A 282000-nucleotide genomic window follows, 5' to 3' on the forward strand; every position below is an offset into this window, starting at 1 on the left:
GAGGGGGTGTCTGCCCTCCCAATGAGCGGTGCCTGCAGAAAACCCTTTACCTGGACTTGCTGAATGGTGGCCCCTGACCAGGAGCGCCCGGCGTGGTGCGCCCCTCGGGGCCGTGCCCACCGCCCCCCCAACGGGCGATGCTGGCAGCGCGGTCCCCGCCGTCGGGGCCGGTGCTGGTCGCGGCCGGGACTCGCACCGGCAGAGGGAGCTCCGGCCGCGTCCTCCGCGCAGGGGGGACCGGGGGTACCCGTTGCTCTCGCCGATGGGGGGGTTGCGGGTGTCGTCCCCCCCCCAGAATCGAGGCCCGACCCCTCTAGGAGCTGCTGGCCGCGACCCTGGCCCCGCCTAGCCCAGGGGCGACCTGCTCTGGACGGGGTGGCCCCTCGTGAGGAGCGGGGGGCTGGGGGGGGGGCGGGGGCGGTATCGGGCGGTGACCCACATGCGCCGAGCCCGGCAGCGCTGCCCCCGCTCGGAAGCGGTGGGGGCCGTGGCGGGTGGAAGCCTCCTGGCGCCCGGCAGCAGGGCGACCATCGCGGGCAGGGCTCGCCGGTGCAGCAGCGAGGAGAGGAACCGCGGCACTCGGGAGGGCGCTGGACCCCGGGCTACCGGCCATACGCCTCGCTCCCGGTACCGGCTTCTCTTGCCCTCGACACCTTGGCCCCGGCGGGCTTCCCTCGCCTGGGGGTCCCGCCCTTCATCCCCCTGCGCCCTTGCCTCTCACCGGCTTCCCCCTCCCGCTGCTGCAGCGTGTCCCACCGGGATCTGCCTCCGTCTAACGCAGCGCAAGGCTTTCCCTCCCCCCCCCTCGCCCCCCCCCCCCCGCCTCCAGAGCTCGGCGCTGCAGCCCCTCCCCGCCCCGCAGCCCCGGTGACCGGGCCCGACCCCGCACCGGGCGGGTGCGCCCCGTCCAGCCCCGCCGCCGCGCCGGGGGAGCGTGCCTGCCCGTCCAGCTGTGCCGCCCGGACGGACACCCGCGGCAGCCAATGGGGAGGCGCGCAGGGGCCGGGGGCGAGTCCCCATTGGCGGCGGGGGGAGGAGGAGCCGGGACTTGAAGTTGGAGTGAGGGATCCAGCTGTGCGGAGCGCTCGGCTCGGCGCGGCCGCCCGCGGGAGCATCCTCCGCCGCCCGTCCCCGGGGCGCCGGGCAGCACCCCCCGCCCCGGGCAGATGTTGGGGCGCGGAGGGGGCAGGCAGAGCCGCTAAGGCGGCCCGCCCCGCGGGTGGGGGCCAGCACCGGCAGCGGGGGCCGCCCCGCCGCCGCCTCCCTGCCCGCGGCTCGCCCGGCTCGGGCCCCCGGAGGCACGGCGAGGAGGAGCTACGGAGCCCGCAGACGGCAGGGCAGGGCGAGGGGGGCGGCCCGGCCCCGGCGGGGGGCAAGGCAGCGGCTCGCCCGGCCATGCCACCCCGGCGCTGAAGCCGCCCCGCCGCAGCCCCCAGCCCCCCGGCCCTGCCATGGCTGCGCCCCTCTAGGCGCCCCACCGGCTCGCCCCGCGTCGCCCCGGCTCCCCCGGGGCCGCCGGCCGGAGGATGGACGAGGATGGACCGCGACCGGCCGAGGAAGAGCCGGAGCCGGGCAGAGCCAAGACTTTCATCCGCCTTAATGACCTGTCCGGGGCCGGGGGCCGCCCGGGGCCGGGGGATAGGGAGACGGGCAGCGGCGACTCGGAGGCGGAGGCGCTGCCCTACCCGGCGCTGGCCCCCGTCGTCTTCTTCTACCTGAGCCAGGAGAGCCGGCCGCGGAGCTGGTGCCTGCGGCTGGTCTGTAACCCGTATCCTTTGCAGGTGCTCGGCGGCGAGGTAAGCCCCGCGGGGCCCCCCCCGACCCCCGCAGCGGCGGGCGGGGCGGTGGGCACCTCCCGGCTGGAGCCCGCCGGGTGACGAAGAAGAAGCCGGGGTCTGGGGGGACCCGTCCGTCCGTCCCCGCGGCTGGGGAGGGCTCGCCCCCTCCCCCGTGTTCGGCCGGGAAGTTTTCTGGGCCGTTGCAAGGGGCTCAGCGCTCCCCGCCGGGGTGAGGGGCTGAGGGGGGGGTGGGTTGCGGGGGCTCCCCTACCCCGGCCGCCCCGCCGCGCTGATGCCCCGACTCCCTCGGGCTCCACCACCGCTCCACCGGGACTCGGGGCTAGAGCCCTGGGTGGCCCTTCCTCCCTCGGGATCGGCCGGCCTGCGGTGTCCCTGCGCCCCCCTGCCACACCGGGGGACCCTAAACCCAGCCTCCCCGGTTTGCAGAACCGTTCTTCCTATCTGACGCTGTTTCTCGCCCGTTTTAGGCTCCCCAGTTCCTTCCCCGAGGGTTTTAAGGGGGGTGCAAGCTGGAGGGAGGTGGTGGCGCTGAGGGGGCTGTTTTGCTGCCGGGTCCCTAAATAATTCACAGTGTGCAAGGCTAGCCGAAGGGCCTGCTCTCTGCGGTCCCCTGGGGGATGCTCCTTGCTTGGAGGGGTCTGGGCAAGGTGGGGACCATGGTCCCCTGGGTGCACATCGGCCAAGGGCTGCTGCTCACTGGGTCCTGGGGTGAGCTGTGACCCTGCAAAGGTGTCTGGTCTCCATCCAAACTCCCTGTCTGCTTTGGCACAGGCTGTGCGTCCGAGCCGCTTCAGTCAAGTTTGAGCTCTTAAAAGAAGGGGGATTAAAAAAAAAAAAAAAAAAAAAAGAGAGAAATTGCAAAGACAATAGAAAAAATGCTTCTTGCCACGGTCTTGGTGCCTTTAAAGCCTCCCTTGAAGTTGAGTTGCAACCAGCACATGGTTTGTAGCATCGCAAGTGTTTTACCATCCCCAAACTCCAGTTCCATTTATTATTTGCAGAAACAAAAAAAAAACCAAAATGAAATAAAGTGAAGCTATGTGGCTTCCAGCAGGGGCTGGTGCGGGAGAGGCAGTTGCTGCCCGGCTGGATGGGAAGTTACGGGTCTGTGCTGCTCTGCCTGTGCAAAACGCAGGCGAGCGCATATGGGCAGCAAACCCACATCTGGAGTGGGAGAGCTGTGCGGTAGCAGGGAGGACATGTTACATGGTATAGAGGGCCAGAATATCCTCTGCGAGTCCTCTGTTCCTGGTGTGTGGGAATTGTTAGGAATTACATCTTGGCTGCGGCTGGTGTGCCCGGGAATAGTGGTGAGGGTCTGCTGGAGTTTTGAATATTGTTTTACTGGAGCTTCAGTAATGATTTATCTGATAAACAGGCTGCCTTCTTTTTTAAAATGTCCCCCAGGAGGGGAAAAACAAGATTTCTCTTCCCAGTCATGAATACTCCCAGCAGTTTCCCCCCAAATCTTTTTCATACTAGTTAAGTGGTTCAAAGCTGCATTTATTTAAGCATCTTAGGAAATCTTGCAACTTTGTGAAGCCTTCTGTTTTGGGAAGAACTGTTAACGACAGGCTGAAAGTCAGTGTGTTCTTACTGCCTACTATGACTAATATTAGTTATGATTGCTGATTTAAATGTTCTCAAGTCTCTCCTTTCCCCCCCCCCCCCCCCAATTGTAATGATGTTGTTTTGAAGCAGGTGTTAACACCTGCATGTTTTTAGCTGTTTTCAGTAAAATCCTCCACCTCAATAATGGCTTGAAAAGCGTCTTCTCTGTGGCTGCAAATACAAGCAGATTAACTTTTGTCCTTGGAAAATTAGATGTATTGTGGGCACCTGCAAGCACCACTGTGAGCAGGGGATGAGCATTAGGTGCAGCTCCACAAGCAGGGATTTTCCTTGTTGCTAATTTTTCACTCCTTACTGACAGAGAAAGGCGCTTGCCGGCGCCACGGGGGACGATGCTGCGGGTCTCTGAGGCATGTGTCTGTGTGCAGCTGTTTGTTTTCAGGGTCACTGACCCAGAATTGGGGGGAGGTCGTTTAAAAACAACACAAAAAAGGGTGATCCAGCCTACAGATGAGAGGAAGGCAGTAGCCAGCTTGGCACCCACACTGTGTCCCATCACTTGCTGGGCTGCTCAGCACAGCAGCATCTCGTTTGTCCCTTCGGCTCTCTGCAGCCTGAGTGCTGGAGCTAAGCCCATTGCTTATTTATATGTATTATTTTTATTTTTTTTTCCTTTAGTGTGCTGGGCCAGTAAAGTGGCCCTTCTCAGGCTGTAATCTTCTAGGAATTGTGTCCCGGTGCTAAAACCATATAATCATGTTGCTGGAAAGTCTTTGTTGCCACCAGCTGCCCTGGAGAGGAGTGACAGCGCTTGGGCTCACGTGGCTGGTGAATCAGGCCCTGGGGGGTTTGAGGCTCTTGCTGGCTTCTGCCAATATCTCAGGTGGCTTTTACCTTTCCCTGGGTGAGGCTGGCTGCCCGGTTTGAGCTGTGCCTCTGGAGATGTACAGCTTGCTGGCTTGGCAAGGGGTCTTTGCTGTGCTCTGATCTGGCTGATAAACTTTGCGGTCAGTGGGGTGTTGGGAGATGCTGGAGCTGCTCCTGTACCCGCAGCTGCCTCGCTTGCCCTGGGAAGGGCAGCTCGTGCCCCCAGGGTGCAGCTGGAGCTCCTGGGATGCTGCTCTCCATCCCTGTGCAGGCAGCTTGTGTGACACTGGTAGCTGAGGCTGGGATGCGGCGTTAGAGGGAGTGTGATGGCTGATGCGCTGAGCGTCCAGCACGGGTGCAAAGTCCTGTTGAGGTGGTTTGTCAGGCTTTTGTACTGTGTTTCCGTTCAGAGCATCCTCTGCCTGGGCCAGGGAGGTTTCTCCCTTGCTGTCTGGAACACAGATGGGAGGACCTGTGCTGCTCTCCTGCTCCTCATCTCCCTCAGGGCTAGAAGAAAGAGGTCATAAAGTTTGTCCTGATCCAGAAATACTCCAGAGCCTGAAATCTTGGGGTTTGAACTCTAAAACTGTATCAGCCCTGCCAAGGTGTCCTGCCCTTCCACTCCATCATGGTCTTTGAGCAAAAACCTCTCTGAGTGCTGCGGGGACCTGGGGTGGACGAGCCTGGTTTCCCACCCACATGTTCCCAGTGGCTCTGGAATGAAAGGCTCTGCCCTGGGTGAGGACAACCTGGGTCAAAAGGGAAGGAGCAGGGACACGGGTGGGATGTATATAATGGTCACAGTACTGGACCTGCAGGCTCGGGGCTGGGAAGGGCTGCGGTGACAGGCAGGGTGTCCCGGTGTGCGTGCTGGCAAGGCAGTGCGAGGAGGAGCAGGCATCTCTGCGGGGGGGGGGGGGGGGACGCGGAGTAAAGAGGAGGCAAGCTGGTTACTTGACTTTCACTTGTAAAATAAAAGCACTGCGAAGGCTGGGAGGATGAAAGGCTGTAGCAGGGTCTGTGCCAGGCTGCTCCTCTGATCAGAGGCAAGAAACGAGGCTATTTCTTGCGGGTTGCCGAGTGATTGAAGAGCGGGGATGGAGAAAGTGGGGAGGATGCTACTGCTTGGTATTAAGAGCTCTGAATAGGAAAATAACAGTGTAACTGAAAGGGCCTGTGATCTCTATTGTAGTACTGAAATCTGCCTCTTCCCCCACGTGGTGTCTGCCTGCAGAGCGCTGCTGCCTGGAGAGCAGCATGCTGGCCATGGGGGCTGCGAAAAGCTGCTGGAAGGTGCCCCCAAGCTGGTTGAAATCCCGTCTTTTTCTCCTGGTTCAAAGGGCAAAGGGCAACTCCACGAATACCCTGGCTGGGGAGGAGAGGTCTGGGCGATGCTGGGAGCAGCACGCCTGTCTCGGCTGCCTGCTCCACTGCAGGGTCGCTGGGATTTGGGTTTTGAAAATGGCTTTAGGAAAGAAACGCATCTCGATCCGGTCACAGCAAGCAGCCCTGCCTTCTGCCTTTGGTCTGCAATAGAACCCAGAGGGCTTTTCAGCAGTCGCCTCGCATGGCTCCGCTCACTTTCCATTAGCAAGAGGTGGATGATCAAAGGCTCCGTCCCGGGGAGCTGCTGAGTGCCCCCAGCTCTCCCTGGAAGCCGGCAGAGCTGCAGATGGCCAGCAGCCTCCAGGAGCGGGCCTGGAGCCCTGGGGGCCTCGTGCCAAGGCATAGCTGAGGCATGCGCCAGGCTGGCTCACGGGATTGCTGGAGCTGCCGAGCTGGGGCTCCGTGCACTTTGGAGGGCAGCGCTGACCATGGCAAGGGGGGTGGTCAGCCCTCACCCGCTGAGCTCGCACTGAGCCCTGGGGGTCTGTGTGCTGGTGCCACTCCGCATCAGCTTAGCCGGATCCAGCTGTCCTGCAGGGGCATGTCCGTGTGTCTGACTGCACCGGAGCAAGAAGCCTCCTGCATGGTGGGGACGAGGGCTGAACCCACCGAGCTGTGCTGCCGTTTGGGCTCCCCAGCCCGGCGGTGCCTCCCAAAGCACTGCATCCCATGGGGATGCTGCAGTGCGGGCAGTGGGCGAGCAGAGCCCTCATCACCTCGGTGGGTGCTTGGGGTCCTCACCCCCTCCTCGGCTGTGCCAGCACATGGGGAGAGCCAGCCACTGCACATGCTGCTGCTTAAAGGGTTTGACTGTAGCACAGGGTTAAAAATATAATTCTTTTGATAACAAAAGAATGTGTTTTGAGGAGAGAGTGCACGTCGTGTCCTTTCAACTTTGGTACATTTGTTCCAACCTCACTTTTTGAGTTTAACAAAGCAAAAAGCTTTGATTTGAGAGGTTGCACCTAAAATGGATCTTGTTTTGATTTAAAGCCCCTGGAATCTGTTTGCTTCACCTGTGTCTGATCCATCCCAGGGCACCTGAACTTGTTTCTCTCCCATGACCTGGTTCACGGGCCGGTGCCTCCCACCCCTCCCTAGGCAGATGGAAATGCTCCTGCAGCGACTGAGCCTCTGCTGGCTCCTAGGGGGTAAATAAGAAACACAACTTGCCCAGCTGATACCATCTGGGGGGCTCCTGCAGCCCCTTGGACCCCTGGCTGGGATGGAGCATCCTGCTGCTCCTCAGGGCAGGTGCTGGTGCGTCCCTGGGCTGCTGTCAGCTCCTGAGTGAGGGTCTCAGAGAGAAACAGGACCCATCACCTTTTACCAAGGGCTACACAAGCGTGTGGTGGTTATTTCCCTCCTCCCAGGGGGGCAAATATCTGCAGAAGCTCTTCCCTGCTGTTCGCAAACCCTTTGGGAGCTCGGCAGGAGTGGTGGGCAGTATTCACCTCCCAGAGCTGGGCGCAGTGGTCAGCATCCCTCTCACTGCTGCCTCCCCAGTAGAGCCAGGAGCTGCTTGGTCCTCATCTGTGTAATGCACCGCATCTCACCCGGGATCTCTGGACCCATCCATCCCCTGGCTCTGCCGGCAGCCAGGCACTTCCTTTGCTCCCTGCGTGTGTGTGTGTTTTTTAAGGAGATTCTTCTGTGAATTCCCTCTTCCAGGCTGTTGTGTCACATCTGGAAGTTTGTGTAGGAGTTTATCCAAGTGCTGGAGTATAGCACAGCTTTTTCTCATTTAAAAATCATAGGCTGGCATTTTGAAGCGGGCTGGGGGGGAGGGAAGGGGAGAGGGAAGCTGTCTGCCAAAAAGGAGACTGGAGCAGAGGAATCGTAATGACTTCCAGAAGTTTTCTTTCTTTCTTCCTTTCTTGCTTTCCCTCCCTCTCTCCCGGCGCGCAGACAAAAGGCTCGGCCTCATGCAGTTCATGGTTATGTCATCCCGGTGCGGGGAGCCCCGGCCGGGAGGGGTGGCCCCATCCTGCCTGGGGACCCTGCTCTCCTCAGGGACAGCTCTGCTTTGGCTCCTTGTAGGAAATCCGGAACAAGGGCTCCCACGCGGGGTGGGGGGCCATCTCCGGAGACCTGCTTTTCATTTGGGGCCAGGAGCCGAGGCAGGATGGCTGGGAGGGGATCGCAGCCTCTTCCCAGCCCCTTGTGCTTGGGGCTGGGGGGCTTAGGCAGGCGGGCGGCAATTCAGGATGGGGCTGGACCACCCCAGCTGCTGCTCATCCATGGGGCCGACATGTCTCCTGGCTGATCCATGCAGGCTCGCTGCTCTCAACTTGATCGGCTTTTGTGCTCTCTCCCCCATTCAGTAGCACTGGGTGTTGGAGCCAGTCTGGAAATACCCAAGATTTTATGATGCATAGAAAATTTTCTGCTTTCTTCTCCCCCCCCACCCCCTGCAGATGTTTTGGCGTCGTGCTGAAAAATGATTCTTTCCTATTTTTACTTTAAACTCTGTTTCACTTCTTTTTCCGTACAGAAAAGACCAGGTTTTTGATTGCCCCAAGTTCCCTGCCCAGGTCTCGCTGGGCTCTCCTCTTCATTCTACCGTTTCACTGGGAGGGAGCAAAACCTTTGGCCAAAATGAACCTCCCTGATGGCTTTTTCATTTGGATCATGAAATCATTTTCCCTTGGAAGAGGAGCCCCGGGGAGCCTTTGCCCCTGGCGGCTTTGCTGGCTGCTGTGGATGGGGAGGAGGGTCAGGGGGAGCGGGGCCGTCCACAGGGAACCGGGGAAGGAGCATCCGGAGTCAGGTTGGGAGGGCTTTGAAGCTTCGCTGTGGTTTGGAGGGAGTTTAATTTCCTAGTTAATTAGGAGGCCTGAGTGTTTCTGGGTTTGTTATGAGGCCAGATCATGGCTTTCCCTTCCCCGGCACCTTGGCTCTCTGCTGAGCGACCTAGATGTGAAATATTCCCTTTGGTTGGTGATGCGTGTGGAGGTTTCCCCCAACCTGGGTTCGTTTGGCTTTGACCTTTGCCAGCCTTGGCCTCTCACCCAGGAATCTGGCCTGGTGCTAAGAAATGGAGGGAGGGGGGGTGGGGGGGAAGAAAACAAAGGAGGAAATTCTCATGGTTTTATATAATGGTGAGTAACGACCGATCGTGCTTTGGGATGCTCTCACATCTGCTTCCTACCAAAGCCCCAGCAAAAAGGCTTCGAGCAGATGGAAAAAAAACACATTTTTCGGCCTCAATATTTGCTGTGAGATATTTTCAGGCTTGATCTCAGTGATGACTGCCATGGCGCTGGTTACTGCCTTACGGGAAGGGGGCTGTCGGGGTGCCAGGAACAGCATCACGTGCCCGAGGTGCAGCACGGCCGGGCAGGTCCCAGTGTGAGCCCCAGGCTGGGGCCACACACACGTGTGTGGGATTGGGACGTGCCCGTGACTCAACCCTCAGAAGTTCACCGGTTAGTCACAAGTGGATGGAAATTGTCTATTGGTTTGGCTCCTGTGCCTGAAACGTGGTTTTGGTCGGGATATTTAATGTGCTTCCTAGGCAGACTGGACTGGCTGTTGTTTGGTGTGGGGTTTTTTTGTTTGTTTGTTTTGTTTATTTTTTTTTTTTTGTGTTTTGGTGGGTGTTTGGTTATTTTTTTAGTCATTCATGTCCTCCCGGCTTTCTCGCTCGCTCTGCTGGGATAAAAACCCCAGGGGTGAGAGCAGGAGAGGGCTGAAAATGGGAACAAAATGCTAAGGCAGGTGATGGGTGAGAGCCGGGAGCTTGGCACAGGCAAGCTTATAAAGAAAAGGGGATTTATTCACTGTAATCCAGATGCTAGCCCCACATTTATAGGGTTCCTGATGCAAAGCATCCTGATATTTATCTCTAATTTGGATCTTTTCCAAGAGATTTCCCCCAGTGCATCCACCGAACCAGCCTCGAGATGTTCTCTAACCCCAGGGCTGAAGGCAAACCCACAGCTGGTGGCGGTGGATCTGGCTGAGGGGATTCACAGGGATTCACCCACCTTGGCAGCCCGACCGCCCTGGGGGGTTTATGCCTTCAGGATTTCCTGTGATTCATAACTTAATCAGGCCAGGCTTAGCACTCACTCCTCCTACGGTGTTATTGACTGCCTCCGCACTCCAGAGATGCTGGTGGCCAGAGAAGCCCAAGGCAGGGCCCTCCCCTGCCCACATGGCCAACAGGACTTGTTAATGATTTGTTAATTCAATTAGAAAGTGCTTGTTAGCCCATGGCAAGGCTGAAGCTCCCTTCTGGAGGGCAGAGCTCGCCCCCATGCCTGTGACTCCCTCTGCCAAAACATTTATTTGGTGTTAAGCTGCCAGCCACGCTATGCAAATATAGATGTTAATCATGAATAAGGTTCATTTTTAGCTCTGGGTTGAGACTAGACTAGGGAGGAACTCAGCTTCGGGGGGGGTGCAGGGCAGGGGGGATGATGGGGAGCGCTGTCTTGGTGGGGGCGCAGCCCCCCGGGGCTGGGTTGGCCGGATCCTGCAGGAGGGAGCAAATGTCTTTGCTCCTGCTCAGCCCCCGGGTCCGTAGGAATAAAATGTTCCTTCTGCTGTGGATTGAATAAGGCTTTCAAGTGCATTTGATGGGCTGCACTTTAACCAGCCTCCTCCGCATCTGCGTTAGCTGCTAATAGCATGAGACCCAGGTCCAGGCTGGTGGTCCTCTGCCTGTGTTGGATGCAGAGTATCTTTAATTTGGGAAGCACTGTGTCTAGGTAGCCTGGCTGTAGCAATTGTAGAACTGGGAGAAAAGAGAAACCCCAGTAAGAGTGATAAATAACGGGGCCCTGATGCTCCATTGAATTAATGCTTATTTGGGCAGACAGGGAGGAGAGGAATTAAATTAGTATCTGACTTGTAACGGCTACTGTATGTGGTTATTGACTTATCTTGCTTTGGAGGACTATAAATACGTCTCAGGATATACCCCTGAGACCATAATTTGCTTGGGGGTCACAGTGCACGTCTGTCTCTGATGCTCCTTTGGAGACTCATCCTGACTTCTGGGGTCAAAAAATCCAAATTCCTCTGACAAAGGACTCGGCAACGTGTAGAGGGGAATGTGTTTGCACTTTACTGTGAGCATATGGCATAAATCTTGAGGGCCTCTGCCTTGCATAAATCGTTTTATTGTTTGTAATCCCCCGGCTGGCTGGGTGCTGGAGGGTGCGGAGCCCGATTTGACCTGGAGAAGAGGCGCAGGTGATGCTCCTCAGCTCTGGAGTTGAGATGGATCGCAGATGAAGCCTCTTACTCTCATCTGCTCCCATTTTCTCTATGCCAGGGATTTTTTCTCCCCTAGGCAGTTGTTTGGGGGTTGAGAATGGCTCGGTGAGATGAGCTGGGGGGTCTCAGTGTGCCCCTCAATAGCCATGGCCAAGGGGTTTGGGTATCCATGAGCCTGGGGCAGGGATTGAGACCTTCTCTTTCAGCCCTTGATGCCATGCAGGTGCTCCAGTCTGGATGTGATGCTGACCCCAGGCACCCCAGCAGTGCTGGCTGTGGGCTGGGATGGGGCATTTTGCAGCTCAGCATGCCCCATGCCCGGGCAGGTGGGCTTCTTGGTGTCCTGGGCCTGTTGTACCCACATGTGTTCTGGGTGCACGTGGGGTCTCAGCCTGGGAAACTCATGGTTTGGTGATGGCATGGGCCGGGCTGACCTGTCATGGTTCCCTCGTGAGGCTGGAGCTGGTGCTGGAGCATCCCTGGGCAGCTGCGCTGTGGCGGTCTGTCCTTCCTCCAGCTAAGGCGGGTGTTTCCTTCCCACCTCTTGGGCTCTGTTTCACACGGGGGATAACTCGCTGCCTGTGTGACTCTCCTTATGGCAGCGCACGTTGATCCTGTTTGCTGTCACAGCCCGTGTTAGCAGAGAAGTCCCTAGGGCAGGTGAGCAGTGCTCCCACCCCCTTGCCTATTGCTCCAGGTTCTGGTGCACCTCTTTGCCTGCATTAGGCATTGCTGTGGTGAGGGTATTTCTTAGGATGCTGCTATTTCACCCTGCCAGTCCATCCCTTGGGATGAAGCACATCCTGTTCCCTCCTGCAGCCCCTTCCTCTCCCCTCCAGCCACTGACACACAACTCCTGCGGCAGCAATTGCCCTCGATGTGGGCAAATCGAAACCCCTTCTTCTTCAGAAACCACCCGAGGCAGCAGCACAAGGAAATCCTGCCTTTTACCTGGCTGGAAAACAGCGGAGGAGCCCAAGGCTAGCGCAGGGTATCCACAGCGAGCGTGGAAACGCTTTTGCCTTCATCTCGGTAAATGGACTCTGGCTTTTCCAGCAGCAGATGTTCAAGTATCGCAGCTGGGTTTTGGGCTTGGCTTGTTGCTGGGTTTTGTTTCCTCTCTTCTCATAGCCCCATGGAACTGGGTTGTCTTGGCTCCAGGAGCGCGCAGGGGTGGGCAAGTGATGGTCAAGCTGCAGAGCTGGTGGTGAACTGGGGGGAAAAAGGGATGCACCAAAAGCACTTTGCTGTGCCTCCTCCTCCTTTCCCCCAAATTCCCTCCTTTCAGCTGCTGAATACCTTGATTTTCCACTTTTTTTTTTTTTTTTTTTTTTTTTTACTATTGCCAGGGTTTTGGATTGGGGGCAGAATGGAGGTTGGGGTGTGTGTGTGTGTGCGCGTGCGCGCGATGGAGCTATTCGAGGAGTTGTGATCTCTGCATTTCATTTTGCAGTTCAGCTGGAAAGATCTCGTTTCCAAATACACCCACACACAGGCACAGCAAGAGAGAAAGCAGGCGAGGGAGCTGCTCAAGGGGGATGGGGCGGCGCAGGAGAGGGCTGGGGGCCGGGCAGCGCCGGGTGCTTGGGAGCCTTTCCCTACGTTTGGTGAATCTGAGCCGGAGTGACCCGTAGCCTTTATCTGAGGACAGGAGATGGTACCCTCTGCCTCAACCCTGGATCTCAAGGCCATGCAGGTGCTTGGCTGCACCTGTGGGTGCCTGGCTGCTGTAGCCCAGAGCAAAATGGGAGCAGCTGGGAGGAGCAAGGGTCCCTGAGCCCTTGCCCTGAGCTTGGCAGCAGCCTTGAGGGCAGCTGGGGGACTTGGGGACAGTTTTAGGGTAGGGTGGCACACGGTGGGTGTGTATGTACACACATAGCTGCTGTGGGCTGAGCAGAGCCTGGGGTATGGCAGCGTGGTGGCGAAACCTGCTTTTGTGATGGAAGAAGAGGAAAGGCACAGCAAGGAGTCACAGAATTCCTCTCCCAGTGACCTTCAAGCCAAAGTAATCTTGTTTCCAAAGATGAGCTGGTGCTGGAGTGGCTCTTTTAGCATGTGACTCCCCATCTGCACCATATCCCTCCAGCACCTTCCTTGCCAGCCAGGTCCTGACCCATCTCTTGGTTTCTGGAGGAGCTGATGGTGGTGTGGATGCATCCTGCATCCCCCAGCGCTGGGAGGGATGGGGTTAGCAGAAAGCAAACAAACCTTCATCCTGGTGGGCATCTGGGCGTGCAGCCGCAGGTAAATGCAAGGAGCTGGCTGAGAAGCTGAGCAGATGGGGACTCGGTAGTGGTGGTGGAAGGTTTTGGAGAGACACCTCAGCCTGCCCGGGCTACAAGCCAACAGCAAGCTTGCCTCTATGGCAGCATGCCAGGGGCCTTGTGGGGCCACCTGCCTGAGCCCCCAGGTCTGGGTCCTTCCCCAGCTTTGGGGCTGTGGAGCAGCTCGGGATGCTGGGATGTGTGTGGGAGCACCTCCACCTGCAGATTGCTGGCATGGGTGCCTGCATCCCCCCCAGCTCCCCTCTGGGCCCCTTGGGTGGATGCTGGTGGCATGTCTCTCGGCTCTGCCCCCGCACACAGAGTCCTACCGCCATCCCTTCGGGGCCAGCGCGTGATTTTTTCCATCGCTCCGAAGAGGCTGAGCTCATACAACAATATTCCCCCGGCCAATACTGCTCCTTTTTGAAGTTCCTTGTTTTGGTATTCCTCAAACTTCATATCCTCAGGCATGAAACACAACACCCCTTGGCACTGGAGGCTTTTCCCCAATGCTGCGGCTTTGGTTATCCCCAGCATCCCACTGCCTGGTGATACCACTGCCCCATCCCCAAGCCGCTGACAGATGCCATACTCTCCCAAACTCACCGCAAGTCTTAAACGGTGGTAAAATAGGAACCTCCGGCCGCCTCGGCATGCCGCAGCATGCCACCGGGGCTGGCAGGCGAAAGGCAGCCACCGAAGCGTGCTCCCAGCAGTGTTTGTCTTAGCCAGGGGCCACGGCCGGAGCCGGGGCTCTGCCAAGCAGCGAAAATGCCAGAGCAGTGAGTTTATCCCACGGTGTTTGATTTGTGGTCACGGTGGAAGTCGGGTCAGGAGTAAATGTGGAGGATGTGGCAGAAAAGAGCAATTTCAAGACAGTCACAAAAACATCTCGTGGTGCTAGAAGTTGGGATTTTATTTTTATTCTTCCTCCCCCCGCTGCTGGCCACGCCGACTGTGAGGTGAAGTTTATGGGAGAAATAGCCATAGTTCCGGGAAGTATTTTGCCTAGCTTGTATTGTTGAATTTTATTTTCTTTTTCTGGCAGTGGATGAAGGAAACGGGAACACAAACAGCTTGGCCAGTGGGTTATTGGTCCAGAAATCAGCTTGGCCAGCGAGTGGCTGCTTTGGTGGAGAGAGAAAAAACTCGAAAGCGGACGAGGTTTTCATTGCTTTCGTTCTTCTCATTCCATCTCCACTGCTGGCTGACTCTGAGGATGCTACTAAACGAGGGGCGAACACATCTGAAGCCAGAGACTGTTAAGGCAAGGATGTGCATTGATGCTCCTGGCCTCCCGTGCGTTCTCACTGATTAAAATCTTAAATTCTTCCGTTTTTGACAAGATTTGGGGTTTCTTTGTGGAGCTGGAGAGTCTCTATGGCAACAGCTAAAGGCAACTTCTATCCCTAACTCTTTTTCTTGCAGAGGGGGAAGAGGATGGATGCATGATACTGGGGCACCTGTTTGAACCCCCTGAATGTTTGGGGTAGTGAGTGCTGGGAGAGGGCTGGGAACTGTTAAACTGAAATACAGAATTGCTTTGTACCTATGAAACAAGGGGCTGGGACAAGCTCTGCCCCAGCTGGGCCCCTCTCCCCTTTGTCAATAAGGGTATTTTTTGACTGTGGGGGAGGGTGGGGTCGCATCCATCCCTGCATCCATCCCTGCATCCATCCCTGCATCCATCCCTGCATCCATCCCTGCATCCATCCCGCCCTGAGGTCAGGCATTTCCTGGTCATGCTTGTCATGTCCGGAGGAGTTTGGAGCTGTTCTTGGAGCATGATTACGGCAGCATTTCACGACGCAATTAAAATCCTAACCTTTCAGGAAAAGTCTTGCAGCATGTAATAGAAAGGAAACCAGCTGGGCTAGATTGAAACATAATAGGTTTGGGGAGTAATTTTTAGAATCCTATACTGTAGGTCTTTCTAGAAAGATACTATACAATTTAATAACATGTTATATTCCTATATGCTCTATTTAAATCATCCTATAGTATTATGTAGGAGGAATCTAACTTTCTGCTACAGGGTAATATACCTTTCTATAGGTTTTCAGTTGTGGGTTTTTTTTGTCCAATGGAGTTAAATGAAAAATTATATCCTTCCTAGAAAATCCAACAAAATGATGAGAAAATAATACCTTTAATTTATTTAATAAAGCTTGTATTTTCCATGGAGGTTTATATGGCCACATAAAGACCCGCTTTGAGCTTGTTGGGGAAGCAGTTTGCGATCCGATAGGGATGGATTCAGATGTGGTCCTGGACAGGCAGTGCAGGGGCTCTGCAGCAGGGGCCTGGGCCTGTCTAAAGCGGGGAAAAAATAAACACACACCAGGGCTTTCTTGCATCTGTCTTTCCCTTCCTGGAATGCAGTTGGTGAGAAGACGGGGCTGTTATCTGAGCTGAGGTGTGAAACAAATACCTGGGAGCTGCTGGGGGCCAGATCCTGCTCTGGGGGCTGGTAGCCCAGGTGTCTGCAGGGGCTGGGGAAGGGAGTAAGGATCTCTTTATGCTTGGAGAAATGGGCTTCGGAAATAGCAGGCAGGGGGTGTGCCGCGCTGTGTGGCTGTTCGCAGCAGGCTGAGGAAGGCAGGAGGAGGGAGGGAAGGGCTGAAAATCCGGCCACGGAGGTGTTGAATGAATCTACAGGCTGGTGCTGTGCTGGTCTGTGAGAGCTGAGAGAGCAGCTCTGTGGTCTCCGATGGTCCCACGGGAGCTTTGCTCTGCACCTTGTTCAGGGTCAGACTCTCTCGCGGTGCCCTGACGGCTGCAGCCATGCAAAGCATGTACAGGGGTGAACCAGAAAGCTGTTGCCCGCAGCGAAGTGGGGTGTCTAATCCTGGATAAAGCCCAGCAAAAATCAGGATTTTTTTAAATTATTTTTTATATTATCTTTCTTTAGCTTCAGTTCCCCACGTGGAAGTCCAAGTTAGGGCTATCCGCAGGACCCTGGAGTGGATGAAGCTCTTCTATTTATTTTGCAGTACTACCTTGTCTGTAAGGGCTGAGTCCCGTTGTGTTTTTGCTTGGTAATAACGTGCTTTTGATCACAGTCATCTCCAAAGTGGGGCAAAGATGCACCCTCTGTGCTGCACTAATGGGAGGGATGACAACGTTCAGTGGGCAGATGGCAGCTGGGCCCTCCCGTGTGCTCGCCTTGCGTGCCAGGGTTAGGGTCTGTCAGCTGTGACCCCACCAAGAAATCCCCATTGCTGGAACGCTCTGCTGGTGTATGGATAAGGCACCCCATGGGCTGGGGCACACGGTAGCCTGTGGGGTGGTGATGCTTTCCATGGGAAAACGTGGGGCTGGGCTCCCTCTTTGTCTTAGCTTGGAGGTGCCCATCACTGTGGCCTCAGGGACCTGGGTGGTGCTGGACACCTGCATGGCCAGGTCCCCACTGGGCTCCCAGGGAGCTGGTGCCATCCCAGAGGTGCAGGGGAAGCTGGTGGCCCTGGTCCTTGGAGGTCCCCAGAGGACAAGTGCCTTTTAATAGCCATGGCAACTAATAAACCCTGTGTGGTGACATCCCTGCCGTCTCCATGGTAACGGACCGAACATCACATAGCAACATGTGCCTCACGTACCCATGGAAACGGGCCGGGTAGTTTTTTAGCATCCTTGCGTTAAATCTCTGTTCTGGGGGGTGGCGGTGGGGTTTGTCCTGAGGTGAACCCACTGCTGTGGGGAGGGGGGGCTCGGGGGCTGCTGGACCCCCGGGGCTTTGCGGGAATCAGGTTTGTAACGTGTGGAGTGCAGCCCGGTGGGGTGTTCTCAGGCTGATGAAGGTGGGGAAAGCACACGCTGCCCAGGTTGTGGTTTTTTTTTCTTATGAGAACAGCAAGTCTAAGGAGGAAAAAATATTTGAATTAATAGTCAAATATCTGACGGGCTTTGGGATGCTGAAGGGGGAGGAAAATAAGAGGTGCTTAGGGCTGGAGGGCTGGAAACTACCTCGCTGCAGGCAAGATGGTTTCACAGTAGGGTATCTGCTGGCGCTGGGTTTCCTTGCTGCGCCTGGGGTCACGTCATCCTGTCTCACACGCTGGGGTTTTTCAAGCTGCCAGGATGGGGTGTAGAGGCTGGGAATGTCGCTTCTCGATGGGCAGTGTCCAGCAAGGGGGAGGCAGCAGGATGTGCACCGGCTCTCCACGCAGCCCTCTGCCAAGGCTTGCTCAGCACCTCATTAAAGAGCCCTAGCTGTTACAGGTTAATTAGCATTTGTAGCTGTTGGGTGCAAGGGATCTGCCAGGGTTGAGCTGTGGTGGGGCTGTGCGGGCTCAGAGCAGCCTGGGCTCTTGTGAAACACTGTGGATGTCAAGTTGCACGCACAGGCTGGGTGCAGCATTTGCGCTGAGTTGCTTCAGTGTACGCAGCTATTTCCTAAATTTATCCACTAACAGGCTGAAAAATCTAGGAAATCGTTTATGGGGAGCATTTCTTGCAAATGTATTTCAGCCCTTCTTCCCCCATTGTTGCAGACCTACCATTAAAAACACATTGCACAGACACTGAGGAGTATCTCTGGTTTCTGTAAACACTGCTGCAAATGTGATTGCTTTGGGAAGGTCCATGATTGGGTTTTTTTGTTTTGTTTTGTTTTTTTTAAAGGATGTGAATGCAGCTTGTTAATATTTTTTTTGGTGAACTGTCAGGCCAACCTTTTCTTTCTTATTTCTTTTTCTCCTCCTGGCTGGCACTCGGTCTGCAGGGAGCTGGGAGATGCGGTTAGATAACATGTTCAGCAGTGCCCAGGTCCTGCTGGCTTTCTGGAGGACTTGAGCTCTGACTTTGCTCAAGTGCTTTGTCAGGTGGGACTGGGGGACTTTGAAACAGTCAAGGCTTTCTGGAGTTTTACCCGTGGTTTATCTGTTGTGGGAAGGGAAATGCTGGCCATGAGCAGAGCTGGTGCTGCGGGAGAGGTGTTCCTGCTGGACACCTTGGGGTTGTAGGTCTGTCCTGGTCAGGCAAGAGGTCAGTAGAGTGGTGGATGGCCATTAAAACCATGGAAAATATCCGTGCCAAAGCTATTCTGTCTGTTGGGGCTGGCAGCAAAGAGCCATCTCTGTGGTGGTTGCGATAGACCTATTTTCGCCTGCCCTTTGAGGTACTGGAGCTCTGCTGCCTTCCCGACTCCATCCTGATGGGAAATCCCTCCCTTTGCCCCAAAATCTCACTGCACATCTCGCCCTGTGCCCTGTGAAAGGTGGTTTGCAGTGCCATCAGTCCAGAGTGCTGTGCTGCCTCTCCTCTGCTGCTTGTGTTGGTTTAGAGTTCAGGGGGAAAAAAATAATGATCCCCACAATAAATGGCAAAAAGAAGGAGCGATTTGGTGTCCTGGTAACACACGTGCTGTGGCCAGCAGGACTGCTGGTGGTGGCTCTCAAGACAGCAATTTCCAGCTCGTCTTTTAAAGCAGGACTGGAAACTAAAGAAGGACTTTCATGGAGAAAGGGAGGCTGTGCCAGCTGGTTCACCAGTGTGCCGAGAGGCTGGGCACCGAGCCTGGGGCATGCCAGTGCTCTGCCTCTCCCTGGGGATGGGGGATGCTTTCCCCACTCCTCCTCTACCTGGCGGGCAGTTTTTGGGTGCAAATCGGGGGAGTGAGTTTATCTGTGAGGTGTCTTGTACTCTTTTTTTTCAGATTTTGCTGGAGCTGGTCAGGGTGACTGGCACAAGGGAGGGCAAAACACCCAGGTTTGTGTGTCCCTGCTTCCCCACTGGCTTTACACCCTGGAAACCTTCTGTAGACAACCTGCTGCACCCCAGGCAAAGAGGAAAGCCTGACCTGGGGAGGTCCTTGTCATAGCCACCTCCCCCCTGTCCACCCCCAGCACCAGTTGTCCCTAGGCAGAGAATTAACCTGCGATTTTGGGTGGCTTCACTGGGTGCTCCTGCCTCTGCCAGGGAGCTTGTTTCCCCTGCATGAAGCCGCTGCCGGAGCTGGGGGTCCCCATGGGTGCCCGCAGCACCCTGCTGTCCTTCTTTAGCATCAGAGACCTGCAAAAAGCTTTCTTTGAGTTTTAATCCTCAGGCAGAACTGGGGAGTGCAGCCTGCCTCTCCTTCTCTGACCTAATGAAGTCAGCTTTTGGTTTCCAACACGGTTTTGGCACTGGCTGAAGATCCCAGGGCTCATTCAGCTAGCAGCAGGGTGGTAAAAAAATAGAGGGAATTGGGGAAAAATCTCCAGCTATTTGGCTTCTTACCCTGACAAGTGTGTGGTGCTTCTGTGGTGGGAATTAGCCCCAGGCCACGGACTGTGGCAGGGACTCCCATGGCAGGATCGGGCAGGAGTTGCCCCCTCCATCTCCCCGGTGTCGGCACGGGAGGTTCAGCACAGCAGCATCAGTGCCGGCCTCGGAGGGCTGCAGCCAGCTCAGCGAGGTTTAATTAAATCTGAAATCCCGGCTGTTTTCTCCTGGGCTTTGGCTTGGGATGCCACGGGTAGGAAATCACTGCAAGGAAATAATGAGAATTAGAGCAACTTCAAGGGCCGTTGCGTTCTGGGCTAGCGGGGGACTGAGGACCGGGCGGGCTACGTGGGGGAAGAGCTGCGCTCCTCCTTTGGGATGTGCACGGCATAGACGGGATAACTCCTGGGGACAGGCTGTGCCATCACTACAGCTGAGCATCATCTGAATCTGGGATTTGTTCAAACCCAGAGCTTGGAGCTGGCAGTGCCATCTCCAAATCCCCCTTAATGACTGAGCGGCTCCGAGCCTGACAGCAAGCATCCCCTGCAGTAGGTGTCTTCCCCCCCTCCCAAGTCCCCCCCTCTTTTCTTTAGAGGCCTGCTGATTAAGGCTGCAAAAAGCCTTAAAATATATATATATATATATGTATAGACTATAAATGAGATACAAATGTACAGTTAACACTGAGTCTCCCCAAGGCCAGTGTAGGTATTTTGGTATTTAAACTAGGAGAGTCAAAGGGAAGGATCCAGCAAAGGGTGGTGTGTGTGTGTGTGCGAAAAAAGGAAAAGTGGCTCTAATTGAGGTCAGTATTTGAACAGTGAAGACCAATTAATGCTCCTGAATCAATAGGTCTGTGTGACTGAACTAACACATCCCCACCGAGGATTTGTGTGCACGCAGCACCCAGGATGCTGTCGCTGGGAGCCTGCCTGGGGTGAGCCGCTGCCGCGGCGGAGGTTTCAGTGTTGGCAGAGATTTTGGTGCTTGCAGCCCTCGGGGATGCTGTGGGCTGAAGCTGGGGGTCAGTTGGGGACTGGTGGGCAGCTCCTTCTGTCTCCAGCCTTGCAGGAACCTCTGAAAATCCACTTATCCCCCCAGACTGTGGTCCCTACTCGCTACGTTTCCACCATCCGATTTTTCAAGCCAAAGTGGATTAAATTGCGGTGGGCTTCCCAGCTGGAGTGTGCTGGCAGTGCCGGCATGGGGTGCAGCCGAGGTGCTGAGCAGCTGTGCTTCACCTGCCAGGATCCGGAGCCGTGGGCATCCCTCTGCTTGCCTTTTGGCTGTCCAAGCCTTGCCGGGGCGGTGGCTTAGCAAATGTCCAGCGTTCCCAGACTCACATTTTTCTTCTCCTTTATGTCTTTTCCAAGAAAATGCGTGCGTGTGTGGGGAGAGGAGATTATCGCGTTAGTGTTAAATACCCCGGGGGAAGGTGGGGAGGGCCAGTTATGTTATTTTTGCCTGATCTATCTTCCCTGGACAGCCGGTGCGAGCAGCGGCGTGTGCTTGTGTAATGTGGCACCCATGGGTGCAGCTGCACCGGGCACCACAGCGTGCAGCAGCCGATGCCATCCTGGGGAGTCTGCACTCCCAAAAGGCATGAGAGAGCACGGTGGGCAGGAGGAAAAAAACAACAACTCGTTGTTGTTCCACGAATTTTATACGCTGAACTGATGCATATGGCAGATGAGATGATTTGCCTGCAGGCATACAGGAAAAGCGATGCGAGGCAGGATCTTTTTGGCAATGCTGTGTGAGATGCTTAATCGTGAGATGAAATTTTCCTGGGGTGGGAAAGGGATGGAGGGGCCGTGGTTTGTGTGGGTCACACTGTCCCTGCACTGTGGCTGGTGCTGCTTGTGGAGCTGGATGAGGCTGCAGCCTGCCCCACTATTGCTGCTTTTCATCCCCATCCTTTTAGAAAAGGGGAGAAAGTCGCTGCTATTTCCACCATCTCGCTCCGTTTCCAGGTTAGGAATCCAGGACGCTCCCAGGTTTGCTGGAGGAAGGTGGGGGAAAGGCTGATAAAACCTGGCTGTGCTCAGGAGGTTATTTATGGCCGGGTTTGGTGACACGTTTGATACCTTTCGCTGCCTCGTTCCCACCTCCCACGGCCCTGTGCTGCAGCTGGGCTGGAGGAGGGGGAAGGGGAAAAAGCCGTTGGCAGCTCTTGAGGGGCCTGATCCTGCCCTGCTCAGGCTGTGGGGGGAGATGAGCGTGTCAGGTCTCTGCAGAGACCTACGCTGCCCAGCAGGGCAGGTGCCCTTCCCATTGCATCTCACCTTGCCTGGCCGGAGCAGTGCAGGGGACAGGAGGTTGGTGTCAGTGTCCCTGTGCCAGCTCCCTGCGGGGTGACACAGATCCTGGGGACCCCCTGCCCCTCCCGCTGTTGCTGCTGAGGGTGCGTGGGCAGACAGGATGAATGAGTGGTGCTTCTGGAGATGCTCGCAGCAGGTGCTAACGAGTGTGGCTTGAAATACCTCATCACTGTTAAATATGTGGATTTTATTTTGTTTATAAAAAAAAAAAAGTAGAAAAGAAGCCTGTTTGCTGGCCAGGAGTGTCAGTAGGAGCTTCCTTCTCCTCCCTCACCACCAGCAGTGCCCTGCGACCAGCACGAGGGTGAGGATGCTGCAGGTGGAGAGGCTGTTGGGTATCAGGGTGGTGGACTGGGTGCAGGATGTGTCCCCCTGTATGACTGCGGATGCAGCAGCACAGGCAGGCAGCTGGTGCTGGAGGGATGTCAAGGCTTGAGTGCTGGTTTAGCTGTGCTCCAGCTGCCTCCCTGGGAGCCAAGCACAGCCCTTGGAGGTGCCCATGGTCTCGGTGTTTCAGCCTGTCCTTGGCTGTTGTTTCCCTTTGAGCTGGTAGAGAGACTCTGCGAACCCAGCACCAACCCAGCAAGTTTAGAAACAGCACCAAACGGCAGCTTCCCCTTGCCTCCAGCCCATCCCGAGCTGTGGATGGGGAGCATGATTTATGTTTTCATGCTTTTCTAGCGATTTCTGGTGTGTTCCCACGACTCCAGCTGCCGGGACAGCCGGGGGAGCAGCTGGCTGGGTGAGCTGGCAGCGCCGGGCGCTCCTCGCTCCTCCTGGTTGGCCCACGCCTGCCCAAATAAAAGCTGGGGAGAACACGGAGCTTGCAGGCTGGTGCTGGAGGTGTGGCGGGTGGTTTAGCAAACTGGCATTTTCTAAAATTACCGAGGCTGGTTCACTGCCTGGGGAATCGCTTCTGCAATGCCACAGCCGAGCTGGGTGCTGTGCGCCCTGCTTCCCCGACATCTCCATGGCTTTTGGCTCAGAACCCTCCACGGATGGAGGGGCACTGGCGATGGGTCGGGGCGGCTGGCACTGGGTGGGCTGGGGGGACCCGAAGCGTGCATGTTTGCGGAGAGTGGAGAGCAAACGCTGTCATTTCAGTTATGTCCCCACTTGCCGTCGGACGGGCGCTGGCAACTGCTGCCTGCACCCATCCTGCCTGCAACCTGAGCCCCTGCCGCCAAGAGCAGGTGCTGGCCAAACCCTAAGTGGCTGCGGCGGCTGCGCTCTGTGGAGCAGCATCAGTTGATTAAGAAATTGTTGTGTAACCTGTAACGAGGCTCCTCTCTGGTTTACAGCCACTTGCCTCTCTCCCCTCTAATTAAGCTGGTGCGCAGTTCCCCTGGGTTTGCTTTCCAAGGAGGGCTGCTGTGCAGGTAGTGGGGCTGAGGCTGCTGCGCACTGCCTCGCCTGCCCCAGTTTTGAGGGTTTTTTAAATTCTGGGTCAGTGGTAGGGTTGGGATGGGGACAGGGCAATGCCTGTGCGGTTGGGGATGCGCTGGGGCATCAGGAGCATCGTCACTGCCTGGGGTGGGTGCGGGATGAGGCTAGTGCTGCTCTGGCGTTGCTGGCTGTGGGTGCCCAGGCTGCTGCTCACCTGCTGAAAACACACGGAGTCGCTGAGCGCTGCTGCCTGGAAGGATGAAAAAACTGAAATATTTATCTTGGAGAGGGGGGAGCTAGGAAGGGAGGGCAGGGAGAGACTGCAGTGTGCCAGCGCTCGGCGGCAGCTGGAGGTGATGGCTCCTTTCTGTGGTGACCCCGAAGGCAGGGCATGTTCCCTTTGGCCTGAGCTCTCTCACTAACATGCATCGTTGGCACCGGCCGGCTGAGCTGGGCATGCTGCAGGGAAACCCGAGAGGCTTTGGCTTTGCTAGAAAAGAAATGAGAAGAGGGTGGGAGGCCCTCTTGGCAGAGGGGGTCCAGCCCCACTTCCCTGCTCGGGGCTGGGGGAACAAAAGAGGAGCCCGTGGTGACATTTTGAACATTGCACAACTGGCGGCGGGTTGGCTTTCTCATGCTGTTCCCTCCATGCACGCCCTTCTTCCCTGGCCCCAGCTCCCCTCTTCCTCCCTGGGGGAGCAGCCGGCACTGGAAGCCGGTCCTGCATGCTGGCCCTGGGGAGGACGTGCCCCACGAGTCCCTTTCCCACCCGGGGAGGGGAAGATGTGCAATGGAAACCCCTGACCGGGGGGCTGGTGGTGCTGCTTTGCCTCTGTGTGGGTCTCCGGGGGGGCACCAAGGGGTAGTGCTGGGCCCCATGGGGTGCTCGCTCCTGCCTGGGGGTGGTGGCAGGGAGGGGGGGGGTCATCCCTGGGGTGGCTCTTCTGGGGCTGAATCAGCTCTGTGATCACACTCCTGTATCCCCCACCCTGCTGCTGTGGCCTCCCCGAAGACCCCACAGCTGAGCTGGGGGAGCCCCATGATAGGAGATCTGGGGGGGGGCTGGCTCTGCTGGTGTGTTGCTCTGTCTCGTGTCCCTCGGGCAGTCCCACTGGAATGCCTCCCTGCATGTGAGCAATGTTTGGGGTGGGCATCTCAAGGGATCCATGACTGACAGCTCCTGGGGGTTTGGGGTCACAGGGGGCTCAGGAAATCCCAAAGTCTGTCCTGCCTCAGTTTCCCCATCAGGACTGTGGGAATTGCAGGGGAGAGCGTCATCCCCGATCGATGATGTGAAATGAATATTGGGAACTTGCAGCTCTCTGGCTTCTTTCGTACCACTCGTGACCTTTCTCTTGCTCGCGCAGACGATTTTTGTGTTTTACTTCTTAAAATACGTGTATGCGTATATAAATACTGTATCTTGGCAGCCGCTGTTCCTCAGCACCTGCTATTTCCCCTGGTGCAGGGGGGTTTGGTAATGTAACAGCCTCCCAGTCCCTGGGGCCTCGTAAACCCGGGTGTTGTGTACGGCACGGCGTGGCAGCGTGCCCGCCTGCCCCCCACTCTCGCCCCCCTCCCCAGCCGGCCGTGCCGCAGCCAGCCGGGCTCCCCTGCTGTCACTTTTAGGTGATGGTGGGGCAGAGATGTTGTGTGGGCTTTGCACACTCGCTGGGGGCTTTGCAGCTTGTCCCCACACCATCCCTGCTCTGCCTTCTGTCGTGGCTTTGGGACCCTCCTTCTCCTCCTGCCAGCACCCACGATGCTGGGGCAGCCTCTGTGCTGGTCGCCTTTGCTGCTGTGGTGGAGGCATGGGGCATTGCCGTCTCCCTCCTCTTCCTCTCCATCACCTCTGGGGTGAAAGGCTCATGGGGACCCTGGACCCCAGCAGGGGCAGCTCCTGCCCTTTGCCACCTGCCACCAGGTTCCCAGTGTGGTCCCATGGAGAGAAAACCCAGCTTGGGGACGGCTGCCGGGTTTTATAACCCTGAGAATGAATCCCAGCGCCAGCCCTGCCTCTCGGGGGGAGCAGGGTCACATCACTGCCCAGGAAACCGCACCCTGGGAGCGACAGCTAGTTAAAAAGGGAAAGAAACCGACGGGGCTGGGCTGGGAGCGGGGGCGTGAGAAGGCGTGCTGGCAGCGGGCGCGCTCCCGCGTGCTCCCGGCATCGCTCAGCACACGCTCGAGGTTTCCCTTACACAATTCAGACATGGGACCGGGGTGTTTTGGGCCGGGGGGGGGGGGGATGCTGTTGCACGTCGAGCACAGCGATCCCACTCGTGTGGCTACAAAGTCTTGGGCTTTGTTGTTTGCTCCCACGTGTGTGTGGGGGAATCTCGTTTGATGGAGCCTGAAAAGCGATGAGCTGGGGGGTGAGCGGGTGCAGCCACTCATTTGCTATTTGTATTTAACTGTGTTTGAGCAGTGCCTGATCGTGTCCCAGACGCATCATGCTGGTCCATAATTTCACAGCTTGTGCCCTTGCTAATAAAGGAGTCATTAGGCTGAGGTGTGTGTGTGGGGGGGCGATGGCAGCCCCACGAGGGGGCTGCTGGCTGGTTGGTACGGGGCAGGCAAGGCTGGACAGGCCGAAATCCTGGGGATTCCAGGGGGAGGAGTGGGTGGGAGAGGACAGTCTGTGGGGTGATGGGGTATGTGAGACCCTGACTCCCCCTCTCCCCCAAAACAGGCAAGTGAGGCTGGGGTTTAGGGTCCACAGGGTGCCTTGGAGGGCACACTGCCTATGGAGGTGCCTGGGTGTTCCTGGCAGGGATGACTGCACTTTTGGGGGAGCAGAGCCAGGCAGTGGGACAGCAGGTATGGCCCTGGGGGACACACCGAGGTGGCAGCACAGAGGTAAGGTGGCCTGCCCACCCTGACCATTCCCCACTCTGATGCTGCATCACTGGTGACCCAAACGAGCCATGCCCTTAGCTGTCACCATTCATAGGAACACGTGTGTGGCCCCCGGCACTCAGCACATCTCCCGGCACGACATCCCCAGCCTCCATTGTTCCTCCACTCGCCACATCGCTGGGGTGAGACTGTCCCAACCCATCGCTGCTGCACTGAGCTGAGCCCGTCGGCAGCAAATGCTTCACCGGGGTTTCTGGCTCGCGCCGGGGTCCCTGCCGTGCCGGGCTGCACACTCAGCTCCTCACGGGGATGGAGAGCCGGGCGAATAATTCATCCTGAATAATTCATCTCACTAATTTATTAGCTGGATGAACGTCACTGAATTCCTTTCTCGGACTGCCCACCAACAGATCCCAACCTTCCTAAACCGGAGAGCATTCCTTCCCCCTCCGTTTCCGCTGATGAGCTCTGGCTCGCTCTGTTTATTTGCAAATAGCCCGTTTGCGTGCGTTATTTGGATCACTCTGATTGCGCCTGCCTTTGATTTGGGCACGTAGCTCGCTCTGGGGGTTGCTGACCCCCAACGGGGTGAGATGTGGCTCTGAGAACCAGGGCTTTGCTGTGAGCAGCTGCAGGTTGTTGTGGGTTTTTTGTTGTTGTTGTTTTTTTTTTTTTTAATTTAGAATTTGTTTTCTGCAACCGATCCCTGATTTTTCTCACCGCTGCCATTCCCGCAGTCGAGAGGATCCCGTGGGAAGCGAGGGGGGAGCAGGCGGTGAGGATGGGATGAACTGGGTGGTGCATGCTGGGCTGTTTGTCTCTCCCTGGCTGGTTTTGGTGGCCGTTGCTGCTGTCCTGTTCCCAGAGCTGTGGAATGGGGCAGGTGGTGGCATGACCGGAGCTGCTCTCCTCTGGAGCGAGTGCTCTGTAAACCCACTGCTCGGTCCAGCTCTGCTGTATTGGGGTGCAAACTGACCCTGGGGCCCCATGCTCGATGCCTTTTCCAGGACTTGGGTTCGGGTCCATCCTTTCTAGTGCCTGGGGGATTGATTTGACCCTTCCCAGAGCAAGACCAAGGCCAGCTGCAGCCCCATTCTGCTCAGCCCTGCTTGGGTGCAAAGTCTGGGCAGTGCGGGGGCTCTTGACCCATCCCCTAAGGTATTTTGGGCTGTATTGCAGGGCAGAGTCTCCATTGCAGGTCTAGGTGTGGTGTGCTGCAGACTGACAGGGCTCCAGCAGAAGCCATATCCCAGGAGGATGCTGCATCATAATCCTCAGGCTGGGGTCCATCCTTAAACCCATGCGCTGAAAACTCAGGTGTCTCTTAAGAAGAGCGGCCTCCGTCATCCTGCAGGAAGCACGAGCTGTCCTGTCCCCTCCAGAGGGATCCCTGGGCCAGGGAGTGTAGAAGTAGAAGCTGCTAGAGGAAGGGAAACCCCCCCACAAGCTGGGAGCAAAGCAGCCAAGCCCTGGTGTGGGAAACTCTCACCATGCATGCAGCCTCGTCCCAGGACCAGCTAATTAACTGTCAAGGTTTGGCCACATCCTCCTCCCAGTTTGTTCTCACTTATCCTTTATAGCCAATTAATTGGACAGAGGTGTTCGGAGCTGTGGGGGCCTGTGCTGGTGGAGGGATGGCATGGGGCAGTTGTTCAGCAGCATCTTTCCTGAGCCAAACCTTCCCACTGCAAGGAAGGGTCCAGAGGGAGTGGAGATTGTTCCCTCTGCCAGGATGGTTGTGGGAGACACGTCTCTCCTGGCTTGGCGGTGACAGCCTGTCTCCCTCAAGCATTTCTCAGGCAGCTCTTGGCCTTGGCCATCACTCCTGTGTGAGGAGGGGGTGCAGGTTTTAGGGCAGGTGGTTTCTCCGGCTGGCCATGCAGCAGGTCCCAGTGCTGCCGTGCTGGGCTACGGCGGGTGAGTGGCAGTGGCTCTAATTGTGCCTGAATTCCTCTGAACCACAAGTGAAATCTGCAGAAATACGGAAAGTAAACAGCTCGGGGCCGAAATTCCCGGCACTTTGGGGAACCTTCCACTAGGAAAAGTTTCCAAGCTGGTAATGAAAAGTCTACTTCTCCCCTAGCCTGCCTGTGTGGGGACCCCCTGGACTGGGAGTGATGTGGCCACAGTGCTGTGGGGACCGGGGGACCGTGCTGGGAGCCCTGCGGAGCCAGGCTGGCTTGACGCCTTGGAGCAGCTGGAATAAAACCTCTTTTTGGGGGTTGGTTTTTTTTTTTTTTTGGTGGTGGTGTGTGTGTGGTTTTTTTTTTTTTTTTTGTTTGTTTTTTTTTGTTTGTTTTTTTTTAATTCCTCTGCTGCTCACGTCCGCCAAACAGTGAGGTTTTAATCTCTTTCTTGCAGACTGTAAGAACAATTGCCCAGGATGCTGGAGCGACCTTTGCTGCACTGATAGGGGATAGGAAAATGGCAGTGGGAGCCAGCACCCTGCTGCATCCTGCCCCGGGGGCTCCGCTCACCCCCCAGTGATGGGTGATGGAGGGGGGAAGAGGCTGTGGCAAAGGGCTGAGCAGCCCTTGCCCATCCCTCCCTGCAGGCTGGCAGGAGCTGCCATGCATGTGCTGTAGGTGCTGGGGAAGATGCTGACCCCTTTGCGTGTCCCTAGCATGGGTGTGCCTGTCTAAGGTGTGAGCATCTCTCGCGCTTACCCCATCATCCCTGCTCACCGGTCTGGTGCCTGGCCCCTGGGTTTTTCCCCATGGCATGCTGACCCCAAGGAGCAATCTGGGGGCTGTGACAGTGGCACAGAGCCCCACAAACACTTGGAGCCCATCTGCCCCGTCTGCACCCAAGCTGCTGTGTGTTGGCTCCATCCCCGGCGTGCTGGGTGGCTGGATGGGTGCTGGCAGCCTGAAATGGTGGTAAACTTGGGTGAGGAAGACCAAGATGTGCACACTGGGATGTTTTCAGGATGCTCTCCATGGGAGAAGCCTGGCTTTCCTGGGAAATATCCACCCATTGGACCCACTCTCCCACCCACGCATGGCCCATTCCCAGTGACCCCTTTCCCTCTGGCTGGGAATGGTCCCAGTGCCTCCCGAGCCCACAGCCCCACGGGGCAGCTCTGGTTCCCTTGGCCTCTCCCTGCGGGTCAGGCCTTTCTCTGGCTCCCCTCCAAGGTTTCAGACCAGCTCTTGGAAAAGTAAAGCCATAAAGTTTGCCCTAGCTGGAGCACGAACTCGCAGTGGCTGGCTTGGAAGGCGAGTGCCAGACCCGATGGATATTTATAATGCAGCAGCGAGGTTAAAAATAACAGAAATTTAAGCTCAGGAAGTTGTTTCGGAGGGTAAGAAACTTTTACTTTGGCGTTCAGAAGCCAGGGCTAGTGCTGGCCATCCTCCATCCCTGATGTCCCTGTGCTGTGTCCCTTGGGGCCCCACAGGTCCCTTCCTCCCGGTGTGCTGGGTCCCGTTTTGTGGTCGTGGGGATTGTCCCTGTTCCTGGAGGGAGTGGGGGCACCATGGGAAGCCCCAAAAACTGTGTGGTGCCGGGTGGGTGAGCAGAGGGAGGCAGAGCAGGGCTCTGCTCTGGGGTCTCAGCAGCTGCAGGCAGGGAGGAGCGTGCAGTCATGGCTCCTGTGCATCCCACCCAGTTGCTTTTATAGTCGCTGCAGCTGTTTGTTCCCCTGCCAGGGGTCACAGGGGTTCCCACCCCTGCTCCCGGCATCTCTGCCACCAGCGGGCACATCTGGAGCTGATGGCTGCGCTGCTCCCGGCACCCAGAGCCGCTTCAAAGCCTCCCAGGCAGCTTCTGCAGTGCAGCCGGCTCCCCTCGTTCCCTGGGGCAGGCGGGTTGTAGGGTGGGAGTAGGGAGGGAGTAGCTCTTGGGAGCTGGGCTGGGCTCTGCTGAGTGTGTTCCTGGCACAGCAGCTTTGTGCGTGGAGAGCCAAGGGGGCTGCTTTGCTATCCAGAAGCGCAAAGCTGTTCGGTGACACAGCATCCCCAGTGACCTCCCAGCCTGCTACAGCTGACACCAAACCTTCACAAACCCCCGCGCAGGCACGTTTCTCGGCGTCGATGTCTTATTTTGGTTTGGCTCAAACCTTTTCCCTGTTGACACAGCGGCGGCTTTGCTTGAGCTTGCCGGGCCTGAGCAGGGGTGACCTTTCCCGTGTTTGCTGTCTGGCCTCAGGATCCATCTGTGCCTCAGGCTGCGGCTCCGCAGCCCCAGTGAAGCCGGCAGGCGATGGCGAGCACCTGGCAGAAATACTTCCCCGCTCACAGCTGGCAGCCGGGGGGTCTGGTACCACCTCCCCCTTCTCATTTCTGCCCTCCTGGCTTTTGGCCCCTCTCCTCAGACCTGACTGCACCTTGTTTCCTTGGTGCAGAGCTGTGCTGGGGGCTGGGCTCTCCCTTTGTCTGCCCCTGGGCTCTGGGGCAGGAGGGGAGTGTGGCCGCAGCCCAGGCTCCCCGCAGGGGGTACCTTTCCTGGGGGAGAGCTGGAGGGAAAGGGCTGATCTATCCCATCTCCACATAGCTACTGGCAATATAACCCTCTTCTCCCAGGAAAAAAATCCCTTTCTTAGGAGGGATCTTCAAGGGTTAACCTCATGGTTGCATCCTGTGCCGGAGGGTGCCTGGCCCCAGCACTGGACCTGGGGGTGTGTGGGGTACCCGGTGCTGTCCCCCTGGGTAAAGCATCCTCCCACCTGCCTGGGGGCAGCCTGGGACCCACTGCTGGTTGTTCCACCCTGGTACACATTTTGGGGAGTGAAGCTGGTGGCTGCATGGCTGCTTTGGCAGCATTTCTAACTGAGCGCAGCGAGGCAGGGATGGAAACTGGAGATGAGCTGGAGGCTCCGTCTGTGGCAGCAGATCCGGCGGGATTTGTGTGGACTCGCCTGTCTGGTTCTGGGTAGCAAAAGTGATGCGTTAAACCCTGTGGGGGCTGTCCCAGAGCATCCCCAGCCCCTCTTTTCTGACTAAGCTCAAGTAGCATGCAAACCCAAACTTTGCCATTTATTATCTGTGATGAAGCAAACTCAGTAATGTTACTTTTTGGCAAAGTCTTTCTGAGAAGTCCTCGAGGGTGAAATGAAACAGGGTCACAGAAGGGTTTAATTCAGTACGTTGTCCTTCAAGGGAAGGAAAAGTCAGACAAGAAGTTTTAAACATTTTATAAAAATATCCACATGTGCTCAGTGCAAAACTCACCGTCTTTACCTAATTTAGAAAATTACTTTATATGGAGAAAGATTTAACACTGCTCTATGGAGGGGAAGAATAATGAATAAGTCTGTACCAAATCGCACTGTCATCTGAAGATCTCCAAGTGCTTTCGAAAGGGTTGGAGAGAAATAATTGTTCTTCTCTTCCCTGGTTTTAGAAACTGAGGCATGGGATGAGAAAGCCAGAAAAGTGCAACTTTCCTGGCTAATTTTAGCCATTTGAAGTCCAGATCTAAGCACCTAAATAAATGACCTGATTTTAATAGACTGCTGGTCAAGTCTCCGGGGTAAAACCTGGAACAAGTCTGGTTCTGTAGATCTGCAAAGGTGGCCTGGGTCTGGGGAAGGAGCCTCCCTCCCTTAATTCGACACTGCTGCTGTGAGCCTTGCTAAGGTCTGGGAGCAGATGATGAAGCTAATGAGAGGGAATTTATCTGAATTTCTTTGAACTTAAGAAAAAAAAAAATCAAGAGTTTCTGTTTGGGGCAGCCTTGTGTTAGCCAGGTGAGTTCAGCGCCCTCGGAAGCGCTGGGAGATGGGGCTGGATCCCTCCGGGTCTGGAAAGCAAAAGCAGATCCAGACTTTCCAGCCGCGTTATCGCAGCCTGACCTCTGAAATTTATTTAGTAATAAATAGTGCAGATGGTGAAGGAAAAGATATCTGCATGCATCTCCTCAGATGGAGAGTTGGCTTTCGGCAGTGCATGGGCCATCTTCCTCCGCAGCAGGCGGCAAGGCTGAAGTGCTGCTCTCTGCTCCCCGTCCTGCTGCTGCCCCAGCCTGCTCCTGCTGCCCAAATCGTAACACAAAATCCCTTGAAAGGAAAATGCTATCTCGCTCGCCCAGCTGAGCAGTCTGCCAGGTCTCCAGGGTCGAGCTCGCTAGGAATAAGTGGTGAAACCCTTGCTGAAGTCAAGCTTTGAATTAGATGGGCTTAGCTGGGATCCTCAAGCTGGACGAGTTGGACATGGGGACAGACAGGGGCTGGGGGGTCACCCCAGGAGCTGCTTCCCAAATGCCTGCCCAGGCTGGGAAGCTGCTTCCCCAAACCCTGCAGCCAGCAGCGCAGGGGCAGCGGGGACACCTGGGGCGATGCTGTGACAGCCTGGCCCCAGGGAGGTGCCAGCAGACCTGTGGCAGGGTGGCGACGTGAGGACTGAGCAAAATACCTGTTTTCATCTTTAGCCTCCTTGAACAGGCCTGAACTCACCCATGCTCCTCTCTCTGGGCAAGAATAAATTATAATTTTAATTATGTGGATGTGACACCAACCCCTCCTTTGTGATCAGGGTTTGTCTGTGAATTGAGATGAGCAAGAATTGCAATAAATGTTTCCTGGGACCAAGGGCTGGTCCTAGCTCCAGCACCTTCGCCTTCTCCTTTGCGTACCAGAGCTTGCAGAATTTCGGTTTTGTGCCTGGCTTGTCCTCCTACAAACCCCCCTCCCTCTGAAAAGGGATAGCTGGGCTGAGCATGTCCAGGGCTGGAAGATGCCCCCCAAGACTCCTCCATCCCAAATCCACGTTGCTTTGGGATGGAGCTCATGGGGTGAAGCACAAATCCAGCTCCTGTGATCGCTGCCGGTGCGGGCAACACACCTTGCCTTGCCTGACCGCCCAGTGCCAGCAGAGCCCTGGGGACCCGTGGTGCAGGCAGTGCGCTGGGTCACTATTTGCCCTCAGTGGGAGCAGGGTGCTGAGCACCCGGCAGTGCTGGCAGGGAAAGGCACCCCAGGCTTTTGCATTTTGCTTTCCACTTGCTGCCTGGTGGCCTCGTGCTTTTTTTTTTTTCGCTCCCTCCCCATTTGAGTCGGTCTGTGGCGCGATCCCTGTGCCACGGTACCATGGGCGTTGCTGGGAAGCAGGGGCCATCCCTGCGGAGGTGTGCGGCTGGGCTGCCTGGCTGTCCCGGTGCTGGGTGGGGAGCAGTTCCCCTCGCAGGTGGCTGCTTTTGTGGGAGACCCACCTGCTTTTGCTGTCTTGTCACGTAGGGATGTTGCCTTCCCAGGGTGTCCACCATGCACCTTCTGGCCTGCTGGCACTCAGGGCAGGGGGAATCATGGCTGTGGCACAGATGGGATGGGAAAGGCCAGATCAGGGGAAAATGAATTAGGACATGCAGAAGTACCCTTGATCGGGACAGTAACCTCTAATCCGGCTCAGTTCTCCTTATTTACAGTTGCCGAGAGGGAAGGCAGGAGAAAAGCAGCCTGGCAAGATGCACAAAGCCGATCTCCTTCCCCCCAGCTGCTTTGCTCTCGCTAATGTATTTGCTGGCAGTGCTCGCTGTCCCCGGAGCATTTGAGCGCGGTCGGAGCAACTGTTCACAGCCAAAGGCAGGAGTGTTGGAGCAGGCACAGGGCTGGGAATGGCTGGGGGGGCAACGGGAGCCCCCAGACCCTCAGCACCAACTGCACATGGGGAAATGAAGTGCTGAGCTCTTCCCTGTCCCCTCCTTGGCTGGCAAAGCTGCCGGCGGGGGGAAACCTCGCAGCCGCTGCCCGCAGCGATGCCCCGGGCTCTGTGCTGTGGGCAGCACCCACAGGTGTTTCTGCCCATAGGACCGGGCTCAGGGAAGGGGCTCAGTGCCTGGGGTTCCCCTGGGCTGTCCTGCTTAGAAATATTCACAGAGAGGCCCCTGGGCTCTTTTTCTTTAGCTCAGCACTCAGAAGAGTGGGGCTATCTGAGAGCACTGTCCTGTACAGGGACCCAAGGAAGGAGAGGAACTCGATTTGGTTGCACTTTGCAGTGTTGCAGAGGAGACCAAAATCACCCCCAAATCTCCTACGCCATAAACCGAGGCAGTTGACACCCCTGGTTGCAAGCAAGCGCTTCCCTCCTGAGCATCAAACACTCCCATAGCGTGCTGGACCTGCGCTGCCCGTGCTGCACTGGGGCAGCGGCACTCCCGCCGGCTGCTGCAGAACATTCTGGTATTTTTAATAAGGGTTGGTGCGGTCACTGCACTTGTTCTAGGCAAAAGCAATGAGAATTTTATGAGGTGTAAATGGATTGTGAGTGCCTGAAAGCATCCATGTCCCGCTCAGCTCTGTGCACGCGCGTGCTTCTGCACCTCCTCTCCTCAACCAAAATATCTTGTCTCCTTGCAGGCTGAGAGAAAAGATAAATATTAGCACCGTGAGATGCTCTAATCTGAGTTTCTGTCTGTGTTGCTGCTATTGTGGTTAAAATCCCCTTCTTCTAGCTGCAAGATTTATTAGGGTCCAGTCTCCGGGGTTCGGAGGGAAACTGGAGCAGCTGTTAATAAGGGAGCAGTAATATCTAGAGCTCGTTTTAAAGCAATAATGGAATTAAGAAGAAGACAAACACAGATCAGTCCTGTGCCTGATGGCTTTATTTTCGGCTTCTTTCTTGCTTTTCACTTTATTAGTTAGAATTACAACATCCATTTTGCATTAGAGGGCAGATGATGAAATCACACGGGATCAGAGAGAGTTACCAGCGATGGGTTGAGATGGGGAAGTTGGAGCTTTCTCGACCATTTCAGAGAGCTTTTGCCGCGGATAACAGAAGTGAAAAGTGCAGGGGGAGCAGGGGACGGTGAGGCTGTGATGGAGAGGGAGACAGGACAGCGAAGGGCAAGAGCTGGAGCCTGCAGCCTCTTTAGCGAGGCTTGTAATATGTTATTAATGGAAAAGAAACTGCAATTTTTATTTTGTGGAAATTCTTTTGTTCCACATTAATTTTTAAAGCGCGCTTTGCTCCCATTACAGCCTCCTGCCGGAGCACGGTGCTGGCTGGGAGGAGCTGCCCTTTGAAAGGCTTTGGGGGGGGGGCATGTTTGTGTCCGGGCTGGGGGAGCAGTGCAGGGCTCCAAGGTGCTTCCCCGGGGCTGGCATCCCAACCCCAGCGCTCCTGTTGCACATGCTGAGCATCACCCAGGCCCTGGAGTGGGGGACATGGAAGGTGCTGGGGCTGGGCTGCAGTGGGCTGTGTGCCTTCGTTAGGTGCTGGGGCTTGATGAGCGCTTGCCTACACATGGAGCACTTTCTTAATTAACTCCATGTGTGGAGACATGCGGATCCTGGAACAGGAACAAGGCACCCTTATTCCCCAATAAGCTTGTCCGCACATGGAGTAAATCAATAGCAGTTCATCAGGAGCAGCGCGCTGGCTGGAGATGCCGCCTAAGGATGAGTCACATCCAAAGACGGGGGAAAGAGGAAAAAAAAATATTTAAAAAATCTGAGATTTGAGGCCAGACCTGGGTCTTAGGAATGACCATCGTGTTTCTGGTGTGCCAAACCAAAAGGCTAGCTTTGTACCGTGTCCTCTCTCCTGCCTGGTAAGCCTTGCAAGTGGTTGGAGCTGAATTTTGCACTTTGAACCCATGCTGGTTGCATGCTGTGATGGGGGGTGGCTGAATATCGGGAGACTCTGTGACTTTTAAACTGGTTGTGGCTTGGTCCCCACTGGAAGCTCTGCAGCAAGCGGTGCTTGCCATGGGTTCCCAGTGAGGACTGATCGAATGGGCCGGGACCGACCAACTCCGAGGGCATTTGTGTTGCCAAAGGTTGTCCTTGTTTCTTTTCCAAAGTGAGCAAGGCTTGAGTGATGTGCAGGAGATGGGGAACTTGGGGGTTTTGGTGCATTTTTCATGAAGCTTTTGGGGAGATAAGAAGTGTTAAAAATCATTTGGTTTAAGGCTCTTGAAGTGGCCAAATGCTCTGGCTGGGGCTTTTCCAGAGCAGCCTGGGGCTGTGCCAGGACACAGCCGTGTGTGCAGCCAGATCCGGCTGCAGGAGCAGGGCTCACCTTGCTGCCAGGTCCAGATTTGGTCTAATAAAAGTTTTGGAGAGGAAAGGATGGAGAACTGCTTGTTGGGGTCTGAGCACCAGAGCATCTCCTGCCTCTGTCCCAGTCCCACAGTCACTGATGGTCACCAGCACCAAAAGTGCTCAGTCCTTTGGCAGGGCTTGCAGCAGGACACAGACCCTCAAAGTGACAATTTTTACCCAAATGGGTTCAAACCAAGCTCGTTCCCAGCTGTCTCAGCAAAGCTGAGATTTGGAAGGGATGGGACAATGGAGCTGCTGCAGCTGCTGGAGTCCCTCTCCCCTGTTTCTCTCCGACACTGAGCAGCTCCCAGGGCAGCAGGGGCCCAGTGCCCTCCGGGGCTTATTCTGCAGGAATAAATGAATGGAATAAATCTATTTTAAATGCCAGGTTATGACACCAGTGACTGGTACTGGAAGGCAGCAGTGGCTTGGTCCTCACTCTCCCTTTGTTGAGGTTTGGCTCTGATGGCATCGGGCTGTCAGTGCTGCCAGCACAGGGGAAGCTGCACAGGTCGGTCAGGCCCTTGCTGCTGTGCCTGAGCATCACTGATGACGTGCCATCCCTCTCTGAGCTTTCTGGCTTTTGTCAGCTGCTAATGAAGCCTGACACTAATTGAATGGGGTGTTTTGTGTTTAATAGGCTCCCACTTGAGTCCTGCCAGGTGGAGGGCACTGGTCAGATCCCTGCTGGTGGTATTGTGGGGTGGTTCCACCCATGGGTCTTCTGCACCCCCCAGCCCCGTGGGTGCTAACCGTGTGCTTGCAGACCTCTGCACCCTGGTGAGTTTGTCTACCAGATCCTCAGGAAGAAAAGCTCCCTCGCTGGGTTAGCTGCGCTTTGGGATCCCTGGAGGGATCTGCAAATGCTGGGAGCAGGGTGAGTATCCTCAGCCAATGTCTGCTGGGTGCAGCAGTGCTGTGCCCTCTCCTGTCCCCTTCCCTGCCACCACCCCCACCCCCCCACCCCCCCCCCCCCAGCTCTGCTCTCCCTTCCTTCTCTGCAAGTAGACGTCAACATGCTGTCACTGAAGCTGAAAGCACCAAACTGGTGCGATGTGCGATGCTCCAAATGCCCAGAAAGCTCAGGAGCGCTGCCTGTGCTCTGCCTGTTGGGAAGGTGGGCAGCTCGCCTTGCTGCCAGGCATGCCTCCCTCTCCTCCTTGGTTTTCCTCTCCTGGGGGGGAGGCTGACCTGGCCTGTTTCCCCCGTGAATGTTGGGATTGTGAAGAGCACAGACCTGGGCTACCTCCAGCAGCAACCATCCCTGTGCCGTCCCTGTGAGCAGATTCCACAGGATGCATTTAACTCTTATGAAAAAGCTATTTTTGGGGTTTTTTTGTGTGGTCTTTCCTAGGACTTATTTCTAATTTCCATCATGCAAGCCCCACTGTGGAGCCCCTGCCTGCTTCTTGGGGTTGTACATCTTCCCTCCATGTCTACCTGTGTTTTTTTGGGTGGTAGCAGCAGGCAGTGGGATGTAGCATGTGCAGGACATCACATCTGAGCTCAGCCCAAGATTCGGGCTGGTGTGTGTGAAGTGGGTCCTGCTTATAAGCTGGTCTTGCCCTGTTTTGAGCTGGGCTGCAGCTGGGTGGACATGCGAGGCTGGGAGGCATTTTTGGGTGGTATCTCTTACCGTGTCAATGCAAGCGCCGCAGCAGCGTGTGCTGAGCACTGTCCCGACCCTGTCTTCCTGCCTCTTCTTCCCTCCGCTGCCTCCCTCCTCTTCCTCCTCTGCCAGCAAAATGCTAATTCATGAGTTCCTAGCCATGGGTTTGCACGCAGGGAGCAATTAGCCCAAGCGCATGGGCAGGCACCAGGGAGCAAGCCTTGCCGGAGCCCCCCGCCTGCTCCAGCTCCCTCTCCCCACAATGGCTCATCCCTGGAGAGAGCAGCTTGCTGCGCCCAGTTGTTCCACAGAAACCCTGCGCCCGTGGCAGCTTTTAGTCGCCGCGGGATTTGGATGTGGTGTCAAGATGTTTCAGTTCAGGCGGACGAACGTTACTTGTAGGCACCTCGCGAGCTGAGTCAGGCACACCAGCACGGGTGCAGCTCGTGTCGAGCATCTCCCGGCGCAGTCGTGAGCTGGCTGCTCTCTCCCTGCGTGCCATGGGCAGGAGCAACATCTTCCATGCAGGGGAAGAGGCAGTGGGTTGGGGGTGACAGTGGCCTTGACCTCCACTTCCCCACCTGCAAAATGACTTTCTTAACACTCATCCCTCTTGTGAAAGCTCTGTGTTACTTACACAGAAAAAAACTTTTTTTTTTTCAATCATAGACCTCAAAATCTGAAGCATGTAAGATGGTGCCTGTCTAATTAAGTACTTAACCTGCACCAAAATATTGTGCTTTACATTGGTGGGTTTTTTTTAGAAAGGAAATGTTGGCTCTGTTTCTGAGTGAAACACTGAATCAGGCCAGTTGGAAAATCATTATTATATTCAGATTTTGTAAACATGATTTCTTTAATATTTTTTCCCCTCAACTTGAAGCCAGGTAAGTAAACATACACAAAAATTTATGGGTAGTTTGAGTCACCCCAAAGCTGTATGTCTTTAACAAAGCCTTGCATGGAAAGTTACACCCAGCGTTGGGGAATGCAAACCATCAAGTGGAAGGGGCCTGGTTCTGTGGTGGTAGGGCACAGCTCCCGCTGGCACCCGGGGAAGGGCTTGCCCAGAAGAGGCTGTCGTCTTGGTGGTCATCCTTTTTATCACAGCAACTCGGGCATTGCCCTGAGAAGCTCCTGGGAAACCTCTGGCTGGTGTCCCCAGGTCAGGGCAGGAGACTGGTGCCAGTGGAGGGGAAGGGAGGAGGTGTGGGGGCATAGGGTCTGTGCCCCCCCAACTGCTTTAACTGGTGTTAAGCTGCTTGCAGCCTTCAGAAGCAGCGGTACTGGCCCTTCTGCCCTGTCTTAGTCTGTAGGGTTAAAGTGATGCTGGGTTTGTCCTTGGATTTGTCCTCTGAGCTTTTTGTGAGGCTTGGCCAGGTTTCCTCAGGGGCTTTGAGCTCGTACCCTTCTGCAATTCAAATCCGGGGCTGGGGACAAGAAGGGCCCAGCTGCAGCAGATGTGGCTGGGAACTGGGTGCTTTCGGCTCATCCTGGAGCTGGTGCAGCCAGGAATCACGCTGTGTCTTCCCCTTCTCTCCCCTTTTCCTCTGCTGAGCCCCAAGCTGCCCATTTGTAGAGTGCAAACGGACGAAACACTGAGTCTGAGCTTCTCTAAAGCCTTGGAATGTGTTTGCCTCGGCACAGTGGACATGCTCCCCTGCTTGGTGGGAGAGGGCAGACTGGGGCTGGTTTGAGGTGTCCCCATGCCTGTGCGCTTTCTTGGAGACCTTGGTAATGACTTTGCGGGTCTGGCAGCTGCGGGGTCTGCTGGGCGAGGACTGTGCCGTGCCGCAGGGTGGGATGCTGCGCCGCTGCGGGAGGGTTCACTCCGGCACATCCCTCCTGCCCCACTTTCCCTGTCTCTCAGCTCCCGCCCGTGAGCATCCCTCGCCCGGGTGTCTGCAGATGGACGGGAATGGGCTGTGGGAGAGGCGCGGGGGTAGAAACCGGTCGTGCATCTCGGATGGAGATGGAGCTGATTTGTTTAGCTCGCTCGCATCCCAGCTCCTCACTAGCAGCTCTTCCCTCCGAGGTTTCCCCTGGCCCTCTGTCAGCAGAGGGAATTCCCTCTCCTCTGCCCAAGCTCCAGCTGCAGCTGGGATCGCTGCGGCAAATGCCAGGATGGGCTGTAATTGCCGCCTGTCCGGGGGCTCGCTGGGTTTTGTGGTCCTCGCTTGGTTACCATGTCTCAGTGCCATCCTGCCACCTGCTTGTTCGGACAATTAGGAAAGCACTGAATTAATCAGTGGCTGCTGTTGACCCTGCAGAGCTGTCCCATCTCCCGTGCTCCCCACTGCAGCTGCTGACAGCCCCTGCCCCAGATGAATCTTTCATGCACTCACCTTGTGTATAATTAGTAGGCTGGGATTGGGTTCGAGCTTGTGCTGGGGGCTCGGGGGGATGAGGGGGCTGCATCCCCCAGTGAGATGGGGCTGGGGGGGAGGGAGTGATCCCCAGGAGAGAGGGGCGCGGAGGGAAGCAGGGAGCCCAGATCACCTGTGCCGGGCAGGGTGCTGATGTTTGCAGTGAATATTTTGACTCGGCAGGGATGGGAGCAGGATATTCCTGGCCAAGGGGGATTAACTCAGCAGTGGTGGGAGCAGAGAGCCCGTTGAGGCTTCCTGGAGCATGTCAGGGATCGTAAGGCAAAGTGGAGGAGCTGCCAAGACAATTAGCACAGGCTTGTTCTCACCAGCCCGTCCCTGGGTTGCAGCAGGCTATAATCAGCCTGCCGCTTCCCCAGCTTTATTAATACATTGATTTTTTGGGGGTTTTGGCTCCGCGCGGTACGGTGCCTGCCAGCCAAGCCTCTGCAGGGAGAGAGGGGGTTCGAGGTGGTGTGTCTCTGGGCATGGCAATGTCTCATTTTGGAAGCTGTTTGGGCTTCTTCCTTGGGGACCGATGGAGGAGGAGGAGGAGAGACATCCCCTCCATCTGTGCGCTGCCCTAGGAAGGGATTTAAATCACAGGCTCGTGAAAAAGAGGAAATGTGCCTGTTTTGCTCAGGCTTTGAAGCCTGCAGGAGCCTCCCGGAGATGCACCCTTTCCCCGTTCGGGGAGGTATGGCTCGGAGATCTCCTGCCCTGGCCATGGGGGCAAGTGCTGTCTGCCAGCGGTGGAGCGGGCTCGCTGCTCTGTGGCCTCCGTCCTGGGTGGCTTCTGGGGCTTGGGTGGCTGTGAGGACCCAGCTGCCCTCCTGCAGCTCCCAGGTGAGCGCAGGGAGGAGGTTTCTGTGCCCGGCGTGGGTAGCCTGGTCCCTCACCTGCCCTCGGCTTCAGCAGTAAAGTATGAGAGATGCCCTCCAAGGAAACAGTTGAATATAAAAATACAAATAAATAAACATAGATGCAAAATTTTCATTTATATATGTATATATATAAGTTTAGGGCAAGTTTTATCCTGGTCCACCTTCCCATGTATCTGGGATCTCCTCCTCTCTGCCCTGCCCTGTCATTCTTTCCCAGTTTGGTGTGAACCTGCCTGAGCAGCGCAGCATCCCTGGCACAGCAGCACCGCTGCCACACGTGTGGCCATGCAGAGCCATCTCTTCCATTCCTTCATTTCACCAACTGTTACATAAATCCGCTTTTATACTGAACTTGTGGACGTCACTGAAGCTCTGTCCATACCCGTAACATCACTGTTTCCATGGGAACCAGCGTACTTCCAAGGGGGAAAAAGTAGAAGGAGACTAAAAAAAGGACAAAGAAGGAACAAAATAAGACAAATACATGACATATCCCAACAATGTGTCGGTGTAGGGTGTTACAAAGATTTAACTGCAACTTGTTTAGGAAGCCTTGCATAACGGTTTTGGTCTTGAGTAATGCAGGAAGCTGAGCCAGGGATGGTAGAAACTTAATAGTATCCCAAATACCTTGAGTGCCTTAGTGAGAGAGAGGAGTCTCTGGCAGCTCTGCACGAGGTGCCGCTCTGTGTGAGCATGAAGGGAAGATGTATCTGCCCATGCTGCAGCATTTACCTGGGTTTCTGTGGGTTTTCCTCCATCCTGGACTACGGCTGGGGCTGAGCATCATGAGGGGGTTGCACCACTGGGTGATGTGGAGCCATCCTGGTGAGCAGCCAGCACCGCCACTCTTTTGCTCCGCTGAGCTTTATGGTCAGGTCCTATTAAGGGACAGTTTACAGTGAATGAGTTTAAATATATATATATTTGGGGGCTAAGTGTCTATCCACTATGCGCTTCATAAGGTGTGATGGGAGAAAATGTCTTAAATACATTATTGAGCACCAGCAATGGCTTTGGTATATTCAGTGCATTTTAACTGGTAACCTCGGGTCCCTCCTGCAGAGGAGGAGTCCATTAGGAAGGATTTTAGTGCTCACAACAACATTTTTGTTAATGCCACGTGTGAGCTGCTGGGAGGGAGCAGGTCCTGCCATGGGAGGCGATGGCTGGTGTGGAGGCTGAGCTGGAAGCTGCGAGTGATGGGTCCAGGAGGAGGATGGGACAGGCACGTGTGTGCCAGGGCACGCTCCCACCTCTGCAGCCCACCTCGATGGGGCGACTGGGAGGAGAGCCTGTCCCTGAGCTGCCCAAATGGCAGCAGAAGGTGCTAAACCAGTAGGAGAGGGAAGTTGGGGGGGGTCCCTCTGTTCTAGCATCAGCTGGTGAAGTAGCTGGCGAGCTCCAGCCCTGTGGGGCTTTCATCCCGACCCATCCTGCTCGCCCAGGGGCTGGGGGCCACACACTGGCCCTGCCCTTCGCACAGGTCCATTTTTGGGCTGGTTTTTTTGGTCTCTGCTCTATGATGTCAAGACAGGCATGAGGAAGAAGGAAGGACTGGGATGAGAAGCCAAACTAAAATCAGCCTAAAGTGTTCTTGCTTGGGGGTTTTTTTGTGTGTGTGTTTTGTTTTATTAAAGCACCCATCCTCACAGATGCTGGTCCCAAGGCCAGGCTGCCAGCAGCTGAGCCCTCCCAGCTCAGGAGTTAATTGCAAGTGATATGCGGGGCTTTTCTTAAAAGCTCCAGCTCCTGAAGTTTGGAGATTATGCAAGACACTCACTCAGCTTGCAGGATTTTTTTTTTTTTTAGCTTCTTTTTTTTCCCTCTCTTTAAGTAATAAGTTTTTAAACCCTTTTGGTTGTGGAAAAAAACCCGTAAAGTACAAATCTAAAAGGTTATGGGGAAACAATTCCAAAACAGTAAGACAAATAAGAACCTCATCAGGATTTTTTTTTTTCACAAAACATTTTTTTTCATGAAGCTTCATCTCCTCTAAATACAGCATCGTTCTTTGCTTCATCACCTGTGCGGCTGAGCAGGGTTCCTCCGCACTGCTGAGCAAATCCTCCATCCCCCTTAAGAGGTGGCTGTGTTGTGAGGCAGAGGAGAGCATCTATTGCCTGCAGCCAACAGTGCGGTTTTTACATCTTTGGGAGAAAAACGATGATTAAAGTGATTACTCCCCCAAATCCCCATTTTCCTCTACTTTGGGGCTTTACAGTCGCCGTTGTGTGGTACGGGTCCTTTGGGGACTGTTGTGCGGCCGTGGCCCCGTGATCCCATGGGGATGGGAGCAGAGTGTGGTGTTTCATGGCAGAGGGAAGCAGCTGCTGGTGCATCCCCCTGAACATCTGTGAGAGAGAATGAATTAGAGGTGAAACTTCCAAAAAACACTGGCATGAATAATTGCCCTGTTTTGGTTTCCCAGGTTTAATTGTGAAGCTGCATGAATTAAAATTACCTCCTGGGTCTGTCTGCACTGTGAGAAGCAGTTGCAAAGAGCTGCAGAGCAGTGACGAGGCAGGGATGCTCCCTGCCTGGCTTTTTCCCGGCTCAGAGTCTGCAGCCAGGGATATACCAGGCTCAGTGGGGTCACACTGGCTCCCAGCAGCGTGTCCTCGGGCTGCCAGGTGTGGTGACCTGGGACGGGGCAGGCACTGGGCATGCCATGGAAATGCTCTCGGAGCAGTGTTTGGATTTTTAAACCCCTTTTCTGCAGCCCCACTGGAGGAACGTCTCTTGGTTTTGCTTTCCAGGAATGCCCTGGCGATTGGACTCGCCTGGCATGAATCCCTGCGGACGGCAGGGCAGGAGGCACACGCTCCATCACACGTGAGCGTGCCGGGGGCTGCCGTGCCCGCAGTGGGTTATCCACCCTGCCAGGAAAAAGCAGTTTTGCTGCCGGTGCGGTGCTGCGGTGCTGCGGGAAGGGCTGTAAACCTGCGGCGTCTCCCCTGCTTCATCCCGCTCTTGTGTTCTCCAGAGGGAGGGGAGGTACCACACCTGGAAAATCACCTGGGAGGGCAAACCCGTGGGGTAGAGACTGTGTCAGGATCACACTGGGGGCAGATCTCTGCCAGCACTTGGCTGCAAGCTGGGGAAGTGGATTCACTGGGTAAAGATGCTCTGAGAGCACCTCTGGCATGCGGCATCCAAGGGGATGCAACTGTTTCCTGCAAATGCTAAAAGCAGAACATGGGTGCTGGCTTTGCTTTCAAAGGAATGTGGTAGGAAAAAGTCCAGTTGAGTGTCTAGGATTGTGGTGGGAATCCTATAACCTTTCAACTGGGCATGACATGAAGAACCTTTTCCTGTTGGCCTGGTGCAGTCAGAGGTAAAGCTGGGAAGGGGTTATTATTTCCATCCATGAGGCAGATTAATTCTGAAGACTTTTAACTTCACTTGCAAACAGCCTGAATTAATGTTTTAGGATTTTAGTCCCTGCCTCCTCCCACCCCCTCAAAGGCCAGACCCTGGAAGTCCCATTATGCTCCTGTCAAAGGGGCTATTTCTGGAATTGATGATATGAATGAAGCCTAAAACTCTGCTCTCATTAACGTCTGCAGCTTATCCCAGTGTCACTCCTAAGCTGGTGGGACTCAGTGACACTGCAGGGGAAGGCTGTCATTTCAACCCAATTTTCACATCACATTTGCACAAAAATTTCCAGGCCTCGCCAGCGCTTTCGGCACATTTGTCAAATACCAGCCGCTGTCCCGGCGAGCAAAAGCTTTGCCCGGTGCGAAAGAACTGGCTGCGGGTGGTGATGGGGGACCCGATCGTGGCCGTGGCCATGGCCTGTGGGTCCGAATGACCTCTCCTTGCCCTAGAAAACAGGCAGGAGAGCAGAGCTGAGGTGTCACCGGGCTGGATCCAGGCAGCTTGATGCGTTTCTGTGGCTGGGTTTTGTTGCAGGATACAAGCTTGCAGCCCCCAGTGCTGCAGGGCTGCACCCTGGTCCCCACATTGCTTGCAGAGCCCTACTCCCCATCATGCTGGCTGTGCTTTCAGGGGGTCCTGCCCCATCTCCCAGCGATGGCAGGATGGCAGCATGATGCCTTGGAGCTGCTGCTTTGCTGGAGCACCGCTGCTGCTTAGGGAGAGCTGGAGGGGGTCAGGGAAGGAGCAGAGGAGAGGGGGGGATGCAGGGAAGGAGAGGGGGAACAGCAGAAGCCGCGTGGGAGTAGCAGAGCACCAAGGGAAGAAATAAATTGTAATCCCATGGAAGAGTGCGTGTCCCTCTTCCACACCTGGCTTGGCTGTCAGCGTGGGTGCCCAAACTCCCAGGGACGGGTCCACCATCTCTGGGGACAGGCAATGCTGCGGCACAGTGGTGCCCAGCCTCCCCAGTTCCAAGCTGCAGAGCGCACTAGGAGCGGGGTGTGTGCTCTGGCTCAGCAGAGAGAGCCCGGGCTGCTGATGGACCGAGCATCACACCTGCCACCCTCTTGGTTGCTGCTGCCTTCGAGAAGCAGCTTCCCATTTAATTCACTTGCTGGTGTGTTTGATCCAAACTTCTGCAACCAAATCATAGCAAGCATAATGCAATATCTTTCTCTTTTAATTATATTAAGCGGGGTAGTGCTGGCTAATTGAATCTGGGGCTCTTGCCTCTTAATTAGGAAAGGTCAGGCTCTGCTGGGCACAGGCAGGTAACACGGGGATCACTCGTGGGAAGGGGCTGAGGGCTCTCGCTCTATGCAAAGGCTCCTGTTCATAACAAGTGAGAGGCTTCTGGATATCGTCCTTTATTTTTTGTGCTCTTCATCCTACAAATTTTAAGGGTCAGGTTACAACAAAAGCGTTGCTGGCTATTTCTGTGTGTCAGAAAGAGATTTTTTTTTAATTGAAAAGAATCTGTGAGCATTTTGGCTGGCTGTCTTGAGCAAGATGATGGTAAAAATGTGGATTTTTAAGAATGAGCTGGGGCAAGCAGGTGACCCTGAAAAGTGGGGACTCTGACACCTGTGGGTGGAACAGATGGGGTGATTGCCTGCTGTGTGAGGACGAGCCCCATTGATAATTTCTTTTAAACATCAGCCCTATGCATCCCACCTGCTTGGCACGAGGAGAGGGCAGGACCCCCAGGACCGGCTCTGCTGGCAGCAAATATTTATCTCGTGCAATGTGGAGTGGGGAGGTGGCACTGCCACTGCCTCTAGCCCTGAGCGTTTGGCTCCTCGCCCTTGCTTCAGCTGCTGGCTGAGGACCAGCACTGTTGTCTCTGGTGCTTCCCAAAGCCCCTTTGCCCCTTCACTGCCCACGCAGCAGTAGCGAGCGGCATTCAATAAAGCACCTTCTGCTTTTGCTAATTGAAGAGTTTCCCTTTGTCAGCCTCTCAGCTCAAAGGAGGGTTGGTACAAAGCCATAGCCATCAGCACTTTGTGTGCCTCTGAAAATCCCATTAGCAGAAGAAAGAGCTTGAAGTTTCATTCAGCTGGAAAAAAAAAGTAGGCAAAAAAATAAAATGCCACCCCCCAACCTTCTGATCTATCAGCTGCACATTAACATATGGCCCTCAGCACTGTGGGGGTCCCTGTCCTGGGAATATTTAATCAGGGTGATGTGTTATATTGGACTGAAATGTATTTGCTGGAGGGAGTGATATGCTGATAAGTGGGTCTGCTGTTAAAGCTGGGGAAAAGAAACTGCCATCAGCAAATAAAATCCCCTCCAGCTCTCCAGGTTCCCCTCTTTGCCAGGCTGTTCTCCTGCCTGCAAGATGTTTGCTCCTGCAAGGGGAGTTGGGGTGTGGGGACGGCAGGGACCAGACCTGGGCCGGGAGCATGGACAGAGCTGAGGGGGATGGGGTGGGGGGTGTTTGGCATCACCTCGCTGGGGAGGGCAGCGGGGGGGCCGTGCCTGTGCCAGCACCTGTGCCAGGCTGGGGGGTACTGGGGCTTTTTGCAGCAGGGGGTTTGGGCAAGCTGGGGCTGCTGCCCGCCTGCAGTGGGGGGACCCACCGGTGGATGCGGATCTGGCACTGGTCCCCACATCTCCCTCCCGCTGCACCTCGCACCCCATGTGCAGCACGTGGCGTCTCAGGGGGCTGCGCTCACCTGGCTGCCCTCTGCTTGCAATTAGTCACTGATGCCAGTGTCCGCACGCTAATGAGCATGGAGGGGCACTCACGGCTTTGCTGTCTGTGGCATGCTGGAGGAGGATGGGGAGGGGGCCCTTGGTGCCATCCTGTGCTGTTCCTCCCCTTTCAGCCACCCCTCAGCCACATGCGCTGGACACGGGGTTGTCGTGAGCTTGGATCTTGCTCAGCTGCCCTGGGTGGGCGTTAGGGCTGCTTGGGGTCTTGGAGAGGGAGGAGCAGAGATCAGGGTGGTTCCAAGCAGATGAACATCATTGTTGCATGCCCGTCTCAGCTTGCTCAGGAGCTTGCGGTCTCCAGCCAGCACCAAGCAGCTGCCTGCTGTGGCAACAGCATCACCCAGGTCCCTTGCCCGGCTGAGACGGAGCCCAGGGAGGAGAGCCAGGCCCAGTGCAGGGTTTTCTCCACCACCACAAAAGTATCTGCATAAGGCTTTGCCTATCTGGGGAAGCATCCATCTGTCTCTGCAGTTTTTGACCCAACCAAGCAGGCTATTGCCGAGCCTACTTGCTTCACTGCTGGGTATCTCACACAGCCCTCGCAAGCACACGCTTCTTCTGTTACTCGTTTGGGATCTTACAGGTTTTTTTTTTTTTTGTAATTCTTTATGTTCTCGAGGGCTTTGCAGTTCCTTGCTGGCAGAGCTGTGGGCATGGCTGACTCTGCAGAGGGATGCTTCCCAGCCCCCCAAGGCAGGGAATGCTGGCAGATCCCCCGCAGTGGCTGCCCCCTCCTCCAGCTGCCCTCCACGCCTGCCCCCACAGGACTATATTTGGGATAAATATTCTAGTCCACAGCCCCAACCTGACAGTTGGAATGTCTATCCCGATACCTTGTAAACATTTCTTCCGATTAAAAGATCCAGATTGCTGACGACCAAACCGTGACTCAGCCCCATGTGATTTCCCAGGAATTCACCCAGGATGGGTGGCAGGAGCTGCCAGCTCCAGCCCCGCGTGCCCGGCGGGGAGGCACCTGCTGATTCATCCTCACCTTCTTCTTCCCCAGCCAGATAACGCTACAGCACGGGCTCCCAAACACCACCCGCTACCGCGTTGCAGCGAAAGCTCTTGTCTGGCAAGGGCCACGCTTATTTTCCTAGAGCCTGGAAGCTGCTGCCTGCGCCCAGGCAGGAGCGTGGCCCCGGCTGCCTGCCGGTTGTGGCAGTCGATGGGGTGTTTTCTGTGCTAGGCTGGAGGATAACCCCGGTGCCACATTGCACTGGCTTCTCTGTTTCACATCTCTGTGCCCCAGGCAGTCAGGAGCTGGCTAGAAATGCCTCCTAGAAGGATGCAGGAATTGGGTACCAGGTTTGAACCATCCCTACGAGGATTTGCTGCAGTAGCACGCTTTATTCTGCCCCAAAAGTAACAACATCCTATCTGTCCCGGCAACTCAGGTCTTTAAAATCACTCCAAGAGGCAGCAGTCAGGGTAGGGTATGGGCTCTGCTGGCCTTCACACTCTTAAAGGTTTTTAGGCAGTTGGTTAATGGCTTTGACAGTCTTAATTTGGACTGGGAATGAAAAATTCAAGCAATGACTTAAGGGAAACGCCCCTGGGATAAGCTGTGACATGGTTAATAGAAAATTGTAATGTTGTTAAAGTGCTTTTCCGTAAAATGCCAGGAGAGGAAATTAACGGTGTGATTCCGCCCCCCCCCCCATCCTAAAACCTGATATCGTTCTCTTAATCTAATTTTTTAATCCATCACACCAGCACTCAGCACTCTTGCCATGCAACTTCCATTTTATAGCGGTTTTCCCATTAGCTATAGCCACTGATGTCAGCGTGGGGAGAACACGCTGTCGGTGTGCCGTGCAGGTATCTAAACAGCGGGCAGGCTTTCTGTGCAAAACCAGATAAAGCCTAACCTAGAGAAGCTGGCATGCGCGCGTCTTTCCTCAAAGACCCGCACAACCTCTCTGATTCAGTGGTGGCTGCTCGCGGATGCTTGCTGGGGTCCATTGCTTCCTTGACAGGGTGCTGCGCAGGTGGTTCGAGAGGGTGAGCATGCTGGTCATCCTGCTCAACTGCGTGACGCTGGGCATGTTCCACCCCTGTGAGGACATCGCCTGTGACTCGCCGCGCTGCAGGATCCTCCAGGTATGGCCTGGCCACTGCTTTTAGCCTTATGGTGGCCCCGGGATGAGGTGGGGTGGGAAGGACCAAGCTGTGGCACAGCTGGCTCCAGCTGTGGCAGGGGTGGCTTCATGCCCAGGGATGGCTAGGTCCTGCTGTCCCACCGGCACGTAACGGGTGCTGGGTTTGGTGCTCGGATGTGAACACACAGTGTCATCAGGCAAAGCCGCTGCCAGGCTGTGCCACCCCAGCATAGCCAAGGCTGGCTTTGGGCGCTCAGGGAGAGCTAGCCATCTAGTCTATAGCGAAGGCAGAGCCCAGAATGTCCTGGTCCCTTTATCCTAGCACAGTGGGTGCTCCTGGCCAGTCTGGGTTGGGGGAAGACACAACACTGCTTCTGCCCAGGTGTTATAACTGGCACAAGAGGAGACCTTGCTGGACCCCGGTCTCTAATTCCCTCCGCCGGTGTGAGCGTGCAGAGATGCAGGAGCATCCCTCCTCCCTTCCTTTCTTTTGCAGAGCTTTGACGATTTCATCTTTGCCTTCTTTGCTGTGGAAATGATCATCAAGATGATTGCACTGGGGATTTTTGGGAAGAAATGCTATCTGGGAGACACGTGGAACCGCCTGGACTTCTTCATCGTCATCGCAGGGTAAGCCTGGCATGGCGGGTCCCCCTCTTCCCGTGTCTGTCTGTTGTTATTTGTGGCACCACCTGGCAAGCAGTGGATTCAGGGGAGCAGCTGGGGGCTTGCTGGGCATCGCTGCGGTTGGCATTATCCATCGTGGCTCCGCAGTGGCGATCACCACCCGGACTGCAGCAGTCCTTCCAGTCCTCCCTAAAGCTTGTGGGAAAGCTGACGGTCAACTCATGGAGAGAGCAGGGCAGGGCGACAAAAGCTGTTTGCAGTGGATTTTGGCCAGCCTGTGCTCTGGGGGAACCTCACTGAGCGCTGGGCTCGGCTCTTCTCCCTCCAGCCCTGCTGGCGGTTTCGGTTTCCATCGGGCAAGGTGGCGGTGGAGCGGGCGGCTGAGAGCATGGAGTGGCGTGCCAGGCACGATAGTTCACTGAAATGTGCATGATTGCCCTCATTATTTTACTTTTTTTTTTCTTTTGAGGGAAAGCGACCAAGTTCGCTTTTTTGAGTGTTTTCGTTTCAGAGGCACCTGGTTTGAATTAAAGGCTCTTCCAGCACCCGAGAGTCTCCTGGCGGAGGCTGGAAATCCACATGAAAAGTCCCTGGCCCCTGGCCAGTGAGCTGAATTTCTTTGACACACAAATCGCTCACCGGCCCTCGCCTCCCCTCCCCGCTCCAAGAGCCCAAAGACGTTTGAGAAAACTGTTTTTTTCTTCTTTTGACAGAGCTAGAGATCAAATTTTCTGGTTTTTCCTGGAAAGGAGCAGGGGACCCTCCCAGCTTGGCTGGGCTGTACCTGGCATGGGTTTGGTGTGCCCCAAGAAGGGGCAACACCTTGGTGGGCTTTGCTTATGGTCTGTCACTGGCCCCATGGGGTCATTCATGGCACACACCTCTGCCAGGCAGCTGGGAGAGCCAAAACAGTGGCCAGTAAAACCAGTAACGAGATTCCAGGTCTCCTAGTGCATATTTGGTCTAGGAAACTCATTGCCACAGCGTGCTGCAGAGGCCAAAAGATGTAGTGAGGCTCAAGACCCAGACTGGAGGCAGAGATGGAGGGCAGAAAGGCCAAGAGCTGTAACTGTCCCCATAAATCCATCTTTTTCAGGAGGTTACAAGCTCTTGCTTCCCAGCTGCACCAGGCTCTGGCTCCTTGGGTTAGGAGAGGGCTCAGAGTTTCCTTCTGAAGTGTCTGAGCAACATTAGGGGCTGCAGTGATGGGATGTTGGACAAGGTGGGACTGTGGGCACGATCGGCTCTGGTAGGGTTGCAAACATCAGCAGTACAGCCAAGGACTGGAGCCTGCTAAAGCCACCCTGTGTATTCTTTATTTCTGCTTCTTCTTTATTTCTTATGCTGGAATTAAGTGTGGTGAAGAACCAGACCCAAGCGAGGCAAGACATGCCACCTGGGGAGGCTTGGGGGGATGTTGTGTTGGGTGCTGGGCTGCTTCCAGCTCTGCCACCCCGGGGTGCTGCTGCATTCTCCTCCCAGCCCAGTCCTGACCTTCCCTGTTGAGCTTGCAAGGTCTTTGGAGCTGGAGTTATCCTTGATGTGCCTCTATGGAGACCCCACCATGATGGGACCCCCGTGTAGAGGGACATCAGCAGAGGCTGTCCTAATTCCTATGCCAAAGTATAGCGGCACTTTGCTTAAGCAAGTGTCCAATCTCCTGCCCCCTACTGCACCTGGGTGGGCGTTTGGGTGTGTGAGAGCTGCCTCCTTGGATCCAGCAGAGCGCAGGCAGCAGCACCGACCTCCCCTCGGGATCAGCTGCCTTCCCACACCCCCGATGCACCGAGGCATTAGTTTGTGGCAGGGGTTCCGCAGCCTTGCAGCCTGACTGCTCCCATGACTCCTGCCAGGTCGCCTTTGCCTCTCGTTAAATGATGAGTCTTTCCTTCATCTGCATCAAGTGTTCCCATCTGGGCCCCATCAAAACCAATTCAGCTGACAAAGGATCGAACTGAATTTAAATACAAAGCGGAGCCTCTCCTCCCCCAGCGCCCACTTTTCCTGCTGCCTTTCATGCCCTTGCACTCTCCTCCAGCCCTCACCCACCCATCCCGGAGCGCTGCATCCTGCTGACAGCATCGCTGCCATCCTAGAGGGTCCCTCAGCCATCCCCAGCAGCACCGAGTGCCAGGGAAAGCTGAAGGGGCTGCAGGAGCCAGCCACTGCTGTAGCAGAGGAAAAAAATCAGGTATCCAAGCCTTTTACTAGACTCAAGGTGTAATATAAAGCACTGTAATGATTAGCGAAAAAAGCACTGCAGTGTCCAGTCTCAGCAGAGGGCAACTCCTCCGGTATTCCCTGAGTGCAGCTCTGTGTTCCCACATGGGGCAAATTACCTCGATGAACATCCAGACCATGGTGCTGGCAGCAGAGCGTGGGAGCAAGGGGTGAGCTGAGCTCAACATGAAGGTATCTTACATCTGAGCAGGTGCGTGATGTTGGGAATGGGGCCAGAGCTGCTCTGTGGTCCTGGAGGAGAGCGTGTGCCAGGGCGATCTGTAAATCCCTGCTGTACTTGCTAGATACCCGACAGTGTGTGTCGCATTTTTATGTAGGTCTCATGTAAGGGCTTCAGTCAGGTTCCCCAGTGAAATGACAGGGGCAGAGACTCCCAAACTGACATTTTCCCACTGTCAGCACTGGAAGAAGCAGCTCTGCTTCTGCCTTCCCATTTTTTTCCTCCCCTTTTTGTGCAAAATGTGGGAGGAGGGAAGCAGTAGTGCAGCATGGGCGCCTCGGTGCCCGACAGGTCCCTGGGCTTCTGCTCTGCTGCTTTCCCTGCTGCTCCCCTTCCCATGGACTGCAGAAAGTGATGGCAGGGAGAGAGGAGAAGCAGCAAACAGCATCTGTGGGGCATCGGGTGGGGAAGGCATGTCATGCCGGGGGGCACGTGGGATGTGCTGCATGCTCCCATGGGCACACCATCCATAGAAACCCTTCCCAACCACCACCAGTCTAGGAAAGGCTTCCAAAAAAACACCCTGAACTTGTAGTATTTCATCCTCCCCATTCCCTGAGAAGTTTCTGAACACAACAGAGGGTAACGTTGCAGAGCATGTTAACATTTTGTGGGTGTTTGCCCCAAAATCTGCCACTTGCAGAGGGCTGGGAGAGCCGCTTGGGTGCTGTGCTCGCTCCAGCCGCGCTGCTGGCCACTGCTGTGGCATGCCATTAAGTACTTCTCAGCTCTGTTAAACTGTCCAGACCAATCTCATGAGCTCATGGAGAGTAAATGACTTCTTTGTGACAATGTAATGCAATTAGCGCTAATTGTAGAGTGTGTAATGTCTGCAACACATCTCTGTAATTACAGTAAAACTTGCTGGAGATGAGAGTAGCGCTGTATTATCAAAACTCAGCTTGGTGAGACATGGCTTTGGCTGTAGGTTACGGAGTTGCATGGGGAAAAGAGAAGAGAAAAAGTGATGAATGGCATAATTATGTGGCATTGTTTTAAAGGAGAGGATTTGGGGAGTTCGCTTTTAAGAGAACACTTGAAGGTTAACAGGCATTGCGTGCCAGCTCTTGCCCTCTAATGACAATTCAATACAATTTCGACCTCTCCCAGTGTAAGACGCAGATGTATTGAGGATGAATGCTTGTTTATATCCAAAAATATGCAGAAGTGTTTACAGTTTTGTGCTGACCGAGGCTTGGGCTGGTAACCGGAGCTGTGGGATGGAGACGTGCCCTGGCTTACTGTTTCCCTGGCCACTCCAGGACCCAGCACCTGCTCTGCCTCCCCCTCCTCCAGGCAGGGTGCAGGGACCTCATCTCTGACCAGTTTGTAGGAAGAGAGTAGCCTCAAAAAATAAACTGAGATCTGCCTGCTCTTCAGCTGGAGCCATCCCCTGACACTTTGCTGCAGTCCCACCAGCTTGCAGGATATCAGCTTGTTTTGACTATGGTCAGATAAGGGCTTCCCTGAACCTCTGCATCCCTGTGGACTGAACCGTGCTTTAAAACATCCTCATCCAAAAAAATCCCCAAAACAACAGCAAACCTTAATGGTTGGTTGTTTTCCCAGGAGAGGGGCTTTAAATCACGGGGTAGGTTGGTGCTGTAAGAGCTTGCAGGGTTCCTTCTCTAGACACGGGGTGGAGCAGGGCTCTGGATCTGTGGCCGTGTTTCTGCTCTCCCCGAGCAGGGCTGTGCATCACCCCGTGCCTGAGTTGCGTGGCTCTGTTGTTACTCTGGGCTCAGTCAGTTATCTGGCCGACTCTGCGGTGTCCTGTTTGTTCTTTGCTCACTGGAACGGTAATGGGCCTCTTAAAAGACTTTGTAGGAAAGTTAAACACTTCTGGAATATTTTGCTTACAATTTGAGATGAGCTGGGCTGGAGGTGGTTGGCAGGCTGCTTTCTTCAGAAACAGAGACACCGTTTCTTTTCCTCTTTGCTTCCTGAACACTTCTTCTAATGTTTGTTATCACTTTTTCTCCCTCTGTTGAAGGCTTTATGAAAGAGTTAGCTCCACTGAAGTCTTCATAAACAACCCTTAAAGATGTCTTGCTCCCTCCTGGTTCTGAGTGCTGAATTTCAGGGATGAAATACGCTGCAGGAAGCCTTGCTGTGTTCATAGGTAACAGGAGAGAAAGGGATGCCGCAGTCCCCCACTCCATCCCTGCTCCATCTAAACCTGGATGGTTTCTGAAAAGCTCTGTAGCTCAGGAGCAGGGATAAGTGCGATGCTGCCAGACTGGTCCCCGCGGGGAGCGGGGATGCTGTGGCTGCAGCAGCCAGAGCGAGGATCCTGCTGTGTGCTCGGGGTGAAGCTTCCAGCACGTGGCTTTCACCTCACAGCACCCGTTTGCTTCATGAGCAGGCAGGGCTCTTCTAAAGGGTGCTCCAGCTGTACGAGGCTGATCAAGGGGCTGTTTCAACTCCCCGGTTCAGACATGGGGAAGAAAGCACTGACATGGGGCTGCCTATGTGGTCCCTGCTGTGACTGTGGGCAAAAGCTCTTCTTTCCCCATGTATTAATCCTTTTATCTCTTAAAAATACCAAAATCAAATAACAGAGAGGCAGGGATGAATGTTGCTTTTTCATCCCCTCTGTCTGCCCGTATCGATCCCCCTTGCGCTGAGGAGCAGCACCTTAGGGACGTGGATGCTCAGTGCCCTCCGCGCTGCCTGGGCACTGTGAGCGCCGGGGGGGTAATTGCCCGTGTAAGTGGCCGATTTGCACACGCAATTACCCAATGTGCAATCACAGCTGCAGCCCCTTTGAGCTGCAGTGAAAGCTGCACCAAACCCTCTCCCAGGAGCCTGCGCCTCTCCTGGGCTTCCTGGGATGGATGCGAGTGTCCAGGAGCCTCCTCCCCAGGTCCTGCTGCATCCTGGCTAATCCTGAATTAGGTGCTCTTTGCTCAGAGCAGAAGTGGCTCAGAGCATCAAGCTGGTACTCATGATCACAAACCTCTGGGGGTGCAAACTCTGGGGTTGAGCTTTGCAATCTGATGTTTAAGTGCCTTTTGGGAAGATGAAGAGCAACCAGGTCCCAGGGACTGGTGAAGCCTGCCCAGTGTGATGTTCTCTGCCCTGTGCCATCTTGCTGCAGCCTTCGAAGCAGAGCATCCCGAGCAAGCCACATCCCTGACTCACAGAAACCTGCTGGCTAAAAGAAAACCCTCAGCAGCCTCCCTCACAGCCAAGCTGACTCAAACCCACCTGTGGAAAGCATTGAGGTTTTTAAATTTTAGGACTTTTTTACAGAGATTTCTTGTTTCAGTTCTTCAGCTGAACTTGCTGCCGCCTCAGAAGCCTCCTTAGCCAGCTGTCCTGGCTGGGACACATGACGAGCCAGCTCCAGCAGGCTGCAGGGTTCATGCTCCCTCCAGTGCTACTCTTTGTATTCTCTTCAGCTTGATGGAAATTAGTATTTTTAAAATTAAGCAACACCCACGAATGTGGTAAGTCTTGCGAGGCTTAGCAGGCAGCTCCTGAGCAAAAGCGCAGCAAAGGCGGCGAGGGCTGGGAGGGAATTTCATTCCAGCTTTCTGAAGATACAACAGTGCCTAAATAATTTCCCCCTGCCTTTTCCAACACTGACGGCTTAATATCACCTACTGATTACTGTGCTTTGTAGATAAAGGGTGCCTATATGCCCAGTTTGGGAAACCTTTTAATGCTGAATAGATTTGAGCCTATCTCTTGCCGGCAGTGAGCAGCGGCTCGGTGTCTCTGCAGGCTGCTCTGCCTGCAGGCATTGCTGCTTTGCTACGGGTTCCCTGTGTGGCCTTGGTCACGTCCCCTGGCTGTACAGCTTCCCCGGCACCCAGCTGTGAAAGGGGAGAGTTCAGGTTTGCCTGGGAAAGCACCCTCAGACAACGCTGTGACTCTGATGGGTCTTCACAACATCTTCTGCTTCCTGGGCAGAATGGGAGAGGAGCCAGGACTGAGAGCAAGGTGGGTTGGAGAGGTGGTGCTGGGTAGGTGTGGGAAGGGCTTTGCTGGCATTTCTGTGCTCTGTTAGAGACTCGCTGGGTGAGAAGAGCTCCTTCAGCCCCTCCTGTGATGCTCTTGAGCGTCGCTTCTGCGAGCCCTTCACCACAGGCAGGGGTGCTGCCTGGCACTGCACGTAGGAGATTCTTCCCGATGCTTTGGGTTTTATATAAAAGAAACCCCAGCGAGCTCCATGCCTCGCTGTCTCCAGGCAGAAGGAATGAATTTCAGCTGCCCATTCCATCCTGAGCCATCCCTTGTGTCTGTCTGCTGAGTCCCGGGAGTTTTCCTTCTCAGAGGAGTGTTTGCCAAAGGTTTACATCAGCTCTCCCGCTGCATCCCACCGCCAGCCCATTGTACGTCTGGCTTTGCAGATGCTCCGCTTTTATTCTTAGAAAGTCCTAAATATTTCCGCTTTCCTTCTGAATAACTCCAGCTATCAGAGGTTGCTGATCACTCTGATGAGCCTCAGCGTTTGCTAGGAATCCACCTGATTTAATGCTGAGTATTTTTCTCAGCCTTTTAACTTGGCTGGGCACCTGGGTCTGCGGCAGAGGCGCTGACAGGCGTCATGCTTTCCTGTTTGAACAGAAATGACATTTGAGTTGAAGCTTCATCAAGGGCTTTTTACACTGCAGATTTTCAATGCGTAAATGTTATATACGCTGGTATATGCACCTGTCACCTCGCCCGTTGGTGACATCCTGACATTCGCTCTCCCTGGGTCTCTTTCCTTGTCAGGGATATGAACCGCTTCCTCCTGTGCATCCTCTTGTCCTGGGAAGTGACCTTAGAGCTGGGAAGTGGTGGGATTCTCGTTGGACTGGCTTGTTATTGACTGACTCTTACCCACATTTTTTTCTCCAATACTGGGCTCTCTCAAGGCTTTTGAGCTGTTAGTTATCAGCATGTGTAGTCGGGGCTGGGGCTGAGGCTGTGGTGCTGTAACACCAGCAGTGTCCGGCAGCAGAGGTAGGAGAGCACCTACTCAGGCTTGATGTTCATGTGTTTGCTCAAGCTACTGGGTGAATGTTTGGTTGTGTTTGTTTTGGTTGTTGTTTTGGTTTGTTTTTTTTTTTTAATTTGGCGTTGTCATTGTTGTTTAATACGTTAAATCAAAATGAATTTTACAAACATGCCCTTTGCAGCTTCCAAACGTACATCTCTGGACGTGAGTCTAGAGCTGTCATTAATCAGAAAATGATTTGTCTTGGTGCACATAACCATATGCTGCTCTGAATTTTGCTGGTAGCTTCTGTTTTAATAATGGATGAAAGAAAAGCTCTATGTTTGACATGGGCTTTTTAACTGAATCCTGCAAACCATACAAAAATCTTTTCAAACAGCGAGCAAAATTAGAGAACTGTTAAAGCCCAGGGAAATTATTGCCCCTCTCCTTACGGCAGCCAAAGCTCACACAATGTGGTGAGTCCCGCACACCAAGGAGGGGCTGGTTTTGTCACTGGGGCCAGGTGGGCTTTCATGGACACGCTGCCTTCCTTTCTGGTCAGAGGATGAGAACAAACCCCTGGTATCCACGTGTGTCTGCCCAACGTTCATCTTCTGGGGCTGTCCGACAGCTGTGGGTGCCAGCTAAATACAGAGGAGTATGTTGAGATTATTTTCATCTTAGATATGGTTTGATCATCATCATCCTCATTAAAGCCTATCAAGAGAAATCAGATGAAGTGTCACTGCATCAAATGTGGAGTCATGTATTTGAGGGCTAGAAAGAGAAAGCCTTCTCCACCCCAGGTGCTCCTTACCTACCAATGGCCGGGAGGGAGGAGGGTGGGTTTGGCTGATCGCAGCAAGTGCAGCCGTGGCCAAGCTAGCATGGCACTGATGAATCCTGCGGGATTTCCAGCAGGGAGGGCGGGGACAGTACTGATGCCTTTGTGCAAGGTGCCAGCAAAGCCTCCTCCAGAAGCTTGATGTCTAATCAGGTAAGATTAATTCAGGCCAGGGCAGGTGTAGAGAAAGGTTGTGACTGAAGCAGAGAGCCTGCCTGCGAGATGGGGCTGGAAGAACCTGCTTTGTTTGGCTTTGCAAAATCAAGGCTGAGAGGAGATGTGATTTGTCCTCTGTAAATAAATCGGGCAGGTAAACACCAGGGACAAAGAACAGCTATAGAAGCTACTTAAAAGGCAGTGCTGTCATAAGAACAAATGAATATAAGCTTGTCCTGAATAAATTCAGGCTGGAAGTTAGCCTTCTAACCATCAAACGCAACTAGCTCTGAGATGGAACTTGCTAATTTTTGGAAGATGTTAATATCCTGTGGTTGCCTGTGGCAGTGGGACACAGCGGTGTGGGGAGCCTCTTGGTCCTCTTCCTTGCCTTTGCCCAGCTCTGCCTCTTCAAGAAAGCTTTTGGGCAGATCTCTGGTGTTCTCCTATGGCTGGGGAGCAAAGTCGTGGTGGTGATGTGCCTGACAGCCCCACTGTGCTTGAGCAAAGGTGCCATGAGCAGAGTGAGACCTCGGGGACCTGCAGCAGTCCAGGTGCATCCTCACACCAAGTCATGTGGATGTTGCATCTCAGTGTCCTGAGCTGCAAAATAACCCCATCAGGCACAGCGTATGGGCACCAGGAGGTTCCTTGGTCCACATTTGCCCCATTTGTTATCTACAAATACAAAAAAAACCCCACCCCAAAACCAACAGCAGGTTTGATTTGTGTGCTTGCCCATCCACCCGAGTCCCACCTGCCAATGATCCCTTCTGGGTAGAGCTAGCATAGCTCAGTGTCCCGTGCTGCACATCTCTGGTGCCCCAGGGTCTGCACCAGGGGATGCTTCTCTCTTCTTCTGAGGGTTGTGGTGGTGCTCAGCACAGCAAACCCAGATTTGTTAGAGTATCTGTACAATTCCTAAAAACAGAGCTGTGCCTGGGAATTGCTCCCTTGGAATGTGCATGGACTTTCAGGGGCTTCTGCCCTGCATCTATGCAAAACCAGTAACCAAAGCAGATGAGACAGAGAGAGAGAGAAGATCCGTGGCTGTGTGAGCTGGTGTATCACATTTATCACTCATTGACTTTATTCTGACATGCAAACAGCCCTTAATTAATTCCTCTGGCAAACTTTCCTGATGGGAGAGATGCAGTAACAAGTCCCTCTGTGAGCGGTTGGCATATAATGTTTGATAATCTAACATTTCTCCAGAAGATCCTTGACGCTTCTCCACATTTGTGTCTTTCACAGGATGCTGGAGTATTCCCTGGACCTGCAGAACGTCAGCTTCTCAGCGGTCCGCACTGTCCGTGTCCTGCGGCCACTCAGGGCCATTAACAGGGTCCCCAGTAAGTCAGATCCTTATTCCTCCCAGTTGATGCAAGTTCTCTGGATCTGTGCCCCAAAGATGGAAAACTAAACACAGATGCTGCCTATCTTAAACGTTCACCCAAGCCTGGTGGTGCTAGGTCCTACCACCACTCTCTGGTTACTACTGCCTGTCACCCTTTGACTTTAAATAATATTCCTTTTGACCCCTGTGGCGTCAGAGGTGAGCCTGTAGTCAATAAGATATCCAGGATTTCTTCAGACACCTTTCTTTCTCATCGGAAGAGGGTCTTAGGAGGCTGCTAAGGTGATGGAATGCAGGTGGTAGGGCTGATGGAGCCAACAGCCTTTGCCAGGCAGCATGGGCAAAGGGTCTGAACCATGCTGTTCCCACCCGACCTGTGCTTCCTCACCCTGGAGAAACTGGGGTGAGGAAATCTTGTTGTGCCTGGAGACAGCCCCTCGGGGGGTGCTGAGGACCCTCCTCTTGGAGCATCTCTTGCTCTGCTGCCCGGAGCTGGTCTGTACAGCCAAAACCAACAAAGCAAGCCTGGGTGGGATGGGGGGTGGCTCTTCAGTCCTGGTTTATCAGGTCATGCATGAGGATTTCAGCCCCTCCTTGAACAGCATCACCAGCTCCTGCATGGCAGCAGGTGGTGGCAACCCAGCCCTGTGCTTGGAGAGGCTCTGCCCATCACAAATCCAACCAAACCGCCCAGGGGTCTGTGCCTGGGGCGCTGCGAGAGGCGCTGAGCTCCATCCTTCTTGGATGCTGTACAGATCGGGTGTGGTAAGTGTAAGTACAACTGCATCCGAAACATCACTTTCCTGGTTCTACAATCCCGAGTATTGGATCCAGCATTGTTTTAGCCGAATTAAATCCAAGCCTGAACTCCCCTGTCTGAACTAGCCCAATGCCTTGATGAGAGCTAATCAGCTTCAGTTCTGTCTGCCCGTGCTGGAGGTGCCTCGGCTTTATTTATCGTTCTGGTCCTGATTCCTGAACTTAATCTGGCTTTGCTGCTGCTGCTGTTTCAGTCATTACGGTAGCTTCAGAATCCTGTTTGCAATCTTTTTTTTTCCCGACTGCTGAACTGATGGATGGCTGAATTTATCCACCACTGTCTAACTGGGGATGTAATTCACTTAATGTATTTTGAAATCCCGGGTAATTTATCTTGGCGTCTCTGCAATGTAGTTACAATGGGATAGAAATGTGAGGTGGGAAAAGAAAAAAAGAGTTTTGTGTGATGATGAATGCAGTAACTACAGAAAGGCATTTCAGTCAATTAGGAGTTGACACAAGGTGGTTGTTCCCCAGCAGAGGAGTAGAAGAAAAACCTTGATCGAAGTGACAGCATCAGGAAGAGAGGAAAAAGTCTTCTTGAAGTATCAAAGTAAAGGGTGCAACAGTAAAGCTTTCTTCAAATGAAAATCAGTATCAGCAAGAGAGAGAATGCAAAAGATAGGGAAAGAAGGAGAGCGAAAGACGAGCGGAATATTACAGAGACGTCAGATGAAATCAATTTTTTGTGTGTGTAAATGTCAAGTTGAAGTCACCATCAATTTGTCTTTGTTACAGAACTGTCTGTTCCTGAACTTGTGAGAATTAACTGCCAGAGAGAGTCCTGTATTTTAAGGAAGAGAGGGGATTTAGGGTAGATGAGGGGAATTAGACAGGGAAGGGAATTTTAATATATACTGAGGGTGGAAAGAAATACAGCTGAGCAAGGGAGAACATCCGAGTTTGGTCTCAGGGAAGAAAGGGGACATACCACTGTTAGAAAACTTCAGGTGGAGAAGAGGACTTGAGATGGGGAGTGAAGGGAGCATCGCAGGGAAGGCAGGCCGTGTGCCCCAGGAGCAGGGCATGGCTGAGGGGGGGTATCTGCCTGAGGCTTTGGGGGGAAACCAGAGGGGAATGAGGAGCTGTGGGTCCTTGCAAGCCATGTGTGGCTGGGAAGGATGGTGGCTGGGAAGGCAGTGGCTGTCAGTGGAAGGAAAAGTATGGATAGAAAGGAAAAGGTCAGGAGGACATAGCTGGAATAAAGAAATTCAGCATGGACTTTTCCTCTCTGCCTCAGGTATGCGCATCCTGGTGACACTGCTTTTGGACACGCTGCCCATGCTGGGGAACGTCCTCCTTCTCTGCTTCTTCGTCTTCTTCATCTTTGGCATCGTGGGAGTCCAGCTGTGGGCAGGTTTGCTCAGGAACCGCTGCTTCCTCCCTGAGAACTTCAGCATGTGAGTCTGCCCGGGCAGCAGAAGTGTCTGTCCAGCTTGGACAAGTCTATCCCTGCAGGAGACAAGGATATCCTCCATTAAAAAGCCCTGGAGTTCTGTAAATGCTCCCTGCTCCTAAGTGCCACCCCAGCTCAAGCTCAGGCACACAGGGAACAGAGTGAGCTGTGACAATTTGCCATTCGGGTCCTGCAGAGCTGTCCTTAACCCTCAGCCAGCACTTGGGAACCTCTCTGATTGATAAGAGCCTCCAAAAAAACCCTGAGAAGAAGCGTTCAGGCTGTTTGAATTTAGCATATCATTAATGTGTGACCTTTTCTGCATTTGTCAAGACACTGAGGTCTGAATCCCGTTCGGCAGCTGGTAGCGTTTATTGGTGTGGGTTTGTATTCCCACTTAAACCCCAGGGAAAGCCGATGGAGCTACCTCACATTTGGTGATGCTAGATCCTTTTCAGCCTCAGAGCAAGACATAGTCTCTGTCCCAAAGTGTTAATTTTCAGAGATCCCTGGATTTGAAGGCCAAGAGGATTATTGTGATCAAATAGGGTTTTGTAGCTCCCAGTTTTCCTGGCCAGCCAGTTTGCCAGATGTAGGAATGTTTGAACAGCGGTTGAAAGATGGGGTAGCTGTCAGCCTTTTCCAGACCAGCATTTCTATACCTGTTGTCCTACCTACCTGCTTTTCCACCACCTCCCTCCCTTCAAATGCTGGGAGAAGGGCAGGTGACTGCAAGCCCTTGATGGCTGCTCTGTCGAGCTCTTGCACCCCGTCACCTTTCACTGGATCGCTTTCAGATGATGACCTCCAGAGTTGTTCTAACTAGATCCACACCTGGACAGCAAAGCCCTGCAAGCCCAAAGCCTCTTGCTTGCGCACAGCAGGACCACGACAATGCTGCTGTGGCTAGGCTGGCTGTCGGGTCTGGAGCTGGCACAACGCATCTTTATCCTCTCCCATGCATCTTCCGATCAAGTACCACCCCTCTTGTAGGTTGTGCCCTCAAAGGACGCTTGGAAGAGTCATTACCAGGGCACGTTGTTGTTAAGTAAATGGCAGCAGAGCAGGGGAGCTGCTTTGCCACTGAGTAAATCCAATAGAGCCCCAGGTTTGGGTGCTGTTTAATTGAGCTGGAGTTCCAGGGGTTTAGATAAGCTTTGAAGGGTATTAAAGGCAATTCTGCAGGAATTAACCGGGCTGAACTAGGCTTAAAAATATCTTTGCAAGCTTTAGTGGGAGTGCTGGCAGCATTAAGGAGATAGCTGTGTGCAGAGCAAGAAGCCAGTTGCTGGCTGGCCATGGGTTGTTTCATCTCCCTGAAGAGTGTTTTTGCCTGGTTTTCTGTGGTAAGACCACCCTCAGAGGGAATTTAGAGCTTATCTAGGGGGTGAACAGGCACTGTGAAATGCAGATGAAGGCCCTGTCTCTGGTTTTTAGGAAGCTTGGGAGGTCCTTGTACATAGTCTCCCCACGCAGCATCTCCACGAGGACAGGAGGTACAGGAGCTTAAACGGACTGATTTCCATCTTACTGCAGCAAAGACATTGCAGAGAAGCCCCGCTGGGCTGAATCCTCCTCTTAGTCCCCTGAGGTCAGAGCCAGAGCACTTCCAGATGGAGTGACTCTTAATAATGTCATCAGAGGGGTTGCTGAGTGGCCGAGTGCACTCCCTCAGTTTCCCAAAACCCAGTTAGGGACATCATCTCACCCCGTGGGGCTGCAGAAGGTCCAAGGGGATCCCTTAAAAAAAAAAAAAAAAAAAAAAAAAAAAAAAAAGCTTTGAGGTCCAGAATAACAGACATCAGACTTTGCTGTTACAGTTGTTACCTTGCCAGATTGCCTGCAATCGGTGTGCAAACCTCAGCCCTGTCTGGACTCTTTCAGCCCCTACACGGTGGACTTGGAGCGATACTACCAGACAGAGAACGAAGATGAGAACCCTTTCATTTGCTCCCAGCCCCGGGAGAACGGGATGCGCTACTGCCGGAGTATCCCAACACGGAGAGAAGAGGGTCTCGAGTGCACGCTGGATTATTATTCCTACAATGACACCACCAACACATCCTGCGTCAATTGGAACCAGTATTACACCAACTGCTCTGCTGGGGAACACAACCCCTTCAAGGGAGCCATCAACTTTGATAACATTGGCTACGCCTGGATCGCAATATTTCAGGTGAGTCCTGTCTGCAAACTGTCACAAGGTGGGGGAACTGGTTGTGCCCCCCGAGTATGTTCCCAGGGGCTGTGTAATCGCACTCCTGAGGGCTATTTTGCACTAGGAAGCACTTAGATAGTAGTGCATGGGTGCTCAGGTTGTTTGGGATACAATTTGATGCCTGCTTTGAGGCTGCCTCCATCTCACATGTGTGGACAAAATCCCAGTTTCCAAATCATGTATGTGCACAGTGAGACCATCCTGATGTGGAGCAAAGCCTAGGGACGGCTTTTCCCTCTGCAAAATGCAGTAGTGGGCCTTGGCTCCAGCTGGAAAAGAAGGGCTGGATTCAGCCTGGGCTGGCTATTGGCATTGGTAGGAGCAGGATTTGGCTGCTCAGCTGCACCAAGACCAGCTATGGGGTGTCAGAAATGACCCAGCCGGGAGAAACGTTGCTTGTGGACTTAGAGTTCTAACTGAGCCTCGATGGGTTCATTTTCCCTTCCTGTCTCCACCAGGTCATTACACTGGAAGGCTGGGTGGACATCATGTACTTTGTCATGGATGCACACTCCTTCTACAACTTCATCTACTTCATCCTCCTGATCATTGTGAGTGGCCTTAGGGGATCATGGGGTGATCCTGACATTTGGAGAGAGCAGAGCGGAATGACCCAGAGGAACAGGGCAGATAAAACAGTCAATATAAAAGTTGAGGTAGCAACCAGCCTGCTGGAAGACATGCAGCTTCAATACGGTGTTGTACCGCAGCTGCATTTAGCTGCAAACATGAAGGAAGGAAGGAAAGATGCACTTAAGCTATAGTAGATACACTGCTGTTGTTGCTGCTTCTACTACTTCTTGTGCTCCAAGGTTGTCTCTCCTAGTTGCCACCTTGAAATTAAGTTTAAAAGTAGGCAAATTTCCCCCACTCAGGTTTTGAGCTCTGGAGGGGAAGAGGCTGCCCAGAAATTCCCCCGTACCGAAGAACCCAGGTGGCTGGATCCTTGGTGCAGTGGGGACATTTCAAGGAAAACAGCCCGAACTTCAGAGAGCATATTAACGAGGGAAGAGATTACTGTCCACAGCCCACCCATGCTTCACAGCATCATCTGAGACCACCCACAAAGGAGCCAACAGAGTTTCTGTGAGGTGGGCTCCATCTATGTAAGCAGAATTGTCTACCATGACTGGCTGAGCTCGTTGTCTAGACTCCCTTTATCGTCAAGGGTGAAAAATAGGTGCTTTAAGGGGGTGATTCATCTCCTGCAAAGGTAGACATCCAAAATAAATTAGATGCTTTGCAGACTTGATGTGCCTATTTCTCTCTTGACTCTAAAGGATCATTAGGTGCCTCACTCAGATGTAGCTGAGATAAGTGAGATGAGTCTCTTTCTTGCTGTCTAATTGGACTATATCCAGCAAATTAGCTGCACGTTGTCTGTTAGGCCATTGTGGGGATTTCTGCTCCTCATCAAACCAGGACTCAAACCCTGATGAGAAGGTAGGAGGTTGTTTAATCCATGATGCTCTTTCTAATTCATCTATTAGCTTCCCCCCAAAAGAAGCAATCCCTTGCTCTCATCATCCCCAAAATGACGAAGAGGAAGGGCAGGCAGTATTTTTCCAGATGCCGTGCGAGTAACGTTAGCAGTGTGTGATAGCCCGTTAGCACGTCAGTAATTCTCTGTGATCCAGGCTGGACTCCACAGAAGGCAGAACCTCATGAAACCCTCGTTGGAAATAAAATCTCCAAGCTGTGGGTACAGACTGCTGATGCCCTTGCGTAACAATCACCCGTAAATCCCGTTAGCAGGGGAAAGGGATCTGCTCACAAGCTGCCCACACACTGCCAGAAAAAATGCTGCTATCAGGAAGGCTCAGTGCATTCATCGTAATGCCACTAATTGTGATAATTACAACCGCTGTCTGTGGAGAGAGAAAAACACCATCTTAAAAGAGCAAAAGCTTTTTGTCAAAATAATCTTCTCTTGTCTTTGATCTCTGACGTCCTCCACAGAGTGCTGGCGTGGGAGCCCCTGGGGTGGGGGCTGGGGGGGTGAGTCAGCCCCTCTGTGCTTCTGGCTGGTGGTCCCCGCTGGGTGATGCAGGGGCTGGCTTGGGGTTTGCCCCTCGGTCCTTGTGCCAGGCGGTGGGGTAAAGCAGGGCTATGGGGTGGGCATGGCCACGCCAAGGTGGCTGATGGCTCCTGTCCCCTTAGGTGGGCTCCTTCTTCATGATCAACCTCTGCCTGGTGGTGATAGCAACACAGTTCTCTGAGACAAAGCAGCGTGAGAGCCAGCTGATGAAGGAGCAGCGGGTACGCTACCTGTCCAACGCCAGCACCCTCGCCAGCTTTTCGGAGCCGGGCAGCTGCTATGATGAACTCCTCAAGTACCTGGTTTATATTGCCCGTAAAGGCAGCAAGCAGCTTGTGGAGGTCTACCGGGTGGCGGGTGTGAGGATGGGCTTCCTCACCAGCCCCACAAGCAAGGCAGGGACCGACCAGCATGCCAGGAAGCGCCGGAGCAGGAAGAGGTCCTCCGTGCACCACCTCATCCACCACCATCACCACCATCACCACCACTATCACTTAGGCAATGGGAACCTGCGGGCACCCCGCGCCAGCCCGGAGATCAGCGATGTGGAGACCAGCTCACTCCACAACGGGACCAACCGGCTGATGCTCCCCCCCTCAGCACCAAACCCCCACGGGACCCCCAGCGCCGCTCCCAGCAACACCGAGTCCGTCCACAGCATCTACCATGCTGACTGCCACTTCGAGCCGGTGCGCTGCCGGTCATCCTTCCCGCAGCCAGGCCTCGGCTTGCCGAGCCCAGAGGGGATCCCCAAGAACATCGTGGGCAGCAAGGTGTACCCCACAGTGCACCCCAGTACCTCCCACGAGATGCCGAAAGAGAAGAACCTGGGGGAGGCGGCGGTCGGTGCTGGGAGCAGCACCTTGACAAGCCTCAACATCCCGCCCGGGCCGTACAGCACCATGCACAAGCTGCTGGAGACGCAGAGCACGGGTGAGCCCGGGGTTGGACGTCAGTCTGAGGTTGCTTTGCAGAAATAAAAGCTATGACCTAATTTCTTTCTTTTTCTGAATCTTTTCAGGATTCTTTTCAGTCCACGTTACAGAGAAAGGCGATGGTTTTCCAGGTGAGGCCAACATGAATCTTCTGATCGACCTGATGCGTTTTATAGCCAAAAGCAGGGGAGAGGTTTCAACCTCCCACACTTCATACTTGCAAGAATCCAAGGGAAATTAATGCTGTCAATGAACCCATTTTCTTGCCCATCCCCATCTTCCTGTGAAACCAGCTTATTCTGCAATTACAGGGACTCTCCCCAAGTCCCTGTGCTCCCCAAATCAGCTAGAACGGGGCTCAGTGGCACTGAGCAGAGCTGGAGCCCAGCCTGGCCACTTCCAAATGGCCACATCCCTTCCTTGCTGAAACCCAGATGTTGGAGGTGGCTGTGTGGCATGGGAGGTGGCTGTGTTGCCCACCACGTGCTGCAGAACTTGGGGATGGACATCTTCCAGATCTGAGTCCCAGCACATCCCTGAGTGCTGTGTAGCTCTGCTCCCTGTGGGAAACGAGGCTCAGGGAGATTGAGTGTCTGCTGTGCACGAGTGCTCAATGGCAATCGCAGATGCCAAATATTAAAAATCTGTAATTTGCTCAGGAAGCCCGTAACAGAGCCGGGCACCCAGGGCAGCTTTCTTGGATCAGGGGTTTCATACCTTCACTGCAAGATGCTCCTGAGGTTTGGGAGCTCGGGCCAGTCTAGTCCAAACCCTCTCAACCTCCAAGAAGGGTTCTGGCCAGGCTTTCCCAGGTGGTCAATGCCTTTTCCACCCCACTGCAGTGGCATTGACCTTTCCAGCCAGGAGCTGTGCAGGGAAGAGACCAAATCCTGCCCCCAGCCCGGAGCTGCCCAGAGACTAAATACACAGAGCTGGGCTCCGAGCTGGTTTAGCACTGGGTTTTTATACATGCTGCTGTGCATGAGTCAGGAGTGTGTGTTGCAGATAGCCTCTCCCCTTGCAGCCAGCTGGCGGGATTTTGGGGGAATATCCTGCTGGTATTTTCACCCGGGAGCCACCTGGCAGCTGCCGTTGAGGGCAGTGTGTGGAGGTGGAAGCTGGTGATTTTGGAGCATCATCAACCAGCGGGAGCAGGAAAGGTGGCTGCTGGTGGTGGCACTCCTTATAATTACAGCCCAGAGCCTGCCAGGGCCAGGAGCTCATTGCTTTCTCCTAGCTGCCATGGCCAGAGGTATAATGAGGTGGGCTAGGGGTCCTGGGCTGGCAGGAGCTCTGCCTGCGGGCAGCTAAGGGGGCGTTGTGACTGGGGAGAGGGTGCTCAGGGAGCCTAGGTTTCACCTAGAGCTCTTCAACCCAGCAGGAGCCCTTCTCCCCTTAGGAAATATCGTGTCAAGGGCGACAGCTTGGTGCTAACGGGGGCTGGGGGTTGCTCCCATGGCTGCCCACAGCCCCCTCCATCCTGGCTGACGGGCTGCCCTGCCCCTGCCCCGCTGGCATTTCAGGGCCCTGCCAAAGCTCCTGCACGATCTCCAGCCCCTGCACCAAGCTGGACAGCGGCTCCTGCCACCCCGAGAGCTGCCCTTACTGCCTCAAGGCGCTGGCGAGCGAGGCTGAGCTGACGGACAATGAGACGGCCGACTCGGACAGCGAGGGGGTCTACGAGTTCACGCAGGATGCCCACTACAGCGACCAGCGGGACCCGCAGCGGGGCAGAGCCCGTGCTCGGAGAGCAAGCCGGGTGCTGGCCTTCTGGCATGTGGTGTGCGAGACCTTCCGGAAGATTGTGGACAGCAAATATTTTGGCCGCGGGATCATGGTGGCCATTCTCATCAACACGCTCAGCATGGGGATCGAGTACCACGAGCAGGTGAGTGCTGTCTCGGTGGCTCCCAGTGCAGCGGGGAGGCAGGCGGCGTTATGGGTCCAAATCGGACTGCTGGCAGGATGGTTTGGGGCAAGAGGCATTGGGGTGCTGTGGGAAGGGTCCCAGGACAAAGCAGGGCTGCCTTTGTCTCTAGTCTGCTTGGAGCTTGCAGGCAACAGTCACTCTGGCTGGTACCCAGCTGCGTGAGCTCACACATCCCGGCCCGGCTGGGGATGCTCAGCACCGTGCCGAGGCCACCGTCATGTGGGCAGCACCACGGGTTGCTGGATTCTGCGGTGTGGGGTCAAGGGGAGGAAGCAGCCGTTTGCCGCTGGATTAGTGCCAGCCTGGCAGTGCTGGCGGTGCTGCCGGTGGCTGCGGGCTCCGCACGCGGTGCAGCTGCAGGCAGGGAAGTCTACTGAATTTGCAATCCCTGGAGAGGAGGTAACAAATGGCTTTGCCTCCCCGGTGAACGCTCCAGCAACAGTATGCTGAGTCCAAAATAGACTCATCGCTGGCTATTCCTCCACTTGATTATCTGAGTCCTTGCAGGCAAGAGGCTGCCTCTGCTCCAGCCTCTCACACGCTTGTTCCCCAGGAGCTTTTCCCTAGATACAGTCATTAAGACAAGGAGTTGCCACGTTTCTCTTGAAATGTCTCCATCAGGATGGCGAGAGCTCTGTTTTGGAGAAGTGTTTGCATGGGCTGGTCTCACGTAGGTTTTGTGGCTGCTGCTGGTGGCACACCTGGCACAGTGCCCTTGGTCCTGCCGCAGGCATGGGATGGCTTGGTGCTGCAGGTGCATGCTTCGTTTGGGTTTGGGGTGAAGAGTTTAGTAGCAGGGATGCTGAGATGCTGCAAAACCTTGTTAAATGCGCCGCCAATGCTTGAGGACCCCCAATGGCCAGCTTCTCCTGGGCTGCCAGACCTCTCCCCTCCCCAACAGACACAGGCACCCCTGTCCCAGTGCCAGCCTTTGCTGGGAGCTCCATTGCATCTCGAGTCGTGGCTGTTCACTTTTTCCCCTTCCTGGCACGTTTCACGTTTGCAGAGTCGCTCCAGTTGCACGCAGAGGCGTTTCTCCCACAGCTCCCAGTGGCAGTGGTGGTGGCTGCAGATCAGCTCCCCAGTCCTGTGTCCTCCCCTGGCATTAATGCCTCAACGACCAAACGCCGGGGAGACGTGGCTGTGCTAAATGTGTCCCTTCCAGCCAGCACCTTCTCCCTGATGTCCTAATACAGGCTGGCTGGCTGACCGTTGTTTTCAGTACACATTAACCAGCGATGCGCTCTGAAGTCCTGCAGGTTTCACCTTCCTGTGCTGCCCTTGGTGGGAGCTCTGCGGGGAAGCTCGAGCAATTCCACCTTTATTGAATAATAGCGGGAAGATCATCTCCTAAGAACCTGGGAGGAGGTGGCTCACAGAAACCAAACAACAGTTATAGTCCTCCTTTGGCTGCAAGGTGAAAGCAGATCTGTCTGTGCTGCGACTGCCCAAGGGGCAGGTTGTCCAAGGTTGTTGCCCTTTTTCAGGAGCACCTTTGGGAGAGGCTGGCGTAGGCTGCCACCGTGTGTGTACCAGGGGGACCATCCCATGGGGAGGTGGGGGGGGTGGTGGCTGAGCAAACTCCCATCCTCAAACACCGTAAAGGCAACACAGCTCCTTCATTCTTGGGCTCAGGGGAAATAGGGCAGCGGGGTGCTGGCCTCTGCCCTGGCCAGCGGTGAGTCCCAGCAGGCAGCTGGATGGGAAGAAGCAGATTTTTGTGGTTTTTGGGTAACAGGGTGAAGGGAGCTGATAAGCGTAGGGGGACTCCAGACGCTGTGGGTGGTTGCTTTCTTTGATGGTGTTTTGCAGCTACTACTGTTCCAGATTCCTTTCTCCCAGGCATTTGGAGTGAATAGTGGAGTTTGGTTTTATTAGTTCATCTGCTCGAAGCGGCGGCAGAGAGCAGAGAGGTGTTTTTCTGTAAACCCGGGAAGCTTTTAGTCTGCAGTTTCATAATCTGGCAGTTATAAAAGCAGGAGTTAGAGGGGAGAAATGCTGGACTGGGCCTTTCTGCAGATATTATAAACATTGAAATATGATTTTTTTGTTTCAAAGAGCCTCTCCTAAAAGTGCAAGTGACCAACCACGCCAAATTTATCTTTGTTGGCTGATGTTTGCAAAGACATGAGGGGGCTTGAAGAGTACTTGACTCCATGACTTTCTATATTAAGCTTTCTGCTTATTTAATGAATATTTACCTCTTGGGTTTTTCAAGGCCACCCTGGGCACCCTGGGCTATATTAGGATAAATACTTTCAGGACATGCTTTAAGGTGCCATGCGAAAAGCCTTGTGTTGTTTACTAGCATCTTACCAGAGGGGAGAGGATGCACTAGCAGCTACTCTGTGAGAGGAAGGATAGGCTGGTGGTTCCTCAATGAGGGAGAAGGCTTCTGCCTTCCCACCTGTCCCCAGCAATGTTGGGTGGGATTCAGCAGCGCCGGGACCACCAGAGCATCAGGCACTTCAAGGCAGGAGCTGGTCTGCTGAGGTCCTCATTATAGCCAGGGAAGAAAAGTGTGCTCCTCTGGAGGCTCTGCATTTCACCTCGGGACAGGCATCCTGTAGGGACCTGCTTTTCTCCATGGAGGATGCCTGGAAGACTGAAACAGTCTTTCAGTCACTTGTTTAGTAGAGTCATCAGCCAGAGAAGGCCAGGTTGGGATATTTAGGATAAAAGTGGTTCTTTGGAGGCGTGTCACAATGAGTAGAAATTGGGAGTGTGTTGAGAACAGTGGCCCTCACCTCTCGCTATTTGCACTCACCCATCGATCAAGCTGGCCAGACTGGGCAGCCATGGCCAGGGGTGCTGGATGCACATACCAACAGCAGTTTGGGTCCCCAGCAGCTCATTTCCTGCCCAAAGCTCCTCTCCACAGACCACCTTCCCTGGTAAAGTCATTGTCAACAAATGTTTTACCATCGTATGACTGGGGGTTCAGGAGCTGGGTTTCCTTTAAGCTCCTTCAGACACGAACTTGCTGACTTTCTCACTCAGCATCAGGTTGCTTCCACGTGGTCCTTCCACGTGCGGGAGCCGTAGCTGCACCTGACCGGGCTTAACTCTGTTTCTGCCCATCCTCTCCACCCTCCCAGCTCTGACTCTTGCCTTTCTCATGACTGCTGGGTTCCGTGGGAGGAAAGCAGAGTGGTTTGAGGTGCACATAGCACTCACCACGTCGCGGCTGCTGGGCAGCAGTGTGAAATTTTCCATCAGGGAAATGACAACCAGATTGCCGCAGATTATTAATGTGACTGCTAAATAGCTTGTTTTTCTATGGAGATGAAGCAAAATGCAGGTAGAAACTATTAGCTTTGGGTAGAGGAGTATAAAGGTGATTTAGAGGTAGACTCTGGGGGATTTTAAATACACTGTTGAACCAATTGACTGATTCGCCTTAGGGAAGCTGAGAGTCTGCAGCGCTGCGGGTTCAAACGGCTAGGGCTTTGCAAAAGCTTGTTCTGCCATAGAGCAGGAGTAAAATGTGCTGCTAAACCAGAGGGTTTCTGTGCTGCTTTTCCCCCCAGCCCTGGCTTTAAGCCAGACTGTGTTCCATAATGTGCTGCCTTTTTTTTTCTTCTTCTTTACCACCCCCCCCCCTCCAAGTCCTTCTTTGGAGTGAAATGCAAAGGCTTTAGTACAAGGCGTGATGTTGGACTCAGCAGGGGAAAGAATTCGGCAAGGGCTTCCTTGAGGAAGGGCTTTGGGGTTTTGTTTTTGTTTTTAAAATCTGGTTTGCATTGAGCTGCCTGGCTGTTCCGATTTTCCTTGTCTGAACTCGCATTGTATGAACTATACCCTACATATTCATTTGTTTAAATAGTGCTTGAATTTCAGCCGCCGTCTCTGCGGTGTTTTGCCATTGTTAACATAACAAGAAAGAGACTGGAGGGTCCTGCACTGGCCTCCCCAAAGCTGCAGTTGGTTCAAATCCATGGCTGGAGCTTGTGGGGACTTGGATCTAGATAGATCCAAACCTCTGGTGTCTCTGAAGGAAGGAAGAGGAAATTGGTGCAGACCTGTAGAGAACTTTTTGTTAATTTTTAAAAGCAAATTGGAGAGATGACAGGGGTGAATGACTCTCTAGGACAGCACCCAAGGAGAAAAGCTCATCACCTGTGGGAGACAGTTCTTCAAGGAAGTGGGAAGAGGCGATGCCTGACATCACCCTGTCAGGAGGATAACCGGTGGAGCCCCCCTCCAGCTACAGCAAGGTGCTGTAGGAATCCACAAAGCAGCAGTGCCCTGAACCAAGGTGTGCAACCTCCATCTGCAGATGGAAGGAGCAGCCAAAGCCTGTGGTAGTATCTCAAGCTGATTTCCTAGTGCATCTCACTGCAGGAGCCTGGAGTGTACGCGGCACAGATGATGTAAAGTTGTCACTGGTAACATTAAGATCTAATAGCTGCTGCGGCATGGAAATATCAACCATCTGTGCCAAAGTGTCAAAGGAAAGCTTGCTGGCAAAATGCATTAAAATGTCTATTTATGTAAACAGTTGAGGCTGGAGAACGTGGGAGTCATCTTAATCAGTGTCAGAGGACGTGAAATTTTCAGGTATCCAGGATGATCGAGAGGAGAGGTGAAGGGTTAGAAAACCTGCCAGCATGGAGGAACCATTAGGCTCCAGGTTCAAGCATTAATGATAGTCACCCAAACAGTATTTATGTACTGCCTGAATTCAATGTGCAGGGAAGAAGGTAACTGAAAATTATTAGCTGTCGTGATGCCCACTGATTGATTTCTCCATGTGGGAGGAAATTTTCATTGCTCCATGGAGAAGTGGTGTAATGGAGCTGGGCAGTGGGATTTGGCAGGCTGGTGCCCCAGGTCTTGGGAAGTCTGTGCTAGTGTCTAAAGTCCTGGGCAGGCTGGAGGGCAGCAGGTCTGAATCCATTTGTGAGCACTGCCTCAAGCAATAAGGGCATCTGCGTGATCAAAAGCGCTTTGCTCCCAGGACTCAGTAGTCAAGAGCATCCTAATCTCCATCAGTTTAAGCCAAGTTGAACATGTTGCTGCTGGCCGCAGGAGTGGTGGAGGGCAGCTGTGGATTTGTCAGGCATATGGAGGCTGCTTCTTTGACATCCCTACGTGCCAAAACGAGATCTTGGCAAGTGCTCATTCACCTCCTGAGGCGGCTGTGTAGGATCCAGGGATGAGCTGCAGCTCGCAGGGTGTGTGCTGCCCAGCTTGCCCTTGTCTGGCATCTTAGGACAGTCAGGGGCAACACTGTGTCCCCTCCAATCTCTACAGCTCCATGTCAGGTCGATCCAGGACATCTGAATTTTGGCTTCTTTCATGCATGTGGATTTGTTGTCAAGCCTCCAGGTCAGGAAGGAAGGGAATCCTATTTCTGTAAAATATTTTTGGTGTCACTTGCATCTCATCTGAATTGTTTCCTGCAAGTGCAGGGACTCAAAGATCCATCCTACATCCAGGCAGCAGCTGGTGCTGCACCAGGGGCTCTCTGCATCCCACACTGATGCAAACCGGTATCGTACCCCCTTAACGCTATTTCTTGGCTGCTTTACTCCAACTGTGGCCTTTAAAAGCATAGCCCAACTTTTCTCTGTGGTGAAATTTCTAATGTGGTGCTTCCCTGTATGTTTCTGATTAGGCTTCGATTCGGGAAGCCACTTACACATGTGTGTGCATCCCTTAAGTCAATGCAATAGCCTTTCCCTGACCAACCTCCCATTGCCCCAGGAGCTTTCCTGGGAGCTCACAAGGTCCCGCATTCACACACCATCTTCTCTTCCTAGAGGTATCTCCACTTCCACTTCAGTGCATATCCCATGTCTCTATTTAACTCCATTACACATCTCTCCAGCCCTGTGCCAGCTACTCTTAGCCAAGCGATCAAACCTTTGGCAGCGTGGCAAGGCTTTCCCTCCCTCGGCGTCTGCTGGCTCTGCCCAACACGGGGCTTGTTGCTAGCATCAACTTCATTTCTCAGTACTACAGCTGCACAGGACGCTCCCATGGTAGGAAAATGAGTTGCCTTATAGATTTACCTGTGCCGTATTCAATTAGCTCCTGCTTAAGCAGAAATTACTCTTATTAATGATTTGTTGTTGGAGACTGGAGGAGTCAAGTCAACGCTAATGGAAGTCATCAGAGCTGTTAATCGCTAGGATCACTGACTTCAAAACCAGCTCTCTGTTTGCTGTTGGGGGTAATTCTTTTTATGGACCTCCGGGGTTCTTCCACTCCTCAGTGATTTGAAGGGTTTTTGAGGTCTTGTAGGAACTCACATGTTTTAATTGACTTGCTCACGTAGCTCTTCCAGGCTGCCATGCACAATACAGGGGTACCATGGACCTCACAGTCATTAAAAAAATGGGCTGTGCCTATAAAGCAGACTTTATCCTGGTTCCGGAGACTGAACGATTTGAAAATTAAATGATATTTCATGCAGCTGCAAAGTGTATGGGGTTTTTATCAGATAATTCAGTTCTCTACTTTAGAGATGAGTCTGTGTGGATTCTTTGACATGTACTAAAAGTTTTCTTCAGCTCCCTGGATGGGGAGCTGTAAGTGTCAATCCTTTCCTGTTAATTTAGTTCAGAGGCTGGAAATACTTGGGCTGCCTTAGATCCTATCGTTACAGCTGTTGTTTCAGCTGCCATCCCTACCCTCGTGTTATCTCTGCTCAGGCAGTGTTGAGAAGAGACTCCGGCTCAGTGAAATGGGAAAATGATGTGTGCTTTTGAAACTCTCTTCATCCCTGTGCAGATGAAAAATCGCTGCTCTCTGCAGATAGCTGGGCATTTCTCTCTGCTCCTTCTTTGATTATTGTGGTTGTTCCCCTTGGGTAAGAGCCAACAAACTCAGCTAGAGCTTCTGGAGCATCCTCAGCTTGCACTGGCAAATCCTATTGTCTTTAAACACTCCTGATTGCTGATTATTGGTGATTTCCCAGGGATCAGTCCATTTTTTCCCTGATTCTCCTGGTTGGGGTTGGTCCCAATGCTGTTGGTGCCCACAATTCTGCCCTGCTGCTATCCGTGTCCTCGCGGAGCCCCTTCCCACCGCGCTCAGCCCCCAGCAGGAACAGTGACAAGAGCTGTGCACTTTTTCCCTCATCTCTGCTGGATTTAAGCTGTTTGTTATAATTGTTTTTTTGCTGATGTTAGGAAACGACCAGCTTTTCCCCCATGGATGTCTGTCAGCATTAGAGATAGTGTTACCAGCATCAGAAACCCAGGTTCAGCAGAACTGTGCAGGAGCCGTACTGAGTTAGCCTTTTTCTTTCTCCTTTTTTTTTTTTTTATTTCCTCCCTCCCCCTGGTACCTTCTCAAGTACTAATGGGGAGATAAATTTCAAAATTGGTTTAGATTAACTAGAAATAGAGGGCTTTAAATCTCAAGTACTTACAAGGTGTGACCAAGTGGAAATGCAGCTTTTGTTCAGCTTAAGCTCCTTGGAAACCTGGGCAGAGGGATGAGCCAGTGCATGTTTTTCTTGCATTTTCTGGGATAATATTCATCCAGAAATCTCAAGCTAAAATAGATAAGGAGTTCAGGCAAGTATATCTGCTGTTGCCTCCTGAGAGCAATTGAAAGATCCCACTCCCAGGGCTTGGGGTAGGAGAGCATGGTCTGTATGTCCTGTTTGTGGTCCTGGGCAGGGATAGTTCATGGCAGGTCCCTTCATGGCTGATTGATGAGGTTCTCCATCGTGCTCGGGGCTCATCCCCTCATTTGTGCCCCAGGTTCAGGGTGTTTGGGAGGCAGAGGTGCATGGGGACACAGCCCTGTATGGGCAGTCGGGGCCAGGGAATTCTGTTGTTGGCCATGGATGGTCAACAAGGATGTGGTGGAGAGGAAGGTTTTGCACCAGAAGGTGCTGTGTCCATGGGCCTCAGCTCCTTCCTTCTGCAGGTGTGGGATGAGAAGGGACATTGTTACCTGGCACGGGGAAGAACGGGTGGGGGTGAGGAGATTAGCAGCAGTGGTGGACAAGGAGTCCCTCCAGTGCAGACAGCTCTGATTCCTGCAAAATGAAAGCTGCTTTCTTCCCTTTCTTAGGAGCGTTACTTGCCGTGGCATGAAATATTCAGCCCATAACAAAATCCTCCTTTCCCATGTGGTGATGGGATGAAACTGGACTTGTTCTCCTGTCTGTCAAAGTATTTTCCTTTTAATAAATGCCTATAAATCCGAACTTCCCAGCAGTCCTCCTCCAGCCCACCAAGCACGCTGCCTTCTCTGTGTCTGCAGCCCCAGGAGGAGCAGAGCAAAACCAAATCTGCTCCCTTCGGAATTGTTTTCTTTAACCAGTTTGGCAAAGGATGATCAGAGAAAGCCTCTTGGTCTATCGGGCTCTGATTTAAGCGCGGCTCAGGTTCCCGCTGCTGGACTCAGGACAATAGCTAAAGCCTGATGCCTTTTATGGAGCCCCAAAGACAATTGATGTCATCACTGAAAATATGCGTGGATTGAGTTTCTATTTATAAACTAGCAAGTGGCTCTGGAGTTAAGAGGAGCTGTATTTCCCAAAGGGAACCAAAGTGTTTTTTCGGATGGCCATGGCTTAGCAGGTGCATCGATGGAGGGGGAATAACGTGGGTGCGATGAGAGCAGGGCACAGAAAAGGGTCATCGGTTGACTGAGGACACAGCCATGAGCTATAAATGATGGGGAATTGGGTGTGGGAGAGGGCACAAAAAGGGCACCTCGTTTTGTTAATTAATAACTGCTTCTGTTCATCAGGATTTCTTGCGTTTTGCCCCAGGACTTGTGGTCTGGCTCCTGTTTTGAGGCAAACCCAGTGCGTGTCTGCTCCCAGGCGGAGGGTGGAAAGGATCGTAATGGAGTGGTGTCAGGTTGAACATCACGTCTTTGTGTGACCCAGTTGATTTTTTTCTTATGTATATATATTAAAAATCTGCAAGTGATGAGTCAGTAAAATGTTGTTGGTGTTTCCTGTGAAATAGCTGAGGTCGGTATTTTCTTTCTGTGTTATTTTTCCTTAGTTGCCATGGTAATGATTTCAGAAGGGTTTTATTCTGCAGCCGTTTGAATGGGTTAGAAGTTTTCATGGTTTTCTGGATCCGCTCGCAGAAGCAGAGCCCTCGGGATCAGGAGGGATCTGCTTCCTGGCCAGTCACCCCATCTGTGCTGTGGCAAGACAGAGTATTTTTCCTATTTTATTGTATTATTAGCAAGATAGAGAGGAAAGACCCTGGGATGCTTCTGCTCTTTTGAGCTGACATCCCCAGGGGCAGGGGCTGGGCAAGACCAGGCTTGGCCGCAGCCCGGGCAGAGGGGAAACGGGGATGGACGGATCCGTGCCGGACCTGCCCATGGCGCCGGGTGCAGGTCTGACGATGATGAAGACCTGTGCCATGCCTGTGCCTTATATGGGTCACGGCTGGAGGAAGACGGGAGTAGAAGCCTTGTAAGCTCCGTGCACCATCTGCCAGGGCACTTGGTTGCACTTCATCACACAGCAGGGCTTGTCTTTCAGGAATCGGAGAACGCAGCCCCCCCGGGGCTTGTGCTTTTAATGACCCCAGGCCCTGTCCTCACCTTTTTCCCCACGTTGCCTTTAGCCTTGCTGGCTCAGCAGACCCCTTGGAGCCCCGTGCACGGGAAGGAGGAGTGTGTGCCACTGTCTCGTGCCCAGATGGAAATGGAGCACGTACCTTTCTGTCATCGGAAACCCGGCTTGTGAGCTTCTATTCAGTTTAAAAAAATATAAATAAATGAAAAAATAAGAAATGCATTACAGCCTATTCCTGAATGCTGAAAAAGGGCAAGGTGCTGGTCCAGCTCTGAGACACCCCTCCAGGTGACTTTTAGTACCTGGGGACATCTTCTCTTGCCTCCTCCTGCTGAGTGCCAGGCAGGGTGCAGGGAGCATCCCCTGCCCGCCGCCAGGCTCTGCACCCTGCCAGGCAGGGTTACAGCTGGGCAGGCGCCCGTGGCTCGCCTCCTCCCCGCCGCCTTCGTTTGCTGTGTGGTGTTTATGAGAGATGCTGTGCTGTCTGCTCCTATTTTATGTGCTGCCAGAGCTCGTCAATGTGCTGTTTGGTACATCAACAAATCGACACTACACAAACAGAGAGCTAACAGGGAATGATTTATCCAGGACACCACGTCTGTGTGTCCAGCAAGGCGAGGTGTCCTGGAAACAAAATTCAGTATTTGCCAGAGACTCATCAAAAGAGCCGGTGTTTCGTGCCACAGCTAAATCATGCTTGTATCTCACTCTTTCTGGGTGTTGCTCATTTAATCATAGGATGCTTTCCTTTTAATTAGTCACTGCTGCTACTGATGAGAGAATTAGCAGACTCCACTTTTAATGGAGAAGCTGATGCTGTGGCAGGTGTGCTGTAATTGGGGTGGTGGGCAGGAGGCTTTCTGCTGTAAAGAACCCCCAGGATGTGCACTTCAGGCTCTACTTCCCTGCAAAATGCCCTTTCCTGGAGGGGTTTGTTTTCCAGATATATCATTTAGTTGCAGGATGCTACCTCCCCTGCCTGCCGTGTTGTGGCCCTTGGAGGGTAAAGCTGCTTGATTTTACTGGGTCTTTTCCTCCGCGCCTGGTGAGGACCTGTGGAGCTGGTTGTATGTCATGAGTTGGTGACTCTTCGAGGTACATTAAGTCTAGAGCTGATCAATATCGTTTTGATTAGATGGCTGTTGTCAGAAAATAGCAGTTTATCAAACTTGAAGCTGCTCATGGGAGGGGAGTGGTTTCAGTGAACTAGTTTTACAAAAATAATTTATTGAAACACATTGTCTGAGAGATCTGAAATGTTCATTTGAACAGTTGGGGAACAAAAAGTTCCGTGTTCTTCTTCAAGCTGACTTTTATTTATGTGTTTTAATTTCACTTGATTTACAGTACAGAGTAAATGGTTAAGGGAATAGGGACTGAAATGGAGGGGAAAGCTTTCAAAATTTTGGGTACAAAGTGTTTCAGTTTGCCTGTTCTGAACCTCTGTATCCCTGTTTGGGATGGGATGACAATTTCAGTTCCCACAGGAGAGAAAAGCCCCTTTTCTGCTGTGTTGTAATGATGTCTAAGAGAGATGTCTCAGACATAGTTATGATTTCTCTAGAGCAGAAGCATTTCATAAACAGTCCCGTTATCCGTGCGCATCTCTGGCTGCATGGAAATCCTGGCATTCTCAGAAGTGTTTGACTCCCCGCTGCCTGGCTATGTTCCCCTTGGGCAGGGTCATGATCTTAGCCAATGTCTGTTTTATAAATATTTACAAATAATTCCCGGTGGTGCTTGTGGCAGGGGTCTGGGCAGGTGCCCTATGGGCTGGCTGCAGCAACGTATGCCTTTCAGGGCACTCCTGAGCCCCCCTGGGGACCCCCTGAGTGGAAGTGAGGGGCTTGGGGAGAGAGTCCTTCAAAAATCCTCCGAGTACTTTGCATTGCCCCTTCTCATCTGTTTAGGGATGTGTTGTTTCCTGAAGCAAAATAACTCCTTGATTTCAGCTGGGTCTGGTTGTCCTGTGCTTCCAGCAGATGCTTCTCTCCCCCTCCCCTGGCAGAGCCCCAGGCTGCCCTGGAGACCCTCCTCTTCTCCCAGCAGAGTGAAAGGGAAGCTTTCCCTTCCTCTTTTGACCCATTTTGGCCATTAATCTGGGATTTTTTTGATATTACTTCTCACCTCTGGTTCAGGAGGTCCCGCTCTTCATTTTGTATTATAGACGCCCAAAGTCTCAGATATTAAAACTGTTCCCTGTGAAGGAAGTGGAAGAGTGTAGGGAGGAGGAGCAGCCCAGGGCCAGGTGGCTTTTTCGGAGGGAAGCAATGGGAGATGGATGGATCCAGCGCTGCTGCGGGTGCTGAGCATCACCACGCTGCACGGGCTGACCCATAGCCTTTCTGGGCCATTGCCAGGGATATTTGGGGCTCTTGTGAGCCAGGTGAGCTGGGAGGGGTGCTCCGTGGGCTGGGGTCTCATGGCCCACCCAGTGGGTGCTGGGGGTCCTGGGAGAGTTGCAGTCTAAGCTCTGCTCCCCACATCATGAAGCTGTGTCCTCCCAGCCAGATTTACAATCCCAACAACATCTCCAGCCAGAAGGTGCTCACAAGGTGCAAAGTTTCATTAATCCATGCTATTAACACAACATCCCTGCCAGGGCTGATTGGGTTTTCCGTGTCAGCCCCCGCGGGGAAGGGATGCGGCCGCTGTGGTTGCTGCTGGGCGCTGCTCACTCACTGAGGGACTTAACCAGGTCGCGCCTGCAGGGACGGTTGGATGTGGCAGCGCGGCTGCAGAGGGGGAGCAGAGGGTGGAAGTCAGCCTTCGGGGCCCGGGTTAGTGGTGCTGATGGATGAGAAGGAAAGCTTCCAGGAACATGTTTCCTTTCCAGCCCTATCGCTGCGGTAATGATAACGGCACAGCCTGCTTCGGTGCTGGGGCGCTCGTGAATGAGTTGGCATTTTTTTTGTGACTAATGTAGACTTTCAGCTATTTGAAATTGTCCTGAGGTGCAGCTTGACATATAAGTTCTTGGCCTATTTATTACTTTGTGTCTGAGTGTTCCCATAGGTATATGATTTTAAACCAGGGCTGCATTTAATATCAGGAGCTGGAGCATTTGTATTTCAGCTCCAGATCAGTGAGGAGGCGATTTAGGCTGTAGGTCCAGTGTGTTTGGCAAACTCTAGCCAAAGCATCCATTCCTGGGTGAGGATGTTTGATGTATAGGAAGCGTTCAACACCCCCTTATTTAATTTTTTTATTACTTTTTAATGCTGCTGTGTCCCCCTTTGCTATCCAATGACCATTGCTGTGTCATCACAAGCTCCCACCAGCATCAGTGTAAGTCCCCAGGGATTATACAACCATGCTGAGACAGCATCAGGCCAATTTAGGTCACCATCTACCCTTGCACTGGGTTGGAGGAACCTGTTCTCCAGGGGCTTGCCCAGCTGTGCCTGGAGCCTTCAACCCTGAGAAAGAGTTGGATGATTCTGTGAACACCCACATGGATTTATCTGTTTTTTTTTGCCAAGTTTATCTGTGAGCTTTTGGTCACTGTAGTTTCTTGGGACTTTGAAACACAGTTGAGCAAGTGTTGACCCTGAGCCACCCCCTGTCCTGGCTCCCATGGTGTTGCGTTGGGGCTGGGTCATCTCATGTCAAACCCTACAGCTTGTGAAGCAGTGTGTGCCATGGTGTTGCAGCTCCTGGTCGGTTGTAGGAAGTTTTTGGCCAGCCATGAAGGTGTTTCATGTCAGCTGTGGGAGCAGTCAAGAGCACACGTTGTGCGTTGGCTTCTGCTCATGGCATAGCTGCTGTGGGCTTGTACATCTGGCCATGACCCACCACGGTGTTGAGGCATCTGAAGCTAAGGGGATTTAGACAAGTATCTGAGCGAGTTAAGTGCCAAACTACCCCTAAGAGGAGACCAGCACCCGCTGTGTGTAAGGTGTTTTACCAACTGTGCCAGCCCACTGCCCTGCGGGGCACCTCAGCGTTGCCGACACGACCCCGTGGCCGTCTGCCAGCAGGACATCAGCTTCTGATTTTAACAAAGCCTTTAAGTAGAAACACGCAGTTGTGGCTCTGTGTTGGGGTTAAATGGGGAGAGGGGATCTGGTACTGCAGATTCTGCTCCTGCCTTTGCCACTGACTGATCCTAAACAGACTACACCACCGGTTTTTGTCTTCTGCCATATGTTTTCCAATAATGCCCGCCCACCCGTCGGGGAAAGCACAGCACTGGGTGTCTGCAGGCATTGTTGGGAACCCTCTGTGAAATATGCTAAAAAAACATGAAAGGTATTAATTTATGTCTAAGATTAGTGGAAGTCTGTTTGTTACGGTTTTTTCATACCTCTATTTTTAGATTGCCGGTCTGGAGTGCCAGGATTGGTCCCTTCCCCATTAGCTGTATTTGGGGCCTCCTGATAATGAGGTTTTTGAGCCATTCCACTTATATCACCTCAAGTCTCTGCTTTTGAAAAACCTTAGCTTAAACCTTTTGATGAGATGCTAAATAAAAAGACAGGCCCTAAAAGAATATTTATGTGACAAAACGGTCCAGCTTTCCTTTCTGCTCAAGGCAAATTGGTTTGGAGGATGTGAAAGCGTTAAGGCTCAGTACATGCCACTTCTCCATAAACCTCCTGAGGTGGTACTAAAGCTGCGATTAACGTGAAGTCCATGTCTGGATTTACCTGCTCAATTTACAACGGGTGTATAAACCTTAAATACTCTGATAGTATTTTTCTTCTCTCTCCTGGGCTTTGAATGAGCTATTGCCATTTTCTTGCTACACCATCAGCATTGGAATTCCTATGCTTGGAGTACTGGGGCTTGTATTTCCAGGTGTGATCTCGGATACGGAGCTGTGCTGCTTACTGCCTCCCTTTCCTCCTCTTTCCCCAGCCGGAGGAGCTTACCAACGCCCTGGAGATCAGCAACATAGTCTTCACAAGCCTCTTTGCCCTGGAGATGCTGTTGAAAGTCCTCGTTTATGGTCCTTTTGGCTACATTAAGAATCCATACAACATCTTTGATGGGATCATCGTGGTGATTAGGTACAAACCTAGAGCTTTCTTTATGTGTGTTTCTCCTCATTGGGCTGTTTAATTAAACAGAAAGTAATGGAGATTGGGCATAAATACCTTCCTGTGACACTTTATACTTCTCTGCTGTAAATTAATGCACTTAGGCATGATTGCTAATACATATCTGGGGGTTATTTTACAATCATTTCAGAGAGAGGCCCAAGCAGAAAGCGATCAGTCCCAATGTCCTGGGAAAGTCTAGGATCCAAATGGTACGACCAGTGCCTGATTAAGTAGCTCTGGGTTTTTTTGGCATGTGCAAAGGCTATAATTGCCCCTGCAGCTGCAGGCACTGATTTGCAGGCATGTTTTTGACACTCTGGTGTCTAGTCTAGGGGCTCTGGCTCTGCTCTTTGCAAGCCTGGATGGAGTCCAGCTCGCTGGGGGCATTGGCGGTGTGTCTCTGCCCGCTTTCCATCCCTCTTCTCTCTGAATTTCAGCCTCTCTTTGTATCCTCTCTGTGCTTTTGTGTTAGACTTGGTTGTCTCATCCTGCAATGACCTTTTTTTCTTCCTCAGCGTGTGGGAGATAGTGGGCCAGCAAGGTGGGGGGCTCTCGGTCTTGCGAACCTTTCGGCTCATGCGAGTTTTGAAGCTGGTCCGCTTCATGCCAGCCCTCCAGCGCCAGCTCGTAGTCCTCATGAAGACCATGGACAACGTGGCCACCTTCTGCATGTTGCTGATGCTCTTCATCTTCATCTTTAGGTGAGTGCTTCAGATTCCCCATCCAGACATTGCTCTGGGTTTTTAGGTGGGATCCCATGGTGGGGTATGACTCTTACCAGGACATGGTCCCAGGAATGGCATCACTGGCCAGTGCTGGCGGTGGCTTGCTGCCCTGACTAAATTCTCTTAGCTCTGGCCAAATGAAACATCTGTCTTTGCAAGATGATTTGCAAGGAAAATCTTTCAGCTGGATGATTCCTTGACATCACCCCAAGACAGCGGTCCCATTACTGACTAGCAGAAAGCCTGGTGCTAAAAATGTTGCCAAGGAGAGGGTGATGTTCCTAAAATAAAGTAATCTGTGGTGGTGCTCGTGCTCTTGCATGGCCTTTTCTTTCAAGAAGTGGAAATGTTAGAAATTGGCTTCATGTAGCCCCAGATTGTTGGATTTCATTCTAATTTTTGAGGTGTCTCCTTGTAACAGCCAACTCTGGTGTTCCAGCAATGCAGGCACTGGGAAAGCTGAAGAAAGCTAGTTTCCTCCATGGAATAATGTCCCTTCTCCCAGTGAGATGTTTCACTCCAAGACCACCATTTGTAGCTGCGGTGCTCAATAGAGCTGCAAATAATTCAATTATTCAGGTTACTGGCAGAGAGCAGGGGTAAACAGATTATTCTTTTAGTATCAATCTGAAATGAAAGGTATTCTGTTTCCTTGCCAAAATTGAAAAAGCTGTTTCAGGTCCCCTGATATGTCTCATTCAGGCATGTCACAGAAACCCTTTTTGTCTTCCTAATTTGATTTCAGCATATTTTGCTGAAAATGTGTCATTGCAAAACAGAAAGTCAAAACATTTTGTTTAGAAAATGTTGAAAGACAATGCTTTGACTTAAAAAACCAAAGCAGAAGAAAAAGAAGGAGCGGGCATACTTTTTGGTTGAAACTCTTTGACAGGTTTGACCCAAATTCACAACTGGCCTGCACGATCTCAAGGTGTGTTTTCAGTGAACAAATGATTCCTCTTTTTAAAAATAAAAAATTTAAAATTAAAAAAATTAAAGATTTAAAAAAATAAATTAAAAAAAGCCTGCCCAGGTGAAATGAGGAGGCAGTCAGCCCTGCTGTATGATTGCTGGTTGGTACTGTGGTCCTCCTGTGAGCCCCTGCTTTCCTTCCCGTGCAGCATCCTGGGGATGCACCTCTTTGGCTGTAAGTTTGCTTCAGAGCGCGATGGAGACACGCTGCCCGACAGGAAGAACTTCGACTCCTTGCTCTGGGCCATCGTCACTGTTTTCCAGGTACCAAATGGAAAATGCCACAACTCATGTGCATGCTGGGATTGTTTCAGTGTTGTTTTCTGACCAAGCGTAGCAAAGCTCCTTGCCATGGAAGGGAGAGGACCCAAACCCACAAGTGCAGGAACACAGGGGGTTTCAGACTGTTTTCCAGAATAAATCAGAAAGCTAATGAGGAGGGGCTGCCGAGGCAGGGGGCTCTTGTGTTTGCAGGGTATGGCCTGGGTGGGTGACAGTAAATGCAGAGGGTGGAGATGGAGAGGAGGACGACATCAGGACCATTCGCAGTGGTATTTTGGCAAAGAACAGAATTTGGTTTAAGCCCATAATTGATGTGTGCAGTTGTTTCTTCTAGCAGCTCTGAGCTCTGTAGCTGTGGGATTTAAGGAGGACTTTCAGCCGTTCTGGCTGAGGCAAGGTCTGGCTGACACTGGCAGCTGAACGTGTCCCTTTGTGCAGATGGGGGTCAGGGCAGTTTGGGCAGGGCCCTTATAGGTCGCGTGAGGGTCACTGTCACTTTGGTCCTGTCTCTTCTCTGGCTCAGAAGATGGCTTGGGCCAGATTTATATTCCTGTGGTTATGGCTACGGTGGATACTGCAAAAGTGGGGTGCTTGTCTGGCCCGTCTGGAGCACAGATACCCAGCCAGGCTCAGGGAAAACAGCACACTATCCTCCAGTATCTCCATTTTCCTGATATCTTTTCTCTGCAGATTTTAACCCAGGAAGACTGGAATAAGGTCCTTTACAATGGCATGGCATCAACCTCCTCCTGGGCTGCTCTGTACTTCATCGCTCTCATGACGTTTGGGAATTACGTTCTCTTCAACCTGCTGGTGGCCATCCTGGTGGAGGGTTTCCAGACAGAGGTAATGTCCTCACGCTCATCGTGCCTTTGCTTTCTTCTAAAGTTTCAGGGCTTCCAGATCCTGGAATGTGATTTCTGAGACAGACAGCAATACATTCACAAGAGTGGCACATGAAAAAAGTGGGGGAAAATAGTAGGTCGTCTTTTTTTTTTTTTTTTTTTTTTTCTCCTTAGCCACAGTGCGGTTTAACACAGTAAGCCCTCTAAACGAAGGGCTTAAATGAAAAGCATTGTTAGCGTTAATGCAGGAGTGGGAATTCAGCAGTGAGTCAGGCACTGCGGATGGGATCGCTGTTATGACAGTGTCTTTGAAACAATTCTCACTGCGTTTGTCAGCCAGGAAACTTAGGCAGGCTGGTAAAAGATTAGTGACACGATTATCTTTTTTGATAGTATGTGTTCACGGAGCTCTTCCCGTTCCAGCCCTGCAATGTTCTGCACTCTTTAACGTACATGATTTCTGGTGTCTGCCATCTGTTTCCTTGGCCTGGGAACTTCCATGAGACATCCTGGATTGCTGGAGGCTTTCATGGAAGGGCAGGGGGGCACTTGGGTTTGAACTCAATCTTTATTTTCATCCTACTGCCTTCCCAACTGTCCAACTTGGAGCAAGTGAACGTGTCACCCAGCCCCCAGAGTGGGGGACCCGCGATGCTCACCCGCTCTCTGCAAAAATTGTCTGACTGTCCAAGAACATCAGTAAGGGGAGGGGACCTTTACACCCTGCCCAGGGGCTTGGAGAGGTAAATATAACCTGAAACTGCTCGCTGGGATCTGCTTGTATAGGCTGTGCTTTTACACACTGTCTCTGATTTTTATAAGCAGTCTGGGGTGACTAAGTATTAGTTACAATTTGTTGCTTGGGTATCATAATATCCTACCACCCTATGAACAGCTGTGCACAAAACTGGTTTTATTATTCTTTTTGAAGCACAGTTTAGAGTTAAATTAGTGGAGTTGTACCAAGAGATAGCAAGAAGAATTTTTTTTTTTTCTATTTTTATGTATCGTCTCTCTCCATGTTGGTGCTTTTCTTTTTTAATTGCTATTGTAGCTGTTTCTGTCTGTAAATCCTACCCCCCTCCTGCCCCATTCAGCCGAAGGGAAGGTCACTGCCAGGTTGTCCCAAATAGTACAATGTTCCTTTGCCTGAGCGAGAAGAGGCAAAAAGCTCCTTGTGATGACAGCTCCAAACCCAACCCTTTTTCTGTCCAGTTTAGCAAGTCGGTTCTCTGAAAGCTGATGGAAGTGAGCGCTCACCTGCTGTACCCACTACCTAGAGAAAAGGATGCAGCCTTTCCGTGCAGCCCCTTCTCCAACTCCTGGTCCTTGAGGGAGGCTGACACCTCTGGTCCTTGGCTCAGCCTGGATTTTCATGCTAGAGCATCCCCGTGCATGCCCGCTGGCATGCTCCCGCACACCCAGCTGCTGCACGCCTCTTTCCCTGGGCAGCGATTTATCTGCGCTCGCTTTGCGGCCAGCTGGTACCTTGGTGTAACTCCCTGTAAATTCCTGCCCTGGCTTAATGCGCTGCGATCTTATTCCATCATCACGTCCTTGAGGGTGCATCTTCCCTGGAGTCAGGGGAAGCCCCTGCAGCACCCCCCAGGTTTGCTTTTGGTTGGTTTTGTAGCAGGGCTGTCCCATTGCCTGTCCTTGCTTCTCTTCTGCTGGGGCAGCGCCGGGCTGGTCCAAGCCAGCTCCAGGACTTCGATGTAAGCTGCAAACGTGCTTTAAGTGCGGTGTAAATCAGGGAGTAACTTCTGATTCAGGAAAGCACTGAGATAGCCTGAAGCCAGTGATGCTTTGAGAGGTGAGGCCAGGGACCAGGATCCAGCGCCGCCTCCAAAGATCCGACCCTCCTGGGCCAGTTCTGCCCAGCCACGGCAATCCCACTGAATTTGCATCACATTTCTGTAATTTGTGACTCTGATTACAGTGCTGTTTTATATCTCAGGCTCTGATGATGGCATCTTCCTTCCACGTCCTTGTTACTCTGAGTTGTCCATGGTCTTCCAGTAGATGACAACAGGATCGAGAGATCCCGCAGCTCAACCCAAGTTTCTTGCAGCAGACAGGGAGCAAATGTCTGCTGGAGGTTGGGAGCCAGGTCTAGCGTTGCTGGTTAATGTTTATTCAGCTTTGCTGGTGTATAGCTCTGCAAACAGATCTGGTTTTTGCTAGCCAGCACGCGAAGGATCCTCTCCTAAGCAGAATTAATAGAGAGATCATCTCTCGCTGTAAACAAACCCCAGAGTCTCCCTCCTGTGATTGCACTTGACCCCTCTTCTGAGTTTGTTTTTTTTTTTTTTATTCTTATTATTATTTTTTCCATTCTCCTTCAGATTTCTGGGCTGAAACACAATCCTGGGGCTGCAGCCTTTATCTCCCTGGTCCTTGAGTGCCTTTCCTCAATCTGCAAGCACCTCGTTAATTTTAGTGCATGGCTTTGCAGCCCCAGTTGCTAGGCAGCAGATGTATATAAGCAGTTGAGAAACAAAAAGGACCTGTTCCAAACTTTAAATATGGAGCAATATATTTTGCAGGGTTGAGCTTTTTTTTTTTTTTTCTTTTCTCTTCTTTCTTTTTATTTGGTAACCCGCTTCTCTTGCAAGAGGTGCATGCATGACTTTATGCAACATGGTTATTTTTGACCGCGTGTTCTCTGGTTTAACTCGAGCCTGGAGCTGGTGCGGGGAAGGTGAGCGGGGGACTCCGTTTGATCAAGCTGCTAATTTAAAATTGCTGCCTGACCTCTGAGGTCCCTGCCCTGGGGACTTCTCTCTGAAGCAAGCAATGACTCCTCTTTGTCAGGCATAAAGCTCCTCTCCCGAGGCACTTCCTAATAATATTATCTCCAAAGTGTATTCTTCCATTGGTAATCCTCCTGGTTTCATGTCCCCTTGTCCCTGGCTGTCCTTGCTCATGGATTTGTTCCTTCCCCTCCTTTGTGTCCCTGTCCCTCCCTCCCTGGCACGCCAGGCCCTTCAGCCCCTCCATCCTTTCCTCTGTGGGACATTACCTGCTCTCTGGATGTAGCATCTCTGGAGAAATACAGCTTTGATTTCTTCAAGGCTTCAGCCAGAGGGAACCCTCCCTTCTCCTACAGCAGGGATCTTGGATGGTGTTTTTCTTGCCTCCCTTAGCTTTTGCATTCCTGGTTTCAATGGGATTTTCCTTGTGAAGGAAAAGGGTTTCCATGTTTTCTCTTTTGAGAGCTTTTCCATGTCAGTCTTTGTTACAACTGAAGACTTTGTGTCCATCACATCACTAGCAAGGTACTGTTGTCCAGACATCCTAAAGCTGGTGGGTCTTCCTTAAACTCTTCATCTGAGCCTGGAGTGGGATGAGTTTTGCATCCCACATGGCAACTGGTGGAAAGAGCCATTGCCCTGTAGGCAAGAAATTGAGCTGGTGGGATAACGTGTGCCCTCCTGCCGCAGCACGTAACTTCCCACAGCCCCACGGGATGGGACCCGGCTCAGCCGCGCTGCGAAAACATGCAAAGGAGTGTTGGGAGAGCCACCCTTGAGGAAGGGGAAGCACAAGGAGGTGAAAAATGATGTGTGCTTTCCAAGTGGGTAGGGGGAGACTGGCTTCTCGTGCTGTGCAGAGATGCTGGGGCATGTGCTGTGCCCCTTGCCCAGAGCCCTGCTGTGTTTGGGCATCCCGTTGACTTAAACGGGTGTCTCTGCTAACAGGGGTGAGGAGGGATCTGAACTCACGGCACATTCTGGTGGCTTTTCTTAAATTAGGTATTTTACCTGGCTGTAAGAGGACTGATATTGTGTTAATCAAACATTCATTAAAAGCCTCCATTGCTGCTTAATGAAGGCATAATAAATAAAGATCCTATTATGCAGCTGCAAAAAAAAAAAAAAAAAAGTCATGTTTTCGATAATTAGCTGGTGTTTCATTAGCACAATTACCACTTAGGAGCTGAAGCAAGCTCTGTTCAAAACACTTAAAGGTAAGGCTGGTCCCTTCGCAGGGCTTTGCTCCATCTGAGCTCTTCCAGCCCTTCCCTGTGCTGAGCGGGGACGGTGCCCCAGCCCAGCTCTCCATCGCGGCCGTGTGCTGCCCTTCTCCCCCTTCCCCTTCCTTCCCTGCCTTTTTCTCGTGTTGTTTTTTGATTCCCCGTTCCAACCTGCTGTTGAAACTGTGACAATTGAACCCCCCCTTCCCCTTCCTCCCCCTTCCCTCCCCCCGTTTCTCCTTCAGGAGATCTCCAAGCGAGAAGATGCGAGTGGGCAGTTAAGCTGTATTCAGCTGCCTGTCGACTCGTCGGGGGTACGTACACAGCACATCCCACCGCCCGCCGTGGTTGTCTCTCTCGTGGTGCCTGGTCACACGCCATGGTGCTGTTCTCATTGTAGTAACTGTCATTCTTTTGGGGGTTGTTTGGGTGTTCTGGGGGTGGTTTTAGTTTATGGTTGTTTTTTTTTTTTCCTTTTTGTTGTCCTCGTTGTCAAGTCAGCCCTGATTTTAAGTCCCTTCCTTCTCTGGGGGAGCCAGGTAAATTAAGGTGGGTGCTTCAGTGCAGCTGATGTGGCTTCAGCCCCAGCTCTTGTTGACCTCTTTCTGGACGCCTGCCCCAGGGAAGGCTCCCTGTGGGGCTGTCACAGCTCCTCCACAGCACAGTCACATCCCAGACACATCCCTAGGGATGTGGACGGTGATGCTGAGTGCTGAATGTGCCTGTCAAGCACTCCCTCCATCATGCAGGCAGAGGAGGGTGCCCGCGAGTGAAGGGACCTGGAATCAAGCCTGTTTGTGGACACGTGTGTGTGGGAGACCTGTGCTCAGCAGGACAGGGTAGGACAGTGGCAGCTGCGCTGTGGCGTGTCCCAGAAAGGCTGGCTGGGATGCTGGGATTGCTGGCGAGATGCTGCATTACAGCGTGGGACAGGATGTGAAATGGTCCCGTTCGGGTCTGAGGAAGCCGTGGATCTCCGAAGTGCAGCACACCCCAAACCTTACTCTTCTGCCAACCTCATCTTTCTCTTTACCACTCCCTTCCCTTTCTCTCCTTTCCAAGAAGTCTGTTTTTTCCCTCAGCACAAAAGCCCTTTCCCATTGTATCCCAGTGTGTCAGTCCCCTTTGGTACAGGCTGGTTTAGCTGTCGTACCACCTGGTCCACCTTGACATACCCTCATTTCCCAAAAGGATTTTAACTCCCTCTTCTCTCATAACCCCTTTTCCATCCAGAAAGGCAAACTGGGAGTGCAAGAACAGGTAATGGGCAGCAGCCCTGGCTGCGAGATGCTTGTCTGCATCATACTGAGTCTGGCACGTGGTGTTTCGGAGGGGATGCTTTCTGCCCTCCAGACGTGGGGTTTGGTGCTGGGGAAGGGGGTGGGAAGTCCCCGTGTAGCTCTGCTTGTCCATCTTGGCACACATCTCACCGTGCACCCTAAAACTTTCCTTTGGTCTGTTAAAGAGCACTCCAGGAATACAAATCACATAAAATTCTTCCTGTTACTTATTCCTTTTTAATAACGCATTAGGGAGAATGAGTAATTCCTGGCAGGATGGGCTGAGCCGGGAGCCTCTGTGGGGAGCATACCTGGAGCCAGCTGGAGCCCCTCTTTGTACAGAGACACAGTTTTGACTCCAGCAAAGTTCAGGCCAGCCTGATTTTACTGCTCCCCCTTGCAAGGTGCATTCCTGACCTTCCCAGTCTGCGTCTTGCAGGATGAGCTTCCCTGAATAGCACAGAAGTCCTGGATCCTCAGGAGGGGAAGTTTTGAGCCAACACTTCACATCACACTCTCTTTTGCCTTAAAAACATTTGTCTGAGAGTGTCCTGTCTGCCTAGAAAAAAGTCCCCTTAACTATTTAGTGACCGCACAGGGGAGTATTGGGGCTTGTCCCTCTGGGGTTTTGCTTAACAGAGAGGCACAGGGCACAGGACTTCGTGTTGGATGCCATCTTTTCTTCCTGTCCCACACTGGGGCACCTCTGGGCTTTTACAACCAACAGGCACCCAAGCACCAAACCTCCGCACGGCTGGCCAGGGCTCCTGGGGGTGCAGCTTAGCCTCGGTGGGGTTTTCTGGGGCTCCTGGTGTCTCCCAGCTGAAGTGAGTGTCTGCTTGGCTTCTCTCATCCCAGCACCCTCCCTCCCTTCCCACCTCTCTCCTTCATCGTGACTGGGCTTGGTGCCCTTTGCCAGAGCAGTGGTTTCAGCCGTGAATCCTCCTCTTTTGGATGGGTATTGTTCTGGCGAGCACCACTGCCTGTCGGGTGTACCCTGACTATACCACACCCTAAGCGCCTTTCTGCAGTGCCAATGGACAGAATCAGTGGGGCGCCCAGGGATGTCCCTAACTGGGTCCGTGCCGCAAGACCGAGCCAGAGCCTGGGCACCACGCTGCGAGCAATGGTAAACCTCTTCTCTCCCCTCCCAAGGATGGGCACGTGTCAGAGTGGGCAGCTCTTGCTTAACCCCTGCCCTTCGAAATGATACGGTGGAATTTAACCCCCCAAACGATACAGCATAAATCTGCAAAGGTTCTGCTTCTGTTGCATTGCAGCTGGGAGGGGAACGGCCACCCAGGGCAGATGTCGCCAGGTTCTGCCACCTGGATCCTCTCTGCGCTGGTGGGGTGTCCATCGACACGTGCCCATTAGTTGCATTGGAAATTCAGGGTCCCTTGTGCCCCTTCTGAACCCTGGATTGCTTCATTGAAGCATCACTAGAGAGAGCCACACAGGGAGTTTTAAGCCATGGTGTATAAATTGAGAGATGAGTAGTCCCAAAATTGCTCATCAGACATCTGTCCTTCCTTAATATCTGCCCAGTATGCAATTCCAGCAGCAAAAATTAAGCAATGGTTTGGGGTTTTTTTCCGATCCCTTTCTGGGACCATGTTTGGAGCCAGAGGCAGTCTGTCTTCCTGGTAGGAGGTTAATTAGTCTGTGGTATAAATATGTGCATGCGTCATTTTGTGAAAGGTGATGTTGCATTGTGGTACAAAATTCGGTGGATCCATAGGTGTGGTGTTGGAGACGGGAATCCATTTTTTCAGAGGGGTATCCGTGCACCGTGGCCCATCGCCCTCCTTGCTGAAGCCCTCTGTTTTGCTCCAGGGTGATGCTTCCAAGTCTGATTCTGAGGGGGATCTCTTCCCCCGCTGCCTGGAAGAGGAAGGAGGACTTAAGAAAACCTTGTCGAATCCAGCCTGTGAGTAACAAAGCCAGGAGTAGGGGTCCTTCCGCAGAAACCTCACCTTGCTGTGACAACAGTGTGTCCCAAAGGGCAGAGTCCTCCCTGGGAGAATGGTGTAGTCCAAACAGTGGAATGCTTGACATTGCAGCAGGCTTGTGGGGTGGGATCTGGGATGCAGACCTGGCTGAAAGCCCAGGCTGTGCTTTCAGGGTATCTCTGCAGGGGCACAAGTAGAGGAGCCATGGGGAAGGAGGATGGGGGGAGCAGGCATGGGCAGAGAGGGTGCCAGGGCTGGAGCTGGCAGGTGTTGGTTGAGGGCAAGTGGGTGACAGTCTGCATCTTCTCTCCTCTCCCATTGGCACCCGATCCCGTTCCAGATTTACATCCCCATGCTCCACTGCCAGGCTGAAGGACAGGCGCTCAGCTCTCCAGAAGGGCTATTTTCCCCCATCCTCCTGATGCTTGGAGGAGAGCTGTCCCTGCACAGCTGCTTTGCCTGCCCGAGAGCAGGTTGTAGATGTGCCCCGAGAGGTATGACACCTAAAACCTACTTGTGTCTTCCAGTGATGGCCCTGAGTGACCACCCGGAGCTGAAGAAGAGCCTGACTCCGCCGCTCATCATACACACCGCAGCCACGCCGATGCCCATGCCCAAGAGTGCCATGTTTGGAGACGTGGCACAGGGCTATGAGTCCCGCCGGGCCAGCGGCATCTCCATGGACCCCACCGCCTACGAGCTCAAGTCCCCGGTACTCACGTCACCTCCTCCTGCGGATGCTCAGCACGTCCCTTGGGCTTGCGGGGCTGTACAGCCAGCCAGCCGCCCCCGCTGGTGCAGCAGCAGCCCAGCGCGGGGTGGGTGGCACGGGGCTGATGCTCTCCTTGTCCTTCCTGCAGCCCAGCGCCCGCAGCTCCCCGCACAGCCCCTGGCGTGCCAGCAGCAGCTGGAACAGCCGCCGCTCCAGCTGGAACAGCATTGGCCGGGCCCCCAGCCTCAAGCGGCGGGGGCAGAGCGGCGAGCGCAGGTCCCTTCTCTCCGGGGAGGGGAAGGAGAGCTCAGAGGAAGGGGAGAGCTCAGATGAGGAGCGCTCCAGTCGGGCCGGCAGCTTCAATGGCTCTTTGCCTCATCGCATGGAGTCGCTGGAAACAAAAGGTTCCTTTGACCTCCAGGATACTCTGCAGGTGCCTTCCCTGTACCGGACCAGCAGCATACACAGCAGCCGAACCTCCACCTCCGAGCACCAGGACTGCAACGGGAAGACCTCTCCGGGTCTGCTGCTGCACCAGCTCCACCTGGATGAACCCCGACAGGACTGTGATGACTGCGATGATGAAGGCAACATGGTAAGGAAATGCCAAGCACTCATTTTGGGCTTTTTTCCTTGTCAAGGTGATGCTTATACTGTCTCAGGAGCACACAAGCAGGTGCAAAGCAACGGCCTGTTGCAGGAACTGGGTCTTGCCGTCACCACCAGACCCAAATGAGAGTCATCCAGAAGGGCCCCAGGAGGTCTCTGGGCTGTGGATGCCACCAGAAATGGGGTTGGCGTCATATTCAGTATTTCAGTGCAGCAGCAGATGGCTTGTGATGGAGGCAGCAAGGCAAAACTCCCCAGGTTTCACTAGAAGGTGCAGAGCGAAGGCTATCTCTTGGAAATAAGTTGTTTTCTTTTTCTCTTTTTTTTTCTTTAAAAAAAGAAACACCGTAAGTAACTTTCCCCGCTGTCCAACCATTATTCAGCTTTCTGCCCCCTTGCACAGCAACAGACAATTTCTGTTGACATCAACAGGCATCACAAGGGCAGGGTCTGGCCCCTCATTCCCACGGCAGCCTTAGTCCCTAGGGACGGTGGCAATTCAAAGGCTTTGCATTAATTTCCATATGAAGAGGCATTAGACCAATAAGCATCTCTCTTTCATGGGCCTTAAAAGTGCCATTTAGGAAATATTAGCTAAAAGGGCTGCAAGCACAAGGTTTCGACTTGGATGTTTGTATCCTAAGGGAATAAAAGGAATCTGGCTGCTTTTCCATGGTTTTTTGCTTGGCTGGCAGAGAGGGGCTTGAGCTGGGCAGCAGGATGCGTGCAGCCCTGGCTGTCATGTGTGCGTTGGGATGTCTCCAGGACAGTTCTGGGGTGTCTCCTGCTCTTCCCAGGTTACCTCTTTTTTTTCACTTTAACTTGTTCTCGGGCTTAAAAATGTGACGGTCTGATATGTCATCCCCAGGGGGTGACTCTGTTTCTGTTGGTGAAGCGGATGGGTTTTGGGTAGAACCATGTGCCATTAACCAGGGTGGTGCTGAGAACAGGAGATGATCAGGACATGATTTTACTGTATTTCACTGAGTTTGTTGAATGAAAATGGAATTTGGAGCATGTGAAGGGATGCGAAAGGCAGTGGTGACTCCAGAGAAGGAACAGGAGGAGAAGGAGTTAGTGCTGGAAGAATGGAGTCACTCAGCCGTGAATTGCCTTTAAAAAAAGCCATTATCCCATTACATCTCCAGCATGGATCCTCAGCCTGGGATTTTTACTGATTGTTTTAACCTGTTTTTTAACCTCCATAAAATAAATTGAATTTTTAAGAAAAGAAGCAGTAATTATTTTGGGGAAAAGCACTATTAAAAGTGATCAAGCGACCATGCTCTTTATCGCTAGCTAGGGATTTTTTTTCATGCTCCAATATCTGCTGCTTTTTCCAGCTCACCTGGTCCAAACATCCCGCAGATCCCTTCCTTTCCCTCTGCAAGATTAGAAGCCAGTAGCACCCCTTGTACTGGGCATTGTGTAATGGGACATGTCCCTCCTCTCCTGTCCCATCCAGGCCCACAGCCCCAGACAGTGCTGGTGATAGGTTGCTGAATAAAATGCATGTTTTTAATTTTTATTATGGCAGCTGCTTTGAGTGTAAACCAAATGTAGTCTTCTGTGTACTGAGGTCTGGCCACATAGGGTTAGACCAAAGGTCCTTCAATCCTTTCCCGTGGAGTGGTCAAAAGCAAATGCCTAGGGAAACAATAAGCAAAATAGGATAAATAAATTGTGCCCCAGCCCATTATAGCCACAGCTGGCTGGTGCCTTTCCTCATGCTCCAAAATATGTCTTCACTTCAAATCAGTAAACCAGATGGATGGGAAAATATTGCTTAGATTAGCGAAATGAGCCCCCAGGTTGCAGAGCTTGTGATTCCCTCCCCCCCACCCCCGCCCCGACATCTGGGGGGATGTTTTGCCCCTAAATTAGCCTTGACAAAGTCAGGAAAAAAATTAATTATTTTTAAAATGAAAAAAAAAATAAATTCAGAACTCCCCCACCAACAAAAGAAGAACAGAACTCAACTGCTAGTCAGATCAAAGTAATCCTAAATATGCCCTTCTGCAGCAAAGCTTCACATCTCTCCTTGCTGGCTGGTTTTGATTGCCTCTGCGCAGAAATAAAAGGAAGCGCAAAGGCTTCGTTTGGATCTCCCAGGCTCCCATTATATTGGTGCCGCTCTGCTGCCTTCAATGAGTTTATTCTTAATTTATATCCCTCCGAGGGGCCAGAATCAGGCCCCTGATAGCTGTTCTCCCCAGCAGTATAAAACCAGGGGACAGAAGTCTGTTCTTCATTGCGTGAATGCAGACGAGGAGGAGCTTTGCGGAGAGAGCGATCTGCTGCCTGGTTGGGTTCGGGTGGCTGTGACCGGGATGGGGGATCTGCTGCGAGGTCTTTGTTGTTCACATCTGCTGGCTTTTGGCTGCTCTTGGGTGCTTCCCTACCGAAACTGCTGAGTGCTTAGAGCAGAAAGTGAGGGAAATATTGAATCTGCAACCAAACGTGTCCCCTCCTCCCAAAAACCTCGTTGCATGTTGCAATTGCAGCTCCTTTCCCCTTTGCTTATTGCACTTTTTTTTCTGCAATGGGCAATTGCAGCTCCTTTCCCCTTTGCTTATTGCACTTTTTTTCTGCAACGGGCAATTGCAGCTCCTTTCCCCTTTGCCTGTTGCACTTTTTTTCTGCAACGGGCAGGCCAGCTGCTCCCCAACCCTCTCAGCCTGCCCCTGCTGCACGGTTAGAATTAAATAATCAGGTCCCAAGTGCCTCTGTGCAGCTTCCAGCTTGCCTGGAGGTCCGTGGCTGCTCGTAGAGCATTTTTCAGCAGTTCCCCCATCCTTATAATAAATCTTTTATAAATCTAAGCCTCTCCCTTACTCCAAGGAGTGCGTCAGTCATCTTTTAATGCCAACTGCCTTTCATCCTGCCCTCAGAAGTACATTAATATCTGAAAGTCCAAAAAAAACCCCTAGCTATTTATCAGTAGCTTTCCTTGCAGTGGGCTGGGAGGGCCCTGTTAGCACGCTGCCAGGTGAAGGCAGCACCACTGCCTGTTGGCGCTCAGCATCACCCCCTGTCCTGGCCCCTGCCTGCACACCAGTGGGCAGGCTGCGGGGGTCTCAGCCAGGGACATTTTGTTGAAGTCACTGGCAACTGAATTAAAGAGGAGTTTTCTTCTCCCCACCCCATCTTTATTCATCCTGTCCAGGTGTGGTTTATAAACAAATAGATATGATTTAAACCACATAATTGACATATAGCTTTGAAGATAATGCAGCCCTAAGCAGCAATCAAGCAATCAGCCTGATTGTAAGCACTTGATGCGTGTCTGGACCTCGCGGAGAAAGCATATGATGGGACTTTAGGCTGGAAATGCTCGGGTTTTATTTCACAAATATCTTCCATTTGGCTCAAATTAACTGAACTGCACTGTTCCACTGGTGGAAAGCTGAAGTAATTCCTTAAACTTTAGATTTCTGTGGATGTACTTGACCCCGGACAGAGCAGCCGGGCTGCAGCCCTGGCTGAGCAGCCCTGCTGAGCCCTGGTCCTCGTCCAGACTCTAACGCTGAATAGAGAGGCATGATGGAGGTTCACTGTTCGCCTTTGTTATCTGATTTAGCCCATGAACTGCAAGCTGCAACAATTAGCCAAACCCCAAAATATCTTTGGCATTAAAATTGGACAAAAGGAATATAAAGAAGCATTCTGTGCTGCTGACGCATTACCATTCACTACAAATCCCCATGATAAATACCAGAACTGCTTTGAATAATAGATACTTCTGGAAACCTTCAGCTCGCAAAATGAACTGGACCGAGTCACAGCTGTTACTCCGTGTCCAGCGACTGGGGCAGCAATCGTCGTTCTCACCGCAGCTTTGAGCAGACACCTGATTTTTATCCATTTATTTACCTTTGTTAGATCTAGGGGTCATTAAACTAACTAGGCTGCTTGAAGGGATAACACAACCCCAAGGATGCATGCTCTATTAAATACATTTTAGAGAAAAGGGAGCAGTTCTGACTCCTTGCCTGGAGTTGGAAAAGGGATGTAAAAACAGCCAGAACAGCCAGGACATGGGGAAAACCTACTGGTGTGCCATGGCGTGGTCTGTGTTTGTGTAGAAAAGGGAGGAAAGGACGGCCGGCTGAAGGAGAGGGGTGGTAAGATCGACCTTTTTTTTTTTTTTTGGTTCTTCAAACTTTTCTTGTTAGTTTTACAAGGTGGTTTTCATTTTCTGAAGAGCTGAGGTTGTCACCGCATGCTTTCATTAAAATGGACACTACACTAGCTATTACCCATCGCTAATGAGACCCCTGGCTGAGTGCGTATAGGAAAAGAAAGCACTTCCTCCATTCCACTCAATTACCCTAACAAATCCCATTTTTACAGTCCGGAGTACCTCCAGCTGCTAGCAGTTTGGCTCCGAACAAATCCCCCCCCTCCCTGTTTCCAGGACAAAATAATTTAAAAGTGCCTCAGCCCTGGGGTCTGGGTACTCCTGGGGTGCAAGCAGCGATTCTGGCACTGCGCTTCACACCTCTCGGTGTGCTCGCGGCTCTGAGCATCTGCAGGAGAAAGTTTCAAAGAGCCCGTGCTGCCACCTTCCCCTCCTGCCTAAGCCCAGGTGAGAAATAAGCAGAGAAATTCTCTAAGCAGAGAAATAAGGGTCATGTAAGAACAAGGATTCTGTTTTATGTATCTGTAAATGCAAAGCACCACGGTGCCATGGCACACACTGGTTGTCCGTGCGCAAGGCCCTGGCGCTGCAGTGTCAATTGGATTAAAGATCATGGCCTCCCCTTGGAGACCTGTGGATGAGAATGCGACAAACCTAATCCCGAGGCTGCTGCAGCTGGGATGAGGCTTCCCCTCAGCATCCAGTTTTTCATATCATCTGTTGACCTGTTGGCTAAGGCTTTTAGAATCTGCCCTCCTGGCCTTAAAGGACCTTGCAGACAGTCTGAAACATAAGTATGTGTGGCTGAGGATGCGCTGTGGTTTCAAGTAGGAATTAATTTGCAGAGCTGGATGGCCCATGTTCATGCAGAAGGTCAGACTGGCCATGATGTTCCCTTCTGGCTTTGTAATCTCCCATCTAATCTGTTCATGCTGAATGAGAGGCAGATGCTTGCCATTGCGTTCTGCTGGGACCAAAACTCAGGTTCCAAATGATTTCTTCAGCTTTCCAGTGGTGCATGGGCATAGGGCTTGGCCCAGCCAGCAGCAGGGATCCCTCCCTCCACTCCCCTTATAACCTCTGACATGAGCATTTTATATTCTTTAAAAAAAAGCAAAACAACAAAATGCCCCCCAAACCCTTAGAAGATTCAGGCAAGCATCTGATGAGTATCTGGAGGGCCTGAGGCTGGTCAGAGATGGTCATCAGTCCTCTGGGCAAGCATTTTCTTTATCATGTTTATTCTCTTGGCTAACTGTGTGCCAGATGCAGTTATTTGTGTAGAAAGAAGCAAGACCAAACCCTATGAGCTTACAGGGATGGCATAGCCCTTGCCTGGCTGCCAGAGCTCCTTCCCCTGCCCCGCAGGGTCTTTTTTGGGGGAGATAATTTTATTTCAGCATTGCTGAGCGCTTGGAGATATATGTTCAGTGAAAAATTGCCCTGAGTCCTTTGCTTGGAAGTTTTGGGGGTTTATTGTTTTAAGAGTTCTGTTTTCTTCCCAATCTGCTGTACGTTTTCCTCCTAGAGCAAAAGGGACCGCATGAAGGCGTGGATACGGGCACGTCTCCCCGCCTGCTGCAAAGAGAGGGACTCCTGGTCCATCTACATCTTCGCCCCTCACTCAAGGTAAGGCATCGTGCTGGAGCAGCAGCGGCGTGCTAGGCATGGATGTCCTCGTTACAATGGCTCACTCTGCCCATCTATCCCAGCTGGGTCTCTGTACGTCAGTTCTCAAAACTCCCAGCCCTTCCCCTGCTCTGGCGCTACATCAGGGTTACACAGCAAATGGCCACCAGCGGCAGGGAGCGGGGTGGGCATGGCCCTGGAGTAGGAGCATCCAGTAGAGACCTGTAGTCCCGGGCATGGCTGCAGCTTTATCAAGTTCATCACTTGCTTTGTCAGTGATGCCAGCGCTCTGCAAGGCTTTCACTTGATGGAGCGTGGGAAGTTTGAAGCAAGGGGGAGAGGTGCTGCATTAAGCAGAGTGATCTGAGTTTACCCCTGCTGCACACTTACAGCAAAGGACACTCATTGACCTCCTCATCCTAACCCTCAGCCTGGACTTATTTGCCCTCCCCCTTCCCTTCTTCCCTCTCCCAACAGCCCCCAGGGAACACCTCTCCTTGCCTGCAGATCCCTGGCTCTGCCCTTCCCGCAGCCCAGCCACACTGGAGCCGTCCGGGCTCCACGCTTTCCTACACGTTCCTCTGGCCATGCACCCACATGCGACGAGGGTTTTCCATGGTTGAGGGGGTGGGCCCTGGACAGCATTCGAGTTCATTCATACAAAGATTAGAGAGATTTTCAGAAACAGACTTTGGGAAATGTAATACGGTATTATAAATCCTGGGTCAGTATACAGCCATCTGTCACAATAAATAGCTTCTGTTCCTTTGTTCCATGTGCGCTCAACCCTTATGGGCTTGCTGGGAGTATTTCTTCCTTTATTTAAGCTAAACCTGAGCACTGCAGACCAGGTAGGTGGTCGGATCCAAACCTGGCCGCATGTCCGAGTTGTTGAAGCAGATGCTGTTTCAAGTGACCCAAAGCCCCTATGGGCTTGAAATTTGTGGACCAATTCTGTAGCTCAGCTCCTTTTCTATTCGTACCCTGCTCTGCCTGCAGCTCCGACAGGGAGGGGATTGGGAGATTGTAGCTCATCTGCTTTGTGAGCAGAGGGCTCGATTCCCCTGCCATGCCTCGAGCTGCTGCATTTCTCCCCAGTCAGTCGAGCATTAATAGCTAGTCTGTGTGTCCTCTTTTTTTTTTTTTTTTTTTTTTCTTCTTTCTCGGCAGATTCCGTCTGATGTGCAATAAAATCATCACACACAAGATGTTTGATCATATCGTCTTGGTGATCATTTTCCTGAACTGCATTACCATTGCCATGGAACGACCCAAAATTGAGCCTCACAGCGCTGTGAGTTTCTGAGGTTAACGTTTTCTTCTGCTCTTTGTGGAGCCCAACACCCATGGCTTGGACCCCACCGCTGTGCGTTTGGTCTCACTTTTTTTCTCTATTTTTGAAATTGGAAGCTGCCAACAACACCCCCTGCGTATCCTTTGAATTAGGTACAGCAACTCTCCCGGTCCTTACCCAGAGTCCTATTAAAGTACAAGAGCAGAGCTTATGTCCTGCAATATATCGAATATCCCATTTCTGCAAGTACGATGAAGGTTTTAACACATGACATAAGCGTGACATCTGTCTCGGTTTCCTTCTCTGAGAAACCTTCAAACACTTTTCCTCTCTCAACACAATGTTCGTTTCCTCCATCTGTTCTCCACGGGCACTTATGTGTGGTGCGAAGGCAATGGGGGAAACTGTTCATTTCATACTTTTCTCTCCCCTTTGTGTATCAGATTTGTTGTGACACAAGAAAAAACTGAATCGATACATGCACTGTAGTGCCATTTCCCAAAACCTTTTTGTTTTAAAAGACTACATAAGGATTTCTCAAACCAGACCCTCATGGCACCAACAGCCATCAATCAGAGGGGCAGAATCATCCTATAGCTCTTTCATTTTAGCATAGATTGTGGTTGAGAGATACGCTGGGCTCTCGCTGATGTGTTGCAAACGACTGCTCATATCGCAATCCTATAGAATCCTGGTTTGTTGATGTAGGCGTGTCAGGCTGTTCATTTTTGTGGATCTTCAATGTAAGACCTTAAAACTGGAATCTTGGCTGCTCTGTGCCTATTTTAAGCATTCTCTAGTAGTCCTCCTTACCGTAATAGTTTGCCCAGCAGTCCCTCCCCAAAATCCTTTTATTTTTTCTTTTGGTTATCATGCCGTTGTGGTGTACCAACTCACAGCTGCAAGAGGAGAGCAGGACTCCCCGCCAGCCAGTCTAACTGGATGAAATCACCCTGCTGTTCCCTTAAATGGGGCACCCTGAGCATGTCCCTTGAAATCCCAAATGCTTCCTTGGAGCCCCTTGCTGTGTCCTCTGAGAATCAGCGTTCACCAAGGCTGGCTCCAAAAGGAACTGTAGTTACAGAGATGGAAGGAATGGGGTTACATGCAGAAGTCAGAGGAGTCCACAGCAAAGAGCTGTAGAACCAGTACTTCATACGGGACCGGAGGAGCTTGAGCTGTGGTGGTTTGGGTGTTAGAAGAGTGCAGAGAAGGAAGGAGTCAGGGTCTGGTGTGAGGCTCATCAGCATCAGGCTATAACCAAAGGAACTGAAATGGGTCATCCAGGGCTGGTGCTGAGCTGGACCGTGATCTGGGAGCAGCAGAGAGCAGAGAAGGGGGATGCTGAGTGGTGGGACGGGGAGGAGGGGAGCCAGGAGGCATGCGTGGGCCCTGCCTGCACTGATGGAGCTCTCATCTGGAAACCGAGAGAGTTAGTTTAGCTTGAGTTGTTTAAAATAATTGTACTTTGCTTCCCCAAGCTGTGGATTTTCTAGCTGCTTCAAGCGAGTTGTCTTTCCCTGTCCCAGTTTCGGCTGGCTTATCAGAACAGGGGATGTTGTTGCTAGCCAACATGCACTCCCCGTTGCAGTGTGCGACATGGGCCAGAGAGATTATCCTTCAAAATAGCCATGTGCTTGCCAGAGAGGAATGTAATATCCTCAGTCTTTCCTCCATACTATTGCTTTTTTATCTCCAGCTCCACAAGCAGGTCCCTACCCTCTTTCTCCTGCATGCTGCCTACACCTCTGCAGCAGTCTTTTGTGTGGCCGTCAGCTAACGGCCAGAGATGTTTCCTATCACAGCTCAGGCAATCACAGTGCAGGTCTAGGACCTAATTAATTATGGACCCAGTATGGAAACAAGCTACTCTGTGGTTCCTGAGTCACTTTCAGTAAATCATGATCTGGCAAGTGAGAGAGTTGCCAAGGTGTTTTGTCTTGTTTAAATTGCATCTCATTTTGAGCGAGAGATCTGCATCTCTTACAGGACTGCTCTGTAGGGAGCAGCAGAAATAAATCCAAAATTGTTATTAACAGAACTGGGGCCAGTTCAACTGTATGCGCACATGTATACATGCACACACATCATCTTTCCTCCAGCCTTCACCTTCTGCTGTCCATTTCTCAGTACAGGCAATCAGAGATTGCTCGGGGATTAGGGGGGAAAGTGTAATTTATTTAATGATCATCATTAAACCGAAAGGTTTCTGCTAACTACAGATAGGGAACCAGTCCATAGTCTCATCTGTAATCACTAGCCGCTGTTGCAGAGTGGGGGCAGTGAGGACTGCATGGTCTGGTGGGTAGCGCAGGGGACTGGGAGATGAGACTATTTGGCTTCATGCCAGGTCTAGCCTGTGGCTTTGGGCAAGCGAATCAACCTTTTGGGGGTAAGTCTCAGCTGCCATAAGCCCCCCGAGCTTCTCTGGGCTTTGGTGGAGCTGTGACAACTCCTGCCAGCTGTGCTTCCGCATCCCGCGGGTCCTGCTCGCGCCACGGCGCAGCCACTCTAATATTGACTTAATTTCTAGGAGAATTGGGAGCTCAGTGATATTTGCACTGTGCAGAGATGTCTGCAGGTGAGGGGCAGGGGGAGATTTGCCAGGCATTCTCCTGGGGGGTGGGTGGGTTTGGGGCGGGGTGGGGGGGGGTAGGGGGTGGGTTTGGGGACCGGCCTCTGCCCCTGTCCATGGTGCTGACGCCGGCGCTGGCGGTGCTGAGCCGGGCGGGGCGTTATTGCCCGAATATTTGGATTTTCCCTCTTTGCAAACAAACGGGCCGAGACTTGGTTCAGCACAGAAGCTGGAGAACAGTTAGCGACCGCCCAAATGCGCGCAGTGAGATGTATAGCTGCGGAGAGCAGGCTATAAAACCTTGTCTCTCGTTTTCTTTTTCATAGGAACGGATTTTCCTAACGCTCTCCAACTACATCTTTACAGTTATCTTCTTGACTGAGATGACAGTTAAGGTAAATGAAGCTGGAGGATGAGTGTGCCTGTATTATATCAGAGATATTTTATTATGATGGACTTCAAAACCCCCTAGTTCTACCAGCTACCAGCAAGGTGTATGTTGTCCTCTTCTGAATCATATTTAAATACCCACCACATGCTTATTCTGAGCACGTTTTACAGCAGAACAGTTTCACTGAAGTTGCTGTTGATTTACACCATTATATGAGCAAGGGATGCTTCAATTCAGCAATCCTCCCTCATTCACCAAAGCTCTTGAGCACAAGCTTAACTTCAGCCATGCATGCAAGCCTCATTGTCTTCAACAACCAGTTGTCCTCAACAACCTAAGCAGCTATGTGCTTTCCTGGGGAGGGAGAGACTTAAGCACGTCAAAACACTTTGCTGGATTTGAGGCAGGAGACTCAGGAACCCATTGCTGTAAATCTCTCTTGTGTAATTCATAATCATCTCACAGAACAATTGCTCTCTCTTCGGGAAGTTTCTCTAGTTTCTTTATTTGCAAAGCTTGTAAATGACTGCTTAGGGTCAGCTACTCTGAACCTTTATGCTAGCAGTCTATAGGAATAAAATACGATCTAATGTTTTATGCTAAACATGTTAGTAACAGTTTTGTGCGGCTAGGTTTAGCTGCATTAAAAATACATCAGCTGTAAGGGACAATCTGGGATGCTTCTGCAGAGGTATTTTTACAATTCTTGCAATATAACACTTTGCTGATTTGTCTAATTAGGCTTCTGTACTGCAAAGAAAATGGACTCTCAGACTTGTATCTGTAAATGATGCATTCTCAGCAGGTTGCTAACTGGAAGAAATGTATTGGATGCAATAGTCATGATTTGTTGCAACTTGGTGTCCGGGCAGGTGGTGGCACTAGGCTTGTGTTTTGGGGAGAAGGCCTACTTGAAAAGCAGCTGGAACGTGCTAGATGGGGTGCTGGTTCTCATCTCCGTCATTGACATCCTGGTCTCGATGGTGTCAGACAGCGGCACGAAAATCCTGGGGATGCTGCGGGTTTTGAGACTGCTGAGGACGCTGCGGCCTTTAAGGTAAGGAGAGGATGGGCAAGACCTAAAAGTGTGTAGGGTGCGTGTGCCAAAGGGGGAGCTGAGCCCATCCTGCAAGCAGCAGCAGCATTTGTCCAAGGCAAGGGGCAGGTGAGGCAAGGGCATGGCACCCATCACCAGTGTTGTGCCCAGCCTCCTGCTGCTCTGCAGACAGTGAGTGCCCAAGGGTCCTGCAGAGCCACAAGGAGCCCTAGGCACTCGCTGTGTTTTTGGGACCAGCCCCAAGTGCAGTAGTAAACTGATCAATGCCTCTTTTGCTCGTTAAAACACACTTCCCCTGCTATTTGTGTTCTCATTTGCTCTGTGTAAAGTGCAGCTTAACAGCTTCTTCTCCCCCTTTCCTTCAGGCAGTCAATGGCTTTCGTAACAAAGAAGGAAATTAGTAGCAGGTGGCAGATCATTTTTAAGGAAGCAGAGGCTCAACTGTTGCTTAACCTAAAATGCAAAGAAGCTTTTTTTCCCTCAGTTACCCATTAATTTTACAGATACGTTTATTTTGAAAATTGCCCAGACAAGATGAAAGCCATTGTCCTGCTAACTCAGTCCCCCATGTCTGACAGCAGGCAGTATCCCATGCTCCAGGGGCAGGCACCCCTCTGACAAGAACCTGCCCAAGCATCAGCCTTTTCCAAACAGGCATCTGTTTTGTCCTGTACCCCAAGGCATGAAGGTTTCTCTCCATGCTAAATGCAGTCCCTCTTTAATACTATTGTTGCCGCTCTTGTTATGCGGCAGCTAATAAACCTTCCTGCTCAAAGCATCTTTGTGTGCCTGTCATATCTTACTGCTGCTTCCTTCATGAAAGGTTTGCTTTGAGTCAGGATTTTCTCTTTCAGGACAGAAAAATAGGACCCTGCCTCTGACAGAAAATGTTGTTTTACTACCCCTGTGTGAATAATAAGTCTAAATAACAATGGCTGTGCCTATAAATCTATCTTTCAAATATTCTCAACAGCTATGAAAGACATTCTGTTACGTTGGGGGATGTGTATGTGGTACCTGGTGAGTTTTAGGGTGTAAGCTGATTTTAATAATTTTCATCTGGATAGATAGTGCCATTGGTGTGGTTCAGCTCCCTGGCCATGTGACTAGACTGCCTTCCTGGGTGACTCCAATTCAGACTTTCTTCATGTGTCCCCTGGCATCTCCATGTCAGCTGTAGTTTCTGGGGGTAGTTTTTTCAAAACTGCTGGTTTGGTAGATCTGCTCTGCTCTTCTGTTTTAGCTAATTTTTGACTCATGTTAAGAAAACCTACAAAATAATCTGGATAGCTCTGAGTAAAAGAAGGATCGATTTCTCATCTCTAAACTGTTTAATGCAAGTTTCTCCTTTGAGGTCGTGTGGTTAAATTGGACCTAAAGGAAGAGGCTTGGGTTGTGCCGAGCCCTGCTAGTCACCTGTCTGACCTAGTAAAAGTCACGTGTGCTTCTTTGTAGAGCTATAGGTCTTCCTGGCTAGGACCTGAGTCTTTTTTTACCAGAGACTTTCTCTGTAGTCACCTATGTGCATGAATCATCTGCAGTTATGGGGAATAATCCACTGAGTAACTACGGGCTGGAGGAAGACCTGCAATCTGGAGCATGTGCAGGATTAGGCTCTTCCATTGCTATTCCGTTCCTGTTGGCATTTGATGTTTTCTCAGGAGAGTGTGTGAATGTTTTCAGCCAACATGCTGCTTTCTACTACAAAGGAAATGTAAAAAGGCAGCAACAAGCCCATTCCCTAAATATGTTCACAATCAGTTCTATTCCCCTGTAATTAGATTTGTAGGAAATGAAAAAGCAGCCATCAAACTGGGGGCTTTTCAGTAAGTCATAAATCTCCGCATGTGGAAACCCATCTGCCTCCGCGATGCACATCTGGGCTGCCCTGAGCACGCCTCTGCCCGCAGCTGCCCGCGCTGCCTTTGCCGTGGGCTGCACCACCTGGCTCGGGGATCACAGCGTCACTGCCTGGGATGTTCAGCTGGATCAACATGGGATGACAGCTGGGACAGGTGACCTGAGGTCTCCGCACACCGTGGCTCCAGTCCCCTTGTCTCGGTAACGTTCCCTGTGGAGACCGAGTCAAAGTCCTTCCTTTTCAGGGAGGTGTAGGGCAGAGACCAAAGGAAAATCTCCATCCCCCCAAAAAAGGAGCTAACCTGGCTCCTTCTGTCCTCCCTTTCCATGGGCACTCAGGGACAGGGATGCAGGGAGGATGCCCTCAGTGAGAAGCCAAGCCAAGGCTGTGCACGTCACACTCAGCTCGAAAGCAGGGACAGCCCTTGTCGCCTCTGCATTGGTGTTCCTGGTGGATTGTCTGAAGGGGTTCTTGCAAAAGACCTCCCTCGTTCTGTCTTTCATTTTCTCCTGTGAAAACAACCCCGTTGCTTTACACAGCACACAAAACCACACATGCTTGTGCCTTTTGCCCAGGCATTAAAAAAAAACTGATCTGTGTACCAATCATGGGGGTTTGATTGCATGATTGATTATCAGCCTCCAAATTGAATCCATGAGGATATGAGCCCAGCTTTATGACCCGAATTCCAAAAATATATTCACAAAGGAGCGACATTTAAAGATGTTTCCATGACCCTCTGATGTTTCAGCCAGTAGAGGGATTGTTTATACAATAACATTCCTACCTAATGCGTTCAACCTGCTGTTGTTGGGATCAAGTGTTGTAGCTTAAGATACAAGAGAAATCAAAATTGAAAATGTATTCAGATTTAATGTGGATGGACTTCAGTGCTCTTTTACTCTCTGCAGAGCCTGGGCTTTGACTTCCAAAGCAGATGGATAAATTACTCACTTTTCATACCATTGCAGTATAAAAAAGTAATTTGATAGACTCTTTTCTATCTATCATATTATCACCTTTGCTATTTTTTTTTAATCTGTGGAGAAAGGTCTTTATTAACGTTGATCTGCTACTTCATCTAAGTGCTACTTCTTCTGAGAGCTCTGATCAGGCTAGCAGGCTTAATGTTGGTAAATGTGATCCAGCTGGATTGAGGCTGGCAGTGGGTTTGGAGTGTCTCACACCAGGGGTTTAACAGCATTGGGAATGCTGAGACCAGCAGAACCAGGAGGAACTCGAGGGATTAACATTTCTCCCCACTAAGAAAAAAAAAAAAAAAAAGCCAAATGGTCTCATTTCCATTGCCCCATTTGTCACATGCCTAATACAAACTGGAATTGTCCTGAACGCAACCTCGGCAGGTCTATGGCTCTGGCGTGCCTGGTGGGCTCCAAATCAGCTGCATCCTTCAGTGATAAATTGCAGGAGTGGTGGGTTGGATAATAGGCGTTTACAAGCCTGATATCAGCAGGACCCTGGACAATAGTGATGAGGTGCGGGGATGTATTGGACATGGATGACATATTGGAGGTGGTACTAATAATCTGGAAATGCTGAGGATTTCATTGGCACTTCTTAGAGAGGTCTCAGACTCTCAGGAGAGCAGCAGGAGTCTGCACAGACTTGCCTCGACATTGGATCAGGCCCTTAGTCTGAGGCAGCTCCAAGGTCTGCAGGTTTTCATTAGTCAAACTATTATTTTTCAAAATCTTTTCAAAGTCTTCTCTCCCTGTAGAGCTGGAAACAGCACTGGCGTGGAGCTAAACTGGTGGCAGCTTTTACCCTCATGCATTCTCATTTGAGGAATTCCCTGGTTGATCAAAACACAGAAAGCAGCCAAATGCTGCAGTTTCTCAGCCCTTTTTTTCTCCACGCACATGACTTTGCAAAGTCAGTCAAGTAACCTCCTATTTTCTCTCTCCGCTGGATACCAAATAGTATCTCACAAGGGAAATCACTTTATTATTTCTAGAAGAGGCTTTCTTAATAAGTGTTGGAGAAAATTATCAACTTTAGACTCTGGGGGCTAAATTTCTTCCTTGTTCCCCAAAATTTAAGGATGCTCCAGTAGTTCAGACCACAGGCCTTCAATTGAGGAGACCTGACTTTGGTTCCATCCTGTGTGACAGTGGACAGAATACCTAACTCAGGACACATAAAGGCACCAAAGTACCTGATTTCCATTGAAATCATTGGAAATGAGTTGCCTGCATACCCCTGAGGACAAGGCTTGCGGTCCTCCCTTGCCTCAGTTTCCCATCTGTATTTTGGCAGCTGTAGTGTTTCACCCAGGGCTGTGTGAGGGTGATGTGTGAGGGATGGTGAGGTCTTTAGACTATCCGAGGATCCATAAGAGAGATTCAGCCTCAGGTTGTCCAGCCCAACGCTGCTTTGTGCGCTCAGTTGGAGTGGGAAGAGCCCTTGCTCTACGGACACTGCCCGTTAGGCTGGATTAACGGGTTTATTGAGTCAGGCATGCTAACCTGCTGCCCAGCCTCCTCTGCTAGCTGCCCTCGGCTCAGCTCTCGGCCTCTGTGCAGGTACAATGTGGCAGCAGGAGCGGAGCTGCCCCAACGAGGACCACAGCCTGGGCTGGCTCACACTGACCAGGCTCCGCGATGCCGAGGCTGCACGGGGACCATGCCGTCCCCTGGGCATTGCAGCCTTCTGCTCCCTGACATCCCACCCCCCAGCTCGTTCTCTAAAGTAGCCCCGATTTGAGCATCAGGAAAGCCGAGGTGTCCGAAATAGGGAGCCACAGCAGCTACCGGGAGGAGACACCCAGCACGAGGAGTAGCAGCATCTGCATTTTGTGTTTCACTGTAAGGGAGTGGATAAAAATACCACCATCTGTTTCTTTTTAAAAATGATAATTGATGAGTTACCCTTGGCACTTTGAATAAATATTTAACCAGAAAAAAGGGAAATCATTTTTAGCTTTTCAGGGTACTGTTTAAAGCCAACAGGTTTTGTAACACCTGGTGCCTGTGCGCTGAGCACTGCAGTTGGTTAAACCCGCCGGCTCTGGGGCAGGAGAGGGTTGGCACAGGCTTGGCTGTGGTCCCAGCTAAGGCCATGCCTGTCGGGCATGTGGATGTGTCCATGGGGACCTCTTCTGGGAGCACCACACTGGGAGGGGAGAGAGGAGGAGAGCTTGGATCCTCTCCAGGCAGCGAAACTCCAACTGTGCTCCAGGTGGTGTGCCCAGACTTGAGGCGAAACAGGAGAGGCAGGGAGAAGACTCCCATAGCAGAGGAGAGAACCAGGCAGAAACAAGGAGGTGGGGAAGTTTGTGGTGCTTTTGAGTGCCAAGTGTTCAAAGGACTCACCAGCCAGTACCCAGAAGCACACAGGCACTTCCCTCCCTCTGGCTTGCACGGCAGGCAGCTATTTCTGCCTTGGGAAAGCACAGTTTCTATGGCATCAGTACAAAATGATTTACAGCGCCAGTGAAATGCTTAATGCCGTTTGGCATCAAGAGGAGGGAGGCATGCAACCTCTTCAGGTGCCTTTTTTGGTCCCTCAGCTCTCCACCTTCAGGTCTCTGAGCCTGAATGCCTTGTTCGTCTCGCCCAGCATGGTGAGATGCTTCTCTAAATCACACAAGCCTTATCCTCCCGTTGTAGTGTTGTCCTTGAGAGTACAGTACAGCTTCTCCTTTTTTTTTTTTTTAACCTGCTTCACTCGTGATGTCCACATTATTCTTCCTCAACCTGCCCATATGATCTTATCGTCTATTATGAAATTCTGTGCAGTACCAGACAGAGAGGAACTACAGAAGCAAGTTTAGATGCCCGTGGTCCTGCTGGTGAAGTTTCACCTGGAGGATGCCACTGGCTCAGGAGCTGAGGTTGTACAGTGGGTGTAAAGCAGAGGCTGTGATGGTACTGAGGGGTAGCTCAGGTCTCTGTACACGGCAGCACTGTAAGGACACGTAGAGATATTTTTTTACGATGAGGGTGGTGAAACACTGGAGCAGGCTGCCCGAAGACGTGGTAGATGCGTCATCTCTGGAAATATTCAAGGTAAGGCTGGCCGGGGCTCTGAGAAACCTGATCTAGTTGGAGATGTCCTTGCTCATTGCAGGGGGGTTGGACTAGATGGCCTGTAAAGGTCCCTTCCAACCCAAACCATTCTATGACACTGTAATCGCTGCAGATGTGCAGGCAGCTGTGTAAGAGCGCCTGCTCCATTTCATGGACTGAGACAGGGGAGTCAAGAACTTTGCCAAAATCTGCGCAGGAATGGACACAGGGAAACCCTCTTTTTGCAGCCCTGGACAGGCTGCAGGCATAAAGGTGTGTGTTTGTGGATGGCCCATACTAAGAGACTGGATCCCAGGGAAGGTGTGATCAAGGCTGGGAAATTAGACAGCTCTTTGGGCCAAATGATAGGAAAAGGAAAAGGGAAACACAGAGGTTTGAATATATTATAGTGAACGGTAACTAGAAGATGCTGATCAACAAACAGATCAAGCCTAGGCAGTGGGTTAGATTAAAACCATCGTTCCAAATTTGAAGGCATTGGGGCTAGCCTGTATATTCTTCTACGTCCTTCTCCAGTGACTTTTCTGGCCTGGCTTCCTCATATGTGGTCTCCTTCTCCTCTACTTTGAGGGAAAGACCCTTTTCCCTCAAACACCTCTATAATCTCACAGGTCAATCTTCTAGAACTACTTCTTCCATCATGATTTTTGAGTTATTTGCCATTCTAAAAAATTCCCTAATATTGTGTTCTCTACTTCTTCTATCTTAATAGGAGGCAGAACTGGGCAAGAACAGGACTAACGTAGCTTTTGTGCTTACTTGCCCCACAGAGTCATTAGTCGAGCCCAGGGGCTGAAGCTGGTGGTGGAGACTCTCATGTCATCCCTGAAGCCCATTGGGAACATCGTGGTCATCTGCTGTGCCTTTTTCATAATCTTTGGGATCCTGGGAGTTCAGGTGAGTCCCCTGTAAGCCTCAGCACCTCACGCAAAACCGTCACGAGCCCCAGATGGCCTCACATCTGGGTACCTGTACCCGTGGGCATACTGTAAGTCTTTCTGAAACTGAATCAATGGACTGTTTGGCCTTTTTGGGGAACGCGCCTTGCTTCTAGGGAGGAGGAATCACATTTCCCATTATTGGTCAGCCATTAAAGCCTCATTAATCATTATAGTCTAACAACAGTGGCCCAGCAACACGCATCCCTAGCTGTAGCCAAATAAGCAATGGTTAAAACCAGTTAGTGGGGCTGGTTCTGCCTCCCTCTGGTTCCTTGGAGGTCCTCTGCCCAGCTCTAGAAACGTGTGTTGGTTTTGAATCCGTAACTTTGCCATAGTTAACAGCCTGGAATGCCTCAGACCCAAGAGCTTACATGGTTCTTGGTCCCCACCCCAGAAGCACAGTGTGGCCTTTCTAGCCCTCTCAAGACATGATTTTTCCTGATTTCCAAGTCTTGGCTCTGTCACTTGATGTGTTGAACTTTCTTGAAGCTCCCCTGTTGCATACAGTGATACAAGAGCCAACATGATGATCCCCTCAAAGACACAGAGTGGGCTTTCTTCATCCTTTCCCCACCACGAGGACTTCTGCTCTGCCTGCGGCAGGACATGAATCATAATATTTCTGTGCTTTCTTCACCTGGCCACACCACAGAAGGGTCAGGCCTGAGGCATGACATGTGCCACCAGAAAAACTGCTCAGGGAAGCTGTTAAATCCCATTCCTGTTCTCTCTGGGAGATAACGTGGGGACATCTCCCCTCCACCTTTCCTCTAGGTATGAACCAGCAGGGAGACAGAAACTCTCAAAGCTGAAATTGTTGGTTTGTAAACTCCAGAGAGACCTTGACCTGGAGATTCATTCTGATTCTGACAGTTTATGTAACTGAAAGCTTGCAGAAATAGAGATTTTTGCATCTGCTCCCTGCCAGCTCTGCTGGCAATGTCTTCAGTCCCAGGAGTTCAGGAACCTGCGGGAAAAGTGGCAGAATTTTCAATGCAATTGGATTCTTATTACCTGGGAAGGAAGAGATTGTTTCATGTAAATATTTTGACATAACATTTCTTTACTTCTGAAGTTTATCTGATCTGTCACAGCCTGCTTTGGAAAGTAGCTCTGTTTGGCTTTGTTTTGAAAAGGTGTCTTATATAATATTTTATAGTAATGTACTCTGTGAGTAATAAATACAGCATTGAAAATAAACAGAGAAGAAAATCATCCCTTCCATAACCACCTTGGCAGCTAGATTGGCTTAGCATTACAGTACAACATCCATCCATTATCCTTAACAGATTCCTAAAACTAAGCATATCCCGTAAAACAATATAAAACTTAGACACAGGAAAATTTATGCCAAACAACAAAACTTGCAGTATGCTCTTTAAATTTCCCCGCTTCTAATTGTGATGGCTTTCCCTAGCAACTTGCAGTCTTACGTTAAATTGTCAATGACTATTGAGATGCTTAAGGGGTAGATACAAGCAAGACTGATCCTGTATTCAGGATGCAAAATTGTCAGTTAATATTTATGTCTAATTAGGTGTAAGATGAGGGCCATAGCTATTTTCTATAAAAAGATGATCTCTCAAAGTTACAGTTTGCTTTCCCATGTAAATATAAACTGGGGTTCAAACTAGAGGTTTTTAATGCTATTAAATTCTGGATGTCCATGTTTCTAAGCGTGCCTCCTCTTTGCCAGACCGGTTTTGTTGTAAAGCTCACCCACATGTGAATAGCCATTAATAAGACACAAGAAATAGCTGGATAAAACAAATACAGTAGGAACCACTGGGCCTTTCATTTTCAGAAATGCTAAAATCTGAAGTGCTGAGAGGGATCAGCAATTTTGCAAATTGGGCTTTGTGTTTCCAAGCCCCGTTAGTAGCTGTGTTACTGCTCCCATCTGAGTGGCATTACAGTCCAGCTCCTGGAGAAGTTATATTTATAGACTATATATTAAAACCAGTTGTTTACCTTCCTGCTTAATTAAAACTTTTCTCTGAGAAGGCTATATCTCCCCAGTCTGCCTTACCCATGGATAGTGTTTCTCCACGGAAAGATCAGGGAATGCTTCTCTTCTTGTATCCAGAAGTATTATGACTGCGTTGAGTGGTGGTTAATTTTGCACGCCTAGAGAACATCCTTCTGCTGTTGATTTCCGAAGGAAACCCATGGAGTAATGCGTGGGTTTATCTTGTTCGCTGTAATTTCTACTGATACTTGTCTAGAACAACAGATCAAAACCCTTCAGCATCTTTTCTTTATATACCCAGGTGGTGTTTTAAGGAGCCTGGAGAGCAGGCTGCCATTTCCCCCCCAAAACGGTAATGTCAATAGCTTCTATCAGCAAATAAAACCTGATTTGTTGGCTGCCTCCTGGGCTTTGATACCATCCATCCTGCTAGCATCCCTCACCCTGTCTGAAGCAGTAATTATCCCCTGCCCTTCTCTGTTCTGTGCGTGGGAAGCATCAGGTCCAGAGCTAAAGGTGCGGAGGCTCATGTTCCTCGTGTGGGCAGAAACCAGGAGCTGTGCCTCTCCTGGCTTATGGAGAAAATAAGCTGGGGATCAGGTACCCAGCACCAGCTGGGCTTGGCTTCTTAAGCACAAGGAACATTTTCAGACCCCCCTGCCCGGACCGCAGAGCCTAGCGGTGGCCGGAGAGCACTCAGGCTCAGAGACGCGAGCAGAACGGGCAGGAGGCTTGGTTCACCAAGAGCCCAACGCAGCAGCTCGGCTCCTCTCTGACATGTCCCCTTGCGACCCGTAAGAGCAGAGCTTAGTCCTCTTCAGTGCCACCTTTCCTCGGCTGACAGAGGGGCCCCGTTACACTTAATTTGTCAGCGACTCTTGAAAGCAGCATCGTTAACGGGGCTGAGAGTCGCCAGAGTCATTCCACGGGTGGTAAGAAGCCATTAGCTCGTCTGGGTTATTAGCTGGGGCTACGCTTGAGCCGGCGACCCAGAAGCAAAGGCCTTTTGGCCAGTCTCAGCTCACTGAACCAGACAACTTAATGCATGAGGTGGGTGTCCTAAACGATGGGAAATCATGCGTTTTCTCATTAGGTGCATATTATACCGGCTGCTCGCACTTAATAACCTGCACAAATAGGTCATTTCCCTTCCCTTCTGTGGTCGGTGTGGGCAGAGTGCCCCAGGAGGAATGCCCATTGTCTGCAGAGATATCCTGCGGGCTGAACCCTCACAGTTCCTCTCTTCTTTGCGTGTTTTGCAGCTTTTCAAAGGCAAGTTTTTTGTCTGCCAGGGAGAGGACACCAGAAACATCACAAATAAATCGGATTGTACCGAAGCAAGCTACAAATGGGTCCGGCACAAGTATAATTTTGATAATCTCGGCCAGGTATTACTAGAATGGTAATCTGCTTCTTTGCTCCTTTACCTCCTTGACTTAAAACCTGTGCATTATTATCCCGTGGGATTTTCTTACAGGGCACTACCAGTCGCAGTAAATATTCAGTTCACATACACAGCATTCTGTCTCTGTAAATCCCAAAGGTAGTGTTTCCAAGCAGGCATACACTTCTTTTTGGAACAGAACAAGCACATGTGGCTTCGTGGAGTACTTAATTGCTTCGCTGCTACATAACAAACCAAATATATCTTGCAGAAGGGCTTGTCTAATAGAGCCGGACACTTTCAACCGTCTCTGCAACACAACCTTATTTTAGCTGCATGGTAAGGACTAATTAGTTGGGAGCAGTAGAGACCTGGAGGGTGGAAATGAAGTTGCTTTTGTCTTCAGCTTTGTGGATTTCGAATTAGTGCTCATTGCAAGACCAGGCACTGGCGTTGATAGTTTTTTTCTGCCTGGAGAAACCTTGGGCATCAGTGTCCCATTAGCAGACAGGTAATGATAATCCTTAGCCAGGAAAGGGCAGAGAGGAGTGAGATGTTACAAGCAAAAGAGCTTTAGTGCAACCACATCTAACTTTTATTCCATGTATTTCTAGGCCCTGATGTCTCTCTTTGTCCTGGCCTCCAAGGACGGGTGGGTGGATATCATGTACGATGGCTTAGATGCTGTGGGAGTTGACCAGCAGGTACGTGCTCCAGCGGAGCTGTAAGAGATGAGTTGTCAGAGCACATTTGCACATTTTCCAAAGTACTGTTGGCTTCCACAGCCAAGTGGGGTTCTGGGGAGGGTCAAGGGAGGCGTGTAACCCAAGTCCTGGGGTGTGACAAGGAGTCCGGTGAAAAGTCTGGATTTGGACCTAGCCTTTTCCCTACAGATCTGGCAACACAACTCGTCTAACTACCACTAGGGAGAACTGCAACTATTGAAGAATGGTTTGACTTTTTAAGCAGTTTAGACATTTCAGGAGGAAAGGAGTGCTTTGTGTAGGTACAGGTTTTCTGTGAGGGACTTGCAAGAGCTGCAGAGGATTCTGCTACCCTGCCGTTGGCAGAACAGAGGTGGTTGTTCTGTCCTTAACGTATTTTGTGTTTGGGGAGCATTCAGGTAAGGTGTTTCAGAGGGCCCCGATTTTCAGGAAGAGCAGAGCATGCTGAGCTGCCTGAAAGGGGCACCCATGGGTTTTGTGTATGGGGCAGCCATATCAATTTGCTCCCCCCGGGCTTTTTCTTTTTTTTTTTTTTTTTTTTTTTTTTTTTTTTGAGGCTCAGTTGACATTTGCCTTCCTCCACTTTGCAGCCAGTCATGAATTACAACCCATGGATGCTCCTCTACTTCATCTCCTTCCTTCTGATCGTGGCCTTCTTTGTCCTCAACATGTTCGTGGGGGTGGTGGTGGAGAATTTCCACAAATGTCGACAGCACCAGGAGGAGGAAGAAGCCAAGAGGCGGGAGGAGAAGAGGCTTCGCCGGCTGGAGAAAAAGAGAAGGAGTAAGGAGAAACAGATGGCTGGTCGGTAGTCTTTCCACATCTTTCTGAGTCCTGCTTGACCTTCCACACAAATCCCCCTCCTCCCTCCCCTCCCTGCCTCTTGTCTGGTGATCATTCTTCTCCCAAAAGCATGTCCAGCTATAAAATTTGCATGAAGGAAATAGTGTCATTTTAGGCTGAGCAAGGAGCCATGGAAGCCTTTTTAATGGCTGCATGATTTGCAATGACCTTTCCATTGGAGGTTATTTAAAGTAAAATATAATAATAGTCAGACCTGGAGCTTCTTGGATAGCAGAGCTCAGTGTTACACAAATAGTGACAACTGCAAAGATCATCAGTGCCGGATGGCACCATAAATATTCTGAGTCATGAGCACTGTTACTGATAACTGGATTCACTATTTGGTTTATTACAGCCTTGTAATGCCACAGTGATGTTACCTGTCCCATTTATCAAGCGGGTTTATTTATTGGCACAGTAGCACCACTGCTATTCAAGAGTGTAATAAAATAATGGAGCCATCTCATTCTAGTAATGCTTAAAAACTCCTTAGAGAAACATATCAATGCATTTGCTTGAGAAATACAGATTAGAGAGAAAAAAAAAAAAAAAAAAGCAGTTGAGGGGAGTAACTAACTAGACAAAATAGCGCTGATAGAAATCGAACCAAACTCCAAACTGGATGTGCAAGCTTGCAGCCCTGCCTAGAGAAGCCTTGACGGGTGAAGGGAGGCTGGACCTCAGCTCTGCCCAAAGTCTCCCGTCCTGTCTCTTAGTCTTTTTTTCTTTTGATTTGGTTGAGTAAGACACGTCAGCCAGAGGCCACAGGTCAGAGGTGCTCTTCTTCTTGCATGCTCTCTCTTCTGACTGAACTTTCTCCATTGCCCTTCGTGTCCATGGCCTCACGCTTTCCCTCCCTGGTCTCAGTCTGCCTGCTGCTCTCTCCGTGTCCCCTTTCACGTCTCTTCTCTATCTTTGACAGACTTCAGTACTGTTTAAGAGGCTGTCTGATCAGGCGCTTGTTTCGAAAGCTGGTAATATTAAGTCCGTTTTATTTTTTTTTAATAGTCTAAGAGGTGTTTAATAGCTGTGACAGGCTTAATCATGCAACCACGTACCACAATGGTGTCTCAGCCTCTCTCAGTTTAGCACTTACCCAGCGCTTTCCTTTGGTCACATCTTTAAGTCCCATGAGCTTCACAGGTTTTGTAACCAATAGGTTGTATCACACCAGCCTCTGGACATCAAACTTTGGTTTATGCCGAGAGCCTGGCTTCCTCGATGGTCAGTGGAAAGATGGAGGCTGCCCTCAAGAGCGGTGGAGGACACGTTAGACTGTTCTCAGTTAAGTGGGATACAGATGGAAAGAATTTGTTTATGTTTTTCACATGAAGGAAATGCCTAGAAAGCTCTTTCGGTCAGTCCAAGTTCCCAAACAGTTTCAGGCTGGTGAGTTAGATAATGCTTTTAAAGGCTGGATAGAAAGATCCCTATTTAAAGTTGCAGTTTTGGAAAGCAGACGTTCCTGTAGAAGAAAAATAGATGTTTAGTTATTATTAATGACCATATTTAGAATGCTAGAGGAACTAGATAAGGAAAAGACATAAGTCTGGGCAATTTCCCAGCGGGAAGGAATCACAAACCATCCTCGGAGATGTAGTTATTCATTCGGTCCTATGAAATGCCTAATTAAAGAGGCAATAAACAGCTATTTTACTGAGGATCAAATATTGCTGAGTATTCAATTGCCATAAAAACCTTTCAAGAGCAAAGTACGAAGCCCTCCAAATCACTTTAGAACAGTTTCCCCATTTGCGTACAGTGAAACATTGGTTTTAATTGACCGTGTCCAGCTTTGCCCTCGGAGGCAACAGATGTCAGTGCTTAGCTTCATTCTGCATGGTGGGAACTTGCAGATGATACCAAGAGTTAAGGATTTGATTATACCAGCAACTGCATGGGGGTTCCTTTCAGCTGGCCTTCCGGAGGGTCCCCAGGTGCCCACACCAACCTAGGGATGTCAGACCCAGGCAGCCGTAGGCTGATTGCACGGTCCTTTTTGATCTTCAAATGCATTTACCTAATCAGGCATCTGAAACCCAGAAAAGCACGGTGAGATGGAGGCAGGTGCAGGAGTGGCCGCTGTAGGGTGCGCTGGCCCAGCAGGGTACGTACAAAGTCCGTCCTTCAGAAGTGTCTTCTCCATCATCATCATCTAGCAAGGGGGTCCTCAGGGATCTCTTGGGCTTCCACCTGTGTATGTGGGAGAAGCACAAGAGCCCTTCCTTTTTCACGATGAGCCCATGTACCTGAGCCCACCCTCCCTGAGGCACAAGGAGAGGATCCCACAAGGAAACCTTCCTTGTAGAGGCAATGGAGAGCCTGAGAGTCTTAGGGACCTCTGAAGGGGAAGGGAAGTCTTGCCGCATGTGCTGCCGGGTGATTAATGCCATTTCGTTCTTTTAGATCTAATGCTGGATGATGTATTAATGGAGAGCTCAGCCAGTGCAGTGCAAGGTACTGGGAAGTCGGCACGTCTCGTCCCACTTGAATGGCAGTGCTGTGTCACTAACGGCTGGCCACCGCTGCTGTGAGGCATCCCACTAAACCGTGTGTGTGGTGCAAAGCTCGTTTGCTTACTTCATGGCACACGCATATCATTCTGAGCTGCAGGTCTGCAGACCTGGCTCAGGACTGACACTTGCAAGCCCTTAATTTACCCCTTGATCATGTTATGTTCTTCAGTATTATTTTTTTTCTGGTTTTCATTAAGACACTGTCAGACTTTTCATGGCTTTTTTTTTTTCCCTCTCCTTTTTTTTAAATTTTTTTTTTTTGGTTTTTTTTTTTATTATTATTCGAGAATAATGTCTGGACTGTGAAATGGGTCCTTTATTGCTTACTCTAGCTTTCCAATCACCAACTTAGAAGTATCTGAATAATTTGCAGGAGTGTCTCTGGAAGGCAGGCAGTTTCGCTTAGGGAAGTTATTTCATTATTTCTCCAGCCCTTGCTCATGGCTCTGCAAAAGCTGTGCTTCGGGGAGGCACAGTAGTTTTTCAGCAGGGTAAAATTCAGCGTGGTGCAGAGCTTCGGAGCTTCAGTGGAGAGATCAGCCCCACAGCAACCCCCGGCGTGGACGGGGAGGTTGGCTGTTGTACTGCCCAGCTTGTAAATTCTTCGTATTGATTGAGAGTTGCACCTTGTGAATGAAATGAAAAAAAGATGCCACCTCTAAGCCTTTGCAGGTCCTGGTGGGGATGGACCAGCAGGGCTGAACGCTGCTGGGGGTTTGACTTGGCCACCCCACCCCACCCCCGACTGCTCATGCACCCCCCCATCTCACTGGGATGATGCTCAGAGCTGCAGATCTGTCCCTTGCTCTTTTTATTTTTAGGAGAAGCTTTGATCTGGCAAGCGTTTTGTTTAATTCATAACTTAAGAATATTAACCTGAATAATTAAAGAGGTGCCAACATAGAAACAAATATAGCTGTAATTTTCGACAAAAATAATATGCTAGGAAAATTGTGCCATTAAAATTCTCACCTGTGAACGAGCTCCCACTGCTTGAGATGGGAGCAGGGCTTCATCCGTCTCTCACGTATTGTGGGGAGTTTTGATTAAATAAAAATTTCAAGGTGGGGACTATCAGCTTTCACTGCAGAGGATAACTCAGGGAGACAGAGGTTCCTACCTTACATTTCTCAGGCCTTGTTGGAAGTTATCACAACATGCTTTAATAACCCCTGAATCTCCTTCCCGTTGCCATCCCAATATTTTTACTTCTTTGCCTTCATTCTTGCTCTTCTTGGTAGCCTCCTGTCTTCTCCTACAAAATGGGGGCAGCATGGAGGGGGGTGGGTTGTCACTGGGTTTGGGGGGGCTGTTTACTTTTTCTTCTTTTTATTTGATTGCAACTCCTCTCCTGGTCCTCCAGAGCTACATCAAGGCCGTCTTGTTTTATTTTATAAAGGCACTGAACTCATTCCAAACCCCTCTGTTACCCTGCGCAGGCTCAGAAGGGCTCTCAGAATTTGTCTTTAACACGTGTGCAATTGTCAGGTCTGTGCTTTGTGTTTCCTTTTGTTGCCTTTTCTTTGGATCCAGTGGCAGTGATTGTGTCACGCTGCTCTTCAGGCACCGGCACGAGGGAATAGAAAGGTTTGATTTGTGAACCTGCCTGGTGGGGATATTAGGGAATCGCTCCCTGGTGCTGCAGATGAACCTTCTGTGGTTCAATGAGAAATCTGGAGCTGTGACCCCAAAGCTTCCACACATCTCTGCACTTAGAGGGCGTCGCTTCTCTTTCTGTGAAGATAAGATGGAATAGAGTGTGTATGTGTGTGTGTGTGTGTGTGCATGGCTGCCTGGTGAGATATTATAATTTTATTTTTCCCCCTTTTTTTTTTTTTTTTTTTTGAGTCTACATTCTATCACAACTGGAATCTTCTCAGTGGAAATAATTTATCATTTTCCATTTTGCCTTTTTTTTTTTTTAAAAAAAATCCATTCAGTACAATAAAAGCCAAGTAAAATGCTGTGTTTAAACAAAAAAATGTTCCTTCAGTGCAAACTACTTTTTAACCTAATAATATCCTTGATACAGTTTGTAAATCCAGCTGCGTCACGGGCTCATTGCTCACTGGTTTGCCGCTGTCCTCCAGATATACTTAGACCTGCAAAGTAGTTAATTCCCTTATTATAGGAGAAGGAAGAAGCCAGAGGAGACAGTAATGGAATTGTCCCACTCTCGTGAATTCCAATTTCCCGTGCCCACACGCCTCCAGCTTGAAAGCTGCCTCGGGGAAAGTGGCAATTTCTCTCTTGACAGGGCGATATGCGGAGGCAGCCGTTATTCGGGGATCTCTCCCAGCCCCATCCCCCCCGAGGACATGTGGTTAAAGAGGGGAGAGCGGCCCTGGCCCCAGGTCCCACCGGGACCCTCGGGGAGCTGGCAGTGGCACTGCCTGCAGGGGACAGGGCTGCCCCGCCACTGACTCCTGGTCGCTGGTGCCATGTGGGGGTCACGTCCCAGGGCTGCCGGGCACACGGCAGCGTAATGCCCCGATCCTAGACTATGACCGCTGAGCACGAAGGGTGCCTGGCCTGGGAGAACTGAGAGTGGGATTAGGAATGGGAGATGTTTATCCTGCCACAGCGGTGGCCACAGCCTTTTCAAACGGGCAGGAGGGGACGGTGATGAGTTTGGGTACCCCAGGGCATGGGCTGGGGCTGCTGTGCTCTGCCTCCCACCCGGTCGAGGGGATTGGTTATGGTCCCAAGAGGAGTACGCAGTGTCTGCTTGGGAAACAAGTGAGCTCAGAGCCCATCAGGGCGATAAGCTAAAGCCACGTGCCCCCCTGCCCGGCACCCGCTCCCCCAGCGGGCACCATCCCCTCAGGCCACCATTGCCCAGGACCAAGGGGCAGGTGGGATGGTCCCAAGCCAGCTCCCAGCCAGCTGCACAGTCTCCTTCCCAACAGGGTTAGGAGATCGCTGGGGATCCACTGTCCGAGCTGATTGTCTCCAATGTAACAATATCTAAATCTGAGCCTTTTCTCCCTCTCTCCTGGCCTCCAGCCATGGTGAAGCAGCTTGATTTACACCCTGTTTACCAGCCTGATATGTCTCGTAGTGGGGCTTTTGCTGTATTTCGTCATCTTCTTGCATTCTCATCCTGCCAATTCTTCTTTCTTTGTTTGCTCTCCTCCTCTTTTCTTTAACACCATGTGTGCCGGGAAGCCAAGTTAACCTTTCCAGTAATAACCGAGACTAACCCAGAGCTCTTGTTGTTCTTGACACAGTGTATTGTAACAGTACAGTAATGTGGTGTTGTGTTAGTTGTGAAGTTCACCACCTGGAGTTTAACAGATGTCTGTATTTCCCAAGATGTTGGTATTGTTTAGCTCTTTACTGCAATAATTAGAAATGATACTGTGTGATAGGGGGCATGGGCTTTGCAGCTGGATAATGATGCGTGAGCGATCCCCAAATTTGCTGCGGAACTGCGCAGGTCTGCTGAAAGAAATAGTATTTATCCGATAGCAAGGAAATGGTTTGTCTGTTCAGTGAGTTCCCTGCCCACCTAGGCACAGTAGGTATTTATCTGCCGTCCTCGGACAGCATGCTGGCTTGTGCCTGGTTCACCTCGCTGTAATATCCGTACGGCACTAATATGCACGGCCGGCATGCGGAGACCGGTGAAGCGAGCGGTGGCATGAGTCATAAGCAGGGCTGACAAATCCCCTCTTAACAAAGTTAATGGGGAAGGATGAAATGTTCATGAATGGCGATTTTCTACGGCTGCAAGGGCAGCTGCGAGAGCAGCGTCCAGAGACGTGGAAGCATGGAGCTGTTTGCTGGGAAAGATGCAAAGGAGCTTTGGGGTTTGGGAGAAGGGGGGGTGCGAAAGGGGAGAAGCCTTTGCAGATATATGAACAATTAGCAGCCCTGCTTATAAGGTCATGCACAGGCTAATCCAGGTGCAGGAGCCCTGCACAGGAGACATTTTACAACCTCTCTCTAAATCCTTTCTGTTCTAACGGCATCGGTGCTATTCTGTAGGATTTGGAATTACCCGTCAATCAAAGCTAAGAAAAAATGTGAATTCCAGTGTAATTATTCATAAGTAAATCCATCGCAAGAAAAAAGGCAGAAACATTGACATTTTTCTTTTTGAATGTGAATTATACATAAATGTAGAAGAAGTGATCCAATTATGATGGTGTTTCTTTCGGAGATGATAAGTTGGTTCATAAAAATAGGTCCTATTCCTAACCTAATTGTATTCAAACATTTTAGTTAATTTGCTACTCATAATTTAGCATAATGTGATCGAGATATCTTGACTTTATGGAGATTTATGCAGATTCTGAGATATCTGACAAAGTCTTACGAGTGAATCAGCAGCTACCAGTCTGCTTTTTTGTAAGCACTCAATAGATTCGCATGAAAATTAATTTTATAGACCTTTTCATCAATATCGTGCTTTAGCACTCAGGTACAGAGCACCTAAAGCACACTGCAGATCAGAAAGTGAATATTAATACTGCCTTTCATGTGATGACACCGAAGCAGAATTTTGGGCATTCCAAACTCCTACGGAATAAAACTGCTGAGTGATTTGTCTGGTCCCTGGGCTCTAAGGGAAAGGTCTGTCCCTATGGAAAAAACAAAACTCTGGTTTTTTCAGGATCCTGTAATGCAGCGGCGAGCACATAAAACGGTCGAATCTCTGGGTTTGATTGCGATGTCATTGGCTATTGACAAAGTGAATTCTATTTCCAGGCAAAATTTGATCTTCTAAAATTAGTTTTCCCTGAGGGCAACCCAAACCTGTGCTTTGTGGCTTCGTTCTGCCCAACTTTTTGCTCAGAATAATGTATCAAACTGTACATTTTCTCAGCAGCACTAAATATCAAGCCATGTAATTCTTACAGCTCAATAATTTTCATAACCAGATGATCATCTAATTATGAGAGTAATATTATACTCTGACATATTCAAGACAGTCCTTTCCACTTCAATCTGCATTATAATGCCTCCTTGAAAATTGTACTGAATTATATACTCAGCCTTGGCATTTCCTCATTAGAGATTAGGTGAGTAAATGAGTTTATCTCTAGGAACATTTGGGGTCTAAAGAGCATGTGTCATCCCTGAGGCAGCTGAACACGGGAATGAGTTGAACAGTAAAATCTGTACTTTGATAATCTTGTCTAAATGGAGGATCATTATTTTCTAATCGCTAAGGCTGACTGATCAGTTTTCCTTGGTATTTTTATGGACCATTTCTCAGGGCTCTGGCAGCCAAAGTGTTGAATTTTGTTCTCTCTACAGTTTATTGCAAAGAACATAATACGTCTGAATTAATTCTCTTTCAAAGACCACCGCTAACTCAATGGCCTGTATTTTTAAGACATCGTTATGAAAATCTGTCCCAAACATCTGACCATTAATTGGGTTTGCAGATACTTTGGGGACTTTTTAAGATCAGCAGAAACAAAAATTGTTGATTTAATTTAAATTTAATTCAAATATTCCTACAGGGAAAACATTCTTTAGCAGCACAATAGTCCCAGCTCACCTCATCCCTGATGCCATAAGGCTGAGTATGGTGCATGTCCCACTGAAGATGTTTAATGGTTGTAAGATGAGGGGAGCCCTGCTGTGTATTAAAAATGATGACATGCCAGCAAGAAAAAAGGAAATAAAAAAGACAGCATGTTGCTGTAATCGGTCTAGAATTTTTCATCTTTGGAGTTGGAAAATGAGGGTGCATTGACTTCAGAAAGACGCAGAGAAATGACTTGATGTGCCTCTTCGCTCTCCTCCTCCCCGCTGCAGAAGCACAGTGTAAGCCCTACTATTCGGATTACTCCCGTTTCCGCCTCCTGATCCACCAGATGTGCACCAGCCACTACCTGGATTTGTTCATCACTGGAGTGATTGGCCTCAACGTGATCACCATGGCCATGGAGCACTACCAGCAGCCAAAGGTACCAGGGAAGAGAGGGGGGGAAAGCAGGGGGGAGGGTGCTCAGCCGTGGGGGTATGGGCTTATGGGCAGAGTTAAGGCTGGTTTTGCTGTTAGACCCTTTCTGGGACCTTGTTTGAGGCCCTTGTCCACCATGCCTGACTTGTCCCTTTGCCCCATGGACTGTACCCATCAAACCATGGCTTTGGGCACCTGGGTCCCATTGCACCTCTCCCTCCTAGTCACGTGTGAACGAGCTGCTTTGGAAATGAGGGTGGGAGCAGGTTGGTTTGGTTTGCTAGGTAAGATCATCTTCCATTTGACTTAGGTTTTCCACCAAAAAAAGGAGAAAAAGGAAAAATAATAGAAGAATTTGTGAGATGTTTCTTTTTGCAAAGTTTCTGCTAAATCCCTGGAGTCCCATAGGGCCCAATTTTCACAGGCACTGGATTCCGTGCTGGTCTTTAAAATACATTTTAATATATTAGTATGCTACGTTCCTGGGTCTTTGTGATACTCTGAAAATAAAAACAGCCTGTCCTGGGATGTCAAGTCTCTTGTGCATAAGAATGAAATGGAAATAGCTGCCTCTGCCATATAACTTGTACTTATTTTTATTAGACACTTTCAGAATGAATAAATATAGCACACAATAGGAGGAAATATTCTTTAAGACTAGACAGGACTTGAATACTTAATATAAAACCCCCAAACAACTAAGACATGCAAACGAGGGGAAAAATATCCTCCAGCCTATCATAAAGAAGCCAAAAAGTGAAAGGGCAGAAGCCCAATTTATTTTTTCTGTTCAGGTCACCTTTAAATACCCTGGAAGGCTCATTGCATGATTCAGTCATTTGGTGATGAAAAAGGTTGTTGGCTAAGGAACCGGTACTGGAATGAATCGCTCTAGGGCGTGCAGTCTTACTGCAGTCGTTTTGCAGCTACATTTTCTCTTGTATTATAAAAATGTTGGGCAGGCTTTTGTTTTTAATTTTCTTTAGGAAAATAACGTTTTGTCTCTAAGCCTCTGGTATGCAGCATCTGGGTAATAACTCCAAGCTTGGGCTGTGCTGAGATGACAGCATGGTTAGAGCCGTGCACATGCTGGAGGGTCTTGCTGAATCGGGACCCCGATATCACTCTGGTCGGGGTGACTGACGGCTGGGATCCCGCGGATGCTTAAAAGGCTGAAAGTACCAGAAAGCTTTATATCCAAACCCAGCTCCTTGGTGTGTTGGTGCTGAAAGGGGCTGCTGGTGGGATACCCCAGGATGCCCTGTGGACAAGATCCCAGCTGGAGATGCTGTGGCTGCACGTAGAGAGGAGGGACTGCAGCGTGCAGAGAAGGAGCTACAGGGCAAAATCTGGCTTTCGCCGGATAAATGTGGTCATTTGGTGGCAGGGCCCTGGTCCCCTGCAGGATGACAGGGAACCTCATTCAGAGCCACAGCTTCCTTTAGCAGCTGGGCTGGTACCTCTTGGGCAATTGAGGTGTTTTCATCCATGGATGCTTGAAGCTAAACTGCAGCATGAAGGCAGAGTGTGTGTCTGAAACCCCTTCTGTAATGACTTCTGCTGCTCCAGTGAGTCTTGGTTTTGGTCTGAGAGCACAATGTTGCCATCTCCCCCATTCCCTAAGAGTGCCCCGGACATGGTTATTGTCATCCCATTTGCCAGCAGTGACAAATTCAATGCGCGTTACTGAAGTGGCCACGCAGGGTGCTGCTACCGCAGTGCTCCTTCACGAGCAGGACTTTTGGGATGAAATTGCCTCTGACGTGACTGTGCAAGAGTTGTCCCAGCCAGGAGGCACCTGTAAGTTAATGGCCAGGCTGTGACTTCTGCAGAGGGAAGGGTGGGCAGACGATAACCCGAGGCACTCGCTGCTGCTGGCATGCGATCCCTCTCTCCTGCTCCTTGCCAAAAGCTCAAGGTGAGGAGTAAAAGACAGGCTATCACAAAGAAGCCATTTGGCCGGTGCTTGCACAGACCTGGCCAGCCCATGGCTCTTGCAGCAGTGCACAAATGAGCGAGTGGGGGGAAATTCAGCTTTCGGCTGAAAGCACGAGGGTCTGCGCGCTGCCGACACCTGCGAAGGCAGCAGCTCTTACCGCTCACCCAAGGGATTGCGCTGGGCTGTGTGGCTGCCCCAGGGTTTGAGTTGTGCCTTGGGTTTGTGTCAGCCCCTCCGCTGAATTGTGTCTGCTGGGTTGGGGCCAGGGAAATGCAGCTTGCGCTCTCCCTGAAGCACTGGGACTTTTCCCTGGGACATTTGTCATCAGAGAGAGCCCACGACTGGAGCCTTTTGTTGTAGTTTGGAAGTGAGTGACTGGTGAAAGGAGAGGAGGGCAGATCTGCAGGCTGCAGAGCTGGCATCTAACCATGGTCCTGTGTCCACACCCCAGGTTCTTGATGAAGCCCTGAAGATCTGCAATTACATCTTCACCGTTATCTTTGTCCTGGAGTCTGTTTTCAAGCTTATCGCCTTTGGGTTTCGTCGCTTCTTCCAAGACAGGTAACAAAAGCCCCGCTGTGACGGCAGGGCCAGCAGCAGGTTTCTGGAGACAGTGCCCAAACGCGGTGTCCTGGACCCCGATGCTCTTTCCAGTGATGGCAGTCGGACACGTGGGAGCACTTTCTGGTGTGACTGATTGAAACCTGGGTAGGTGGAGGTTTGGGGATGTGAGCTGGGGTAAGGCTTGTGTGTGCCCCGGGATGTGATTGCACCGCTTTGGCCCTTGGGAGAGGACAAAATAGGAGTGAGTCTCACACTGAGCAGCTGGTTCTTGTCTCACACCAGTTGCATCTCCATGTCATCCAGATGATCTGGTGAGGGGACAAAATTTATGCCAAGAGAACCTGGTTGTGAGTGGAAATGAAAGAGGAAAGGGGCTTCTTTTTATGCAGATGTGGAGCAGCAGATGAAATTGCTGCTTTTTTTGTAGCTTTTCACTCTCTTACCTCACAAATACAGATTTTATGTCCTCGGTGAATCTTTCTCCTCCCATTTTTGCCTCCTTCAGTGTTAATACCAAAAGCGCTGGCACTGGGCAAGACTTGAACACAAGCCCTTCAGCAGCCGGGAGGATGGTTCCACCCCCAACGTTCCAGGTGTCTGTGCTAGGATCACGCCTCTCTCCAACCTGGCATGGATCCTTGGGGTCTTTCCTTCACCCACCCTGATTTTTGTTGCAAGGACTGGACACAGGATCTGGTTCTTCCTAGGGTAGATCTCACACTGAGGTCCACGAGTGCCATGTCTCAAAGCAGCCGGACAGATACCACAGCATCTCCCCTGAGGTCTGCAGCCTCCGGGTAGAAAAGTGCCCAGCTTTTGTTTCTGTTTCCCTTCAGTCAAGAATTATCTTTGGAATTGGCTGATTTTCTAATGAGATGCATTAGTTACAATGATTTTATAACATAACTGCTTTTGTATAATACCCTCAGAAAAATGCTGTAGATTCATTTCAGTGCTAGAACTATTGAAATGACTGGAATTCGTGTAAAACAAGCTACCGCCCCTTGCCAGCTTCTTAGTAGATGTTAAACTTCACTTTGTGTTGTCTCCAGATGGAACCAATTAGATCTGGCAATTGTGCTGCTGTCTATCATGGGCATCACTTTGGAAGAGATCGAGGTGAATGCTTCGCTACCGATTAACCCCACTATTATCCGAATCATGAGGGTTCTCAGGATTGCTCGAGGTGAGATGAAGAAAGCAGAATTGACTTGGGTTTGAGGTGCAGGGTCTCCTCCAGGAGGGAGTTAAGTGTCGGGGAACGGTTCCGGGGCACATCCCCATCACGATGTGCAGAGCTCTGGCATCAACAGGCTGTAAACAAATAAAATAACAATGAGGGAAAATACTTGCGAGGAGCCAAAAAGCTGAGCCAACTGACCATGTGTTTCTATCTTAAGAGGGCTTGAAGGCTGAGAGGTTAGAAATGAAAGAGAAAGAGCTGTGGCTGTATCTTCCAGAGATATACCTGGAAAAAAATATGCCAGTCAAATCAAAAGTCATCCCTGATGGGGATTAGAGAATACAAGCTGGAGTATGTTTGCTTTAAAAAGACAAGCATCTAATAAATTTAATTTCCCGTGGGACTTTACATTTCACCACTCGGTGACAAAGCATGCCTCGTCACTCTGCATCCATCTGTCCCCTCAGACTTGTAACGACACATACCCAAGCTGGGAAGCCAGCTTCTTCAGGGCCCGATTTTTCAGAACAGGGAGGTCTCAGGGCCAAGTGATGAAGACGTAAAATGGGAGCGCTTAAGAAAGTACTCCCAGGCCCTCCTGAAGGGCAGTGTTGTGCTCGGAGGCATAATTGCTCTGATTGCAGCCCTCATCTAAGCAAACAAGGAGCCAGAGGAGAAATGAAATGCTGCTGTGTCTCCAGGGGGAGAAAAAAAAAGTGTTTTTCCTGTGCATTGGATCCCTTTCAGAATTAAAAATACATGCAGTTTCCAATTGGAAATGCAACCTTCTGGAAGAGATGTGTAAATCAGTTCCTCGGTGAATCATGTATGAAAGTGGGTAGCCTATGGAAGTGGGAGAGTAGCCCCAGGGTTGGGAAAGTAACTGCTCGAGATAACCGGAGGAAGAAGGAGATGGGTCCAACACAGATAAAAGTGGGGAAAGGAAAAGCCAGGCAGAGCGATAACGCTTTCTACAAGTCTCAGGGTAGGTGATGCTGCTATTCACAGGATTTTGATAGTATCCAAGCAACCAGGCACGATGTAAAAAGGCCAGGGACTATAGCAGCTAATGGAGAACACTTGACATGATTTCACATTTCTCTTCCCATAATCTGTGGCTCCTGGGAGAGGGACTGAGTTTGTGCCTGTGTGCTAGCGCTGCCGTTACCATATTATGAACGTGTTTTCCGCAGTGTTGAAGTTGCTGAAGATGGCTGTAGGGATGAGAGCCCTGTTGGACACTGTGATGCAAGCGCTGCCACAGGTAACCCACTGCCATATCGAACCAGATCTCCTCTGGCCCAAAGCTAATTTCCTATTGCAGAGGAATGCTAATCATTTTATCTTTACTGTCATTAGAGAATCACAATTTCCCTTCCGAAGCGCAGTCTGAGATACAGTCCTCACATTGAGGTCATTTTTCCCCTGAAGCAATTTAAGTTTTGGATTAAAGAATACAGCAAGAAACAGGTCTGGAACAAAAAAATCAATGAATGTTCTTTTTCTGTGTTTTTTTCCCCCCATTTCTTTTTCTCTTTCCAGGTGGGGAATCTGGGTCTTCTCTTCATGTTGTTGTTTTTCATATTTGCAGCTCTTGGAGTGGAGCTGTTTGGAGACCTTGGTGAGTCTTCCCGTGCCGGTGGGAGTGGGATGGGAGCGGGATGGGAGCCGGAGTCTCACGGCTGCGCTTGGTCCCACAGAGTGCGACGACACACACCCCTGCGAGGGGCTGGGACGGCACGCCACGTTCAGGAACTTTGGGATGGCCTTTCTGACTCTTTTCCGGGTATCCACTGGAGACAACTGGAATGGGATCATGAAGGTAAGAGAGCCATGGAAAATGAGTATTGCCTGTAATTGCCTAATTAGAAGCTGTTCGCTCTGCTCCAGGCTGGTAACGATGCCCAGCCAGGACACTCGCATCCTGCAGTGAGCTGGTCTCTTCATTTGTGCACGGGGCAAAGCCTCTAACGTTTTTGTTGCCTCCTCCTGGCGTTGCGATGTCTATGGCTGCAGCTTCCTGGCGTACTCCATATATTCCATTTTTTTACTCTGAGTGAGCAACTTAAAAAGAAGGGGAAAAATAAAGGGACTCATCTCTCAGATAGCACAAGCTCAGCTCAGTAACGTGCATTGGTTTTACTTTTTTCTTTAAAAGTCTTTTGGCATTACTTTGTTGGGGTTTTTTTTCTGGGAAAACCCAAGTTTCTGAGATAAGAGTGTCTCTCAGGGGACAGCCATAAAGGCATGCTATTGTGAAGAAATCTGGTCTATGAATACACAGTGTGCTCGCTAGTCTGAAGGAATCACTTCTCCATCCATTTGTAGCCTGGTGAGTGTTAGGGGGCCAAACTCTTAATGACGGGGTGTGAACTTGAGGAAAGAACATTTGCAAGCTCAGCTGCTCTGGGATGGCTGATGGGTTATAGCTGCATCCTGCTTTGCCCTGGATGTGTCTGCCACACTCCTGCATGTTTGGTCTCTAACCTAGTGAAACAGCCTTTCCTTGAGGAGCAGCAGGGTGTCGATGTCTGGTGTTGCACACCCCCAAGGACAATTTCCTCTGAGCCTGCTTGTGGTGACTAACACAGAAACGTGAGGTTTCACTGGCAAATATTTTGCTATTCTAGACAATAAATTTGCCTAATCCTCTCAGTTTTCTTCACAAAAGGAGAAGCCATTGCAGCCAGATGCCCAGATGGCAGACCAAGGTCCATGCTGGAACCTCTTCACATTCCTCCATCATTTCCCTCCTGTTTCTAGGACACGCTGCGAGACTGTGACCAGGAGTCCACCTGTTATAACACCGTCATTTCACCCATCTACTTTGTCTCCTTCGTGCTGACGGCCCAGTTTGTCCTGGTGAACGTGGTGATTGCCGTGCTCATGAAGCACTTGGAAGAGAGCAACAAGGAGGCTAAGGAGGAGGCAGAGCTTGAGGCAGAACTGGAGATGGAAATGAAGACAATCACGCCCGGCCAACACAGCCCCTCGGACATCTTTGCGTGGACAGGCAGCACCGGTGGAGAGAGACCTGAGAGCCCCCGAGGATGTACCAATCCCATGCAAATCAAGGTGGACTCTCAGCTCTCATTAGTTTACCCTATGGTGAGAATCTGGGTTGGAGGGTGAAGAGGGCATGACCTGCATATTAGCTGGGGGAAGACATGCACGAGTCGGTAATGAAGGAGTGGGTGTCCCGTACGTCCTGGGCTTGTATTCCTCTCTGTCTGCTGACTGACTGTTGCATGGTGTGGGAGCCGGTGCTCCAGGGAAGAGACCCTGGGCAGGTCTCCAGACCACCTTGATGCATCTGTTTGGACGTAGAGAGCTTTGCAGTTTGTTCTGGAGATGTGCCCAAGCCACCAAGTTCAGACCTAGCTCTAAATTTGCTCTAATCCAGAGTTTGCACTAGGTCCTTCGTGATAGAAAAATCATGAGCGTAATGTGTTTGATTTTCTAATTGTTGTGGTCTAACCCCAGCTGGCAGCTCAGCCCCACACAGCCGCTCGCTGGCTCTTCCCCAGTGGGATGGTGTAGAGAATGGGAAGGGTAAAAGTGAGAAAACTTGTGGGTTGAGATACAGACAGTTTAATAGGTAAAGCAAGAGCCACACAGGCAAGCAAAGCAAAGCAAGGAATTTCTTCACCACATCCCACGGGCAGGCAGGGGCTCAGCCCCCCCCAGCACAGCAGGGCTCCATCACGCCCAACGGGGACTTGGGAAGACAAATGCCATCGCTCTGGGTGTCCTCCCCTTCCTTCTTCTTCCCCCAGCTTCATATGCTGAGCATATATATCCCAAATCATGGGTTACAACAATTTAAAGGAATTTCCATTACAATTTCCACGCCTGGTCCCTTTGGACCAGCCCGTTTTTTGTGGGTTTTTTTGGCAATGAACTCCTCCCCTTGCAATTTATTGCAACATTGCACTGAACTCCTCTCCTTGCCCCTGCTCCAGCTTGGATTTATCCAGGCTGCAGTCCCTCAGGGTTGTACCTGCTCCAAGTGGAGCCTCAGCTCTGCGCTACAGTCTCTCCAGGGGTATGCCTGCTGCGGCATAGACTCATCCACAGCCACTGCTGCTTTGAGGTGCACCTGTCCCAGCATGGCCTTACCCCTGGCTGCAGTCGAGGGACCTCCAGGGTTGTACTTGCTGTCCTGGGCCCATCCATGGCCACATGCTTTGAGTGCTCCAGCATGGCCTCATGCACAGCCACTGATGCTTCAAGGTCTACCTGCTGCAGCGTGGACTTATCCACAGCCTTAGATACTTTGAGGTGTACCTTCTCCAGCGTGGGGCTTATCCTTGGGCCACAATCCCTTCAGAGGTATACCTGCTGCGGCACAAGCATAGCCACGGCCACAGAGGCTTCAATAGATACCTGCTCTGCCGTGGGCTTATCCATGGCCAGAGATGCTTTGGGGTGTCCTGCTCCCAACGTGGACACAGCCACAGGTCATGGTCCCTTTGACTGGAGTTCATGTTGGAGTTCCAACCTGTCCTGTACAGCAGCACAGAAGCAGCAGCCATGCCCTGGCCAGCTGCCAGCCCCGGCACATCGCTGCTGCTGTTATCAAAATGTTCCCAGGCAGAGCGCAGTGAGATGATAAGCAGTGCAGCAGTACAGCAAGCAGCGAAAGCAAAAAAGCAGCCACTAATGAGCACTAGACTCTAATATACAGTGAGGCAAGCGAGCCCCATGGCAAGCACAGGAGCCTGTCAATTAAAAGCTAAACAGCAATAACAGCTATAAATTCAATCTGGCACATTCCAATTGAATCTGTTATCTCGAACCCTTCGAGCCCCACGCTGGGCACCAAAAGGGACTGTGGTGGTCTAACCCCAGCTGGCAGCTCAGCCCCACGCAGCCACTCACTCACTCCCCCCCCAGTGGGACGGGGTAGAGAATCAGAAGGGTAAAAGTGAGAAAACTCATGGGTTGAGATAAAGATAGTTTAATAGGTAAAGAAAAAGCCACACATGGAAAGCAAAGCAAAGCAAGGAATTCCTTCACCACATCCCACGGGCAGGCAGGGGCTCAGCCACCCCCAGGACAGCAGGGCTCCATCACGCCCAGCGGGGACTTGGGAAGACAAATGTCCCCCCCTTTCCTTCTCCTTCCCCCAGCTTTATATGCTGAGCATGATGCCGTGTTGGCTGGGATATCCCTTGGCTCAGCTGGGGTCAGCTGTCCCGGCCATGTCCCCTCCCAGCTCCTGGTGCCCCCCAGCCTGCTCACTGGTGGGTGGTGTGGGGAGCAGAAGGGGCCTTGGCTCTGTGTAAGCGCTGCTCAGCAGCGATGAAAACATCCCTGTGTTATCAAAACTGTTTTCAGCACAAATCCGAAACGTAGCCCCATACCAGCTAGTGTGAAGAAAATTAACTCTATCCCAGCCAAAACCAGCATAGCAAGCAGACCATGAACCACAACATTAAAAGAGAAATAAAACTTGGCTAATCTTTGCTTAAGTATTAAATTCGGTTTATGTAACCTCAATTTAAACTCCATCCCCACAGCCAAGCTTGTGAGAAAAGATTAATTTAACAATGGAATAATCCAGAGGGGGCTCAAACCTGAGCCCACCAGCACTGGTGGCAGAACTCCCACCAGCAGGAGCAGGGCTGCAACGTGGTAGCTGCTATGGGTTGCAGTAAGTCTCTCTAAAGCACAGTTTCTGGATGAAGACTCAGTTTGAGGAATGAGAGGTAAGGTCAAGATCCAGACAGGTCCTTTGGGAGGGAACTGAACTGGAATTATACAAGAAAAATGGTCCAGTCTTTTTTTAGTCTTAGCTGATTGCAAATTGGGTTAAACTCTACACAGACCTCATTAGCTTTTATTACATCATGATTTCACAACAGCATATCTTGGCCTCTGCCTGAGGTGGACTAATGAGTATTCTAATGCATGAAAAACTCATTTATGATCTTTAGTCCAAGGGTGAAAAAGAGTAAATCCCTGCTCAAGCTTTGTTTCAGTTCCTAAGCTACTGGAAATTTCTGGTGCCATTAGGAATCACTGATGTCTCAGATGGAGTCCAAAGCTGCTCCTTGGCACAGGAAAAAGGAGTTCAGGGCAATATGGGGAAATCCAGATCTACTACGTCCTCTAAGAAGAAACACCACGTCCCAACTGTTGTACATGTTACACAGAGCACTGGCAAACCGTCCTCAGCGCTATCGCCCTGCATCAATACTCACACTGGCAAAAAGAGAAACTGCAAAACTGCCAGGCACATCAGGGAGGGAAACCCTCAGCTCTTCAGTCTGTCAAACCTGCCCTCTCCGAAGGTGGCCTTGAAAGGGCTTATTCTAGTCACAACCTCCAGAGCGTGTTTCTTGCTCTTTCACTCAAACAGAAGCCTCAAAAACCTCCAGGAGATTTTCTTCTATTTTTTCTCCCAGCCAAAATCTTCAGGACCAATCTGATATTTGAGCATGATAGCAGAGGAATACAATTCCCAGGACATGACCCCGCCAGGACATGTGGTCAGCATGCTCTTCTGCTTGCCTGTTCCCCAGGATTTTTGCACTGTGTGCTGTTTGACTGTAATGATGGTCCTCATTTCATCGTACGTAGCAGGCATTCCCTACATGAAAGGTGCAAGCCTTAAATTGCTCCCACGCTGCCTGCAAAAGCCAGACCCTGCTCTGTATAACTTCCAGTTGTCTGTGCTCTGGCCAGCTGGTTTGAAGTTGGCCAGGACAACTGGGGCACCTCAACCCATGTCTGGCACATGAATTAGTGACCTGATGTGTGTCCGTCCTGGTCACCTGCAGCTTTCATGCACAGGATGCTCAGCTTCTCTTCAAGTCAGGTTCTTGTAATTGATGTGCCCTCTGGATGTGGATTTAGGTGTCAAGTATTAGGTCCACTTGCTCAAAAATGTGAACAATGGGTATAGAAACCTGACAGCAGTAGCATCCTACAGAAGTTCACAGCACCAAGTACCAAGATGCTGCTATAGCGGCCCCGTGATACACCTCAGGTGCCAGGAGCGACTGGCCATGTTTGCTGAGGGTGAATTGTCCCCGGAGTGGGGGCAGCCGCGGTGCTGGAACAGCCGGGGACAGCCCCATACATTATTAATGTCTGAGAAAGCTGTCACTGCTCACCGTGATATTACTGCACTGTTCTCTCTCCTCTCCTGCCTCACCTCTCCTGTCCCGTTGTTTCTGTTACTGCTATTCTCCCTTAACGTTTCTGTCTCCCCCTGACCCCCCCCCCCCCGCCCCCATCTGTTCTTTCCCCCTTTTGTTCATTGGGTTTTATGCACCATCCTCTTTTTTTTTTTTTCTTTTTTTTTTTTTTTTTTGTCCCTTCTTCTCTCTCTGTCTCTGTCCCTCGCCTTTTTCTCTCTCTTTTTGGCTTGCTCTCTCCTTCTGCATGCTACACACCACCCCTCCTAGGAAAGGCACTTGTTTGATACCATATCACTGCTGATCCAGGAATCTCTGGAAGGAGAGCTGAAGCTGATGGACAACCTTTCAGGCTCTGTGTGCCATCATTATGCCCTCCCAGCTCCCGAATATTACAACTCTGAGAACCAGGTTAATATTCCTAATTTCCTGCACAGTCTCCATCCAAACTCAGTTTGACTGAGACCTTTAATTGAGAGTTAAAGTTCTTTATGTAATGTATCACAGGGATTTTGAAGCATAAGTCATTTGGGCTTTTTCTGTGGGCGCTGAGATAATATCTTGGTTTATGATGTTGTATATCAATGCAAGAGGAAGAGCACAGGCTCTGAGTTTCCCTCTTCAACACAGAATTTTTTCATTGGGATTTACTGTTCGTGAGTCTTGTAGGGAAAATGTACAAAATCCTGTCTCCATCCTTCAGTGGGGTTCTAGTGTTTGGCTTCTTGCTCCTAACCAGGGCTCCATGGCAATGTCAGGATGCATCTGCAGAGCCTGGAGGTTTTCCCAGAGCAGAGCCTGAGCCGGTGGGGATCATAAAATGATCTCTATATTTGTGCCTACTTACACTGCATGAAAATCCAGTTTCAAATTATTTTCGTAAAGAGGCTTCTTGCAAGTGGGTCATTGTAAACTAGATCCTCATCTCTGATCCAAACTGAATTTGGAAGGCAAGACAGCTCTTAATGATGTACTTAAGTAATCGTGTGCTCCAGTGCTTTCTCGAACAGGGGCTGTAATACTTGTTTGAAATTAGTTCATTTACTTCTTAGAATGAAATACCTACTTTCTCAAGCGTGCAATTCTTTAGAGCAAATATTTTCCCTAAAACATAGCAGTGACCATAATAATAACTCAAGCCTACCTACTTTTTTCCTGCAGTTGGAATTGAGCAAATTCCATATTTCTTGATCTACTCTTTTTCCTTTTCTGGCTAAAAATAGCAGAAGTTTTCTTGTTAAATCAGTGTGCTTATTTATGAGCTCACTGACACTCTAAATTATCCAACTCAGTGGTTCATTAGAGGAAAGGAAAAAGCTTAGGTAAAATGAAATCCTACTGCAGATCTTTATATAGCAGGATAACATGTCTCCCTCTGATTGCTGCGTATCGCTTTCCAGATTGAGGTCTATTAAGCTATAGGAAGCGGTTGCCTCTAAGAATTGCCGGTGGAATAGAGACGGTAGCTTTGGCGGGGAAGGCAGAGGGTCAGTGCGAAACTCAGCGAGAGCTGGTTGGAAATTTTTTGTCACTACATTTTTCACCAGAAAGTGCTGCTGCGGCAGAAAAAAACCCCGTTGTTTTGACATTTTTGTAATGAAAAAATATAGCATTCCAGTTGCAATGGCTTTTTCTTTTAAGTTCCTCTCCTCCCCCTAATTGAAACCCATATAAATCCATTGAATCTTTCCAACAAAACATTTTGACAGCTTCAAACTCCATTTTGGGAGAGGGGAGGCCGAAGGAGGGGGCAGGGGGTGTTGTTTTGTTTACATTTTGGCTTTTCTGTTCACACTATTTGTCATGTTCTTAGGCGAGTCAGGAATTTCGAGCAGCGCTGGGACTTGCTGAAAGCAACCTGATGAGCAGCAGCTCCCGGCGGAGCAGCTCCATCAGGCTGCTGGACACCAGCAGCTCCCGCACAGCCTTTCCCTTGGGCTCCCGTCCGTGGATCCCGGTTAGGGATCACTGTCCGGTGCTGGCAGCCTTTGCAGCTATCCTTTTCAGGGAGCCTCCTATGAAATCAGGAGCGGCTCCAAAGCGTCTCTTTCATCCATTGCCAACAGATGGCTGTGTTAGAGGAGATATCAAACCCAAGGTTAGGTGAGAAGAGCCCAACCCTCTTACTTATCTCAGCTGAAGTTTTCAGCCTCTCATGGTTCACTCATCACTGGGTTTATTTCAACCTACTGATGCCATTTCTAAGAGTGAGAAAATCCAGCCCTTTGACATCTTAAATGCAGCAGATCTGGGCCTCTGTGGTTTCTCTTGGATGATATATTGCTGTTGAAAGACTTTTCAGGCATAGAGGATAGGAAAAAAACTGCATGGTGAGAAATAAAAAGGAAGCACCTGGGACTCGTGCAGACCAGGCAGCCCCTGCAAGCCTGAGCCCAGTCTGTAGGTTACCTGCTGAAATGCTGTCCCCAGTGCCGTGGGCAGCAGCCTTAGACCCAGGGTGGGGATTTGGGGACGTCTGAGCCTGTACTTCAGGGCAAACATCCCTCCCTCCAGCGGCTGGCAGCAGGGATGCTGCTCTGGGGGAGATGCTACAGTCCCCTTTTCCCGCCTTTTTCTCCAAAACCTGAAGCAACATTTCACATTTCTGATAAAAAGTCCTCTGTGTCTAGGGAGAGAGCTTCATCAATATTTTGATAAAGATTTTTATCAATTACTTGAATGCCTTCAGCAGGGATGTGTTTGTGTAAGACGCGTGGGTACGGCATCGGTGCAGCAGTGCAGCACCTACTCCCAGCTGACTTTGCTCAGAGCCAGAGGCGGCTGTTGGGGCTGGGGGGGCATTTGGGGGCTGAAGGACATAGGCAGTTCTTTTAAGTAGGACGATTTTTGGTGTTTACCCAGGCACTGGAGGCTCTTTAGCAGTCCAAAACGCACTGAAGGCACCAAGAAGGCATTTCCTGATGGAAATCAAGCCTTAAGTTTCTCCCTGTCCCCGGTTAGCCATTAGGAAGCTAACTATAGCCCCAGCTGGCTCTCAGAGGGGGACGACGACGACGATGATGACACACACGTCCCTGTGCCCTCCCCAGAGCACAGGGAAAGGCACGCACCATACCCCACCTGCAAAATGGTTTTGGTGTTGGGGAATCTTTGCAGACTCAACCAGATTAGCTTATAGACCAAGAGACCAGCATGGCTGTTGGGTAGGAGCAACTCCAGACAAGTCAGAAGGTCTTGAAGCCTCTTGTATTTGATCATAGCCAAGAGGATAAATATCTCTGGTATGAAAGTAATGTTACTTTTGCGTCTTCATCTAGACAGGAGAACAGCAAAATGCAAGGCTAGCATTAGGGCATAGTTTTAAACTCCCTCCCAGGTCACTGGTAAACATTTAAGTATGGATGTCCCACTCTTTTTTTTCATTTCTTTGTTATATTTCATTTCTTGTAACGTTCTGTCCCTGGTAACAATGTGCATGATGTAGCGTCTCCCACTGCAGGGATATTGCTTTAGTGTCTAGAAGTATTTAGATGATGATACTTTTTTTTTTTTTTTCTCTTTTCCAAAAGATTTGTGTCCTGGTTTCTTATGTTTAATCATCTCTCCCTTTAGATCCCTCTAGCTGAGATGGAGGCTCTGTCTCTGACGTCAGATATTCTCTCTGAAAAGTCCTGGTCCTTAGCTCTGACGGATGACTCTTTTCCTGATGATACTAACACACACTTACTTAATGCTCTGGAAAGCAATGTACATACACTGGTCGCTGTATAGTCTGATGTTTACAGGGTTCGAAATACTGCTTCCACCTCTCTACACCTGCCTAATGGCATTTTCAGTTCAAGCCCATTTCCAAATAGCACCAACCTTTCCCCTGAACAGGACGTTGTCCTTAATGCCATTAGGTCCTGGGTTGTTATCGCTGTTGTCCACAAACTTGGCTCCTTGCGAGGAACAAGTAGTTATTTCTATTTTTCCTTTGGTGCCTTATGTAAAAACATCGTGTTTGCTGCAAGTGAAATAAAGAGTAAAAAAAAATGCTTTGGAAAGTGTCAAGGTCAAAATTTCCTCCCCATCTGAAACAAATCAGTGATGCTGCGTGGAAGAGACACCCATGAGCTAATGACTCGTGTCCTCTGCTGAGGGGTCATCTACAACCCTTTGGTTTGTAATGGATTTTTGTCTTGATGAACACAGGCACCACAAGGCTTTTTGCATGATTGGTGCCAGACTGTTTATTTTACAAATATCAGATGGGGATGACTCCGAGATGCTGCTTGTTTTGTGAATTCTTACTAGCAGTCATGCTGCTGGGGAAAAAAAAAAAAAAAAAAAAAGGACTATTTTGTGTCTTTTTGAATTAAATAACCAGTATTTTGAACCCTGCCTTAACCATCTACTCTTTGAAACATTAGACATTTTTAGCTGTGTAGCGGTCAAGTGCTTTTTTTCTGCTGTACAACAGACATAACTCCTTTTCCAACATTTTTGGATCATTCTTGTTTTCTTTGTTGTTGTTCATGTACCTGCCTTTGGATGTTTGTGTTGTTGATAAATTTTCTGCCATTCTAGTCGACTGCCATCCTAATTAGCACTTATTTGGGAAACATCTCTTAAACCGTGACAATATTTCCCATCATGCTTCATGGCATCACGTGCAAAAGATTTTGTAAACTACATTTAACATTTTCTGTGGGACTTTTTTTTTCAAAATTAGTTAGTCTGAAGAGCTGGGCTGAGGAGAGAGCCCCTTACAGTTTTGAATCAGATTAGACAAACCCATTTGACAGTGCAGCAAAGTCTCAAGGGTATAGCCAAGAGAGATGTTTTTTTCTCCAAACAAACAAAAAAAACCAAAAAAAAACAAACCCAAAAAACAAGCCAGGTTGAACAAAGTGGTTTGTGAATTTGTGTCAACACCAACAGAGTGTTTTGGTCAAAAAGGTTTTCAAAACTTTTGAAAAACTGCAAGCATTCATTGAAATCTTTTCTAAATGCAATATTTTTACACTTTGTTTAGGCACAGCTTTGAAATGTTTTGTTTGACTCAAAATAGATTTGGGTTGGGATTATTTTATTATTATTATTATTATTATCATTATTATTATTATTATTGGTTCATGGAAAACGCAGATTTGATTTTCAGTCAAGCCAAAACAACATGTTTTTCAAAACTACCAGTGAACCGAAACGTCATGTGCTCCCACTGCTCTGTTTGTGAGCTGGACTGGGAAGATGGTTTTGCAGCCATTTCACATGGGTTTCATGAAGTTCACTCACGAGATTTCCCCCGGGATAATCCGAGAGTGGAAATGAGCCCGCTGTGGTGTTGGATCCTGTCAATGAACCCAAAGGTTCATTCAAGGTTGGGTTTGGAGAGAGTCTCGAATCCAAATGTTTGGATCCAACTGGTTTTGAATTTGAAATCTCAGATTTCAGGCCATCTTTACTGATTTAAGTGAAATAATGTGAAAGCTAAGTAGCATCAACATACTGCTCGGAAGGGGAAGGCAGGGAGGAACAGAGAGGTTCCCAAAACCCAGGTCTGAGCTTTACCAGCACAGGTCTCTCTCTCCTTCCCTGAGCTATATCGGGAGCCTGCAGTCTCTTATCTTGGCTGTATCCAGGCTGTATCCAAATCGGCAGGTTCCCAAGGACTGAAACTAATGCTGCATGACAGTGCAGATCCGTTTCCCTCATTAAATTTACAACAGTGGTCTTCCTTCTTTTTTTTTTCATTTTCTTCTTTTTTCCTCATTTTTTTTTCTTTTTGTAAATTCCTTTTAATCTCATCATGTTTCTTATGCAAACGAAATGCCATAGTGAAATTTTGGGTTTATGACTGAAGGATAAAATTGGGAAAAAAAACCAATTCAGTGTTGATTTCAGAAAACCTGTAATGCACTGAGTGAAGGGAAGATTTGTCAGAAAATAAGATGTAAAGTTTTCCAAAAATGATCAGCGATATACTGTACCAGACTGCAGTGTCACATCTTATTTCTGTGGGTTTCAGTGGAGACCTTTTAAAGATGAAAGAGTTGTTTCATTAGAAATATCCAGGAAAGTTGACTTTGCTTCCATTTTTGTTAATATTGTCCAGCACAATAACACCCGAGAACATTTCTGGGATGGAGATATTTCCTTACGAAATCATATGTGAATCCACTTCATTGGATGTTGCCTCTGGTGCTGCCCATTCCAAGAGACTCTTTGGCTGTAAAAACTCCCTCACTTGCATCACATCCCCTCTAATTAGAGAATGGCTTTAACCCTGAAGCAGTAGGTTTAGATATTCCTTTCAATAAAATGAGTTTAGTTATTCATTATATGAGAAGAAAAACCAGTAAAATTGTGCTGGGAGCCAGAATAGAGAATATTTTCCATAAACTAGCTTTTGTATTTGTTTTGGGGTTTGGGTTTGGGTTTTTTTTCTTTTCTTTTACTCACCTTTGCAAAAGTCTGACTTGCTGGTGAGGGCACATAGAGAGAGCTTTCCTGTTATTGCAGAGGATCAAAGTTATGCAAAGCATGTGACATTTGCTGGCCTTGAGGCATGATGCCTTCTTTGCATATCCCTGAAATAGTCATGGTTTATTACTACAGTGTTGCTTCCTCTGTTTCTGTGGTTCATTCCGTGTGACAATTTATTGACAATACAAAAGGAGGGGTATAGCTTCCTGGTAGATCCATTCGTGCAACTTGTACATACTGACGATGTGCATGCCCATCGTGCCATACTGATTGCAATGGCTGTCGCTAGCGTTTCTGGGCACTTCTCCTCTTCCCACCCCATCCTGTCTTCCTTCCTCACTGTTTTTTTCCCCATAGGCTGATCTCCGCTCCAAAGACGACACACTGACCTTGTCTCCCAGCAAAGACTTGCTGAGCGTGAGGAAGCCTTCGGTGGGGCGCACACACTCGTTGCCGAATGACAGCTACATGTTCCAGCCGCCGTACTCCAGCCCCTGCCCTGCCTCCCTGGGTGAGAGGAATCCGGCACATCACAAGTCCCAGTCAGGTACACACCTGTCAGCTGGGACAAGAGCAGGATTTTCCAGTGTAGCAATACCTGGGATTTTCCAAGCTGTTCAGTAGGAGGCAGCAAATTGTCATTGGTTTCCAGCGAGGTGGTGGTGTCCAGACCTGTGGCGTGGCTTTGCAAAGATGCTCCACGACTTGCAAAGACCCTCCACAACTTAAGAAGACCAGGTTGTCAAGGATAACTCCTTTCCCTGAGCTTTTTGGCAATGTGACAGCAAGCAGCTGGCCTGGCTCACCACTGACTGTCCCTCTGCCTGGCTCCCTGAAGGTTACAGTCCATACAGCCTGGGCTCCATACATCTCACCTGAGCTAGCTACAGCCCCAAAGCAAAAATCCCAGCAGAAGGATATTTCCTCACGTCTGGGTTGGGTTTTTTTTGCAGCAGTACCTATTCTGGCAGGTTTGGGAAGCTCTGTGTGGGAACATCTGTGAAAGATGGGAAAATGGTGTCCCTAAACGCCTGTAAAACGAACATAAATGTGCTGAATTGAGAGAGATCTCAGCGTGAGATGAATGGAAAAACGAGAGAGTGTAGAATTGTCTTTCCCAGTGTGCGTGGTCGGGATATACGCCTTGGAATTAAATTCAGATATTCTTAGATACAGCGTATTGCAGATACCAAGGACTCTCTCTCTACCTGCACCTCTGCACCTGTACTCGCAGCTGCCTCCCGGTGCTTATCAAAAAAAAAAAAAAAAAAAGTGCTTTCATTTACTCTGTCTGCTAGGGGTTACCTTCTGCTGGTAAGAGAATGTAGCTGTCTCTAATTCTGCTGTACATGCCATCATTTTAGACATTTGTCACAGATAAGACAGAGAAATTTTTACAAGCACTGTCATTTGAAAGCCTCTAAGCAGAACATAATTTCAGCACTGTTCAGAATGGTAGGAGATTTGAACAGATTAGAAATAAGATGTCGAAATTTGCATAGTAATAAGAATTTGGATGAATAGCAACTGTTGAACAGCAGAAAAAAATGCAGACACAACGGAGAAAGATGAATCTAGAGTTGGGAGAAATCACTGCCATAATGCAAAAATTTCAAGGTCAAGAGCTGTCCTTTGAAGAACCTGTTTGCACATAATGCAAAATGTACAGCTAAAATCCTGGTCAAATCCCACTGAAGTCAACAGCAAAACTCCTGTTACCTCCAGTGGGGTCAGAATTTATCATTTTCTGTAATAGCCAAGAAATTCCTTGGAGTTATAATACCTGACCATAGAAAAGAATCCCACTTGCTACGGAGGGAGTTTCCAGAGCTTCGTTTTTGATCCTTAATCTGTATGCATTTGTCCTGTCTTAAACAAAAACTACGTCAGCTTGACTAAAATGTGGGTAATTTCTGAGTCCCTTCTTTCTTCGAGATATCATTTCCCAGTTCCCAGCTTGGAGAACTGAACAGCCCCATCTGACAGCCCTGGCTTGGCGGGGGCGCACATTGCATCCTTGTAAATCCACAGGAAAAACTGTTCCACTGAGATATAGGAGAAGTGTTTTGGAAAGGTAGAACTGATGTCTTCTGCATAACCACACTAAGCAATTAAACCTTTTGTGTTTTTCTCCGGCTGGTGAAATTCCAATCGTATTAAGCGGGCCAAAGTGCTCGGAGGTGGGTAAGGTGCCCAAACCTTGGCGTGTGCTTCGTTGTCCTGTTCCACCCACAATGTCAGTGCTTTTCAGGGTGGGGGAAGTCACCCCTACCTGTTTACAGTTTGTAATATTATAAAGTGCTCTGAAGACAGCAAAAGGTGCCAGGCGCATCTAATAAATCACCACAACTAAGCCATAATATTTCAAGCTGAGAAAGGTTTTGTTGTCAGAAACACTGGCACTTGCAGGAGGGATTTGTTTGAATACTCCTTCGTAATGGGGCTGTTGTTCTGGGAAAGATTCCAGGACAAATGAGATTCTCTGGGATGCGGTCCAGGTTAAATGAATTGTTTTGAAAAATGTCGAGCCTGTGCGGGGGGGGGGGGTGGGGGGGGGGGGGTGGGGGGGGGGGTGGAGCATGCAGAGTTTCAAACCTTTTACAAGAAGTAGCCAGAAACCACAAAGGGTCAGAAAAAGGCTGGGGAGTATGTGTTTGCTTCTCCTGGGATGCTTTGTAAGACTAGCCTTGAAAGCCACCTGGTGCCATTCCCTTTCGCTTCGCTTCCAGTGTGCGTGCTGGTTTTGAGATTTCAGCAGTTGGTCTCCACGTACCCTCAGGTATGGAGACATCCTTTCCTAGGCTTTCAAAGTCAGATCCTTGCGGTGCTGAGGTGTGTCATTGCCTGCAAAGTTATCGTCCCTAAAGCAGGGATCTAGAAATTGCCAGCCCAGATGAACTTCTAGTTCATAATCTTCTGTTCTTAACAGGAGCTAGTCCCAGTTGTACTGGGGGGAAATGCCAAGAAAAATGAAATAACAGAGATTTTTGGAATAATTTATTAGTAGGTGGCAGATTTTTCCCCATCATGGAGAGGCAGTTGCTGAATTCAGTAGTTTTGCCATGCCTGTCTGCTCCAAGGTGTGACAGAGCCGTTTTCTTTGAAAGGCTGTTGAGGTTGGGATGTGGCCCCCAGATGGACATGTCACATCTCTGTCTCTTCTCCCTCTTGCAAGGTTCAAAGGCATCAGTGCAGTCACAGCCAGCGGACACCAGTTCTCTCCTGCAAATTCCAAAAGACCATTTTCACCACGTAAGAGCTCACGACCATTTGGTGAGGAGGAGCAAACCCCCGGTTCCCCAGCAAGTGCACTCTCCTTCTGCTGAAAGGCTGCTCCGCAGACAGGTAGGCAGACCTGTGCGTGATCATGAACCTGCTGAAGTTTTATATCGTTGTGTTTCCAGGTTAACCGTGCTTTAAGTTCAAGGAGGGATTCACAGAGAAGCCTCCGGAGAACTGTAATTCTCCTACAGAAATAACAAAAAGGTTGATGGATTTTGATCTGAAGGCCATTCAGGAGTCTCCAAAGAATGTGCGTGACGAGTATCATCTCCTTTGGCAATGTGCCTAAATGTTTCTCCACATTGTTAGCACTTTATTTTTTTCAGACCTCTTCATAAATGCAGCCAAATGCTCCCCAGGGGCTTGTTGGGGTAAGGAACTAATTCTTAACTGCTGTGATTTTCTCAGTGCTTGAAAGGACACAGGGGCTGCAGACTCCATCCCAGGCCACCCTTCCTCTGGTTCCTCTGGTTTCTCGAAAAGGGAAAACTGTTTAAAGGAAGCTGGATGTCTCGTATGCAAAACCATCATGGGGAGCGTACTGTTTTTACAGTGAGAATTGAAAATTAAGATCCTTTTCAATCTCCTGTGTGCTTTTGAAAGGTTTGAGTACACGCAAAGCAGAACACGTTTTATTTTGCAACTGGTTTTATGTCTGGTTTTTGCCTGGCATTGATTAAAATCCTGATTCAACCCAAGATCTAAGAGATCTAATCAGTCTGGATAATTGGAAGGATAAGTTTAAATGTACCTTTTTTTGGTAAAATACTTAAACTTTTTCTTCACTCTCACATTTTTAAGCGTATTTCATTGTGCAGTTGGACCAGGACCAGAGGCATGTCTGATTCCCAAATTCTGCTTTCTTCAGTAGTTTCATGCCTGATTTTATATACATAAAATAGATCAGTTCTATTTTTTCCAAAGCAATTTCTTTCCTGCATGAAAATATTCCCATTTCTTTCATCTTTTAATCAACATTGACAAATTAGACAGTTGATTCATTAAGCTCTAAAAATTAATGTGAAGTACCAAGGTTAACAATTACATTAGTCTGTAATACTAAATTGACATAAGAAATTCCTAGCCTGTATTCGTTTGCACAGGGCTGGCCAGCTACCTCAATCACTGCTAATGGGGAAACTAATTGATGTCATGATTCCAGTTCATAACCACTCTCTCTTGCTTTCTAATGAATAACAGACGCATCCTTTTGAACTGATCTATCTAGAATAAATTACCACGTTAGCCATCTTCCTCAACCTAATTTTGTTCCTATCTTTGAAGGCTTCTTTTTCTAAACCTTTTCATACATTTAAGTTTAATTTATTCCCCTCCCTCTTCTCTCTGCTCATGCAGTGACATGATCATGCTTTTGGAGTGACATTTCAGGGAGAAAAAAGCTTTGGGACAGTGAGAAAATATGGTCCACGGCTGGCCAAATCCTTTGGAAGGTTGGAGAGATGTGCTGCTCCCGAGCCTGCGGGAGGGGAGCGGAGAGGCTGTTCCTGGCAGCGGGGCATCATTGCTGTTACTGTTAATTGCAATCTGGATGGCCAGCCGCTGGGAAACTTGGTCCTTAAAGAGGCAAAATTCCCTTTACACCCCAGGCACTTCTGCTCGCTCAAGTGCTCTCTGCTTGGCTCCTTTTATTGCCACCACTAATCTGGTACTAGCACACCACAATAGCCCGAACTAACAAAGCATTTTGGGTTGCAGTACCCATTTTTTCCTTATTGTTACGTATATTGCATGTAATTCTGATTTGATTTCTCCTTTTCTTTCTTTTCTTTCTTTCCTTTCCCTTTGCCCTCATCCCTGCTCCTTTCCTGAATTTATGTATAGATAAATCTTGTCCACCACATACCTGGTCCATGCACTCTCCTCCATCATTAAAACCTGTGTGTTTAACCTTCCTTTCCCTCCAGACTGCTGGAGAGCGAACACAGCCCCCACAGTAACGTGCCGTTTAGACTCGGGAAAGTTTGACAATTAGCGATGCACTCGCAGATGAAGATGAGTGGATCGGATGCTTTGGGAGAACGTTCCCTGCTGAGGAATACGCTCCTTGGCAGCGCATTGCACAAAAGCTTTTGTCCAGGGCAATTGTACCTGAAATTAAAACTCTATTGATTTTCTGGTTCCAGGACTGTGTATCCAAGGTGTAGCCCACACCAAGCTGTGGCTACTACAGGTGTACACCCCAATGGGATGGCAGAGGGTCCTTTCATTTTGAAACAAAGCAGTAAAACATTGTACAAACAGTTACTACTAACAACTACCAAAGATGCCTGTATCATAGGGAGAGAAAGAGCTGGTGGTGACTAATACTGTCGTTGTATGCAACACAGGTTGGTGTACAAGCAAAAGTAATGACAATAATTACTTTTTGCTTCTGTATTCTACTTTTTTGTAGTCTGTATCTCTTCTCAGGATATGAACATGATTTCTTCTCCCACTCACTCACTAAAACTATTGGCACTGAGGAGACCAGAATTAGCTCCGCTCTTGGCTGTGGTTAGTTGCCAGTATTATGCTGTAAAATTTTAAGTAGAAAGAATTCACCAGCATTGGAGAAGATCATTTTCTGTTCTGTATTAAATATTCTCTCAACTCTCACAGATGACAAAGGGAGCCCAGTGTGCAGATGGAGCAATAGACTCTTGTGTTTCTGTGCGTGCACATGTGCGTACTGCAGCTGATGAGAACTTTGCCTGAATAGAGATCATTTGGCTCAAACGGTCCTTGTGGGACAATTTTTATATAAATTCTAAGATCATTTTGGGGCGATTTGTCACAAAAGCATTCCTTAGTATGAGGAATTTCATCTCCTTGCACTTTTCTAAAGGACTGAGACAAGCTGTACACATTTCCTCCAAATTTCTCTGTGAAGTTTTTAATCTTTCGGATCATTTAGGAGTCTTCTCAAACTGAGACTCTGCCTTTAAGGGCCAGTTAATGTGGCTGATTTATAAACCCTTTTGACAAGGGATGTGGTGCAGTGAAAAGACAAAGCCTTCAAAACACGCCATAGGTTCTCTCTGCCAGCAGGCACTGATGCTGCATATGGCTCAAGACAGCCAAGGCAAAATGTGCCTTAGGAAGCCTGAATTTAAGCATCTGAGCAAGCTGAAATAATTACAGTTTATTATTATTAGTCCGGCTTTGGACTCCAGCTTTTCCAGCTCCCTTGCCATGAGGTGGTGCAGAGTCATGGCTCCAGCATGGGACCAAAGCCAGGGACAGGCTGTTGCCCTGATGCTGGCACAGAGCGTGGCTGCTCCGGTGTCACTGGCTCTGGGGTTCCCACCCCATGCTCTCAGCATCACCTGAGCTGGAGGAGGGAATACACTTGCACATCCTCTCTCTCCCACTCGTGACAGGGCTGCTAAAATTATGAAGGGCTTTGCTGTAGATCCTCATCCTTTGCATAACAAGAATATGTCTAAGTTTGGGCAAAGGCATTCTGGTTTTGCAGCCCTCCATCCTTAGAAGAGAAAGCTAAAGGTCAACCATTTATAAAAAATGAAGGGCCCGATTCTGGTGTCACTTACACAGGGACAAACCCATAGATCTCTGAAGTGTGGGAACTGCTAGAACCCGCAGGAGGAGTCTGTGGGTCTGTGCTGAGGTACCTCAGCAGAGCTGAGCCCCCTGTAAACGCGGTGCCTTTCTCATACTAACCTGTGTTTGGTCTGTCTCTCTCATCTGGCAACTCCCCTCCTCCCCGATCCCTTTGCGCTCCGATACAGATGGCCATAAGGAACGACTCTTCGGATAGCAAGGAGAATCTCCACACCGAGGTGAGTGAACTCTCTGACCCAAATGTCCCCGCTGTGCCCAAGGAGGAGTCATCAGTGGCTCTGACACCCTCAGAAGCAAATGAGTTGGCTGCGTGGAGCCGGGCCAGCGTCCATACGCAGCAGCATTCCCACAATCAATATAATATTTCAAAGCAGGCACCAGCATCGTGTGCTTGTGCAGACTCGTATCAGGAGACACCTGGAGATTCAATGGACCGAGAAGTATCTGAAATAAACAGCTCCTCAGAGCCTTTCACTTCAGAAACTTGTACAGCCTCGAGTGCCTGTTCAGAGGTTCAGCCTCTCACTCCTAAGAGGAACATAGGCAATACCGGCAACGTTACCCTGAAGGACCTGAAGAAATACCACAGTGTAGACACCCAGGGTCTTCTAAAAAAACCGCCCTCTTGGTTAGATGATCAAAGGAGACATTCAATAGAAATTTGTTCAATGGAAAACAGCCCTCAGCATCATTCCACATCTAGCTCTTCTGGCTTCATAAGTCAGGTGGTAAGTGAAATGGAAGGCTTGCAAGGAACACGGCAGAAGAAAAAACTAAGCCCTCCATGTATATCTATAGATCCACCCGACGGACAGAGTTTGCTACCTAGAGGACCTCACAGCATCTCACCTGCTGGTGGAGACATTTGCTTGAGGCGGCGTGCTCCATCTTGTGAGTCCAAGGATTCCATGGATATAGGGGATGCGTTGCTTCCAGACAGTATGTCAACATCTCCTACCCCAAAGAAAGACTTGTTGACACTTCCTAGCTTTTCCTTTGATCAAACGGAAATGGACCCCTGAGTTACTTTTCTGTTGGTGCCAAATGTTTTCTTCCTTTCATGTAATAGAAAAAAAAAAAAAAAATTAAAAGACTGTATTCCAAAACGGCACTGGGTAAAAAATTTCCAAAGAAAGATTAAAGAACCAGCTGGTTAAAAGAGTGGTTAACCTATATCACGCTTACTTAAGCATATGTTCTGCTTAGGTAAAAGCAATACAATGTGCAGAATCTATATGTATATTATATTTTATTAAATTAATTGAATCTAGTATTGCGGGATGTAGTACATTTTGTGACTAAAGACTCATTTAATTTTCTTCTATTTTATGTATCTCAGAATATTTCTGAGATAAAGTTGGTTTTTATGAATATTTTAACCTAAAAAATATATATTTAATCCCTTCTCTTTTTTTGTTTTGTTTTGTTCGGGTTTCATTTTGTTTTGCAAAGCACAAAATGTAGCCAATTAGTGCATTACAGAGGAAATGTACCCCACACTCAGCAGTAAATAAGGATTATTTAATGTAATTTATTTTTCCCTTTGGACTTCAATGATATTCTGGGAAAAGGATTGTTTGGGTAGTGTAGAAACGCAGTGGCAATTTTTTCGCAAAATAATATCCCCATATTGCATAAAATCAACATCCAGAGTGAAAGCAAGTGCACGAACGCAGGAAAGTGCAATGTGCTGATAGATGTCTGGAGATGGTGAATGCAGAGCCATTTAGCTGTACAAATGCTGAGTTACGAAAGGACAGTATAGATCATCCGTGGTGACCCACAAAACCATGGCAATGGCTATTTTCATACGTGCCCAGGAAACTGAGGCAGCAAAAGCCTGTGGTTGCTCCTGAGATGTTTTTCCAGTATCTCCAAGGCAGACTGTTTCTTCTGCGGAGTTTTACACCTCTGTGAGCCCCCTGTTCGTGGGGGAGCCCCTCTTTTCCACACCCCCGTGGAAGGGAGAATAAGACCGTGGTGCAGATTTGCAGTGGGTGAATTCGGTGCAGACACGTCACTGCAGCGGGCTTAAGCGCATGTTTAAAGTTAAGCTCTTGCTTAAGCCGCCTTGAGGTTGATTGTATTGAAGAAGTTCTTGAAAATGAAAATCATATGCTTATGTGTTCAACGGAATCGAGGTCTACTGCAAGTTATTTTACAGATTACGTGTAAGAAAGTCTGTAGGTACTGAAATGACTGTTGATTTTCAGTAAAAAAGTCAGGGTTTTTGCTGGCACTGCTAGAATTAATTTACATGACCCTGACTGCAATTTTATTTCCAACCTATCTAAAGCCTTAAGCAGCAACATCGTGGTACAAAGTAGATAAAACCAGAATTCATGTCCTTACTTTAGAACACATCCTTAATGTCAGTCATCTCCGAAATTCACTGTTTACTTCTGTGCTAATGCCCTCTGCAAAAAGCAATCTGTAAAACTGGGCAGCACAGCCTGAAAACCATGCAAGACTGGTCCGGTTCGACACCTCCCGCTCCTCACAAGGCTGATGGAAACCAGATGTCAACTTCACTCAACTTCCATGAAATCACATTAAGATGTAGGCTAAATAAGACTGCAGGCATGCTTTGAAGTGTGGGAATAGTCACAGGTTTCAAATGGCGTACATGGATAAGGCTTTGCTGGATCGTGTCTGTAAACCAGCACAGGCAAGAGGAGGATTTGTGCTATTTCTGTCAGTCAGGAGTTTGTAACTTTTTGAGAACTACTGATCTTTTCAAATCACTACAACATGTTGATGTACAGCCTTTTATCCATTCAGAGATTAGGCTGTTCCGACTACGTGTATCTGCATTAGCTTCAAGTATACATGCAAAGAAGAAGATGCTGTTCGTACCTAACAGCCTACGTGAGGTCTTAAGCTCCTTTATTTTCACTGGGGGACGTTCACTCCATAAACAATCCCTATTGATTTACACGTCCTGGAGAAATGTAAGGGCTTTCAGCAGGAAGTCAGGCAATCAGTGTATTTGAAGTAGGAGGATTAACATTCTGTACTATTTACTGCCGTTAGATTAATTCTTGGCTGGGACTTTTTCCCCCTCTTCCACACGGGCCCATACGGAGACCGCTCCCTTTGATATGCCAGTCCAAATCCAGAGTTAAGCCCGTTTAAAGCAATGATTTCAAACAAACCTTTCATCAGTTCTTCCCCCAGATCGCAGTTAAGGAAATAATAAAATTACATTGTATTAAGCCTGAGAAATATTCTTAATCCCTTTTTGGTTTTACACTTATAATGAGCCTTAGCTTTTCCTTTCACATGTACTAAATAATTTGGGAAAATAGCTAGGCCACTGCAATTGCCGACCCTTGTTCCTTAATGATTAGGATTGTGTTTGCATAGCTGGAATGATATTACTGGTACAGTTCCTTCCTTACAAAAGAACCATGGAACATTTTAGCTTGAAATCGTGGCACAAAACGGTGATGTGATGTTAATCCAAACACTCGACTCCAGCTGTAACAGAAAGCCTAAAGGCTCCTCTATTTTCATGGCTTGGGGTTTTGCCCACTGACAAGATTTGTGGAAGTAAGAAAAAGTTTACATCATACGTGAATATTCAGTAAAGACTAGTCAATAAAAAATACCATATGATGATGCATTCAGGAAAAGAAATCCATGTAAAATAGTTTGTTTTCTAAACCGGATAAGTTTTTTCTAGATGCCCTTTTGAAAGACAAATAAAAATGTACTGCAGCGTGTGCAATAATCTTAACATAATTTTAAATACCTTTGGGGGGGTTTTATAGAATTTGACTTTTTTTAAACCAAATGTACAAAATCCACAGGAATTCTGTAGAATGGTTATGTTGATAGAATTTTTTATATTTTTGTAGAAATCTATAGAGAAATTGTTAAAGTCTGCGTAGCATCTTGGGAACAGAAGCAGCTCTTACCTACAAGGTTTTTTTCATAAACCTGGAGCCAGACCTACTGTATTACAACATGTATAGCCTAGTTTCAGAGCCTGCATCCAGGTCGCATTTAGAAGTAAGCAGCTAAGCTCAAGTTCTACGATATTGCAGTGCTATTACTGTTCAAGAACCGTACCCGTAGAAAACATCTACTCCCAAAACTCAGCCCCTAGCGAAGGTAAAGTAGTCGCGTGACTATCCGGTTCATTCAAGCACACCAGCACTTTACTACTGTGGATTTACTGTATACAGGTGGGAGGAGGATATTCTGCTATTGCCAGGCTGACACATGGGGTAAAAGAGATTGCAGATATGTCTGGAAAGATGTAAATTCCATTCTTGCAGCCCCTCGCACATAGAACTGATTCTTCATAGCTTGGTTACAGGCCGTTTATACTGTAGATATTTTGGAGAAGGGCAAAGAAAATGCTGTTTTTGACTTCTGTGGATTTCGCTCAGCACAAGGTGTATTCAAGGAGAAAAAAAGAAGAAAAAAAAGAAAACAAAAGCATTACCATTGTAAATTAGGCTATGCCCCAGTCTCCCCTTTTCTGCCCCTTTGACTATAATAACCCCTGTACACTATTACACAAGGTGACTAGAGTAGGCACAGTACCATTGCAATGTCCGTAACAACCTAGTATATATTATAGAACTTTGTATTTAATAGCTAATATATTGTTATACTGTATCAGGTATATAGGCCAAAACAAGGTCTTTTGGTCAGGGCAACAAAAGGTGGTATTCATGGGCAAAATTGGGTTAAAATGTTCCTTTTTAAAAAAAAGAAAAAAGACAAAAAATGAGTGTAAATCTTTACAAATGACAAAAACAAATGTGTCCTATTAAAGCCTTTTGAAAAGAAAACAACTGTGCACTTCCCTTTTTTGTTGTTGCTGATGATAATTGGTATCATTCAGAGAGGTCAAATCTTTGGTCACGTTTTAATTGCGAACAGTTGGAATAGGTACTGTATAGCAGGAGCGGATGGGGAAGAAATGTTGTGAAATATCAGCCCTTCGTGAAGCAATTTGGTTTGACACCGCAAGTGAACGTGGCCCAGCGCATCGCCCAGGGTGTGCTGTTTCACCAGCGAGACCATCAGCTGTTTCTGCACATCGCGCTGCGGTGGCAGAGGACAGCTTGGCCAGCTGCTGAGCGATGCGCAGGCGGCCAGGACTGCAAGGGAGAGCTGCAGCCAAAGAGGGAACAGAGTCAGGATTTGATCTGACCGTGGGAACATGTCGCTGTGAAGAGGGAAGGTACCGGGCTTTTTCATGCGTTCAGGATTTCCAGCCTGAAGCGCAGCAGCCTCTTGCCCATCACTTCTGCAGTCATTTAGCTCCTCGCAAAGCAGGAGCTGGCGGGGGTGGTACCACTGCTGGAGCTGCAGCCTGCCTGCCGTGGAGCAGCGGGGGCTCGCACCCCAGATGCTGCTCAGGTACCACTAGAAACATCCGAACTGAAACTCTTCAGGGGTCTTTAGTGGATGAGTGATGTAGCTTCTAATGTGAAGTCTCCTCTGCTCTGGGGAGCAGCCACTAGAGAGGGGAACCTGGCCTGAGCACTGAGCTGTTTCGCTTTGGCTTGCATGCCTTACGATGGCTCTGCAGCAGGAGGGACCCCAAACTGACACCCACAATGCTTATGTTATCTAGAGAGCGTTTTGATAAAGGCCCCCTCACAGTCACCTCTGAGCAGAAAACAGCAGGAAGGAGGTTAGCCCTTAAACAGAGGGAAAGTGTGGATCTGTGTAAAATCCCATGCAAATCCACACAGAGCAGGACTCCAGAGGCGAGTTCTGTAACGCGTCTGCGTTATCCGGGCCATGGGGCCAGCTCCACCAGGCTGGAACCATTGAAGTGCCTTCCCACCCCTCCAAGGCTGCAGGATCCACATGGCACCAAGGTAAGCAGGGCTCACGGGTTCAAGCACTTTGCACCTCTCTGCACACAGCTGAATTGAGCCCCAGGGTGGTTCCTTGCAGGGGATGTCAGATCCCTCCATTTCCAGCGTCGGCTTTCAGAGGAGCTTGGGAAGGGGTTTGGTTTTCTGCTCTGTTTTGCGTGTATTCCCATACGAGGCTCTTTTGCCAAGTTTTGCTTGTGGTTTTTAGAAGGCTCCCACCCAGACTGGCTGCTCGTGGATATGTGCTCCCAACTTGCCAGAGCCTGGGTCCGGCACTTTGTTATTCCCTTTGGTGAGTAATTTGGATGCCATGTGAAACTAGGTCGTTTTCTATGTAGTGGTAGCTGCGTCTAGGGAAGCAGCACTTCAAATTTAATTTGTTTCTGGCTTAGTCGAGACAGTTAGGTGAACTTGGTTAACTGTCCTGCTGCTGGAGAGCAGTGTCTGGTCAGAAGAGCTGCGCGCACGGCTCATCCCTCAGCTGGAGCTCTGCAAAACCCTGCGAGATGCTTCGTGAGAAACGGGAAAGGCCATTTGTGCCTTCTGTGCTTCAGGTGCTCCAGAGCTACAAATTGAGACGTGCCGGCACGTCTCGGGGGTGACCTGCACGGGAATCTCCCCACATAAGGCAGGAAAAAGCCATGTAAGGGAACGTGCCTGGCTGCCTTTATTGCCACCAGCACCTCCTGAAGGCCGAGCGGTGACCCGCTGCCGGGGGGGGGAGGATCCCGCAGACGGGAGGGATCAGGCCAGGGACGCTGCGGGGGGCAGAGGCCGAGCCGAGCGGGCGAGGGGCGTGCGGAGCGGCGGGGCCGGCGCGCAGCGTTTTGCTACCATCTAGCGGGCCGGGGAGCGGGATGGGCAGCGGGGCTCTCCGCCTTCCCGGCGCCGGGAAGCTCCAGCTACCGGGAAAAGGGGCCGGGGGGCGGGCCGCGGGGCCGCTCCGCCGCCCGGGAGGCAGGTTCCGGGCCAGCTCCGCGTTGCAGAAACGGCGTGGTACCGCGCGGGGTCGGGGGGGGGGGGGGGGGGTGGGGTGTGTCTGCTTCTGCGGCGGGGGAGGGGGTGTTCAACCACTGAATGTATGACAATCCCTTCGTGGGAAGCGGGTGGGAGCCGGAAGGGTTGCTCCCAGGTTGAGGAGCCCCGTGGCAGCCGGTGAAACCCCGCACTGCTTGGGGCGAGGGGAGATGCTCAAAGCCAGGCTGCTGCACATACAAGTGGCTCTGGCTTGTGCAAAGCCCTGGGATACAATGGCTGGTCCAGGGACAGCCCTTGGGTGCCCAGCATCTTGCAGGCTGTGGCAGCAGCCCAGCTTTGTCCCTGCACATGCTTATCCCTTGTTTGAAGCACATGTAGAGCACAGCGCCCAGCATGCCCTGTGCGTGCCAGCCTTGTCCCGGCTGCGCTGGCACGCAGACCCACCATACAGCCACAACCTGTGAGCCCAGACGGGGTGTTGGAGCTCTGCTTGGCCCAGCGTGGGAGGAGGAGAAGCCAGCAGGCCTTGTGCCATCTCACCTGGCTTGAGGTGAGGTGCTCCAGGTCTGTTTGCTTGGGTGAAGGCTGAGCACTTGTCACTAGATGGCAATGCCATGAAGTGGTTTAGCTGGTACACTGGTGCACCTGAGGTCCCCAGTAATCTGTTTCTGTTTGGTTTGGCGTGGTCTTCAGCATCACCAGTGAAAGGCATTGCCTTGCTGGCATTTTTGCTTTTGAGGGTGATTGGACTTAAGGTGGTTTTCACATGTTGTATTCAATGCTTTGGATATGTTTACAACATGCTATATAATCCTGCAACATCCTCTGGCATTTTCTACTATGCCTGAGTCACTGAATGCTATAATTGGCAAGATTTCAAAGGTCCTGGGTAGATTATCTTTCCATATCTATTTAATACTCTAAATAATGCAACAAAAGACCCCTGCAGCTCCAGCTGGGAAATGAAGAGGATGGTTAAACCACTTAATTACTTACTGTGCTAACAATTATTTTACAGAAACAGAAAGCAAAATCCAGCTGTTCCAGGGGAAATCAAGAAGTTAATATTGATGTAATTCAACAAAAAACGTACTGTGGTGGACAGCATGTGCTGTGCTGACACTTGTGAAGGCAGTGCAGAACTGCTCTGATGGGTGTCACCAGCTCAGCGTGGCCAAGGGCTGGTGACAACTCCATGTTCATTCAAACAAAGCAGGATCCGGTGTTTGGATTCCTGCAAACACCGTGAATTCTGCAGTGAAATCCTGAACGGCTTCAGCCCATTAAAACTAGGAAAGGTTTGTGGGGTGGCTGAGTTGGCACAGGGAGAGGATAAACTATGGCAATTGTCAGGAGCTGAAGTAGGATAGTTTGGGTCTTGGCTCCAGAAGGCCCAAGTGCCATGTGCTGCTTGTCTGTGGCTGTTTGTCCATCGCTCTAAGCTCCTTCTGCAGCTAAACCACCCATGAGCTGGGTGTGTTACACCTGCCGTGACTTCCATCAACCTCTGCAGGCACACGAGAGCATGTTTGTGGAATTATCTAGCAAGTGAGAGAGACGCCCAGTGCATTTGGAGTTTGGCTGCTCACTGCTGGAGCAGCTCCAGGATCACTTTGGGGTGATCTAGGCAGTTCTCAGCACGTTGAAATGTAGGAGCACTCATGTAACAGGGGAAGATGGTATTACACACAGCATCCTGGAGGAGTCATACACACACCATTTTCTCCTTTTAGGGAGCCCTGATGCAGCAGGTATAACCCACCTCGCCCCACAGCAAACAGAATGACTTTACTGTGCAGCTTCAGGCCAGATGCAGTGTGCTCTCAACCTCCCTGTGTCAGCTTTCCAGGGAGCTGCTGCCTCTGTTCTTCCAACCAAGGGAATCTTGCCTTCCATTCCTTGCTTACAAAGTCACGTAGCCGATATATGCCCAAAAGCAGACCTGTGAGTAAAAACCAGGGCTGCAAATTCCCAGCCCACTCCTTCATCTGTTTTATCATGGGAGTTCTAAACTCCTTATTGCATTTTCCAGAAATGAGGAAATTAAAGTCAAATCCTTTCCTGCAAGAGGAGGGATGCACACTAAATTCAACACCATTGACCGTTTGGGAAGAAGAAACCTGAAGTCTGCTGCTACTCATGCGGTGTTGACTTTAAGCAGAGTTTGTTACAAGTCCACATCTTGTATGTGTTAAAACAAGGCGTTGTCCCCTTTCTTATAGAGTAAATGTATAGGGCCTTGCTGTAAATGCTTCTTTGGCAGTCTCTTTTTCTTACCATCTGTAAAATGTGACGCCTCTGTGGGTCTTGGAAAGAAAGCTGAGCCTCTGCTGTTCCAAGCAGAGAAAGAAGGTGATATTTATAGTCAACTAACCATAAAACTGTGACTTCCAGAGCTGCACATGCTCAAACGCTCCCCAACCCTCAGCTCTAAATGTCCTTCTTTATATGGATTGCTGCAGGAGTCGGCCACACTTCATTTTGCTTTTAGTGCTTTGCAAATCAGCGTGAGGTGTGATAGGAAGAGCAGCCTGCCTCACACCTGGCACGGTGCTTACACAAACAGCTTCTCTCTGGCGTTGCCTCCCGTCCTGCCCCAGCCAATTGCTCTGGCTGATAGCTTGCCTTCCGCTGCTGGCCCTGGGTGTGCCTTGGAGGTGCTTCATGACTGCGCTGACTTGACCTGCATCTATGTGTTAGCAGGTGAAAAGTCCTTTACTGTGCAGCTGGCGTGGAAAAGAGCATTTAAATACATTGCTGAATGAACCCAGATCAGGTGTTGCCACTCCCTGAAATAAACGTTCATTGAGAAAAGGTGAGTTCCTGAACTCGCTGGCGTTCACACCAGAGGTGCCGTTTTGTTTTCCTGCGTAGCCAGCCTGCATTTGGGGGAACATCACAGGAGTAATGACACGTCCTAGGTACCTCCGTCTTCCCTCCCATCATCAAAAGGAAACAAGTGAGCTGCCTGACATAGTGCTTCAGGCTCCGCTTTGCACCAAGTTCAGCAGAATCCTTTACCATGGCCCTTCCCAGGAGCTTTTAAGCTTCTCTCCCCATCTCATCTGTCTGAGACTTTAATATTTCCTTAATTCCTGCCTTTGATTTTTCCCTCTCAGCTAGCCAGTAATTACACTGCAAAGTCAGTGCAAGCCGGCAGGGTCTGCTGAGGTCCAGGCTGGCTGGCTGTGGCTTTCCTTGAGCTCATGGGGGAGGGCACATGGGGGGAGCTGGCACCCCAGTTGGTACCCGCTGCATCAGTATGATGAGTATAATGGCATGAACTGCTACTGAAGGCAGAAGCTGCCCACCATGAATTAGGAACATGAAGCAAGAGGCAGAATCATTTAAGGCCCCCTGCTTCAGGGTCCTGTGAGATGCAGGGAAATACCCTAATACAGAACCTTCCCCTACAGATACAGTGGAACAAGCCTACTGAAGTCAATAATTTAATCGGGGATTAATTCATATTGCACGTGTCAGTGGAACTCTGCGGTATGCTGGCAAAATTAACCTCTCCCCTCCCATATGCACAGCCTACAATAGCTGTTTGTGAGGTGCCTCTGTACGTGTGACATCTTATAATGTCAAAGCCGGTGTTAGTTTTGGGCGTGCTTTCAAACTGCACCAAGTTCTGCTCCTTGGCGCAAGAAGGACAGAGCGGTACGTTCATGTGTCAAGAGACACTCAGCACTTCTCTTGGAGCAACTGCTCTTACAGGTTGTTGCAGGAGAGGAGATTTAAAGAGCCATGAAGGAGTAACTCCCAGCTATTACTGACTTTTCTTTAAACTTTTATTGTGGTGCAATTCTGCCGAACAGAAGTTTCAATCTAAGACTTGCAAAGACAACCCACGATGCCCTTAGAAGGTGTTCACCCAGTTGGCTAGGGCTTCTCTAGTATTTCCCTGGGAGGGCTGTAACGTGATTGTGCTGATTAACCTGGATCAGCCCGAGATTTCAAATGTTGCAAGCAATCACCCTAGAATCTTATCTTGGGCAAGATCTAATCTTCCCACACTAATAAGAACGGCGTCCCTTTAGTCAGATTACAGTAAATGTCTAAAACAAATTCTCAGTGTTGTTCATGGGAAGCACATGGCTTCCTCTTACAGTACTCTGGGTATTACCCTTAGTGGCTTCAGTGTTCTTTGTACAAGATTAGCAGAATATTTTTTCTTTAGGGATGGCGTATTTTTGGGACACAGGAATACTATGCTTCTCATCTCTTTTCTTCCGTTCTGGTGAGCATTTTTGACACGACCCCTCTGTGTGACTGTTCCTCACCTTCTAGTGAGGAAGGCAGCTCAAACTCTTTTTTAAAATATTTAAGTAAATTTGTGGCAGCAGGGTGCTCTTTGTGAGATAATGTTATTGAACCAGATGCTGTGGCAAGCGGGTGGGCAGACAGCAGGTGCTGGGAGGTCAGTAAGGCTGCAGGCGCAGCCCGAGAGGAGAGCAAACGGTGCTTCTGCGTCCCGGGAAGGGGAAATCCAGGTTGTGTCCAAGGTGCTACACTACCGAATCCATTAGTTACACATGGAGTTTATTGACTGAGAGCTTTGGGAAATGGATCTGCGCCGCTGGTTTAGCTGCACATCTATGGCAGGAGCAATCGGTGTGAAGGAAAAGGCTGGAGATGGGTGGGTAAGGGATGTGATGGTCATCTAAGTCCTGTTGAGGTGACCGTGCTCCACACCGCTCCGCGGGGGAGATGCCGGGCCCTGTCTCCCGGTGTTAGCGTTATCCCAGTGCTCCGGGCAGAGGCTGCTCCCTACGGCCGCGGTGACTGTCCCTCGTCCCTCAGCCAGCGCTTCCCCCGCCGCATGGGGACCGCCCGTGTCCCCTCCAAGGGCAGGGTCTGGCTGTCCCAGCGGGTTACGCTGAACAGGGCAAATGCTTTCCTGCGGGCCAGCCCCTTCCACGGGCCGGCCGCCCTCGGGAAGCCGCGTCCCGGCAGCGGCAGGAGGGCTGCGGCAGCCCCTCTCCCCGCTCCGTGGCACAGCCGGGGAGCCCGGCCTCCGGGGGCCTGCCACAGCGGGGCCGGGGCCGCCCCCGCGCTGCCCCCCGGCGGAGGGAGGCGCTGGGCCTGTGCCGGGCGGCTCCCGGCCCGAGGGGCCCCCGCTGAGGCGGCCCCGGCCGGCGCCTCCCGGCCCGAGGGGCGAGGGCAGCGGGGCGGTGGCGCTGGCGACTCCCGCCGCCGGCGGGGAGGGTGGGCCGGGGCGCGTCGGGCCCGCTCCTCCCCGCCCCCGGCCCGCCCAGCAGGGGAAGGAGCCGGCATCTCCCCCGTCCGGTGCCCGGCGTGGGCCTGAGGAGCTGGCGCCCCTGCCGCGGCCATGGAGGCTTTCTGCGGGTCCCGCTTCTGGGTAAGCAGCGCGGCCGGCGGTGCCGCCTCCCTCTCCCCTTCCCGCCCCGCGGGTGCCCCTCGCTGAGGAGAAAGTTGGACGGGAGGTTTGCGCGGAGGGGCCGGGGGAAGGCGGGGAGCAGCACCCTCGGCGCCGGTTGCGGGGCTGCCCCAGGGGCGGAGGAGAAGCGCCGTGCCCCGCGCTGCCGCCGCCGGCGGGAGTTTCCCCGCGAACGGGACCGTGTGCTCGCCGCGCCGGGTCTGAGGGGCCGGAGCGGGCAGGGGGGACAGGTCGGTCCCGCGGCTTCGGAGGGGGCTGAGCTGCATCATCCCCTCGCCTGCCTCGGCACAGCGGCCGGCCTTACTGTCGCCAGCCAGCCTCTCTACCAGAGCCGGGACCCCGCCAGGCCCCGGGGGACCCCGCCAGGCCCCGGGCCGTGCCGCAGCCCCCTCCTTCCCGCGGGAGGCGCGGTGCCCCCCGCAGCTCCTGGGGGCTGTAGCCCACCCCTGGGCCTCACAGCCGTGGGCCTGCTGGGTGCCCCTACCGGGGGGGGGTCCTGCCGGGGCGCTTCTGCTCAGCCTTGCTGCCGCTCCGCGGGATGGCAGCGCCTGTCAGCGCTGAAGAGCCGTGGGCTGTGGCAGCCAGGGGTGGTCACCAGGCTGGGAGCACTGGGTGACTTGTGTTCAGAGCCGTCAGCCCTTTGGGAAGGCTGATTGCAGCAGGCGCTGAGTTTGTGAGCAGAAAAGTTGGGAAACTGGTGCCCGTAGTCTTGTGCTGAAGCGTGTAAGTGCTGTTGCAAGTCCTTGGAGCAGCGTTTCCCCAAGGTACAGCTGCTCTCCTCAGCGCTGTGTGGCAGGCACTTCGGAGCAAGCGAAGCCGTGGGGATTTCAGCACATATGGTGAGTCTGGAATTGCCCTCCAAGAAATCACAATTCATGCACGTGCCTTTCTCTTATACTGATTTAGCTCAAGGGAGATTTTTTTCAAAGAAAGATGAACAGGAATGAAACCAAGTGTCTGAAGATGAATCGCTGCTAAGAAGGCTATTAAAGAACATGAGCAGTTGGCTGTGAGGACTTGATGCTGAGCTCCATCATCAGATAACTAATTATCTTTCAAAAACTGTCCCAACATTACTTTTTCAAAGAGGACTTAGGCTCCTAAGCCCCTTAGTTACATTTCTTCGTTCACTTTCACATATCATTTCCAAGCACCCTCACACTCTCTGCTACAACACATGGCAGATAAGCTTGCTCAAACAAGTATTTTCACCTCTTATTTCTACTATAAACACTTACAGAACAGGAACAAGCACAAACAGATCAACACTGCTCGCTACTTTATAGGCTGCCTGGAGAATCATGTCCTGGCTTCTCAAGGAAGGCTTAGTGCAACTATGTGGCCAAAGCTTTTGGTAACAGGTTATTGATACATAATATAAATGTTCATGCCGTTCTGCTGGTTTTAGGTATGAGGTAAATGTATCATTCGGTGCTTTATGCAGTACTGTTACTCAAGCACAGGACCCTTTGTGGTGCTGTGCCTGGTGTACGCTACACTGAGGTAGTGTATCTTAGTTTTAATATTGCCAAGGCTTTTCAGAACTGAATTTGCAGGAAGGAGTATAGGGGTAATCCAGGGAAGACATTTTAATTACTAAACGTTTATTTACAGCATAAATGATGAAGAGATCTAAATGTGTTTAACAAAGCATAAATAATAATTAAAAAATATACCTTCAGCCTTGCTCAAAGTAATAGTTCAAATGTGATTAATGCCAGTTATCTGTAACATGGTAGTTTGGCGGAAGAATGCATTTTCTGCCTGAGTCTGTGAAGGAAGATGTCAGGCGTGTGTTACAAGACTCCATAAACTTCTTTTTTTGTGTAACTATCACACACTTCAACATAAAGTATTAGTAAAGAATAAAAGGAGACTGATTGAAAAGAGATGAACAGTGTTACTTAAACAAATGGGCAAACTACTTAATAAATGTAGACCTGTTTTGTTCCTTCAGAATGTTCCAGAGTTGTTTAGACTCGAAACAACCTTCCATCTGCTTGTTTTAAAAAATGTTACTCAATAACTGTGTGAAATGGAATATGTGACCCAGTGACCAGCAGATTGAACTCAGTGACCAAGAGTCTTATACCTCACTTCAGTAGCCAGTGGTATTTTCTGATAACAGGAATGTATATAGAGAACTGATTTTATGAGAGGTTGTAAGTGATGACCATGTGGGTGACAGTCACCTTGAAATGATTTGCTGTGCAAATATGTTGTTCCGTAAAAAAATGTAGGTAGAAGCTTCTTTTTGAAATAAGTCAACGAAAGTTGAGGTTTCACATGCTGCCGTACACTTGAAGAACGGAGAACAAGGTGAAAGGCAGTCACTGGCCTGTGCACACCAAACCAACGGTGTTCAGCTTTGCAGTTCAGATCAAGAACTTCATAAAATGTGAACCATTATTAATGGTTGCTTTTTCATAGCTGATGAACTTCAACACTTTCCCCATTTTTTGTCAAAGAAAATCTAGATATTTTTGGAAGCTGAATGACATATTGGTGTCGGTTTTAAAACTGTATAGAGTGAAATGAAACATGCTGTTCCAATTTAAACAGTCTTTGTTTTGGAGTTTAAACCAGCTACAATACTTTTCTGTTAAAATGAGGTCAGAATCAAAACAGAACGATTCAGAACTAGCTCATGAAAGTGTTTACGTTGAAATATATCTACTTGAACAGATGATTGATTTGTCTTGGATTTTTTTGGATTATCAAAAGTGTTAAGGTTTCAACTCTTCACCCTGGTGCAGGGTGGGGAAATTTTGCTGGAAGTGTCAATGGATTGGGGGATTTTTTGATTTTGTGCAGAGGCAAAATGATCTCCTGTTCAACCCATTTTAGAAATCAGAAATGAAAGAAAATGCTGTAGGTCACATTAGAAATCTATGAATGTTTTTGCCTTCCAGCTACCACTTTACCTGCTGAACATAAAATCAGAAATCACTAATACAAATATAGGGTATTTATAGATAAAAGAGGAACAACTAGAACATTATTTATTCAAAATGCAGCATGAACAATCTCTTCATCTGAACACTTGGAAACACATTGTCTCTTTCAATTGAGAATTTGAAGCTAATTGTTAATATCACCTAGCAGCGTTCCCATGTTAAATGCCTTTTGCGAGAAGATGAATGTAATAGTGCACATTGGCACAAGGCAGTCCTTAGGAGTGTTATTTACTATTCCCCGTAATTGCTATTAATTACCCATAATTACCATTACTTTATTGTGTCACATATTTAGTATGTGATAGTAAGTGTGCTAGATAGGTGTGCCAATTAACGTGACCCACAATCCCTGTACTTTAAAAGTAGATACAGGGGAATTACCACATATTTGTTGCTTATGTCCTCCGCTAGTAAAATGTGAGCAGTTCCTCCGAGAGGAGAACAAAGTGATCTCCAAGGGAGTGTTTGCTGCAGAAGTGTTTTGGCCTAATGACTAAACGGCACGAGCTTAGAAAACCAAATTCTGTGCCAGTGTAAAGACATGTCGTCTTTCTGCAGCTCAGGCCCTCTGGGTGAGTGATGGCTGCTGAGAGAATAAAACATGAAGTAGTCGGCAGCACTTGGCTCCTGTTTGTATGATGGGTGATACAAACACCTTAGCCTACAGACAGAGTGCCTGGGCTTGGGCAGTAGCTTGTGGTTTCGGGGCTGGGGTTTTCTTAACAGCATAAATAGGAAATGTGAGGACAAGTGATAGAGTGCTTCAAAGGGGAGACCGCAACTTCTAGTCAGTTACGGATGAGATCCAGGCTTGTTCCTTTTGATCTTGCTTAGCTGACAGAGCTCACTTTCCTTGCCTACCCTGTGTCTTGGTAACCTGACACACATTTTTTTGTTGTTGGTTTTTTTTTTTTTTTTTCTTCCCATCCCATGTGAAATTGCTGGCTGCTTTTTCATCCAGAGCCTCTTGAGTAATTCAACAGGAAGTTGCAGTAACTCTCAAAAGTAAACAGTACCTCGGTCTTGTCTTTGAGATAGTCTCATGCAGGCATGCCTTTAACCTTCAGCTTTGCGGATATTCCTTCACCTTGAGTCATTCTGTGAAATTTTGGTAGGCTTGGGCTGAAAGTCATGCCGCTTTCTGGAAAAGCAACTTCCTGCTCTGTTGGCTCAAAGTGCCACCAGTCTCCCCTCTTCATAATTTCCCCTTTTGCTTCATCATATATCGTGCTTAAATTTTTGTAATAATAATAGCTAATAATAATAATAATGATAGCTGTAGTAAGGAAGAAATATTTCTTTGAAGAAAGATGACAATGTACTTCTTGCAATGTGTTTTTCTTTAAAAGAAACTTGTACACAACTTAAGTGGTTTGGCCCTAAATTAATAATAAAACATTGAATTTCAATTATTCCATTATATTCTCAACTAAATGAGTTTCAGCAGAGGAAGAGTGAAGTGAAAGGTAATAGCAGGTCATTGCAAAGGAGGGATTCTGCAGTAGGATGGTGTAGTCCAGACTGACTGTTCTTTATATATAATCTTCCCCTTCTGCCACGCTGTGATAAACACAGAATGCTCAGTGTTTATAGATATTTAAATGTGATACAGACCCCCACATAATCTTTTTTAACTGCATCCAACTTCAGATAATGGAGTCCCACTTCTATAAATCTCTTCACAAATGATTGCGTCAGGTGTCTGTCTTCTTTCTCATGTTAGGTAGGAGAGCAAACTAGGTGACGGTAATGGTCTCTTCAGACATCAGATCTATGAAGTTACACTCTCTCAAAGGGTAGCTGTGTTGGTAGCATCCTGAACTTAAAAGCAGTGAAGTACTCAAGCCCAAATCCTCCAGGATTTTAAGATTCTTGAATTGAGTTGAATGGAGCTATTGCTAAAGGATTCGGGCTTCAGATTCTGTATGTCAGGAGCAGTATAAATATTTGTCATTAGATTTGCAGTCTTATACAGGGCCTATTATCATTCATCTGTGTGTAAATGGCATAATAGATTGTATTTGAATGTGTTTGGGAAAGACGAGGTCTGGATTTGAGAGTTATGAGCAGAACTTAATACTAGTGAAAGCTGCCAATATCAAGGATTTATGGAGTCCTTCAATGACAGTGTTAATTAATGAAGCTCATGAAAATGACATTCATTTCAGTAGAATATCTGAATGTGATTGTTCGGAAAGCAGCTATTACCATTTCCTTCAAACCAGACAACTGATGGGTCAAATGAACAGTAGTCCTCTGTGCCAGAGAATGGTAGCAGCTGATAAAGTTGTCACCACCAACATCTGAGCAGGATGGCTGAGTCCTTTCTGGAATTCCCAGTTGCAATTCTGGAATTGCAGGAAAAAGGATTTTTAAGGAGGGGGGGGAAAAAAAAAGCCCAAGGTGAGAAGAATCTCTTTTTGCCCAGGTGCGCAGTGGCCTTGTGGGAAGTGCTTCACAAAGATCTGGACACAAAAGCCTGTTTGTCCCTCCCTTCCATGTGTTTCCTGGGCGTGAGACAGTAAAACTTGAGGGTGCTGTGAGATGGGGCAGATGGTGAGGAGGCAAGGACCCACCTTGCTTTAACAGGGGATTAAAGCTCCACAGGGAGATTTCTTCTCTGCAGCAAAACTCAAGGTCATGTATGTTCTTCAGCTTTCAGCACAACTCTTCCTCCCTGGACGCAGCTCTGACCATTGTAGCTGAAGTGACATAGCTGGTAGATGTAGTGTCTGGGACTTAAGAATACTATAGAGTTTGCCTCCTGAAAAGAAATAATATCTGAAATAAAGTCTGAGTCACATGAGGACCTCCTTAAAATGGAGCTCATTTAATCGCTACAGTTAAGAATTTAAAGCATTTTGAGATGAGGATGGGCTTAGCTTACCTGGTAGGCAAATTACTATGCCACTGGAGATATAATCCTTTCCTTTCTACACGTGTGAATTTGTAATGTATTAAAATGAAGAGACTATTACTGTTTAAAATTTAATTTAAAAAAATTTCCTTTGAAAAACCTATTAAATGGGATCTTTGATTTTTCCAGTAAGCTAATGCTCCATTTGTCTCCTGATACTGCCGTGAATGTGATGGGCCATTATCCAGTCGCACGTTATTTGGCTGAGCTGGAGGAGAGCATCGCAGAACGCAGCCAAAGATCTTCCCAGGAATGCGTTCAGGCTTTTGTAGGGCCAGGAGCCTTGATTCCATGCTGGGCCTGTGTGAGCTGGCACCTTGTCCCTGTGCTAATCGCCCAGCAGCGTGAGAGGCAAAGTCAATGTAATAAAACTTAAATCATTTACAGTAATGTCATGTGCCGGTGTCATAAAGCTTTGAATTAGAACAGAGTAAGAAATGAAGGAGGGGGAGAAGAAAAACTATTTCATGGGAGTTGTTTCAAACGTCAAAGTAATTTAGTTTCAGAAGTAATAATTTCTTTCTGAAACTTTCTGGGAATGCATTTGACACTTGTGCAATTAAAAGAACTAAATAAATTCTCGTTTCTTCCTTTGCTCTCTCTCCTTTCCCCCTCAGCTGAATGACTTGTATTCTAGAATCTCCCCTACCTTTCACATCTGCAAATTGTTTCCCTTTCATTTCTCTTTGTTATTATGTACATTTGGAAACACAGAAAAAAACCCCAAAAAACGCAGGGGAAAAAACCTCCATGTTCTGAGTATCATCGTTTTGTTATAGCAAGGGTAGGTGAGAGCAGGCAAAGTGGAAAAAAAACAGTAAAAAACTTAATGCTTTTATGTTTTGTCCCCTTTGAAAAAGCAAGTTATGTCTTCTGGGGGAAACAGTTTACTACTGGAAGATCGATCTGATGGAAAATCGTGGCCAGTGCTGATCTTCATATGCAGCAATGCTATTCTGTCTGCTGCTTTTTTCCCCTTTTTTGTCCTGCCCCGATACAGAGTTGGCACATCATGCTCACATGTTCATGACCTGCAAAAATTCACTTTCCGGGTCTCAGCCTCTTTGTGGCAAAGTGTTAAAGTTCTAGTTCGTTTGGCTATTTGAAGCGTTGTTACCGTAAGCGTGTTGCAGTTCGGTCACTGATCTTGCAGCAGTTCTTTACGGATGGTGCTCCTCTCTTCAAACTAGCACTGGCTGGGTGGATTCAGTTGCGGAGTGTTTGTACAGATGGTAGTTAAACATGATTCTTTTAGAAACAGGGATTTCCTGGGTGTTGAAAAAAAACAAGTTCTAAGCTTTAAGTTCACATCACTTAGGGTTGGATGGAAGCTGTGCATGCGTTTGGTTTGGGGTAGAGCAATGTACTGGGGCAGTTCTGCCTTTGCTTCAGTTTCTGTGGTTAACAGAGTCCTTTTCCATAGTCACCATATTTTCTTTATCTCTGATTTTTTCTGGCTTAACAACATGGAAGTCCAGCCTTCACTTTGAGAAGAAGGGAAGAGAAGAGAGAATAGCTGAGAGGATGGGGGAGGTGTATGAGCAGACATTTCCGAAAGGTGCTACCTGCGGTGGTGCTTTGTGAGCTCTTTTTCTCTCTGAAACTACTGCCATGGTTTAGGGCCAGACTGCAGATTTCACTCTTCTTCTGAATAAAAATGACTGAAATAAGCAGAAATTTTGTGGACTGAGAGATGAGTACAATTTGTGCATATTAATTCTGCAAGTGCAGCGCTCCTCTGTGTTAGGTGAGCTTAGGTCAGGTCTGTAAGTGATAAACGGGCTTAATCTTGGCATTAAAGCTCATTAGCACCCAGAGTCTGTCCTTGCCCTCTGGTCTGCTGCTGCATTTGACTTCTTGGAGCTCCCCTAATGAGAGTCCCTGCAGCTGAAGAGTGTGACCCACCTTGGGTGCTTGAGATGGTGCGTGACCTCTGTGTCCTGCCCCCCCCACCACCCCGAACTCTCACGCTGCTGTCGTGTTAAAGAGAGCCTTGACCAGACATTAAAACCTCATTATCTCTGCAGTCAATTTGTCGGTTGCAACTCCCACTAGGCAGGTGGAATGTCAGAGCAGCACTGATGACAATTTTTTTTGTGACAATCCCTTTTACTGTTATTGTACAGCAGCCCAACTGGATGGGCCAGCTTAAAATGGAGGAGTCAGGGTGGGAAGGGGAGAAAATAAAGCAGGGGCTGCCTCGTACTTCTTCTTAATTGAGCTACATTCATTATGATCCTTGAATTAACCCAACGCCTTTCAGCTGAAAAGAGCTGGGATGGCTCAAATTAAGGATATTCCCCAGCACCCATTGTTACACTGGGCTGAAACGGGGCAACCCACTCCTTTATTTGTACTTGCACCAGGTTATAGGAAAGGCCTTTGATGATGCAATTGACAGGAAGTTTTCTCTACAGAACTATACAGCTTTGATCAATCTTACAAGGCAGTTGGGGACTTTATTCTGAAGGAATGATCCTGTGTCCTTTTCTTCTCAGTCCTGCTTTTGATTCAGGAGCGTTTGTACCTCTATGGTTGCACTATGCCTTCCTTTCTTGGTCCCTTTGTCCAAGCAAGAAGGCTGACTGCTACTAAAACAGTTGAAGTAGATGGATTTTACTTTTACTTTAGGTGTATGTTGTTGTAGATGCATATATTTACTGTGGTCAACTTATACTTTATTATTTCTCTTAAGCTACAGATGCTTTTCTGAAAGCCCCATTTCCTGGGCTCACAGGACTGTGGCAGAATATGAGCCTATTTTTTTTTAATCCAGCCTCAGTTTTGTTCACAACAGCAGAGCAGCTCTGAACTTCTAGTTGTAAAAACTAAGAAGAGAAGAAAAGGAAACTTACTGTTTCATGTTAACGACTGTCATTAAGCCAGTACCTTGATTTTTGAATGTCTGGTCCACAGTTCTCAAGTGCGTTGTGTGGTTGGTACCACAAACCTGTGACTAGTTACTCCATCATCATAAACTAGCTTGTATAGGCTATGAACATGTGCCAGATCTATTTGATCCATTAAAATAAGCCACTAACGATCCTTTTACTGCTGGAAAAGAAAGTTCAGCATCCTGCATGGTGTCCTTCACTAATGTAGATAACTGTTGCAGTGTGCTTTGTAAACTGAAAAATTTTATGTCTGGTTAATAACTGTGTGGTTCATGCACTATTATAAAAGCTTATGTCCTCTCAACTTTTTTTCCAAGCAGTGGTGCTGTAGCGGAGAATGTCCCATCTCTTGCCCTTAAGGGCTGGGGAGATGGTTGTTCCTGTAATTGTGTGAAGGAATTGAGTTGTGCAGCAGCCACTGTGGATTAATGAAGCATGTTACTCCTTCTGTACATAAGGGTGAAATTGTTCCTTTGGAAATGTAAACGGATGGTCTTGCTGTGAGAATGCCGTTTGAAATGGGCAGCCTTCTGGAGTCTTGGAGCAGAGGGCTTGTTTGTTTGCATTTGTGCTCTAAAATGCTTATCAGAGTTTACCCCAAAGAGTTTACCGGCAGGGACCAAGCAGAAGAGGTGGACAACAGCTGGAAATGGGAGGTGAGACAGGGAGGGGCTGAGATGAAGCCTGTGATGTAGCTAAAACTGAGCCCTGACTGGTTTTGGTGGTGTGGTTCAGAGCTGCTGCAGAGAGCCATGCTTGTTGTGGGGTGGAGGCAGTGTGGTAGAGCCAAAAGAAAACCATCCTTTTTTTCTTCCTCTTCTTTTTTTTGCCAAGCTGTGTGAATGAAACTCCCAGGCAGGGTATTTACTAGATCTAGGGGCAATAGAAGGGCAGAAAGATTGTCCTCCGTATTTAGATTCTCACTAACAGTTTCTTTTACAAGAGATACCATTTCCATGTTTGTTTACTGTGGGGAAGTGTTGCCACTTTTAGTTTTTCACTTATCTCTCTCTGGGAAGGGTGTGTACCTTCCCAGTCAGCTTTTCAGTTTGATTTTTAATCTTAAATAATGTGCCAACTGGTGATAACTGACACAGAATCAGCAATATGTCATGTACTAACCTTGGGTAGGGTGTGAATGACATCAGCACAGTGGCCTTCACTTTCCCAAGCAGATAAAGAATGAATTTAGCAGATAAAGAATAAATTTGTGTTTCCTGTGCTTTTCCCAATTATTTTTGTGCTGTAGGAACTTAGAGAGAAGCATGTATTAATTTATCCATTCAATGGAGTTAGCTGCTTGAGACGACAAAGGATATTGTTAGCCTTCCCTAGGGTTTGGGAGCTTTCCATTGCCAGCTGTTTGAGGAGCATTGTTGCAGCATCAGCTGTATGCCAGGAAAAGCCAGTGTGAGGCACTTTCATTTTAAACTTCTGTAGTGGAGTAGGAGTTGGTTTAGACTTAACCCAAACACCAGAACCCCAGCTGGTCTTTCTCAGCAGGCTCTATTAACATAATCCTTGAGGTTTGGGAAAGGGATAGGAATTTCCCTGTTCCTGTTTTTCAGCCTAGCTTTAGGCTTTCTGTTTGTTCCCCTTTTTCTTTGAAAACTAAGGCATGACATGCAAGAAGCCCAAGATGTGATGCTCTGAATTTTTTTTCCTTTAAAGGCATTATTAGTTTTAAGGGTGGCATTTTCAATAGCAGTTTTCTTTTCCAGAGGGGAAAGTGTAATAGAAAGTGCTAAGTATTAGAGCAGCTTTAATGTTGCTCAGAGCTTCCCCTGCTGAATACCTTCCCTTAAATGAAGATCATGTATTTAATACTGCTCATCTAAATGTAAGTCCTGCTGCACAGATGGCCTTTAATATGAGGCTTGTGTTTACAAAGGCTGTGACTGGAGTGATGGGTGTGACTGAAAACTGCTGCAAGGGACAATGTCAATGATATTCTTAACTGATCAACAGAAAGCCCCACTAATGTATAAGTTTTAAACTCCAGGGGATCCCATGTCTGGTGTGAAGCTGTAACAAGCATCTCTAATCTCTTTTGCCATGGATGTTGGCATTGCGTTTAAGCAGTATTACAGAATTAAGTAAATTCTGTGCCCAGGGAGTTCGGTACGGTGGACTGGTATTTGTGCAATGCTGTATCTTGCCTGCAGAGCCTCCTACCTGATACATGATACTGCATCCAGGGAAGTGCTGCTGATCACTGACAGTTGCCACAGAGCTCTTGGCAATCTGGAGGAGCCAGGGAGCACAGTGGGAGTCTGGATTAGGAGGAGGTCGCAGGTTACGGCCCTTAAGACTCATTTCTGAGGAAGCGAGCTGACAGCGATGTTAGCTGTGTTGGGCGTGCTGGCTGTTACAGTTTTCCTGAGATAAGTTTCTTGGAGAAAGTGGTGTTTCCCAACACGTGCTGCTATTTCCTCCTAGGAGATGCTTGTTGATGGGACACGCTGGCTCTGGGCCACCCCGGCTCTGGGTCACAGAGCTGCCTGCAGAGTGTTTTCCTGGGGTTTCGTTGAAGGGGACCCTGAGACATCACTGTGATGCACAGAGGAAGGTGAGCGGCTCTCAGGACAGCACAGAGCCATGAGCCGAGGAACACGTGTGCTACCCAACATCAGTGTGTTAGACTTCTTTCAGTAGTCAGTCCAAAGAAAACCCTCAAACCCAGACAGCCGAAGGTGGGTTTTTTCATCCTCAATCAGAACTGGACACAAGAAGCATTTAAACTTAGCAGGACAGAGTCCAGAATATGGAAAGGCAAAGCCAGATTAAAGCAGGAGGCTTAAAAGATAGAAGTCAAAGAGCTGGTGTTTCTCTCCAGCCATTTTGCTTCTTGTGTTTGTTCTCAGGGGTGGAGTTCCATTACTGCTGAACTGGAGGGTATTTGGCAATATTTAACAATGTTGGCTTGGTCAGGATAGATTGTACTGAGACTTCGTGTCGTATTCTAACACAAATGAGTTGTTTAGCATTGGAGGGAATGTTGGAATATATGTGTCAGTGTGGTGATTTGAGCCATAAAGTGGAACTGGCCAGCTCCATGAAAACAGATCCACCTTGGTAAGAAATGTGGTAAGAAATACAACTTTCATATTCCCTGATTTAAAAGTAATAATAATAATTCACTGCAGAGTCCTACTACATGGCATAGCAGTGTTAGTCTGGTCTCAGAGTAAGTAATTTGCATGGAATTACACTACTTAAATGTTTTAGGTACTGTGTCTTCTAACAGGAACCCCTCTCACTGTATTCAAAGATGGAAAAAACAGTCTGCTCCCAGAAAACACCCGTTTGTTGAAAGGGAAGCTTTTTACAGAAACACATCTGTTCAGGAAACTTGTTTATCTAGTCCAGGGTGGTACTGGACTTGGGAAAACATTACCAAGATAGCCAGTAGTCAGGTCTGTCACCTTGAACATAGGTTTCTCCTTCAGCCCACATCCCTGTTTCCCATGTGCCGTGGCAGTAGTAGGCTCTTGTTGGTCCATCGGGTGGGTGCTGCTTCTTACACTTTCACGTAATTTTGGAAGAGTTCCACTTATATTCTCAGGAATAATTCAACTGAATCTCAAAATCTTACGTGTTTTCTTAGGACAGAATTTTTGTTTTCTGGCCAGCTGTATTTATATGTTCAGAAATGCAAGTCCTTTGCCTCGTTTAAATAAGAGTTAATGAAAACCTTCAAACCTTCAAATGGCTTGGCAGCCATACAGTCTGTGTCTTGGTTACAATAGTCAGCTTGTGTTCAGTCCAAAGTTAATGGACATCTGGGGCAGTTTCTAGGTTGCTGACAGGCAGAAAACCATTTCTGGTCATTTTGGTTTTATAGGAAAGGTTTAAATTAAGAGTGTGCCCCCCCCAATGGAATCTTTGTTTTATTCTATGCCCAGTTATTGCTAGTCTTCCTCAGCTTTCCTTTTCCAGCAAGAAAAAGGAGCACAATTACAAACATGCTCAAGACATTGCTAAACCACGTGTAATTTAAAGAGGAAATTAGTATTTTGTTGAATAAATGATAGTAGATAAGCTCCTGCTTTGGAACTAAAGAGCTCTTCAGCTCCAGACTTCTAGAGGGCATCTCTTGCCCCAGGCAGGGTAGCTGCTAGGGGAGCTTATCATGTTAGAGATGCTGAAATGTTTTCATGATGAGCCAAAAATGGGTGCTTGAAATGTTATCTTCCTTTTTTGGTGCCAGAGACCTGCTCGCTGGAGGATAACGCAGAAATAGTTTGAATGTGAGGCTGGAGTTTTGTTTGGTTTTGATCTTGTGTTTGAATTGCTGTGTAATTGCCCCTGTGTTGTCGATTTGTGGCTGAAGTTCCCCCTAGGTCTGGACAAACCTGTTTAAGGTAAATGGGAGCGTTTTTATTCCCCTGGCCCATGCTGGGTGCTTGTGTGCCTCCAAAAGAGCGATTTCTCGGCTGGAGAGGCACTAACTGTGGCGTTAAAGGGTGCAGTTCAGATGCATAGTTATGGATTTGTGCCAACCTTCGCCACTGCCAGAGGTTTCAGTTGTGCCAAAGCTGAAGTTCTGAGTGACAAAGTTGTCACAGTTCAGCGAAACCTTCCTGCAACCTGCCACAGCTTTGTAGTGTCATTACACTTAAGAGCTCTCTTGTGTGTATGGTGACTGATGCAGTGATGTATGTCCTTTCTGACAGATCATCACCAAAGCTGAAAGATTGTCAGCAGATTGGGGCTCTTCAGTTCTCCTACAATCAACCATTGCTTTCAGCAGTCTCTTTTGCATTGGTAAACAAAAGCAGGACTGGAAATACTTTTGAAGAATTCATATTCAGACTAGTCAGTCATTCATTTATAAGGGGTAGGGCGAAGTGTCTCAGCCTAACTGAAACATACTTCTACCGAGAGCTCATACCCCAAAATAATTAGTTACAAGTAAGTGATTCTAGCGTAGAGGTAAGGCATATTTGAACCACAGGTATCTTAGTTTTATCATCTGCTTGCTAATGGTAGTACAACAAAGTAATTTTACATTTCCTGCAGTAAGTATTTATCTACCACTTTTAAGATGACACATCAGATGGCAAAATGCATGGTGTGAATTTCCAGTAGGTTTGATTAAAAACAAATTCCCCTTAACTGTACTGAAATGTCTTAGTTTGAACTTGCATAACTGTGCATTTGTATGTGGTGCATTCAAATCCTCAGGCACAAGTTGCATATGTGGTGTCTGAGGTCACAGATGGAAAGCATTGCTTGCCATGTTTGCAAGAAAACCTGTATTCCTATCTGCAAATACAATACCTTCCTTTTACCTTTGTTTAGAATAGCGAAGCAGCTACAGTTAGAGGTATGTGAGTAAGAAGGAGAGAATTTTAGTCGTAAATGGAGGGGATTTTCCCAGGTCAGCCTACAGCTGATCTAAACGTGATAATTTTCTTCAGTGCTGGACATTCCTGCTGGATGAGTTCTCCAGTTGAGGATTTTGCCGCAAGAGCTTTGTTTAGCAGTTTCACTCCAGGCTGGGAATGCCCAAGAAATGTGGTGGTGTCAGCATTGGTAACTAAGCCTTAGCAAAGACAAAACCACACAGGCTTGTCTGCTACAAAATACACATCCAACTCTGAGATACACGAGGGCAGAATCTTTTTAATTTTTATGTTGCCCAGTATTTGTAACTGTACTTAGCCCTTTTACTATAGCAGATTAACTGCAAGTGGTTGGGATAGGTATTTTGGGAAAGCTTTTACTAAGGTCATGTGCTAACTCCAGTAGAATCTGGATACAACTTCTTCAAGCAGATGTTCCAATTGGCAGTGCTTCTGTCTCTTTGTTAATAAACGTGTCTCGTCTTTTTTCCAGGATTCAAATCTTTCAATACACACTGATAATCCAGACCTGACACCGTGTTTCCAGAATACCGTCCTAGCATGGATCCCCAGCATTTATCTATGGAGTGCATTACCCTTCTATCTTCTCTACCTAAAGCACAACAAAAGAGGGTACATTGTGCTTTCTGTGTTGAACAGATTCAAGACGGTAAGATCTCTTTGCAGTGCTCCATGAATAATGTGCAATTTTGAGTTTGTTAGTGTTAGTTCAGTATGCAAGCAAGTGCTGCAGTAGGGTTGAAGCAGAACTCCTTCTGATTAATGGGGGAACTGAAGAACTTGCTTAGAGGAGGCAACAGTGTATGTACAGATTTCTGAGGAAGGATAGCAAAGGATAGCTCATCTGTAAGGAAATCTGTCCTATGAGGCCACCTTTCTGGGTAGAGACGAGATGTTGATTGCTCTGCAGAAGAGAAAGCATCCCTTTTGTGAGCCAGAACTGTGCTGTTTCACCCTTACTTAACCTTTAAACCATTGAAAGCTGCAAAACCAAGACCTTAAGGTAGGTCTAGTGGGAATTTAATTTGATTGTGAAAGTAAGCACAAGAAGGTCTTTTTTCAAGCCACTCTACCTACCCAATAGCTATGTGATTTCATCTGCATCTTGTGCTTAAGAGGTGGCTGGTGTCAACAGCACCTCTGGTTTGTAAATGGCTAGGTCTAAGGAACGGAAGCAAGTCACTTTCCATAGGCCATGAGAGAACTGGGGTTATTCCTGGAGAAAAATTCCAGGCTTCTGCTTCAGGCCAGGTCTCCCTTCAATCTGGATGCTCCCTGTGTTTCTAACCAAAACTGGATAGTGTGAGGGGGAAAAAACAGGTAAATACTTAGTCTTTCTACTGCTGTGTTTGCAAATCCTTTGCAAAAAGCAGTTGAGACGAGATCCTTGGTTTGAGTGCAGTGGGACAGTGCCATTAGCCTGCCTGCAGCGGGTCAACGCGGCCGTGTTCTGTTTGCACAGCTTTGTCTTGCTGGAAATCTGTGAATCGTGACGGTTTTGCTAGCTGTCTGACTGCTCCTGGAGATGAATATACCAAATGCTGTTGCTGTTTGACTACTTTCAGCTGTTTGGTGTCCTGCTGTGGTGTGTGAGCTGGGCAGATCTCTTCTACTCTTTCCACGAGCTCCTGCAAAACAGAACACCTCCACCAGTCTATTTCGTAACTCCGTTGATCGTTGGCATCACTGTGGTTTGTAGCTGCTTTTGTTTATTGTGACCAATAAGAATAACTCTTTCTTAGACAGATGAAGGAGAAAAAAGGTTCCTTTGCATTCACTGCTTTATCCTGTACTCTTTTAACTAAATTATTAGTATCACTGAGGCAAATTTTGCTTACTGAAAAGGCTGCGGTTACAGATAGCTCTCTCATGTAGACTCAGCTATGTAAATCAAAATCTTCATAATGGAGAGATTGTTCTGCCTCCCACCTTGCCCTCATCTGTTTCTTCAGGCTTGTGATCCAGGTGTGGAGGCAATTTGGATATGACTTTGCCTAAACAGGGAGATATGATAGAGCGTGGCTTGTGCATTGTTCAGTATTGTATTGGGCTGTGTAAAACCGTGTCTCTTATCTGGTGGCTGTTCCTCCATTAAACAAAACCCAAATTTGCTTTGCCTAGGGTGACAAACAGGCTTGTGGCTGTTGTATGAAAAATGAAGCAGTGAAATTTGCCCATTAAGTTTTTAATTCCCATGGATGGATGGTGTTTTTTTAAAAAAAAACTTGTTTACCAGACAAGTCCTGATTGTCCATCTGGACTGGAGAAATGACAGCTTTTACATGTGTTTAAAATGTTTGTAGCTAATATTTAATTGCGCCTAGCCCTAGGTGCAAAGTCTGGTTTAAAAACTGAATTCTGAAGTTAAGGTTCTGAGAACAGTAAAACCATATTATTTCATAAAGTTATTTGCTGCTTTCTGTAGGTAGAGGAGGTTTAGCCATCAACTTCTGTGAAGTTGTGATGGGGCCTTATTTCAGAGAGGTCCTGTTGTCGATGACTGTAATAGCTGCCAACTGAGAGTGTGAATAGGGGGAGCAGTGGGATGGGATTTTGGTTCACTGTTCCTGTATTTACTTTTACAGCTGTTAGCTACATTGCTTATTCAGTACGAAAGGCTGAGAGGAGTTCAGTCCTCTGGAGTGCTCATTATCTTCTGGTTTTTGTCTGTGCTCTGTGCCGTGGGGCCTTTCCGGTCTAAGATCATGACTACAACAGCACAGGTAACATGCCATCCTTGTTAGCACTTGGAGAACAGGAACTGTAGCCTTAATGTCTCTTCCAAGGGAATGAATCACCGAGTTTGGAGTCAGATCTGAGCCCAGCTTCTGCCAGAAAGAAAGAGAAGTTTGGTTCTGTTGCCTTGACTGAGACTTGTGTAACTTGAAGGGAACTGGGATTTCTCATGCAGTGTCAAAAAGCAGATTTTGCTTAGCCCAAGGCTATACTGGAAACCTGACAGACATGTGAGGGCTGTACCAATGCTGCATATACATTAGAACAGGGTCTTCCCCCCACACGCTTTCTTTTTTCCTTCCTTTTCTCTTTTGCAGCCCCCTTCCCCTGCCATGCTTAGATAGGGTTGGGTAGTAATCGGAGATGACACATTTTAATATGTAATGTTCCTTTTTTGCTTAGGCAGCTTGGCCACATTATATAGCTCCATAGGCTTTCATCTGTCAGTGCCTGATGTGCTGAGGATAGCATTTTGACTCCAACTGTGGCTGTAAATAGAGAACAGAAAGTTGGAGGGAGAGGATAGAAAGCTGGGCTGTTATGATTCCTGTTTGAAAACATAGCAGGTTCTCCCACAGCAAGAAAGTTGTCATGTTTTTCACGGAAACAAATTCCACAAAGTAGGGCAAAACAGATTGCTTCAGTGATTAGATCATCAAAGGCTGGGAGTGAAAAAGAATATTTGAAAAAACATTAAGGTGATTGCTTCTCCTGAGTGAAATCAGCGTTGATTCCATTTGGCGGTTTCTTTTTTTTATACTTACTTTTCTGTAACTATTAGCAGCATTATGCTTTTAGCAAGGATTTTGCTGTATCAGGCAGTCATAAATATTCCAGCAGAGATTGAATTAAACCTTGAATGACAGTATGTGCGGAACTTCTTCAGAAAATAGCTGCAGTCCTGTTGAGACCCTTTCAAATGCCACTTGAAGTCAATTTAAAAACTGTAGTAGTGGTGAATAAGTATGAATATTGGACTATCAATGTTTGAATCCTTAGCCAACTTAAAACTGTGGGTGCAGAGCCTTAGAACGGGTGACGGTAATGTTTCTCCTGTTCTTGCAACTGCCAAGGACCAAATATTCTTTCTCGTGCACTTAAGGTTTAAACATTTTAAGTGAACAATAAGATGATTCAAAAGAGCTGTATGAGGGGCATATCCTCACAAAAAGAAGTTCTAAGTCAACTGCGGACTCATGAGTAGGAATGGAAATATCTCTAGAGCAGATGGAACTTATGCAATACAGTGGTTTTTTTGCAGTTTCTTCTGAAAGTCTTTAACACTGACTACTTGTCAGTGACAAGATACTAAAGTAAATGGATGTTCTGTGATCTCGGTTGACAATTCCTATGCTTAAGACATGATCTTGCAAGAATCCCTGGAGGTAATTTAAAAGGATGTCATGTAGCCCTCATTCCAGAGGGTGTCTGCATGCAGTGAAGATGTATAAGCACTTTGAACTTGACATAAATTTAATGAAAAGCTTGGAGATAAGCATGTTCTTAGGCACTTTACAGAGTACGTGCATACTTTTGTAAGATAAATCCTGCTAGCAACTACTTTACAGTGTTCAACTGTAGAGGAAGAAAGGAATTGCCAAAAGAAGCTGTGAAAAAGTCAGAAAGAGAGAGAGAGAGTGTGTGAGTGTGTGTGCTGGGGGGGGTGGGCTGGGAAGCACAATAAAACAATCATTTACTTTGTTTCTTTTTCCCTTTAGGGCCATGTAAATGAAAGGTTCAGGTTTACCACTTTTTACATCTACTTTGCTTTGATAATCATTGAGTTGATTCTTTCGTGTTTTAAAGAAAAGCCTCCATTTTTTTCCCCTGTTAATACAGATCCTGTAAGTATTTTTACTTTGCTTTATTTGCATTTTACAGACTATGTCATGTTTTGAGAGTTCCACTAAGAATACTTGTCATTGAAAACAGCTTTGGATTGTCGTTGAGATTGCAGTAGTTAGTAGTCCCCTTACGAACACTGGGTATGGAGAGCAATATTGGGGTTTGAAGCCTTTTTCCATTATATGTGCCATCAGTAATGACTGCAAATTATGTAGTGCAAGTAGCTCACCTGCTTGCTGCTTCACAGCAGTTTAAAATACATTTATGAACATTGAAGTGTAATATTAATTATTTCAAGAGTAGGTTTTGTGAAGATGGTGGTCTACTTGCTTAACATTCATTTAGAGTTAGCTAAAGTCTATAAGGGTTGTCTTAACGAATGAGTTCTATATGTGTTGAGAATAGAGATGGAAAAACATTAATAACAGAAGATATTAGTGGTGTCACAGGTTAAATTTCTTCTCCAGTTCATAAAATGGTCTCTATAATTGGATTTATGTTTGAACCAAGCTGAGAGAGAAGTTGAGTTCATTTCTTCAAATGAATATTTCAAAAACTATAGAATGATATTTCGCTTTATATAAGTGTGATTTAAAGGCAGTATATGAAGCAATTTTTAAAAAGAGTTCTATATGACATGGGAAATGAAAGAAACTAATTTGAAGTCTTATTAGGACATAGGTACATGCATGTAATATACCATATAATATATCAAAACTGATCAAAATAAACTGTCTTCTAAATGTCTTGCTTTATTTATTGTGGGCTTTTTCCCCCATAACTTTATTATAGAATCCATGCCCAGAGCTAACTTCAGGCTTCCTGTCAAGATTGACATTTTGGTGGTTTACAAGGTGAGCTTCTCTCTTCAAGCCCTTGGACAGCTGACAACCCCATGTTCTACTTGTGCTATGTATTGCACAGAGTTAGTAATACAGAGATTTTTCCTCTGTAAGGCGTTGATGTTGGATTTTCCTTTTTAGGAACAGCTTTCAGAGTGCTTATACTGCCCAAACTTGTTCTCTGAACAACTGTGGCATAACTGATAGGGTATACAGCCTGGTGTGCTTACTGCATGCTGGATCATTACCTAAACCAGGATGCAAGACTGTTCCACAAGATTAATTGTGGCAACCTTTCACCCATCTGAGGATGCATTTCGTTTCCTGTTGAGGTTCATGGGTGGATGCTTTTTTATAAGGACATTTTCCTTCCAAGGGGGAAAGTAAACTGGATTATTTATACAAATGATTACCACCAACTGATACTGCTGTTAAAAGGCATGCATATTAAAGATGCACATTTGAGATTGGGTTTACTACTACTCTACAATAAGGAAGTAGAACAGCTGTCAAAGGTCGTACTAAGACCCAGTTTTTCCCTAGTGGTTGGACGGGGTTGTGATCTTCATTCTTTTTAGTGGGAGAGTGTGATCTTTCTAAACTTCCAGAGTTTTGAACATTCAGCTTCCCTGTCGAGGTTCTTGGCAACTAGATGTTTGCATCCCTCGACAAAATTCCTCTTACAGTTGAGGAACTGTAGTTTTCAGAGAAATCTGAGTTTTCTTTAACTTGAGATTCACTTCTGCATTTTGTTCACCTCTGACAGCTATTCCAGATAGACTTAGTTATTTTCACTTCTAAAGCTTCACTGTTTTCATTTAACATCAGTTTTATTCAAATGCTTCTAGTAGGTGGCTTTTATTGTCCTTTTGTTCTGAAGTGATGTTCTCATTAAAATACATGTAATCTAAACTACAAAATGTCTTTTTTCTTAATTGCAAATATCAATACAAGGAAAAAGGGGAGATGGAGGTATAATTTTCACCTTTTCTTCGGAGGTGTGTTTTCTTACCTTTGTTAACTTAATAGTGCCAGAGTTACTAGTAATATTTTAAGTACTGTTAGCCAAACTGAATTGGACTGTTTTTCTCCATATGTGTGCAGCATGGCAATTCTTGGGTACAAAAGGCCCCTTGAAGATAAAGACTTGTGGTCACTGAATGAAGATGATACTTCAAAAATTATTGTGGCACAGCTAAGTAAAGAGTGGAACAAAGAAAAAGCAGAATGCAAACAGTAAGTATATGAACAAGTCCTGCAGAGATCAATCCGAGTAATTTCAACATTAATAAGCTGCTCATCCCTGAAAATAAGCCAACCAAAAATGGCACCTACCTCTTTAACCTATCTGTTCTTCGTATTGACAGTCAACTTTGCTTATTTTAATACGTGTAGGCAGAGGCAAGCAGAAGCCCTCTGGGGCTTGTGTACCACTGACACACTTTTTAACTAGGTGCTTAATATCTACACGGGCAGGTAGTGCCATTTACCATGTGGAGAAGGGCTGGAGATGCATAAGCAGAAGGGATTGAGTTGGTAGGATTGTAGAAAATGAACTGGTAGATGTCTAACCCCACAGTTGCATCCCTCCTAGGCATGCTAGAGCACAACTTCTAAGCACCATAAGCCAAAAGGATTTCCACATCATCCCCATAGCGAGTTTTTTGACCTGACACTATTCTTAGCTTTAAGGCTCTTAGCAGTGAGCAACTCTTCACTTTGTACAGGAAAGATAAGAAACTCAAAACATGTGAAAGGCAGGAGGGGAGGAGATATCCCACTTTAAGACCTCTGAGACCCTACTCCTGTGGCCTAGAAAGTTAGCAGCAATATTCTCATACACTCGTATGAAAATGGGATGGGGGTCAGAACTTGCATATAGTTACATCCATGCCGAAGAGGATATCCTTTATATTGCATGTTCTGTTCTAATCTAATCTTAAGGAATCTGTTGTGCAACTGTATTTCCTTCTCCCACTGGTTAGTCTCCAGAATGTTTCCAAACAAATAGATGTGATAATAATGTGTTTCAAACGAAAAATGTCAATAAGGAGGAGGCCTGCGCTTCCATTTCCTTTCATTGTAGAAATTTCTTCTCTGTGTGGAGGCTTTCCTCTGTTCTCTTCTGTGCATATCCTTGCCAAATTGGAAAGACCCTATTATGTGATAATATTAGGAGAGAGTTGTAAGGTTCTTGGCAAGGCTAAATATGATGTGGAGAGTTCCACTTCGCAGCTAAAATCTGAAAGGTTTCCAGCACTAACACCAGCAGCTTGTCCACGAGTGCTCTGTGTGTATGTGCATTGTGGTTTTACTTTGGGATTTTTACTGTTTTTTTCCTTAAAGTCTGTGGTATGGAATAACATGCATTGTCTGGGTTCTGGTCTTTTTGAACAGACATAAATCTTACTCCCCAGGCTTTTATATAGTAAGAGCACAGCCATTGTGCAGAAGTGCCTAGGGTCCAGGAAAAGTTTTGCTAGGAAACCAGAAACTGTGCGTGGAGTTTTGTCATGGGGTTCATTGCATTTTGGAAATTATTCACACAAACTGGGGCCAGCTGGCAATGAATTTAACCATAAATTCTGGCTTGTGTTTAGCTCAGGTAAAATTTTTTGGCAACTATATTAATGATTCTAAGATGGGGGAAGGAGCAAAAACAAAGCAAATCACTGTACTCCAGATTGCTGGGTTTCACATAACTCTAAAAATGTTGTGGCTGTGCTTATTCTTCAAATATAGGTAGGTATTCTCAATTACTTCATGTCGAATAACGTTAGTGGTAGTTGCTTAGGAGCTGTTGTAAGTAGTTTTTTCTTTTTTTCTTTTTTTAACTCTTCTCATTAAATTTGCTCTGACCAAGCTTTTAGGACATTAAAAATGCTGTGTCAAGTTGTGCATGTGTTGAAAGCGCCATGGAAAATATTTGCAGTGTACCCAGTAGTTTTATTTTTAAAAACTTAAGTCATTGCAACTCTGGCATAGCTAAAGCTTTAAACTTATTTTATGGTAATGGTTATCACATTTGTATTGTTCCTAAACCTACAAAACCTTTATTACGTTTTGCTTCACAGCTGTCTTCTGAATCAAATAATTGCTAATAATTCATTTGCTACGACTGAGTTACAGGAGAGATCAGTGTGGATTTAAGTTGTTATTATAGATAAAGCATACAAAGAGTATTTTTCCTTTGCTTTTGCTCTCTTTGCATCTATGGCTGAAGTCTACTTGCTCACTTTACTGAAAAGTGCCATTTCTTCTGCGAAAGTTAGAGCTGTGCTTGGTGGAGAAGAGAGAGATGGCATTTTGCCTCATTTTTAGTTAGCTTCTGATTTTTAGAGACTATGCTTATGAAGACAAATTGAAGATGTAGGGCCTTGTCATCACCATGGAGAAAGCTATGTGTTTTCCCATAAGATAGTCAGCATCTATTATCTGTCCTGCTATAAATACTGGAAACCAAACACAGGCTTTTTGTTTTGATTAAAAAACTGGGTGTGAGCAGTCCCACACACTGCTGAAAACCTGACCTCACCTAGCTACCCGTAGTAAACACTAGATGTGCATTTTCTCCCTTTGGGATTTTTTTGCTGAGAGAGAACTATTGCATTGCTGTTAGCTCACTGTAATAAACATTTTTAATAGCATAAAGCCAGGGGCAAGTGTTCTTGTTTCTCCAAATCATTCAATGAGTTTAACAGCCTGGTTGCCAGAAAAATAAGGCTTTGCTTATAAACTCTCCAGGTTTGATCTGGAAGGACAAAGACAACACTGTTTGTTCTTGTCAGGGGGGAAAAAAATAGAATTGTCTGGTTTAGGTTCTCCCCCTGCCCTCAAACTTTATTGTAAAGAAATTGGGATTTGCACAACGCTTCTGTTTGAAAGGATGTGAACAAGTTTCTACCTGTGGACTGTTAGCCAGAGCGATCGTTTTGAGTGCTCACAGGCTGTTGGAATTATTTGACTCTGCAGCCAGCCAGCTCCAAAAATTCTGCACCTCTTTATGAAGAATCATAAATCCAGCCTCACTTGGTAGTACTTGCAAGTTATTTTTCAAATGCTTTCTTGTAAGTCTTCACTGTTTCTAGGGTGTCTCTTCCATCTGTCCCTTCTTTTAAGGCTTATGTGCCCCAGGCTCATTTCCTTCTCCATGCTCCACCTGGACTTAACCCTTCCTAGCTGACATTCAGGAAATTGTTCTCTAGGTCCTATAGCCCCCAAGAAACAACAGCAATTTGGTATTTGCGGGTAGAAGAGCTGCCAGGCTGCTCTTTGAGAGCAATTCATGGAGGAAATAGTTTCCCAGAGCGCTCCCTCTTTATTGATGGGCAACAGAAGTCAGGCACCTAAACCCCAAAGGTGCTTCTAGAAAACCCACCTCAAGCCCTGGAGAGCAGCAGGGATCTATTTGGTCCATTCTTCATCAGTCAGTCTCAAAGAGGTTTGCAGAAGAGGTCACTTTTGTTGGCTTATTTTCCAGGTGGAGAAAGAGAGGCACAAGGTAAGCAAGGAATACAGCCAAACGGGGTTTAAATGCTTAAATTGTCATCTGGGTAAAATTTAGGCACCTAAACCAAAATTTTTTTCTCCTGGAAGAACGTGGGATAGCTGTGGCCCAGATCCTGGCGATGGCTGAGCTTTGGAGGTGCTATGGTTTGTACTCTTTCAAGTTTCCAGGAACGTAAAACTGTATTTTGAGAGGGCTGTGCCTGCTTCCTCTCTTAGTTTGGCGTGGGATTCAGTGCTTGTCTCCCTGGAGGGATTCAGACTACTTCTCTGAAAGCTGCTGTGTGATCAGATAAGGCTAAAGTTTAGTGCAACTAGTAATTGAATAACAAATACAGGCTCTGAAGGACTAGGCGAGGGTGCCTTTTGTGGTATGTAAATAGCAACTGTTAGAGGATTCAGTGTATGAGAAATTGGAGGTTCAAGGTCAACTCTGTCCTTTTGCCAAAGGAAGTCAAGCCTTCATCTCCTGCTCCTTGGGCCATGTTCTCATCCCACGGTGATTGAGTTTTCTGGCTTATGGAGTACTGCAGAAAAAGAAAAGAAAACAAGACTTAGTAACACATGAGTGGCTATCCCTGAACACATCTAGATCTTGTTGAACATCCTGCTGTTAATCAGTAGCAGAGCAAAGAAAGGAGCAGACTTAGCTGTTCCTGCAGTGCTGTACACATAGGGCAAGGATACTCTTTTTGCCAGTTGTTTCTAATTGCTTGTTTCATTCCCCTAGGCAAGAAGATGTGACATATATGAAGAAATCTAACCATGTGCTGAATCACGTTGGTGACAGTCCAGAGGAAGCAGAAGTTCTGATCAGAGACAAAAAGCACAACAGAAAGCCTTCCTTTCTCAAAGCTTTGCTGAGGACCTTTGGGCCGTACTTCTTAATCGGTTCCTTCTTCAAGCTAATACAAGACCTGCTTTCTTTTGTCAACCCTCAGCTGTTAAGGTTGGTTTACTGTGTGAGTAGTTTCTATGCGCAATCCCTGTGGAGGCTTGGCTTTGGCACGGAGTATTTATTTTTGAAATGCATAGCTAGTTTCCCTCACAGTGCTGTATGTGTGTGCTCCCTCACCTTCCCACTGAAATGCCATAAGACAGGAGTTCTTTATTGTGGACTAAGCTGTAAATTGGGCAGGCTTCACTGAAATGCAAGAGTCGTAAATCGCCCGTCACCAATCGACAGCTTTGAATTACAAATTACCTGTTGCTCCGTGCAGCAGTCCAAAGCAATTTCTCCCCGTTTCTAAAGGATTATTTGTGAAATCAAAGTGAAGCACTGCTTGCTGGATCCAGAAGTCTCTGTACATCTGATACCCACCTGTGCTGGTGGTGGCCGCAGCTGTAGTGTGACTTGATGTACAAATGAAGCGTGATGTTCAATTAAGTGGTACTTTGGCCATGCCGCTGTCATCTGGAAAAGATTTTGGACCATTTAGATGAGTTCATGTGTTCTTAGTTGTGCACAGCAATGCGAAAGTGTGAGGCACTTACAGTAAGTTTCCACGTGAAAGAAAATTACAGTTCTGTTAAAAAAAAAAAAAAGCAAAAAAAAGAGCATCAGATCTTGACAAAAACAGTATGTCCTCAGACTCTCCTTGTATGAGGAACACCTGTACCTCCCATCTCCAGGGAGACCAGTTGTTCAGCCTGATCCACAAAGGAATTTGCATGATCCCCACATTTTTTTCTCTTAGTATTATTGTTAAAGTAAGAATTTCACCAGATAATCATTAACTAAGAAAAAATCAGCAGTGGAAATAGCAACATTTATATAAAATTATTATTTTTTATTTCCGAATCAATTGAAGAGCACATAGTGCTGATAATGCATGAGAGAGGGATGGAGTTTGGATGGAGGCCACAGGTGTATGTGGGAAAGGGGAGAGGAGAGGGCCCTGCTCCTATATGAATGTGTCTTAAAATAACACCAGTGTGGAGCTGAGCTGTGTTCTGAGCTCATGTTGTTCTGTGGGTGGTTTGTGACATACCCAGAAATTTGCTAAAAAGAGGGTCTGACCCAGTATGGTGACATTTAATAGCTTACAGTCTGTCTTCTTCCTGAGTTCCTACTGAAGAGGAGGCAGCTGGCTTCCTTCTGAGAACACTGATTAAATATAATCTATTCTGGGAATTTCTCAAATTTGCATAAATTCCTGGATATGATGTCAGTGATATCTCAAGGCATATGATGGGGAATTTCTTCTCAAGTCTAAATTTTTGCAGTCCTGGGAAATGCACTGCTAGTGTTAAGAGAAAATGAAAAGCCATGGCTGTCTGGCAGGTTGCACATAAGTTAGTTTTATTTTTCTAAAAAGATTGCTGAATCCCATCCTGGGACTATGAGGAAGAGGTTTTCCTGAAGCTGTCCACTTATAGCATGAACAACTGGTGCGGTGCAGAAGGAAGATCTCTCTGGACTAGAAGGAAAAAAAAGATGTAGCAACTTTATGCTTCTAACTCAAGGCTTTTGGGGCCTGATTTGTAGTTTCCAGGTATATTTTCCCCCTGCTGATGATTTGAACCCTGGAGTCAAATCTCTGTTCCTCCCATATTTTGACAATTCAATACTCTGGTCAGTAGGCTGAAACCACAGTTGTGATTTTTGAGAACACTGGACATTGCCATATGTTTTTCTGCTAGTTTGTGATGTGGCAGCGTGCATGTCTCACAGGGAGCGCAGCGGTGTGTGTGAAATGGCTCATTAATAAAAGATGATACAGCCAGTTTAATGGTACTACCATTTTACCAAAAAAGTAGGAGTGAAGAACTCTTTATGCATCCGTCCAGGAGGATGTCTTTTAATTTAGCTTTTTTGTGGGAAAACACCGCAGGCAGAAGGACTCAGGCAGCTTGAAAAGGATTTGGGTAAGAAGCTGGTTTCGCTTGCTTTACTACACTGTCCTACTTTGTCCTATCATTCACCTTCTGCCCTGGGGGGCTGCCTAACAGAGCTCAGACAGGGAGCTGTGTGTTTAAACACTGGATCCCAAGGGAAACCTAGAGTTTCTCGTCATATTTCATTTTCTACAGGCTCATTTGCAAGTGGACTTTCTCGCTGGCAAAGCCAAAGTTTTGCTGTTGGATCTTTGCAATGTTGTTTGACTCAAATCGTAACTCAGCTTGCATCCTGGAGAGCTGTTTGCTTTTTGTGGTTAGAGAGGGGATGTGGCAGGATGCCATAGTTGAAAGAAGCTGTGTTATGTCCCATTAAACTTGCTGCATGTTTTTTATTTTTGTTTCTTTTTCCTTTTCCTTCCCTAATCTTCTGAAAAACAGTGTATTAATCAGCTTCATTAAGAACAAAGATGCCCCAGCCTGGTGGGGATTTTTAATTGCGGCTTTGATGTTTATCTGTGCTGTGCTGCAGACACTCATACTTCATCAGCATTTCCAGTACTGCTTTGTTACTGGGATGAGGCTGAGAACTGGGATCACTGGAGTGATATACCGAAAGGTAAGACTGGAAGCATTTAATGGGCTAGAACACTGGTGTATAGCTGAGCAAGTGGCCTCAGTTCTCAAATAGTCAGGGAAGAGCAGGCGTATTGGAGAACAATAGCCTCCTGGAATATTAAAGGTTGGGATTTTGGAGAGTTTTTAGGTGTAATTCTGTTATACTTCACAGAATTTTCTAGCAGTCAGCAGCTTAATGTGTACAGGTAGGTCACCAAACATAGCACAGACAAATACTGGTTCACTTCAAATATTCAGAAAAATAAACACAGGAGAATAGCGTGTTTGTACTATAAGTTGATTAGGTGCAACTAGGTTTTTCTTCAGAATGCTACATACTGCTTGAGATGGAGGGGCTCACAAGCAAACCATTTCATGAAGTCTTGTTCTTTGGAGATTAGGAGTTGATGTAGGTGTGAATTACTTTATTCTTGTTGGAGAAGCACATTCTCAGGGAGTGTCTTGTTTTGCTAATAACTGAGGATTTCTTCTCTGTGTTTCTCCATATGTATCAAGATTGTGGATCCACTGAATCTCTCTTATTTCTCAGTCCTTAGTCATCACAAACTCAGCAAAGCGCTCATCTACTGTTGGAGAAATTGTCAACTTGATGTCAGTGGATGCCCAACGTTTCGTGGACCTTATGACTTTCCTGAACATGTTGTGGTCTGCACCACTCCAGATATTTCTAGCTTTGTATTTCCTCTGGCAGGTACGTTGTGACATTTTTTTCAGAATTAATCTAAATGATGTGCAAGCTTATTATTTTTTTGTTACTTTGACCCACTGCATTTTTTAGAAACTTAACTGTTCTGCCTTGTATTAAAATAGCTTGTACTGGTGTACACGATCAATTAGTCTTTTAATTATTTTGTTCAGCTGGTAAGCAAGATAAGGCATTTGAAGCAAAAGTTAGCCTTTATATCTCTTCTGTCCCTACCATGCTTTGTTAGGATCGGTCTTGGACTCATCACAGTGTTCCCAGTAGTTGATACAAATGGGAGTTTGAAGGAAATGGTTTAAAAACCAAACCAAAGAAAACCCACTGGACATAGGAAACTTAAGCCATGTATAAAAATTATATCATGCCATATAAAAAAGTTTTGTGTAAGTCAACATGAAACAAATCTCACAATAATTTTTCCTTTGCTACAGTGAAGTTGTTTCTGGTTTATTCCAGCTTGAACACTGCCTTTCATGCTTAAAATGTTTCTATGCAATGAATCTATTTTACTGCATAAAACAGTAGCACCAACTTGACCACATGGATTTAGACTTGAAAGCCATTAAGCTGCAGCAGCTTTATGAGTTACTGCTTCATTGGTAAGCTGAGCTCTAGTAGCTAGCAGTTTATATGCTTTTACCCACACCGAGGGTACTGGGTAAACTCAGTGTTGCATAGATCAGAAAGAAGTTTATGGAAAAATTCCTTCCATGTAGCTTATCTGTTCCAGTTTTACATTTGCTCAATAGCTCTGTATTTGCATTAGTTCAAACTTACTTTCCCCTCCCACTGGGAACCACTTAACAGGTAAACCAGCGAGCACTCTGCTATCACCGATACTAGCATAATAATAATTCAAAGTGGATGCTGTCATATTTTTCTGTCTCCTCCTCACAGTTGTTCTGTGGAATCAGAACACTTCACTGGGAGTTTAACTTATCTATGTGAAACATGAATTTTCATTTCTGTAACCTACTGTTGTTTTAATGCTCGGCATAGGGAACAGCAGCACTTGGATACAACAACTTACCTTACCTTTTTTCTTTTTTTTTTTTTTTTTCTTCCCCCAATCAAGACTTTAGGGCCTTCTGTGCTGGCAGGAGTTGCCGTGATGGTTTTACTTATCCCATTTAACTCTGCAATAGCAATAAAAACCAGAGCGTACCAGGTAAGGTACTGGCAAAGAAGGTGACGTTACCTGAATTGGCAGTTGTGCTATAAGAAATGAAGGCATCAGTGCTTGTCTTGACCATTAATGAGTTGCCATTTGCACTAATTTACTTATGAGTAAGATTGTACTGATTATTTAATAACTATATCCTCTCAGATAGTTTTTCCATAGTGAATTGAATGCTATTTAAGGGAAAGGTGTGGCGCTGAGTCAGTGGCTCTTCATGCTGCTGGAGCAGCTTGTAGGATTAGCAAGAAGTTTCATAGTCTCCATATCCCTTCACCTGGTACCTTCTTCTAGGAGCGTCTAGAGAAAGGGCAACTAAATGCTGTTCTTTAAGCTGTGAATGACTTCAGAGATGGGAGCGGAAACCTGGCAGCTTGTTTTTTATGCTAATAGCCAGTGTTGACTTTCACTCCCACTGAGCTGGGCTAAATTTGAATTATTATCTTAAGGTAAAAGGATCCTTTATTCCTTTTTTTGTAGTCTAAGTCGTCTCTAGTCAAGGAAGGCTGAAAAAAACTATATAATAGTGCCCTCTGGCTTTGTGCTGGAAAAATCTAGTAAGTGGCTTGTGCTGTGCAACCTATCAGTGACTGTTAGGAAGATTAAAAAAAATATCAAGCTGTTGATGTAGAAAAGGTAAGAGTTGGAAAACAAATATGAATTATGACATTTAAGCACAGCATTAGTAACAGAGTGGTATTATTACATGCCTTAAAGAGACATTCAGACTTCCCATTAAATCTTTTGGATGCTGACGTTTTAGTATTAACAATTCTTTTCTCCCTTGCCTCATTAAAAGGTGTTCAGAGCTGCATAACTTGGTGTGCATGTGTGTATGAACACAATTTTCCATTTTGTCTATACAGCTGAGCAGGGATTTTTTTGGAAAAAAAAAAAAAAATTCTAAAGTAGCTGAATGAAGCACTGTATTCTGATGTGTAGAAGAAAAAACCCCAAACAACCAGACCCTAGGAACAACCACAATTTTCAAAGGATGCCCTAAGAAATACAACTATGCGTATCAGGGAAAAAAAATAATCTAAAGAGATCAAAGGAAGAAGTAGGGCAGTATTTTTGTAAAGTGCCTGAGTTTTTCTTTAAGGTGGTTTTGAAAATGTAGTCCTTAACAGTGGAGATGAGCAGAAAGCTTTTGTAATCTGCTTTTCAGCCATTTTCTTTGATTTCTGGTTTCTTTGGAGGTACAGACTTGCACAGTAATCTTCCTGATAACAGTCTGGCTTTCTTTAATTACCTTTTGCATCTGCTTTAGAAATAGCCCAAGGACCATCACAGCTGTGAGAAAACATGTTGAAAACTCTCTTCTAGTCATTCCTGTGACAGTCTGTCTCCTGTGTTTACTAATAACCTAGGTGGAACAAATGCGATATAAAGACTCCCGCATTAAATTAATGAATGAGATTCTGGGTGGTATAAAGGTGCTGAAGCTGTATGCCTGGGAACCATCATTTTCAGAAAAAGTGTTGGAGATACGAAAGAATGAGCTGCGAGTTTTGAAAAAATCTGCCTATCTCAATTCTTTGTCCACCTTTGCATGGATCAGTGCGCCATTCCTGGTAAATTGAATTTGCATGATTTTCTAAGCTGTACAAGCACATCCTTGAATGATAAGTGTGAGGCTTTCTGCTTGCTAAATGTACATAGGAATAAAATGTAAATACTTTTAAAAAAAAATTATTCACATGCTTTGAAGCAAAGTTCCTTGTTCTCTAGAGCCTTTTTGTTAATCGGTATTAAAGTATTTCTTGATAAAGCCTGCCAGTGGAAGCTGGGAATAGCTGTCTCGGGAGAATTTCCAACCACTTCAAAGTACTTCCCATAACAAATTGAAACTAGAATTTGAAACCTCAGAGATATTTGTGAATAGCAAAAATAGCCAAAATAAAATTAATTGAGTCAGTCAGGACAATGTCTGTCTTAAGCTCTCAATTCTACCTTTCATGTTACAGTGCTCCGCTTGTTTTAGTGTGAGAGGGAGTCGTTAAATTACCCTGCAACCTAAAAAAAGACTGATTTAATGTAAAAAATAAAGCCCAAATGAAACATTGCCAATTCTGAAACGCTTTTTCCTGAGTTTTCTCTTTCCCTCTATTTTCCACTTCATTGCACTGTGATCCATTTTGCAGAAAGGGTTTTGGTTCTGGTGTATAAAAACATTGAGATAAGTGCTTTGTCAAAAGTATTCCTAGCCAACTGTTCTTGAGATCAAAGCCCCAACCCTGCAGAAATATTTTTAACGGCCTCAAGATCCTGCCTCTTTCATGTTTCCTTAACAATAATGCACTTCCTTAAGTACACATTCCCGTTCCTGCTCACCGTTAGTTTACTGCTTAGGATGGTTCCTCCGCAGTGGATGGTCCCTGTCACACACCAAACCAAGTAACTTGGATTTTACTCCCTTTCCTATTGATCAGTAAGTCTTGCTTGCTTAGCCTGCAGTTTATGATGGGAAAATTTGGTTAGGTGGAGCTGGAAATGCAGCCAAACCACAGCCAGATAACCGGTTCTCATTTTTATTTACCCAGGTTCTGTAGTTCACCTCCTGAATCACCTAGTTCAACTAAATGTAGCCATAGTAACCTGAAAGTTACTGTATTCCATGTGCCTTTTTTTTGTATCAACTTGTTCGCATGACTTGTCGTTCCTGAAGCATGTTGAAAAGGTCAGAAATGAAGAATTTGTCCACTTTTGTTGTTGATACGTTTATTTCAAAGATGCCTATCAGACCTGACTGCTTTTTAAAATGTCAAAATATTACATATGTCTCACAGTAAACTCGCTTTCTGGCTTTCAGGTAGCATTGACAACATTTGCTGTGTACGTGTCGGTGGATGAGAAGAACATCCTGGATGCAGAAAAGGCTTTTGTCTCCCTCTCCTTGTTTAATATCTTAAAGTTTCCCCTCAATATGCTTCCACAAGTCATTAGCAACATTGCGCAGGTAAGGACGGGCTGGTGTGTAACTTGTTTTGAACAACTTGAACAACAAGAACCCCAGATGTCCCTGGTTTCTGAAATAGAGATCCCTTGCATCTGCCTGTTAGCTGCTTTTCTAATATCCTTTCTCTGCTGCTGCCCTGTATTGGAAAGCCTGACGTCTTCTGAGTCAGCTTGTCTGTGTGAATTTTGCTTCACTCAGATGAGCTCAGCTTGGTCTGAGAAATTTCACAGATAGCAGCTTGTATTTCATCATGAGACTGATTGCAGGGACAGAATGAGTCACTGTTCAGGAAGCCTGTAGGGTCAAAGCTTAAGCCATTCTGCGTGCTTTCTTTTTCAGTAGTAAAAGCATTAAGACCCCGTTAAAAGAACGATGAAATAACGCCACGCTCTTTTCTTAGACAAGTGTTTCCTTAAAGAGAATTCAGCAGTTCCTGAGTCATGATGAACTTGATCCAAACTGTGTGGAAACAAAAGTGATTGCACCAGGTAAAGACATCAGCGTATTTCTAAACTATTGTAATACAACAAACATCTTTCATTTGTTTTGCACTGGTTGTGTTATGAAAAAAAAAGCAAAAAGAAAATAACAGTCTTGGTTTGAAAAAAGAAAGAGGCTGCTGCTTTGAAAACTGTGTGTTTGTTGTTCAGGCTATGTAGAAATTAAAAAAATTTCTAACTATATTTTTGAGCTTTGAGCTGAGTTATTAGGCCTGAGTTTGCATCTGCAATGGATTGGATGCTAACAGTGCTGAATAATGAAGTGTATCCACTGACTAGGGACAGCAAGACCGACTCAAACCTTTTGCACTGCACAAATGCTCAGGAACATTGTAAATAGTTTTGATTTCTTCTGGTGGAAACAGCATCCCAAAACAAATAAGCAAATCAAGTGGTCTCAAAAAAAAAAAAAGTGTTTTCTCATGTAATGCACTTTGGTGATTCAAAACTTTTGTGTGTGATGCTGTAGACAGAGGAGGAGGAGGGATGGCTGTGTGGCTGTCATGCGATTACTGTTATACACCACCCCACCAGGAGGTAAAGAAAGCCTGCAGATCTGTTAACTTTTGAGTGTGGCAAGCAAAAAGCTGCGCAGAGGCAAATTTAATCTTATACATTGAAGTCAACACCATGCAGTGGTCTCCTGATGACTTGAAAGTGGCTTCTTAAGCATAGTTGCGCACACAGTTGCATGAGGAATCTGAGCAACAGATGTTGGGACCAGCCTCACCGGGGCAGGGTGAAGCAGGACAGGGTTTCAGCTCCATAGGTCTGTAAGCTCACAGTCTATAGTTTAAGCTGTGAACAGTGATTTTCACGCTAAACAAGCCTGTCTTGTGACCCACAGTCATGAGACAGTGCTTCCCATGCCAGTAGAAAAGGGAACTGCGGTATACGTGAAACACCCGTAAATAACAATTGCTCTGTCTGCCAGTCTCTTAGCTGTGCTGTTCTGTATAATACATTTCCTGCCTTCTCTATTGTTGTGTTTTTGTCATACAGGCCATGCCATCAGCGTAACAAATGGGACGTTCAGCTGGGGGAAGGAGCTTAAGCCATCTTTGAAAGAGTAAGGTTTCTTTCTTGCAATTGCAATACAGCATCTTCCTGGTTTCTGGCTCCTGAGAGGTCTGTTTGAAAGATGTCTAGCCGTATCTGCAGGCTCACTTCTGGACAAGGTTATTTCCATACATCACGTGTATCTCTTCTGCTTTTAAAACATGGAGCTAATCATCATACCTTATGGTGTTTAGGCTTTACAGAACAGTGCTGTAAGGCTTTAACTCCACAGCGACTAGCATTAGGCAGTTACCTATTCAAGGACAGAAAGGCTACATTCATTTCTTAAATAGACTTTTCTTTTTTTTAACTGAAGCATTGGACAAATCAAATTGATCTGATGGATTATGAGGACAGTCAAGATATGTGGGTTTGGACTTGGGTGTGCTGACAGTGGTCTGTTCTTTTAAGTCTCATGGCAGACTTAGCCCTGTGGTTGTAGATGGGCCATTTCCAGACTACAGAGGTGCATGTTTTGCTCATTTGCCTATTTGAATGACTAGAAATAAAATTTGCCTGGAAGCATATACTTCCTTAATGTTATGCTTTGCTGTCAGATCAAAATCACAGAAACCTGGTGAGTATTCTTAGAGCTCTCAGTCCGAGGAGCTCATGCTGCTGTGCTGAGTGTATTATATTAGCACGTTTTACATTGATAACCTGCAAGCAATTCAAAGGAGCCAGTTTGGTTTCAGGCAACCAAATCTGCAGCCAGGTTGACTTTAGTGTTCTGGGGTTTATTTCAGAAAGAGCCATGCATCTCCAGCTCAAATTGCTAGCCACCTGGGCCTAAAAATGACCTGGTAACTTCCTAAAGTAGCAGTAAGGCAAAAGTCAGCTAGGGGGAAAGAATAATGAAAGAAATAATTGTAGTGCTTTTGAGTTTTCCTGTTGTGAATGTTGATTTAAAAAAAAAAAAAACAAAACAAAAAACAACCACCAAACCAAACAAACAAAAAACCTCTGGTGGTGTTCAAAACATCAATTACCTGCTTGGTAAAAATCTGCATAAGAATTAGAGCCCTAGTTCTACATTAGGATTTGTGCAAACAGAAATTTGGCTTGATTTCATTAGTGAAAGGCACTGTGATGACAAAGAGACTGTGTCCATCAGTCATTTCCATATCAGTTTACCTTCAAATCCAGGACCTAAAGCAGTACCTTTAAGAAAATAGTGGGGAAAACAGTGTAGGATTTTAATTGGAAGTTTGGGTTTTCTGGTGTTGTTATGAACCCTATTTACTAGCACTGGAAATACAGTACTAAAGTGAAATTTTTTAGATGCTTGATGTTTGAACATTTTTAGATGTTTAGATGGAATGTATTCACTCACCACTTTTGTACAATTGCTCTTGGTTTTAAAATCAAAACCCAAAAGACTTCTGGAAGATTGTCTGCTTTCAAAATGGTTGTTAACCATTTGATGTGCTGATGGACTGATATGACAGAGCGAAGGCTCTTGGAAGTCTTCCTACCAACCCTACTGCTTTAACAGCCAACAAGATAGATTAATGCTGGGTTTCCATTTACTTCTACAGTTCTGGTTTCAGTTGATTGTACATAAGAAAGGGAGAAGACCATTGACCAAGCTAGGCTTACTATATACAGTCAGGGAGAGGTCAGGCTTATTTGTCACTGTGTATTTCAGCCCTTGTTTAAAGACCCATAATGTCTTTAGTAAACTAATGTTTAATTAATTTCCAGCCTGTTTCCTCCACAGTATAAATCTGTTGGTCCCCAGCGGTGCTTTGGTTGCCATTGTGGGCCATGTTGGCTGTGGGAAGTCTTCTCTGGTGTCTGCTCTTCTGGGTGAATTGGAAAAGCTGGAAGGAGAAGTGGCTGTGAAGGTTGGTATTGTTTAGGATGCTGTTTAATGATGGTATGGAAATGTGCTGCTTACTCTGCCATTGCTTATAATGCACATCAGGCTGGAGAGGGAGTGCTGTTTGCTCCTATGGCAGCTTGTTTGCATGTTTATTTGGGGTTTGCCCACACCTGTTCAGTTGCGTGAACATGACTTCAGTGGCATGAAACAACTTTCCTGATTCTATCAACTGTGCATTAGCAATTAGCACACATCTATTATAATGGGAATGTATATCAAATAGGAGCTATATATACGTGCTGCAGATTTTAGAGTTGTAAGCATGAATCGCTGCTTGTTACAAGGCAGAGGTTTCCTTTCTCCTTCCTTGTTCTAGGGTTCTGTTGCTTATGTGCCTCAACAAGCCTGGATCCAGAATGCCACGCTGAAAGATAACATTTTGTTTGGCCAAGCTCCTAATGAACAAAAATACCAAAATGTCCTGGAGGCCTGTGCTTTAAAAACTGACCTGGAAGTGCTGCCAGGAGGAGATCGGACTGAGATAGGAGAGAAGGTAATTTTTTCTTTTTCCAGGTCAGAATGTGTTGGCAATTCCTGTTCTGGCTAAAGAGAGAATGCTGTAAAGCCAGCACTTGATTTGGTTTGATCATTACAATGGCATCCCTGCTACAGTCAATAGTGAAATATGTGGGGCAGTTTTGTGGAAGGCAGTTGGACTTAAAACTTGCTCCTAACTTTGTGTGTGTTTGTACTGTGATGCGTAATTGGACTTCTAGCCCTGGAAGATCATAGCATCCTCCATTTGTTGTCCAATTGTAAAAGTGCATCTGTCCAGAATACATAAAGTCCTTCCTTTTCCTGTAGTGATGAAAAGGGAGGGAACATATGGCGTACTTCAAGTAAAAAAGTGATATGATCATCCTTTAACACCTCATTTTAATGAGAAACTTTTACATCTGTGATTACCAACAAAGAAAATTTTTTTCCTAGGCCACTAAATTTGAGATAGATTTCATGAAATGGGGTGGATATGTGGATGTGTATGTAAGATGAGAGATGTGGAAGATGTTCCAGGTGCCACAGCCCTGCTTTGAATGTTTGCATTTTACATCCTGGTTGATGGTCTTCCTTTTTATAGTTCTGCATTTTAACAGCTCCCTTCAGGAGCTTATTAAGCAAGAGGCTTATTCTGTCTCCAGATTGCTGGGTGAGTGGAAGTTTGGCAGTGAACAGATTTAGAGGCGTTCTGTTCCTGGCTCTGGCTCTGAGCGGGTTATTCTCTTCAGCGTCTCATGTTTCAATTTAGCATCCCAGTGTTTGGGTGAGAGCCATGAAAAGTCATAGCTGCTGTTGTGTGATATGTTTTGTTCTCTCCTCTCTCTCTCTTCAGGGCATCAACCTCTCAGGTGGCCAGAGGCAGCGAGTGAGCCTCGCTCGTGCAGTGTACAGCAACTCTGACATTTACTTATTAGATGATCCTCTTTCTGCCGTGGACTCGCATGTTGCAAAGCACATCTTTGACAAAGTTATTGGTCCAGATGGGGTACTTAAAGGGAAAGTAAGCTGGCATTTAGATCCTCTTAAAAATGCACACAAACTGAGAAACACTGATGGGTGACAAGAAAACTATTTCACTGCCAAGGCTTGAGTGCCAAATCATTCCTGAATTTCTGTGTTTAATTGGCAATGTGGACACCTTTTCCCCAGAGCGTAGACTGTGGTGAGCTGCTATTCTGGCATCCCCAGAAGTGGTGTGATCTAGTCAGAACACGTAGAGGCAGAAACCTGGTCTGTCTTTTAAAATCCCTGCTGTGAGATCTCCAGAAAGAAGGCATTTGCAGAAACTTGTAAAGGTTTTCAGCTTGGTATTGCTTGTTGTTACTTGGAGGCAGTGCAGTGAGGAAGTTGTAACAGCTTACTGGTTTTACAGAGGTCTTTGGCAGTACGCAGCCAAAAAATCGCAATCTCTTTGCTTCCGCTTCTACTCTTGTTGTGATCTCGGACCATATCAGAGCTCCAAAGGGAAGGGCTGCAAAGAAAATTAGCATAAGGGAAACGGCGAATGATAATTCAGTTGGTTTACTTCCCTGTATGGTTATATCAGCATGCAGGAAGAAGCACAGTGAGTTCATGTACATATTTCCAAGCTAACTGGGCTAACAAGGATGGCACATTTCCCCTGGCATTTCACCTTGACACGATAACTCACTCCTTGTCCTGAAAATGTGGTAGTGTTTGGCTTGCTGAGTAGTGTTAGTCCCCACAGTGACAACTGAAAGATAGGGGGGGGGGGGGTGTATCTCTTTTTTTTTTTTTTTTTTTTTTTTCCCTATCCAGACCCGAATTCTGGTGACCCATGGCATCAGCTTCCTGCCTCAGGTAGACCATATAGTTGTCCTGGTAGATGGCAAAATCTCGGAAATGGGATCTTACCAAGACCTTCTGAAACAAAACAAGGCTTTTGCAGAATTCCTGCGAAATTATGCACTTGATGAAGACATTGAAGAGGATGAACCAACAAGTACAGTATTGCTTTTTTGCTTTTTCTTAAAACATGTCTTCTACTGTCTGCCAGATTACAGATATTTTCTCTGTATGAAGCATCCCCTGCTTCTTCGTGATAATCTGGCATTTGCCTTTCTGCACTACTGTGAAGATTATTGTCTATGGCCAGGTCTGTATTATTGCTAAATGTTTTCATGAATTTCTTTCAAACTTCATGTGGTTTGCCCCAGAAAAAAGCAATTCTTGTCTTAGAAATTATTTTAAAGTTGGGAATTTATTTTACAATTATCAAGGTCAAGCTCCGCAGGAAAATGGAGTAGCCAAGAACAAACTGGGCTTGCTATCAAAGGGGCTACCCACAGTCTGGTATTTTTTCTCTGTTTATATGTTGTTGTTTTTTTCATGTAGCAAAGTTCAAATGGCATTTTAATCTTGGGTTACTTTTCAGCTGGGTTTGATTCTGATAAAATGGTACAAGATTAAAGCATTTTGGTAAATGCTTCCTCTGTGTGACAGCGTTCCCACGCCCTTTGATTGCAGCATTGCTTCTCTCCAGACAGGCAGAGAGGAATGTGCATGACATCTTCTAGCAACAGCAGAGGCTTGCAGTAGTTCCTGACGTGACTCCCCCATCCCAAGACCATGCCTAGAGCATGCCCTATAAGTGAATTTAGCGAGAACCAACTATGACACTGTTGCTTAATGTTTCTGGTGCATTAAAGGAATGTGATGTTTGCATTTGGCCACCCGCCTGCCTCAAAATCTTTGCAATTTAGTTAGGAGTGATGCACAGAAGGGCTGTAAGCAAAACTACGGGCGAGTTTATACACTATCATTTTCCTGCTGCAGTATTGATTTTCTTGCTTTGTATAGGCGCCTTTTTCTGTGCTTTCTGCTTTATTCAGCAGAAAATCTGAGGTGTGGTCTTGTCTTGCAGTGCTGGAGGAGGAAGAAGTCCTGCTAGCTGAAGACACCCTCAGCATCCACACTGATCTGGCAGATAATGAACCAGTGACGAACGAGGTCCGCAAACAGTTTCTTAGGTAAACATGAGGTTCACGTGTTTATAGTCCACGTCTGGGGTGAAACGCATCTAAAAGATGTTAGCCACATGCCTTTCAGTCTGGGCTTTAGTTTCCGTAGTTTTCTCTTATAAATAAATCGCTTTAGTGTCCTTTTGAAAATAAATGTGGAGCAATATGCGAAGAAGACCAAACATCTACTCCTGCAATCCTCTGTATAATCTGAATGGAACCAATTTCTTAGAGCAATGCTGTGATTCTCAGGTAACACCACTGAATGTGTTCACCCACACAACACTAAACTGCTACCAGCTGCGTGACAAATAAACCCTTTGCATTGCCCCTTTCTGTTGGGAACCTTGCAAATCTTTAACGGTTTTCAAAACCATACCCATAGATGCTGTCCAGCTACTGTTGATAGGAAAACAAAGCAGCTCAGGCGTTAGCTTTGAAATGTCTGTCGTGGGGTGAAGACTCTACAAGCCTTCATCGAAGAGCCCAAGCCCTGCCACAGCCTTTGTTAGGCTCTGTATTGCTGGCATCACTGAGCACCCAGAGGGGTGGGACAAGCACCCGTAGCTGTGGGTCAGGCTGGCATGGAAACTCGGCAGAAGAGCTGGGAATAAGTCCAGTCTGCTGCATCCCACTTTTCCTTTAGCACTGCCACAATATGCCCTTTTTCTCCTAATAACTCTTTTGTTTTAACTAGGCAGCTTAGTGTAATATCTTCTGAGGGAGGAGAATGTCCCAACAAAATGTCAACCAAACGAAGAGTCTGTGAAAAGAAGCCAGCAGAGCCTCCTCTGCCAAGAAAAAATCTTAACGAGAAACTTATTCAGGCTGAAACCACTGAAACGGGAACGGTATGGTTTGATTTCCTCCTCCCTTTTTCTACCTTTTTCTTTTCTGTTTTTTAAAAAATCATTTTTATTTTTACATTTGATCCAGTTCTGTTAAATGTGTTGTATTAATCACGACTGCAGGCCTGAAGCATTAATCTGGTGGCCACTGATCGTTCAGATTTGGGATTTTGGCAGAGGTTTCTGCACCTGGCAAGGGCTGTCTACTTAGGGAAAAAAGCAAAAAAAAAAAAATATCTCTTGCAGCTCCTGCCACAGTCACCTGATACCGCATAGCACTGCTCTCTGTCAGCCCTGCCCTTGCACTGCAGAGCTTTCAGCACTGTGAAGTTTTTAAACTGTTTGGCTGCTGTTGAGTCCAGCTGCAGCACTGGCGATGTGATGATCCACAGCAGCAGGTCACACGAGCCAGCTGCCTGCGGTGTGCCAGCAGGCCTGGTCTGCCTAGGCGATACCTGCCGGCCCATCTTCGAGAGCGTTTTATGCTTATAGGCACAGGAGGGGCTGTACTCTTCCTGAGCAGGGCCAGGGGGTGAAATGGGAACAGGGGAAAGGAGAAGACAAGGGGGGAAAAAAGGGAAGGTGGGAATACAAAAGTAAAAGAAAGGGCCAGAAAGGAGCAGCAGGTGGAATAGAAGCAGGAAGGTTTAAAGCCCCTTCCCTCCACTTCGGAAGGCTCAGTGTGTACTGTTTAGTCTGATGTATGTGGTCCATGGCACAGACAAGTAATTAACTGTTTCTGTGGATTATTTTAGCTTTCAAAGTCCCTAATCAACAACACTTGTTCATTTAATTATTCCTTCTAATGCTTTTTTAGAGACTGAGTTTTGTCCTGAGTCTCTGCCTTTTTGCACTACTTTAACAATAGCATCTTTTCTCTTTGCCCCAAGCATCATGTGTTTATGTTCCTGTTGGGGTGCACTAGCATTTGGTACCTCATTTAAGCTGCTGTAAAGACACTGGAATGGAAGCATATTCAGCACTTTTCCTTAAATTAGACCATCTAAAGTAGCCCTGAGCTTGATATGCCTGCCAAGTTGCTTCTTTTGCCTGGAAAACTTGGCTCCTTTTCTTGTTACCCGTCCTTTGCTGCTATTTGATCAGCCTCTTTTTTTTTTTTTTTTTTCTTTTTTCTCTGGCATAGTATTAACAACTAAAACAAAATTACAGTTCCTCAAAATGGAGGAAAGGAGTATTTTGGAGAAATTTCTGACTTGTTTTGAAAGTCATTGCCCTGTCCTGGGGCTCAGGGAGAGGAACTGTTCTCGGTGCTGTGTTAGAGTTTGGGCAGTTTTGAACTTAGCAGTGACTAAGAACTTTCTTCTCTTATTCTGTCTGAACTCCTGATTGCCTGAGTGGTACAAACCAGCTTTGGTGTGTCATTTTGCAGGTGAAGCTAACAGTGTTCTGGCAGTATGTGAAGGCTGTCAGCCCTGTCATTTCTTCAGTGATCTGTTTCCTATATTGCTGTCAAAACGCTGCCGCCATCGGGGCCAACGTGTGGCTCAGTGACTGGACCAACGAGCCGGTGGTAAATGGGACTCAGCACAACACAGCCATGCGCATCGGAGTCTATGCTGCCTTGGGCCTCTTGCAGGGTGAGACCAGACAAAGTCACGATGTCTCAATGTTTAGCAAAGAGGAATTAGGTGGGAAAGCCATGGCACCAATTTCTGGTGGGCCAAAATTGCCCCCCAAATCCTATCCTAAGCAAGAGAGGTAGTGCAATCTGAAGCTACAGAATTTGAGCTCAGCTCCACGCTTTTGGGGTTGAACAGGTGACATGAAAGCTTGAGAAGGGTAAATGGGAGAGAAAACATTTAAACAGGTGCAAAAGAGACTGAAGGGTTGGGGTGAAGTTGTAGCATTAGGTCTTTGTGGAGGTTTGTGGAAAGCAGAGGGAAAATGGTTGTGCTTCTGTCTCAGGTGGACAGTATGGTGAAACCCTACAGGACATGTTCCTGGGCCTTAGACAGCAGTGACCACAATACCGTAGTGCTAATGTGCATGGTAAGAGAAGGGTGGACAGGGAATACAGTAAAGCAAAAAACCCTTGTAGCATGACAGAAACTGCCAAGAGTCAAAGAGCTGCAAATGGTCAGTGCAAATGCAAATGCAAAACAAATGCGATGTTCAGTGCAAAAAAACAAATGCAAAGAGCATCACGTTCAGTGGTTAACACATCTCCTCTTTACCTGTTAGGCCTCATAGTACTCATCTGCTCCTTCACCCTGGCCATGGGAGGCATTAACGCGGCCCGGACGCTCCACGCCGCTCTGCTGGAGAACAAATTTCACACCCCACAGTCCTTCTACGACACCACTCCAATCGGCCGAATCATCAACCGCTTTTCAAAGGACATCTACGTGATTGATGAAGTAATCCCACCGACCATCTTGATGTTCCTTGGAACGTTCTTCACCTCTTTATCAACGATGATTGTAATTATAGCAAGTACTCCGCTCTTCGCTGTCGTTATAGTTCCACTGGCAATTCTGTACTTCTTTGTTCAGGTAACTGGAAAAATGTCCGACTACCATTGCAATGACTCTTATTCCATTGCTCATGTTTCTTTTTAGGAAAAGTAACAGGAATTTTGGGGAAAATTGAAATATCTAAAGTAAACCACATGTTTACATAAATTATTTACTTCTCGCAGAAAAAGAAATGTCCTGTGAGATGTAGTCATGAAATAAATAGGCGTAAACCTTTTTTGCTTTTAAGTAATAACAAATAAGCTTACTGCTAGAGGTAGAGCTGCAGTGGCCCTCAGTATACTTGAAGCATGTATATATTTGTATATATTTGGCATATAGACAAGTTCTTAAGGTGGTGAGAAGTTAAAATGGTGAAAATAGAAAACGTCAATTTTATTGACTTCTAAGCAAAAATGAAGCTTATTTTATAGATGGTAAATAGAGACCTGACAATGGAGGTGCAAATTCATGTTTCATATTCTAAGAAAATGAGGGTCCTAAAAATGGATTAATTTTTTTAGGGTGTATTAACTAAATTTAAAGGGAGACAGATAAATTTAACTTATAGCAATTGCAGTTACCCAGTCCTTGTGGAATGAAGCAAAGATAACTTTCTTGAAATACCTCTTAATTATAGAGAATAATTTGGAGAGCTGAAGTATATCAGTAGCCGTCCTCTTTAAATCCTTCACTTAAAAAATGCTTCGCTGTTAATTAAAAGAGAAAGTATTTCATGTATCCTTCAATTTTCTCCAAAAAATGGCAGCGATTCTACGTAGCTACCTCCCGCCAGCTGAAGCGTCTGGAGTCTGTGAGCAGATCTCCCGTCTACTCACACTTCTCAGAAACAGTATCAGGGGCCAGTGTCATCAGAGCCTATAGAAGAGTGAAGTCCTTTGTGGACATCAGTGATGTGAAGATGGATGAAAATCAGAAGAGTTACTATCCTGGCATAGTATCCAACAGGTAAAAAAAAGGGATGTAACTCTTGTTTCCACTTAGATAATCCTGTGTTTGCATAAGTGATCCAAGCCACCATTTACTGCTCTGCTTACGTCTGCCTTTTTTACCAGGTGGCTGGGCATTCGAGTTGAATTTGTGGGGAACTGCATTGTTCTTTTTGCTGCCCTTTTTGCTGTGATTGGTAAAAACAGCCTAAACGCCGGTTTGGTAGGACTTTCAGTATCTTATGCATTACAGGTATGTACTACAGCTTTCTGTTCATTGATGGGTTTGCGTTTTTGTAGATGGTATTGGATATATTAGCAATAATTTAAGTGCTTGTTGAAGCTGAAGTTCATAAGGAAATAATAAAAATGAGTTGTGGCATGTCTGGAAACAGTAGAGAATTACACTGAATGCTGACAGACATCAGCAAGCTCATGTGCAGTAGGACTTCAGGGCACTTTGGGAGGATCGAGGCTGTGCTGCAGCCCGGTATCAGCAGCAGCAGCAGCAGCACGCAGGGTGCTCAGGAAGTGTCAGGTGCACCCACCACAAACAGGTCATTTGAACAGCATGGGCTTAAGATGTCCTGCATCATACCTGCTACGGAACACATCAGTGTGTCCAGGCAATCCTAGGCAGATCAGTAGGATTCATAAATAGGCAAGATAAACTATACTCACCCAAGCTGTGTACAGTTTATCAGATTTAATGACCTCACTATTGCCAGAAGCTTTTTAGGTACAGTGTGCAGGATTGCTGTCAGCAGTTTTCAGTGAGACCCATGACTAGGGGAATGACTTGCAATCAACTTCTGTTGCCATTTGTTAAATCACCGTGGGAGGCATATGCTTCTCCATGTGAGCACCTGATTATCTGTAGACTTCTTGTCCTAGTAACTGTATTAATGTCAATGCTAAGGTAATTATTCCATTTGTAATGTTAATGTGAGTCCGTGTCTTAATAGCAGCGTCTGGTTTTGTTGTTGTTATTATTAAACCTGTTGTTCATCTGTGGGTGACATTTTGTTCCTTTTCTGCGCCAAGGTGACCTTGTCTCTGAATTGGATGGTCCGAATGACTTCTGAACTTGAAACTAACATTGTGGCTGTTGAAAGAATAAAAGAGTATTCAGAAACTGAAACAGAGGTCAGCTACCAAGCATCAAGCATGCCCACCAACAACCGTGGAGAAATTTTAATGCACATATTTACATGGTCTTTCTTTAGACTCCTGAGAGACAGTTCCTGCTCTGAGAGTGTTATCATTTAACCTGAACAAATGTCACACTCTGAACTGTAATTTATGCTATCACAGCTCCAAATTATTACTGCCATCGTGCAGCTTGTGCTTAGCATCTCATTTTCTGCTGCTGTGAGTGGCTATAGCACAACAGAGATGAGTTTCACCATCAGAATATTGCTCCTGTTGGGTTTGAAGTGTTTGGTGCATGGTCCTACCTGCATGGATGGTGCTGTGATCCTGCTGGGGAGCACAGCTGCAGTACTATTATCAGGCTATGCACGTGCTTTCAATACTATTTCTATTTAATCAACTTAATCAGTCCTCATCTCCCATAAGAAGAACATCTCTAGGAACTTTGTACTGCCTAATCCAGGAAAATCATCCAATCCTCTACCTTTTAAAAGTGGAAGATAGAGCTATGCTGGGAAGTCTGGTGCTCTGTGGACACACTGGGTTTTGTTAGTTGCGTGCACATGATGGGAGGCTAAGAATTAGGAAACGGAGGATCTGAGAAGAGCTGCAGTGAACAGTTCAGGAGATCAAGTATTTAATCTCAAAACTAAAAGGAAGCTAGACAAGATGCATGATACATGCCAGAGTTTGAGCTGGCATGAAACAGGCAGTGTTCTATTAGAGTTAATGGAAAAAAAAATAAATTTATATCCATTGAGGATTTGGCCCTATATGCTCAGACCTTTTTTCCTGTAAACTTCACAACAAAGACTAAAATGTGTGGGTATTTAGGAATCCATGTTTTTTCCCTATTCTTACAAGTGTATTTGATACTGAGATTTGATTTATCAGATATATTTCTAGTAACAAATGTTGATGTTTGTATCTGAGTTTGAATTATTTTTTCTTAAACCTATATAAGGCATTTCTGACTTCTGTTTTCCTTAGGCTCCCTGGATTATTGAGGGCAAGCGTCCCCCAGAAGACTGGCCATCCAAGGGAGAGCTGGAGTTTGTGAATTATTCAGTGCGGTACAGGAAGGGCTTGGATCTAGTGCTGAAGGGTCTGAACCTCCAAGTGCATGGTGGAGAAAAGGTGAGTTACCAGCTGTATGTCCTTACTAGCACTTTGCTCCGGGCTTCCAGTGGCAACCACAGAGCAGAGGACAGGATCTGCAAGCACACTTGCCGCAGTGGTGGAGACCTACTCAAGCTGGCATTGCAGAAGCCAGCAGTGACAACCATGCTGTCGGTGTACCAGCATCCTCCAGGCTGGAAGCAGTAGGACCAATCCGTAGGATTTTCTGGACTTTCCAAGTTAGTTTGGCAACAGGCTACTGTACGTAGGAGGCACCAGCACAAGTGACAAAAATTCAGTGACGACAATGCTTTTCTAAAGCAGTGCAGATGGGAGAAGGAATTCCAACTTTTTCCACTCCCTGGCTTTCCCTGTGAAATTTTTGGCATGAAAGGAAATGGCATTCTTTGCTTCCTGAATCAGGAAATTGTCTTTGTTCTGGGGCATTCGTTTCTTCATGCTTCAGTTGAAAGTTCTGGGGTTTTCATGCTGGTGACAGAACAATTAGCAGGGGAAAAGTCCTCCGTGGCATGTTATTAAGAGAGGAGAGTTATCCTTATACTAAGCAAACAGGATGACAATCAAACCACCTCCTGGAATGGAGATAACACATGCTCACGATGAAGTCTGAATTGCCTTCTGAAAAGCCTTTATTTTTTTGTCTTTGAGTGATTGGACTCCTAGCATGGGTACTTGAGCTAATCGCCCAAAGTGATGTAGAATGGCTCTAGACCTCTGTACATATTTATATGCGGTATCATTCAGATGACGGGAATGGCAATATATATGTTACAACGTATGACACCAGGTTTCTAGGGAGCGATGTTTAAATTCTTTCTTAGATTCTGATCTTGCATCAAACCTCTTAGAGGAATCTTGGGGGTTTGTTTGGGGGCTTCTTTGTTGGGTTTTGGTTTTGTTTTAACTGTACGCTTTGTTGTTAAACCTGCAATTTGTTGTAGATCGGAATTGTTGGCAGAACCGGAGCAGGGAAGTCCTCCATGACACTCTGTCTCTTTAGGATCCTGGAAGCTGTAAAAGGGGAAATTAAAATTGATGGTGTGAAAATTTCAGAGATTGGTCTGCATGACCTTCGATCGAGGCTAACAATTATTCCTCAGGTACTTTTTCTGTGTGTCACAGTAAAGGAAGGATCTCTTAACAGCTTGGCAAACCATAAATAAGGGCTTAGCCACAGATGAAAATGCTTTGTTACACTCAGAAAATTGTTTCAGAAAAACAAAATACTTCTACATTAAGTGGTCCTGTGCCACCTTATAAGCTGATGCTGGGTGATGAAACAGGGTTTAGGATAAACCATCTTTATAAGTTGGAATGTGAGTTTTAAGTGTGTATAACGTCATGTATTTTCAGAGTGGATGGGGTTGGGAGGCGGCCTACCTGCAATGCAACCGTGACTTCAAAGCAGTAACTCATATCTGTACTTAAAACAGCTAAAGCACTTGTCTAATGAGAGTTGGTTTTATATCCAGGATCCTGTTCTCTTTTCTGGAACACTGAGGATGAACCTGGATCCATTTAATAAGTATTCAGATGAAGAAATATGGAAAGCTCTTGAACTGTCTCATTTGAAGAGGTTTGTCAGCAGTCAGCCATCCATGTTGGACTATGAATGCTCAGAAGGTGGAGAAAATCTTAGGTATGGAACGCTTGGACTAGAAACATACACCGAGCTTTCATTCAGCTGTAACAGTGAGAAACACCTGAGCACAGGTTTACGCTGGTCTGTTGTGTCCAAAATGATTTAGCCGCCCATTCGTGTTTCAAGAAAACCATGAAGGCTCAAACACTTGTTTGCTGTTCTGCCTCTGCCACGAATGAGCTGATTCTTCTTTGCTGCTGGGAAGAATTTCTCCCAAACCAAAATCTTGTCTTACCAGTAAAGAAAGAAGTCTCAGGGTGACAGGCTGTTGGGCACAGGCAGTCCCTTAAACATGGTTTGGTAGGAAGGGAGATGCCATGGTAACATCTATAAAACTGCAGTGCTCAGTAAGAGTCCTCTGTTTAAACTGACCCTTTAGCAATCTTTGTGTTCCATTATTATTTGGGAAACCCACGAAGACCTGAAAAGGGATGACAAAATGCCGTGCTTTGATGTGCTGCGTTGGCTTGTGAGACTGTGGTGTGACCAGACTATGTGTGATGAACGTTCAGCATCTTCTTCATCCTGCAGAGACACTCGGGGGCTGTGTCTGGGGTGTGTTTATAGCAGGGGAGGAAGTGTGGGCTGCCCAGGTGTGTGTATATATATATTTTATATTATTTGAAGGTAGAAAGGACTTACAGCCTCAGAACATTTTTTTCATTTTTTTACCTTTTTTTTTTTTTAAAAAAGTTTGTGTATACACAGTGTTGTTATAACTGTGTTTCTGAAAACTCAGGCAGAAGCATTGTAATCGTTAGTCTCCTTGGCTTTTGTCACAGTGATAGAAACGGGGCATTTGTTGGCTCTGGCAGCACTGGGTCAGGCAGTAAGTGAACAGCTACGCTAAAACCAGCTGCGTAATGCTGCCTGTGTGTATCTGTGGGCTCTAGGGCTGACGGACCAAATACCGGGGTTTTTTGTTCGGTAGCTCCACCTGATGAGCAATCTGCTCTAGCACAAGTGATTCTGAGCGGTGGAGAGCTATGGGCAGCGGGGCCTCGTTTCTGAAAGCTCTGTCTCTGCTTGCAGCGTTGGCCAAAGACAACTCGTCTGTCTGGCACGAGCGCTTCTTCGCAAGACGAGAATCTTGATCCTAGACGAAGCAACAGCAGCTATCGATCTCGAGACGGATGATCTTATCCAGATGACAATTAGGATCCAGTTTGAAGACTGCACAGTGCTGACAATAGCACACAGGCTGAACACAATTATGGATTACACAAGGTAAAAACCTTTTAATAGCGTGTGGTGGGCAGGCTCACCGCTTTACTGGGTACGTGGAGCAGCATTTAATAGGGTCTGGTTTGTCTGTAGATAGCCACACAGATGCTCCTTGGGTAGAATGTAAGCCATGATGATTAAGCTGTATAATCCTAGAATATCCAGACCCGACTTTGCCCCTGTTGGCATAAGAACCAGGTTCTGTACTCACTAACCAGAGTTGCACAAGAGATACTACCCAGTTGCATAAATGGCGCTGTCAGCAAGCCTGTGGATCCGTTTTAAACTAGCAGCTGCTGTAACTAAACTCACTAACATCATGTTAACAACTTTAAAATACGTTACTACATGGTATTTTTTATCTCTTTGGCTTTCTGGCACAATATTTACAATTCCAGAAGTACCAGTATGACACTTTTTTTCCTGTTTTTCTTTTTTTTTTCCACATCTACTCCCCCCCTTTATTACCCCTGGGAGACAGTGACTGTGCTGTACCTTTTTGAATCAAACAGCGGCTCAGGGAGAACATTTATCGTCTGTTGTGTTTCAGGGTGTGAAAATAATTGAGCAAAACAAAGGCAAGGCAAAGATTAGAGCAGTTTGTGATAAAAAGGGATACCACATTTCTTGCAAGGAATTCTCTGACATATCTTCCCCTCCCTCCCTCCCTCCCCACCACCTTTTGTTTTGCACAGGGTTCTTGTTCTAGACAACGGAACCGTAGCTGAATTTGATACACCTGCAAGCCTTATAGCATCAAAGGGTATTTTCTACAGTATGGCCAAAGATGCTGGACTAGCATGAAAAGACGACCCCTTGGGTGTTTGGGTTGGGTTTGGGTTTGTTTTTTTTTAATATTACTGATCTGCCGCAAAGTGACTTGTGAATGTACTGTAACTTACAAAACACTTTTTGTAGTAGACTAAACTTGTGATATGTGAACGAAGTATTTTACAATTACAAGAACCAGAAAGTAAATTTTATATTTTTTAATATTTTCTACATACATGAAGTATTTTATTAAATGCCTTTTTTTTCCCAAAGAATGCCAAACAACCTGCCAAGAAAACGTATCGCAGGGCAATATGTACTGTATGCAGGTTTATAATTAGTAAATTATACTAATGGTACAAAAGATACCTGTTTTGTGTGTTGTCTGTGTAAGATTTCATTGGTTTTGAATTGGGAAGACAGGAAGCAGTGACTCAGCTGAAAAATAGTGATATAATGCGTAATGTGGTTCCAACCCGTTCCTTTCCGTATTTCCCCTGGGACAAGGGAGTTGAATGCTTCAGCTTCAAAGCCGTCCGCTATCCCAGAACCTCTGGTGTCCCTGCCCAGGGCAATTTTAGCATCATAAAATTTCTCCTCGGCCTAAGAATTACAAGTAACGTGTATTTAAAGCTAAACCTACAGATGGCTTAATATACATCATTAACTACACAATTTCAACCAATTTATTAGACTCCACCTAAGCCTGCAGGGATATGATTGGCACAGAAATGTTACAATTTTGCTGTACCTCTCTTACGTGCGAAGTCACTATGAGTAAGTCTCCCCTTGAGCCAAACATGCATGCCGAGCCAATGTGTATATAATTTATCTCGTTCAAGACTTAATCACCTGAAATAATGTGTGATTTGTTTTGCAGAAATAAAGATCTACTGTATTATTGATAACCAGGACTCCTCAGATAAAAGGAGTACTGCGTTTAAGCAGTACTTGCTGCTAGTATCTGAGAGAATGTCTTTTGCTTTTGTTGTTCACTTCCTACACCAACGATTCTAGAAACCTACCTCGCAAGGAAAGTCCCCATGTTTTTCCACAAGTAAAGTTCAGAAAAACTTTGAGAAGACAAAAATAATCCTTTATTAATTCTTACAAATGATACTTCTTAAACCAAAACAAGAATCTGCAGCCGAGCATTCATTTGACATTAACATTGCATATAGCAGAGCACAAAGTAATGAATTATTTATCATACACAGTAATGTAATGATTATACACTGATCAGATTGTTAGGAGTGTTAATAGTATCTTCTGTGTATAAACTGCACAAGGTATAAAAATACTCCTCGGAATGCATAGATAGCAACCAGCATGTGCGAGATAATGTGGAACAACAAAATCATCAACCCCGCTGCTGAGCTTTTCTCTAGTAGGTCTGACTGGCTAATCCTGCACCTTCGTGGATTTAGCCGGTGTTTAAACAGCCGATGCCTCCCTTGTATCGGTTCTGTGTGCCAGGGAGAATGCAACAGGCAGTGCGACACGTGGAACAACAAATTGTATTATTCCATGATACAGAATTTGATATACCACCAGCAGTTTGGTATAGAAAACAGATACTGCCAATGACTCGGACCATGTGTGACCTCCAGCACTTTTCAGAAGAGGGTATTCTGTTGCGACAGAATGTTCTACTGTTAGCCTGAACGAGACTGAAGCGCAGTCTCCTAACTGGCACACAGGCAATTTGGGATCTCTGCATGGATCTGTGCTTCCAGGTGAACACTGGCCATCCGACTACAGGGCGGACTGGGAGAGGGCTCCCTCTTGTGTGCTCAGTCTCGGCTGCTGAAGCTGCTCCCTGTGCACAAAGGACTAGTCACTGGATGAGAGAGAGAGAGCAGGTGAATTGGGTACCACTTGCTGCATTAGCTGGCACGCAGGTGACTGCCCCGGCTGCGGGGAGAAGAACGAGAAGGGAGACCGGGCTGTGCTGGACACCCAGCTCCGCGTGGGGGGTCACTTCAGACGCAGCTCTCGCCTCAGCATTCCCTCCAGCTGGTTTGGGGGCTCCCTGCTCAGCGTGCTGCTTTATAAATCCCGTTTACAGGTCCGCAGACAACGTACAGCTAACTCGGGCTGTAAATGCTTAGCTAAGAGAACGATAAAATCCTTTGGTTGCTGTAGTTTTGAAAGAAACTGGGGGAAGGGAGGGGGAAGATGAAGAAATAAGAGGCAATTTTGCTCCAGTTTGGCATGTTCTCTTTGCCTGTTACCTCTCGTACTTTAGTTCACTCATCTAATTCATAGTACATCTGCCGGTAGGCCACCAGAATAGAACCTCTTCCTCAAATGCAAATGACTGAGTAAATATGAAAATCCTCAAAAATTAGGTAAAATCCAGCTCTTAAATACTTTTCCATTTATTTATTCTAGAATTTCATAGCATAGTCTAATTCTGAATTTTAAGTAACAGGAAAAATAGTTTTTTCCAGTAAACAACATGGGTAAACAGAAGTAATTGGGAAGAAAGGAAATACATTGCATAGGAACATCAAGATTTAACGTCAGCCCAGAAAACCCTGGGCATTTCACTAGTTTCTTTTTACACAGGTAACTTTAAAGGTCCAAGATGCTGTCTTTCTGAGGAATTTAGAGGTAAGAGGAAAATAAAACTACAATTTTTGTGCTTTTAAAAGGGGAAATTAAAGCAGCATTGGAGAAATGTGTTGTCAATACAGTAACAAAAATAGTATTTTATATTGCACGTGTCAATACTATATATTGACAGACAATGGTAAAAGGGATTTTGGTTGAGAGCATATTTATGATTTGGATAATTACTACCGCTTTTTATTTTCAACCTGAGAAATAGGGAAAAGCATAAACAGGGATTAAGAAATCACAGGTAGTAAGTCACTTGAGACATAGTTTTGTGCTTCTTCCACAGACTTAAACCCTTCTGTTTTTTTCCTTCTAAGAAAGATATGACTTAAAAGACACCATCTACAAAGTGAACATTAATGGTAATGGACTCAGTACAAATATTAAATGGGTTTCATGGCAGGTTCTTAGTTTGAGTACCTCTGCTATTTTATAGCAAACAAATTATTAAAACAGCTTAAGGTAAGCCTTTCCCTGAGAGCTGCTAACTCTGCAGTATTTGAAGATTATCTTTTTGTAAGTTAAAGTGTTGCATTAACAGACAGTTCTACCAATACTTCCTTTGAATTAAGCTACTTTGATATCAAGACTCATTACTCTTAGATTAACTAGAGGCTGTAACTGTGCATAACAACTAGTTTATTTCAAGGTTAACAAAATAGATATATATTTTTTTCACATTATTAGCCCTTATAGATACTGTACTTCAAGTGTAATTTTAAAATGAGATACAAATCTTTTGGTTTATTCATTAAACAATTAGTATGTAAGTTCTGATGCCTTCTTGTTATAACCACTCCTTTCAGAAAGTGATGGGACTCTGAAAAGTAAGTTTTTGTCGCTTACTGTTAGAACAAGCTCCAGTTCTTGGAAATCCTGTAGCCTTGCAACATCTTTGTCCTTTAAATAAATACAGTAAGTTGTTAGGTGATAAACCATCCATTCAATTTTGCAGCGGTAAGTTAAAATAATAGGCTAGCACAAGGTATGTATTTATCCGTAAATATGACAATTCTTTACAGTAAACTGGAAAGCAGACATCCTGTTGCATCTTACATTTATTCTGGGATCTATTCAGCTACTCAGCGAAGTCTATTTTTAGAAGGAATGCAACATGGACGATGAGTGCAAGTGATTAACAGAATTACACTTGTAAATACCTACTGCGTGCCACCCCCAGCTCCTCTTTTCCTCCCGCCTTGGCAGCTCTTAGAAGCTCATGAATTAATTCTTGCATCTACCCAAGAAGGTGCTGCACACAGCATCCTCTAGCATCACAGAGCTGGCTTGGGCAAGGTCGTTCGAGAGCCACGGAAGACACCCTCCCACAGCACAGGCTCCAGCTGTGATCCCCGCTGCAGCAGTACTCTGCTGCTAAACAGCATTAAATAGAATTAGTTTTGTATTATCTTGACGAATAATGAGAGTCCTGCAGTCCTACCCAGAGAGCCTGAAGTAATTAGAGCTGGAAATAACAACGGTCCTGTCAACAGCCTAAGTAGGCAAGTGACAGAATTGCTTGTGTCTTCTCCCCCCCATCCTTCCTAACAAAAGAGTAAGTCATCTTATAGTCGGTGAAGATGCAGTGCAGGGAAGTCTATTAATCTAGGAGCAATCAGATTAGCCCACGCCTGACGCCAACAACGCTCTAGCGGGATTGAAGAGTGAAAGAAAGGTGAACGGTGAATCAATAGAACAGGTCAGCAGGTCCGTTTTCTGATTGCTGCCCAGGTAAATGGCACTGAAGTGAAAAGACAGCTACGTTCCGAGACCTGCACTCAGAATAATTCTGTAACACCTCTGTGTGTTCCGAAAGGACTGCACGGAGTCCTTACTGGACTAGCAAAACTCAGCTGAGCACTGCCAGCCTTTTCAATGCTGCCGGGTCACAGCAGTGTGGTATTGCACTGAATTTAAGGCTGCAGTAGAGAAACTGGATATTAATTGGGCTCAACACCAGATGTTTATGAAAGGAAATGATCAGGAAACTTGGGAACATTTTTACTAAAAGAAACCCAAACAACTGCTGACTGCTGGAAGCTGAAGGGAAGTTTTTTCATTTTGGGTTTGGTTTGGTTTTTTTCAACAGGAGCCTACACAAGTGGCCAACAAATTATTTCTTTTTAATGGTAACCTAAAAATCTTTTTTAGAAGTTGCCGCACATCAAAATTTAAGAGTTCTTACCTTTCTTAACATTGTATTTGGTAATTTTCTGATCTTCTGTACGTGCTCAGGATTAACACCCAGCTCACAGCAACTCACTCGGAGCAGTTCCTTATAGGTCAGGTCTTGTCTGTCCAGTTCAATTTCAATGAAGTCATTTTCTCTAAGATTAGGGTTTTGTATTCTAACTTTAAGCACCAGTTCTATTAGAAATAAGAAGGTACATTAATAGGCAGATGCAGAGAGGAATTGGAAAAGATACCTCTATATTGACTTCCAAGCATTTCTTTGTTCTATTAACCTCATTTGTATCATTTGTAATGATACAGGAACCCTCAGAAAGCAAAGTACTGGACATGGATGACCACAATTTTCATTAGACTGACTTTCATCAACCCATATGAAAAAATCATTACAAATCTAATACAGTGTGTGCGTATATGCATGCACGACCCCTTGCGTGAATACTCATCTTACTGGATTTAAGCTAATTTAAAAGCAGATTATACAGGTTATCAATTTCCTGAGCAATCCAAGATTGTTTTTATTGGTTTTTGACTCTTTTGGTCATCGGTTAACTCCTCACTGCTAATTCAGGGCATCGGAACACTTTATTTCAAGAATGAAATACTGAACGGGAAGTGAAATTCCAGATTCCCTTCTTTAGGCAGGCAAAATTTACCTGCACAAATGGCAGCTCATGGAATTGCTCACCCCGGGACTCAGGTCTGCAGACTGAGCTGCGTGAGGCTCTCTCTTGGGCTCGCTGGCTGCTTACTCATGTTCTTTATTTGAAGCTTGGAGTGTGCTGTTTGGAGAATTAGCCTACCCAGGTGTTTGTATGCTGTTACAGCATTTGAGACAAATAGCAAACGTTTTCATCAATATTTTAGTAGCGGCTCCAGCAGAAACAGGGTATCTGCCTCTTTAATTCCCTTCAAATGTTTTCTGAATGCCTGAACCTGAAAATCTCTACAAGTGCTGTGAATACGTGTAACCCTGATGGGTTTCGCTGTCCGAGATTGGCAGAAGTTCCAAGACCAAGAGAGAAGAGACTGTTACTGTTACCTTGCATATTCAGTGGAAAAGCTCCTGTGAAGAAAACGGGCTGGAACGCCGGCACAGGTCCCGAACAGGAGCCGTTCTCTGGCTGCGGTACAGACTGATTCAATCCAGCTGGCGAAGGGGGACTTCTGCTCCAGGAGACAGATCCCTGGAACACTGGCCCTCTCTGAAGGATGGGTTTGGAGCGCGGTGGTGCGGTACACCCGCGGGGCAGTGACGGCGCGCCTCCGGCATCGGCCGCCTCGGGAGCAGCGTGCCCGTGCCGCGGTGGCACACGTGCATAAGTCTCCACGTCGGGTAAGGAGGAAGAGTCGGTGTCTTGCAGCTCTGAGTGTGAGATACTCCCATTCGCCGAGGGATCTGGAACACTGTTACTCGTAGTGTTATACACATACGGGAAAGGTGGGTTAGCCAGATAATTAGGGATGATTGGCAGATCTGCATCTGTGTTTAAGTCTGGGAGTTTGTCATCCTCCACTGTAAAACAAACAAAACAACATTCTCCAAGACTGACTTGAGGGGGAAAAAACAGAATTATTGCTGTTGCACTGTGAGGTTTCTTTTTGTCCCTCTTTTTTTATGGTGAGGGAGTAGAGTGTTAAAAAGCATCACAGGTTAAAAGATGAATCCAGCAGCATTATGCCTTTTTTTCTACAGTAAACAGAACAGTGCTCAGGTGTTGCAATACAGTAAACACAAAAGCAGTCTGCTTCTAGTAATTCTGGGGGTGCTATTTCCTTCTAAACGCTGCAATACTTTTGTTTTGTGTTGGTTTAATCCTTAGCCAGCATGTCGTAACATGGTCTCTGGCGGTATAACGCTATTGTCTTCATAATGTATAAGGCAATGAACAAAGGGTAGTATGTCCTTCGATATTAAGGCAGGGGATAAAGGGAAAAGAACATGCAGTACTGGGAGAGCTGAAACATTACCAATTCAACAGCTGGGAGACAATAACGAAAACAAAAACAGACAAGGGAATACAAAGGGGAGGAAAGAGGTTGTTAATCAACCACATTTCAAATTACATATCACCTCTAGCAGTGAAAGCCTATTCCACTCCAACAGTTACAAAACATGATAAAAATGCTCTACCCATGTTCTTTAACGAGCTGTTTATCCAAGGCTGCTAATTTTTTATTTATTCAACACAGTGTCTAAGCTAAAACACCAGGAAAATTAGATGTTGCTCATAGAAGAGCTTCATACAAATTTGAGAGGTTTTTCTCCTGTTGCCCTTCTGAAAATAGGAAGCTGCATCTATCCTTCACTGGTTTAATCACAGCATTTTTCAAAATACCGTTTTTCTAATTTTACGGTATTTAGAAAAAAGTTTGGCTAGCTGGATATGGAATTTGTTGGTAATCCTCTTTCCTTAAACTCGGATTTCTTACCAAGTAAACACTCTAGAAATTAAGTCATAGTTATCACTCAAATCTGAACACAGTATCCTCAACATGCAAAATACAGATGGAACATCTATGCTTTACACAGCCTTTCACGATGTCTTTGATGATGACATTGCACAGCGAACAGGTTTACCTCCCAACATCTTCCTTATCTCTTTCTTTGACGTTAATTGGGCTGGCCTTTCTCCTTTCTTGGTGAGGATCTCCTTGTCGGCTCCAGCGTGCAGCAGGTAAGCCACCACCGGAGCGTGGTTCCGTTTACATGCCCAGTGCAAACAAGTCCTGCACGTGGAAAGCGTTAACACTGTTTGAAATCTTAAAATCATAGCAGATTAACTTTTGCTCAATTTTTTTGCTAATGATTTTGTTAATCATCTTGCTGCCTGTAAGAAGAATGACCTAATACATGTCTAACATGAAAAAGGTTTTAACGGCACCTTTCTTGGAAATTCACGCTGTTTGTGGAGCCTGCAGTGACACCTGCTGATGTAGTTGTCCCTTGCTCTAAAGCTCTTGATACCGAGTTACCACAGTTCTATTTTTAAAGTTCAAGATCCTTCCAATTTGGCATTTATTAGGCTACTAACTTTTCTGGAAACATAAATGTAAGAAGGCGGCTTGAGTATGCTATTTTAATCTTTGAAAGAATAAGTTGTACTTAAAATACCTCTGTTTGTGTGTGTATGTGAGCTTATAGGGAACACTTCCCTAGGATGCTATTATTACTCCTTAATTAATGCTGTCAGCACAATGACTTGCACTTTTTGGAAAGTAAGTGTTTAAAATATTGTAAGCATAGTTTCTAAGCACAGTTCTTTGCCCACTTGCTAGCTAGTCCATGCCCCAGCAATTCCAAAGCTTTGATCTGCAAACAACAGGTTTTCTGCAATCTGTAACTGATGCACAGAACTAATAACCTTTTTTTTTAAAAAAAAAAATATTAATTGCAGTCGCTGACCTAGAGAGACATAGTAAAGAAACATTCTAAAAGCTACTGGGTTTATTTAGTGTTTAGTACTGGGGACTTAAATGCACACACTATAAGTTGCTATACAGTCTTACTATTCCTCCCTGTCCCAGGTTCTAGTGATGTTTGATCTTTCTCTAAGTTTTCATGTTTTCTTTTAATTCTCTAACTCTAGATGAAGGGAACTCTTCAGAAAAATGAACACACTTAACCCTTCTCCAAGTTTGTTTGTTTATTTTTTAGGAATTAAATAAAGCCAGGATAAATAATAAGCTTGTAAGGAAAACAAGTTTCTGTTGAAAGTCCAGCTCCAAGAAACATTTTCCACTTTGGTTTTTTGGTTGTTGTGGTTTTTTTCAAGGAACACTGCGAAGTTTTATCTTGACCAGCAACTCCCAACTTTGTATACAAAATTCTGCTCTTTTAAGTTTTCTTGTGTGTATGTAAGGGAAAAAGAGAAAATCTGATCTTTCAAGGGACACAGATCAGGTAAAACCAAGGGAAGACAAGGTAACTTGCAAAACTTTGTTCACTGTTATGTATTCTAACTTAATTAAACCCATCTTACCAGAAACAAAAGGCTTGGTTCTACAATTTCTTCTTACTAAAATTAACGCTTGATGGCAGAAAGTACCTCTGAATTAAAGGTAATGGGACTAGTCACAGCAGCAGGAGGTTACGTAGAATTAGATCCAACTGGAGAGACATGAACGTCAGTGTACGTATATGTATTATTTTTCTTCATAGACTATCCTAGGAAGGGTGCTACAAAATCTGTGTTTCAGAGGTGATACTGCCAGCAATATTGTGAAGTCCTGGCTTCTCTCTCCAAGGCTGGGTGGCGCATTTCAGCTAGGAAGTGCCATTTTTAAATGGGATAAATCATTTTTGTCAGCAAAAAGTATTCCTGAATTTTTAACACCAAAGATCCCACAGAATCCGAATCCAAAAAACTCAGAACAGGTTTGTTTAGGTTTTCTGTTCAGTGTTTTCTGGACTTTTCACTAATATCTCCTTGTGAAATAAGTGTGAACAGCCCACATGAATTCATAAGTAGTGCACTGCCAAGTCATAAACTGCTTTGGACCAAAGTGGAGGGAGAAAATGCAGACAGCATGGCCGTGTTTGCTCTGAGTGTGTAAGCTGCTGGTTTATTTTGTAGAGACGGTGTGTAAACCTCAATAGCATTGCCCTCGTATTGGGATCCATCCTGCCCATTTCACGTGGTCTCATGCAGAGGTACCATCTACCCATGGATGTGACATGCATCAAAATGTGAGTACTCAGCACCTCTTAGCATCAGACGTACTAACAAGTTCACTGGAGAAATTTTAATTTTACAAGCAAACTTAAGTAACAGTGAGGATCCATTTATTGCCATAGTTAAAAATGACCAGATTGTGATTCTTAAAAATAATTAGGGCAGATTTCTTTCATCAATTCCAGTTTCAGATACAAACTCATTTTGATGACAGGCAGCTGTTTATCTTACACACAACGAGAATTCAATGTCCAATGAATCAGCTACCTTAAACTTTCACAAGTTCTAATTTTAATCACAATTTAAACCTCAAGTTGCAAGTGTTACACACTTCTCAAAATTGCTGATCTAACTTTCATCTCTAAAAGTCTAGCTCCTTCCCTCGTTTTAGTCTTCCTATTTTTAATTACAACTTCAAGCACAGTACAGAACAGTAAATACGGGCTGAATTGAACTTATGGAAAACAGTTTTCAAAAATGGCCGAGGATTTCCTGTAAATCCGGCTTCAAATAACATTTTGTGTGCCTGTGCATTCATGTATAGAGACCCACTTGTACAAGTGCCTATTACAGAAAAGTCTTGGGTTTGGTGTCATCAGGTGGTATCCACATGAGATGTCAAAAATATTTTTATGTATCAGTGTTTGCGTGTATCACTGAAACAGCCTGCAAGTTCCCTGCTTGAAACGGACTCATTTTCAAACCTGATTTAGGAGTTAATAAAAAATATTTCTGCTGAGGCGAAGACCTGCTGCCATGCCGAGGTTTGGTTTTGACTGCCCGCACTGTCTCAGGCTGCCAGCATGCACTGCCAAAAAAAAAGGCACTATAAAGCAACAGCCTAGCGATCTGGAGAAGCAGAAGAGCAGAAGGCACGGGTGGGAAGGGGATGCGTGTTTGTAGCGGCGGTTACCAGCTGCATCACTGTTTTTTCCTCTTTGGGACAGGGAGATCTGCATCGCGGAGGGTCTGGCAGCAGATCCACCTTGTAACTTAATTCTAAATTCAAACCGATTTGCGTTTTACGTGGAAAAGTGAACAACCCACGGCAGCGTTAGCACTGGAAACCCCAGGCGAAGTCCCGTTCCGGCCCGGGGAGGAGCCCGGGGAGGGGGACCAGAGGGAGGAGACCCGGGAGGGGGACCAGGAGAGGACCGGGGAGGGGGGTCCTTACCAGCCGTTGACTTCGTTCTGGGAGTTGGGGCTGACCCCCAGCTCCACCAGCCGCCGCACCTCCTCCGCGTCCCCCAGCGCCGCCGCCTCCCGCAGCCGCTCCTGCCGCTCCCGCTCGGCGCCCGCCGCCGCCATCTCGCCGCAGCCCCCGGCCGCCCCCGGCCCGGGCCCGGCCCTCATGGCCCGCACACCGGGGCCAGCCTCGGAGGAGGGCCGGCGGCTCCGGCCGGTGCTACCCCCGCAGCGCTCCGGGCCGCGCCGCGCCGCGCCGGGGGACCCTGTTACCGGTAACAACCCCGGCCCCGGCATCGAGTTCCGGGGAGCAGCCGGCCCGGCCCGGCCCCGGCACGGCGCGCAGGGGCTCACCGGTACCCCCGTACCGCCTGGCCCGCTGCTGCGGGCTCCAGCTCCACCCGGCTGTTCTGCCTAGGAAATGCTCATCATCCTCCTGCATCCTCAGAGTAATCCATGAATCCCTAAAAATAAAATAATAATTTAAAAAAATCAACGTATGCCTGCAAATCAACAGGAAAGATTATAGGTAATTCCTGTGATTTGAATTGTTTGGTTTGAAAAGCTGGTTTTGGTCATTGTGGGTTTGTCCTAAACCAAGTTACGGGGGCACAGTGCAGCTGCTCAAAATGTCGCAACTATCAAAAGTCAAAATAATAATTTCAGAGTCCAGCCAGACCACTCAGCCATCTCCCTTCCAGCCTGCTCTGCACGATCCTGCCACGGAAACCTGCCACAGTTCGGCCGCAGCGTACCCGTTTGCCGACTTGGGGCAACTGGAGCAATCCACGTAAAGCAGCTGAGACGGGGCCCCGTCCTGCCCGCCATGCTCTCAGCCTTCCAAGCTGCATTGCGTTGATTGCAATTACACTCTTGCAACACGTCCAGTGGGTCATTAAATCATTACAAGATTGCAAAGCTGGAAAGAACGTGGTGGTGCCTTACAGCGCCGGGAAATGGAGGCGGCACTGACAGACGGCAGAGCGGAGACTCCGTGGGCAATGCCCGCACTGGCATGGCACGGAGCTGTCGGTCATTCTGAGTGAGGCTGCAGTGAGTCCTGTGGGTTTTACAGGACTGGCAGCATAGAGACTTAAAGCTCTTACAATTTCACGCAAATAGGACGTTCAAAATTATTTTGAGAACCCGGGAAATAGCTGGAAATTGGTATGCGAAAGTCAGTAAAGATGAGGTACAACATTACATCTAGAAAGGGGAAAAAAACACAAAATGAGCAGAAACTGGTTCCAAGACCAAACAGGATGCGTTAGGTTAAATCTGAGGGCCTTTCGGTTCCCCTCCTAACGTGTCAGTAGAATTCCCAAGGGGATGCACACTGCCGAAGGGCCTCAGGTGGTCCGTGACTGCGCACCAGAGGGGGTTTTGGTGCCTTTGAGCCCGCCACGGCATCGAGGGGCCGCACTACCCCTCCTGCTGCCCCTGGGTCCGTCCCCCCCTCCAGTCACAAGCAGCGCTGCCAAGGCTCCCACCTCAGCACCCTGTGCCCAGGCCGCAGCCCAGCACCACGAGGCTGGCGCCTGGCAGCCCCCGCACACAGCCAGGCCACAGCCCAGTGCCAGGACACCCCGCAGGGCAGGAGGCTGGTGCCTGGTGGCCCCCACACCCAGCCAGGCCGCGCTGCGGGGCCTCCCCGCGCCTCCCTCCCCGGTGGTAACGCCGCCTTGGCACCTCTCGCCTGCCGGGGCCATCAGCGGCCGACGACACCCCCAGGACGGGCCACGGGAAGGGGACCGGCCCCGTCCTACCCGGCCTTCCCCGCCGCCGCCGCGGCCCGGGAGCCGGCCCGGCGGGGAGGCGGCGGGCCCCGGGTGGGCAGGGCCGCGGGGCCGCCCCCACGCGAGACCGCGGGCAGGCCCGGCCCGCGCTCCGCAGGCCCCAGAGGCGGTTAGGCGGCGCGCGGTGCATTGTGGGCAGGGCGAGGAGCCGCGCCGCCATTTTGTCTCTGTCACTCTCAGCGGCGGCGCGGTCGGTTGGGGAGGCGAGGCGGCGGCGGCGCCGGTGTTTGGCAAGGGGGGATTCGGTCAGGACGACACGATGATATCGGCCGCCCAGCTCCTAGATGAGCTTATGGGCCGGGACAGAAACCTGGCCCCGGATGAGAAGCGCAGCAACGTGCGGTGGGACCATGAGAGCGTGAGTGAAGCGGAGCCGCCTCTCCCCTCCCTCCCGCCTCCGCATCCCCCTCGTAGGGCCGGGGTTTTGTCGTAGCGACACGGGCCGCGGGCCTGCGGCTTCTCCCGGCCCGGGGGCAGGGTAGGGGTGCGGGGCGAGGGGGCTCCCCAGGCCTGGGCGGCAGGTGGGGGCCGTCGGCGCGGGGCTGCGGGGCTCCTACATGGCGGCCGCGGGGCGGGCCGGGCCGTTGCGCGGGAACCTCGCTGGGCCTTGAGAGGAGGAGGAGGAACCGGGAGGGATGAGGATCCCGCCATAGTCAGGCAGTGTGAAGGGGCTTGCGGCGTTGTTTGGGCAGCTGGGAGGAGAGAGGCCTTGTGTTTGTGTTTCGGAGCAAGGGGGAGAGGTGGGGTTGGCCGTGGCGTGCTCTTGGCGGAGCGTCGGTAAACGGGCGGGGGGGGCCTTAGAGGGTCGGTTGGTGGCTGAGATCTCCCATGGGGAAAAAGAAAAACAAGGTGTCGGTAGCTGTGTGGGTGGAATAGTGGAATTCTGCTCGCCTGAGTAGAAGCCTGTTGGCTTGCAGGAAGGGAGATGGGGCAGATGTTAGTAGTTTGGAAGATAAATGTCTCTGGATCTCTTCCTGAGCGTGGTGTTGGGGAAGGAAACAGGAGGGTACAGGCATCCTCATGTTTAACTGGAGGTTGTAGCACAAGGAGGAACCATAAGATATTTGAAACTGAGGATTTTATTAAGGAAAGCTTGATCCCTTCCATGTTTACTCAGAGAAATGCCACAGCTCTTGAGGGGGACTAATGTAAACAGTACTATTGTTTAGAAGTACTTACGTATATTTTTTTAATGTGATGGTTAGTTAATCTTCTGCAGTAAATAGCTCGAACAAGGCTTTTAAATAATAGTTATTTTGGAGTGGGGCTTCTCCCCAGGTATGGTTGAGCCTTAACGAATGATGACTTTTAGTGATATCCATCATAGTTGTACTGTAAGTTATTTCAGAAGAAATCAGTGGTAGTTATAAAGTTCCTGTAGCTGCTTCTTTGGGAGAGATGAGCACTCTTGCTTCCACCCCCCCACCCCCCATTCATGATACATTTTTGAGTTACTTTATTTTAACATACACAATATCCCAGTTACGATAGTTTATTACCTGTGTGATGGGAACTTCTGTGGTTTAAGCTGCAAAAAGCACTCGGCTACTCCTGCCCTTAACGTTTTCTTGGGATGATGTTAAATTGGGAGAAGGGAGGGATGCTTACTTTTGGCTGTTCTAAATTGCATCTTAAATCACAGAGGTGTGAATTTCACGTTTTCAAATGGGAGTTATATCATTTTAAAGATGACAGATTCATATTTTAATTTGTCTTGGAATGCATGAAATAAGGACAGATATCTCTCTTGCCTTAGATTTTGCAAGTGCAAGGAACTCCCCCCACACCCCACACCCCCTTGAAAAATGCAGTTCTAATAGGTAAGCTGTGCATGTCAGGAGGATACTGTGGGTTCAGGAAGTTTTCATAACCTTCTTACTGTATTTCTAGACTTCTCTTATTAACCAAATTCCATTATTCAAGTAGGTGTTCCATTACATATTTTGTTTTTATTCTGAACTCAAGGAGCTATTCATGTTTGGAAATATGGTTTGAGCCATGGTGGTCCAGGTAGAATAGATAAGGAGATTATTTTGGTTTATTTAAGGTGGGAGAGACTTGGGGTTTTTTTTCTTGATTTTGTTTTATTTGTGTGGTTGTTTTTTTCCTTGTTTTCTTTAATCAAGTTCAGATGATTTTCTTCGTGTTCAAATGAGCAAATTTTTCAGTGTTAGGCTGGAGAGATTGACTATAGGATTTTTTCTCTAAGCTGTTTGGTTTTGTTGCTTCAGAAATGGGGCCTTGTCTCTTCTTCCCAGCCCTCCTTAGACAATTTAGAACAAGGAGAGCTGTGCTGTGTCTAAGGGCAATGGCAAATTTACAGTATTGGGGTCGAGCCTTCGGTCTCGCAAGAATTGCTGCTGTTTACTCTGCTCCTGCTTTTATTATAAAGTTTATAGGGCCATTATTAATTGCAGCCTCTGAAAGGAAGGTTGTCATTGAATCCTGTAGTCAACTGACTAGTTCATTAAAAAAAACCAAACAAACCCCAAACAAAAAAGCCAACCAAAACCCTGCTGTTAAAACATTTATTTCAGTTTGACTTCTTGCATCACCTAAAGATGACATGTTTTAAAAGACAGGAGATACAGATAAGGTTCAAATAGTAGCATGAATTCATCTGCCTGACTGCTGTTTTGCTTTTCAGATGGAGTACATATGCTAATGTTATTTCTTGTAAAATTAGTGATATGTTAACATGTAGTCTTTTCAAGATAAGCATGTTGTACTCATACCAAAGTTTATACCAAAGTTTAGGGTTTTGTGTCACATTTCATCCATTTTGGATATGGAAGGTTATCAAAACAAGCTTATCTCTATTTATCATCTGTAGAGTGCATCTAGGTGGATGTCGAAAACTAAAGGGAAGGTGCAATGAAATACAACATAGGAGTGGAAGCTGAAGATGTGGAAGCAGAGTGTATGATAGCTGAGCATTTATTTGCAGTTCTAATGAAACATGTTGATCATGTATTGTAAAGCTTTTTGCAGAGCTTACGTTCTTACTTAAAACTGACATGATTGAAGCCTGTAATCTTAAAAACTGAAATCCTGGTTGCTGTATGTTTTGGTATTGCAGAATGTCCTTAGATGATCAGTTCTAGTTTTGGCATAAAGGCTTTCTGTTTTCTGTGCAGGCGGAAGTTACTAGTATCAATTATTTTAGTCTTTCTGCTTACTGGCATATATGTAGACAAAGTATATTTCTGGAACAGTAACTTTTCTTGATTCACACATTCTTGCTTTAATATGCCACCTATACAAAACAAGTTTTGTGTGGAAACAGTGATTGTGTAAGAGTTCTGAGGCTGTTCTGTAGCAGAAGAAAGCCCAGCATTGACTACTCATGCTTTGTATAAGGCTTTGAGATTGTGATGGGTCCTTCAAGGTAAAAAGTTCCCCAGAAAGTGGGAAGGGTTGCCAAGCTGTTATGGACAAATGACTGTGAGAAGCCATCTCTGATAAGAACGCAGTTTCGCAAAATGTAGGTTCCGTATTTTAAATATGATCTGATGGTATTAGCTATTTATGATGTGTTATACTTTTTTTAATGCCAAAGACCTAAATTGGTCTCAGAATCTCGGGACTTAATTCTCCAGGGGATGAGGAGGGGAGGACTTGTTTTGGAAGAATATTAGTAATAGAAGGTTATCTCTAAACCTGGGGTTTGGGGGAAGGGCTTATGTTTGGTCTTGGGTGGTTGAGCGTTGCTCATAAAATGTCTGATGCCTGTGAACTTCAGTGGTTTCAAAAAACTCATCTATATGAAGGATTTTTTTTTTTTTTTAGTTTTTAGTGTGTGAACCACAACCTGCTGGACTTTATTCTCAGCCTTTTTACTAGGAATTGTCTGCTTAAAGGAATTTGCTTACATAATTTTTTTTACAGTTACACTGATACTTCTCCTCCATACATAATTTTTTGCAGAAGATGACCTTATTAATGTAGAAGTATTAATGATATACAGCTGTCAATAGTTTCTTTATAAAGGAAAGCTTTGAATTGCTTCACAAACCTGGAAGAGCTAGCCATTCTTGCTGTTAGCTTAGTCAAGTCTGAGATGAAGGATACTACTTTTCCAGCTCCAAGAGACTTAAAGAATTAGTGAACTTGAGATGAAGAAGTGGAAAGTTCCAAGTGTCTATCCTATCTGTATTTGGTCTAGTGTCTTCCTGAAACGTGAGACCCTGAAGGCTTTGAGACACAAGCTATGGCTAATCCTGCTGCAGTAGTTGGACAGTAACGTTCCTCTCTGTTATAGACTCTTGGTAGCGGAGTCATCAGAATAATTTGGCAAAAAGGAGTAAGTGCTTGTTACCTGCATAGGTAAATACCCATGCTAAACTGCCTATTGCTCTGTTTCTGCAAATACGGAATGTATTTCCATATTACTTCTGACTTGTGCTAAGTGCAGCTGTCTGATAAGCCATGGATGAGTAACGCCATTTGAAGTATATCGCCTCTGTTTGAGTCCTTTAATGACTCTGTGATGCTTGAGCCATTTCTTGGTCTTTTCTGTCCTTGCTCATCATTGATTACTTATGCCACTGACCGATGTACCACATGGTGAAGCTGAGCTGGAATGATACCTTTTGAGATTCTGAAAGATTGTCTAAAGTAGTGTTTTTCTGCTGAAGCAAGATCAGTTGAAGAACATAATGAAATAGGTATGAGAGCGGGAGGAAATTGCTGCAGACACACTAGCTGAACCACTGTAAGGTATTTCTCTGCAGGCTGCTTCTCAGGAGAGAATATAAAGTAATTCACTAGGTAGCATAGCATCCAGAGTTAGCTAGGAGAAAATTATGTAGCTTTTCAGTGTGTGTGGGTTTTGTTGTTGTGGCTTAGGGTTTTGGTTTGTTTGTGTGTTTTTTTAATATAAAAAATTAATGTATGACACATGTTTAAGCTATGTATTTTAGTATCAGTTACTACTGGTTTTGGCTGTAACCATCAGCTCGTAAGAGGATGCTTTTCCTAGCAGTACTGTTTCATAAAATTATTTTAATTATTTCTGGTGTTGGTTTGTTTGGGTTTTTTTGTCTTCAGCATACTTTTGCCTCTAATAACTTGTGTTGCTACTTATTTCAAAACTGGTACAGGCCCGTTTGCATAATTTCTGAGCTGATACAAGATGTTCTACGACTCCTTACAGCATAAGACGATCAGACTGTTATTAGTGTGCTCTCTATGTTTTAGGGAATTATCTAATCCACCCCTGAAATTTTTTTGGGGAACTGCCTTTCACTGACCCTGATACATGGGTGATGAGGATGAAAAATGGAGGAGTAAGGGAAAATAGTGAGAAATTAGATTTCTATTGGCTAGTACAGGAGTTCATCCCAGAAACTGCTTCCTTGAAACAGCTTGGTATTAAAATGAGGGATACCGCAGGTTTCAGAGAAGAGCAGATTCTGAAACCGTATTTTGTCTATTAACTTTCACCTTGCTTCCTGAGAAGAAAAAAATGTTGTGATTTTGTGTGGTGTTTTCTTAACTATTCTTGGTAAGTTGCTTCACATAGGTGCCACAGTGTCCTAACTTGGATCATGGGAGAAGTATCCAAATTATGTAATAAAAGATTTTTTTGTTTGTTTTTCATGTCCGTGGCTTGTTATTAGTAAGCTTGATAGTTTTTCTGTGTAATCTGTACAGCAGTCAGTACAGTTTAAACTTCTGTAGTCACATTTGCAGTCTGGCAGTTATCATGGAAAAATAAATTAGACTGTCTAATTTGGTCAGCTCGTGTCGCAGGCACTTCAGGGTGGTGTTGGTAGGTTTTGGGTCTGTCGTGACACCCCTATTTGTTAAAATACTTCAGAATGTATCTTAGGAAATATGTCACAAATCTTTGTCCACAGTATGTGTGAGAGTGTTAGAACTAGGTTTTAATATGCAGTAGTTATTACTAGATTTGCCAAATACTAGAAACTGGTGTAACATAAAAGATGTTAGAAGAAGGTCGAGGCTAGTTTTGGATTGACAGTTAAGTTAGTTAATGGCAGTCACATCTAGGGGAAGGTTCTATTGAAGAACTAGGTATTTAAGTTGGCTTATAAAGATAGGAGTGAAAGTATTTCTGATTTTATCTTTTTGGCTGTTCTGATAGATAGACAGGAGATTTTTCTGTGTAATCAATTTAAAGACCTGACCAACTTGACTAGCTGAGTCCATGCTCATGGTTGAGGGTGAATAATCTTTTTCACAAAAGCTAGTTTTATCCCAGCGTATGTTAAGTATTTACTAGCTAGACTAACAGGTTGGCTTTCTTCTAACTTCCTGGTGGTATTTTTCTGTTATCAAAAAGAACCTGACTTGCTAATGTAAAAATAGGCTATGTAGAAACAAAACAAACCATTTTTTAGTTGGCAGGAAACCAGGTTACAGTGAACGTCTCTTTGCCAGTTGTTCTTCAAGTAGGAATTTTTTAAAAGCATTGGAATGTGTAGTTATTGTATGTGTTCTTAAGTCTTTTAATTGACATCAGAATCCTTGAGGCAGTACTGTATGTTTGAATGCTGATGGCTCCTGTTCTCCAAGCCAGTGGCACTGAAAAAATGAAGGCTGAACACAAGAGTTGTTACAGACAAGCTCAGAGGAATTTGCTTTCCTGCTTCCATAGCAGATATTTTCCCCCCTTGTAGGTTTTCACGGTTAAGGAATTTCACTGTGATTTTTAATAGTCTGATCTGACTTAATTCCTTTAGAAATATCAAATACTGTATTGAATTTACAAATAGATTATGCTTTCCTTACATACTTAGTTGTGAAATTAAGAAATGCTATTATTGCAATGGGAAGTAAGATTTTTGATGTTTCGTCATTTAGGTGCACCTTGTAGCATTTACTGCTACCAAGTAACACAAAGATAGGGTGTATGTGTGTAAAACTTTCAGAAGTCTTGCAGTGTGTAAAGGGCATTTTTACACTGTATTTTAGAAAATAGAAGCAATTGCCTAAAATGACAAGTTCATGAGGAAAAAAGTGATGCCTATTTCTTTCTTCTCTTCTGTCAGGTTTGTAAATACTACCTTTGTGGCTTTTGCCCAGCTGAATTATTTACGAATACCCGTTCTGATTTAGGTAAGTCTATAAGTCTTGTGATTCTTAGTCACTTAAATGTAATTACAATTGAACTTTTGTTTGCAAACTACATTTTTATTGTACAGTGCTCTGTCAAAACACTTTGAAAATAGGCGTTTTTATTTTTAAAGGGTTGCTGGTGACATATGTTAACAGCAATATTTGTTCCAAATCCTATTTCCTCTAAGTGAAAAATTATTATTTTTTTTTTTTTCTGTAAGCTAAATTATAGGGTATGAGGTGGTTTTTTCCTCTTGAGGTGTTGGCTTCTAGTCTGGCTTATTCTACCTGGGCAGGGTTCTAACTTCTTTTTGAGTATACATTATTGAGCTTCTTTAGAGACTTATTTACTCTAATAGTTATTACTGAAGGCCATCTCTAAATTACTAGTAGCTTTCAAGTGATGGTATGCAGACAACATGTAGTTTGGAGGTGGTGACTAGGAAAACCAGGCTTTTTGCCTCTGTTAATTTCCAAGTCCGTTGAAGAATTTGATAGACTGGGGAAGGTGGGGAATTTTAACATGACTGCTTTGTGAACTCAGGCCACATACCTCCTAATTTTACTCTGAAGATCAATGTTTTAAGTAGCCAGTTTATTACAGAGAATACTGTCTGGAGCTTAGAAAATGCTTGGTGAAATTACCTTTCATATGTAATTTTTCCTTTTTGTGTGGGTTTATTTTTTGTGCGTGGGTGTTTTTTTTTTTAAGACCATAGTTGTTCAGGGTATTACTTTGTGTAGTTTTAGCAATGTAGAACTTGATCTGGAAATTCTGTTTTATATGAAGACTTTATATGTCATTCAGAATCTCCTTTAGTTTTATAATTACTAAACCATATTGGCATTCTTTTTCTTTAACGTGTCTTTCAAACTCCAAGCAAAAGGAAGCAGAAAGGCAAGCATAAAAATCCTTGGGAAGTGTTTGTAGCTCTGTTCTGTTACGGTGCACGAACAAATGCTTTTGGAATGTGAAACACCATTCAAGAACGTAAGCTTAAAACTTTTTGTGTGGTCTTTTAGGTCCTTGTGAAAAAATTCACGATGAAAATCTACGTAAACAGTAAGTATGTTGGCTGATAAGTTAATGCGAATAGTGCTTCTAGTACACTTAAAAATTTTAAAAGCAAGCCAACCATGAGAAACTTAATTGCTTTTTGATTTATGTAAACATTTATTTAAATGTATACTAGTCACTTACCTTGAGTAAGAATTTATAACATGGCAGGTTTTGTTATTTATAGTTCATATATTATGGATTGATGTGAGCTTTCATTTTTAAAATACTTCACCAGGTACGAAAAGAGCTCTCGTTTTATGAAAGTGGGCTACGAAAGAGACTTCTTACGCTATTTACAAAGCTTACTTGCAGAGGTAGAACGCAGGATTCGAAGAGGCCATGCTCGTTTGGCACTGTCACAGAATCAACAGTCTTCTGGGGTGAGTCTGGAAGAATCTTTTTTCCTCTAGATAGCCTCTTCAGGTAAAATACATTGTTTTCCAGAAGGTTTCTGTTAGGTAAGTCTCTTCATCTGTTAGCCAGTAGTTTGCATCTAGCCCTAATGGAAAAGGCAGGCGGCTCCACAGTCAGCAAGAATCCCTCTCTGTTCCCTCAGAATCAGTATCTGTTGTTCACCCTGGAAAACTGATCCTGTCAAGTGTTGTCTTTACCCTGGTAACCTCAGTTTACCTTCTCTCGTTTAGTTGCATATTTTTCCTTCCTTCTACTAGTAAGCTGTATCACAGTGATACTACTGAAGTAAGCAGGCACTGGGTCTTTCAGCAGCTGATGGAGCTAAATCCCCCGTCAGCAGCCACAGTGGGGCAGTAACCTCTTTGTACTCCAGCACCGCCATTGGCAGGTGATGATGGAATTATGGAAGTTTGAGAAATAAATTCTTCTGTGCGACTTCTCTCAGTTTCAGGCTGCATACTAGACAGCTGTTAAGGAAAAGCTTAAACTGACCGGGAGAAAAATTTTGCATGTTTACTCCGCTCATTTTCTTGTCCTTTGATGGATTTGGAGCAGTGACTGTGACCTGTGCTCTGAGAGTTTCCTGACTGCTAGGAGCCTTGCTCCTTCTTGCTGCTGCAATTAATTGTTCTGTGCAAAGTCCAGTTGCTTCAGAAGGAGCAGTACCCAGTCAAGAGAGCTTACTGGCTGTGGAGTAGAGCAGAGGTTAGAGTGAGGTAGATAAAAGTCTATTCCGGCAGAGAGGACACTAGTAACCAGTACATTCTGGATGAAGTGAGACGTTTTCTTGCGTTTAGGCTCAGAAGTTAAATTTCAGAGCCCACAGAACTTTTAAGTCATATTTGAGTGTCTGCAAAGATACGTAATGGCTGCATGGTAGCTTCAGAGTTTAAATTTAGGACTTTGAATTCAAATGTCTTACCTTTTATGGGCCAGGCCTTGAATGTTTTTGTTGATTTAGGAGGAATTTGTGTGACTAAAACTTGCTTCACTCAGCAAGAGTGGAATAAGCTGTGTTGAGGAGTCTACTCTGTTAGTAGGTTCTCGCTAAGGAGAAGCAGTAGGAGGGGGTTATTCCTGAAGTGTCTCTGGAATATAAGAAGACATACATTTGTGCATGCATACATATATACATATATATATATGTATATATATGATATGTGTTTGTATTGTTTGGCAGGGAGCGGGACCTACCGGTAAAAATGAAGAGAAGATTCAGGTGTTAACGGACAAAATTGATGTACTTCTACAACAGGTGAGGATTTTTTTACCCCATGTAACAGAGATCTCTTCTGTTACTTGGTGAAAAATTATAGTTGAATTTTTCTCTTGTCCTTTAGATTGAAGAACTAGGTTCAGAAGGGAAGGTGGAAGAGGCACAAGGAATGATGAAACTTGTTGAACAGTTAAAGGAAGAGAGAGAATTGCTGAGGTCTACAACTTCAGTAAGTAATGTTTCTAGATCTGTCAGACTTAATTCAAAATTTGGTGCAACAGTACAGTTTTAACCTTGTCCTTAACATTGAAGGCATGCAAGTTCTGCACAGAATTTATTAGACAATAACAGGACACTTAAATGAGTTAGTCCAGTGTGTTGATTCAGCATGCTACCTTGAAAGTGGGTTTCCTGCACACAAATTGGGAAACTATTCACATAGCAGCCCTGGAGGCGAGCTTCCATCTTACTCTAGTTCAGGTCTCAGTTAAACTTTGCCATGTAGCCCCTGCAATATTATTTCACTGAATTATTGATCTGACTGTTACAGAGAGCCTTTGTGTTGGGGCTGTGACTGGAGACGGGCATCTATCTGAATTAGAGAGCTACAGAAGCCAAAGTTAATGTGTTAAATAGCAAGTTCCTGTCAATAGAAAGGAGCTTACGTTTAGACATTATATCTCAGCGTTTAATAATGTGCTGAAATTGTGATGCCTGTTTTATTTTTTAAAAGTTCTTAAATGTTGTGGGCTGTAGTGTTTGTGTCCATACTACATGATTCATGAACATTGCACAGCAATCATTATTTGGGTTTATGTTGAAATTTCAGTATATTTCTCGTATGTCTGTTGAAACTGAATCAATTTGACTTATTAGTCTTTTAAATAGAAGCCCAGCATTCCTTTTTGTATTTCTTCATGGGATATTCTAGCCTTTTCATTGCTTGAGACATACTACATGCTTATTCTGCAGCTCCAGGCATTTCAGTTGATGCCAGAAAAATCATTTGTATTTTTTATAATCCTGAGTTTGCAAGGAAGCTGCAGATAAGGCTATATACGTATTAATCCTTTGCAGTGTAGAATAAGGTTTGTTTTATGTGTTTTCTAATAGACTCCTTTACTGTGGCTTATGTGGAATGGGTGTACGTAGCCTATTTTTGTGCTGTTCATCCTGGTAGGTGCAGTGCTCCAAAGACAGAGCATGCAGATAACGGCTTTGAGCTAGTGCTTAGGATTTGATCACAGTAACAATAAAGTTCTAAATCTCTTCAGTGGCTTCTGGCTGAAACTTTTACTTTGCTTTATCAAATGTTTTTCTTTTGCAGACAATTGAGAGCTTTGCAGCCCAAGAAAAGCAAATGGAAGTTTGTGAAGTTTGTGGAGCCTTTTTAATTGTAGGAGATGCACAGTCCAGGGTAGATGACCACTTGATGGGAAAGCAGCACATGGGTTATGCCAAAATAAAAGCTACTGTAGAAGACTTAAAAGTAAGCATCTCCTTCAGTTATTGAATATTAAAAAATTGCTTGGAGGCTTCCTATGGTAAATAGAAGGCTGCCCAGTGGACTTTCTCAAGCGGGTGAAATACTCCAAAGATGGTATATAGAAATTAAATGGAATTGTACCCTGCACGCTTAGCGTTGTGCTTGCACTGACATTCTTTGTTGTGTGTGATTACACTTGATACAAGCAAAGATGTAAATTTGGGTGAGAATTTTTTGTGGCCTTTGTAAAGGACTGTAGTGTGGCCTCTGTTCTTGTGAGAATGGCGAGGAAAAAAAGTTCTGCACGACAAAGGATTTCCGTTAAGGGATTTTAGAAAGTGCTTCTATGTAGGCCATCCTTTGTTTGGAAAAACACCTGAAACATCCTCAGAATGTATGAGCTAAGTTACGTTGAGTGATTTATCTGGAGTAATCTTCTTTTTTTTTTTTCTGTGAACTTTTTTCTTAAGGAAAAGTTACGAAAAAGAACAGAAGAACCTGACCGTGATGACAGGTTAAAAAAAGAGAAACAAGAACGAGAAGAGAGAGAGAAAGAGAGGGAACGGGAAAGAGAAGAGCGGGAAAGGAAGAGACGACGTGAAGAAGAAGAAAAGGAAAAAGAGAGGGCTCGTGATAGGGAGAGACGTAAAAGGAGCCGTTCACGGAGTAGACATTCAAGCAGAACATCTGACAGAAGATGCAGCCGTTCACGAGATCACAAAAGATCAAGAAGCAGAGAAAGAAGGCGAAGCAGGTGTGTGTGTGTGTGTGTGTTTATGTACTTTCATGTAACTTTGCAAATTGTAAAAATCTTGTGGGGACTTCATCTGTTAGCCTGGGTCACATCACAGATGTGTTCTTGCCTCTTCAGTGGAGGCATGCTTTACTGGTTCTAAGGATGAGCAAGTTTTTGCTGTGTGTTCACTGTCTTCTCTCAATTTTTGGAAGTAGATGGACACCATTGTGGTGGAAGTGGTCTTACGAGGGAGCTTTGAGTAGACAAATGCTCCCAGAGAGCAGGATCTTTTTTTTTTCCTTAAGGTGATCTGTGATTCATAGTACTGGATGTTTTTAAGCTGTGTGGTTGAATGTTTGAGTAAATGAAGAAGGCAGTGTGAAGCCAGTCTTATGTACTGAGAAATACTTATATGCAGTGTGCTAAAGCTTGTTTTACATACGTGTTTTCTGCAAATAATCAGTGTATTAGAAAGTGCTACTGTTTTAGCTTCTGAGTTGTAAATGTCAGCTGTTATTTTCTATTCTTGAAATTTTCTCTGCATGTTAAGGAGCCGTGACCGAAGAAGAAGCAGAAGTCATGATAGATCAGAAAGAAAACATAGGTCTCGTAGTAGGGACAGAAGACGATCAAAAAGCCGCGATCGGAAATCCTACAAGCACAGAAGCAAAAGCAGAGAGAGAGAACAAGACAGGAAGTCAAAAGAAAAAGGTATGTTTGTGTGAAGGCTGAGTTCGTATCAAGTTCTGAAACTAATCTTTCTTTAAAGTCTCAAAAGCATAGTCTTCCAGTGAGTGACTGAAGGGCCTTCTTAGCATCAAGTCAAATCTAGTTTTATAAGCTGTGTATGTTGCTTTTAACCAATTTGAAGCATTTTGTTCATTCCAGTTACTGTTAATGCACATGTTGTGCATATATACACCCCAGTGACCACCTCTTATGTTACAGTAGTTATTAAAAGCTTACCACTTTACAAATTGTGCGAGGATTTTAATGTATTTTAAGACCTGTTTACTGTTTACCTTTAGAAAAACATAAGCCTGTAATCAGATATTCTTAAGAGTGAGTATTTTCTGTTCCTACTGTTAGATATTTCTCTAATTACCCTCTGCTGGTACATGTTCTGTGGGAGATTTGGTAGCTGGTTTTTCACCTGTACCATCTATTATTTCTCTACACTATCATGTTTCCTTTATTTTCCTTTAACAGTGCTTTTAAGTTTTTTGGTTTTGTTTTCTAATCTATGAATACCGTCCAAGATAAATCTTGCAGAATTTCTGTAATGGTCTAAATAACAATTTCATGCCCTCTCCCCAATCTCCTGCTCTTCCCACCATCTTTCCCCCTTGTTCTTGTGTTTTGGTTTTGTTGTGGTTTGGTTTTTTGTTGGTTTGTTTTTTGGGTTTTTTTCCAAATGAAGTGACACTTGCTTTGTTCAGTGTTCAGGTGAGTCTTAAAAAGAATGCTGTATTAGTCCTTGGAATGCTTTTGTAGCAGGACATACCGTGTACAACAGCATTGATAGTGACTCACTGCTTCATGAAAGAAGCTTTACCTGTTAAGTAGGAATAAAAAGAGCTACAGAGAGAAAACTACAGATTCACATTCTATGAAAAGATATTGATTCACTGTTACTGCTAAATTTTCCGCTTCAAAATTCTTTTGAAACTTCTATACAAATCTAATACTAACTTCTGGCTTAAAGTACTGGCTCTGTTGGGGCATTGACTAAAATGTCCAGTCTGAAACAGTCACCCCGCTTCATTATTCAAGCTGACCATCGGTAATGGATGAAACAATTCGGTTTATGTTTTTAAGGTACTTTTGAGGTTCTCTGGAATGAAAGGTGCTATGTGCATGTTTCTGGATTGCATAGGCCTGTTCACCCTACCCTTACTTTTCCATATTTATCCAGTGGATTAGTTTCCCAGATGTTGGTAATGCTTCATGTCTTTTCCTTGCCTGACTTCCTTGGACTGTTTTGATTTTTCTGGTTTATACTATGGTGCATCTTAAATATTGAGTCTTCTCTCATTTTGCTTTGCCCTTTATAAGCACAAGTGGGTTTTAGCTGCTTTCTCTCTGGCAGTGGAACTGATGCATAGTGTTTAAACTCCGATTCAGGATTGTAGCCTGTATCTGTCCATTTGTTACTTTATTCCTACCTCATATAGTGCCTTTTTTGCATACTTACGAAGAGATTTCTGGTACTTAGTCAAGAATGTCCTATTCACTATTCTGTGTCTGTCTATGCATATAAATAATTGTGTTCTTATTTATTCAGATTTGCTCTGGTTTTGAGCTTAACAGCTTTTCAGTTCTTTCCTTTATCCTTCCATAAATAGAGGAGCTAGTGAACTTTCTTCAGCATCTCGATATTTTTAGTTTTAACTTGACTGATGTCCTTGCTGGCCGTTTTATTTGCTGCTTGCTGCTTTCTTCCTCCAGAAATGAGAACAGTAAGGTGATGCTATGAGCTGTGATGAAAATTCCACATGGGAATATCAATTACTCTTTTTGACTATTGAAATGTAACATTTCTAGAAACACACATAGGCCCTAGAGCAGGACTGTAATGCTAAAGAAGTTTGTGTTTTTCCCTTTGTTGGGAAAATCTTAAAAAAGGGGGGGGGGGGGGGGGGGGAGAAGAAAAGGAAAAAAAGCAGTAGTATTTAATAAGCAAGCATTGAATTTCTATGATGAAGCTGTAAACACAGTTACATCCTCATGCTTGCAATGTGGCATTGTAGGTAGATAATTGTAGATAGCTTTAGAGGTTCATATACCCCAAACATGTGGCTGGCTACCTGCTCTGCTGTTTGCACAAAAGGAAGCGATGTAGAAGTTAAGACATAACTTACTACATTTGGTGCTCCATTGGGAATATTGGCTTCAGAATCTAAATGTCCACCATTGATCTGCAGTTACAAAAGTAAGCAGCAAAGGCCTGGCTGTAACTACTTGTGGTAGTGCCTTTCATCTTGAAATCTCAAAACTGCTTTATAAACATGAATCTTAACAGGGCAAAAAAAGCAAGGCACGGTTGCCCGAGACTTCCCTACTGTTACACGTTAGCGTCATACTTAGAAAATTCAGAAGTCCTGGCTTCTTGTTCACTAAAATACTGTGGCATACAACGACCTTTAAGATTGTAAGAAAAAAGTATATGTAAAAATGGAGACAATTTCTGACTCGGGTTTCAGGAACAAGGATACGTTTGCTAAAGGAGGGAGCCACCAGCCATAAATTGAGTGTTAGCTTAATGTAAGCCAGCAGAACACAACTGCTGTTCAAGTAAATCAGCTTCAGAGTAGGTGGAATAAATAGGGTCTTCTTTTGAAGAAAAGGAAAACATCTGTTCTACAAGTACCTTCGTTTTATGAAGGGTTAATACTGGAACATGCCTCCAGACCACTTTTAACTTAGCTTTTTACCTTCCTTAATCTAGATTCATATACTTATATAAAAATAATTGATTTGTGATCATGTTTTCCTGTTAGTGATTAAACCTCAGCAAATACTGTCAGAACATCCAAACCTTCAGTAATACTGGATATTATGCTTGACGGATTTTTGCATTTTCTGAACACAAACCATTCACATTATCTTGGTAAGGGCTCTCACAAAATATATCTCAGTTGCCCACATGAACTCAGTCAGACAAATGTGCATGTGTTGAATCAGGAAGCAAAGTCAATATTATGTGATTATACCTAATAGATCGCAGCAGAAATAATATACACAGTTTCAACAGCAAACTAATTGTATATGCTTTTAAAGAAAGAAATCTCACTGATTGAAAATACAGTGGAGGAACTTTACCGCTTGCAGATACTCCAGGAGTTGAAAGAAGCTCAGTTATTGGACTATTTGCTGAATACACTTTATCAGTTCTGCTTGGCAAACTGGAGGTTTGCTATGGTAAACCTATTTTATTCTTAAAAGTTTTTAGAAGAGTTTCATCTTTTGTACCACAGTTTAATAGTAGCTTTTTAACCTTAAACAAAATTATCCTTCCTGACCAAATTCAAGAAACAAACAAGACAGAACAAAACCCTGCACACTGCACATCCGTAGGGCTATTAAGATCTACCATATCTACATAGGACAGAAGATAAGATTATTGGACTGACTACTAGTCCTCTGCGGGGAAACAAGACTACTATTCCTCAGTGGATCTACGTGTGCATCGGAGATACCTATAAGACACAAAAAGAAGACTTTTTAACAAGGTTAGTTAGAGTGCAATCTACCTGCGGAGTTGCAAAACCGAGGGCAGACAGATACAAAATTATTAGTTCTTCAGTTAGCTTTTTGACGTTGCTGCGTGCTTTCTCCAAGCACCGTGCACTGGATGTGCTGCTTCAGGTGAAACCTCAGTAGTAGTGCTCATTAGGCAGTTGCCTTAATTTCTGTGTGGGGGTTTTACCCCTCCCTTTTGGTGGTCTGTTTTAAAGCAAAGAAGTTGGGATATTGCTTCTCTTTTAAAGCTTAATTTCTGCTTTGTCTTCTGGAATATAAAAGTGTGTTACGCCAGTCTAGGTGATAACATTATTTAAAGTAGCTTTTTTCAGTGTGTTCGATCTGTGTGCTCCTGTGTTGGGGATGTGTATATATATATTTATATTATTTATTTTAATTGCCCGGATAGCAGGGAATAATCAGAAAAAAAGAGCATGAATGTTGTTCTGTATGATGACATCAGAGAGGTTGGTTTTTTGGATTTTTTTTTTTTATTTTTTTCTTTCCAAAGTGTCTTTACTGATCAAAGGTTGAATATTATGGTGTGTAATAATACAGAAGTAATTGGTAGTTTTATTAAATTTGCAAATACTGAATTTACGGATGAGGCACGCAGCTCTTATACTGAATGTTTTTCTTCCCATGGAAATATTTTTACTTCTGGCTTCCTTCCTTCCTTCGAAGATTATTGAGGAAAAGATGAGTTTTCCAGCAGTGTAGCAAACTCATCAGTCAGCTTTCCAATTCATGATGAAATTGTGGGGTCCTTCCCATCTTCCTTTTCCTTTTCCTTTGGAAAATAGTGCTTTTTATACAGCTTCCAAACTGTGTCCCCAAGCTGTTTTAATAAGTGGATTATAAATGGCTGCGGTTTGTATAAAATTGGGAAATAATAATGCTGACAAGCGTGCAGCTTCTGTGACAGACTGCATTTTGATTGTCACTGTGATCCCCGCCTTCAGAGCTAGCAGTGCTTAATACTGTTTGTTTCCCCAAGTATTTGGTTGTTTGGGGTTGCTATTTTTTTAAATTGGCAAGTATTGATTGATTTGGTAATGCACTAATGCGTTATCCCATCACTCTTTTCTGATTCTGTTTTCAAGAACCATATTTAATGAGAATTGTAAACCAAAGGCGGCCATACAACTCATAAACTTGGGGACAAAAATGGTCCCATGATAAGTAAGGAAGCCATGCACCATAATTACACACTCGCCTAACTTCTTGACTGCCTCTTTACCCCCAACTTGTATATGTCAACAGTTGACAGCAGAGTTGCTGCCTCTGTTAGGAGGTCTGTCCTTTCTCCTCTTTTCCCCACCCTCTACTGTCCCCTTTTACCTTTTTTTTGGTACCCTCTCCATTCCAGCATGGTAGTCTGAAGCCTATTCCTGTAATTTCTTGAGTATTACTGTTACTGCTATAGAAAGTAATTGTCCCATTTTGTATGCAATATATATCTCACATGTGCAATGTTTGTTTTTACTTTGAAATCCATGGTCAATGTCTTCTTTCATGGCAGAAAAGAGGGGATCTGATGATAAAAAAAGTAGTATGAAGTCCAGTAGTCGAGAAAAACAGAGTGAAGACACAAATACAGACTCGAAGGAGAGTGATACTAAGAATGAGGTCAATGGGACCAGTGAAGACATTAAATCTGAAGGTGACACTCAGTCCAATTAAAACTGATCTGATATGACCTCAGATCAGACAGAGGTAAGTGCATTATTTCAAACTTTGATTAGGGCTTTTTGTTACTGTTTAACAGTGCAGCGTAAGTATGCACAGATGAAGATGGAACTAAGCCAAGTAAGAAGACATACTAAAGCACCTTCTGAAGGAAAAGACAGTGTAGTCCTGCAAAACATTTTGAGGTACATTGTTTTGTCTCAGCTATTTTGTAGCAGACTCGTGCCCCCATTAGTGTGCCTCTTTGGGACATATTTGTAATATAGTCACAATAGAAAAATTAATTATCCTTTTTTATTTTTAGGGATTTTGTTATCGTTTTTTTTTTAAAAAAAGTTGAACTGTTTTTGTATTTAAGTCCATATTGTGTTGGTACATCAGCAGAAACTTTTGCTTTAATACTTAATATTTGAGGCACATGTTGGACTACTTTGTTTTCATATAAACTGCTAGTATTTCTTTGTCAAGGATGTTTCTAGTTTTTTTGCTTTATTGCCTTGCATTCTAATGCAGTTTGTTCTGTAACTCGAGAGCCAGTAGCATTGGATTGATGGAAGTGTAGGGTTTATGAATTATTGCAGCTGACTACCATACCTCACACAGCGTTGGTGTTGTGAGCGGCCCATGAAAAGCCAAATTAAAAATCAAGGATTCAGTCAAACTAAGCAGGTACTCATGCCAGGTACTCCTTTCTCTACCCACATCCATGTTTGAATGCTGTTGCCTGTAATCTTTAAGCTTACTGTTGTGTTTTGATTTTCAAGATAGTGAAAAGGACTTTTTGTGTATTGTGTGAATACTGTTAAATCTGATGTTAACAGAATGGAATTTTCTTTCAACTGTATGTAGGGATGCAGTGCTGCCCAGAATTAGATATCTTTAAAGAGTTTAAAATGCAATAAACACTACATAATAATCGCCTTGTTACTTTCAATGCAATTCAAGTCTTTAAGAGGTATGTGTTTAATATTTCCTACTGTGTAGGAGAATTTGCAATCAGCCATAGTACAGAGAAGTGGAATGGCTGATAACAGACTTCTAAGGCAAATGTAAATACAGAGACAGATGCCACCAAATGATTACAATGTTCATGGCAAGAATGTATGCTGAGAATACCATTTGTTGGAAATGAAACAGCTAAACAATGGGAAATACAAATGCTGTATTAAAAGGAAAACTTGAAGTTTTTTCCCCACTCTTGACATAGCTTTCTTACTCTTACAGAAGGTCTTTAGTTGTATTCCTGAAATAAGGAACTAACAATGGAGAGTACAGCTGATAAATGAGCTTCTTGCAACATAATTTGTTACTGTAGTTTCGTTATTTATGCTAGGAACTCTTAAGCACTTAATGTTGATCATTAAATTATTCATGCTATGTTATTGCTTCTAAAGTCAGTCATGTTCAATGTTGACATTTTTGTAGAGTTAAGATGACAGCTAACAACTGGGCCAATATGTAAGAATGGTAAACTAAATGCTCTTAATGCTGTCTAATTGTCTGTTTTCCCAAAATTTTGCATTATAGGACTGCTACATGAAGAACCTGCGAAGACAGTGGAAGACAGCTTAAACTGAAGATCTGCATTAAAATGAGGTGAAAGAAAGCTGTAGTGGCGTAGAAAAATATAAAGTTGAGTTAGAAATTTTTTTTTTTAAATAAAATTTAATTCAGGACTGGTGTTTCCTCCCAGAGTTCAGAAAGATGTGTTGATAATAGCACATATGCTACTGAGAATATAAGTCCTGTATCCTTTTTTTCTTTAAGACTTTTTAAGATAAGAAACCAACATAACCTGAACACATGGCTTGCTCAGTGTTTAATTGCAAGTTTTCATTCTTGGACTTTAAAACACAAGAATAAATGTTTAGTATTTGTGTGAATCGAACTAAAATGAATCCCATTTTTACAACTAAGCTATTCCTAGCTTCTTGATATACAAGAAATGGAAATAAAGTATCTTTGAATTTCTGTTACAAATTTGATTGTCTCTGTCATTGAACGTTTAATATTAAATAAGTTTCTTTCCTAATAAATTTACTCATGTCTTCAAGCTTAGTCCATTAATTTGGATGCTTAGTTATTCTGTGGTGTTTGTGGGTTTGGGTTTTTTTTGTGTGCCATCAGTTAGTATTTAATTTCAAGCTTACTTGACGTTTGTTGGATCGTGTGTCCCCTAAGAAGTACAGCTTATGCTGCAGTTGGTTAAGAAGTTCCAGAAATCTCACAATAAAAACGTAGGCCTTGAGCCTTCATAAAGCAGTTAAGACTTTTTACAGCATTATCAGAAAGATGCCCCTGCTGAGGCTGGCCGTCAGGCTGCTGTGTGGTGCACTGTGCTATCAGTTTGGCATATTAATCAACTGTAGGCAGCTGATAACAGCCAGGGTCTGCATGTTGGAACAGATACAAGGGAAGAGGGACGTGCCTTATGCTTTCTTGTAACGCTGTAGTGCAAACAGATGTGGTTCTTGTTGGAAGAGAACCGCGACGTGTACCAATCGACAGCAGAGACAGTAAAGTGTGCTTCTGTGCTGTAAGACACTGAATTGACATACTTTTTTTTTTTTTAAAAAAAAAAAAGCATTATCCTTCATATTGGCATTCAGGACTTGACTACACATGTAACTGGAGTCAGACACAGCCAAAGCACTATTGTAATGTGCTTGTTCTGATTTTGGTGTGCCTTCTATTGTCTGTTTGCAGGGAAGGTCTGCGCGCCGGTCCCTCTGGCACAGTGGAGCGCTGCCGGTGCGGTGAGGAGGGGTGCCACGTGCAGGCAGCCACGTTGCCTTTTTGACTTCTGTTGTTCTAAAGCAGACACCCATGCAGGGGCACAGGGGATTGAGACTAGGTGATGGAGTGGATTTGAATAACTTAAGAAAAATTAATGCAAGTGGGAGCAAGTAAAATTACAATTTAAGTTCTAATTATGGAAATGGCATGAACACCTATTACTTTAAAACTTGTGTAAGAGACACGATTCAGCTGCTGCCTGGATGTGCTGCTGCTTCCAGCAGCTAAAATATTTGTCTTGCAGCTCCTGAGGCATGTATATGTATAGTACGGTGTTTTCACGTCCTTATTTTGCAGGGGTATAAATGATAAAATGAGGTACCTTGCAATAAATTGGACTGGCGTTCAGCTTCTGACATGTCTGGTAGCAGAGTCTTTATTGCGTTGAAGATGAAGGAAGATACCTTCAAGAGCATAGGAAATGTTGTGCCTTTCTAGTAATTACCTTTAGATTTGGTTGTAACGAGCATCTCCACAACAAATTAATCTGTGTGAAAAGTATCACCTTCAGCACTTGAGCCCGAGATAAATACCATCTCTGATTTTGTAGGAAGACTAAGCGAAAAGCAAGTAGCTTATTTAAGTAAGTACCTCCTACGTGCTTTCTCCACACTGGCTTTGACAGCTTGACAGGCTTTTACTAGGTGTTAAAAATACACTGGCCCATGATTTTTCAAAGTTCTGTTAAAATTTTAAGAGCATCCTGTCCACTCTACAGTGCCACGTATCATCCCACACACACGCACCCATCCCCTATGCGTCAAAGAATCAAAGAGATGTAGGTACTTGAAACAACTGATGTACTTTAATATAAGTGAAGAGTAGCAATGTCAGTTCAGTACAAGTTTGTAGTGCAAACAAAAGTTGTCCTTGGAAGAACAGTAAGTTTTGTAAACTTAGTTTCAGTTGTCATACCAACGGTTTATTGTTCAAAGAAAAAAAAACCAACAAAAACCAGTTAACATAACTAGTGTGCCTTAGAGTTTATCAAACTGCATAAAACATACAAAAATATTTCTCTGAATGCATAGACTTACTGTTATTATTACAGTCAGATCATGATTAAAGTTTTAGTTGTATCATGTTAACAGTTATTCTTGGTAGAAGCTAGAGCAAATAAAGCTTTTTTTTTTTTAAAACCAGCTGCTCATGTAGCTGAATGTTCAGTAATTAGTGGAGGCAGTCTTTACACTGATTATTCCTAAACAAAGGAACTGAAAGGAAATTAAGATACTGTTAATTTTGAGACATTTAACGACTACTGTTTTTCAAACAGTTATTGCACATAATCTGAGCTAGCCTCCAAGCTATGCTGCAAAGATAAATAGAGAATTGTTAAAATCGAAACTCGCTTTCCTGTCCTACCAGAAAAACAAAGCGGGAGCCATAGTTAGGAAATTTTACTTCATACTGCGTGACACACAGTCTTGAGCTTACCAGGACTTGAATCAGGCTTTACAGAAGTCCAGCTCTGGAGAGAGAAGGGCCAGGACTGAGGGCGGGGAGTCAGCAGAGTTTAAGTCATGAGACGTTTATGGAGCAAGCGAGAAAGGATAATTATTCTGAATGCACTAAGCAAGAAGTTTAAGCCTAAATAACTTGGTGTAAATCCTGAACCCAGAATCTAGCGTCTCTTCTGCTGGCGGAAGGGGGTTCTCTGTCCTTCTGACGGGTTTGCTTGTACTGCCCTTGCTTGGAGGAGCCACCCCAAGGGTAAAGCAGCTGTGCTGCCTGCAGCTAAGCCAGGGCGGCAGCCACGCCGCTCCTGCCAGAACAAAGGCGTTGATTGTACTGCTTACAGTCTGAATGTCAACACCACAATCCAGATCAACAACAACTACTGTGCACAAATTCTGCTCTAGCGCAGCCTAGGAAAGCAGGAGGTGGAAGGAAAATCAATACTGTTGGGGTGGGAGAAGCAAGCAGCTCATGCCCAGAAAAAACAACTCCTTCACCTCTCCACCCACCTCCTCCGTACCTGGTTAAGGTTTTTGGTGCAAAGGTCATCATTGTCGGTTTTGGTACAAAAGAAAACAAAAAGCCTGCTGAGGTGTAACTTTGCAGACTACCCTGTTAACAGGAGAAGCTTCAGGTTGTTAGTAATACTCCAGCAACGCTGTGACTTAAATACTTTGCTTTAATGATGACTTTTGCCATTCATGAAACCACAGATTGACGTTGTGTTACCGACTTGCTTAAATGCAAGTTAAGCAGTCTGTAGCTTCACCAGAATCTGGGTTTTGTTCCCCAAAAAATCCACTGAAAACACCTGGAGGCATTCAGCCCTTTCAGTATTGATCTGGCCAAAACTTTGGACACTGTAAAAGTGATAGTAGACTCTGCAACATGTGAAGTTACAGGTTATTTCTTTGCTAATGGTATAGGTTTCCAGTTTAGTATGGCTAATTAAGAGCATGGTACGCTCCTTCCAGTTGTGATACCTCGAGTATACCGTTGTGCTTCTCCTGCTCCTCTCACAGCCGAAACTTAACCACACACCCTGCAACTGGTTAGTCAGGGTGGGCCGTAAAGAAAATAGTTCCCTGACTTAACTGCACCGACTTGTGGTGTGAGTAACGCATAGTCTCCTCGCACTGTCGGGAAAATAAATAAATGAAACTATGGCCACAGATCTGTAATACCTCCCAAGCTCCTGACACATAAGTGCGTTCTGTCGAAGGGCACTTTAGCTTGCTTTTGACTTAATTAAGGAGCAGTTAAGAGAGGCTTCCGTATTTTTTTTTTTTTGTGGAGGTGAAGGGATGCCATCACTTAAGTTACAATATTCTCATATGGGAAAGAAACAAAATACTTAAATACGGACACTCTTACTCCACTTATTTCCAGTCCAGTGCAAATTTTTCCTCTGTCACTTCAGAGCATTAAATACATCCAGCCCAAGCATGCAAGACAACCCCTCTTGGTAAGTCTTTGTGAAGAAGGGGCAAGAGTTTTAAGGATTTGAAAGTTTTACATCTTTAGATGGCAACTGTTCATTGTATGCCAGATACCCTCTGATATTTTAACTTAATCAGAAAGTTTAAAAAAATACCTATACACACACACACACCCCCCCCCATTTCCTGAATCCGTCTTCCATGAGTCTTATTTGGTCAAAGAGTGGGAGTACTCAACATACTTTTCGTATCGATAATTAAGTCTTTCCTGCCCTCTGTTGCCAAATACAACCAATAAACTTCATTTACATACACTGGAAGCATGTGATTTTAGTAGACAAATGAGGTATCCCTTATCTGAATACAGTATCAAGTAAAAAAATAAAAGCAAAGGGGATATTAAATACAAAAGATAAACTATTAGTTAAAATAGTAACCCTAACAATAACTTAAGGTTTTACACACACTTAATTCGCTGCCTTCAAAAGGCAGCAGCACATAATGACCAGGTTTTCATACCCCAGGTGCATCTAGAAGAGTCTCAGTATGTCAGCTTTGATGCTCTGCTGTTGTAGCACGGTCTCTCAGTCAAAGTTGATGCAGCATTTCTGAAAGGAGAGCTGTCACTTTTCACAAGGACTAATTCCAGCTCTTGGAAATCCTGAAGTCTGGCAACATCCTTGTCCTTTTAAAAAAAACCACACAGAACGACGCATTGCTTCTAAACATAACTGGTTATTATTATTCGTAATAATAGCTAAAGGAAGTAACACTAATTCCAGGGAGGTCACGCCCAATGATAGGAATAAATCATGAAAGAAAAAAACCCCTACCAGTATACACTTTCTCTTTCAAAGCGTGTTTGCTTCCCCCCCCTCCTCCTCGAGCTGTACACTTTTCCCTCCTTGAGCCTCATTAAGATGTGACTGTGTGTGTGCCCGTCACTTAACTAAGAGTCGTGACCAAATACATTTAATTTACAGGCCTTCAGAATAGGTATTTTGGAACAGAAGAGTACGTTCATTTGTTTGGTGCATCTTTAGACTATTCACATGCCAATTTGTGGGTTTTTCCTCTTACTATTTGTTCTTTTTAGGCAAGCAGCGAAGTAGTATATGGCAATTATGTTAAAAGCACACTGAAGCACTGTTTCTGATACATTTAAAAAAAAAAAGCTGTAAGTTTCATGTGGAAATACCCTGCCTGTTTTTGACAAAGATATTTTAAAGTTATGATGAAGTTGTAAGAAAAGTCCAACATCCTTTTGAATTTGTGAGCTTCAGTCAGTTTTTGGTTTTTTAACACCACTGCGTTTTGCCAACCTTTTTACAAAACCACCTTTCTGATGTCTGCAAGATATCTGCAAAATGCAAAGCCAGATTAAGCTCCGATTTCAATTCTTACCTTTCTTACTAGTGTGTTCGGTAATTTTCTGATCTTCTCTACTTGTTCTGGATTAACGCCCAGTTCACAGCAGCTCACTCTCAGCAGATCTCGATAGGTCAGTTCCTGTCTGTCCAGTTCAATTTCAATGAAGTCATTGTCTCTGAGGTTCTGGACTCTCACCTTAAGCACAAGTTCTGATTGAAAAAAAGATTTAAAGGGTTTTTTTCCTCAAAGAGAAAACAGGGTTTTTTTGAGAAAAAAACCCCAACAAACCAACCCAAACGTAACACTAAAGTAGTTACCATTATCTTTTGAATTCAGATTTTATAATACAATGCCTATTACCTCATTGAGAAATACCGTGCATTTAATAGAAGCTTCCACTTGAACAGCAGGAAACACACAGCGGAATCATTTTACAATGTTTAATCTGTCCAGTCACAAAGGCAAGTTGCTACAAACTACCAGAGATGCATTCGATGCTATATAATATGGTGCAGAATTCAAATGTTTATGTTGCTTGGACTGATCTTTCCATCGGTTTGCATATTACCATGTTTAAACTACAGTGGAACAGTTATTAGCAGAGCAGAAAAAGAAGTTCTGGGTGCTCTTGGCCAAAGAATGCAACATCTCTGCCCTCTATTCCACTTGAGTCTGGAAGTGGAGTGATTCTTTAACTTCATCTTTCACCCAGTAACAAAACCAGGGAACAGAATACGATGGAAGGACGGGGAAATTACACTTCATTACCTTGCATGTTATACGGGAAAGTTCCCGTAAAGAAAAAGGGCTGAAAGGCTGGCGCGGGACCAGTGGGCGAGCTGTCGGTTTGCAGAGGCACAGCCTGCTTGGATGCCGCTGGAGCGAGCAGCCCTGGGCCGTGGGGCAGGGGCGGCTGGCAGGCGGGGCCGTTGCGGAGCGCAGGAGGGGTGCCCTGTGGTGCTGCGCTGGCTGCTGACGGGGGTGGGCAGCTGTTCTGCAGCGTCTAGAGCGGGACCGTCGTCTGCGCTGTTGCATGATGTATGTGTGCATATGCTTTCAACCTGAGTTGCTGATGAACAAGGACTAGTTTCGCCCTGGGAAGCGGATGAGATGGAAGCACTTTCATTCTGGGATTCTGCCAAGCCGTCTGGAATGCCTTCTTCAGTGTAAACATAAGGGAATGCTGGGCTGGCCAAGTAGTTTGCAACAATTGGCAAATTTAAATCCTTCCTCTCTTGACATTCAGTTTCTTCCTCTGTTAATCAAGTTCAAAAATGGGGGGTAGGGGAGGGAGAGAGGGGAAAAAAAACCCCACGTTATCGGATTGATCTGTCTCATTTTGAATATAGTTCTATTGTGTCTTAAAACTACATCACATTCTGAGGATGGTACTAAGGTATGGTAAGCATCTAACACCTGGGAGGTAATTAGCTGCAAACCCAAAGAAAATGTCTACAAATTTCTACAATGTATTTTGTTTTTTGAAAGCAAAGTGGGGGGAAAAAATAACTGTTGATGGATACATAATTTCTAGCAGCATTAACCCAGCATTTTCAAAGGAACCGGTAGTTCTTCACTTAATCTCATTTGACATTGCTTTTAATAACACTGCTGTAAATGGCTTATTATGACCCATGCCAACAAATTAAACAGTATTTCTTCAGGTAAGTGACTTTAAATACCCAAGCCAACCCTCCTCTTGCTTAAAAGCACAGCAGTAAATGACATTCTCGCCAGACTGAGGATTACAGGACATTAATGCCAATGTCAAAGCAGTCCAGAAAGGTCTGCTCAATAGCACTACGCTCCCAGAATAAAAACCATTTAGGAGAATATAAGCGATACGTGTTTATCCCCCAGGAAACAGGAAAGCTTAACCAATGGAACAGCAAGGCAGCTACGAACAGAGTTCGTTCACATGCACTTGGACGGTTTAGATGTTAAAAAGAGACCATAAGTCATTTGCCATGAACTAAGTCCCAGAGATGAGCACCTTGCCCAAAATAAAACAAAAATGCTCAAAGAACATGCCATTCCTTCAGTTATCACTGTTGTAACCCTAGTCACAATTTAGCTGTAACTTCATTTAAGGTAACCGTGCACCGTTGATGTAAGAGCATATTGTAGAGAGCAATTTAAGTGCAATTAGCAGAAGCTAGAACATAATTTCCAAAGGTGAAACACTTAAAAACATTAACCTGCGGCACAGCACCTAGATGCTGATAGAAATAGGGACTGGCAGCGTTTGGGAGTGTCATATCCGACTAGGTTTGCTGTGTGCACGGGAAGTGTAAGATCAGAGAATTACAGGGCAAAAACAAACCACACTGCGATCGCAGTATAACAAAACGCTCAGAAGCCACTGCAGCTGAAACGCTGCGGTTCCGAGTGGATGGGTAAGATTTCTTACGGCTGGCCAGCAGTCATTGCACAGCTGGGCAAGCCTCCACCGGCAGCCCTCACACTGGCTTCTGCTGGGTGACAGCAAACGGGACTGCAGCAGCATGGTCCCCAACGTAGGCAGCTCTTCAGTTTCTTGGTGACACTGCTGGGAACGAATGGCCTTCCCACCGAAATCCCCGTTTGCCTGAGCACGAATTACGGTTATAAATCGGAGCTGTCTAACGAGACGGCCCAAGCCAAAGTTTTGCCAACACCTACTACCTCGGATAAAAGCACTAAAACCGCTTTAGCCTTTCGACCGAGAGCTCTAGGCGACTTCCAGGCACGGTACCTCCCAAAATGCTGCGGATGTCGGCGCGGGAGCTGAGCTGGGCGGCCCGCTGCCCCTCTGCCGTCAGGGCCCGCGGGTCCGCGCCGGCGCTCAGCAGGCAGCGCACCACGGCGGCCTGGTTCCGCTTGCAGGCCCAGTGCAGGCAGGTCCTGCGGGGAAGGGAGGGAAGGGCAGGGAGGGCAGCGGGGGGTGCGGGCTCCCGCCGTCCCGCAGCCCCGGCCCCCCCGCGCACCCCCGGCCCCGCGGGGGCGGCGGCCGCTGGGGGGCAAAGGTGGCTCCGTCGTTGGGGTCAGCGGCCGCGGGCTGGCAGCGACACCCGCCGGGGCCTGCACCGGGCACCGGGCCCCCCGCTGCGAGCGGCGGGGCTACCGCAAGGGCTGCGGGGCGCGGGCCCGGCTGCGGCTGGGATCCTCTTTAGCGCTAAACCTCGAGCCTCCCGGGATTAGCGCTTCTTTTTTTGTAACTAGGAAAGCTGAGAGGCACAACAGCGGCGGCCTCACGGCGGCTCCCCCCGCGCCTGGCCAGGGGTGCCCAGGGGAGGCCCCAGCCCAACCCCCGGTGCGGGGCCGGGCCCCCCGCAGCCCCCGGGCCCCCCGCAGCCCCCGGGCCCCCCGCAGCCCCCGGGCCCCCCGCAGCCCCCGGGCCAGCGCCCGTGTGTGACCCGCCTCCGCCCCGGCCCCGTAGCCCCGTAGCCCCGCAGCCCCCGGCCCGGCCGCCCGTGTGTGCCTCCCCCCCGCCGCTCCTCACCAGCCGTTGATCTCGTTGCGGGAGTTGATGTCCGCCCCCGCGCCCAGCAGCCGCCGCACCTCCGCCACGTCCCCCAGCGCCGCCGCCTCCCGCAGCCGCTCCTCCAGCTCCCGCGCCTCCGCGCCGCTCATCGCCGACACCGGGGCGCCGGGCACGGTCTCCCCGCTCCTCGGCCCGGCCGCGGCGGCCGCTGCAGCCCCACCCCGCCGCGGCGGGGCCGCCGGAGCCCGTCACGATGCGGCGAGGGGACGGCGGGCCGGGCGGCCTCCTTCAGCGCCGCGCCGCCGGGCCCTCTACGCCCCGCCGCCCGCCGCCCCGGCCCTCCGCGCCGCCCGGCGCCCTCACGGCCGCCGCCATCTTGTGCCCGGGGCCGGGGCGGGGTGCGGACCGCGCAGGGGCTGCCGCGGCCGGGGGCCTCCCGGGGGAGCGCCGGGGCGGGCCGGGCCGGGCCGGGCCGCGGGGGAGCCGGGCCGCGGGGCCCCGGCGGGGTGAAGCCGGCCAAGCCGAAGCGTCTCCTCCGCAGGGCCCTTCCCGCCCTGCCCGGCTGAACGGCCCGAGCGCTGCGCGGCGCCGGCGGGGACGCGGCCGCCTTCAGCCCTGCCCGCCCGGGCCAGGCTGCGGCCCCCAGGCCGGGCGCCTGGGGCTCAGCGGCCGCGGGCTGGCAGCGACACCCGCCGGGGCCTGCACCGGGCACTCCGGCCCCTGCCCTCCTACTCCCGGCCACGGCCCCGCTATTCCCAGCCCCGGCACCGCTGTCCTGGCCCCGGCATCCCGATTCCCAGCCACGGCACCCCCGATTCCCAGCCACGGCACCTCGATTCCCAGCACCAGCACCCCAATTCCCCGCCCTGCCCCCCCATTCCGCACCCCGGCACCCCGATTCCCTACCCTGGCACCCCAGTTCCCTACCCTGGCACCCCAATTCCCCGCCCTGGCACCCCCCATTCCTGGACCCAGCACCCCGATTTGCCACCCCAGCACCCTTATTCCCAGCCCCGGCACCCCAATTCCCCACCCCAGCACCCTTATTCCTGGCCCCAGCACCCTTATTCCCAGGCCTGGCACCCCATTCCCAGCCCCGGCACCCCAATTTCCAGCCCCCGCACCCCATTCCCAGCCCCAGCATCCCGATGCCTGGCCCTGGCACCCCATTCCCAGCCCTGGCCTCTGTGGCACTCAGCTCTTCAGTCACTGCAGCATGCATTGAGGAGCTCTCTGAACTCCCAGGTTTTGCTTCTATTTTGGCGTCAGTGTGCACTGCCGATGAGAAACTGCCACTAAGCTGGGGGTGGTTTTTCATCGCCTTTCTTCCATCGCTTACTTTTCTTAATAGCGACATTATTTTTAACCTACCATTTAATTTAGGACTTGGGTTGCCGTGTTCCTGCTATGGCGTTTGTGGCTGTTACCTGAAGACTGCCTGCAGCATTCATGTCCTAACGGTTCCCAGGTATCTATCAATGTCAATGATGCTTCAAAACATGGAAAAAAGAACAATAATCTTCTCTTCCTTTTCATCAGTTGGGAGAGGCTGAGGCCCAAAGGCTGGACCTTCCAGTTTCTCTGGCCCAGCATCCTGCCTTGTGAACGCGGGAGGGACACACACCAACAGCGGTGACATTTTTAATTGCCATGACAAAGGTTACACAGTGACTTGGTGGCATTTTTTTGACACCAGGTCACATGCTGTTGCAACAGGTTAAGCAAAAATTTGGCCCGGCTCGTATCGAAAGACACAACCAACTGTATGACACACAGCTGGACTTAGAGAAGGGTTTCAAACGCAACTTACCCAGTGACAACTGCAAATTTGGACCTCAGAGACCTGGAAGACCAGCCTTCAGCTGGCTGCTGCTGTGCCCTAAATCTTTTTATTTCACCTTGCTTCCTTTTCCAGTTAAAGTTGCTTTAAACGATCACACTTTATAACCCGTCATCCCTTTTGTCTGTTTTCAGCATCTGTGGCATCAAGTTGCTAAACAAGGACAAGGCACACAAACATGGGGACCTGGCGATACGTTCTAGGAAGCAGAGCGCTCTCTTGCACATCGTGAAAGCTTTAAATCGTGAAATACGGAAAAAAGTGAACGCGAGAAAGTGGCAAAATAACCTTTTCCCAAGTCATTTCTGATCTCTCTCACAAAAAGCTGTCAGGAGACGAGTGCAGCAATAGCCCTGAAGGCAGCTGCAGAGCCGAGCTCGTCAGTAGGACTGCACCGTGCCACTAGATGTCACGGTGGAACAGCAAGAGGAGCCCGAAGAGTGGCTTTATGCCTCTTGCTGTAATTGTAAAATGCCTTTAAATTTGTCTCAGCACATCCATAGTGTCTCCATACAGCTTTGATCCTGCGGATTTCAAAGCTCTGCGCAGTGCAAAGGGACATTATGCAATGTTTCAATAACAAGCGCAGGGAAGCCCCACACAGCGAGCTGATTTCTTTAGGGTTATGGGGCTTTTTTTTCTTTTCTTTTTTTTTTTTTTTTTTTCTTTTTTAATTCCCTTTACTTGAGCTCCTCTCCCAAGGCCACACCAGGGCTTTTAAGGACTCGAGGCCGGCAGGCGATGCACTGGGATGGTCTCTCTCACGCTCTCTCGGGATGAGTATCCTACTCTGCCGTGCTTGTGCCAAGCCCTGTTAAATGCAACCCGGGTTCACCATTGCTTAGTTACACAATGTACTTCTCCCCGGAGTCATAAGATTTCCTCCCGCAAGAAAGCCTGTGTAGAAGAGGATTAGCAGCCAGTTCACTTGACTCAAAACTCCCTGCTGCCGCCGTGAGCCTTCCTGCTCGTGCCCTGTGCGTGGAGCCTCAGACCCCCTCGCACGCGTTGCCCTCTCCCCGTTTATCGGCCCTCGGGCTGCACGCACCAAAACCGAGCAAAGCCAAGAAGATGTGCTTTCCCTGCTCCTTCCCTCTGCCATATGGCAGCTGGGTTTGTGCCCACGCTTGGCAAGCCCCCACCGTGCCCGTACCTGTGCAGGGCACACGTGCATCCGTCTCCCTACCGAGAGCAGCAGGGGCTGCGCGGGTGCGGATGCACGGAGGCAGGTGCCGGCAGAGGGTTGGCCATCACCTTTGGAAGCTGCTGGGAATCACGCCCGGCCCCGCGTGCTCGTGGCTGGGCTGCGCAAAAGCCAGCAGTCGCTTTGCCTCCCAAATGTGCCTGCTAAATGTCCTCGGCCTTCAGCAGAAACATGCTGAGCTCTGAGCCGCAGCGAGAGCGTGTGTTTGTGCAGAGCCCGGATCAGCGATATTTGGTTTTCTTTGTGATTTGCAGGTGCTCAGGGCTCCTTTTGCTTTCCCCACCCGAGGGGGAGCCAGATCCAGCACACAGCCCTGAGAGCCCGCCGGCATTGCTGGGAGCGCAGAGGCACGCCTGGCTGTTCCATGCTTGGACATCCTGCTGCTCCTTGGAGTATCCACAAGGGAGAGATGGGCCATTCTTTGTCCTCAGAGCTAGTTTTCCAGATTTTATTGGTTTAGTTTTAATATCTGTCTTTTTGCTAGTTTCCGACTGTGACTGAACCTCTGGGCTGGTTCTTTTCTCCTTTTTTGGAGAAACCACAGTCTGTCTGTTTGCTCTTTGCTCCCATTTTATTTTTTTTTAAGGCTTATGAAGTTTTTCACTCCCTTGGCATTTCAGGTTTCATTCCTCCTTGACTCCTTTAACCAAGTTCTCAGTCATTAAAATTAATATTAAACATCTTTTCAAAGGCTCAGTTCCCAGTCACACAGTGATACAGCTGTACAATCATATTTGAAACGCCCCATCTCCACCTAACCCACCAAAATAATGTTTCTGGCAATTTCAACCGGTGCTGCACCTTTGTAAAGGGTATTAGAAATAAGGTTTAGGGATAGTCAGAAATCTTAAATGTTACAGTTAATGTGCATACACACACACACACACACACACACAGATTTAAAGCCGTTATGGCGTTAAGGCTCAGAGAATTGGCAGGACTGGTGGAGAATAAAGATGGAAAGAATTAAAAGTCAAGCCCGATATTCACCTAGATTTAAACGAATTTAGGCCGCTACTTTGGGCCTTCCAGCAAGTGTTTGAATGCAGAGAGACAATTTCAGAGGAGGAAGTCAAAGTCACATGGGAGAAGCCGTTCGTATTACATCAGGTTTTGTGCTGGCCCCTTGAAAGTCCCTGTGTGAGAGTTTTAGGTGAATTAGGTTAAATCCGAAGCTCTGCATTATCGAGTCTGAGCCTGCGTCACCCAACGCTCGCTTCATGCCCATGGGAAGAACCATGCAGCACAGAGGCTGATTCATCTTATCCTGGGGCAGGTGTCTAAGAATAGCGCAGACAAATCATCCTCTGGAGATGACTATTGTGTTCTACCTACTGTCAAAGGAGCCAAAGGTAACGAGCTGTGAACCCAATAATTTCCAGCTGTCTAGTGTCAGGCAAGATGAGCACCTGAGGCAGGGTGGCTGGGGCCCTGCCTTTAGCTTCTCTATTCTTGAAGAGATAAATAAACCCTTTCAGTGAATTGCGAAGTTGCAGGGAACTCACCGACCATCTTTCTTTTCACCTTAAATCATGGCTCTTTTCACCAAATTGCCAGGCAGGAATCGCCACGCCAACGGTGGTACGGAGGGCTGGGATTTCGGACAGGTCTTAGCCACCCGGCGCATCCCTGAAGCACAGTGCAGCCAGCTACTCCGTGGGTTTTCAGCCCTGCTGAGCATCCAGCAGGGGCTCGAGGGGAAGCTGAGTGCCTAAGAAAGATTTTTCAGCACGTGTGAGCGCATACACATGCACACAGATGCACAGGCCTGCAGCAGGGAGGGAAATGTGACGGCAGGGGTTGGAAAATGGCATTGATATTTGAGGGAATGGTTATCTGCAGGGCAAGGATCTGCTCAGGCAGCCAAATCCCTTTAGAAATCAGGCACGGTGTGCGAGAGATTTTTTTCCCCCCCCATTTGTTAATTTAATGTTGTTCCTATTTGTAGGACAAATAATTTCTGAAGAAACAAGTCAGAAAACTGGAACCTGAAGGGGGTGGTACATCAGCTCAGGGACTCGTGGTTAAGAAGTCCGGTAGATTTTGATAACAACTGGAAATTGTTCAGTGGATTAGTGTCTAAAGCCAGTTTGGCTTCAAGTAATGACAAGCCTGGGCTGCAGTGCTGTGGATCCAAACTTCTCCCACTAAGGGTTGGTGGTGCTTGTGTTGCAGTTGTGGGCATGAGCCCAGTCCCCTCTGAGCTAAGGGATGTCCTAACCCGGAGAGCTGAGCAGGCGAGGGGCCGCCTTCACTTTTTCTGCAGACATCTGGCTGCGTTCCTCTCTGCCTGTGCCTGCAGTCCCTCGCTTTGCTCTCCCAAGCCATGAAACAGGCTCATCCTGGGGCAGGGGGCAGATGTATGTAGCTGCCCAACTCCTGCACCGGGCCATGTCCTATCCTAGATGTTTGGAGCCAAAAGGCTTCTGTGGATCTGGCTGCCTCCTGCAGGAAGCACACACACTGTTAACAAGAGGATGGAGGTGGTTTACCTGCATGCCTGAGGAAAAAAACCAAACTGGTTTGCTTAGACAAAGTCTGCATTTGTTTCTGCATGGCTTTTTGCTTTAGAAGAGGCTGGCCCCATGCAGGAGACCAGATCAAGGTCTCTGGATTCTCCTTCGGTTGTGTTTTGGCCACCAAGGAGAAAGCTGCAGATCATAACCGGTTACACTTAGGGGCTATGCCCTGTGCACTCCTCAAGGTCCTGAGACGTGGCCAGCCGATTAGAAACTCTCCATTGACTTGCTTGGGCTTTCAACCAGACGCTATACAAATCAACAGAGTAATTAGCAAAGCTGTAACTAAAGAGGTCTCCATGGAGATTGACAGCATCACCTCCCAGCTGGTACATTCTCTGCCTCCTATTCTAAATTTGTTCTCGCTGTCTTCCTGGCTCTAATCCATAAGGTTAGCTAAATCTTCCAACATTTGTGATACATCAAAGCAGTGGAGAGGACAAAGGCAGTTGGGAGGGGGCAGAGGAAGAAATAACCCGGTGCCTGAAGGCAAGCAACAGAAACTGTTCAGACATATATAGTCAGAGTTTTGAGAATGGGATTAAGCAGAACAGCACCTCTGCCTGCCTGTCACTTGCAAATTCTTGCTAATACTTTAGGAGCTTATTGGAGGTCAGCACCAAACACCCAAACAGACTAATCTGTATTATAGACACATAATCAAAGTCACAAGGTTTTACATAATATATATTGGTGACACAAGAGGTGTTTGTTCGAATAATTTTGTCATCAAGATTAGGGGCCATGAAAGCCTCTACTGTGCACTAACCTGGTTTTCTATGGCCATGGGTACGCCAGATTCCTCAAAGAAACCAAGAAGGAGCTGAGAAAGTACAACCCAAGTGTATGTTCTGAAACAGTAACAGTATTAGGTTTCTAACCATGGCAAAGTTAAAAAAAAGCCCGGCGTGTGTGAGCTAGAAAGAGTTGTGCTTAGGCTGCAGCTTAAGACATGCACACAAATGGCTGTAGAGACCATTTTTGTGTTCATTATTTTTTTTTCCAGACAGTTTTGGGGTTGCAGCAAATCACACCTCGCACTCACACATCACTTCTGCGGCAACGGCAAGAAGCAGGGACAGGGATTTAAAAGACAAACTGATGACACCTGACCCACTTCTGAGCTTCACAGTCGCCTTCAGAGAGGTGGAAGCTGTGGCACGGAGGGAGTAAGTGCTCTAGGTGCACAGAGTAAGTCAGTGGCAGAGACAGGAACAAGTCCAGTGTCGATAACAATTCCGTATCAACAAATCTAATTGATTATGAAAGGAAAACAGTTTATGGAAATGTTTGGAAATGCATGGAAAAGTCTGATTTTCCACCCTGCATAGAGCTTTGTAGCCGTGGTGTTACAGAAACACAAAAGAAAAACTTGTAAAATTGCAAAAGAGACAAAAGAAAAATGAATTTGAGACCATTTCCTCTGCGATGGGAAGAGACAAAGTCTCAGCTCAAGCCATGGGTTGCAGAGATGATGTAAAGATTTCCCAGGCACGTGGGCCAGCTTGTTCTCATGGCTGAGGACAGCAAAGCCAAAGGTTTTGTGGAGGTACCCCAAATCCTCCTGTCCCACTGCAGGGGTTCACCCCACCAAACCAAAGTGCCTAATTAAGAATCCCATTGCCCTAAACTTCCCCGCAGTCAATGGAGGAGAGAGCAAGAGCGATGCCAGCCAGACATCTGCAGAAGAGAAAGCAGAGCTTGGGAGGGCTGAATTGTCCTCTAGATTTGCCACAATTCACATGCTGCTACCATGTGAACCCAGGGCTAAAATCACTCCGGCAGCTTTTCCAGGACTCCTGAAAGCTCCTTTGTGGAAGCAGAACTGACTGAACTGGCCTTCAGGTCAGGAAAAATCAAGCACTGGGTGGGATTTCCAAGAGTGTTTGGCTGTAACCTCACCCCGCTCTCCTTTGAAGTCAGCAGAATATTTACCATCGACTTCAATCGGAGAAAAATCAGGCCATTACAGAGCATGTTTGAAACGCTCGCCTCTAACGATGCTCCAATTCCTTTGTACCTCCCTGCTCAAAGGCAGCCTGCTGCGTCTGTCATTAAAACACAATCCTAGCAATTGGGTAGATAACGCAATGAGCCCAATGTGCGGGCCCTAGAGGCGCAGGAAAATTGTAACGATTAAACCACGTGAATCTCTTAAACGTTACCTACAATCACTCTGCCAGCCACCATCACGTCAGGCAATCAAGGACCAGTTATCTTCAAAACTGCCGTGGAAAGTGCTGCAGCTCGGCGAACCCTGCCACGATGTTGGCTGCGGGTGGACTTTTCACGCTGCAAACAATAAAAGATCAAAATACAAATGGATGTTGCAGTAGATGAAATCAGAAAGAGCGACGATGAAAAAAAAAAAAAAGCCATTAAATGCAGGCAAGCATCTCATTGCCAGGGCAGGAGGGACTGCATGGCTGCTCTAAGGATCAGTAGAAGGAGATCGTCAAGGCTTTGCAGGCATCACTGGTAGCCCGAGCCTGTGTTCAGATCCGCTGCCCAGCGAACGCCAGGAGAGGAGCACCCTGCTTATACCAGATCCGTGTTTATCCCCTTTGGGCATCCTGAGTAACGGTGTCAGCGGCCCAGAAGAGATTTACTAACTCTTCCTGATGGCCATCGTCTGGGTTCAAGCAATGCAGAGTGTGTGATGCCTTGCGTCTGGTGGTAAAAGAGCCCACGGGGCAAACTGAAACAAAATAGTTCCCCTCTTGGAAAGGCTGTTACGGTGCCCAACTTACCAGGTCAGGGACTGCTCCTGGCAGAGGTGATGCTCTGAGCACGGTCAGAGGGTGCGCTGCATGACAGCCAGGACCGCTAACAGCCAGCAGAGCCAAGCAAAGGCAGTAACTCTTCAGTTAAAAAGAATTTTGTCCTAATTTAGATTTAAATTCCAAGAAGAGAGAATTGACGCTAAAAGGATTTCATGATATTTGCAGAAATAGTTCTATTTTGTGAAAATTAATTATTGTTTATAGCAAAGTTTTGGATACCAAATCCTCAGAGGAGCTTTGGGACTTCCAGGTTGTCTGGAGAAGCCAATACTTGTTGCCTGCTGAAAAGCCCAGTCTCTGGGAGCTGCTCTGCATCTCCTGGAGAGGCTCCCAGCCGCCACGAGGACCTCCAGACTCAGTGAAGTCTCACAGCGAAGCACAAACCCAGGCAAATCTGCAGCAGTTTTATCTCCCTTTAGAAACTCTCAGCTCAGACCTCATCCGCTGAAAGGTTCGTAACTTTCTAAAAGGATCAGCACAGAGTGACAGTGCGATGGTACCTTCATGCTGGAGTCACAGGGAATTAAAGCTTACGGCACAAACCGGGAGAAACTCGGGGGTTTGGAGAAAGATGACAGCTGGGGGGGGGAGGGTTAAATACATCAGCACAGCAGGTTAAACCTAACTTTTTATATAAGTTGAAACACATCACAAACAAAAGCGACGTGACATTTCTATACTGAACTAGCTCCTCGAGAAGCAAACGGTGCCGGTGGGGTGGGGGGCAGGGGCTCGGGACTCCAGCCTTGCCATGGCTGTTGCTGTGTGATACTCAACCAGCAAGTTCCTCCCAGCTTTAAATTCCTAAAAGTAAATAAGGGAGGTTAAATTAGGGTCATTTGCAGACTGAAGTGAATCTGTGCAATGGGTTTAATAATATTCATTAGCCTCCTACGTGTGGAACTAAATTAACTCCTGTTCCTGGAGAAACATCGCCGGCTCTGGTGGAAGATGGGCTGAGCATGCACCAGGCCAGCATCTCACTTTTATTCTGAGCTTTCCTTCAAATCAAGCTGGAACCAAGCAGAAAACCCCAAAATCATACACAACAACAACAAACGTACCAGTTCAACGCTGAGGTTTGCGTGACATAGCTGCAGCGGGCTGCAGGGCATGCAAACACCTCTGTTTGCACGCCACAGGTTTGTGCTGGACTTTCCCACGGTGCTGTTACTCCAGCTAGCCACGGAACTAGCACTAGCTACTAAAACCTGTAGCAAAGCGAGGTGCTTGGGCCTCTCCGCTGCAGCCACACATTGGTGTGGTGTGCTATGGGTTCCCCCATGCTCAGGAGGTGACACTGGCCCTGGCTGGCCATGCAAGGAGGTGACAGAGAGGGCCTAATGTGGAAAGCACTGGCCCTGCAGTGGTGCCACCATGGCTGTGACTTCTGCCTCTTGTCTTTCCAGGTGGCATTGCAGAGCACGTTTCTTTAACTCAAAGCGTAACTGCTGGATGGAGCGAGGCTCGCTCCACGTGGAGGGTGCCAGAGGACAGGGCTGGAAGGGACCTTGGGCAGTGCCTTGGACCCTCCAGCTCTGAGGCCAGGCAAACTCATCTCCCACGTTTGACATCTGCAATCTTAACAATCTAAAGCTCCGTGGCTTCCCCAAATTATCTACAGGGTACCGAAGGCTTTGCCACTGAAAAAGAGACAGACAGAGGCCAGCGAAAGGCAAGGTTCTGAGCCCAGCTTTCCCCATATCTCACTGATAACTGGTTGATTATCTTCCATTGTACCCTCTTTGCCTCTCGCTGTGCCGTTTCAGACAGAATAAACCTGGCAATAATGAACCATCATCAAACTGGCAATTGCTTCCTGCCCAGCTTACGTTAGCAGGGAAAGAGAAAGCAAATGATGATTAGTCGCATGTCTGCACTCAAAGATAAAACCCCTGAGCAGAAGCCATCTGCCGAGGCATAAAATAATAATTCTGGCGCTAGCCATGTCTGAGTGCAATGCCATCAGCCCTCGCTGAAACACGATGTAACGCCGGCCTAATGCTGAGTTCTAGCAGGTGGCCCATAACCCTGTAATAAACTCCGTGACATTATTGATTTTTTCCCTCCCAAACTGAGCCCTTTGTCTAACTACATTAACTTCTGCTTACTGAGCATCTGCGCGTGAGGCAGAATGCACACGGCCAGCAGCTCGTTTGGGTGAGCGATCACTGCTCTAAACGTGCCCCCGGTTCCCCCTGCCCGTCCGTAGGCGCCGTTATCTGCTCAGATGGGCTATTGCAGAAGTCAAAACCAGCACTTGCTAGTTACTGGTGCTTATGGGGAACCCTGACAAAAAAAAATCTTAACTAGGGGGAAACTGAAATATGCTTCCACTGCTAATGACGCAGACGAGCAGCCCTGAAAACAGGACCCAGACGCACGATCGGCGCTGCAGCCCTCCGTCGGACCGGCCCCGGCTCCCACACGTGTGCTTCCCACGCACGGGGCCAGCACAGCAGCCTCTGTCTTTGCTTTGATGTTGGGAGGTGCATCACACGGTGCCAAAAATCCTCCTCGCTCGGCCAACCTCATGGCCAGCGGGAGATGTGCAGTCTTCCAAGGGATGTGGGAAGGCATGGCGGCTGGGCTCCCTGGCCATCCCGAGGTTGGCGGGAGCGGGGCATCGCTCAAAGGGGAAGATCTGGCCCTTTGCAGCCCAAAGCAAGCTGAAGCCAAGGTCTCTGGCTTTATCTGGATTTCTGTGTGGGTTTTGAAGCAGTGTTACTGCTTGATGCAAGCAGTTGGCAGCTGTGCTCCAAAAGGGATCTGGCAGCGATGTTCCCTCTCCAACGCCTGGCTACCAGCTTGAAGTGCAATAAGCTTTACATACAGGCTGGAGCATCGCTACTTTCTACATGAGACAGAGGGGGGAGTTTTAAAGTACTTTTCTGCTCAGGCATTACATTTTCATCTGTGCACGGACCAGGGGCCACCCAAGGAGCGTGAATGATGATGGTGGGGCTGAAGGAGAGCATGTCCTGGGGGCCGCCTGCGCGACCAGGGTCCCCGCGGGCAGGGCGGATTTTGGTGCCCGTTTTGGAGGAAAGGGCCGATCGCTTGGGTGCAGGGGGTGGGTGCCATGTCCTGCTGTGCCCCTCTGCCCTGCCTGGAGGAGGAGGGAGGCCCCAAGGACCAGAGTCTTTGCTTTAAGCTAAGCTTCAAGCCAGAAGCTGTCCCGCAGAGGCACGCAGGTCCAACCTGCAGCCCCTGGGCCTGCTCCCCCCGGGTGGGTGCTGTGGGTGCCCATTGCACCCCCAGCACAGGCTGCCGCCCTCCTGCCGGGGCTCCCGATGCCGCAGCCGGCAGGGATGGATCACCGCCCCGCCTGAGGAGAGGGTGGCTTGTGTTTCTGTTGGCAAACCCGGCTGTGAGCGGCACCAGGACCAGGCAGCACGAGAGGCCGGGTCTGGAAGGGCCCCTTTGCCAAGGCAGAGGTCGATGGGCGATGGGAGGTTTCACATCTCAGGGTGACAGGTCCTGCCAAGAGCCCTTCCACAGGAAAACGGCCAATCAATCCACCATCGCTGAGTAACTCCAGAGGAGGATTGCTCGTTTTGCCTAATCACCAGTTTGATGTTCCTTTAAGGGTGGTTTAAGAAAAAACCCGACACAATTATACATTCCTGTGCATCAGAGAATCTCGTTTCGCTCCTCAGTTAGAAAGGGTCGTGCCAAACACTGGGTCAAGAATTGGTGCCTCAGAGGAGGACAGGGACATCCCATAGGAACTTGGCAAGAAGGGCAAAGGAATTATCATTTACAAAAACCAGCAACAATTAAGCCAATTCTAGATCAACAACTCTAACCAAGACCCTGGGCATCCCAGGAGGGCTTTTCAGGACACCGGGGTGGTGACAGACAGGTGTCTGTGGAGCACAGGCTGCTCAGAGACCGCATGTCCCCACTGCCAGGAGCGGATCTGGGATGTTGCTTTGTGCCATCAGGGCTCAGGTTTGTCCATCTGGGATCCAGAGAAAGTTGATCCCAGCTCCCATCCAGCAGACTCAGATCAGCACTTTGATCAGAAAGGGGGATTTTGGAGGAGTAGTGGGGTTTCTTCTAAGGCTTCAACTCATTTGGGAATATCGTTATGGCATCAGTATCTGACACGGATTAGACAAGATAAGCTGTAAATTTGGCATTCACGATAGATTTGTTCATAAAAATGGAGAATAAGGATTATTTATTTTCTTATATTAAATAATAATAATATAAAAAACAACACCTGTCCGGTGCTTTGTAAACAAGAAAGAACAGAAAAACCATGCCCAGGGACCTTGACAAAGACCCCGATTCACAGCTGGCGTTAGCTGTGTTCTGGAGTACCCAGTCAGATCCATTGAGGTCAGTGGAATTAAACTAATTTAAACCAGACGAGAAAACAGCTCTCAATGAAACCCGGGAGATCCTGAGTGCATGAGGCAGAGCTTGGCTGGCCGTGCTGGGACAACCAGTGTCCCCGAGCCAAGCCGGGGCAGCCTGCATAGTGGTATCCCCTCCTGGATGTGCTCCTTAGGTTGGGAAACAGCATGTCTGGGATGTCCTGGCAGGGATGGGGCAGCTGTCGAGGGTTATTCAGAGCCCTCACTGCCCCCCCCGACCTCAGGAGCTGCCTGCCCACATTCACGGGGAGATTTATGGCGCTGTTTTCCTCTCCCGGTTGTGTTCAAGCAGCCAAGGGACTGATCCTTCATGGGGCTGAGCACTCGCTGTTCCTAGAGCGATGGGAGTCAGAGTGTCTGTCCCGTTTCCATTGGATTAGGCCAGGATTTGATTCCCTAAGAGGCTTCCTCTGCAGAAGTTTTGCTGGAAGAGTGATTTCTTAGTTAACATGGGGTTTCTGTGCCTCATTTAAGATGTTAGTACAGTGACCCAACAAAACCGTAACTCTCATTAATGATAACTTCTCTGCCCTTTTTCCCAAGCTCCTATGGGATGTCCTTGCCCCTCTCCGTTGTGCCAAGCACCGGCCCAATATTTGGAATGACAGTGCGTCAAATCCAGCCGCTCGAATGGCATTTCCTTGGATGACCCTGCTGACCTGCAACAGCGACACAATTAAACCACGAGTCACACGTCCCCTGCAACTGCTCCTTCAGCTGGACTCGTTCGTCTGTCACCCCGAGTGCCACCGTCCTGGCTGTCACACACTGAACGTGACACCTGGGAGCCGAAAGCAGAGCGCTGCGCTGGGACTCACCTGTCCCTTGGGAATATCCCCCTGGATGGAGGAGGACGCAGCAAAGCAGAGGACCGCTCCGTCTGCCTGAGGCAAACCAGGGTCTGACTCTTCAGAGCCCCCCTCTGCTCCTCCGCAGCTGAAATGTGCCTCTGGGCGAGGGATCCTTTGTCGGGGTGTGTGTGTGTGTGTGTGGAAATAAGACAGTATTATTTTTTCCTCCCTGGAAGGGAATCCCACCTTGGGTGGATCCACACTGGTGGGCCTCTCACTCAATGCACCCAAAGCTTGCGAGGAGGTGGCTTTCTGGCACCAGGAGAGGAGATGGAGGCTGCAAGAGCACTGTGGACCCACCCCTCCTTACCTCTCGTCCAGCGGGGAAGGGGGAAAAACACTCCCAAAAGACTCAAGATGACAGGGAAAAATGACATCCACGGCCACACAGTGGCAATGCCATGGACCCAGGGCAAATTCCCTGCATGTTGAGCGGCTGTTGGGGTCATCACAGCAGCTCCTGCCGTGCCCAGGATACCTGCAGTCTTCGAGACCTCCATACAGCGGGTTTCAAAGCTTATCTGCAGTCAGTTTTACAATATAAAGTGTCTTTGTTTAGTCAACAGAACCACTAATACATGTGATTTTGTTGTTAATAGAGCTGTAAGAATTTTAAGTACCTCTTGGGAATGTGTCATTTTTGGTTGGCTTTTTTAGGCATCACAGGGTGCTGCGTTTGTCTTTGTAAACAAGTATTGAATAAAACATTTTGCGCACAGCCGCACTTTGTACAAGTGTCATGCAGGTTTCTAAAGTTTCAGAGAGAATAAATCAACGGCAAACTGCTGCCTGGCGGTTGACTTCGCTCCTTATAAATAGCTAATTTGGACAACTTCTCTCTGCACGTCCTATGAAATTCAAATACTCTGCATATCGTTAATGCGGTCACACAAATGGAAATGCCTAGAGCCTCTTTTATAAGCCTGGGTTGCCACAGAAATGCCAGAGCTGAGGGCAGGTTGGCTCCAGGTTGCTCTCCCCTCCTTCCAGAGGTGATCCTTGGGGAACACCAGCAGGTCACCGCGCTCCGCCGCCTTGCCCCGCTGGAGGAGCAGGAGCCCTGTGGCCTGGGGCATTGCTTGTACGGGGGCCCAGTTTGCTGCTGGTTTTACTGGTTGGCAGCTATCATCACTCGGGGGAGAATCAGGCCCAGACTCAGCCATGAGAAACAACCCGGGTTTAATAAACCCAACAGAAGAACTTTACTCAAGCAAGGGCGGATTGCGCCCGGGTCTGTGGGCTTTGGAACGCCCAGCGCTGGGCACCGGGCAGATGCACGAGCACCCTCCCCCCCCCGGCGTGCAGCACTGCCGGTCCGGCCCTGCTGAGCCCCCACGTGGGATACAAACTCACCTGGTCCTCCCAGGAGGCGCTGAGCACCATGCAGGATCCATCCAAGCCAGCCCAGCACTCAGCCCAAAGGCTCCAATCCTGGAAGGTGCTGAGCAACTCTGACTTCTGCCACTCGTCTCTGGATTTTGGCATGTGTTCAGCATGAGCAGGATCAGCCCCTTGCTGTAATAATCAGGGAACGAGGAACTCAGCTTGACTGAATTTCCCCCCTGCCCCCCAATGCAAAAATGCTGTACATTCCTTTATGCAGGTTTCCATAGAGTTGAACTTCTACTATTTTTTTGTTGTCGCTGTTAAAGGGGTCAGCCATGCACTGTACAATGGGATCTGGCTGTCAGGAAATGTGGAGGAATTCAGGGACACTTTTCACGTCTCGCTGGTGGGTTGGAGGGCAGCATTAGACCCGGCATCCGGGAAATCTCCCCACCAAAGAGAAGAAAAAAGCCCGGAGGAGCCCCGGGAGAAGCTGTGAAGACATACTGCTTTGTCTGTCCTAAGTTTAAAGCGGTTGTTTCTTCCCTCCTGCCTTTGTTAAAATATGATATTCTAGCTTTAATTGCTTCAATCCTATTACTCGTTCCTTTTAGCAAGTGATTGTGTAGCCCCTCGCCGTGGGGAAATCCCCTGACCGCGGGTCCGTGGTATTTAGACAAGTACTCTTTCAGAAGTAAATGCCATTCTTAGCATAGGGAAGTACTTTAGGTCTAAAGGGGTTAAGAAGGCCTCCCTGCATTCAGAAACATGCAGGGGTCCCACCATGCCAGTTCCAGCCTTTTGAACTCTTTCCAGCTTTTTTTTCTTGCAACAAATCTGTCTGACTGCCACCAGGACATAGGAAGCGTGTGCCTGTCAAAGAAATCAAGTTTACTTTTTCTGACTTGTTAACAGAGGCAGGGTATAAATAGAGCTAACTCTGCTCAGACTATTAGCATTTCTCTTAAAATAAGGGGGTAACTTCCTAGGACCTTTAATCCAATGAGGTCCGGACCAAACTGCACTATCTGCAGAGGCAGCAAAGGAGCTTGCTGAAGTTTTTACAGGAGGCAGGTGCATTTGGGTTCCTCGCAGATTTAAGGCTTACCAAAAAAAAAAAAAAAAAGCAACCCCAAGCAAAACAAGAACTACCTCCAGCTCGGTCCCTGCCATTGCCCTGGAGAAGTTCTGAGATGTTGGTGGTGCCGTTCACTCGATGGATGTGGATCTTGCTGGGGAAGAGCAGTGTCCTCTTGCTTCTGGAGGTCTCCCTGAAGGGGAAAGCTCTACCTCCCATCCGCTACTCCCACGCGGGGATATGCCCCAATGACATGAACCCCAACCTGTGGGTAGACGCGCAGAGCACTTGCAAGAGGGAGTGCGAAGCTGATCTGGTGAGTGATGCGCATTTTTATCTCTCTGCGTCGCGGGCGATGGGGTTTGTCAGTGGGCTTGTTTGCACCGCAGCCTGTTTCTGCTCCAGATAGAAAGGTGCCGGCGCCGTGCGGGACTTGGTGCAGGCAGCGCACGTATTTAATTGACCCATGACCTATATAACATGGAAAAGCTTCCATGAGTTATCAGTTAAGTGGGGAGGTGGGTGGCAGCTGACATGGTTGCTGATGCGGGTACGGCGCTGGCTGTTTGATCATTTTCCTTGCTTTCTTGTCAAAAGAAACATCCGAATTTGATACTCCAGAACTCAGCGTGCTCTGGGGCCAATCCGTAATATTTTAGCAGTGTCACCGTGCTCTTTGTTGTTAGTGGCCGTCCATGAGCGCTTTATATTCCTGGGAGGAATCCTGTATGAAATGGTTTCATTTAACATGTAAATTGTCAGCCTTTGCTGCACTTGAAACACAAAGCGTGCTTGGAGTGCAAAACAGGGGCATGGTTAAAATGACCAGGCAGATGTTCTCTGTGATGCTCCCAGCTCAAAATGTGCTTAGCTTACCGCCCTAAAATCCATTTTTCAACCTGTCAGCCCTGCCAGCTCAGCTGGCATCTGAAAATACCTGCTCGTCCTGCCTCTTACATCATGTCCAATGGCAAAGCTCTGGCAGCCCAAACCAGGCTGACAGCAAGGCTGGAAAAAGTCATTGGGTTTATGCTCTGTGGACAGGTTGTTTCTGCAGTGCTAAAAGGAGCGAGGAAAAAATAAATAGAGAAAATACTGGCCATCAAGTAAACAAAGACATTTGCTCAGATGGTTCCCATGTGTTAGGACCGAAGGTGCTCTTTTTCCTTTCGCCATTCCCCAACAAGCCTCTTCTGTTTCACCTACAAGGTGCAGCAATGAATAGTAAAACACTTGCAAAGCCCCAGCAGTGGAGGACGGTATTTTAATCATTTACTGGCCAAAAACTGAAAGCCAGAAGCCACTGGCTCAAAATCCTCGCTTTTGCCTTGTGGCTCCTTAGCCCCAGCCGAAAACGTCGCCCATTCTGGTTTCTGCCTTCGCTTCTGAAACCTAGCAATGTGCTGCTGGAAAGGGGGATGAGTTATGGTATTAGGTCATCTTTTTCCCAATAAGGAAAGGATACTGGACCCGGGGGAAGCTGTTTAGTTTGGTAGCTGAAAAAAACCCCATGTTGTTCTCACTTCTGGAGAAAGCTGTTGGATTTCGGGGGGGTTGTAGGGGTTTAACAGGCAGTGGAAGTGTGCCCTGTTGGGTACGTGGTAGCAGTCTTCGTCGTCCCTTCAAGTAAGCCGTAACAAGGCAGCAGCTGGGACCACACGTATCCAATACCTTCTCTGCACAGAAGATGAAAATTCTGCTAAAATTAACCGCCATTTAGAGCTGACTGTAGCTGAGATGGGGTATAATAAATCACTAGAAGAGCGATGCTGCGTTTGAAAATAGGACTAAAATAGGTCAGAGGAGCCGTAATGAGCTGTTTTGGGTTTGTTTTTCTAAATACCATAGAAAAATTATTTTTGGAGCAAGAATTTCTTTACTTTTGAGATATTCTATTATTTCCTCTACAATGTGAACAATTACAAATCCTTGGCAGTTTCAGCTCCAAGGGTAGGCTGTTAGTCTCAGGGAATTCAAATAATACTTTACATACTTCTGTGGAAAATAAGGAGGATTACTGCCTACAGCCATATGATAAGTCTTTCCATCCGCTCTTGTTTCTCAGGGCTTGTCCTCAGGCATTTCGGAGAGCGCAGAAGGGGGGTTGTTGGTTCAGTAGTCAAGCAGTCCATGTGACTCTAAGAAAGACTTATGATGAGGTTAGTGTTTAAGAAACAGAAATACATTTTCTTTCTCGAGAGTCTCTCCTGAAGCGTTTCAGAAAGCCTGGTCCGTTTAGACACCTCCCGGGAGCTGCTGGGGGGATGTTCCTACTCGTTGCCGGTGGGGATGCTGAGTTTGGGTCCACAGCCCTCTGTGGCAGAGCAGGTCCCCTGAGCTCACACCTTGAAAGTTTCTGGGCCCTCTGCTTGCTGTGTCTCTAAAAAGGACTTTCCTCTGTCCCCAGTAACGATCGGGTTATTTTCTTTCTGTGCAGGAGTGCGAGACCTTTGAGAAGTGCTGCCCCAACGTCTGTGGGACAAAGAGCTGCGTGGCAGCTCGGTACATGGATGTCAAGGGGAAAAAAGGGCCGGTGGGAATGCCCAAAGAGGCAACCTGTGACCGCTTCATGTGCATCCAGCAAGGCTCGGAATGCGACATCTGGGACGGGCAACCCGTCTGCAAGTGCAAGGACAGGTGTGAGAAGGAGCCGAGCTTCACCTGTGCCTCCGACGGGCTCACCTACTACAACAAGTGCTACATGGACGCAGAAGCTTGCATCAAAGGCATTACACTGAATGTAGTCACCTGTAGGTACCATCTTACCTGGCCGAACACCAGCCCTATCCCACCAGAAACAACTGCTCGCCCTACTACTGCCTATTTTGAGACAACGGTCATCGATATCTTGCCGCCCGCTCTAGTGAACAACCCCGTCCATCAGTCCGTCTACGTGGGAGAGACCGTAAGCTTCCTCTGTGACGTTACAGGGAGACCCAAGCCAGAAATCACGTGGGAGAAGCAGGTCGATGGGAAAGACAAAGTCATTATGAAGCCAAATCATGTCAGAGGGAACGTTGTGGTCACCAACATCGCCCAACTGGTCATCTACAACACCCAGCTCCAAGATGCAGGCATCTACACCTGCACTGCCAAGAACAGCGGTGGCCTTCTCAGGGCTGACTTCCCTTTGTCAGTCATCAAAGGAGAACCCACATCCAAAGAAGCTTCCCAAAACAAAACCCATTTTCCGACCGATGAGTGCCTGAAGCAACCAGACAGCGAAGACTGCGGGGAAGAGCAGACCAGGTGGTACTACGACGCAAAGAAAAACAACTGCTTTACTTTCATCTATGGGAACTGTAACAGCAACCTCAACCACTTTGAGACCTACGAGAGCTGTATGTTAACGTGCATGAACGGCCCGATCAACATCTGCAACCTGCCAGCCCTCCAAGGCCACTGCAAGGCCTATGAGCCCAGGTGGGCCTACAACAGCTTGACCAAGCAGTGCCAGTCCTTCATTTACGGCGGGTGTGGAGGCAACGAGAACAACTTTGAGAGCCGGGAGGCCTGCGAAGAGATGTGCCCTTTCCCAAAGAACACGCACTGCAAAGCTTGCAAACCGCGCCAGAAGCTGGTGACCAGCTTCTGCAAAAGCGACTTTGTCATCCTGGGCCGTATAACAGAGCTGACTGAAGACCAAGACTCGGGACATGCCTTGGTGACAGTGGAGGAGATCCTCAAAGACGAAAAAATGGGATTAAAATTCCTGGGGAAGGAACCACTAGAAATCACGCTTTTGAACATGGACTGGAGCTGTCCATGTCCCAACATGACCACAGTGGATGGCCAGCTCATCATCATGGGAGATGTCCACAACGGCATGGCTGTCCTCCAGCCAGACAGCTTTGTGGGGACCTCCAGCATCCGGCGCGTGCGGAAACTCCGCGAAGTCATCCACAAGAAAACCTGTGAGCTTTTGAAAGAGTTCCTAGGATTGCATTAACCTCCTTCACACGTGTCCGCCTTCCAGATCCGTGTGTTACGTAGGGCTAACAAGCGCTAGGCTAGTGCACAAACTAAACAAGCTGTTTGAAGGTACACTGTAGGAATTATGCAGAACCCTTATTTTAATCCATTAATGATGCTTAGCGACAATGTAGTATGGTCCTTGGCACGTACGTAAACCAGCAGCAAAAGGCTATTAATCTTGCATTGAAATAAATTTGTCCATATAGGAATGCCATATAACTAGATGACTCACTGCAGTAATTATACAATTTTTATGTAGCTTCCATCATAAATGATGGAATTCATAGCATTTGTTTAGCTAATTGGTACACAGCTAAGTAATATATAATGTCAACTTAATCTGTCCCATTTACGGTATGGAAATGCTATGGTAAGTCATAAGTAAGTCACACGCTTGTCTCCTTATAGCAGCACTAATATTTCAAGAGAAAAGCCTGTAAATTATTGTCTATATTTACAATTGTGCACATTTAACCCATCTATGCATTATGAATTTGCTTCTTTTAATTGAAGTTTTCCTAGCAGTTTTCTTTGGAAAGTATCTCATTTCTAAACAGCAACGACTGCCTACCCTGCAATCCTTGCTGGAGGAAAAACTCCCTTGACCCCTATGCCCAGGACAACAGGTCCCTGCAGAAGCTCAAGGCACAGTCTCATCCCGAAATTACTCTTCTGTCATCAGAACAAGGTCAGCAAACACCCTCATTCCACTGCACTTCCCTGGTTTTGGTTTAATCAATATGTTATCTACCACAACCAGTCCCAGGCAGAGGGGCGGCAGGGCACTGCCAGCTGCCTTGCTTTCGAAAACCCTTTACACCTGAGCATGTGCAGCGATTTACAGCTTATTTTCATTAGAAAACCTGCTTTTATAGGAGAGAGAGTAAAGTAAGAGGAGTCAGGACAACATTTAAACTAGACAAAAGCAACAGGCAGCCCGCAGGCGGTATTACGCAGCCACAAAGCTGCTGAACCCCAAGTGCACAGCCACAGGCACGCCGAGCGGACACTCTCCAAAGGCACCGCCAGCGCGCCCCTTTCTGAGCACTCTTTCAATCCCCCAGCAACATTTTCTGCCAGGCCACTGTATATACGCGTAGGAATCAATACCCTAAGAAAGAGAGCACGGGCTGTGGGTGCGAGCACATGCGCACACCTGAGATCGATCATTTTAACATGCGTGTGTCTGAAAAAAATGTAACATTTACCTATGCAAAAATGCTTAAATAAAGAAAAGGCTGATGCTGGAAAAATCCTGCCTCGCTACGGGCTGTCATTGCGGGGCAGAGGAGCGAGCACGGTGCGGGCAGCCTCGTCGTTGCTCTCTGTGGGGTGGGTTCAGCGAGCTGCTGCGGTGGTGCTGGAGCTTTCTGCCTTGCAAAGGGGCCAGTGGAAGGCTGGAGCGGTGTCAAGGCCCGTCTGGGCGAGAGGAAGGCAGGCGCAGGGAGCAGCACTCCGTGGTGCCATCTAACGGGTGGCAGGATGGGGGCTGTGCCCCGCAGTGGGCACGCCGCTGCTTTTGCAGACCTACGTCAGGGCTGGGTACCATAAGGGCTGGGGGAAGGAGATTAAATAGGCAGGTGCTGGGCTTCAACATGACACGCAAGGCTCTAAACCCTGCGCACGCTGGGTGCTTTGCTGTTGCAGGGGGGAGATCTGACAGCGGGGTAATGGTGCTGAGCGCGGGTCCAGCTCTGGCTCCCCTGATGGCTTTCCATGCCCTGCACCGGCAGCCGAGCCACGGCAGAGACCACAGCACAACAGAGAACCAGGCTGCTCTCCCAGTGGTCTGGGCTTGGGTTATTTCCAAAATGCTCTGGCAACAGGAACAGATCTAAATGTCTGGTTATTTGTAGAGTTTTGTAAGAAGCTGGGGGGGGGGGGGGGGGGGGGGGGGGGGGGCGGGGCAGAGGAGGCTGGCTCAGACCTGCAAACAGAGAAATACCTGCCTGGTTTTTTGTCGTTACCTTTCCCAAGCGTACGTGGGAAAAACTCCAATTAAAGGTCCGTAACGTTTGTGTAGAATCTCATAACGACCATTTGCCGCAGCTGGGAGATGCCGGCCCCGCTGCCCTCCAAAGCGGTTGGCATCTCTGCAGGGTCATCCCTGGCTGGGGCAAGTGCCGCTGTTTCGACGGCTCAGCTGTCATTTTTTGAGCAAGCTGTAGGAAGTGGCATGTTCTTGCCATCCTTTCCAACACGGAGGCATCGGAGGATGAAGGTTTAATAAAAACTGGCTTTATATGGTTCTTTTTTTTCCCAAAAGCTAAAGGATTTTGCAAGTGTGGGAGTGTTGGAGTGACTCGGGAGACGTGTACCCGGTTGTTCCAGAAGAGCTGGGATGCAAACGGAGCTGCCAGCAAAAAGCACACGACTCGCTGCTCTCCAGCTAGCACATTGCAGCGCTTCAGCCTGGGCTCTAAAGCGCCGTGGTGGCTTTTACTCCCCGTGAAACCCCTGGGAAGAAGCACTAAAGTGAAGTGAGTGTGCAAGTGATGTGCGGCGCTGGGACCCAGGGCTGAGCAAGGCGCGCCGTGGCCACCACCCCGCTGCGGGCACGTTGGCCTGTTGCGTGAGGGCTTGCTTGCATGGGGCATCCCATGGGGACTTTTTGGGTCAGTTTTCCAACGTGGTGCGGTGGGAGGAAAGAGCCCAGCTCCCTGGCACGGTTCTGGCACGCTCATGTAGCTCCTGCCCAAACCTCCAGAACCAGGCTGCTTCTGAGCCTCGTGGTGTCTGCGGGATGGCTCTGCGGTGGCTGTGGGACACACAGGCAAGCACCAAACCCGGCTGCCAGCCCACAGTGGCCCCACGGGCCCCATTCTGCTGAGGGTCAGGCTGACCCGTTCGGCTGCTGTGCCGCAGGTGTAGCAGCCGGGACCAGCTCGGTGCCAACAAGCAGCCCCGCAGAGGCTGGGTACCCAGAGAAGACAAACGCTGGCCATGCCCAGCCTGGCTGCCAGCATCCCCCAGGACATGCAGGGCTGTGCTCCGCTGCCCAGAAGCCCCACGGCTGCCCCGGGGCGGATGGAGCAGTGCCATGAGCATCCCCTCGCCTGCTCGCCGGGGTAAAAACCATCCCTGGCTGCCCCGTGAGCACCACCCCGCCCCGTGGCACAGCCCTGACCCTAACCCCAAGCCTCCACCTTCTGACCTTGAAGAGTTTAGCTCTCCACTCAAAGCTAGTATTTTAGTTCAGCCTCTTATTAAACCCTTAAGAAGCCTAAAATTCAGGTCCAACCAGTCAGCCAGCCTGACGGAAGCCTACACACAGGGCCAGGCGCTGCAGGATGTCGTTAAAGCCTTTGCAAGGCTAAGAGGTACTCACATGCGGCTCCCGCTCAGAAAATCCCTTTTGTGTGGCTCACCCACTCGGTTTTCCATCCTGCTCGCCGGGACGCATCTCTCTATGCTGGAAGGAAATGCCGGTGCTTGAACTGTGTATTAAATGTATGAGAGGAGGGAGAGAAAGGGAAAAGCCTGCTTGCCTCCTCTGCTCGCAGGGCAGCGGGCTGGGAAGGAGCACGAGTGCCTGTTTGAGGCTCCGGGGAAGAGCTGGAGGAAGGATGCCACCTCCAAAGCCATGCAGCCCCAGCCGGTGGCAGCTGTCAAAGCTCTCCTCCCTTTGCGGATCCCAGAGAAGCAGCATCTCCTGCAGGCAGCGGTCTGGGAAGCAGCGAGGGAGCAGACCCACGTTAGCTGGGTCCCAGACCTGCAGGAGCTCCCCAGGGCGCTGGGACGGGTCTGAGACACTTGTGGGGAGGCGGGAGGAAAGCACGGAGCTGCTGGCACAGCGCAGCTTGCCCACCTCCCTTTGCTTCCTCTGGAATGAAGACAAAAAGTGCAACCCATGAATCTGCAAACCCTGCAGCTAGAGCTGAATGGAAACCGTCCGGCACTTGGATCCAAAACGGAGCCACAGGTTATGGTGCAAAGCGCCGGTGCAGCCCCGCTCTGTTAACGGGGGGCAGGGGAGCAGCGATGGCCACAGCTGCTGCACGGGACAATCGGGCACACTGGTGACATACAGGGCATGATGCACAACACAGCCGGCGGCACAGGGCACGAGGGCCTTGTGGTAGCACGCACGGAGAGATGGCTGGGTGGTTACTCAGCGATAGGATCCTGCATCACCGCAAAGCCCAGAGCAGCTGAGTTCAAAGGGAAGAGGAAATTGAGTGTGTGCTCATTGCAGGGGCTTGCAATGAGGTCAGGTGGAAGTTTTTATGGGCAACCAGCTCCAGAACTAGGAGCAAACAGAGGTGATGACGCCACTGGAATATGATTCAGACAGCAAAGGTATTTAAGAGCTTAGTTCCCAGTTGTTTCAAAGGGAATTAGGGACCCCTGCGAGAATTACCGCCTGGCCGTGGGTCTGGGTTCCTGAGGGAGGTGGCTGGGATGAAGGTCATGCATGGCTTCAGCCACCACCTAATGGCTTCCTGCAAAACGGAGGAGTAATTTCAGCTGGCACCAAATTAGCACCTTGCACCACGAGACCTACTTCCTCCACCTGAAGCACCTTGTGCCCTGGTTTGCTGTAATTCGTGCGATGTGCACGTGCTGTGAAGTTCTCCACGTCTATAATTACCAGGAAAAGCTCATGGCCAGGCTGGGTATTTACAGCGAGGCTGGATGGAGCCAGGTTTCCGAAGGCACGGCTGCAAAAATGTCACCCTGAGCAAGAACTTCGAGTTTAGAGCCTGCGTTTTTATACCAAATATTTAGCGTTTCCCCCTCTGCCAGCACTGGTTACTGATTGACTACAAGTGACCTCCAACCGCCTTATTGACTTACAGCGGCTGTCAGAGGACAAAAAATGAGCCCCATGTCCAGGATCTGAGAAATACTCTGAATGGAGGTTGCACAACTGAATAAATGTTCTGCCAGCTCTTTAAATCTTCAAAAAGAAAAAAACAACAACAAAAAAAAAGTCAGCTTGAGCTCCTGATCTACAATGCAAACACCGGTGGGATATGAAGATAATGCCGCAGCACTAGTGGATGTATCTATGAGCCAAAAAAGTGGCACAGCCTGTCTAATTCACAGCTATTTATGGCTGGGCAAATGATGACATTCAGGCCTGAGAGTTTAGAAAGCAGATGGCAAATCTTCCAAAGGCTGCTGTGTGGGTCAGGTTCCAAAGCCAGGAAAAGTCCGTGTTTTCCTCCGTGCTCATCCCTGTTACTACTGCTGGTCTCAGCCCGCAGGGTGCCAGGCGGTGCTGGGTGCCAGGCGGTGCTGGGTGCTCACCCACCCAGCTCCCCCAAGCCTTGGGCTGGCTGGTGGGCACCAACCTGCACGTGCTCCGGCAGCCCATGGCCACAGCCGCTCTGGCGACGGCAAGGAGAGCAAAGCCCAAGGGACATGAATGTCCACGTTTCCAGATTACGGCCAGTTTGGGGTGGGGACCAGCCTCCTCCAGACCCCACTCTGGGGCATCTTGTACGATCCCCTGGGGCACGGGACACTGGTGCTTATGGGATAGAAAGGGCCATGGGGCTTGTCCCACCTGGCAGCTCCTACCCCCTCCTCTCATTTGTCCCAGAGATGGCTAGAAATGCAGGAGGCCAGAAGAGGGCTGGAGAAAAAGAGAAGGAGAAGAAGGTTTACCCAGAGGGAGGAGGGGGAACATTTTTTTGCCTTAAACTGGCATGACAACATGGTAGTTGGACTGGATTAACTGCCATAAAAAGGAACTACCCACGAAGGGGTTTTTGCCTTCTCTTCCTCCTCCGCTCCACTCCTAACACACCCAAAGCAAGGCAGGTACTGTAACCCGTGTAAAGGACGTGACTTCCTCTACTGCTTGAAATAAATAGAAAAACAACAGCAATAAATCTCCAGGATCAGATGGTATTCACCCACGGGTAAAAGTACCGACATAAAAAAATTTGCTTAACCATTAACTGCAGTGGATAACCTTTGCTTCAGCCTGCAGCAGGACCAGAGGGTGGAAGGTGGCAAATGTGGGGCTAAGTTTAGGGAAAGGTTTTAGAAAAGGGTTCCTGGGGGCTGGGTAGGAAAACCAGCAGGTCTGGTAGAAACCATGATAGAGGATAGAAGTCACCGCTGAATGGTAAATGTGATGTAAAGAGGAAGAGTCTGTGGACTTCAACAGAGGGAAGTGATGCTCAGAAACACTTAACTTTCTTTGAAGTAGTCACGAGGACAGAGATGGTCCAGCTGATAGAGCTGGCTCGGATCACGGCCTTACAGCAACTTCCTCACCCAAGGCTTTTAAAGACATTTAGCTGTCCTGCGGGGAGAGGTAAGGCGGTCTCTGGAGCCGACAACGGGCTGAATCATCGGAAAGCAAGGGTGAGACCGAAAGGTCAGCTTTCACAATGCAGGGAAGTCATCGGCAGCATCCCAGGGGATCTGTGCGAGGACCTGGGCTGCCTGATGTAGGTGGTCTGGAAGAGGGATGGGAGAGGTGGGTTACAAAGGTCGTTGCTGAAATCAGGTTACTTAGGGCTGCAAAACCGCAAGCTGACTGTGAGGAGCTGCAGAAGGGAATCATCATACCAAGTGACAGGATGATAAAGCAGCCGATGAAATGCAATGTTGATTAATATACCCAGGCGAAAAAGCAAGTCCTAGCTGTGCACCCCTACGAAAACCTCAAACAAGCTTTTCCCATTTGAGACCCGGATGATCCGCACGTGGAGCTGAGTGCTCTGCCTCTGGTGCGCAACATCGCACCGCTCGAAACAGCACCAGCAGCTCGATGGCTTGCACCGCTCCCCGGAACAAGCACAAAAGCCTGTGGACATCTTAAAAACCCAGCAGCACTTGCACGTCATGCTCAGGGGCCGGGTTGGTTACTTGCTAGGAAAACCCTACCGGCTATTAGAGACTTGCTCCTAAAGAACCAGATACATCCCAGCCCCATCAAGACAATTTTTGCTGAAACAGGCACCTTACCTCCATCTGCCCCCACCGGCACACCTTGCTGCAGGAGGGACAGCGGTCACGGACACAAACCTTCCAGGTCCGGAGCCCCGAGCCTCTTTGGAAGGTGCCCACAACTGCTGCATCCACAGCGCTTGGGGAAGGTGCTGGAAATCCCAGAGCTCCGTCTGGAAGCGGCTCCAAGGTCGGCTCCAAGTCACTGCACACCGGGACAGAAAGTAAGATGCCAACCGGGCCATTACAGGGCCGGGGCTCGCTGTCCTGAACAGCACTCGCCGCAGGACCAGGCAGGCTCGGGTTCTCCATCCAGTGGCGCCCAACCCATCATTTAATCACACGAGCCAAAGGCAAGTGCCGGCACCCAACCAGCCACACGCACAACTACTGCACCCAGCGCGGTGGCCCCAGGGTCTTCCTCCCACGGACACATCTCCCTAGTTTTGCAGTATTCTGGGGTGCAAGGAGGAACCCCTCGGTCCCTGAGTGCTGGAGCAGGGGCAGGAGGGCCGGCAGCGTGGGGCATCGCCGCGTGGGGACCTGGCACCCAGCACCCTCCAGCTGCGACTGGATGGGCATCGCCCCAGTTAATGCCACTGTTTCACAGGCCCTTGGCTGTATAATTTACATTTCCTACCTCCCCCCAGCTCCACGGCTGGTCCTCACTCAACCCATTTTATCCTCGTCTGGTCAGTAATATACCCACACAGATTTTAGGTTTATCAGCGGGGAAAAAAAATAATACAGTAGGAACCATGATAAGGCAATCAAATCCATTTCCAGAGCTGCAGGAAAAAGACACAATGTATAATTTATTTGAGGGTTTTTCTCTCCCTGTTTGCAGATTGCACAGTTTCTAAATATATTGGTCCAGTTATTCAGAATTATTCATGAATCTCTCCGGTGAATAATACTTGACCTGCAGATCATCCAGAAAGTGAATATTGCAATCAAATTCTCCATTTCTGCTGTAATTTATTGTAGCTAACAGATGTATACTACTCAGGTAATTAACTCAGGATGAAGCTCACATTGTGTATTTGATTATAATATTTGCAATTCACAATTTTCACTGTGCTAGCTAGCTCCAAAAGTCATCTCGTTAAGAGGCGGGCGAAAGTATCTTATCTCTGACATAACGAAATTGCTACTTTTATCAGTCAGTTTGGTGTTTTGGGGAAGGAGCAGCCGCCGGCCAGCACGTGTGCCCAGAGCCACTGTGCTGGAAGGGCTGGATATAGACACCGCTGCACAGAGCCAGCAGAGAATAAACACAGATTAAAAGGAAAAAATTAACAGTTTTCTGGAATCTACTCATCTAACAGGTGTGATAAGCAGGACTGACACCAAAATCTCCTTATGTATTGGGTCTCTGCTGATGTTTTTTCCCTGAAAATATCAGGAGCACGGTGGCGTGGGCATTTTTCTCCTCGAGTGTCCAGCCCATGCCCGTGCTCAGGATTATTTACCGCGTTTGCATGATGGGGCTGCCTGGATGGGGGCCACACTCCGTGAAGAGTGATGGGGAGCTACAACTCACAACTGTGTGCAGAGCTCACAGGCCAAGCAGACGGGTGACGGGATGCAGCAAGCAGTCCCTCGGTGCCACGGGTGACGGGATGGAGCAAGCGGTCCCTCGGTGCCACGGGTGACGGGATGCAGCAAGCGGTCCCTCGGTGCCACGGGTGACGGGATGGAGCAAGCGGTCCCTCGGTGCCATGGCCCTGCAGAGCATCCTTGGTGCCGCTGGAAGGGCTGGACCACCTTTCGGCAACTGCCACTTGTTGGGTTTTCGGTTACAGAAATACCTAAGCGCACTGACAACCCAAAGCATTTAGGGATCATGAGTCACATCTCCCAGTGTCACAAATTTTGCTTTAAAAAATGTTATTTCTTTTAAATAAATAAATTCTTGGGTGTTCCAGTTGTTCTTTTAATTTGCCTTCAGAGGGCAGAGCCCTTCAGTGATCACAGGTTTATGCTTTCCTTTGCCACAGCTAGTATGAAATGTATACTCATTTTTTTCTCACTTTTATTTGTGAATGGAAGTTTAAGGTCTCACTCGGAGAATCTCCCAAGCAGAAGCTTTTGGAGATCTCTCAGCCCTGACGAGCCTCCCGGGAGGGTCAGGAGGAGCAGTGTTGCCACCTAGGGACTTTCTATGAGCTCTAAAGAAGTTTTCTCCAAACTGGGATGCTCTGATGCATTTCACATGGGCACCTGCTCTTCGCCTGCTCACTGGAGGTGTTTCTGGGGGGTCCTTTTGGCCTGGCTTCTGTTTTCCTGCAAAATTATTAGCCCTTGTGCCTCAGCAATGAGTGCCAGCCAGAAATTCTGCCCTGCTGCCTCATAAAGCCTGTCACCCAGCCCCTCGGGCGGTGGCTCCGGGAATATATCCATCCCGAGATGCACTTCTACACCTGTTACTTATCAACTCCATTTTTCATGTTTAGCTATAGAAGTTTTTCAGCAGACCAAAATTGAAGGAGGATTTGCT

The 282000-nt window shown here is 47.9% G+C and overlaps 6 protein-coding genes and 2 long non-coding RNA genes across 31 annotated transcripts; 5 read left to right on the top strand and 3 right to left on the bottom strand.

Annotated features, from left to right (window-relative positions):
- Positions 1-1074: 1074 nt before the first annotated feature.
- Positions 1075-151065, top strand: CACNA1G (calcium voltage-gated channel subunit alpha1 G). 17 transcript variants are annotated; one of them, XR_008745817.1, is made up of 40 exons: positions 1075-1768; positions 48822-48933; positions 49429-49562; positions 59208-59305; positions 61370-61529; positions 63410-63701; positions 64202-64294; positions 65904-66714; positions 66803-66847; positions 68240-68604; positions 83018-83169; positions 83718-83903; positions 85049-85163; positions 85872-86027; positions 93119-93212; positions 93762-93946; positions 94095-94541; positions 100225-100325; positions 101496-101619; positions 104521-104589; positions 105458-105642; positions 112323-112449; positions 115725-115850; positions 116461-116550; positions 117162-117354; positions 119821-119871; positions 125703-125854; positions 128241-128350; positions 129406-129539; positions 130730-130800; positions 131079-131157; positions 131237-131358; positions 132300-132644; positions 136952-137092; positions 140255-140389; positions 143468-143657; positions 146286-146455; positions 148235-148740; positions 150142-150192; positions 150349-150409. XR_008745817.1 is itself a non-coding variant. In XM_055796117.1 (39 exons), the coding sequence occupies exons 1-39, from the start codon at positions 1527-1529 to the stop codon at positions 150994-150996; spliced, it is 7326 nt and encodes a 2441-aa protein (XP_055652092.1). In that variant the 5' UTR covers positions 1075-1526; the 3' UTR covers positions 150997-151065. The 17 variants fall into 17 exon arrangements, 13 of the variants coding, with proteins under 13 accessions (XP_055652092.1, XP_055652085.1, XP_055652086.1 ...); XR_008745818.1 differs by having other exon boundaries at positions 150346-150362; XR_008745815.1 differs by having other exon boundaries at positions 148235-150192; positions 150346-150435.
- A 10766-nt stretch (positions 151066-161831) lies between these two features.
- Positions 161832-212513, top strand: ABCC3 (ATP binding cassette subfamily C member 3). 2 transcript variants are annotated; one of them, XM_055796118.1, is made up of 31 exons: positions 161867-162163; positions 176812-176988; positions 177905-178030; positions 178925-179062; positions 180794-180919; positions 181713-181774; positions 182867-182998; positions 186999-187217; positions 189548-189725; positions 190275-190436; positions 191524-191616; positions 192996-193199; positions 194438-194584; positions 194985-195072; positions 196087-196153; positions 197864-197990; positions 198345-198521; positions 199359-199526; positions 200306-200489; positions 201411-201516; positions 202205-202358; positions 203746-203953; positions 204558-204868; positions 205599-205798; positions 205906-206032; positions 206824-206925; positions 207922-208068; positions 209013-209171; positions 209544-209710; positions 210746-210940; positions 211633-212513. In XM_055796118.1, the coding sequence occupies exons 1-31, from the start codon at positions 162134-162136 to the stop codon at positions 211739-211741; spliced, it is 4590 nt and encodes a 1529-aa protein (XP_055652093.1). In that variant the 5' UTR covers positions 161867-162133; the 3' UTR covers positions 211742-212513. The 2 variants fall into 2 exon arrangements, with proteins under 2 accessions (XP_055652094.1, XP_055652093.1); XM_055796119.1 differs by lacking the exons at positions 199359-199526; positions 200306-200489; positions 201411-201516; ... (9 more) ...; positions 210746-210940; positions 211633-212513 and having other exon boundaries at positions 161832-162163; positions 197848-197990; positions 198345-198482.
- Positions 212514-212782: 269 nt separating this feature from the next.
- LOC101912475 (ankyrin repeat domain-containing protein 40) lies at positions 212783-223948 on the bottom strand. 2 transcript variants are annotated; one of them, XM_055796128.1, is made up of 6 exons: positions 222371-223948; positions 219102-219250; positions 217563-218036; positions 216516-216697; positions 215177-215230; positions 212783-213548 (listed from the first exon to the last, which is right to left on the bottom strand). In XM_055796128.1, exons 1-6 carry the CDS (start codon positions 222676-222678, stop codon positions 213546-213548), a joined length of 1170 nt encoding a protein of 389 aa, XP_055652103.1. In that variant the 5' UTR covers positions 222679-223948; the 3' UTR covers positions 212783-213545. The 2 variants fall into 2 exon arrangements, with proteins under 2 accessions (XP_055652103.1, XP_055652102.1); XM_055796127.1 differs by having other exon boundaries at positions 212783-215230; positions 222371-223942.
- LOC129783835 (uncharacterized) lies at positions 221252-222350 on the bottom strand. The gene is made up of 2 exons (XR_008745819.1): positions 222110-222350; positions 221252-222004 (listed from the first exon to the last, which is right to left on the bottom strand). It is a non-coding gene; the product is annotated as an uncharacterized LOC129783835 (long non-coding RNA).
- Positions 223949-224311: 363 nt separating the features above from the next.
- LUC7L3 (LUC7 like 3 pre-mRNA splicing factor) lies at positions 224312-244161 on the top strand. 6 transcript variants are annotated; one of them, XM_055796122.1, is made up of 13 exons: positions 224312-224535; positions 231194-231260; positions 232284-232323; positions 232556-232700; positions 233915-233989; positions 234075-234179; positions 235278-235439; positions 235907-236190; positions 236723-236883; positions 241937-242077; positions 242183-242288; positions 242707-242772; positions 243631-244161. In XM_055796122.1, the coding sequence occupies exons 1-12, from the start codon at positions 224437-224439 to the stop codon at positions 242729-242731; spliced, it is 1410 nt and encodes a 469-aa protein (XP_055652097.1). In that variant the 5' UTR covers positions 224312-224436; the 3' UTR covers positions 242732-242772; positions 243631-244161. The 6 variants fall into 6 exon arrangements, with proteins under 6 accessions (XP_055652097.1, XP_055652096.1, XP_055652098.1 ...); XM_055796121.1 differs by having other exon boundaries at positions 242707-244161; XM_055796123.1 differs by lacking the exon at positions 242707-242772.
- Positions 244162-245682: 1521 nt separating this feature from the next.
- LOC101912649 (ankyrin repeat domain-containing protein 40-like) lies at positions 245683-253058 on the bottom strand. Its single transcript, XM_055796129.1, is given in 6 exon segments — positions 245683-248481; positions 249201-249376; positions 249936-250150; positions 250152-250422; positions 251902-252050; positions 252649-253058. Coding segments are annotated over 6 exon segments (1086 nt in total). The 5' UTR covers positions 252780-253058; the 3' UTR covers positions 245683-248337.
- Positions 253059-253987: 929 nt separating this feature from the next.
- Positions 253988-254757, top strand: LOC129783895 (uncharacterized). The gene is made up of 2 exons (XR_008745987.1): positions 253988-254098; positions 254605-254757. It is a non-coding gene; the product is annotated as an uncharacterized LOC129783895 (long non-coding RNA).
- A 13611-nt stretch (positions 254758-268368) lies between these two features.
- On the top strand, positions 268369-273832 carry WFIKKN2 (WAP, follistatin/kazal, immunoglobulin, kunitz and netrin domain containing 2). Its single transcript, XM_005243648.3, has 2 exons — positions 268369-268932; positions 271054-273832. The coding sequence occupies exons 1-2, from the start codon at positions 268732-268734 to the stop codon at positions 272563-272565; spliced, it is 1713 nt and encodes a 570-aa protein (XP_005243705.1). The 5' UTR covers positions 268369-268731; the 3' UTR covers positions 272566-273832.
- The last annotated feature ends 8168 nt before the right edge of the window (positions 273833-282000 follow it).

The sequence above is a fragment of the Falco peregrinus genome, chromosome 2 (assembly GCF_023634155.1).
Source record: "Falco peregrinus isolate bFalPer1 chromosome 2, bFalPer1.pri, whole genome shotgun sequence".
NCBI classification, from domain to species: Eukaryota; Metazoa; Chordata; class Aves; order Falconiformes; family Falconidae; genus Falco; species Falco peregrinus.

Coding starts and splice junctions, on each gene's coding strand:
- LOC101912475 (XM_055796127.1), bottom strand. CDS start 222,678: ATGCCGGGGCCGGGGTTGTTACCGGTAACAGGGTCCCCCGGCGCGGCG. Junction 218,037..219,101: donor GATAAGGAAGATGTTGGGAG/GTAAACCTGTTC, acceptor TTTGTTTTACAG/TGGAGGATGACAAACTCCCA. Junction 216,698..217,562: donor TTTTCCACTGAATATGCAAG/GTAACAGTAACA, acceptor TATTTCTAATAG/AACTGGTGCTTAAAGTTAGA.
- ABCC3 (XM_055796118.1), top strand. CDS start 162,134: ATGGAGGCTTTCTGCGGGTCCCGCTTCTGG. Junction 187,218..189,547: donor GTCAACCCTCAGCTGTTAAG/GTTGGTTTACTG, acceptor TCTGAAAAACAG/TGTATTAATCAGCTTCATTA. Junction 206,033..206,823: donor CAGTATCTTATGCATTACAG/GTATGTACTACA, acceptor TTCTGCGCCAAG/GTGACCTTGTCTCTGAATTG.
- LUC7L3 (XM_055796120.1), top strand. CDS start 224,437: ATGATATCGGCCGCCCAGCTCCTAGATGAGCTTATGGGCCGGGACAGA. Junction 224,536..231,193: donor TGCGGTGGGACCATGAGAGC/GTGAGTGAAGCG, acceptor CTCTTCTGTCAG/GTTTGTAAATACTACCTTTG. Junction 234,180..235,277: donor TGCTGAGGTCTACAACTTCA/GTAAGTAATGTT, acceptor TTTCTTTTGCAG/ACAATTGAGAGCTTTGCAGC.
- WFIKKN2 (XM_005243648.3), top strand. CDS start 268,732: ATGTTGGTGGTGCCGTTCACTCGATGGATGTGGATCTTGCTGGGGAAG. Junction 268,933..271,053: donor GGGAGTGCGAAGCTGATCTG/GTGAGTGATGCG, acceptor CTTTCTGTGCAG/GAGTGCGAGACCTTTGAGAA.
- CACNA1G (XM_055796117.1), top strand. CDS start 1,527: ATGGACGAGGATGGACCGCGACCGGCCGAGGAAGAGCCGGAGCCGGGC. Junction 86,028..90,247: donor TGGAGGGTTTCCAGACAGAG/GTAATGTCCTCA, acceptor TTTCTCCTTCAG/GAGATCTCCAAGCGAGAAGA. Junction 94,542..100,224: donor GCGATGATGAAGGCAACATG/GTAAGGAAATGC, acceptor TTTTCCTCCTAG/AGCAAAAGGGACCGCATGAA.